The sequence below is a fragment of the Pristis pectinata genome, chromosome 4 (genome assembly GCF_009764475.1).
Source record: "Pristis pectinata isolate sPriPec2 chromosome 4, sPriPec2.1.pri, whole genome shotgun sequence".
Taxonomy (NCBI): domain Eukaryota; kingdom Metazoa; phylum Chordata; class Chondrichthyes; order Rhinopristiformes; family Pristidae; genus Pristis; species Pristis pectinata.
In genome coordinates, this window is record NC_067408.1 from 29,156,795 (window position 1) to 29,445,152 (window position 288,358).

The 288,358-nt window shown below is 39.3% G+C and overlaps 6 protein-coding genes, 2 non-coding genes and 1 pseudogene across 12 annotated transcripts; 5 read left to right on the forward strand and 4 right to left on the reverse strand.

The window, feature by feature from the left end:
• The first annotated feature begins 4,670 nt into the window (after nucleotides 1–4,670).
• On the forward strand, nucleotides 4,671–49,519 carry myot (myotilin). The gene is made up of 10 exons (XM_052013575.1): nucleotides 4,671–4,711; nucleotides 20,771–21,454; nucleotides 21,646–21,793; nucleotides 27,663–27,764; nucleotides 40,268–40,323; nucleotides 40,813–40,948; nucleotides 43,506–43,713; nucleotides 45,096–45,261; nucleotides 47,828–47,961; nucleotides 49,365–49,519. The coding sequence occupies exons 1-10, from the start codon at nucleotides 4,671–4,673 to the stop codon at nucleotides 49,517–49,519; spliced, it is 1,830 nt and encodes a 609-aa protein (XP_051869535.1).
• A 4,046-nt stretch (nucleotides 49,520–53,565) lies between these two features.
• Nucleotides 53,566–53,707, reverse strand: LOC127570107 (uncharacterized; annotated as a pseudogene).
• Nucleotides 53,708–56,414: 2,707 nt separating this feature from the next.
• LOC127569183 (polycystic kidney disease 2-like 1 protein) lies at nucleotides 56,415–99,822 on the forward strand. Its single transcript, XM_052013576.1, has 12 exons — nucleotides 56,415–56,472; nucleotides 65,896–65,991; nucleotides 69,852–69,982; nucleotides 77,134–77,384; nucleotides 80,990–81,214; nucleotides 81,829–82,057; nucleotides 84,516–84,686; nucleotides 86,797–86,978; nucleotides 88,389–88,509; nucleotides 95,316–95,414; nucleotides 96,799–96,917; nucleotides 99,756–99,822. Exons 1-12 carry the CDS (start codon nucleotides 56,415–56,417, stop codon nucleotides 99,820–99,822), a joined length of 1,749 nt encoding a protein of 582 aa, XP_051869536.1.
• A 12,313-nt stretch (nucleotides 99,823–112,135) lies between these two features.
• Nucleotides 112,136–203,686, reverse strand: LOC127569266 (protein FAM13B-like). Of its 5 annotated transcripts, none has more exons than XM_052013737.1 (22): nucleotides 203,262–203,686; nucleotides 198,945–199,111; nucleotides 188,634–188,828; nucleotides 182,641–182,812; nucleotides 180,240–180,378; nucleotides 168,465–168,607; nucleotides 166,574–166,615; nucleotides 164,108–164,285; nucleotides 160,307–160,413; nucleotides 159,523–159,580; nucleotides 155,720–155,867; nucleotides 145,031–145,096; nucleotides 137,046–137,262; nucleotides 136,174–136,312; nucleotides 126,067–126,148; nucleotides 122,419–122,648; nucleotides 121,830–121,913; nucleotides 121,090–121,179; nucleotides 117,841–117,924; nucleotides 116,222–116,409; nucleotides 115,109–115,210; nucleotides 112,136–114,124 (listed from the first exon to the last, which is right to left on the reverse strand). In XM_052013737.1, exons 3-22 carry the CDS (start codon nucleotides 188,791–188,793, stop codon nucleotides 113,995–113,997), a joined length of 2,559 nt encoding a protein of 852 aa, XP_051869697.1. In that variant the 5' UTR covers nucleotides 188,794–188,828; nucleotides 198,945–199,111; nucleotides 203,262–203,686; the 3' UTR covers nucleotides 112,136–113,994. The 5 variants fall into 5 exon arrangements, with proteins under 5 accessions (XP_051869697.1, XP_051869699.1, XP_051869698.1 ...); XM_052013738.1 differs by having other exon boundaries at nucleotides 112,137–114,124; nucleotides 164,120–164,285; XM_052013739.1 differs by lacking the exon at nucleotides 166,574–166,615.
• Nucleotides 203,687–221,183: 17,497 nt separating this feature from the next.
• Nucleotides 221,184–223,697, forward strand: LOC127569446 (thymosin beta-11-like). The gene is made up of 3 exons (XM_052014094.1): nucleotides 221,184–221,330; nucleotides 222,164–222,271; nucleotides 222,547–223,697. The coding sequence occupies exons 2-3, from the start codon at nucleotides 222,172–222,174 to the stop codon at nucleotides 222,582–222,584; spliced, it is 138 nt and encodes a 45-aa protein (XP_051870054.1). The 5' UTR covers nucleotides 221,184–221,330; nucleotides 222,164–222,171; the 3' UTR covers nucleotides 222,585–223,697.
• A 23,365-nt stretch (nucleotides 223,698–247,062) lies between these two features.
• rack1 (receptor for activated C kinase 1) lies at nucleotides 247,063–253,291 on the forward strand. The gene is made up of 8 exons (XM_052014638.1): nucleotides 247,063–247,396; nucleotides 248,904–249,075; nucleotides 249,252–249,399; nucleotides 250,818–250,913; nucleotides 251,484–251,594; nucleotides 251,876–252,016; nucleotides 252,681–252,791; nucleotides 253,151–253,291. The coding sequence occupies exons 1-8, from the start codon at nucleotides 247,288–247,290 to the stop codon at nucleotides 253,214–253,216; spliced, it is 954 nt and encodes a 317-aa protein (XP_051870598.1). The 5' UTR covers nucleotides 247,063–247,287; the 3' UTR covers nucleotides 253,217–253,291.
• Nucleotides 253,292–257,101: 3,810 nt separating this feature from the next.
• Nucleotides 257,102–268,548, forward strand: nme5 (NME/NM23 family member 5). Its single transcript, XM_052014534.1, has 5 exons — nucleotides 257,102–257,381; nucleotides 261,081–261,286; nucleotides 261,784–261,884; nucleotides 266,913–267,031; nucleotides 267,951–268,548. The coding sequence occupies exons 1-5, from the start codon at nucleotides 257,265–257,267 to the stop codon at nucleotides 268,026–268,028; spliced, it is 621 nt and encodes a 206-aa protein (XP_051870494.1). The 5' UTR covers nucleotides 257,102–257,264; the 3' UTR covers nucleotides 268,029–268,548.
• Nucleotides 268,549–275,369: 6,821 nt separating this feature from the next.
• trnav-cac (transfer RNA valine (anticodon CAC)) lies at nucleotides 275,370–275,442 on the reverse strand. The gene has a single exon. It is a non-coding gene; the product is annotated as a tRNA-Val (tRNA).
• Nucleotides 275,443–275,874: 432 nt separating this feature from the next.
• Nucleotides 275,875–275,947, reverse strand: trnav-aac (transfer RNA valine (anticodon AAC)). The gene has a single exon. It is a non-coding gene; the product is annotated as a tRNA-Val (tRNA).
• Nucleotides 275,948–288,358: the final 12,411 nt, after the last annotated feature.

Consider the following 288,358-nt stretch of genomic DNA (forward strand, 5'->3'; position numbering starts at 1 on the left):
AGTGAAAGAGATGCACTGAATGGTGCAATCAATCAACAATTTTTTGTTTATTGATGCCTTATCACCTGCCGGCCACCTTGCCTATAGGTATTCCACTTAGCTTTCATCTCCTCTCCAAACTATCCCATGGCCAACCCTGCTGTGCGTTGGGCTGGAGAAGAGCTGAAGGTCAGCAGGAGAGGCAAAAATTCCACAGGCAGCCTATTAAGACCTAAGAGTGTTAGTGCTTGTGGAGAAGAATGAACACAATGGCTACACCACTACTGATCATCTAGAAAGTTTCTGGGGCAAAAAATCTAGGCAAACATCCAAGCTGTGCTCCAGATTCCAGCATCTGCAGAATCTCTTGGCTCCATTGTAGGACATTTGCCTGTGTTGTAAAACTGGAATGGACTATTTTGAACTTCCACTGTATTGCCTCCTTATTCAAGCAGTGAATTATCAATCTGCCCTTACATTCCATTACTGCTATAAACTTTTGCACAGATACAATGACGTCCAGTTATATCTAATTGGCAAGCTGTAGCAAAGTTCATGCAGTGTCATTTCTGCTTTCATTGTAATGGCAAGACAGCTTTAATCAACTCACTTGCTGAGGAAAATGTAATTCAATGTGAATATTTTCTAATCAACAGGCGCACAATATGGTAAACTGGATCAGCAAATTAGCAGATGACACCAAGATTGGGGGCTTAGTGGACAGTGAGGAAGGCTATCAAAGTTTGTAAAGTGATCTGGACCAGATGGGAAAATGGGCTGAAAAATGGCAGATAGAATTTAATGCAGACAAGTGTGAGGTGATGCACTTTGGGAGGGCAAACCAGGGTAAGACTTACACAGTGAATGGTAGGGCACTGAGGTGTGCAGTAGAACAAAGGGACCTGGGAATACAGATCCGTAATTCCTTGAAAGTGGCATCGCAGGTAGATAGGGTCATAAAAAGAGCTTTCAGCACATTGGCCTTTATGAATCAGGGCATTGAGTACAGAAGTTGAGATGTTATGTTAAAGTTGTATAAGATGTTGGTGAGGCCAAATTTAGAGTACTGTGTGCAGTTCTGGTCACCAACCTACAGGGAAGATATCAGTAAGCTTGAAGGAGTAGAGACAATTTACATGGATGTTGCTGGAACTTGAGGACCTGAGCTACAGGGATAGGTTGAATAGGTTTGGACTTTATTTCCTGGAGCGCAGGAGAATGAGGGGAGATCTTATAGAAGTACACAAAATTATGAGGGGTATAGATAGGGTGAATGCATGCAGGATTCCCCCCCCCCCCCCAGGTTGGATGTCTAGAACTAGAGGTCATAGGTTTAGGGTGAAAGGTGAAATTTTTAAGGGGAATCAGAGGAGGAACTACTTCACTCAGAGGGTGGTGCGAGTGTGGAATGAGCTGCCTGCAGAAGTGGTGGATGCGGGTTCAATTGTAACATTCAAGAGAAGTTTGGATAGGTACATGAATGAGAGAGGTATGGAGGGCTATGGTCCGGGTGCAGGTAGATGGGACCAGGCAGAAAACCAGGCCAGCATGGACTAGATGAGCCGAAGGGCCTGTTTCTGTGCTGTAGTTCTCTATGACTCTAATATGAGAATAATTTTAAGGAAAAATTCTTTACTACAAAGGTCAACGGTAATTATGCAATTATACCCAGATCATGTGCATATTCTATTTGCATAGCTTTTAGTTGTGTTTCTGAATGTCATCTTCTCAATGTTTTGTAAATGATCAGGATGTACTGTATGGAAAAAAGACTACTGAAAATATACCAATTTGCATGGTGTCACCTTACTATTTATAACCCTAGCCTTCTCCTGGCATCCAATTTACATTCACATAGATAACTGTCGCAAATGAGATCACTGCTAACATAATTGATATGCTGGAATTACCCAAGAGAGAGCTTTAAACCCCTCATTCAATTCTCTGTTCTCCTTGGAACTATTGCTTATGCAACTAACTGAAAATGAGTTTGCTTATTTAGTGCAGGTACAATCTCCAGTACTGGATGCAAGTATTCTACAAGGATAGTTCAAGCACACAATATAACAGGTAATCCTCTTAAAAAGAGATGCTTAGCCAAGTACCCAATAACATGTTCAGGAAGAGGGGAAAGGTTCTCCAATATTGCTCGTAGAGCAGAAAGAAAATTACCCATTGTCTCAGCTCACATTCCAATCTCAAAAATGGACATACCTGCTGAGAGATTCTACTTGACAAAGATTCTAGCTGCTTGTGTGGTTGAATATTATCTATAATGAATTGCTAAACACAAGCCATACCTTCGTGCACAGACACCTTACTTATGAAAATTTAGTCCAGGTGCTCTGTGTATGTAACAGTGTCAATGATGACGAAACCTGGGGTGAGGCAATAATGTTAGTCAGCATACAATGCCAATGATATCACTTGGGCAAATGGTCACAGAATCTGTAGGCCTTGCACACTGTAGGGTTGAGGTCTATTCCAGCTTTAGTTAAAGAGCCATTCCTACCCAGGCAGCTGCCATGGACTCCAGTGCCTGGAGCTTCCTGTCTCCTCAGCCTCTCACGATGATCTGCTCAGCCAACACATGCTCTCCCACCATCCCTATAAACCCCTCTCCAGATCACTTCAATCATTCCCCACACCCACCCCAGCTCATCCCTTCTCCACACAACAAAATTTTTTTCCCACTACAATCCCCTCCCCAACATCTCCATACTGCCCTCCTAAGATCCTCCCTCTACGACACAGCCACCACCACACCCTCAGGCACTGTCATCTCCCACTCCTTCACATTCGTGTCTCACGTGCCTACCGCTCATCATTCACCATCTTTCCCCCTATCCCTAAGATCTTTTCCCCATACTTACACGTTAAAGTCATCTGGTCCAAGTTACTAGCTTCTGGCTGCCACAAATCAGGTGGCCAGATGTGGGGTTGGTGTGAAAGGGAGTATAGAGAAGAAGTATGGGGTTGGTAGTTTTTTGGAAGGGGGGTGGGGTGGGAAGAGCAAAAGAGGCTTATATATTTTTTGTGTAGTTCCATGACATAACTCTTGCAAACGACCCCAACACCATCCAAACCTTTGGCCCAACGAAAATCATCTCAGAAATTATTTTTCCATTGTCTGCTATGCCTACAGATTTTATTGTGTTGCAGGTCCTCTATCCAGCAATGGCACTGTTCCAGTTATACTGATCAGCATAACCTAGTGAGGACCTTGCCTGATCACTTGGGTGCCTTGGACACCCTGGTAACATGCCATGGAGCAAGTGTCTAATCCCTTCATTTTAGCTCATCAGGCTCCCCATTTCCACCAAGAGCAGGACTTAAAATTTCACACCAGAAGTTTAACACAACTAAATCAAATTCCTGTGCCTTGCACAAAGAATTATTATTTTCTGAGATCAAATCATTTTTATCCATGAGTAAAAAAAAAGTTAAATTATCTATTGAAAATCTGAAGCAGCAAAATATTTTAGGTGAACAGATCACTGAACGGTCTTTCTAAATCAGCTCATTATAAAGCAAGAACAAAATCAGGTGTCAGCTTTTGCAACAGATATCCTATCCACCCTTCACTAGCTCTGCACAATCCTGAAACGTGCATAAAATTGTTCTTCAGGTTAACTCGATTTTTCAATAGCACAGCACTTTTTTGGAGTTGGAGACATCTCTTGCCCAGTATATTTGGAGACATCTCTTGCCCAATACATTTAACCTTTTTCCTATACTGGAATGCTGCTTTTGATGAGCTGTTCCCTTTCATCTCCTAACTCTTTGGCTCTCGAATCCACTCAGTTTCTTGTTTTCTAAGATGTAGTTTGTCTAATTACTACCAAATTACTGTTAATTACAAAGCAAGCTCGGCTTTTTGTAGGACACCTGTGTTTGGTCTCATCATATTAATAAGCTTCCTCTACTGGTGAAGACCTTATCTTAAACACTTTTTATCTCATAGAAGAACATGACAGGATCCGAATGCTTTCAGCTCCGTTTTTCCTGTGCTTTCGTGATTCATGAGCAACATTTGCATCACAATTTCCTTCAAAGGTGCACGACCCTTGGCACTCCTATTATAAAATTAAATTGTCTTAGGCTTAATCTCTTGGAAATGTAATTGTTGATTTCAGTTGGATTTCTTTGAGAGCTGGTCATCAATACCCACCCAGGAGACTAGGTTTTATTCATTGTGTGTGCATATCCTTGCAGTACAACATTGTCAAGTTGGAGTTTGTTATAACCACTGCAATTTTCTTTTCAGAGATTTTGTCACTAGCTTCTAATGCTCCATAACTGGTAATGGTGGTGATTATTTTTATTATAGCTTATTCTATAATCAACAGTAATTTGATAGTAATTGGACAAACTGCACCTTGGAGAACAAGAAACAGAATGGATTCAAAAGCCAAGGGGTCTAGAGCTGCAGGAGAACAGCTCATCAAAAGCAGCATTACAGTTTGGTGAAAAGTTTATGTACTGTATATATTGGGCAAGAGATGTGTTCATACAACTCCAAAAATTTGCTGAGCTATTGAAAATGGAGTTGTCCTGAAGAACAATTTTATGTACATTTCAGAATGCCTCTGTGCCACTGGGAAATTCATCTAATTTTTCAGTGGGATTTTTATTCTCCATAGCAGTTTTTTTCTGATCTAAGACTTCCCCACACCATCAATTGTAGCGCAATGTGTGAAATTTGTCTGCCACGGGATTTTCAATCTCACAGGTGAGAAAAACAACAGTTCTTATTCGCAGGACATTCAACACTTACCATCTTTATTCCCCTGCAAATGTGCTACTTAAATGTGCCAAAACTCAGACTGCTTTCTTTGTCCTGACTGAGATCTCCGACCTCCTATGACTTGAAATATAATACAAGTGTGTGTCTGGACTGCTTTGTCTGTGGATGTCAGGGTCACAGTCACCCTCAGCTTCCTAGTGTCAGGATTATTCCAGGCTATTGCCACTGCTATTTCCCTGAATTAGAGCAACATAAAGGAGCACAAACTCCATAATCAAGGAAAGGACCTGGGAGCAGGCAGAGAATGCAGAACAAGCTTCCCAAAGTACAGCCACTCATAGATTGCACTCATATCTTCACCGACTCCTACCTAGTGACCTCCTGCCAAGAGCACCTGAAGGGTCTCCATGGTCCCCATTCACATAGGATATGCCTCATGGAAGTTTTGATCTCCTAGAATTTCTTTCCTGAGGTATAGAAGTCAAAATTATTGAGATTAAGTTAAAACTGCAAAGGACTCTCATCACACTTTTCAGAGCACTGCATTGTTTCAGGTCTCCATATCTTATATATGCTTAAAATTGGATTGCATTGCCATATTTTTGTGCACCATGTAATCCAATTCTATGAAAAAATGAAAATCTGGAATTTACCATTTACGTTGTAAAGTTCATGATTTTTATTCCAGGGTCTGATAAATGGAGAATTCCAGATGAGTGCAGTGACACTGCATATCTGGATACCATTTTAGGGATAGTCATTGATGTAAGAACAGGGAACAAGATCCACAGGTCCCCTCTGAAACCTGCTTCTGAGCAGACTAAAGCTACCACCCAAGCACTGCTCAGAACCCAGCTCAGTCAGGTATCCTTTAAGTACTTTACTTCCCCACCTTCCCCTCAGGCCTCCAGAGCCAGTGAAGATCCCCATTCTCTCCCCAAACTTGTGACCCTTGGCCAGCCAAACCCACCTTCCTTATCTCCTAACCAATCCCAACATATGATAACCTGACCCATCTCCAAATAACAATCAATCCCCATCCTTGAACACTGATGCCCATCTACACTAATTAGCACAGCTAGCCCAACTACATCAACCAACACCACCACCCCCCACTCCCCACTTGACAACCTACAAACCTCACCACTCTACTTAACAGCCAGATCCATGACCCTCTTGAATTTATTTCCCATAGCACCCCCTGGATCTGACCCTGATTCCAGACTGGTTTCCTTTATGCACTCCACATGGGTGGAATGTCTGAGGGATAGATCTAACCTTGCGCAAGGCCTATTCTGTAAAGCCTGAGAATGCCTTTGTGGCTATTATATGAACTAAACATCTGGGGTCTGCTGCCTTATTGCTGGTTAATATACCTTTGCAAGCACCAGCAAAATTGGAGGGCCTAGTAGCACTAGAGAAAGTGCAAGAAAGAACAGTACCAGAATTGAGAAATTATAGTTGTAGAGGAAGATTGAACAGGTTGGGTCCTGTTTCAGTGCTCTTATATTCAATTTAGTTTTATGTAAAATTAAGACTATTTTTTTGACAATAGGCAATTTTGGACTTCTGAAGAACCAGCAAGTCCTGCTGCTATTTTATATTGTTTACCGCTGTTATATGTTTCAATGTAGGATTGATATAATTATGGCTTTTAAGAAGATTGAAGGAAGGAATGGACAAGCTCTAGTAAAAATATTATCTCTGGATAGGTGATCCAAAACAAAGAAGTGTCAGCATAAGATTAGAGCCATGTCATTACCAGCTTAGATCAGAAATCAGCTTCTACACCAGGACAAAAGAAATCTAAAATAAATTTCTCCCAAAAATGTGTAGGTGCTTAATGAGTAGTACATTTACAGACTGAGAAGGAAGGTTTTAGTAGGTAAATGCATCACAATATGAATCTAAGGTGGGTAAAAAGATTGAGACATAGTCAAATGATGACGACATCTCCCAAACCCCTGACCTCTAACTACAGAAAAGACATGAGCGTCAAGTGCATGGGAATACCACTGCCTGCAGTTTCCCTATAAGTTGCCCACTTGTTTTGGAAATACTGTATATTGCCGATCCTTCATCCCAGAACTCCCTCCCCAAGAGCACTGTGGGAGTACCTTCAGCAGAAGAACAGCAGGGCAGTGGTTCAAAAAGGCAGCTCACCACCACCTCAGAGTCATGGCCTACAGCAGGGAAACAGGCCCTTCAGTCCGCCATGTCTGCACCAACCATCAATTGAACCCATCTACACTAATCCCATTTTTTTCCTCTCATCTCCATCAACTACCCCCTACCCCGGATTCTCATGCCACCCTTACAACAATAGGAGCAATGTAAAATAGCCAATCAACCTACCAACAAGCACATCTTTGGGATGTGGGAATAAACAGAAGCACGCGGGGCAAACTCCTGCAGTCAACGAGAGATTGAGGGATGGGAATGAGACAAATGCTAAGTGGAGGAAGTGTAATGGAGAGCAAGAGAACAGTGAAGATGAAGAGCAGGAAAAAAGTGAGGAATTAGTTAGGAAGTTATTAGGAATGATGTAACCACATTAAAGAATAAAACAATTCAATAGGCACCCAAGTATAGGCTGCAATGGAAAAGGGGCCTTAAGGGGTGGTAACTACTGATAAAATTATATCCAGCAATAGTGAAATGGCAAAAAAGTATTAAATAATTTTACTTCAGTAGTTACAAGGGAGACAAATTATGACACTGGAAGCTAAGGTTAAAACTGATAAAATCATATTTAATTCAAAAAGAGAAATATTAAATAAATTAATCAAATTCAAAGAGGATTAAACCCCTGATTAAAAAATTGTATCTGCCCATTTAAGAGATAGCAAAGGCACTATATACATAAATAATAATTTGTTTGTAAAGGGTATAATGCCAGTGGATTGTGGATAGCTAACATAATACCTACATTATCTAAACGTCTGCAGACTGGTTGCTTCTCATTGACTAAACAAAATGGAGAAAATAAGAAGTAATCAAAATATTACTATAAATAGTCAACCTCACTGAATTCTTTGCAGCAATGGCAGGTAGAAAGGGAAACAGTAATGTTGTAGATTTTCAACTGGTAAGGTCATAACTAAGAATGAGCATTTCTGTAATAATAAGTAATTAAAAATATTAAAATTAAAGCAAAATAATTTTAATAAGATAACAAACCTTGCCTTTGCTACCGCATTGTTTTCTGGATAATCTCCACTGAAATCAATATGGTCTTGCACTATGTCAAGCATGCAGAGTCCAGTGATAGAGCAAACTGACAAATTCCATCTTTCAAATTTACTAGATTGTCCCCAAATTCTATATTTGACAACATATACATGGAAACCCAGGGCTTGCTACCAAGAAGAGAGAAGGGAATAGAGAGCCATGCTGAAGGAGGTGAATAAGGAAGAATGGTAGAAGGTTTGAGTGGAGCATAAGTATCAGGATGGGGCAAATAAACTGTTTCGATCTAATTGATTGGCATATAAGCCTTGAAGATCTCAATGGCTTTTCATTTCCCTGTGGCGCTATGATATTGTGGATCTCTTTGTGATCCAGCAATTCCTTCAAACTGTTTATTCATGTTTCTTTCTCCTGCTGTACAGCTCGAGCATCCTCCACCCCTGTACTAACATCTATTAAATAGTCTCATTGTGTCAGATTATATCCTTACACTCTGCTTCAGAGAGTGAATTGTACCTCATTGTGCATAGTCCGGTGGGTGCTTTACATGTTGTTATGTTGTCCTATATATTTGCAAACATTTTGGCAAATCTTGCTCTATTAAAAAGTGGGAGCATCAAATACGTGCAGGATTGATTCAGTTTCTTATAACTCCAGGTGACTGCACATATTTTCAGTTTTCCACTGGTAAAAAAAATTATCATACCCAAATGCATGTTTTCTAAAGGGATGCTGAGTCAATGTTCATCTGAAAAACTAAATAACTGAAATCCTCCAGCAAACTGAATAGATCCAAACAAGGATAGCAAAAAAAAAGCAAATTGTAAAGTCAATTGTGACAGAAAGCAATAAAAACTGCCTCTACTTAGTCTTCTCTGCTGCAGCATTAGTCAAGCTGGGTGTTGCTATTGACTACATGAAATCAATACAGGAACTGTTGGCAACAATGCAGTACTAAAACTCTAGAAAAACCACCTACTCTGGCTGCCAATTAGATCCAACACCATTTTCTCTTTTTAATCTGTTTTCAGCTACTTAATTGTCATTCCATACTCCAGTAAGTTCTTTGCCATGGCACCTAATTACTCCAGGAGTTTTACCTACTCCAAAGCTCCTGGTATTTTCACTCTTTGAAATGACAAATCATTTTTTAACTATATTCCATTTCTTAAGCAATGGTGTCTAAGAGAAGGATTCTAAGCAAATTTTCATAATTGCATGTACCTGAAGGAACTGAGGTCTAGGTTCCACTTTGTCAGTCGTGAAATGCATGAAATGATAGCTGTTTAGAGGTGATAACCAGATGATTCATCCTGAGAATTTTTTTAGGTAGCCCTTGTGACTGAAAGGAGGTATAAAAATGTAAGCTGTTGTTGGGCCGTTGATTTTTGGTCCATCTGGTGGAAATAATTATATTACAACTATGTTATGGTCATTATTGAAATCAAAATAATCAGAATAATATGCATTGACATTTATTGTAATTCACAGTTGCACTTTTAACTTTTCTCAACTATTAATGCAGCTGCCTCTTTGAACCAGTGAAGAATTCATGAGAGTTAAGATTAGCCACATTCTGACCCACATTAAATTGGGATCTGTTTGTTGCGGAACAATATCAGGTTTCCTTGTGGCAATTGCCTTAACTTAAATTTATCAACTTTTATGTTCAGTCCGACATTCAAAAGTGTGGCACAGTAACTGATGCCCAAAAATAGATACACTGGAACCAGTCACTGTGGCTGAATGGTTGAACTAGAGACATGCCTGCTTTGGGTCTGGGAACTTTTATTGTTAGGTGACCCTAAGGTCCAAATGGACAGTGTTGATGCCAGTTGTACACAAGTGGATCCGAAGTGAGGGAGCGTTGCAGTACTATTCCAGAGTTCACCCAGAGCCCCAATGTTCCTCACTTAGTATCAGAAAATCCAGTTCAAATCCATGGAGTTCCTGGACCCTCCTGGATGGATGTCTTGCTGGAGTTTTTGATCATGTGACCTTTGAGCAAGTGATACTTATCATGTGTTATTCTTTCACAACACAATTCATGTTAAAATTGGACATGTAATGTTCGGCAATTATTTGCAAATGTTGTTACATTTAGCTTAGTGAATTGTCTTAGGATCAACAAGTGCTGAATGAAGTATTTCAGTCACTTGGGTTTGTAGAGCACAAAGATTTCAGCTGGATGAATTATAACATAACAATATGTGAAAACACATCTGGATAATCCATTTACTGAGCTCTTTTTGGCTTACTCGTGATGAATTTTTTTCTCTAAGAGATCACCTTCCACTCTTCCTAAGTCCTATAGATTCTATGGATCACATGTGTATCTCTCAAATTCCTCATTTCTCCTTCAGATTTTTCCCCCAAAATGGACTAAATATCACAAGGTCCCTCATGCTAGGGTGGTCCAGAAGATTAATGGGATCCATGGTTTGTAAGTTGAATCCAAAATTGGCTTGGTCATAGAAGACAGTGTATAGTGTTAGAGGGGTGTTTTTCTGACTGGAGGTCTTTGACCAGTGTGTTCAGCAAGGATCAATGCTGGGACCTCTGTTGTTTGTAATATATATATTAATATATATATATATTAATGATTTGAATGAACATGTAGGTGGATTAATTGGTAATTTTGCACATGACATGAAAATTGGTGGAGTTGTGGACAGCGAGGAAGGTTGTCAAAGGATACAATGAGGACACAGATCAGTTGGAATGTTGGGCAGAGAAATGGCAGATGGAATTTAATCTGCATAAGTGTGAGGTGTTGCATTTTGGGAGGTCAAATGCAAAAGGATATAGTAAATGGCAGGCCCCTTCAAGAATGGATGTACAGGGGGGCCTTGGGATGCAAGACCATAGCTCCCTGAAAGTGGCAACACAAATGGATTGGATAGTAAAGTAGGCATGCGACATACTTGCCTTTGTTGGTCAGGGTGTGGAGTATAAACGTCAGGAAGTCATGGTTCAGCATATAAGACTTTGTTTAGGCCACACTTAGAGTACTGCATGCAGTTATGGTCGCCACACAATAGGGAGCATGTGGATGCTTTGGATAGGGTGCAGAAAAGGTTCACCAGGATGTTGCCTGAATTGGAGTGTATTAACTATAAAGCGAGCCTGGACAAACTAATCCAAAAATGGGCCAGAGTTTTTTTTTAAAACCACAACCAAAACAGTTGATTAAAAAGAAGAATAAGAATGTTACAAGGTGGAAATACCAGATGTTCATAAAATCTGGGTTATACGCAGCCTTTTTCTCAATTCTCAATGCCAACTCACAGGAAACATATTATTTCTGTAAATAGACTCAAGAACCCAATGAATTAAAAAATAGAACATGATTAGAATAGAATAGCATGCCTTAGGGACAACACTTTATCATGACATTTTGTATGGACACCAAGTCCATCAGGTTAAATACTTAGTCAAATTTCCTCACAAATGAGTTAGTTATATGGAAACAGAAATGCACTGCAAGTGAACTGGGGAAAGAATATTTCATTTTCACAATGCTAATTCTGCATCAATGACAATAGAATTAAAAAACTTTATGTTTCCTCTGCAGCATTTGAAATGAGCCTCTGATAAACAATTAAATAGAAAAGATGCCCATGAAGCTCCTCTACCCTGTCTCCAGCAGAACCAAGCAGTCAAGGATAGAACTTAGAAACATTTAGACTCTACAGCCAATGTGCAGAAATACTTATGGCTAAGGTATTAGAAATTCCCTTTTGCATAACAGTTAATATCCTTTACCACAATGACTCACCACTACCTGTTCACATTTACTGTATCTACATTGATTTCTTTTGAAACTGTAAGCACCTTAAGCACTCAAACAAATTTCATCATTTAAATAATCACTCACTGCATAGACATCTTTGTTTCATGTCCCTTAATACCTTTGGTAAAAATCAGAGACAAAAATCCACTTTCAGATGCTGTGCTAAATGTGAATTTTGAAAACAGAGCAATACACACAACTTCTGCAATGTTCCCTGCTTAGTATAGTATATTTAGGTTCTTCTTGTACTGGAGTCATAGAGTCATAAAGCACAGAAACAGACTCTCTGGCCCACCAAGTTCATGTCGACCATTGTACTTACCTATGCTAGTAAATTTACCCAAATTTGGTCCATAGCCTTTTATGCCTTAGCAATTCAAGTGCTTGTCTAGATACTTCCTCAATGTTGTGAGGGTACCCGTCTCTCCCACCTCCAGGTAGATTTCAACCACTGTGTGTGAAAAGATTCCCTCTCAGATGCCTGCTAAGCATCCAACCTCTTACCTTACATCTATGCCTTCTTGTCTTCAACACCTCCAACATGAGAAAAAATTGTTACTATCTACTCCCCTCATAATTTTGTATTCCTCTTTGAGGACATCCCTCAGCCTTCTCTGTTCCATGGAAAACAAACCCAGCCAATCCAATCTCTCCTCATAACTGAAGTACTCCAATCCAGGCAACATCCTGGTGAATCTCTTCTGCATCCTCTCCAGCGCGACCACATCCTTGCTATAGTATGGCAAATAGAACTGCACAGGTGTGGCCTTAATACAGTTGTTTCATGATATTCCTGCTCTTATATTCAATGACCGGCTAATGAAGGCATGCATTCCATATGCCTTCTTCACCACCCTATCTATGCTGCCACTTTCAGGGATCTGTGGACTTGTACCCCTAGGTCCCTCTGTTCGTCAACTCTCAGCAGAGCCCCATTATTTACTGTGTATGAGCTACCATCATTTGACCTTTCAAAAGACATCAGTTCATACATGTCAGGATTAAACTCCATCTGCCATTGCTGTTCCCAGCATTCCAGTGATCAATATCATGCTGTAGCCCAAGAAAATCCTCCTTGCTATCTACAACACCCCAATCTTTCATGTCATCTGCAAACTTTCTAATCATGCCTCCTTCATTCACATCCAAGTAATTAAAGTATATCACAAACATCAAGGTTCCCAGCACCGATCCTTGTACTTTTCAGTTGATTATAACAAATTAACTTGGACGAGCAGAATCAGGGGAAATAAGTCTGCTTACGGTAGCAGATATCTCTCAACTCAACCCAAAGTAATGATACAATGTTGTTCAATCAAACATGTGACACAATTTTTTTCCAAAAATATACTTTGTTCATAAAATTTTCTATTCTACAACACATGACATTTACCTGTCATCATTCACTGTTCTGAGCACATCATTTCCATTGTTTATAATATTTACTCTAATGCCAACCTGGCATTAATCTTTGATTCCCAAACATTCCATCAGCATTATATTTGACAGGTTGTTAAACAGGGCTATGTTCTCAAATGTCCAGTAGCGGGAAGACCTTCAACTGTGCTCTTTCCCCCATAGACTCTTTGTAGTGGCTCCACCATACTTCAGTGTATCCCTCAGTCCTGTATCCCACAGTACACAATTTCTCATGGCACCAATGACTACCCCACCAATGACTACCCCCACCAATCCACTATAACCAAACCAGAACCCACACCGCCCACCCAAGTCCCAGTGCCAGCCACGACTCCAGACTCAGACAATTTCCACTGTGCACTCTGAACTGGTGTAGCAGGTATCAGAAAAACCTACATCAATAATACAATAGCTTAAGCCTAGTGCACCACTGAACTTCCTAGCAGCAGGTGCAAAATGAACGATTCATTGGCCTGCCCAACAGCCACTGTTTAACGCACTTTCAGCCCTGGTTCCTTCTCAATAGGTAAAATGGAGAGTACAAAGTCAGTTCATAATTTTGTAATGGAGCATTAGGTTCCACCAAAATACCAGGTGGTCCCTGGAGGACATTTGCCGCAAAATAAAATACAGGAGATGCTTTCAAATATCCTACTGGTGGATGGGAAGAATAGCCAGACATTGTGGGAATAAGACAAACTGTGGGCTGTAAATCTGAAATAGCCACCAACAAATCCATTGAGAATTTAATCAACTTCTTTACTCAGATAACAGAGTATGAAACTTCCTACCACATGGAATAGTTGAAGTGAACTGCATGGATGCATTTAAGAAAAAGCAAGATAAATATGTGAGGAACCAAGGAATAGAAGAGCATGTTGATGGTGTGAGATAAAGCAAGGAACAGTGTGAAATCAAGCATGGAAGATTGAGGCTCATGTAAATTCTGTTATGGACCAAATGGCCTGTTTCTCTGTTGTATATTCTATGGAATTATGGATCTTCACATGATTAGAGAGGAACTGAATAAATGAAACAGTTTAAGTGTTTGGCAAGGGAGGGGAATATGAAGGAAAAAGAGGGTAAGGGGTATTTTCTATTTCACGCCAGCAAACACATAATATATGAAGGTATTTAAGTAATCAAATTTTTACTTAAAAGCAGACCTTAATCAAACATAATTGTTAATTTATAATTGTAAACAAACACAAACCATTTTAACTAAAGGAATAGGGTATGCACCTACTTCATTAGCAATGTTATTGCAACACAGCTTTCATTCAATTGATGGTATGGTTTAAGTCATACTATTTTTGTTTAGCTACATCATTAAATTGAAATCTATCAATGAGTAGCATGCTGTTCATATTAAAGGTCAGTAAATGACAGGAGCAATCCTGTCTGTCCAGAGCAGAACTGCTATAACTGTCATTATTTCTAAAAAAGACTGCAGGAAAGGCTAGAGATGTGGCAGAAACACTTCTTTGGAACAGTAAAGATCCAGTGGAATGTTCTGAGAATAAACGGCAACATAACAATGAGTGAAGCAACTGACGCGAGAAGTGGGAGGAGCTGTCACAAAGGAGCCGGTGAATAGATTGATTGAGCCACATTTGCTTCAAGAATTCAATAGGCAGCCTAAAAAAAGGCTTCACATTTCAAAATAAGAGCATTTCTATTTGCTGTTTTGAAGGGACTGGACGTCATTGCATATTTTAAAATCTGCATGCATTCCTATTCCTATAATAGCTGGAGTTGTTATAAAAGAAATCCAAGAAAAGTTCAGTAGCATTAGGTGACCTAACTTATAATATTCTGTGATAAAACTAAAATTGCAATTCGGTTAAATCTAGGCATGGTTTAGACATTCTAATCCATCTTTACACTGCATCATTAATTCATAATTGAACAGTGGGGTGCTGTGATTGTGTGTTCATATTTCCACTCATATTAGATCCCTGCACACAGTTACAGAACTCCACTCCTGCACGGAACATTTTAAGAATGCTGTCAATTCCAAAACAAAACTTTTTTTTAAGAACTCTGCCCAGCAGAATTTTAAACTTTGTAACTGGACTTAACACCACACTCTAGTGAGGTGATATTGACTCATGACCTGACCTTGAATGGCAGCAAAAAAGAAATTAATTGTCAATAACACACAACTGATAGTAAAATCTACATGCTTAAGAACTTATTGGCTGGACAGTACAGTTGTTAAAGATAGCATAATGGAAAGTATGCATTCAAAAAATGATACACAATTCATGTAGGATTTGTAAACAACTTTCCATTAGATCAGAAAGCTGCTATCAATAGTTTCTTTTGAAGAACTGCGATAACAACGAGTTACACAAATCAACCAACAATAAATGTGGCAAAAGGTATCCTTAAAACATAACTAAAATGTAATTCTGATAAGAATACCACAGATAAATTGTATTTGGTGCATAATATCAACATTGCTATTTAGCTTTACATGAATTGCCATATAAAACCATTGCAATATAGTGATGGTTAAAATTAATGGATTCATGCCATACACTGTATGAACAAGTGTAATTTTTTAAAGAATTCTTATAAAAGCTTGGGTAAGTATATATTTAAGACATATATGGCAGAAATTATATTTGGAGAAATATAGTTATGGCAGGAAAATATCTGGAGAAATCTCCCAAAGTGATTTCCAGCAGCAGGTCTCCATATACAGCATTGTTAAGTTCAGCTGCATTGTATGGAATAGATATGTAGTTTTCAGAGGAAAAATTGGAAATATGTCTGGCCTGGGCTATCTTCGTCACTTCCACATCTGCTTATGGCAACAGGGTAAACAAAGGCATAAGCTGGGAAATACAACAGACAAAAGAGAAGTCAGTGGGGTGGGAAAATGTAAATTGGTAAATTGTTTTATTATCGTCACATGTACCAAGGTACAGTGAAAAACTTGTCTTGCAAACCATTCATACAGATCAATTCATTATAACAGTGCAATGAGGTAGTACAAGGTAAAACAATAACAGAGTGCAGAATAAAGTGTTACAGTTAGAGAAAGTGCAGTGCAGGTAGACAATAAGGTGCAAGGTCATAATGAGGTAGATTGTGAGGTCAAGAGTCCATTTTATCGTACTAGGGAACTGTTCAATAGTCAGATGTAATGAGATTTAATGCTAAAAAAGTCATCTATTATAAGTGAGGAGATCCTATATTGATACAATTAAAGAAAGCAAACTGAATACGCCAATAAACTGCATATTGCATTTGAGGGTCATTCAGTATGTCCTCCAATGTAGACTGATTAGCAGAGAGACTCTTATTTTGGTGAGGGAGTAAATGATATAGTGCTGTAATGACAGATCAGTCATTCACCAAACGTCATCTCCTCCCTGCCTGTGCAATATACCAGCACTAACTTTCAAAGTTTAACTTCTCTGTTAATAGCTGTACTAAAAGGTCTCTCATAGTGCATGTATCAAAGTACTTTACATCCCACAGAAAACTCAAATTAAGGTAAGCTTAACCAACTGATTTTTTATTTGGTGAGACAATGAGTGCAAAATCAAATCCTGTCAAGGCAAAACTGGATTTTTATTTTAAAATACATAATTTAATCTTAGAAAATGTAAATGTTAGTGCTTAAACAATGATTTAAGATTTAATTTTTAGAAATCTTTGATACCTTTGATTGCTCAGTGTCTAGATATGGTTCCCATGAGATGGCTTTCTAATTACATTTTATAAATTACGACATTGTTGGGTTCAAGAAAATTTAACTTCATTAACAGTCCTTAAAGCATATTTTCATTTTCCACAGGCAAAGATTTTTGGCATTTACTTTTTCACAGGCTTCTATTTAATCTTTTCCATTCAGATTTACACTAAAAGCTCAAAAAATAAGGAATTAAGTGAAAAGCTAGTTTTTTATTTTACAGATTTACGAAGAAGTACACTTGGAGGTTGCAAAAATATACTTGCATTATTGGGAGCATGATATTTTAAGTTTAGAAAAGCAATTCTGATATTAATACCAGATTGTTAAACTTAACTTCATCTCAGAGCAAGACACAAATTGCCTTCCTTAATTGAAAAGACAAAATATATTTTAACAATTAGCAAAATATCACATACATACAAGAAATCAGAAATCACAAGCCCATTTAATTATGTGCCTACCGCCTGAAGATTTGGGTGTTATAGAGAGAATGATTACAGAATCACTCCAGAAAATATTTATACTTATAATAGTTAAAATAAATACTACAGTTTCCTATACCAGGCTTTCATTAAAAAGGGAGGTTTTTTTAATTCTGGAGATTATGGAAGTTTAATATGCCATGAGATCATTAGTTCTGTACTGGCATCTTGCCAGCAAACTGTGGTACTTTGGAACAGATGATGTCATGGAAGTGACAGGAACTTCCATTAAAATTCTTCCAAATTTCTTTTCCCAGAAAAAGAACTGAGTTGGACAAAATATATCCTCAGGTACTTCACTAATCCCAGAACAAAAAGATTATATCATGGAAGAAATAAGATCAGAATCAAAAGGCTCAATTTTATTTTATGTGGCCAGGTAGAAATGAAAATAAAATGCCCCTTGCAAGAACCTCTGCACTCCTATCCACCCCCATTATAATAAAACCCGGGTATTTTGAGTCATGTATGGAGGGGGTCATGAGTACTGGAATGTTAGATGCTGAAGTCATCCATTCTGACATAATTTTATTTGAAAATAAGTGAATCATGGACTGTGTCCAATTTGTCAGCAAAAGCTCTATAAGTAAATTTGATGTTCTCCTACCCTCGGCTCCCCAGTCCTCTCCTCTAATTGTAACCCTCCAGAACCCACCCACCTTCTACTTGTTGGGGACCACTTTCCTTTGGTGCATGGCCATGGTTTGCAGCATTCAATTCTTTTTTGCTGTCTGTCTTTCCAGCCAACTCTGGGCAAGAGTCAGCAAGAGAAATTTAAATGAAGCCCAGATGTTAAAGGTCTAGAAGTTTAACTGTTCATGAAAATATTGGCTACAATAGGGTTGGATTAGGACATACACCAGTTTCGTTGGGGTCACGAGGGGAGTGTTTTGCACATGTCTGTAACATTCAAAGTGCAAGGAAGGAATGGAATTCTGGAGCCTTCAACAAGATTAAGCAACTAACTGTGCATGCTTTGGGAGCTGCATGCAAGTTTACTTGTAAGATGTTGCTTCAAGGCTGAAGCTGTTAAATCAACAGTTCTTAACTGGAACTGGCAATATAAGTATTGGAGTGATTGATGTTAAGATGGCTGACACAGGAATGAAAAGAATAGCCACGCCACTTCTCCACCATTCAAATGGACTTTGGGGTGGTGCGCAAGTGTACAAACTTGCAAAATATTTACCTGCTATTATGACTTGATAGGAGCTTAAAAGTTCAGTTACATTTCATTCAATAAGGCAAAATATTTTCAATAATTTTTTTTACAGATAGCTTAGCACATAAAAAGTTGATGGCAATCTGTCCATCCTTGGTCTAATGAATCTGCAGCGCACTCCCTCATGGTAAATAAATCCTTTCTTTGGTAAGGAGATTAAAATTGTACACAATATTTCAGTTTCAATGTGGCGCTATACAACTGAATTAAGGCTTCCTTACTTCAGTATTCAAATGCACTTGGTATAAATGCTAAGATAACGTTTGCCCCTTCACCACTTGCTGCACCTGAATATTGGCTTCAAGCAAGTTTTAATAGTAGCTTATCACGATACTTTTTAAATGCTGCAATTCACTACTTAAATTTTACAATAAAAAATGTAATGCATAGTGGTAGCAATCATTTTCATCTCTTAAAATCTAAAGGCCCTTGGATGGATGAAAGCCAATTAAAGAGACTAATGCAATGGTCTGCAAATTGATTTTTTTAAAAAGTCACATCTAAGAAATAATTGTAGCCTATTGAAACCAATGGCCCTAATATTAATGGAGGGGATGCACAGTGGATAGGGAGAATATAGGGCTGTGTATCTGGCAAGGATGGGGATATGGAGAGTCAGAAAATCTGAATGGTACAGATTCGTTCATGTAATTATTTGCAGACTTCAGCTCAACACCATTAAGACAGCCTGTCTCAACATTTTAAAAAAATGGCTAATATGGCCCCTCAAGCTTGCTCTGCTAGTCTGTAAGATTGACTGATCTGATCGTGGCCTCAACTCCACTTTCCTGCCTATTTCTCATCAGTCCGACTCCCCCATAGACCAAAATCTGCCCATCCTGGCCTTGAATATATTCAATGATTTATCTCCATACTTTCTGGGAAAGAAAATTCCAAAGGCTCTTGACCCACACAAGATATTCCTCAACGTCTCTTCTTTACAGGGTGATCTTTTATTCTGAAAATATGCCCTCTATGTCCAGATTCCCCCATTAGAGAAAATGTGCCCTAACAAGTCCTCTCAGAATCTTTTATATTTCTATAAAATCAACTTTCACTTTTCTAAACTCGAAGTTTAAAGGCATAACCTATTTCATCTTTCCTCATAAGTCAATACATTTACTCTAGGAATCAGACTAGCAAATTTTCTCTGAACTACCTCCAATACAAGTATATGTTTTCTAAAGTAGGGGAAACAAGACTGTTTGAATATTTTAATGTGGCTTCCTCAAGTCCCTCTACAGTTTCAGCAGGCCTTACCCATTTTATTTCTCCATCCCCTTTGCAATAATGTCCAACAATCTACAAGCCTTCCCAACAGCTTCAGACTATTTCATTCACTTTTCCTGAAGCTTATCATGGGTGAAGTGGGATACATTTTTAGAAGCTGCCGAAGTGCCTGAGGTCAGCAATTTGGCACAGTACTTCACTGGGCAATCATGACAAACCAGGCAATATAACATAGCTACCTAAAGGATCCTTAAAAGCCTTCCTTAGCCCCCCTCCCCAAAATAGAGAAACAGTTTCTAAGAGGATTGGACACAAATATCAGATGAGTCATGATACTAAAAGGGAAAGAAGATCACGCAGAAAAATAAAAAAAATCCCAAAAATTATGGAGAATCGAAAAAAACTGCAGATGCTGACATAAACAAAGTTCTGAAAATAGTGAACAGGTCAGTCACCATCTCTTATGAAGGAAATAGAGTTAACATTTCAAATTGATGATCTTTTAACTATACAACTTCCTGAAGAATGAACCTCTTGTCAAAAGATGGGACAGTCCTCGTCAGAGCAAACCAGATTTTCACTTCTGGGGCTTTCCCATCTCTTTCTGGAAAATGTTGAATTGATTTAATAAAGACTTTTTTTATTCCACAAGAGAGGAAGCTTTCCTTCAGAAATGATATTGCAGGCATTTGTGCCCCTTTGCACCGTGTTCACAACAGGGGATGCAAATCATGCTGGGCATCTTCGATTATACTTTAAAGAGGGGACCTTGGAAAAACCAGATGAAAGCACGGAACATACCCTCACAGTTCCTTTGGAAGGCAATGCCCCAGGAGTGGAATTGTCAAGTTAGCTGTACTACAAATGTGAAAATTAGCATATTTATTGAAAACCTGATCATGCATAACATTTCTGTTGCAAAGTAGTCCTGTATTTATCTGCATTAGAATCAATATTTTAAATAAGTTTCTTTAAAAATTATTTTCCTTCTTCTGTCCAGTCAGCCATTACAGCAGAATATCAAGCATCATTCTCCATCCAATTTGCAAGACTTTCACCCTCAGCTAAAGGGCATCCGACAAAAGCAGAATATCGTCTTTCTTGGGGCATACCTACCAGTTTCTGTCCAACAAACATCTCCTGATCCAACACCTCAGCCTAAGCTGGAGACAAGCCAACAAGTAACTGCTATGAATGTGGCCAAGCTTTCTTCAGAACCAGCGCATCGATCAAGTTTCAACTATGAGCGGCCAAGTGATTTCATTCAATCACAGACTAAGTGCCAACCAAAGTTCCTATCTCTGACATCGGAGGTCACTGGAAGTCCATTACCTCAGCATCCCCCTGCAATGCAAACAAAATCTCACAGTGTTCATCAATTTTCTAATTCCTTCCAGCAATCACAAAGCCAAAACAGCCAGCAAATGTCTGCTTTATCATCAACATTAAGCTCTCCCATTTCTACTGCGTCTTCATCATTTGGCTCTAATAGAGAGTCAACTCCAGCACTTCCATTACCAACTCTTCGATCTTCTTTTTGTCCTCAGTCACCTCCTTACACTTCTTCTAAACAGAAATCCTCTCCCTTCACTCAGTCCCCTGCTGCCTTTCTCAGTTCAGTGCTTCCATCCCAATTTGCTCCTGTTCCAAAAACTGAAATGCAGCTGCCTAGTGAAGATATTAAGTAAGTATGAAATGCCCCAAAATGATCAGTCTGGTAAGATTTAAACTTCCTGTTCAAAGATTTCAATATCAACACATTTTTGCAATATATAGTCCTATGGAAAGCATATGATAATATTTAAATACTCACTTACTGACTCAGAAATAAAGATTAATTTAACCCTTAATCATTGCTCCTGTAATTTTCATTAGTTACAGATACCCCAGTGATTCTGGAAAGAAAATCAAGTCACCAAGGCCCACCAGTGATGAACAGATACAAGGCTCGAAAAATGCTGTCATTCAAGACTTGGAAAGAAAATTGCGGTGTAAGAATGGGCTTCCGCATGATGGGCATCAGGTACACAACTATATTGAGAATTATTTATGTTGAGTGCACTTTTCATTAGCGCTATTTCTAAACCAAATTCACTATTTGTATTGGCAATACTAAAGGTTATCGTTTGACTTTGAGTTTTTAAGATTAATATTGGTGAGTAACTCTATATCATCATCATCTATCCCAAGATTAACAAATGCCTGGAATCCAAATCAATGTGATATCCTGGAAGTGGAGACTCATGCCTTAGGATCTTCAAGAGCTGATATTACTATTTCAAACTCCAGTAGTTTTGAGAGATAACATTAATTTACAAGATGCATCTATTCAGTTTTGTTTATTTTAATTTTTTGGTGAATTGAGAGAATATTTTCTATCTGTTATTTTAATTTTTTTGTGAATTGGGAGAATATTTTCAATCTGTTTTACCAGCTTCACAGTTCTAATTATCAGATGTATTACTTCTCCATCTTTAAACTTAGTGCATCACTAATAAATGACTGGAGCAAATCTCAACTGCGTATTAGAAGTTCAGGAGTAGCTAGATATTTAATAGCCAAACTGGAGATTTGCTGATAACCAAAAAGCATAGAAAAATTTTCAACAGAAACTTGCATGGTATACAAACTACTAATCCTATCTGGGAAATTAGCTAGAAAAAAAGTGCTGGGCCAGTTGGTTTAAACGAAGCTTATTAACATGACAATTTACTTGATGTTAATAATTACATTTACAATGATGTTAATTCACCTCTCTCACACTGGAGGGCACAATAACTCTTCCAAATTGCTCCTATGAATACATCGTTGACATGTTCCTCAGCAAATGAGCCAAAAGAACGTGTGCAACAACCACTTCAAAAATTACTGTGACATAATATCCATGGAAATTGTTGTTTCCAAAGTCTATGAATCACTGCAGCTCTATGTATTTCTTACTTGACAATCTTGGTATTTATTCGTGTCACAGGCAATTTAAATAGGACACAATGTTCAAAACTACAAATATTTGAACTGAGCCAATAATTTGGCTCAAACTATTTTGTTGAATTTTCCAGACTTAGTGAAATGCATAATGTGCACATTCACGATCAGAACAGTTCCACATATACAGAAATTCATTTTTCTCCAAGCGTGCTTGAAAATAATGGCAAAAAGCATGTTACACATTTTTAAGAATGGTTCTCACAGTCATAGTGTCATACAGCATGGAAACAGGCCCTTCGGCCCAACTCGTCCATGCCGACTGTATTGCCCAGCAAGCTAGTCCCATCTGCCCGTGTTTGGCCCATAGCCCTCTAAACCTCTCCTATCCATGTACTTATCTCAATGACTTTAAAATGTTGCTATTGTGCCCACCTCAACCACTATTTCTGGCAGCTCATTCCAAATACACACCACCCTTTGCGTGAAGAAGCTGCCCCTGATGTCCCTTTTAAAGCTCTCGCCTCTGATCTTAAAACTATTGTTTTTGGCACCCCCTCCCTGCGAAAAAGACTATGTGCTTTCACCCTGTCTATTCCCCTCATGATCTTGAGGTCACCCCTCAATCTCCTAGGTTCCAGGGAATAAGGTCCTAGTCTACGCAACCTCTCCTTGTAACTCTGGCCCCCAAGTCCAGGCAATATCCTGGTAAATCTTTTCTGCACTCTTTCTAATTTAATAACATTTTTCCTATAACAGGGCGACCAAAACTGTACACAATACTCCGTGCGGCCTCACCAACGTCTTGTGTAACTGCAACATAACTTCCCAACTTTTATACTCAATGCCCTAACTGATGAAGGTCAGCGTGCCAAATGCCTTCTTCACCATCCTATATACCTGTGACACTGCTTTCAGCAAACTATGCTATTGCACTCCTAAGTCCCTCTGTTCTACAACACTCCCCAGGGCCCCACCATTCACTGTAAAAGTCTTACCCTGGTTTGATCTCCCTAAATACAATACCTTGCATTTATCTGGATTGAAAGGCATTTGCCAATCCTCAGCCCACATACCGAGCTGATCAAGATTCCCCTGTAATTTTTCATAACCTTCTACACTGCCTGCAACACCACCTATTTTAGTATCATCTGCAAACTTACTACCATGCCTTGTACATTCACATCCAAATCACTTATGTAAATTACAAACAAAGGTCCCAGCACCGACCCCTGTGGCACACCACTAGACACAGGCCTCCAGTCCAAGAAACTACCCTCGACCATCACCCTCTGCTTCCTACCACTGAGCTAATTATGAATCCAATCTGCTATCTCCCCTTGGATCCCATGCGATCTAACCTTCCACACTAGCCTGCCATGAGGTGTCTTGTCAAAGGCCTTGCTAAAGTTCATACAGACAATATCCACTGCCCTACCCTCATCTACCCTCTTGGTTACCTCCTCAAAGTCATCCAAGAGATTTGTCAGACATGACTTCCCAAACACAAAGCCAAGCTGACTGTTCTGAATCAGACCCCATCTCTCCAAATGTTGGTAGATCCTGTCCCTCAGAATGCCCTCCAGCAATTTACCCATCACTGGCCTGTTGTTTCCTGACTTGTTTTTGCTATCCTTTTTAAACAATGATACCACACTTGTCACTCTCCAATCCTCCGGAATCTCACCTGTGGCCAGATATGAAGCAAAAGTCCCTGCAAGGGCCTCTGCAATTTCTTCTCTAACTTCCCATAAGATCCCATAATGCACAACTTCCTATTATACACCAGGTCAGGCCCTAGGGAATTTATCCACCTTAATGCACTTTAAGACCTCCAATACCTCCTCCCTGCTAATTTGTATACGGTCTAAGACACCACCACTCATCTCCCCCATTTCCTTAGCTTCCATTGTTTTCTCTACAGTTGAAACTGAAGAGAAACGTTCATTAAGAATCTCACTCCTACACTTTTTGTAGTCATCAAGAGATTCACTACTTCCCAGTTGCTTATGTGCAGTGAACATCTCCCTCTTTTTCTTACCAGAGCCTCAATATCTCTCATCAACCAGGGTTCCCGAAACCTGCCAGCCTTGTCCTTCACCCTAACAGGAACAATGCAGGCCCTGAACTCTTGACATTACACTTTTAAAGGCATCCCACTTGGCAGACACTCCTTTCCCTGCAAACAATCTCGCCCAATCAACCCCTGCAAGATCCTGCCAAATGGCTCCAAAATTTGCTCTGCCCCAGTTCAGGCCCTTAACCTGTGAACCGGTCTTATCCTTCTTCATAACTATTTTAACACTGACAGAATTATGGTCACTGAACCCAAAGTGCTTGCCAACAGACACTTCCGCCACTTGCCCTACCTCATTCCCCAGGAGGACGCCCAGTGTTGTACCCTCTCTAGTAAATGCCTCTATCTATTGAAAAAGGAAGCTTTCTTGGACACATTTCACAAATTCCACTGCATTCTAGTCTTTAACACTATGGTTGGCCCAGACAATATTAGGGAAGTTAAAATCTCCCTCGCTGCAATCTCTCCACATATCTGCTCCTCCGATTCCTGCTGACTATTAGGAGGCCTATAATACAATCCCATCAGAGTGACCATCTCCTTTTTGTTTCCATAATAGCCTCACTGCATGATCCCTAAGAATATCCTCTTTAATAACTGTTGTTATGTCCTCTTAATAAGGCAACTTTCCCCTCCTCTCTTACTTGTACTGCTGTCACACCTGTAGCATGTGTATCCTGGAACATTGAGCTGCCAGTCCTGCCCTTTCCTCAGCCATGTTTCTGTTGTGGCTATAATATCCCAGTTCCAAGAGCCAGACCATGCCCTGAGTTCATCTGCCTTAGCTGTCAAGCCTCTTGCATTGAATTAAATGCATTTTAAACCAATGGTCTTTTCTCTCCCTTTATTGTGCCCCTGTCTATCCTTATGACTAAATTTGCTCTCATTAGCTGCAGTATCATCCCCTGATTTCTCATAAGCCACTCTACTGCTCAGGGCCAGGCCCCATCCTCCTGCCACTCTACTTTAAACCCTCCGGAGTAGCACTAGCAAATCTCCCAGTCAGGATATTGCCACCCCCCCCCCCCCAAGTTCTGGTGCATCCCGTCACCCCTACCCCAGAAGAGATCCCAATGATCCAAGAACTTGAATCCCTGTGCCCTGCACCAGCTCCTCAGCCATGCATTCATCTGAGCTATCTTTCTATTTTCTACCCTCACTAGCACATGGCATTGGGAGTGATTCAGACTTTACTACTCTTGAAGTCCTGGTTTTTCAGTTGTCTCCTAACTCCCCATATTCACTGCACAGGACCTCATCCCTCTTTCTACCTATGACCTCTGGAGCCACTCCAAGACATCCCTGAGCCTGGCACCCAGGAGGCAAGACACCATCCTGGTGTCTCTTTTGCAGCCACCAGAATCTCCTGTCTGTCCCCCTAACTATTGAGTCTCATAGAACATAAAACATTACAGCCCATGATGTTGTGCTGACATTTTATCCTGCTCTAAGTTCTACCTAACCCTTCCCTCCCACAAAACCCTTCATTTTTCTATCATTCATGTGGCTATCTAAAAGTCTCTTAAATGTCCTTAATGTATCTGCCCCCACAACCTCTGCCGGGAGTGTGTTCCATGCACCCACCACTCTCTGTGTGTGAAAAAACAACTTACCTCTGACATCCCCTTTATACCTTCCTCCAATCACCTTAAAATTATACCCCCTCGTGTTAGGCATTTTCACCCTGGGAAAAAGTCTCTGACTGTCCATTCGATCTATGCTTCTTCTCATCTTGTACACCTCTATCAAGTCACCTCTCATCCTCCTCCTGTCCAAAGAGAAAAGCCCCAGCTCACTTACCCTATCCTCATAAGACATGCTCTCCAATCCAGGCAGCATCCTGGTAAATCTCCTCTGCACCTTCTCTAAAGCTTCCACATACTTCCTATAATGAGTTTCCTATCACTACCACTCTACCTGACTTCTCCCTTATCTGCTGACCCTCAGTGCCACCAATCTGGCTACTGCTGCTGTTCCCAGAAAGGTCACCCCCCCCCACCCCCAGCAGTATCTAAAGGGGTATGCTTGTTGCTGAGGGCAACGGCCACAGGACCCTGCACTGTCTGTCTCTTTCCCCTTACCTCTCCTGGTGGTCACCCAATTATCTGCAGCCTGCACCTTAGGTGTGGCCACCTCACTACAGCTCTTGTCTATGATGCGCTCAGCATCCCAGATGACCCTAAGTACATCCAACTCCAGTTCCAGTTCCTTCATGCAGTTAGTCAGGAGCTGCAGCTGGGTGCACTTCCGACAATTGAAGTCATCAGGAACACTGGCAGTTTACCTGGTTTCCCACATCCTGCAGAAGGAGCATGCCTCTGCCCTAACTGCCATCCTAACTACTTTAATAGGGAGAGTAATTCTAAGGAAAACCTTACCTGGATTTACCTGCTCAGCCTCCTCTCACCAAAGCCTCTTGAACCAAAGCTTCAACACCAATACTCAACCACAGCACTTACAGCTCAATCACGGCCACTCCCAAACATGGCTGCTCCAAAATTCTCATTGTAACAGTGATTTTTTTTTCAGGGGAAAAATGGCCTTGCCATTTTGGGGAACATAGTTCTACTGTTTCTTCAAAGAGGCAGTGAAACAGTTACATAAAATTAACTTTACACCTTTTCTTGCAAAAGTGGATACAAATACAAGCTTACCCCCAAAACATGCACATGCATTCCTCTGCCAGCAACTTTGTTATCGAGACAACAATGGCATCAATGAAAATAATATTGTTTTATTGGCGAGTTGAAAATCTGTTCAGGAAAACAGAACAGTTATAAACTGGGCAATAAAATTCTGTTGCTCAATCTAGGAAGCTGTACTTGATTTTGGAAACTAGAAAACAAAGAATAACACTTAAAGCTTAAATACAATGCAAACTTTACTCTAGCGATTAACATATGAAGAAAAGATGGCTCGCAGATTACTCGGACCAGAGAACGCTGCCTCTGTCCTTAATCTTCAAAGGATGGAAAATGAGCAGATCAGCGAGGTAAATCAATCACTCCTTTCCCTTCCATATGAGGTTTGATTTTGGTGAGTATGTAGAAATATTTCTGCTGGATGGAATTAACAAAGGAATGTCTCATAGTTTGATCATAGTTTATAATTATTTTGCTTACAATTTGATTGTGTTTTGTACACTCGTAAATACATATATTTAGGTACTGACCAAGTATACAAATTTTAATTATATTTACAAATTTATTATAAAGTTAACATATCTTGTCTAACTTAAGAAGTGTAAAATTATACAAATCTAATTATAAAGTATTCCTTAAAATTAGAACCTAAATTTAAAGAATATTTCCTAGAAGGGAACATGCATTTGAGTGTGACACAAACAGAACAATCGTGACATAAAAACCAAACAGAAAATCAGTTTGCAGTGAAATTGCCACAGACCACTTATGTGGCCTTAAATTATTCAGCTTGTGCTCCCATTCAAAGCTTTCAAGAAATATGTGAAAATCGGGATCCACATAAAACAGATTAAGCATCTGTGTCTGAATTTGGTGCTACCTGCATACCATTGATAAGTCAACAAACCATCCACCAAGTTAGAAGTGAATTCAGTAGAAGTGAAGAATTCAGTTATTTTCTAAAGAAATCTTTATTTTCACAGTAAAGCAGCAGAAGGTTTTTGCAGACTTTTAGCTTGAGCAACATTGTGGTTCTTTTTGTGGCTGCGTTTACAATTCTGTTATCTGATTGACAACAGGGGTGTCCTATTTGCAATCATGGGGTGCTACTGGGAAATATTGTGGCCAGAGTTCCAGCAGGAAAGACGCATGGCTCCAGGGGTAGCAGGCAAGGAAGAATAGCCACAGAATTCTTGCCTCAGGGTCTTCAGACATAGAACATCATGCCTACAGTTAAGAGAAGCCTTACCCAGGGAGACAGTGAAAGAATTGGATCACCTCTTGCAGGCAACTTCTGGAGTCAGTACATTCTAACCTAGATCTAAGTTACTGCTGGCCTGAATTACTTTTTTTCAAATTCTTCTTAGCTGTGGCTGTCACATGTCAGACTGCAGATTTTGCATGCACATGGTAAGTAACTGATGCATACTTAGCAGACAAAACACAATCATGATTTCTCCCATGGACAACCAGAAATAGTGATATTATTTGATTTGCACAAGTTACATGATTCTCCCATGTCCCAGATCATCATTGTCTACACAGGTTTCATCCAGTGTTTCATCTACACAGGTGGAACAGTCATGCTGGGGTTATGTGAGAGGTTTACCTATGTTACTGATGATTTATGAGGCTGTGTTAATATGTTTGAGAGAAGTTAGCAGGGATTCCAGGAGTAATTAATACCAATGATGCCTAACAAAATAAACATCCACTTAGGGATAGCAAAGGGTTAGCAGTCTAGTGAATGGAAGAAGAGGATCTCAAACTTAACTGAGATCTACATTTACCTCAATTCAGCTGGTACTGATTGGAGCACAGAGCAGCAGTAATGTCAGCTCAACAGGACAGACCACCGAAAACCTGATCATTCAAGCAGAAAGAGGAACTTTTGTTGTGAGGTTGCCAGAGTCAAGTGGAAGGTGAACCAGGGAAACTAAGTTTAATTCATATCTTTTCTTAAATAAAATCTTACATCCTTAATAGTTTACTCAGCAAAATGTTCTTTTGCATTTCAGTCATCATACTGAGTTCACTTAATAATTAAAATTAAGTCCTGTTATTCATGTAAGATGGTAATTTGGTAAAGATGCATCTAAAAAGTTCAGAGGATTATTTGTACCATTTGTTGTGCTAAGCATAAATTTATGGCCGCATAAATCTTGGATTGACAACAACTTTCATCAATTGCATTGACACTTTTCTCCAGCTTTATCAGCCTTAACCTACACAAATTCCAACTTATTTAGACCTCTACCATCCACATCCTGTCCTGCACTAAATCATGCTCTTACTTTTCTTCTGTACTCACCACATCCGCTGGCTCCTTGTTCTCCTGCATTTTAATACAAAATTTCTTAAGTTATTTGTTGTACAAATAATTATTATTTCTATATGTTCTGTATCAACATTCCACAATCCCTCTGTACACCAACATTTACTGATTTACCATTATTAAAAAAGATCTGTGTTTTTATTCTTCCTTTTAAGATGAATAACATTACATATCCCCACATTATACTCCATCTGCTATCTTCATGTCCATTCACCTAACTTGCCCATAACCCTTGGCAGATTCTACAACCTCCCCATTTTATGATTGAACTTTGTACCATGAGTGAATGTGAATAAATCACATTCTATCCTTTCATTTAGATTATTGATCTACATTTAAAGTAGCTGAGACCCCACTATCTGTATTTGTGGCACTCAACTAGTAACCTGAAAATGAGTTGTTCATTCCTACCGTTTTGTTCCTTTAACAGAATCAGAATCAGGTTTATTATCACTGACTTATATGTCATTGTTTTGCGCCGGCAGTACAGTACAAAGACTTAAAATTACTACAAATTACAAAATAAATAAATAGTGCAAAAATAAGGAACAATGAAGTAGTGTTCATGGGTTCATGGACCATTCAGAAATCTGATGGCAGAGGGGAAGAAGGTGATCCTAAATTGTTGAATGTGGGTCTTCATGCTCCTGTACCTCCTCTGTGGTGGTAGTAATGAGAAGAGGGCATACCCTGGATGGTGAGGGTCCTTAATGATAGATGCCACCTTCTTGAGGCACCACCTCTTGAAGATGTCCTCGATGGCGGGGAGAGTTGTGCCCATGATGGAGCTGGCTAAGTCTACAACCCTCTGCAGCCTCTTGCGATCCTGTGCATTGGAGCCTCCATACCAGACTGTGGAGCAACCCGTCAGAATGCTCTCCACTGTACATCTACAGAAATTTGCCAGAGTCTTTGGTGACATACCAAATCTCCTCAAACTCCTAGCAAAGTAGAGCCACTGGCATGCCTTCTTCATGATTGCTTCAATGTGTTGGGCCCAGGATAGATTATCCGAGATGTTGACACCCAGGAACTTGAAGCTGCTCACCCTCTTCACCATTGACCCCTCAATGAGGACTGGTGTGTGTTCTCCCAACTTCCCCTTCCTGAAGTCCACAATCAATTCCATGGTCTTACTGACGTTGAGTGCGAGGTCATTGTTGTGACACCATTCAACCAGCTATCTCACTTCTGTACACCTCCTTGTCGTACACCACCATCTGCACACGACCAAACACTACGTTCAGCCAACAACAGTACTGTCATCGGTGAATCCTCTATCCATGCTAATATATTATGTCTATGAGTCTTAATGTATTTGACAATATTTTGTGTGGAACCTTATCAAATAGTCTTTAAAAATTTGGTAATATTACTCCAAATGGTACCTCCATATGCACTCACCTGGCATCTGATTAAAAAATGTATTTGTCAAACACCATTTCACTTTCATAAAAATCCTGTTGACATAATATGATTTTCTTAGTGCTTGCAGCCACATTCTTAATAATGATTTCCAGAAGTAATTGATCAAACTGACTTAATTTCTTTCCCCCTCCTTTCTTTAGTAACAATGTATTGTCTGCCCACCATTAGCTAGAGAATTCTGTTGGACAATCACTGACATTTCCACTCTCTCTGCAGTTGCATATTTCGGAATCATAATCTTAGAGGTATTTGTTGGTATTTCATCTGATTTGATTTCTCTGGTATTTTATTTTTACTAACTACTAATTTTATTTTTAATTTCCTGAACCTTTATAGAGCTTTGATTTCCCCAGTACTTCTGGTACATTCATTGTGTCTTCCAAAGCACAATATATTTGTTTAGTAACTAATCCCTATTACAATTTATCTTCAGAAATGCAACATTTGTAAAGTGGCCAGTATCCATTACAATCCCTTGACTCTATTCATTTTCCCTTTGTCAAATCTCTCCTTGCCTACATCCACAGCACTTCGAACACCCTTGGCCACTTCAATAGAATCCATTTTCCTAGCCGCAACTAGTTCAGTTTCAGCATGGATGTCCAATCCCTCTACATCTTCACCCCACACTAATGTAAAATCCCAAACTGTAAAAACAGTTAAAATTTTAACTTGCACATTTCCAATGAAGCCATTAAATGGGGAATCAATGATCAGCAAAGGCAAAAATAGGGCAACTGGCTCCACCATGTGGATAGACTGAAGAATTCCAACCATCTCACAGAGAAATCCATGGTAACTTTCCAGTAAAATTTGGCCTAGGCATTTCATTGCAGGAAGAAGATGTTAAAGCTGCACTGTATTACCACCAAACCACAGGACCCCATATGTACATGTGATACCTTAAAGTAGAAGGTCAATTTAAAGACTATGTTTCCTTTGTTATAAAGTGCCAAAAAAATGCAATTTTATGTGAAGTTAATAGAGGTCTGCAAGCCCCCTTCACAACAATATAATCTATAGTACTTTGACACTTCAATTTCCATCATATAAAATTGTCAATATAAAATTTCAATCATTTGCTGTACATGATTGGATTACTAGATGTTGTAAATTTAGTGAAGAAAGTAAAGACAGTAAACTTTGATAATGTGATTCTACATCAAGTTGACAGGCTTAACTGTAGGGCATTGCAGGGATCAGTGCTTTGGTGCCAGTTAGTCAGAATCTATATCAATGATTTGGCTGAGGGGACCAAATTTCTTATTTACAAGTCTGCGGATGATACCAAACTAGATGGGATTGTGAGGAGGGAGAAGGATGTAAAGAGACTTCAAGGGGATACAGACAAGCTTAAGTAAATGAGCAAGATACAACAAGCAGAATATAATGTGGAAAAAATGTGAGATAGACAAAACAGAAACTCAGATTTTTTTAAACTGTGAGAGATCAGGCAATGCTTATGTTAAAAGGGACCTGGGAATGCATGTACACAAATGATTAGGAACGCAAATGGTGTGTTAGCCTTTATTATGATAAGATTTGATAATGAAAATAAGGATATTTTACTGTAATTGTATTGGGCTTTGCTGAAATACTGTGTATGGTTTTGGTCACCTTACACAAGAAGGGATGTGCTTGCCATAGAGGGAATGCAGCAGAGATTCACTGGGCTGGTTCCAGCAATTGCGAATTTGCCACGAGGGCCTGTATTCCTGGAGTTTTTATGAAACTTCATTGAAACTTACAAATTCTTAAAAGGCTTGACAGGCTTGATACAGGGAGTGTGTTTCATCTGGCTGAGGAGTCTAGAACCAGCGGTCACAGTATAAGTGGCAGACTAAATATTCAGGACTAATAGGGGAAGTTTTTTCACTCAGAGGGTGATAAATTTCAGTCATTGAATTTGTTCGAAACAGAGATATCTGGATATTTAGGAAATAAAGGTTATGGGGATAGTGCAGGAAAATGGAGCTGTAGTAAATCAGCTATGACCTTGATGAATGGCAGAGCAGGCCCTTTTCCAGCCCATCTTTTGTGTGTTCTTGGGCTCTGGAAAAAAAACAGATTTTTACTGATATTCTTACAAATGATGAAGGCTATTATGTTTCTTGATCCTGATGTTAGGGGCCATTTGGTATTGGTTTATTATTGTCACTTGTACCGAGGTACAGTGAAAAGCTTGTCTTACAAATTGATTGTACAGGTCGATTCATTACACAGTGCAGTTACATTGAGATAGTACAGAGTGCATTGATGTAGTACAGGTAAAAAAACAATAACAGTACAGAGTAAAGTGTCACAGCTACAGAGAAAGTGCGGTGCAGTAAGATGCAAGGTCACAACAAGGTAGATCATGAGGTCACAGTCCATCTCATTGTATAAGGGAACCGTTCAATAGTATTATCACAGTGGGGAGTCTGGTGGTATGTGCCCTCAGGCTCCTGTATCTTCTACCTGATGGAAGAAGAGAGAAGAGAGAATATCCCAGGTGGGTGGGGTCTTTGATTATGCTGGCTGCCACACCAAGACGAGAGGTAAAGACAGAGTCCAAGGAGGGGAGGCTGGTGTCCGTGATGCGCTGGGCTGTGTCCACAACTCTCTGAAGCTTCTTGCGGTCTTGGGCAGAGCAGTTGCCGTACCAAGCTGTGATACATCCAGATACATTTGGATCCAGATCTGTGATACGTTTGGGCTGACAGGCAAATGTTAGGATCAAATTAAGTATGATCTTGCCACAGGCAGGGAAAGAGAGCAATCTTAGCTGTTCATTCTATCCAATGGCAACATGTTGACAAAACTAATTCACGAAAATGCTTCCACTAATACCACCCACCGCCTCCTGCCCCCACCCCCACCATAACAGTGAGATAGAGAACCCTACTCCACTCTAGTATCTTATTAACTATCCTAAGTTTTCCCACATTTTCCAGCAGTTGTTGCTGAATATAAATTAGGAATGAATAAACTGGATAATTTTGCCTTTATCAAATCCACGGTAATGCTGCCAAAGGAAAAATCAGATCACTATCCTTAGCCTGGCTGCAGAAACCAGGGCATTCCTAAGTCAATACAACACCTAATTTTGTTTATCCATGGAGCCATTGGTGTCAATAAATCTTGCAGTATTCACAACTGCATTATCATTTGTCCTTAAACACAGCTTTGGAATGAACAAAGGATTTTGATGTTTGTCCACTCAATATACTAAATTCCAATTGCTGTGATGAAATAAAATCTATTCTGAAACAAAAAATGCTGGAAATAGTTAACAGTTCAGCAGAATTGGTGGAGAGCGAAAGAGTTAACATTTTAGTGCAATAACAAAGTTTACTATTCCAGTTTACAGAAACTTACTTACAAAGAATTAGAATATCAAAAAAGGGGTGATTTTGTTAGGCAAGGATTTTAAAGGCTGCAGAAACAAAGCAAGTAGAATGGTGGAACACTTCTGAGTGGCTGATTGGCCCACACTTGTTCCAAAGTTCTTGAAGAGCTACTATAGCATTAATTGTACTCACTGTATGCTTTCAATGATGAGAATATAATTACAGCCAGTGAATTATAAATAGGATAGGGCTTTGGGCTATCTGTGGAATAAATCTATAAAAGCTTTAATTTGTCATGGTTTAATACACTAAGATGTTTACAATTTTTGTTCAGAAAATGTAAATACAGACATAGTTAAATGGCTATAATAGCACAGTGTTTTACTTCACAAGATACAATAGTCTCAATTCCAATAAGGAGCAGAATTCTAGGCTATAAGTTATAATGTCACTGCCACGAATTCTAACACAACATTTGTCCATGACTGCTGTTGCTATCAGCTATCTGCTTTGGGGTGCCAGTTCAAAGCTGATAATTGCTGTTGTTCTAGAACAGTGAGAACACTATGTACACAACTTATTCCAACAGAAACACCATGAATATTAGCTTTCTGTGGGAGGACTGATAAAGGATTCAGTTCTGTTCATGCTTATCCGAAAAAGTCAACTTCCGTGTCAGTTTTCCATTATAACACACTGCAGAGGTGACAAGATTATTTCTATTTTGTGGTAAAATTTGTTCTGTTTAATATAGTTGAGCCTGTTCAAAGCAACTTTTGTTTCCTTTTATGAATTAAATAAATCCAGTTAGCTTGAATGACCAAGCTTGCAGAAAGTGATAGGTAAAATTATTTTTTCACTGTTACCATGAGAAAAAAAATCCCAAAAGTACAACTTTTTTTTTGTAATTTCCTCTTAACAATGTTCCATATGTAGAAGTCAACGGCATGGATAAATGGATCTATATGTTGTGATAATTTAAATATCAGCAATGATAATTTAGCTTCATTCAGGGGGTGCTGAATAGGTCAATCAGAGGTAGCACAGTGCCTATCATTCCTATTTAGAACTCATAACAGGATAAGATTCCACTAGAACTTGTGCCTTTTGTAAAATTAAATTTTATTAGATTTTGTAAAATTAAATTTTATTAGACAATGTTACGTTTTTGTCTGTACTAGATTCTGGGAAGGGAATTCTTGGAAACTTGTGCCACTGGAATGCAATATCAATATTGTTCACCACTTTTTCCAGTGCAAGTGCTCAAGATGAACAAGTTATGTCAATATTTAAGATACACCAATCTCCTGGCACCTTCTCTCTGCTGCAACAAAATCTTTGCCAAAAAAAAAAATTGATTATGATACTTTTGCCCCATTCGTAACCATGGCAATTTCAAGTTTCCTGGATTTAACATAATTTTCTTACTCATTTAGCTGGGATGTGGGCCCTTGGCAATGAAATAGAATTGGACTTATGGTTTTTGCATCATTCTCAGCCAGGGAGGACCTATCTAGATGTGGAGCTTTATCTCTGCAGAATGGAGTTGAGCTTAGATTTTTGCCTCTGCTCCAGTGCAAGTAGAGCCCTTAATTCTGCCAGTTCTATCACCCAAAGTCCTGCAAGTGACTAAAAGCAATACTTAAGGGAACTGCACTCCTCTCAATACATTTGGGATGTCAAAGGATTACAATGGCCTTTCCACTGGGCTACACTGTGTTATCATTGGGATAGGATTGGGGATGGTTGAGGGATTGCAGGTGCCAAATAAGGAAAAAGGCAGAAGAGGAATAAAAAGGAACAGCAATATGGCAGCTGGGTCTTGGAGGACAAGGCCACATCCCCTGAAGTCATGGCTGATGGTACCATCCCATTACTGACATTGCAGCCAGAGGTAAACTACAACTAAACACACACAGCAAACTGGAGAGTAGTGGAAAGAGACACTGGGCTGGTATTGGCTGCTGGTATAAAGATCAAGAGAGGTTACAGACTAACAAAGTGGCCAATAGTCACAGCTTTGTGTGTGCTGCATAATTTTATAACTCAGGAAGGGCTTGGCCTTGGTTTGGCAAATGTAAAGGCCCGGACCACCATTTATTGCCGTGCTCCATTGTTAGCTTTAAAATGAGAGCAGTAGGGATTGACATACAGTGATATGTTCAGAACTCTCAGAATGGAACATTATTTACCTTGTTGCAATGGTATAATATATAGAATCCAACTATTCTCATCCATACCATCTTACTTGCCACAGCCTTGCTAATATTTCTTATTTTTTTAAATTCATTTTTAGCTGTTATTATCACTTTTCTTAGTTTAGTTATCCATGCTGTGCCTTACTTACTCTTTTTAATCATATAGCATTTTTTTGGAACATTTCCCAAGTTTATCTGAGCCATTGAAAAGCCATTTACTATGTCAGTGATGTATCAGAAATTGTTTTGAACTTCTGAAATATGTGGTCACGATGGAGCACATAATCAGTCCATTTCAGAATAAGTGTATTAAGCAGCATTACCGTAGGTGCCTCATGATTAACTGCTAGCTTTTCTATATTGCTAACTGAATTATTTTTCAGCATTTAAATATGACAAAGCCTTAAGCCCTGCAATTTCATTTGCAGGTCATTAATTACATTGCAAAACAAATATTACACATGTCCTTTGTTCAAAGCAAAGGTTAAGCTTTTAACATCAGAAAAGCAGCTGACGAGTTCAGTTCAGGTGCATCATTTTTGGACTGGCAATCAAAAACTAGTCAGCTGCCACATGGATCAGCGCTGGGGCCTCAAATAGTTATAATCCATACTAATGACAGATGAGGAGACCAAGTGTACTGTTACAAATTTGCTGAAGACACACAGAGAGGTGAGTTAGCAAGCTGTAAAGACTGCACAAAGAGCCTCCAAAGGAATATAGATAAAGTGAAAGGGTATGAAGGTGATAGATGGGAGTATTATGTAGGAAAATGTGATGAGATTACTTAGTGAGTATTTTTTTATCACCATTTACTGAGGAGAATGATGCTGACAAAATACCTGTAGAAATTAAATGGTTGAGGTAATGGATATGGTGAAAATTGATTGGAAGAGCATGCTGGAATGGCTACCTTTGATTCAATAAATCACTTGGTCTGGATTACTGTGATGACAGTGTGGAGGTGGAGATAACGGTAGGCTTTGCCATAATCTTATGAGGTGCCACAGGATTTAAAAGTCTTGTTTATGAAAGGGTGTAAGGACTGGAGCCTGGCTATCTGACTCATTATCAAAGGAATCTAACTGTATGTGCCTTGCTCAAATCAGGTCAACTTTGTTTTCTGATAAAGCAATTGGGTTTGGGTTAAGTCTGGCCTTGCTGTGACAGCTTGGCTCAGTATTTTTTCCAGGTCAAGGTGTTTGCTCAATGTTACAATATATATCATTGTTCTTGATCAATATCTAGTAGTTTGTCCTCAAAAAGATCAAACCATGTTTGAGATTGTTATACTTACAGCAATGGTTGGGTCAGATCTGAATGGAAGAAAATTCTAAGAGCTCAAACTCAGATTGGTTTGGATTGCTTGTGGTCAGATTGGGTTTGAATTTTATATCCCAGTAATTATAGGCCAATCAGTTTAGCAATAATAATGGGGAAAGTTGTGGAAACAATAATCAGGAAAGTTAACTGGCACTTGGCCAGGTTTGAATTAATTAAGGATGGATTTGTAAATCCATCACAGATCACATTTACCAACCAAATTCATTTAACAGACAAGATTGATGGAGGGAATGCAATGGATATTATCAACATGGATTTTTAAAATGTTTTTGACATAAAAAGTTGGTTAACAAAACTGAGGCTCATAAGATTGAAAGATCAGTGTCAGCACAGATAAAACATAGACTTAAGGTCAGAAAACAATGAGGTGTAGTAAATGGTGGTTTTTTGGACAGTAGAATTGTAGTCTGTGTTAAGACCACTGTTTTATTTGTTATATATAAATGACGGATATTAGAATAAGAGTCAAAATTTGCCTATGATATCAAACATGAAGGGGGGGCAACAATGGGGATGATACTAATCAAATGCAACAGGACATAAACTCTCATAATGGGCAGACAGGTGGCCAATTGAAATTAATATAGGGAAAAGTGAGAAGATGCATATTGCAGGAGGAGAAACAAAATAGAGAACAGCATAGTTCTAAAGAGTGTTCAGGAGGATGGGGACCTGGGGTTTATATATACAAGTTTTCATATGTATCAGGACATATTAAGAGAGCAGGTAGCAAAACATATGGCATTTTGGGCTTCATAAATAAAGGTACAGGGTACAATTAAGTGGTGTTGAACTTTTATAAAGCTCTGGTTAAGCCACAACAGATGTATTGTGTTCAGTTCTAGTCCCCACACTTCAGGAGGGAATGTGAAGGCCCTTGGGAGGGCACAAAGGAGCTAAACGAGAATGATTCTTGGTATGGAGTAATTTAGCTATAAAGTTAGGTTGAAGAAATTGGGCTTTTTATTCTTGGAGCAAAAGAATTTGTGGAGGCATTTGATAAAGCTGTACAGGATTAAAACAGACTTAGATTAGACAAAGAAAAGCCATTCCCATTAGTTGATGGTTCAAGGACTCTGACATGTAGATACAAGATTTGGGGCAAGAGAAAGAGCAGGGATATGAGGAAGAACTTTTTGTACCCAGTGAGTGGTAATAACCTGAACTCACTGCCTGCTGGTGTGATAGTAGCAAAGGCAACCAAATATTTAAAAAAGGAATTGAAGAATATTTGAGGGAAATTAACATGCAAGGCTACAGGGATAAAGTGGCTGGAATTTAACTGATAGCTCTTCAAAGGGACAATGTGGACTTAGTATACCAAAGGGCCTCCATTCATTTTACAATGACTCTGTCTTTAATGACTACAGGCAGGGTTCAAGGGACCGTCTAATAGACAAGAGACAGGGGAAACGGGAAACATCCAACTAACCACAAGCTAGGCTGAAGGGGTTGGTCGAACTGACCACAAGCAGAGTGGAAGGAATGGTGTAACTAACCACTGTTACAGTAGGGTAATGCAGACAGACTACCTATGGATAGCGTATGGGGGTGTGTAACTGACAACAGACTGAATGCGGGGTGTCCATAGGCTGGTTGCAGACAATGGTCTAAACCAAGTACTTGCAACGTACAGTAGAAAGTTGAACCAAACAAAGGCAGGATGGAAGGGATGGTCTAAATTGCAAGAGGCCAGCTGCAAGGGAAGGTCTAACTAACCACAAGCAAAGCGTGGGGTGGTTCTGACTAACAACAAATTCCATGATCCGCCCTAGCTGAGCAATATTTAATCTTCCCTGTTCACAAGATAATTTGCCACTTTTTTTGACAGTGAACAAAATAGCTGGAACAATTTCAACAGAATCAAACAGGAAATCTGCTATTACCATTGTTTAAATCACCTCTAATTTTAGCAGTAGGCTTTAAATGAGATGCAAGTGCAGTGCACCACCAAGAATCCATCTCAGTTTTGTCAACTTGTTAAACTATTTCATATGAAGCTTTTCATATCTTGATACATAACAACTGCATCTCAAAATTTGATACCTTTGCAAGTTTGCATGAGATTACCGTTAGCATTTTGAAATGTAGTCACTTTTGCAATGCAGAAAAATACTTCAAAGGTTCCCTTTTATTTCAGAACCATTTTTTAAAAATCTAACTTAAAAAATTAAGAAAGAATGTAAATTAAATCTCCAAAATTATTATTTTTGTTTTAGCAACAAAACTCTTCAGAAGGCCAAAGATGGCAAGCACACCAATCACCAACAGAAAGGTAATAGCACTATTTTCACTTACAATTAATGATTAAACGCAGAGCCAGTACACAAATGTCAACTTCCATAAGGAGTCAGTTTGAAATAGAGCAAGAAGAGGCAAATCCTGTACAACAATTATCATACGATGTACATAAAGAATGACTTTAACTGGTTTCACTTAGTTAATCTATTTTATACTTTGGAACACCTGGTTAGAATCTGGAAATAACTGATGGAGCAAATCAACCCACGTGGCTCAGTGTTTAGGAAGACAAAATCTACGCAGGATGCTTAGAAACAAAAATTGAATCAGGATTGGACAGTCAGATATAGCCACATAGATATAATCTGCATTGTAGAATGATGTGAATTATTTTTGCACATGTGAATGCAATCTCAGTGAAAAGTATTTATTTTTAAGTGCGCAACAGCTTGTTCCTAGTTGTCCAGTTCCACTGTCAGTTGCAAAAAAGTGCTATAATGCAAAAAATCTATTATTTCTATAGACAAAGAGTCGGCTCCAGGGAGGTTGAAAATGAGAATGAATCGATTCAAGAGAAGCTCTTTCCTCCTCGCTTTTTACAGAAACCGGATGAAAATATGATAATTCAACAGTATGGGCTATGTAGAATTGATTGCAAGGTACAAACTCCCCATTTTAAAACCCTCCATTCCCTGTGTAAAAGAAAACTCCACAATGATCTTTATTTCAAGTAAACCAAATGAGAAAATAGGTGCTTCAAACTGTGTGAATGCTGTATGTTTAATCTAGAATCAGTCTGTAAATTTAGGCCTGATGATAAGAAGTGGGCACAGGACCAGGCCATTCAGCCTTTTATACCCTCTGCCATCCAATAAGATTGTGGCTGATCTTTTATCATTATCACTTTCCTGCAGTAACCCCATATCACTTGGAATCTAAAAACCTTTTGATCTTTGTTTTGTATATATTCAGCCACAGAGCCTCCATGGCCTTCTTGGGTAGTGAATTCCAAAGATTCACTACCCTTTCTATGAAGAAATGTCTTTTCATCTCTATCCTGAATGGTCAACCCCTTATTTTGAGACTGTGACCACCCCCCATCCCTGCAGTTCTAGACACCCCAGCAAGGGAAAATATCAACCCTGCATATACTTGTCAAACTCCTCATGAATTCTCTACATTTCAATGAGTTCACCTCTTAGTCATCTAAACTCAAGAGGGTTCAAGCCCAGTCTCCTTAATTTGTCCTCATAAAACAAACCCTCCATCAATCTATTGAGTCTTTGCCGCACTCCCGCTATAACAAGTATATCCCTCCTTCGGTAGGGAGACCAAACCTAAACACAATATTCCAAATGTAGTCTCACCAGCACTCTATATATTGGAGCAATGCACCTCTATACTTGTGCTCAGATCCTCTTGCAACAAAGGCTAACATGCTATTTGCCTTCCTAACTGCTTGCTGTACCTGCACATAAACTTTCTATGATTTGTTTGCAAAGACGCCCAGGTCCCTCTGAATCCCAATACTCTGCCTTTCTATTTTTTATTAAAGTGGGTGACCTCACATTTTTCCACTTTATATTCCATCTACCCGTCCTCATCCCTTCACTTAGCTTGACTGTATTGCCCAAAATGTCCCTGCAATTTTCACACTGCTCATGCTGTGACCTAGCTCAGCAAACATCAATACTTGATCAACATACTTGATCCCTGCAAGCAAATCATTTATGCAGATTATTAACAGTTAAGGCAGCAGCAATAATCTCTGCAGCAACCTACTCACTGCCATCCATCTTGAAAATGATCCATTTATTCCTATTGTTTCCTTTCCGTTAACCAATCGGGAATCCAAACCAGTACATTATTACAACTCAGCACCATGTGCCCTAATTTTATTTTAAAAATCTTTTGTGTGGTACTTTATCAAAGGCCAAATATGCCATATCAACTGATTTAATCTTTTCTACCAGTTAGAACTTCAAAAATGTTGAAAAGATGTCAAAATTAGTTCCCTTTCATAAATTCTCTGCCCAATCCTATTATTACTTCCAAAATGCCTGTTGCCATTTAGTAAATAATAGATTCCACTATTTTGTCCACTACTGATGTCCCTGTTTTGCACTTGGTGTTCAAAATGTGGTCTCCTGATTAGGTGATTACCTTTGCAGAACACCTGTGTTCAGTCTGCAGGAGTGACCCTGAGTTTCCTGTTGCCTGCCATATTAATTTTCCATCCCGCTCCAACATATCTATCTGACATTCCTGCTCTGTTATAAGGAGGCACACTAGGCCCTCAAGAAACTCTATAAAATCTGACTTTCTGAAGTTGTGTCATTTTCTTTACAGTCCTATGACAATTTTTCATATTTCCTTATGAGATGGGAGGCTATTCAGCCCATCATCTATGTTGGTTCTCAGAGCAATCCCATCAATCCCATTCCCCACTTATTTCCTTCAACTCATCCTCCCACACATGCCCATTAACAGACCCCTGCACTCTCCATTCTCCTACCACCCAAGGCAATTTACAGTAGCTAATTCACCTACCAACCAGGGGTGTGGGAGGAAACTGGAGCACCCAGAGCAAAGTCACGTAGTCATAGGGAGAATGTGTAAATTCTTCTCAGACACCACTGGTGGTCATAATTGCACCCATGTCACTGGCACTGTGAGACACCTAGATTATGTGCATTGACATACATTTTTCATACGCAACATAATTTGGAATATAAACAAAAAAAAATGCAGATACTGGAAATCTGAACCAAAAATAGAATAAGGCAGTAACACTCAGCAGGTCAAGAAGAATCTTTTGAGAGAAGCAAGCAAGCTGATATTTTAGGTGTGGATCTTTCATCAGGAATATTGCAGATTAACATGCTACTTACCTGTTCTCTTCACAGATGCTACCTACTGACTGTTTCCAGTATTCTATATTTTAATTTAATGTTTATCTACAGTTATTATTTTAATCCAAATGAAAATTCATGATGCTTTTTGTAGGATTATCTATCCTCTCTTCCTCACATTATAAAACAGATGCTAAAAAAATCAACATACACAATTTCCTTTACTAGATATTCTGCAAGTGCTTGTAACAGTAACAAAACAGCTTCTCACTTGGTGATTATTGCATTATGATTCTGTCAGCTGTGTAAAACATGTACATATATTTCAGAACTTTAATTAGCACATTTCTTGTTGCATTTACAGGTCAGTGGATTGCCACCTCCAGAACTTATGTGGTATTTAAATGGGCAACCTGTTGAACAGAATATGGGTCATAAAATGCTTGTATCAGGAAAAGGTGTACATTCGCTCATTATTGATGCAGTTACAGCAAGCGATGCTGGACAGTATGAATGTGTAGCCATCAATCGTGCTGGCCAGAGTAGGTTCACAGTGCATCTTGAAGTAGAAGGTGAGTGTATTCTTTAAATACTTGAATAGCACAAAACAATTGTACATAAAGTATCTTTATATTTAAAGAATTATCTTTCTTGGCAATTTGCCAAGATATAATTTTAGTGCCTTCTTGAAATGGATGTGTTAAGGATGCTCTCAAATCAAGAAGAAATATTAAGTCATATCCTGCATTTGTAGTTTGTATGAAGAAATCTAGATTTTAAACTTACACTTTGATAGATTAACATGCCATCCTAAAATTCCTCATCCCACTATCTCAGCAACATTGTTAAACACCATCACTCAAATGAAGTACAAATTAAACAAATGTTAAAAAGTACATGAATACTTGCATCACATTATGAAATTTCAAGGTTATTGTATTCAAAGACTTATGAACACAATATTGAGTAGATCATTTGTACAACCTTCTGGAAATTCTTACTAATTCCCTTCTCATATCTGGAGTACTGTGTTGTTTGGGAATGATTCACTGTCCCTGTAAGGCATTTGCCAGAATGGTACATGAATTAAAAGAGTTAAATGGCAAGGACAGATTAGGCTCATATACCCTCAAGTGCAGGAGGCTAAAGGATTATCTAATTTTTAAGATGATTTGATAGAGTATTTATAGAGAATTATGTCCAGAGTAATGGGGTAGGTTAGATCTGCAGCTAAACTGTTCAGGGGTGATGTCAAGAAGCACTTTTTCACCCAAACTTTAATAGGAATCTGGAACCACTCCCCCAAAATGCTCTTGATGCCAGGCCAACTGAAAATTTCCAAGCTGAGAACAGAGTTTGTTAAAGTATTAAGAATAATGGAACAACGATGAGTAGAGGGGAGGTAGGATATGAATTAGTCTTATTTAATTAGGCTCAGGTGGCTTACTCCTGTATCTGTCATCTTTCTGCCTAATGCAGAATTAATTATAGCAAAGTTTTTTTTAATTTTTAGCTACAGCAAAATAGATATTTATATTAGAATGGTTGGATCTTTTCTTGCATTTTACAGAAAATTAATTTTCATAAATACATCTGAGGGTAATTTTAACCTGTCCTGCCAGCCAGGAAGCTGGTAGGATCATTTCAGCCATCCAAGTAATACCAGACCCAATCTTTATCCTCTACAGAAGTCAACACAGAGTAGAATCAAATGAAATGTAGGACAGGTGTATGATTCAACTCCGTTAGCATCCCATCCATTGGATTAAGATAAAATTATTCTCTCAATTGGTTCTGTTGGTGAATCAGCACCAGGAGATACAAAATACAGTTTAAGACTCGAGTAGAAAGGCAATCTCAGTTGAGTTTATTAATTTGTAGATTGCTAATTTTGGTTAAAATTAATGAAGATCAAAGTGGCAAATTATTCATATTTCAAATTCTCTTTTTAAAGTAAGAGGAATAGTAAGAGCACCAGAATTTACCTATAAACTCCAGAATTCTAGAGCTGTCGAAGGAGGAAATGTTAAGTTGGAATGTCAGGTGACTGGAGAACCATGGCCAATCATCTTCTGGAGAAAAGATCATGAAATGATCAAGCACAGTACAGACAGAATCAGGTAATTACAAATTTCTGTAATCCATGGGAGGTCAGCAGAACTAAATGAGAAATGGTATGGACATATTTAGGTCTGTTCTCCATTTCCCTGCTGCTGTTTGGGTTGTGAAGAATGCACGTGGGTTTGTTCTTAAATGACAGTCATCCCTCACAAGCAGACATTGTCAAATGTACTTTTGGAATGTGAACTCCTTGTGATCTGTGATCCAACTCCAGAATTCTTAATATCTTTGGTTAACAAAAATATATTAATCTCCAATTTAAATAAAACAAAAGTGCTGGGAGCACTCAGCAGGCCAGGCAGCAGTTAAAATGGTAAACTCTAGTCTTTCCAAAGATGCTGTCTTGCCTACTAAATCTAGCACTTTCTGTTTTTGTTTCAGATTTCAAGCATTGCAATGATTTGATTGACATATATTAAACTCAGTTTTAAATAAACAATATGCCTAGCATAAGTTGCTGTGTTTGGAAGAGAGTTACATGCTTCTATCAATCCCTGCAAGCAGCAGTGTTTACCAACTTCACTCCTGAAAGCCTGGCTTTAATTTTTAGGCAATGCATCCAAATTCTAAACTTCCCAACCAACAGAAGTAACTATCCTATCAGTTTATCTTTAACAAGCTGCCACATAAGAGGCTGGTGCATGAATTAAAAGTCCATGGTTTCAGAGGAAGTGTGCTAGAATGGATTGATAACATGCTGCCTCACAGAAAACAGCATTGGAATAAATGGGTCCTTTTTAGGTTGGATAATCGGTGGAGTACCACAGAAATTGGTTCTTGGCCCACAATTGTTCTTGATTTATATTAATGATCTGGAGGAAGGAAAAGTGTGTAAGGTTTCCAAATTTGCTGATGATACGAAAATAAGTGAAAGGACATGTTGTGATAAGGAAGGTGGCATTCATCAAGATCCCCCACCATCCAGGCCATGCCCTTTTCTCAATGTTGCCATCAGGTAGAAAGTACAGGAGCCTGAAGACCCACAGCTCAAGCTTCAACAACAGCTTCTTCCCCACTGCCATCAGGTTCTTGAACCAACCTGAAAACCCTTAACACTACTTCAGACTATGTGTTTTTTCCTTTCTCTCAACCTTGCACTACTGCCGTTATGTTTACTTTGCACATGTATAAGTTATGTCTTCTTTGTGTTAATTTAAATTTATGTTAACTTATGTTTGTCCTTGTCTTGTAATGTACTGTGCTGCTGCTACAAAAAGCTAATTTTCATGGAATTTATACCCTGTGTATGTATGCTTATGACAACAATAAACTTGAACTTGGATACTGCAATCCTACAATGGGATATGGATGGATTGAGTGAATGGGCAAAAGATTGGCAAATGGAGTTTAATGTGGGGAAGCACTTTGGTAAGAGGGATCAAATGGCAGATTATTATCTAAATGGGGAGAGATTCCAAGTGAGTGAAGTACAGAGGGATCTAGGTATTCTAGTGCATGAATCACAAAAAACTAGCAGGCAGGTCCAATAAGTAGTTAAGAAGGCAAACAGCATTTTGGAATTTATTGTAAAGGGATTGGAGTTTAAAAATAGAGAGGTTTCATGCAATTGCACAGGGTGTTGGTGAGGCCTCATCTAGAATACTAAGTACAGTTTTGGTCCACTTACCTTTAAATTAATAAAGGTATTGGAGACACAACAAAGGAGACTCAAAAGACTAATTCCTTGGACAAGGGGACATAACGACAAGATAGGGGGCCAGTGAGTTAAAGCTGAGGTACACAGAAATATCTTCTCACAGGGGGTGATACATAGAAATTTCTTCTCACAGAGGGTGGTGAATTATTGGAATTCTCTGCCCCAAAGGGTTGTGGAAGCTGGATCGTTATAAGTATTTAAAGTGGAGTTGGATAAATATATGATCCATTGAGGAATAGAGTATGGAGAAATGGCACAGAAGAGGAGGTAAGGCCAGAAGAGTTCAACCACAATCATATTAAATGCCACGGCAGGTTTAAGGGCCTGATGGCCTATTTCTGGTCCTATTTTCTTGTGTTCTTGTATCTTAAACTTCAATCAAGTCACAACTTAACCAGAATTCCAGGGAATGGAATTCTATGTTATGCAGCCTTTCCTTGTAATTTAATGCTTAGAGTCCAGGAATTTCTCTAGTAAATGTGTGCTGCACCCCTCCAAGGCCAATTTATATCCTGCCCAAGCTGTGCTGCCCAGAATTCTCAGTACTCCTGATGTGTTCTAACAGGTCTCTGTATGGCTGCAGCATAATTTCCATCTCTCCTGGTATTTTAGTCCTAGTATAAGGAGCAGCATTTAATAAGCATTTTTTTATTTTTGTTTTCTCTGTCTATGACATATTAATGACCTTTTTATGTGGATTCCAAAGTCTCTTTGGGTCCCCACTGCTTCTAGTTTCACACTATTTAACAAGTACTTATTCTTTCTGGGTTCAAAATGATTGACCTAATATCTACTTGTACTGATTCATTTGCCATAGTTTTATCCATTTACTTCATCTATTAATATCTCTGATTTTTTTTTCACTTTAATAAAAAGCAAGTTAAATGAGGATTTTTTTTGTTTGATAGGATATACCAAACCAATGAAGGTAAAGTTGGCCTTGAAATTTTTCCAGTTGATAAACATGATGGTGGATGGTACACTGTGTCTGCCCAAAATGAGGCTGGATCAACAATCTGCACAGCAAGACTGGATATTGCTGGTGAGTTGCCTTCAACAGCACGTTGCAAAGTACAAGGAGTTCAGAAAAATCTGCGGAAGACTTCTTCTGCTTTGTTCAGATATGATTTTCTGTAAATTGCTTACAAGTCATAATCTACCAAATGCAAAACAACTGGTATAATGGCCTTCACGTCCAGCCAAACCAAATTGATAAAGAAGGCATGAAGCAAATGCCAAACCTCTTACTTGCACATACATACCAATAAGCTCATAAACTCTTTGGACTTATCATTTGAGGTGAATGTTGAAGAGAACACAATCGTATAATGGTTAAGTTATTAGACTAGCAATCAGACTTGTACATTATTGATCCAATGATAAAAGTTCAAGTTCCACATGGCAAAAGGAGCATTTAAATTTAAGTAGCTTAACAAAATCTGTATAAGAACAACATTTTCTGTTTCTAATCCAGACTTTTAGCTGCTCCAGTTTTCTGATGAACGAAATCTTTATTTTAAGAAAACCCAATCTTGGTAACAGTATCCATGAAACTATCCAATTACTATATAACTGATCTGGTTTCACTAATGTCTTTCAGGGAAATAAATCTACTATGTTTATCCAGGCTGATCTATATGTGACTCCTGGCCCACTAATGTGGTTGACTCCAAACTGCTTCCTCAGTTTAAGAGCTATTAGGGATGAACAATAAATAGAAAAGGGGTTGCAAAGAAGTGGGTGGTTGTATTAACTTGCTTGGATGGACCTTGGATTTGTAAATAATAGGAACCTGTTACTGACTAAAGTTGGTTAAACCTTATCTGTCCATGAATGGTTTGATCAATTATGTTCATGTCTGCCTCGCGTAGCTTAGTAGAACAAAGATGGAGTAACCAGGATGGGAGAAATGGATAGCCATGGAGAGGGAATCAAAGGTGGAGTTAAGCAAGTGTCTTACTAAATCAACAGGCACAGAAGTATCATTGTGAATAGAAAATTTAGTCAGTTGGGATTCTGAAAGCGCAATAACTTTTGTGGAAGAGCTTTTCTAAAAATGTATGCAAAAGTAAGTGAGGTTGGAACAGGATAAAGGATGGAGTAAAATAGAAACAGAAAACGGAGTAAAATAGAAACAGAAAAAGATCAAATTAGGCAGCATTTGCAAGAGTGTAAAAGAACTGCTGAAAGGTCTTTGAACTGAAATGTTAACTGATTCTCTCTATAAAGATGCTTCCTGGGCTACTGAGTGTTTACATCATTTTCAGTTTTTATTTACAATTTCAAGGACCTGCAGAATTTTGCTTTTGTAACCAAGTAGTGAATATAGCTTTATCACTGATCAAGAATACAGAAGTAGAAGGCACTTGCTGATGATAATTTATAACATTAACAATTTTTAAATGACTTTAAAATTCTATTATGTTTTCCATTTTCTCCCAATAGCTTGGCCAGTGAAACACGTTTCAAACACAAAGTCACTGAAGGTCCGACCAACTTTTACCCGTTACTCAGTGCTTAATGGTCAGGGTTTTCTGGTGGCCCCAGACTCTCAATGTACTGCATCCTACCCTGGCTTAGTAGAAAGTGAAGATCTGTGATGTTTTCATACTTCAACTCAAGATACAATGTTAGTTTTCCAGCTTGCTGAATGTACGTTTTATCTGCACCTTACTGTAAACAAAGTAATTAGATTTTTATATATAAATGTGCATTTAGTTGTAAAATGCAAGAACACAACAGCATACGGTCAAAAATGTTACACATTAAGGCTTATTATTTCATGTACATATGGTACCATAGCACAGAACTATAAATCTGTTCCATAGTACAGATTCAGTTAAGTAAAGTGAGAACATAATGAAAATTAATAAGCAGAATAAAGTGTGCATAACATTTTATGGCATACTGCCTCTTATAAGTTTGTGGAATTGGGTTTGAGTAAAAACATGTTAGCAGGTTATTTTAAATGGCTGCATGCACAAAGTTCGAAGTCCAAAGAACTTTAAAAGTAAAATTATTGTAGCAATCTCAGGATTATAAATGTGCTTGTAACAAATAACCAACTTACAAAAGTTAACTTTGTGAAATACAGTACTGCAAGCTAAAAGTGCAAACCAGTAAACTGCCTCGGATGGATGGAGCCATCGAGATGGAAAATTACAAAGTGTGCCCATGAGCAGTACAATGCTATTTTGAAGGCCACCTTAAGTGCAATGATGACACCTTTTGCAATCTCTGACATCCATGACTAGTATAAGAGCTCCACTTCTCTGCTTAAAAGCATATTTCTATCAATTCAGGCTCTTAGATTGAAAAAGAGCAGGCACCAAGTCTTTGTGCAGCCGTATGCTCACAAATGTCTTTCTAAAAATTATGCACCACATTTATTAAAAAGATATAACAATGTGGGAATATCTTTAATAGAGGAATGACATGTTATCCTTTAATTTGCTGGCTTTCTATCCTTGCAAAGAGCTTGTACATTCACAGAAAGGCTAGTTTTGTGGATGAGTGCCTTCCTAACTACCCCAGAAAATGGTATTTCTATTTGTGGTGCACAGGGATATGATCCCCTTGATGGCCATTTTAATTCCATCCTTTAGATAACACAAAGGTACTGCTATTAATCACTAAATTTTAAAAAAGAAATCTAGGTAAAATGTAAACCAATAAGTTAGTGCACCATTCTGCAAAGAATTGGTCTGTGTTTTTCATGGCGCTTTTCTGAAGAAGCTACAATTTATTTGCTGTCCAGATCAGCAGTAACTTTAATTGAAAGTACTTCATTCCCTATTTTAGATGCAGGCTTCTAACAATGAAATAAAGGATCAAAGTCCCAGCTTTGCAGAATAATGACAGTCAAAAGAAGGTTTCCTCACAATTTTATATAAATTATAAAGACGGAATGTTTACTTTTACATTCATTGATCAATAAAATCTTATTCAAAATTATTTCTGAAACTGATTTGCATTAATAAAAGCACAGAAAGAATAACACCATTGTTGTGCATAATATACATAACAGAATAATTTACTTCCATCTGTTTTTTCTTCCATGATATTAAGACGGATTCTGGGCAGCTCTCAAACAAAATAATAAAAAAAACTTTTGTAGCTATTGGCTTTTGGAAGATTGGTTTTGCTACTTGGACTGTTTAAAATTCCCAGTCCACTCTCCATAGAAAATTCTCAACTATTAAAGGAGTCCTTCTGGAAATTTATCTGTGACTAGTGGAGGAGGGAGGTCTGCTAAAAGGAACTCAGCTGCTGGACAAGTCATCAGAAAGAGAGCTGCAAGAATCCACACCCTGTTAGAGTTGATAGACTCAGGACAACATATCTGCTGTTTTGGGAGAAATGTGCAAGGTGGCTACACTTCTCCAGTGCAGCCCTGTCTGATCACATTGCATCCCTCAACAGGGCTTATTGTCACCACTGGTGCAACATTGCCTGTTGCAATGAAAGCAATGCAGAATATCAATGACAATCAGTTAGTCAATCAGCAATAACAGACTGCCCAGATATAAAACTGAAACACAACCTGAATCTGAATTGTCCCAAGTAGGATTTATTTTTTGAAGCACTACCCAACCCGAAGATAACATGTATATTTGTGTCCCATTGGGCTGGGATCAGGTAACCAGGCTCTAATCTGAAGTGCATGATGATTGCAGTTTTTTTTAAACAACACATAAGTTTACAAAGAGCAGTGTGGGACTATGAGTCTTGTGGACACTGCAAGCTTTCCCCAGTCCAGAAATTTATTGTCTGTACACATGTCACCCAGGAGATTCCACCATCATCATAAATCTCAAGGATGTTTGCTCTGTTAACATCCAACTACTGACTGTTACGTTTTGCAGCAGGTTCCTCACCCATGACTTCTTCATATGACACCAGTCCTTCACCTTCCCAGCCCATTGCCCAAACCTCCCCTGATCCTGAATAGGAAGTCAATGGCTAGTCATATGGAGATGTGCATTACCCCTACAAACTTGGCTGAAAACTACTCTCCATTAGTCATGCCCACCAACCTACTAATGCACAATCAGATTCATCCTTTGACTAATACCCTCCCCAAGCAGACCTCTGGACGGCTGACATAAAATTTCCACTGCCTGAGTTGATTTGATAATGTGCTGTAATGCAGGTCACTTAGAAGAACATAGATAGGGCAGATAGTAGGAAACATTTCCTCATAGTGGAGATATCAAGAGGGCATAGGTTTAGGAATAAGAGGTAAGAGTTTTAGAGGAGATCTGAGGATAATTTCTTTCACCCAGGTGACTGGAATCTGGAACACACTGCCTGAGGGTAGTGAAGCCTGAGGGTTTGGGAAACCAATGAATTGAACATTGAATTTTCCAATTCCAGTTAACCCACTCCCCTGTGTTCATTTCCCAATCCCACAGCTGCACCCAGGGTCTCCCTCCCTTTGTTCCCCAACCCCCCCAAGTTACCTAGCTTCAGCACCCTCCCCTACCTGGTTGTATCTGCCTCTTACCCATATACATATCAGTCTGTGTTTCTTCTTCCGTGGTTCACCTTTCCTATTCCCTCTCCAACCTGATTCCATCTGCCTGTCATCCTTCCCTTATCTGGTTCCACCTATCACCTCCCAGCCTCTGTCTCTACTCTTACCCTTACCCTATCCTCCTCCACCCGGTTCCATCTACCTAACCTTAAACACCTCCCCCACCCCCCTGTATTTGCTTACACTTGTAACTTACCAGCCTGTCTCAACATTTTCCCATTATCCCTCCCTCATCTAGTTCCACCTATCACTTACCAACCTTCATCTCATCCCTCCCCCTCACCTCTTTATACTGGCTATTTTCCCTCTACACTCTCAGTCCTGAGGCAGTGTCTCAGCCTGAAATGTCACCCATTCTGACAATGACGCACTGAGTCCTTCTGGAAGTTTTATTTATTGCTCCAGATTCCAGCATCTGCAGTCTCTTCTGTCTCCATTCACTAACCCACCACTCATCACTATTCTCAGCTGCTGGGTTCAATCACCAAAGTGTTAACACTAATGCTTGATCTCACAAAATCAGCTGAAAAATAAACCACGACAGCCCCATCTGCTGACTAAATTTCCTCCCTTACAATCAGGGTTATCACGTCTACGCATAAACAGTTAGTTGTGTCCCCAGTTTTGCATTCAGCATACATTTAAAGAATCTTGAAACTCCAGTTCTCAACCATCATGTAATCAGCTTTCATAGATAACAATTATATATAAATTTCTTATTGGAACAGATCTAGAATTGGAAAAGGATTGATCCTACACCCTGTCAAAGGAACATGAGCAGGTAGACCTATCATTGAGATTCTAACTATGTGCTCTGGATGACTCTCCAGATCAGATAAGAAGCGAGACATTTTATCATAATTGGTATACTGGTAAGTGCCATGGGCCTGGCTGGATAAACTATCCAGCAAATTTTAGTTTCAACACTTTGTCCTTGGCTTGTTAAACTTAGTGTTACTTTTTATAAAAACCACAGCACCGACGTGAAACATGTACAATTCCTTTACCCTCACAGCTGCTGCTTGATACCCAGCAGATAAAATTGCCCCAGACAGAAGCAGCTACACACAAATATATTTGTCACATGAATTCTGTCTTTAGATTAAATACCAGGGGAGAGCACGAACGCAGTCCCCCACTACCACAAATTATGCAGCTGAGTATCCCGCATTTGGGGACATCGCAGGCATCAGCACACCCGAAGTGCAATGGGATATGGGATAGCCTCGAAACTTAGATAACAGGAGAGTGTGTGTGTGTGTGTGTGTGTGTGTGCGTGCGCACGCGCGCGCTGTGGACATCCCATGTGAGTAAGATACCCAGTTAAAAGAGAGTCACCATTCTCGCAATATTTATGGAAGATGTGGATAATTGAGGAAAAAGTGGTTCTACTTATTATAACATGGAAGAAGGATGTACTTGCAGGAGGATAAAGACAGTTCATTAGATCAGAATTAAGGAACTATGGTCCACATTTTCCTGAAAAATGCTGGCAGACCATGTGGTCTTGGTATTTCGTCTGTGGCTGTCGGGAAACTTGGGACTCTGCATATGTATGTGCGAAATTGGAAGGCTTGAATTTCCTGAAAGATCCTTACCAGCAACTTCCTAACTGTATTCCATCACTGAAAGTTTACCGACACTATTTAGTTTAATGAAAGAAATTGCTGGAAAGAGGCAAATTTCTGACAATCTATATTTTTTGAATGAATTGACTAACACCAAGCCCAATCCACAGAAAGGCTTTGACTTCAGATTAAGCTATGCCTCGGGCATGACTAGCTGTCAAATATAATGAATGTCTCTACTAAAAATTAATCACACACTATTAGAAGTTTTAAAAAATATTAAAATGTTTTTAAAACTAAAACACTATTTGGTTTAGTTTTGAAAACATTTTAATATTTTTTAAAACTTCTAATAGTGTGTGATTAATTTTTAGTAGAGACATTCATTATATTTGACAGCTAGTCATGCCCGAGGCATAGCTTAATCTGAAGTCAAAGCCTTTCTGTGGATTGGGCTTGTTCTGGCCCTACGTGATGCTGTTTATAACTGGAAAGTGTCATACTGTATGGGGCATCACAAACAAGGTTGAAGAGAGCTTCAATGAGCAATTTGTACATTTGCTCTAGATAAGTAAAGACAGTGTGGCAGGAGGAGCCAGCTTGAAGCAGCCTGGAATTCCAGTATGTTATGAAACTAGGTGTACAAAGGCCACAAAATGGTAGGAAGGAGATGGAGAAAACACTGCAGATTAATGATAATTCTTATATAGATGAGAGTCGGTAACAATACAAACAAAACAGGGCAGTATTCCTGCAATGGATCACCAGAATTGATTGATCATCATAATTCCCTCTTAAGGAGGAACTGGTGCTGTGTCTTGTTCTGGGGAATGAAGTGGAGCAAATGAAGTATGTTTATGATGTTATTGCATAAAATACATTTTCAAGGGTAAAGGGCAGAAAACACAGAATAAAAATAAATAGGTTCCTTCAATTTAGCAGGGATCAAGAAGGTGGCTCATCACCCTCATCTTCTCAAGGGTAGTTTGCGATGGCTGATAAATGTTGGACCTGTAGCGGTTGCTACCGCGGAATAAAACAAGACTCTACTCGGAGGATTGCCAAACAGAACTGGTTTATTTTCCCGCCTTGCGCGGGCCCTTTAAGGGAGAATGTTCCCGCCCAAAACAACCGGCAATGACGTAAGTCCTACGTCATCAGGACTTTCCCGTGTGCGGGTTTTCCTCGTCGCTCGGAAAGACGAGGCCCGCTGCCATCTTGGGCCTCGTCGCTCTGACGCCACGCGACCCGACTGCTGAGCCGGTTCGCCCGACTAGACGGTGAGTCGCCACACAACCCCCCCCAGAACCAGCGAGACAGTCCCCAAGGTCCGTGGGCTGTGCCAGCTGCCGCTTAGGGGGGTGGCCTCGACAGGCTGTTGCAGATCCAAATGGGCCGGTTTGAGGCGGTCCGCCATGAAAACCTGTTCCCTGCCTCCAATGTCCAAAATAAAAGTGGATCCGTTATTCCGTATGACTCGGAACGGTCCCTCATATGGTCGTTGCAATGGCGCCCGAGGTGTGCCCCTGATGACCCGACTGCCGAGCCGGTTCGCCCGACTAGACGGTGAGTCGCCACAGACCTACCAATAGCGCCCACTTTCCCCTAATTTTTTTTTTCCTCAAAGAATGCTCCTGGCCGAAACCCTACCTGTGGCTTGAGGGGGCGATGGAAGATCTCTCCTGGGGAGGGTTGAGGGGAGAAAACAACTTTATCCCTGCCCTTCTTTCTTAAAATGTATGGTTGGTAACCTGCCCTCCGTCAGTTTATGGCTTGTGAAATAATTCAGTATCTAATGTTCATATAGTGGAAATAATACACCCTTCTCACCTGCGATCTTTAACACTGGGATGGTGAGGCGTGTGCTAATTTACAACGGTTTCTCTGGGCGCGGGCACTGCTGCTCGTAGTCCCGCGCTGCACCGACAGCGGGCGCTGCTGCTACCACTCCCGCGCTGTACCGGCAGCGGGCGCAGCTGCTCGTAGTCCCGCGCTGCACCGGCAGCGGGCGCAGCTGCTCCCAGTCCCGCGCTGCACCGGCAGCGGGCGCAGCTGCTCCCACTCCCGCGCTGCACCGGCAGCGGGCGCTGCTGCTCCCACTCCCGCGCTGCACCGGGCAACTCAGGTTTAAACCAGCGACCGCGGGAAACGTCGTTAAACCCCCATTTCCCATATTCGGCGTTAATGTAACGGCTGGCATCAACTTAACTAGTTCATGAGGTCCAATTGATCAGTGGAAGGATCATTAATACCGCAGCGAGATATGTTGGCGAAACGAGCAATCAGGATATTGAGCAATCAAATCGCAAGAAAGAGTGATAGAAAAGGTAATCTGACTTCTGATAGATTTACAAACAATGCGCAGAATGGAATATTAAATCACACGCATAGATGCCCCAGCCCATCAAAGATCTTTCTTGGAACCGTCCTTTAGTACCTCAATATGCAGGTATTGAGGGATTTTTTTCTGTGTACAACACGACTCCCGAAATGTTGTTATCTGTGTCTCAACAAGAATTATTGATCCCTTTTCTGGTGGCCTTGATTTCAGATTCGGTGATAAACCAATGGCACCAGCCACTCGTTGCTAACACCTTTCCACAGACTTTCTGTGTGGCACAGGGAATCTGAGACCTGGGCAAGTATTTAGGTATTTCCTAAAACAACCAGACAAATAAATCACCTTCTCAGAGAAAATACTTGTACTCACCTCAGTTTTAAATGGCTACGTTTTGATCTGGTAACTATGTTCCCTCATTTGCAATTGTCCTACTACAGGGCATCCCCGGGTTATGAATGCCCGATTTATGGACAACCCCTACATATGAACGAGCTCCCACAATATTATTAAATTCAAAAGTCCAATGTACGTACAAATGGCAGAATGAGTTTTCTCTCTCTCCACCTTTAGTAATTGTTCTTCCTTATTAGTCAAATACAGAAAAAAAAACCTGTTTACACGTAACCTCCCCACAGTAATCAGACACCATTGTCTCTTAGTAACACATGCTGCCAGGTTCACCACAGCAGGCCACTCAAAAGATATGCTTTGGAAATTGACAACAGCTTCTATTGATAATTGTGCAGGAATACTCTATTAAACAATGTAACATCCACTGATATTTCAAGGCTGTTGAAATCAGTCACTGAGCGTGGGACATCATGATCCTATACTATTGTAACTCGGCAGGGAAGACAATAAATAAATGTTCATGTTAATTTGCCCTCATCAACACCATTCATTACAATACTGTGGAGGTATAGTAACCGTATTGAGTGATTTTTGTGGCATCTTCCGACTTATGGACAAATTCAAATTATGAATGTCTGTAAAAATGGAACCCGTTTGTAAACTGGGGAGAAGCAAAGGACTGAAGATGCTGGAATATCTGCATGAAAAAGCTATGGTGCTGGAGGAAATCAGCTGGCTAGGCAGCATCCGTAGAGAAAAGCAGGTGGTGAATGTTTCAGGTCAGGACCCTTCTTCAGGACTGAAGATAGGAAAAAGGGAAGCCAAATATATAGGAGGGAAAAACAGCAGTGATAGGTGGACAAAGAGGGGCGGCAGGGTGGGCACACGGTGGTGATAGGTAGATGCAGGTAAGAGATAGTGATAGACAGGCGTGGGGGAGGAGGGGAGAGCAGGGGATGGGTCAAAGGTAAGGAGGTAAAAAGGGGGGGTAGAAAAAAGAGAGATAGACTAGGAAAGGGAAGAAAAGAAGAAGCATGGTTGGGGGTGGGGTTGTGGGGATTACTTAAAGTGGGAGAATTCAATGTTCATGCCGTTAGGCTGCAAAGTTCCTTGCAGCCTAATGGCATGAACATTGAATTGCAGCCTAACGGCATGAACTTTGAATTCTCCCACTTTAAGTAATCCCGACAACTGCCCCCCCAAACACACCCCCAACCATGCCTCTTCTTCCTTTTCCTAGCCCATCTCTGTTTTTTCTACCACCGGCACCACCCCCCCCCGCCCCCCACTTTTTTCCTCTTTACCTTTGACCCATTCCCCGGTAGATCTGCTCTCTCCTCCTCCCCTGCACCTGCCTATCACTATTTCTTACCTGCATCTACCTATCACCATCTTGTGCCCACCCCACCTCCCCTCTTTTGTCCACCTATCACTGCTCTGCTTTTCCCTCCTATATATTGGGTCTCCCCTTCTCCTATCTCCATTCCTGAAGAAGGATCCTGACCCAAAACATTGACAGCCTGCTTTTCTCCACAGGTGCTGCCTGGCCTGCTGAGTTCCTCCAGCATCGACGTGTTTTTCATGTAAACCAGGGAGGCCTGTAATGGAAATATTTCAATATCTTCCTAGCCATGCCCTGTTAAGATCTTAACTGTTTCAATAAGATCATTCCTCATTCTTATAAACTCCAAAGAATACAGGTATTTTTCACCATTTGTAGTTCTCTTCCCAGAAATTAGCATAGTGAATCTCTAGTATATCCCTTGTTAAATAAGGGGACCATAACTGTACACAATATTCCCCGCAGCCTCACCAACACCTTCTACAAATGTAACAATACCTATTTATTTTTAAATGACAACTCCTTTGCAATAAAGGGCAATATGCCATTTGTCTTAAATATTCACTGAACCTACATGCTAACCTTTTGTGTTTCATACACGAGACCGTCCCTCCGCACTCCACCCATTTGTGGTCTGTCTTCATTTAGGTAATAACCTGTCTTTTGATTCCTCCTATCAAAGTTCCTAACCTCACACATTAAACTCCATGTTTTATCCCATTCTCTCAACCTGTCAGTATCCTGTTGCAAGGTCCAAATACCCTCATGGCAGCATGTCTCCCATCTAGTCTTGAAATTTTCAGTCCATGGGATTGGTATGGATTCAAACATATGTTCTAAAAGTCAAAGACCATTACACAATCCATGAAATATTGATAAATTGGTTTATTATTGTCTCATGTACTGAGGTACAGTGAAAAAATTTGTTTTGCATACCATCCATTTAGATCATTTCATTGCAACAGTGCATTGAGGTAGTACAAGAGAAAACAATAACAGAATGCAGAATAAAGTGTTACAGTTACAGAGAACATGCAGTGCAGATGCAGTGTCAATAAGTTGCAAGGCCATAATGAGGAAAATTGTGAGGTCAAGAGTCCACCTAATTGTACTAGGGGACCATTCAATAGTCTTATAACAGCTGGATAGAAGCGGTGTTACGGACTCAGTGAAAGTCCCTTTAAGATAGAGAGTGTGTGTGTATGTGTGTGTGGGGCGTGCTTACGTCAATAGAAGATAAAGGACGTAATGATGTTGTTGAAGAGGTCAGAAGAAGAAGAAGAAGAGAGAGAGAGAAGGGAGAGAGACACCAGCCTGCTTGTTTTTCTCTATCGATGGATGAGAAACAATAACTGTGTTTACCACTGAAATCCATGTATGGAAAAGTTGGAAGTAATCCGGTGGAGTTCACTTTGTTGCTGACCTGTAGAAGGAAACAGGTATTTGTATGTGGACGACCACGGTTCGGATGCTTTTCGGGGTGAGGAAGTCACTACCGAGTAAACACTGAAGTGTCGTTTGGGTTCCATCGTGGAACATTTGGATTTCGTATGTACTCTCTCTATGTTTTTCTACATCTACATCTTATCTTCAGACAACGGTGGTTGTTGAAGAAGCCCTTGCTCATGTTTCACCTTATGGCTTGCGGAACTGAACTTTAAGAACCATTCAGGAACTGGGAGTTTTGGACTTTGTCACACACACACACGACGAGTTTAGTTTTGGGGTTAACGTTCGAGGTTTAACATTTTTGAATTCTAACATACTAACATTTTTACTTTTATTTTACGTATTATCATAAGTAGTGATTAATAAAATAGTTTTTAACACTGAATCATGCTCAGTGTGTTTCTTTTGTTGCTGGTTTGTGACAAAATTGGGGGCTCGTCCGGGATAGTTCCCAAGGTTAACGAGATTCGTCTGGGATAGTTCCCAAGATTAACGAGTGTCGTCTGGGATCGTTTCCCAGATTGACAAGATTTGTTCGGGGTTCAATCCAAAGATTGTTGAGGGAGGTCTGATAAATTCTTTCTAATTGGCTTGTGTGTGTGGAAACCAGCAGCAATGGATATTAAGGCATTTTTGGAGTCACCAACCCAAAAGGGATTGGAGGTGGCGAAAAAGGATGATTTGATAAAGATTGCTACAAGGCTAAACCTTACAGAAGTAAAGCAGTCTATGAGAAAAGGCAGTGGAAACTTTACAAGAAACTGCTAGGTTGGCAGATGATTATGCTTTAACCCATAAATCCAAATGGGGACAACCTAAAACCTTTCAAAAGAGTTACAAAGACAATCCAGGTAAACCAGAGATTAAATTGGGAGGTAATCAAAAAGGAAAAGATGAAAAGAAGCCAGGGCTGGAGAAACCTGTTGAGCGTACTTGTTATTACTGTAGGAAACCTGGCCACGTGATATCTAATTGTGCCCTTTTGAAGAAAAAGAAGGAAGCTGGGCCCAATGCTTGCTTTCAGGCAATTAAAAATCAAAAAGGTTCAGGAGATGCTGTTAAAGATCAGTCCTTGCAAGAGGGAAAAGCGGAAAAGTTGGAGGAGGTGAGAAAAGAATTCCGTTCGTATGTATCAGAGGGTTTTGTTTCACTGAATGATGAGTCACCCCAGGTGCCAGTGAAAATTCTTAGAGATACTGGGGCTAGTCAATCTCTCTTGCTGGACAGTGTTTTAAATTTTGGTGAAGAAAGTGACACTGGTGAAGTAAATCTAGTACGAGGCGTTACAGGTGAGACCATGTCTGTCCCTTTTCACAGGGTGATTTTAAAGTCAAAGTTCGTAGAAGGACCAGTCGAGATAGGGATAAGACCTAGTTTGCCAGTGGAAGGAGTTTCTTTGTTATTGGGAAATGACCTTGCAAATGGAGAAAGTGATCCTGTGGTACGGTTAACAACCAAACCAAGGATTGATGAGTCTGAGGATGATCCAGATGTTTACCCATCATGTGCGGTGACTCGAGCTAGAGCTAGAGAATTAGCCAAGACAGACAGTCCGGTGCAGTCTGATGTAGTTCCTTGTGACAGTCCTAAACAGGAAGAAAATTATGATGCCTTATCTGAGACTTTTCTGTCTTCACTGGAGGATCAACATCCTTACAGTGAGCCTGAATTTAAAGATTTGTCTTTGTCGAGGAAGGATTTCATGGTGGAACAGACAAAGGACCCTGAGTTGACAGAATTGAAAGAAAAAGCACTCTCATGTGAGGAGATTGAAAAAGTGCCAACTGGATACTATGTCAAAAATGGAGTGTTAATGAGGAAATGGAGACCTCCCCATGTCCAAAAATTTAAAACTCGGTTGGAGAGAGTCTGCCAGCTAGCGAGAGAGAATTTGAAAACAAGCCAGATAAGAATGAAGACATATTTTGATAGACGTGCTCGGCCTAGGACATTCGCAGTGGGGCAAAAGGTGTTGGTATTTTTCCCTAGCCAAAATAATCCCTTGCAAGCTCGTTTTTCTGGACCCTATGTTATTGAATCTCGAGTGACTGATCTAACATATATAATCAAAACACCAGATAGACGCAAGAAAACACAACTCTGTCATGTAAACATGCTAAAACCTTATTATGAGAGGGATTCAGTTGTGGCCTTGGTGGATGGTGAAAAGGTTGTTTCTAGAATGCCTGATGTTGATGTTGAGGAAGGCCAATTTAGACCAAATATTGTTCCATCGAAACTAAAAAACCAAAATATCCTGGAGAACCTTGAAACGAAGTTGGACCATTTACAAGTTTCACAAAAACAACAGATGAGAGAATTAATTTTAAAATTTAAAAATCTGTTCCCAGATGTTCCAAACAGAACATCGATAATTACCCATGATGTTGATGTTGGGGATGCAAAACCAATCAAACAACACCCATATCGAATGAATGTGGAAAAAAGTAAACTTGTTGATCAGGAAATCAAATACATGTTGGAAAATGATATTATTAGACATTCTACTTCAAATTGGAGTTCGCCCTGTGTTATTGTACCTAAACCTGATGGAACTGTTAGATTTTGCACAGATTACAGGAAAGTGAATGCTGTAACAAAGTCAGATGCTTACCCTATTCCTAGGGTGGATGATTGCATAGACAGAGTGGGAAAGGCAAAATTTCTTACAAAGATTGACCTATTAAAAGGGTACTGGTGTGTTCCATTAACAGAAAGAGGAAGGGAAATTTCAGCCTTTGTAACCCCTTCTGGATTGTATGAATACAATGTTTTGCCATTTGGAATGAAAAATGCTCCGGCAACATTTCAAAGAATGATTAATTCAGTGATTCATGGGTTAAAACATACAGATGCCTACATTGACGACTTAGTGACTGGGAATGATACTTGGGAAGATCACATCTCTGCGTTAGAAAGGTTGTTTGAAAGACTTTCCAAGGCTAACCTTACAGTTAACTTGGCTAAAAGTGAATTTGGCCATGCCACTGTGACGTATCTTGGTTATGTTGTAGGTCAAGGCAAGCAAGCTGCTGTTCAGGCAAAAGTTCAAGCAATATCTGAGTTCCCTATTCCCACAGGTACGAGGACTGTTAGAAGATTTTTGGGAATGGTTGGATATTATCGAAAATTTTGTAAAAATTTTGCTGATATTGCTCTTCCCCTAACTAATCTTCTGAAGAAGGGAGTAAAGTTTGTCTGGACAGATTCTTGTCAAGAAGCATTTAAGAAGCTGAAAGCCATTTTATGCTACCATCCTGTGCTCAGAACACCTGACTTTGAAAAGCCATTTTCATTAGCAGTAGATGCCAGTGATGAAGCTGCAGGAGCTGTGTTGTTGCAGAAGGGTGACCTTGATGATATTGACCATCCTGTAGCTTACTTTTCAAAGAAATTTAATGAGCATCAAAAGAATTATTCCACCATAGAGAAAGAATTACTGTCGCTTGTTTTAGCCTTGCAACATTTCAGTGTATATGTTTGCACCGCTCAGAAACCATTGACTGTGTATACAGATCATAACCCATTGGTGTTTCTGAGCCGAGTCAAAAACAAGAACAGAAGGCTGTTAAACTGGAGTTTAATTTTGCAAGAGTTTGATCTCAGGATAACTCACATTAAAGGCAAAGATAATGTGATTGCTGATTGTCTTTCCCGATGTTAAATGGGAAACGTGTATCTGTACTAATCTGATAGTCTGTAGTTGTGTAGCATGATAATTATTAACATTACTAACTGTATGCGCGGTTAAAATTTTCTTGGAAAATTTTTTTTTAGGTGGGAGGTGTTACGGACTCAGTGAAAGTCCCTTTAAGATAGAGAGTGTGTGTGTATGTGTGTGTGGGGCGTGCTTACGTCAATAGAAGATAAAGGACGTAATGATGTTGTTGAAGAGGTCAGAAGAAGAAGAAGAGAGAGAGAGAAGGGAGAGAGACACCAGCCTGCTTGTTTTTCTCTATCGATGGATGAGAAACAATAACTGTGTTTACCACTGAAATCCATGTATGGAAAAGTTGGAAGTAATCCGGTGGAGTTCACTTTGTTGCTGACCTGTAGAAGGAAACAGGTATTTGTATGTGGACGACCACGGTTCGGATGCTTTTCGGGGTGAGGAAGTCACTACCGAGTAAACACTGAAGTGTCGTTTGGGTTCCATCGTGGAACATTTGGATTTCGTATGTACTCTCTCTATGTTTTTCTACATCTACATCTTATCTTCAGACAACGGTGGTTGTTGAAGAAGCCCTTGCTCATGTTTCACCTTATGGCTTGCGGAACTGAACTTTAAGAACCATTCAGGAACTGGGAGTTTTGGACTTTGTCACACACACACACGACGAGTTTAGTTTTGGGGTTAACGTTCGAGGTTTAACATTTTTGAATTCTAACATACTAACATTTTTACTTTTATTTTACGTATTATCATAAGTAGTGATTAATAAAATAGTTTTTAACACTGAATCATGCTCAGTGTGTTTCTTTTGTTGCTGGTTTGTGACAGCGGTCCTTGAGCCTGGTGGTACATGTTTTCAGGCTTTTGTATCTTCTGCCCAATGGGAGGGAGGAGGAGAGAATGTCTGGTGTGGGAGGGGTTTTTGATCATGTTGGCTGCTTTACCAATACAGCAAGAAGTGTAGACAGAGTCCATGGAGGAGAGGCTGGTTTCCATGATGTACTGAGCTTTGTCCACAAATCTTTGCAGTTTCTTGTGGTCACAAGCAGAGCAGTTGCCATACCAATCCGCGATGCTTTCTATGTTGCCTCGATAAAAATTGGTGAGGGTCAAAGGGGACATGCCAAATTTCTTTAGCCTCCTGAGGAGGTAGAGGCACTGGTGAGTTTTCTTGGCCGTGGCGTCTATGTGGTTGGACCAGGACAGGCTATTGGTGATGTTCACTCCCAGAGACCTGAAGCTTTCAACCCTCTTGATTTCAGTACTATTGATGTAAAAAGAAGCGTGTGCATCACCCCTTCCTGAAGTCAATGACCAGCTCTTTTGTTTTGCTGTTATTGAGGGAATGGTTGTTGTCATGTCACCATGCCACTCGGCTCTCTATCTCCTTCCTGTACTCCGACTCATCTTTATTTGAGATTTGGCCCACTGCGGTGGTGTCATCTGCAAATTTGTAGATGGAGTTATAACAGAATCTGGCCACGCAGTCGTGAGTGTATAGAAAGTAGAGTAGGGGGCTGAAGACGCAGCCTTGTGGGGCACCAGTGTTGAGCATAATTGTGGCAGAGGTGTTGCTGTCTATCATTACTGATTGTGGTCTGTTGGTTAGGAAGTCAAGGATCCAGTTGCAAAGGGACATGTTGAGTCCCAGGTCTAGGAGTTTGGAGATGAGCTTGCTTGGAATTATAGTATTGAAGGCAGAGCTGTAGTCAATAAACAATAGTATAACATAGGTGTATTTACTGTCCAGAAGCTCTATTGATGAGTGTAGGGCCAGGGAGAAGGTATCCACCATGGCCCTGCTTCAGCAGTATATGAATTGCAGTGGGTCAAGGTTGTCTGGGAGGCTGGTCTATGCCCTGACCAGCCTCTCAAAGCATTTCATGATGGTGGATGTCAGAGCCACCAAGCAGTTGTCATTAAGGCACATTACCTTATTTTTCTTAAGTACCAGGATGACAGTGGTCTTCTTAAACAGGTGGGAACCTCAGATTCAAATAGGGAGAGATTAAAAATGTCTGCAAATACCCCTACCAGCTGATCTGCACAGGATCTGAAGATATGGCCGGGGACACCATCCGGGCCAGATACTTTCCACAGGTCCAATCTCTGGAAGACTGATCTGATGTCTACAATGGTGACTGTGGGTTCAGGTGCATTGAAGACTGTCAGGGTGGGTGCTGACATTCCATTCCCTTTCTGTTCAAAATGTGCATAAAATGCAATAAGCTCATCAGGAAAGGATGTGCTGTTGTTAGTGATGCTGCCCAACTTCGTTTTGTAGCCTGTTATAGCATGTAAGCCCTGCCACAACTGGCGCTGGTCTGGGACTTGATTTTGGACTGGTATTGTCTCTTGACATCCCTGATAGCTTTATAAAGGTCATATCTCAATTTCTTATATCGGTTAGGGTTACCTGATTTGAACACCACAGTCCTGGACTTCAGTAGGAAGTGGATCTCCCGATTCATCCATGGTTTCTGTTTGGTAACACCCAGATTGATCTCTTTGATACACATTTCTCTACACACTTGCTGATAAAGTCTGTGATGGTGGTTACATACTCATCTGGAACATGTGGCACAAAAGTGTTGATTAAGAAACTGAAGGTTCACTGCAGCTGAGTTGCTTCTTTCACCTTCTACACAATACTGCAATTCAGTAAAATGTTTCAACAAAATAGAATCTTTTCTCTCCCATCTCCCATTATGTGTAGCTGGAACTAAATTGATTCAAGACAAGGAGGAAAATGTGAAATCAACACTGCAAGAGTTTTTAGTCTATATAATTTTTCTGTTGGATCTCTCTATATGTAAGTATCAAAACACATTATATATTTTCATGGTTAGTATGATTTGGACTAGATTGTGTGAAATCTCCAGAAGTTTGATAAGTTCTACAATTAGGAAAGAAACATGGAGACAGTTATGTGGTACACTGTCATGGTGTAACTGTGCATTGGACGTTGGTGTCCAGAGACTTGCTAAACACCTGATATACATGAGTTAAGATCAAGAATTAGTCGTTGTACAGGCAGTCTAGGTAACTGTTGTGCACCAAGTCATTATGGCCCCAAAAATATAAAAACTCTGGCTACGCACCATAAGTTGCTCTAAACAGCTCAATAAAGGCACCGCTGCAATGAAGATCACTTGAGCAAAGATTTTACTCTTCAAAAATCATTGAACTTACAAGAGTGGTTTCCTTTGGTGACGTTCACCGCAGCTCTTTCACTCCCTCATTATTGCTCTGTCAGAACTAAACTTGTTAAGAATTTCTTGCAGCTCAAACCCAACTGCTGTTTGTGTCTGGTAACTCAGGAAACAGTTACCAAGTAGTAGCTGTAAGTATCCTAGAGTACAATGACGTGCAAAAACCTTAAGTGATGGATTAGAACCTGTCATAAATCAAACTCACATGCTTAGGGTAATCGTACTAGGATATGTCCAATAATTTCAATGCAGGGAAATAGTTCAACAATCCTGCACCCAGGCCTAGAAACTATTTCTACGGTGGAGCTGTCAGGGGCTGTTATAGCAAATGCTCCATGTTTGTCAAAAACTCAGGGTGGTGCTGATTTGCTGCTAGATAGTGGCAGTTCCTTAAAATGAATCTGGAAGAAGATGGCAAAGATCTCATGGGTCAGGTAGAGCAAATCAGTGTAGAGAGAGTTCACATGGCTGTAAAAGCCCAGGGATAAAGGTAATGGAGACAGAGAAAAGAGATGGGTAAGCGAGGATGAGAGTGAGCACATAACTTCAGCCAGAGTCACAAGTTTAATACAGAGAGCAGAAAAAAACACTCGATATAATAGACTTGAGAATCATTAAAATGTGTAACTCTGTCATTATAGTGTAATTTTATGTTTTGTAATGCCACATGTGATTGACTGTTTAATATTGCATATAAATTAACGGATAATGGAGATAAATAGATTTGAAAACCTATGAGTCTGGTAGTTCATTGGACCTCTGAGGAAAATACCACCACTCTTAAGGGAGAAAAATTCTTCTGAACTTGCTGAAGGAAAATACGAAAAAACATTTAGTTCATTAAATTGATAGAATGAAAACCCTTAAGTGGTAAACCATAGCCGCTTAGTATTTAGAAGTTGAATACAAAACTGATTTCCTATTTTTTATTAATTTGCTGTCTTTAGTGTTAATTGAGTTTTGATTTGCAAATCCACAATAAATTTTGTTCCAAGTATATCCTGACTCAAATCAACAACTGTAATTTACATTTACAGAGGAAATTCTATAACGAAGAAGCTTAGCCACTGTGGAGGTGACAAAAATTTAGGATGTTGAAAAGGCCAGACATAGAGATGGGAAGACATCCAAAAGGAAACTAGGGCAAGAGGAGTAAATGAAATGGATTTGAAAAGAAAAAATGAGAATTTTTAAATTGAGACAGAAACTTGCCTTGGTCAGCAAGCATCGGATTGACGGGTGAAACTAAGTTGAAAAAGTAAATTGGGAGGATGAAATAAAGAGGCAGCGAACAATTTAATTAATTAGCAAAGAAGGCAGCATAAGGGACATAACATGGAAGAGGCATGAAATTATCCATTTTAGCAGATGGAATGAAAAAACATGATTTTTTAAAACTGGAGAACTGGAAAACCTTCATTCTTTGGAACTATCTACCCCAGAGGACTTTGGATGCTCAGTCACTGAGGATATTCAAGGCTGAGAATGATAGATCTTTAGATAGGAAGGGAATCAAGGGATAAGGAGAGAGAATATGAAACTGGAGTTAAGGTAGATCAGATATGGTATTGAATAGTCTCACAGGGCCTAGCTATTCTCCTATCTCTGTTTTGTTTTCTCAGAATTTCACAGTTCTGTGTAGCAGAATAGAGGGTTTACCATCAGGAATTTAGTAGTGCTAACCCCTCATGTAAATTGTGGAAGGTAGAGGGAAAAGTTTTTGTGGACACTAAAAATTATTATCAGTATGCTTTGTACTTGATAATTCAAAGATAAGCTGGTGGAAATTTGTTCAGTGGAGGAAATCCTAGTATGCATGTCACCAAGTGAACTTAGAATAAAATCAAAACAGAATAGAAATATTAGAATACAAATTTAATAGATATCTTAGGGGTCATGGTATTGCAGTTAAGAAAATAGGATTAGCATAATTTTTAGCTGGATATATTTCAAATATCTACTTATTCACATCTGTGTTCTTGTAGTTAAATCCAAGAATCTTGTTTCTAAGACAATCTGTCAATCACATGTACCTGGGACATATGAAGGATAACTAGAAAGGATATTGAGAAGATTGAGCCAGTATTCTTGGGGTGGGGGTGGGGGGGGGGGGGGGAGGAAATTATTCTGGATTTATACCAGATGAGGAAACTGTCATTAACTAACAAGTTCCACACTGGGTACCACCTATTTACCCTCCTGATATTAAATAGATCTGGCTGCCACTTCGATTTTTCTCATAATGTAGTCTTATTAATTAGCCGGGTCTTGTAATGTCTTGTTATTTGGTAGAGCATATTTATCTTATGAGAACCTCAGGTTCAAGTAACTCCCATTAGCTAATTGCCACACTATAAGCACTTCTGCTCGGTTCGACAGGGTTCCATTCCTGAGAACTGTTATTTACCCAAACTGTTGGTCAGTGGGAAATGAACAGAAACAGCTGTGACAGGACAGTAAGCAGATATAGGAAGAGAGGTCGTCATCCAGCTTCACTGACTCAGTGAGTGAACAAGTCTGCTCAGCACTCCCAGTTCTGCTCAGTTCGAACCAGCCCTTGATTGTTGCAGTGGGGGAGGAGGTGTGCAGAAAGAAGGCACCTGTTCCCACCTGGCAGAAGATGCCTGCAGCCCCACAGCAGCTAACAAATCCATCCCATTGGCCTCCCAAACACTTGTTTGTATGTACAGAGTATCTGTATGTCAAGTGTTCATAACCTGGGAAGACCTGCATTATCAATTGGTTCTCAAATCCTCGATCGATAAAAAAAGTCCTTTTACTTCATAACCAAATTTAGATAGCAGTCATATGAAGCATCTTAATTCCATGACACTAAAGTTTTCAGCCCTCTCCTCTCTCTCTCTCTCTCTCTCACTGCTGCAGTATAGGTCTCAAAATAGCATTGGCACTTTGGCAATTGATATAAACTTTCTCCATGCTGTCAAGGAAACTGTTATGTTTAATCAAATCCTGCTAGGTTCTTCTGAACCACAGCAGGAAAAGTCCATCAAGTTTCCCAAGCTGCAAGGTTTTGTCTTATCAATACCAGTCAATTGATCTGTGTTGCACAAGAGAACAGGCAGCAAAGTTAGAGATGCACTTCCTGCTGCCTTCCATGCATTTTCCCCCTAAAAATCCATGCAGTTTCTTGGGTGCCTGCAGTTATACATTTGTTGGAACAATGCAGCTCCCTCTCAATTGCAACTGAGAGTCCAACATGTACCACTGACACAGGAAAGTTTGGTTTGAATTGAATTTGGAATATCTAAGTTAAAAACACCGGTCACCTTGGTTCTCAGGGATTAAGCTACTCCATTGTTGAAGGGTATAGGGACCAGAAAAGCACATTTTATTGATGTTACAAAGTAGATTTGAACTATTTAATGATATTTATACTGGTATGCAAGGTTCTTTTGATGACACATGTACATATGTTTCACAGTTTTTTTTTGTTTTGCAGTGACCTTTGGAATGGTAAATTACAATATGTATTTCTTCACCAACATTATGTCTAAGCTCTTTCTAGAAACCACCTCCTTCGTCAGTCACATAGACTTTAAGTCGATAACAAGCATGGCAAATTTCTGGGAGGTATCAAGATGTCTCTTAAATGTCCTTTGACTATGCTCTTCTAGTCGTGTATTGGTAACTAAAACAAACAGCAATTTTTGGTTATGTTTTAATTGGGAAGAACAGACTTGTTTAAAGGAGGTTAGCCATAACCCTGAGTACCTGTTCAAAGTACTCACTGATGTTATATAAAAAAAAGTCAGCACTCTTCTGTATTTTAAAAAAAATATTAGATTTTGTTTGCTGCTTAGACAGCAGACAATCTGGTCTCCATCACTCAGTCTCCTCCATCTCAATGCAAGGCAAGTTCAGTGTAAGTATCAAGAGGGTATAATCTTATGCCTAGAAATATTGGTTAGTTAAAATGACAATGTATGGTCAGACCTATTCTTTCCACAAAGTATACTTAACATCTTAACTGTACATGTACTTCTATGGCACAAGTAAGAACCAATGAGAAAGCTGATTCAGTACAACCTTACTGACAACATGATTTGCCGCAAAGATGGGGGATCTATAATATTAGCTATCTCACAGTTTCCACCCCCCACCCACCTACTCAGCCCTTTCCGTTACTTTGATAATTTCCTTTAGGAGGCGTGACATTGTTTTTGCACATAAGTAAAATCACATAATGGCCTTTAAGTTTGCCTGTCTGCAGTATAAATTTCCTAACTTATTCTGTCTCCATTGCACAGGGACAGATTGCAACACTCCTTGGCTATAAGACCAAACCTGGAGATCCAACTTCAGGATCTTTTGTGCATAATAAGAGTTTTTTGGTTAAAAATATTCAAGGAAAACTTTTTTTTTCTGTAAAATCATGTGGAGCTTGCAATCAAAGTTCCGTCCCTAATGTCATCTACTCTAACCAATCATCTTAGTCAGAATTTCTTTTACAAAAACCAGCATGGGTCATTTCTATAGTGCTGCGAACTTAAATTCAATCACTTTTAATGAGATTAAACCATGTATATTCATTGTATTATAGTTTTAATTATGCTGGTACAAGTGCCAGAAAATGCATTGTCCAAATATAGCAATTATGAAGCTGTGATCCAGATACAATATATCTTACATACCCCTGGTAGCCCCTTTTTTTTGTCAATTATTTTCCTAAATTTTCATTCCTCATGAATCTATGTGGTGATGTCAGCATATTTTCTTTTGTCTTGTATCCTGCTATGTATAGTGATATAAATACAATTTAGATGCAATATCTATCCAAATAGTTTTTAAAGGAAGGTGAAAGAGGGAAAGTTGCATTCATACAGCATCCTATGCCTTATAATATGGCTCGTAGTACTTTACAGTGGCACAGCAGGGTGGAGCAGTGGCTCAGTTAGTGCTACTACCTCACGGTTCCAGGGACCCAGGTTCAATCCTGACCACAGGTACTGCGTGTACAGAATTTGCACATCTTCTTGGTACTGGGTAGATTTATCTGGATGCTCAGGTTTCCTCCTACAATCCCACTGGTATGTTAATTGGCTACTGTAACTTACCCCTTACTGTTGGTTAATGGCAAAAAAAAATCAAAGGGAAGTTGATGGGCATTTGTGTGAGAGAATAAATTGCAAGGGTGCAGGTAAATATGGAGAGGGGCAATGAGATTAATGCAAATGTTTCCTTGGGTGTCAGCATGGATATGATGGGTTGAATGGCGTCCTGGGTTGTTATAAATTTAAAATATTGAAAAAAAATAATGCATTACTTTATTGAGCAACGCAGGCTATGGGAAGATTAAGGGAAGTGTTTGAATTAGTTTAGTAATCTACACTAATACTCATCTAAAAAAAACAATGTCACACCTCCTAAAGGAAATTTTCAAAGCAACAGAAAGTGTTGGGGGGTAACTGTGAAAGATAATACTTTAGATCCCTCATCCTTGCAGCAAATCATGTTGTCAGTAAGGTTGTACCTAATGAGTTTTGTCATTGGTTCTTATTTGTGTTATAAAAGTACATATAAGTACTATTATGATGATGTAAGATGATGAGTATACTTTGTGAAAAGAATAGGTCTGACCGTACATTGTCATTTTAATTAACCAATATTTCTCTCAATTTTGGTTTGGTCCAGAACTAATATAAGGATATAAGGAAAAAACATGGTTTCTGGTGTGGCATAGTTATCCAGATTGGTTCATCTATCTAACATTCAAGCCATGATACTACAAGTTTGAGATCCTGCTGGATCCATTAACATTATAAATACTCATACTAGTAGAGAGGTTACATTGTTAGATTTGTACAGTGAGATTGGTAGGAAATTATACCATATAATATATAAAGGCATGAGTACAGTTTTCATAAGATTGCTCTGACTATGCATATAACAATAATTAAGAAACCAGTGATAAAATTGGCAGTTCCCGAGATTTGAGATGTTTCACATCAATAATTCTTCCAGGGCTATTTCACTGTGTAAAATGTGTCTCATTGTTAATGATCAGCTAAATCAATATTTTTCTGAATACAACTGGATGTGAGAGCAAGTACTCTAGAGATTGCTACCTTGTATCCTTATCCTCCCCACAAACTACAAACAACACAACTAAGAAGCATCTATTTAGAGTAACTTTTGTTTTTTCTCAAATAAATTGATGAGGTAGTTTGTGGTTTGCAATTTTAGGCTTAGATTATTTTAAAGATGTTCTTGTAACTGTAGTATGTTAAAAGACTTAATTAAGTGGACTTTTTCCTGCATTGGGGTCCTTAAAGCCAAGGGAAAAAACAAAATGAGGAAAGAACTGTAACTATTGTGAAAAAGTCTTTACATGAATCCTTACTATCAAAAAAGAGTGTATCTGCTCACAGCTAGATATCTGCAGTTACCTGAGGATTTCTATATTTCCTTACAACATAGGAGGAGAACATTTGGACCATCAAGTCTGTGCTGGCTCACAGAGCAATCCCATTCCCCCAATAATTTTCCCCATAACCTATTCTCACTGCATTCCCGACAACTGCCCCCAGCTCCTACTTACTACTTACCTCTAAACTTGGGGCAATTTAAAGCAACCAATTAATCAATCAACCTGCATGTCTTTGGGATGTGGGGGGAAACCAGAGCACCTAGGGGAAACCCACGCAGTCGTAGAGAGAATGTGCAAACTCCATACTGCACCGGAGGTCAGGATCAGACCCAGGTTGCTGGAGCTGTGAGGGTTATATAAAGGTTGAGCTTTTGTACAGAGTCTGTCACAGAATGCTGTTACTCCTGTAACTAGATTTATAACAAGCTGCCTGCTGCAGATGTGATCATTACACCCTCATTTTCTTTGCCTTTGGTTTCTGCCTGGCTATTACAGGGACTATCAGCAAAAGTCTGGAAATGATACTTGCATTAGGGAGAAGATTAATGCCAAAGGAAATACTTTCAACTCTTTGGACACAGGGCAACAGCAGGATAGAGCTTAGGTTTCATATACAGTATATTGCAAACTTCTCTGAAATCTGGGGCTTGATTTAATCATTCGGACTCCTTCATATGTCCCACAGCTTTCAAGAACTGCAGCAGCTTCCATTCAATTAACGTGTTCGAATTGGTCTGTGATCAGAAGCAACATATCAAGTATGTCTAGGCCCACTTTCCTTCCATTGGCTGTGACCATTTTTTATGTTGTGGCAATCCTCCATTTCCCTACTCTTTACCTCTCCAGTAAATGTGACAGATTGGCTAGTTTGAGATAAGGACTATCCCTTGCAAGGGTGACTCATGACCCCTCTCAAAAAATCATACCCATTAGTCCCATAGGCTCAGGAAACTATTAGTAAATCCATGGCTCATTTACAAGCCATATCGATCAGACTATTGGAATCATCAAGCAACTCCCCTTCTGCCTGGAAATATCTGATTGCTTCTTGCAATATGTGATATTTTACTATAGCATTCATGAAGTTATATGACGGGAATGGCAATTCATAGAGTCATGACTGATCATGGACATTCAACAGATGGAGGGATATTGATGATATAGCCTGAGAAGGGTAAGTACTCTGACAATTTCCTGAAGCCAGTTGATATGGTAGCAGTTCATTAAAGATATTCAGTCAATGCTACCTGCTTCCTTACATTAACAGCCATGTTCAAAGTCTTCCACAGCACTTCAATCCTATAACATACAGTGTCACAAGGATCAACACTGATGTTTGTGTCGACTAATACTGAAAGATCATCAATTGCTAAAGGAACATTTTCTGCACACAAATGTTTCACAATGCATATTTGTCCTGCATTATTCAATTGCCCATTTCTGGTTTGGGTTCATATTGTCTATCTTTGATACCCTTCTACCTATTCTAATACTCCAGAAGTTATTCTTGCCCCACTGACTACAACATGAAAGTTGAAAAGCTACTTTGGTACAGTCAGGAGCATTAGAGATGCATGTGATGGTTGACTTTTGGAGTTTTGGATTCAAGAGGGCCCAGTAGTAAATTGCAGCAATTTAATAGTTGCTGGACGTGCTGGCTGAGTTTATTTTTTTGCTACTGGGGCAGGCAGATAGCTGAGAAGGGCTGTGAAAATCAATTCATGCTACCATTCTAATGATGGAAACATGTTCACTTCCTACTGAATTTTTTTTTAAACTGCAGATGCTGGAAGTCTGAAATTAAAACAGAAAATGCTCTGAACTGAAACCCTGTTTCTCTTTTCACAGATGCTGCCTGACCTGCTGAGTGTCTCCAGCATTTTCCATTTTTATTTCACTTCCTATTGTATAGCTTATCGTACCTTCAGTTGCTGTTCAGCATTCTTATTGATCCACAGCAGAGTGATCCAACAGCAGCACCTATCCATTTGGTCTCCAAGTCTGCTGAAAATGGGGATGGTGATCGAGAGCCCCAGTAGAAGAGATTCTACTACTAGTGGCACATATTGTAATTGGAAAAGCATAGCTAGTGTCCCTTGAGGTGACAGCATGCTGCATGGTTTATATAGAATATGGATGACATGCACCAGAACTCTGCACACTCTTCTTAAATCTGCATCCCTGCCTCCTTCATAAGCTTCTGTGGGCATGTTCCATGATAATTCTTTGCACATTCAACTGTTCTTGCTCACTTGTATTAAGGGAGTCACTATCTACCATGGCAGATGCCAATTTCTGGTATGCCCCAACAGTGTGTATAGTTGCAAAGCCCAAGACATAATGATAGATACAGAAAATGGGGAGAGAATAAGGTTAACACATTTCTGCAAGTGTAAGCAATAGCAGATATCTGAGGAACTGAGTCAAATAAAGCAAAAGAATGGAAGATATTCAAACATTCTAGTGAAGGGTCAGGAATGTAGAATTAAAGTCCAGCCATTAGAAAGTTCATTTCCATACAGCAGTAATTGCTGCACATTTTGGTATGCTTTCTTTTACACAAGATGTCAGAGATTGTGTAGGGGGGGTGGGGGGTGCATGTCATTGATATTCTAGATTTTGTCCTATGTCCTGGCTTTCTCTGTTATTCCATACCAATGATGGCCGCATCTAGCTTGTAGAGATAGAATGTCCCCTTGTACTCTGTCTTGTTATGTGCTAAAATTGGAAGAAAAATTGTAATCTTGTTACACTTGAAATATACATAGTCAGATTAATAGGAAATAAATATACCTTCCGTTCCCATAAACCACAAATACAGTGATACTTCAAAACTTATAAAATTATGGACGATGCATTTTACAGCAGATGGTTAATGCAGTTTCATTAAACAATTACTTCCCCACTTCACCCAATCCCACCAGCAAGATATTTTACAGATTATAATAAAGTATCCAGGAGGGTAATTTTAAATAGCAGGAATTAGGACAGAGAGAATTTTAAAAGCTTCATACAACCAACACTTTATTTATTAAATTAATTTACTAACGTAAATATACCAAATAGTCAAATGATTTGGAGGAACAGATCTGCAAGAAAATTTCAAAAAGTTATCAAAAGAATAGTAGCAATTGGATACCAGTTTTTCTCATGTGGATTGGGAAAATAACAGCACAGGAGATTAGGCAGTGAGGAGAAGAAGAAGCGGCCAGTCTTTGGATGAATGCACCAGTAAAATTTTAAATTATGAGTACAAATACTAGGGGTTTCATTTTAATCAAGGGCCTGACTTTAATGGAGGAGAGGCAGAGGAGGGAAGGATTGATAATGGTGAAACTGAAATTGGCAATGCAAAATGTGATATGAAGAAGAACTTTGGCTCTGCAGTCCTGGTGAGAATGTTCCTCTCTTGCACCACTGCTAGATCCCGGGCTCTGTGATTTACCTGCTCAGCCTGCTGTTTGAAATTTGTCTGTGGCAATTGCTATTAGAGTTGAAGACTATTTTCTACTGCTGACTTCCTGCATGTGTGCCTGACCATTGCATCAGAGAATCCAGTCCTGGTTGAAGTCACGCAGACAGTGCTCCAGAAAGTGCCTTTCCCCATTCATCAATGAAAAGAGCTTATTAGTTAACAAAGGACAGGTTGCCTTTATATAGTGACTGGCCTTCCTAATTTTTTATGCTACCAGTTGCCAGACTGCGAAAAGTGACTTCACTTTAAAGCTAACAACTCCACAATTCTAATTCATTTAGAGTACATGACAAAAATGTCATTGATCCCTACTGTTTGCATCTGGCTAGTGCCCTGTGTACCACACACTGGATCTACACCAGAGTAGTGTAGCAGTTAGCATAACGCTTTACAGCGCCAGCGACCCGGGTTCAATTCCAGCCACTGTCTGTAAGGAGTTTGTACGTTCTCGCCATGTCTGTGTGGGTTTCCTCTGGGTGCTCCAGTTTTCTCCCACATTCCAAAGACGTACAGGTTAGTAAGTTTTGGGCATGCTATGTTGGCGCTAGAAGCGTGGCAACACTCACTTGCGGGCTGCCCCCAGAACACTCTGCGCTAAAGATGCATTTCACTGTGTGTTTCGATGTACGTGGGACTAATAAAGATGTCTTTAAAAAATAAAATTAGCACCAAAGCTTCATGGCAATAGGAACAACTTAAATTTTGCTGCATCTTTATATAATTATTAATTGGTACTTCTAGAATTGGAAGAGCACCATAGTATAGAGATATAGATATGGAGATAGATGTAGTAATTTGAGAAGATTAGACAATATACTTAAAGCAAAAATATTTTCATGCATTATAGATTAATTGATTTAATAATATTACTATTTACAGTTTGCTGAAGGTCCATTGTTGGAAAGTCTTTACTGGAAAGAATGGTACAATGGCCAACCCTTATATCCAGGCCAGAGCTACATTTTCTATGAAAATATCCTTTTAGGACGCCCTCAAATCCGACAACTAAGAGTGCGCAACAATACTTGTTCTGTTCATGAATATTTTAAGGATCTGATTAAAGATTGTTATGATGAATATTCTTTTAGAACTGAGGACCAATCACCATTTGGGCATAGAACTGGATCAGAGTAAGTTTGCTATGTCTATTTTTCTTTAATGTTGCAGAGAAATTTTACATTTTTACTTATGTGAGTAAAAACAAACTAGAGCCTTAGTTTATGTAGTGGCTTTAACACAACTGCAAAAGCATTATTTTTATATAAGTTTTTAGCACAGTAAGGTGTCAAAGTTCTTAACATTGAACAATTACACAATATGATTCATACATGCAAGATCATTTAAATAAAGCCAAAGGAGCACAGGAATACCAGCAAATCTTGCAGCCTCAGTGACTGATCTATACCTCCATTCTAGTATCATGACATTGATCCACAAAGCTTGATGTCCTTACCCAACACAATACCAGTCAAGAACATTTTCATTGACCCAGGGCTTATACAGCCAACAAAAAATGGAGAATGCTGAAAGCATTCAGCAGGTCAAAGCATCAAGAGAAACAGAGCTGACATTTGAGGTCAAGAACTCTTTGTAAGAACTAAAAGAGTGAGAAAACAAGCATATTTTAAATTGCAGAGAAATGTCCCTGAGAGGAAACAGATTAAACTTTTCAGGGTAACAATTACTTTAAATACCAGCAGTTAAAGACAGAAGAGGTAAAAAGGAAACATTGAAATTGGAAGGTACAGCTACATTTATGGAGAGAAGAGAAAGGGGTAGATTATCTGCTGTTGTTAACTTGAATAATACTTCATCCTTCATTCCTAGAGAGGTGAGAGTGGGACAGTAAAATAAAGTGATAGGTGACCAGGTCAGGACTATGCTTGCAGACTAAAATGAGGTGTTCTGCAAAATGACTACCAATCTGCATTTGTTTTCTCCAGTGTGCTGGAGAACACATTGTGAGCACTGAATGTAATAACACTATATTGGAAAAAGTACAAGTGAATTGCTACTTCACATGGAAGAATTGTTTGGTTCCCTGAATGATGGAAAAGGAAGAAACAAAAGAGCAGGTGTTTCATCCCCCCCAGTTGTGTGGGAAAATGCTGTAGGAAGGGGAGTGAGTGGTGGAGCAGGGAGTCATAGAGGGAACAGTCCTTTTTGAATGCTAAAAGGGGAAGGGAAAGTGAAGGTTAAATCTTGTGGAAGCTGATGGAAATTTTGGAGGTCATCTGAAGAATGTAGAAGATGGTGGTGTCAAACTTATGGACAAGGAGAACTTTACCCTTGTTCTAGCTTGGAACAGCTGGGATGTGATTAGAAGTGCATGAAATGGAGGAAACAGGTTGAGACCAGGATCTAGGGAAAAGGCAGTTGTGTGAAAAATCTCATCATCAGAGCAGATACATCTTCCAAGGCCCAAACAATCCCTCCATGTGATGTAGCAATTTACATGCACTTTTTGTCAATTTAGTGCTGATTTTTAAAGGAATTATTATGTTGAAAAGTATAGTCTGCATCTTTTCATAGGCGTTCCATCAGTTCACCCCTTCCCTTGTCTGTATTTTAAAATATGCCTGTTTTCTCACCTTTCCAGTTCTTATGAAGAGTCCTTGATTCTTGAAAGTTTCTTCGTCTAGCATCTTTACAGGAAGAACCTTTTCTCTCCGAGGCTGGTTGAAATCTGGAACACACTGCCTGATTGGGTGGTGGAGGCCGGTATTCTCACAAAACTTAAGAATCCAGTTGAGCACTTGAACACCAAGGCATAGAAAGCAACGGACCAAGTGCTGGTAAATGGGATTAGTGTAGAGAGTTGACATGGATATGATGGGATAAACAGATTGATTTTGTGATCTAGGACTCTAGTGGGAGTCCGCAACCTACCTGAAAAGATAGAGGGGGAAGAAACTCATCCGATTTGAAAGGTACGTTGGAAGAGCATTTAAAGATCTGTACCCTACAGGGCAACCGGTCAAGAATTGGCAAGTGGGAGTGAGTTCAATAGTTCAATTTTTTGTCTGCATACTTACAAAGAACCAAATAGCCTCCTTTGCACTAAGTTTCCATAATGCTGTATTTTACAACAAAATAAAGCCTTAAAATATAAGTATTAGGTTAACAGATAAAGTACTGTAATTTAAACAAAATCAAAAGTGTTAAACTTAGAATTCACATACAAAAAAGTTTTAGGCCTAGAGCAGTTAAGCATAAATTATTGCTTGGTGCATTAAAATCACAGTCATACTTTGTTTAAAAAACATAACATTTTCTGGGTTTTTTTAAAAGTCAGAATATCTACAGGTAGTTAAAATTCTCTCCATTTCACTGATTCTAAAGATTGATAATGGAGAATGTTGCAATATTCCACCCAGTGGAGAAGCAGGGAATTACCAACAACAACTGAATTACCACATTAGATTGAACAAGTATGTATTCTAAAAAGATTTGCTTCACCCTTACGAAAAGCAATGATAATTTTACCAATATTCTCACGGCAAATTCTGGGTGATTATGTTGCACCCCATGTTCATTCCTATCGTTGGTTCTGACGTACTAATAAATGTGATTCAATGATAATACTGCATGAAACTGGCTTGCCTGTAGAAAGTAGAGGGTTGTAGTGGAGGGAGTGCATTCGAATTGGAGGGCTGTGACTAGTGGTGTCCCACAGGGATCGGTTCTGGGACCTCTACGTTTTATGATATTTATTAATGACTTAGATGAGGGGGTGGAAGGCTGGGTTAGCAAGTTTGCAGATGACACAAAGATCCGGTGGTGTTGTGGATAGTGTGGAGGGCTGTCGAAGCTTGCAGAGGGATATTGATAGGATGCAAGGCTGGGCTGACAAGTGGCAGATGGAGTTCAGTCCAGAGAAGTGTGAGGTCGTACGCTTTGGAAGGACAAACTCCAAGGCGGGGTACAAGGTAAATGGCAGGATTCTGGGCAGTGTAGAGGAGCAGAGGGATCGGGGGGTTCATATCTACAGATCACTGAAAGTTGCCTCGCAGGTGGATAGGGTAGTTAAGAAAGCTTATGGGACGTTAGCTTTCATAAGTCGGTGGATCGAGTTTAAGAGCTGCGAAGTGATGATGCAGCTTTACAAAACTCTGGTTAGGCCACACTTAGAGTACTGTGTCCAGTTCTGGTCGCCTCATTATAGGAAGGATGTGGAGGCATTGGAGAGGGTGCAGAGGAGATTTACCAGGATGCTACCTGAATTAGAGAGTATGGATTATGAGGAGAGACTAAAGGAGCTAGGGCTGTTCTCATTGGAGAGAAGGAGGATGAGGGGAGACATGATAGAGGTATACAAGATATTGAGAGGAATAGATAGAGTGGACAGCCAGCGCCTCTTTCCCAGGGCACCAATGCTCAAAACAAGAGGACATGGCTTTAAGGTATTGGGTGGGAAGTTCAAGGGTGATGTCAGAGGGAGGTTTTTCACCCAGAGAGTGGTTGGTGCATGGAATGCGCTGCCTGGGGTGGTGGTGGAGGCTGATACATTGGACAAGTTCAAGAGATTGTTAGATAAGCATATGGAGGAATTTAAGGTAGAGGGATATGTGGGAGGAAGGGGTTAGATAGTCTTAGGTGTGGTTTGAAGGTCGGCACAACATGGTGGGCCAAAGGGCCTGTATTGTGCCGTATTGTTCTATGGTTCTATACCATATAGATTCTTCTGTTGCTTCAATGGGTTTGTTGATTTATGTCTTTTTCATTGTACTGCTAGATGGAAATATCGTGTTCCTAATCGTGAATTTGAACTGTGGCACTGGGGTAGAATTGGTACATACAGCAATGGTGGTTACATTATCGAATTGGAAAAAAATAAAGATGCCAGTGCCAAGATAATTAAAGACCTCAAGTCAAAACTTTGGCTTGACCATGGGAGTAGAGCTGTTTTCATAGATTTTACTGTCTACAATGCAAATGTTAACTTGTTTTGTGCTGTCAGGTTTGTGAAATTTACTTCCTTCATTTAATGTTCATTTATGTATATTATTAGAGTCATTTCATGTCCAATTCAACTGCAGCCAAATTTATATGAGTTTCATTGTACTGAATCTTCCTGAGAAATACTGGTAGTTTTCTGAAATTTCCTGAAACATCTTTGTGGCATTTTCCCAATTGTTCTTTAATGATGGACTCCTCTTGGGAATCCAGAGTGAAGCACTGACTTTCACCAGTTTCCCAACAATTAACAAGTTGAGAAATTTGCCCAGATCTAAGTTGAGTGAGGTTCAGCAACTGTATCAGTTTCAATGGAGAGCACCAGCTATGATGGTTCCTGCTGATTATTTTGTGGACGTAGCTCCATACAAAGTGTTATTTGTAAATTACATTTCATTGACCGTCCTTGCAGAACTCAAGCTCAGTTTACAAATACTTAACTAAATTTAATATATAACAAGAGTAAACCTCAACATTAAGCAGCAAGAATGCACAAGACTTAATTAAAATATTGTGAATTGTATTTACATGCCAAAATACAGATCTAAATTTCAAATAAGTAAAAATGTTTTTAGTACATTCAGAATAATTAAATATTATTGCTTTTTTGCAAACTAGGCTCCTGGTAGAATTCCCTGCATCTGGTGGAGCCATCACTTCATCTGAATTTTACACAGTCAAACTCCTAAGATATTTTACTAAATTTGACTTCTTTCTGGCTGCCTGTGAAATTATTTTTTGTTTCTTTATCTTCAACTATATCATCCAAGAAGGCATAGAGCTGTACTCCTGTAGGTTCTCATACTTCAAGAATTTTTGGAATTGCCTGGATTTTTTAATTGTGCTGGTCAGTATTGTTATTTAATTTGAAAAGAAAATAGTTTATGCCTTAATTCATAAAACAATTTATTCTACTAGCTTATCAGATCCAACAAGGCTTATTGCTGCTACATAAAGTGCTACAATACAAAAATGCCTCCTGTTCCAATTGTCCATCTTTTATCACTGTATTATTAGCATTCACAAAGTATTACCATTACGATTTTAAATGCATGAAATAAAGCAGAAGTAAAAAAAGTAAATAGAACATCTGCATGTAGACCCCACACTTGCACAGCCTACTTCTGCTACTTCCTTCTCATAATGCACAAACAGGATCGTTTTCAAGTTTGCTTCAGTCCCACCCAGCTAATTTCCTCTTTCCTTGACTCTATTTTCACCTTCTTCAGTGTGTGCCCATATATTTACATAACACTTATAAGATAACCAAGTGCAATTGGCATCAGATTCTGCTGCCTCAAACAAATTGTTGCCTTTTCACCATGGATATAGCCATTCTAGTCCACTAACTCTCAACAAGGTGGGTTCTATGACATTCTCTTGTTCCCAGTGACACTGATACAAATGGCTTCTTGCTCCATGTGACTGAAACTGTTCTCAATTTGAATAATTTGTTTATTTCCTTCAGTTAAAAGATGTCACCATGGAAGCTTGCATGAGTTCTCACCATGCATGTCCTTTTTAAGGATATGTATTATATTCAGTGTTCCAATCCCTCCTTTAACATCTTTCTTAGTTAGATTAATGACTATATCAATGTTGATTTATGATCTTGAGAATTTCATTAACTTAGCTACCAAGCCCATCCATTCCTTACCTTCTTGGGATTTATTTCTGACTCTTCTTTATAATGTCAGCTTGGCTCATTCACGTGTAAGAAAGAAGATTGTACATTTAAACACCACAATGGACTTGTGCAGGACATTTTGATTTGAATACCAATTGAGTTTGTCAAAAATAATAAACTAGTTTGTGATTGCGAAGTCCAGACCCACACAATGTCTTTGATCAGTTGACATTTTTCTTCACAACTTACTTTCTCAAATTATAAATTTATACCATACTTCCTTTCTTTCTTCCTCCTGCTGCTGAAATTTATTACCCAACAATTAATGTTTTAAGCAGAATATTAGCTGATTCAGTATCCCTTGAGTGAAAACATAGCTCTAATTGTATTGTCATTTCTTCAACTTTTAAAAATTCCTTTTTGGGATGTAGGCACGTTGGCAACAGCAATATTTATTGTCCATCCCTAATTTCCCTTGAGAATGTGGTGGTGAGCTGCATTCTTGAACAACTGCAGTCTTTCTGGTGATCTTATTCTACAGTGCTCTTAGATGGGAAGTTCCAGGATTTAGACCCAGCAATGATCACAGACCAGCAATACATTTCTAAGTCAGAGAAAATCAAAAAATCTGTAGGTGCTGGAAATCTAAAACAAAAACAGAAAATACTGGAAATACTCAGTAGGTCAGGTGCATCTGTTAGAAGAGAAATAGAGTGAATGTTTCAGGTCGAAGACCCTTTGTCAGAACTGGGAAGGAGACAAAAGAAGTTTGTTAACTGCCAGGTGTGGAGAAAGGGTGATGTCTCTGATAATGTAAAACATGGGGATAAATTGTATTAACAATGGTAGAGGAGAAACCATGGTTCAGGAAGAAAGCTTATCCCCATGGTCACCCGATTTTTACTGTATCAGAGACATCCCCCCTCCTCCAATTGCCAATCAAGCAAGCTGCTTTGTCATGCATGGTGTAGCATTTCTTGAATTGTTGGTGCGACACTCATCCAGGCAAGTGGAGAGTATTGCATCACAATCCTGACTTATGCTTTATAGATATGGAAAGACCCTGGCACGTTGGGAAGTTGGTCACTTGCTGAAGGATACCCTTCCTCTGACCTGCTCTTATAGTCATGGTATTTATGTAGCTGTTCCAATTGATTTTATGGTCAGTGGTGACGCCCAGGATATTCATGATGGGGACCCAGTGATGGTAATGCCAATGAATGTCAAGGTTAGCTGCTTAGACTCTCTTTTGTTGGAGATGGTCATGGCCTGGTGCAAATGGTTGAACTCTGACTACCATAACCACCTTCCTTCAAGCAAGGTGTGACATCAGCCTTTGAAATCAACTTCATACCCTGGGATTCCTGGCCAGATGAAATACTTTTTGTCTCTTTCCCATCAAGTGCCATCATTATAATAAAAAGCTTGACTAGCTCACCCATCAACCATTTATCTAACTGACTGTGATATTGTAATATTAATTTTCTTACTTCTGAAAATGGTTGTAATCAGTACTGAGTCATGCTCTAGGCCGGTAAAAGATGCCTATCAGCATCTCACTTCTCAAAGTTGCTTAATTTTATTTTGTCAAGGAAATTGTGATAGTTTTATATTTCTAAAAGCAATGAATTTGAAACCACCTTCAGTTTTGATTTAATTACATCTTTCTCTCCCTCAGTTTTCTTTACTAGCTATCTTTTACAACATCTTTCGAACAATAAAAGTAAGCTTATTACTACAGCAACTTCTGAAGAACTCTGACTCATACCCAAACTTCTATTTTTTGGCTTACTGGCAGAACCGGTATAATGTCATAATTGCGTTCACTGTTTTCATCGCGTGGATAAAGGTATTTTTCAATACATTACCCTCCAAAAGATTTACAAATGGATATTCGAATAGTGCTGTTTACAGATAGCCTAGTATCTAGATGTTAAGCTTATTTAACATCCTGGTGTCCTGCCAGTCCTCAGACCAGTGTTATCTTTGAAAAACCAAACTTCAGTTAAAGATCAAGTAACGTGCATATCAATTTCAGGCTGTGGAACAAATTACTGGCTTCATTTTAATGCAGTTTTATATCAGTAAAGAACTCGTATTCAAATTAATGCTTTCATGAACTCGGGATGTCCCAAAGCACATTACAGCAAATGAAGTAGTTCTGAAGTATTAAAGGAGAACACATGTAGATCACTTGCTGTTTTTCAGATATTTCTATGAGATCCCCTACCCAAGATAGGTGAAACTACCTTAGTTTAATGTTTCAGCCTAAAAAGAGCATTCTGAAAATGCAATACCCTCAGTACTGCACTTATGTATCAGCTGAAATTATATGCTCACATTTCTGGAAATGTTTAGAACTTTTCAATTTAGAGGTAAGAATAGAACGTAGAACAGCATAGCACAGTACGGGGCCTTCGGCCCATGATGTTGTGCCGATCTATATGAACCTACACCATGATCAATCTAACCCTTCCCTTCTACACAGCCCATAACCCTCCATTTTCCTTACAACCATGTGCCTATCTAAGAGTCTTTTAAATGTCGCTGTTGTATCAGCTTCTACCACCACCCCCAGCAGTGTGTTTCAGGTACCCACCACTGTCTGTGTGATATCTCCCCTAAACTTTCCTCCTCTTACCTTAAATGGATGTCCTCTGGTATTGGCCATTGCCGCCCTGGAAAAAATGTGCTGGCTGTCCACTCTATCTATACCCCTCATAATCGTATACACCTCTATCAAGTCACCCCTCATCCTCTGTCGTTCTAAAGAGAAAAGCCCTCGCTCATTCAACCTTTCCTCATAAAACATGTTCTCTAATCCAGGAAGCATCCTGGTAAATCTCCTCTGCACCCTCTCTAAAGCTTCCACATCCTTCCTATAATGAGGTGACCAGAACTGAACACAATACTCCAAGTGTGGTCTAACCAGAGTTTTATAGAGCCACAACATTACCTCATGGCTCTTGAACTCAATCCCTCGACTAATGAAGGACAGCACACCATACACCTTCTTAACCACCCTATCAACTTGCGCGGCACCTTTGAGGGATCTATGGACCTGAACCCCAAGACCCCTCTGTTCCTCCACACTGTTAAGAATCCTGCCATTAACCTGGTACTCTGCCTTCAGGTTCGATCTTCCAAAGTGTATCACTTCATACTTTTCTGGATTGAACTCCATCTGCCATCTGTCCACCCAACTCTGCATCCTGTCTATATCCCATTGTAACCTACAACAATCTTCTACACGATCCACAACACCTCCAACCTTCGTGTTATCTGCCACTGTGCTAAGGCTGGCTCATTTAATGACCACATTGGGTATGATAGCATAGTGATTAAGTTCCTGGATCAGCAGCCAAAGATGTAGACCATTGATCCAGAGGTGTGTTGCATCCCATCATGGCAACTAGGGATTTTAAAATTCAAGTAATTTAATGAAACTGGAATTTAAAGTATGAATCTTAGTAACAGTAACCATGTAACAATAAGATTGTTGTAAAAGTCCAAGAAGTTCTCCATGCAGGAGTCTGGCCTATATATGACTCCAGACGCATCATTGCTGACATTTATTGTTCGTCTCTAATTCCTCAGTTCAAGACAATTAGTGATGAACAATAAATCATAGCAATGCCAGGAACATCCACAATCTGCAACAACTAAATATTTTTAGAAGGTGACATGGAAAAAATCACCATAGAGGACTTTCACACTCATGATAAAGTGGAAAGTTGCTCAAGTGAATTCCACATTACCTAGATATAAAACTATTTTCCATTAATACACTACAAAACTTTTTACTTCCATAAGCTGCTAAAATTAATATGATATTAAAAATAGTATTTAATGGTAATAAGCATTATTTTAAGGCTATGTTTTTGTAAATCATTTTCTCAGAAGACGATAAAATCAATTTGAAGATGCCACATTTGGAACTTTAAATTTGTTTTTTCTAGATTTTCAAATATATTAGTTTCAATGTGACTATGACACAACTATCAACAACCCTCTCTCGCTGTGCCAATGGCATTGTTGGATTTGCCGTTATGTTTTTTATTGTGTTTTTTGGATATGCTCAATTAGGCTACCTTATCTTTGGCACCCAGGTGGAAAGTTTTCACACTTTTGGAAACTGCATGTATGTACTAAATTTTCATTACATAAACATTGCAAAGAATAGTTATAGAACTAGCTTATAAATTCTGTTTCTGAATTTCTATAATTGAGTGGTCAGAAAAGTGGCAATGCCTTAAATAGCTTGCTTATTGATCAGTAGAACTATAATGTGTATGCATCACTGTGGTCTAGCCATTGATTTATTATAAAGGAAGAGAAAAGCAGAAAATGTAGAAATACACGGCAAGTTCTTTAAGCTTCCTTGTTCAGCTCTAGTGAAAGGTTCTCACTCATTTGGCAACTTCCCTTTTCAGATACTGATGGGCAGCTGTATATCTGCAGTACTTTGGCATTTTATTTCATAAGAATTTTTCTTTTTAATGTCATGGATTTTATTATATCATTAACCAATAAACTACATGAGATAATGGGGTGAAATACAAACTGCAATGATTCAAAGTATTATGAAAATCAGAAACAAATTCTATATAATTTGGCATGTGGAAATGGGAGGCATATTGTGAACAAAATGCTCATAGTTTAACAAAAATGCTGTGAGAATTTGATCCCTACCCACAGTATGCATGAACAAAGGAAGCTACTGGAACTTTTATTCAAAAAGAAGAAGTGCCAGAAATACACAGCAGGTTAGGCAGCATTCTATGGAGAGAAAAACAGTTTCAGATCAATGACCTTATATCAAAACTGGAACCTTACTCATGCTGTCACAGTGGTACTTGTCATTATAGAGTGTATCATCTCCATATACCTACTTCCTGCCAAAACCCAGCAAACATAAGAAGAGCTATCCTTCACCTTAGCAGGATCCCTGAGTTTGGTTACTTATTGAGATTATTTTATTATATTTGGCAAAAAAAAGTAATTGTGTAGAGCAATGCTTTTAGAACTGCTGGTACAAGAAATTCCACCTGTAAAATATTTTGAGAGCAATGTCAGGATATGCTTGGGAGTGGTCCTTGTCCCTTTCAATCAAGGTATCCACTGAACCAACAAGTTGTATTTCAACTGATCAATTTCACTCTTCTAAAAATCAGCAGCAGTAGCAAAACAACTGAAATCACAAATACACCAAGCAGTTAGTCAAATATCAGCAAAGATTTGCTGTATCTTAAAACATAAACTCTGGGAAATATTTGATCCCAAACGACCACGAAGACCACTGTACTGTCCACACACAAACAAATCAATCAAAATTCAGCAAATCTTGGAAAAGCAATGAAAGGGAATGGTTACAGGAACTAAATAGTTGTGACTTTCCATTGTAATATTACACGTTTTGAAGCTCATATTGTTTCTGTGTACTAAACTAATGCTCCTTCTAATACTAGTTCGTTGAAAGATTTTAACGCCAAATCAACTTGCATTTTTGTTTATTAGGAGTAAATGTTGAATTTTTTTTTACATTTTTCAGTTTTACACAGTTCAGGATTATTCTTGGAGATTTTAATTTTGGTGAGATAGAAGAAGCAAACCACATCCTTGGGCCTATTTACTTCATCACATTTGTATTCTGCTTATTCTTTGTTCTGTTGGTGAGTTATACAGTATCAGTGATAAATGTCCATAACGTGTATAGTTAATCCCAGAAAACATACTGATTTTACATTCAATATGCTTTATTACTTCTATGGACATGCATTCACAGGCAATAAAATAGCACTGAATTTTCAGCATTGGCTATTTATCTCATATGTGGAATTATGTAACTGAAATGCAATTGTTCACTGTACAGATGTGAAATATCTGCATTGTTGAATAGTTAAGTACTGAGAGTGATTTGCATCCTATAATCTGATCAAAAGGCTTCAGGTAACAGACTCACAAGATTGGACTCACAGATGTATCTTCAACAAATGCCTGATTTAAGCATGGAGGGCAGAGTATCAGCTATATCCACTTGAAACTAATGAGATGTGATACTTTGCATTTGATGGATGCACAGCACGAATACAGACTCTTCAGCCCAAACAGTCCTTGCCAACCATAGTGCCCACCCAGCTAGTCCTAATTTCCTGCATTCAACCCATATCCTTCTAAGCCCACCCCTCCATGTACCTATCCAAGTACTTCTCAAATGAAACTATTGTACCTGCCTCAACCACTTCCTCTGGCAGCTCATTCCATATACTCACCATCCTCTTCATGAAAAAGTTGCCCCTCAGGTTCCTTTTAAATCTTTCCCCTCTCACCCTAAATCTATGCCCCCTAGTTTTGGACTCCCCTACCATGGGGAAAAGACTGTTACCATCCACTTTATCTGTGCCTCTCATAATTTTAAACACTTCTGTAATGTTGCCCCTCATTCTCTGATGTTCCAAGGAATAAAGACCTAGCCTGGCCAACCTCTCCCTATAACTCAGGGCCTCTAGTCCTGGCAACATCCTCATAAGTCTTTCCTGCACCCTTTCCAGTTTAACCATGTCTTTCCTATAACAGGGTGACTAAAACTATACGCAGTCCTGCAAGTGCAGCCTCACCAATGACTTATACAGCTGCAACATAATGTCCCAACTCCTATACTCAGTTTTCACATCCTGTCTACCTGTGGCGCCACTTTCAATTAACTATGCACGTACTCCTAGGTCCCTATGTTCCATTACACTCACTTGTGCCCTGCCATTCATAGTATAAGTCCTACGCTGGTTTGACTTTCCAAAATGCATCACCTCACACTTATCTGCATTGAAATCCATTTGCCACTCCTCGGTCCACTTCCTTAACTGATCAAGATCCCTCTATAATCTACGATAACATTCTTCACTATCAACAACACCCTTAATTACATGTCATCCACAAACTTACTGATTAAGCCTTGTGCATTCGCATCCATATCATTTATATAAATAATGAATAACAAGGGAGGAAATTCTGAAGAACAGGACCTACCAGCATTTGGATAGACAAATTCTGATTAGGAGAAGTCAGCATGGCTTTGTACTGATGTCACGCTGATTGGCCTGTAGTTCCCTAGCTTGTTCTTGCTACCCTTCTTAAACAACAGAACGACATTAGCCTCCTTTCAGTCTTTGGCAACTTCACCAGTGGCTAACAATGAAGTAGATATCTGCAAGGGCCTCCACAATTCCTTCATCAGCCTCCTGCAAAGTCTGAGGATGCATTTGGTCAGGATTTATCCACCTAATATGCCGCAAATACCTCATCCCTTTTTACTCTTAATATAGCTTTAGAACCTCTTTGGAATTTCCTTAACCTTACCTGCCAGATCCATTTTATGCCCCTTCTTTGCCCTCCTGATTTCCCTCTTAAGTGTATTCTTAATTTTTTTATAATCATCAAGGGATTCATCCTCCTCAACTTCCTAAACCCAATGTATGCTTCCTCCTTTTTCTTAACCAGAGCCTCAATATCTTTCATCAGCCAAGGTTCCCTAAACTTGCCAGGTTTTCCCTTACCCTAACAGGAACATGCTGCCCCTGGACTCTTGATATCACAACCTTAAAAGCCTCCCACTTGCCATTCGTTCCTTTCACTTCAAACAGGCTCACCCAATCGTCCTCTGCTAGATCCTGCCTAATTCCCCCAAAATTAGCCCTGCTCCAGTTTAGGACCCTAACCTGTGGACTTGTCCTATCCTTTTCCATCACTATCTTAAAACTAATAGAATTATGGTCACTGGAGCCAAAGTACTCCCTGACTGCCACTTCAGTTACTTGCCCTACCTCATTCCCTAAGAGGAGGTCCAGTATTGCACCTTCCAAGTAGGTCCCTCTATATATTGACTCAGGAAACTTTCCTGGACACATTTCACAAATTCCATCCCTTCTATGCCCTTAACACTCTGGGTAGCCCAGTCAATACTGGACAATTAAAATCTCCCACTAACACAACCCTATTATTCTTACAACTATGAGCAATTTCTCTACACACCTGCACCTCAAATTCCCACTGTCTACTGGGGGGGGGGGGGTCTATCATATAGCCCCACTAGAGTTGCCTTTTTGATAAGGGAGCACTGCTGTTACGTCCTCCCTTATCAAAAAGGCAACACCCCCCCCCCCCCCCACCTGCTTACCTGTACCTCCACCATGCCTGTAGCATCTGTATCCTGGAACATTGAGCTCCCTTCCCTCAGCCATGTTTCTGTCGTGGCTATAACATCCCAGTCTCAGAACCAATCCACACTCTGAATTTGTCTGCATTGAAATACATGCAGTTTAATTGAGTATTCCTTTCCCTCCCTTTACTGTGCCCCTGGCCATCCTGATTACTAAACTTGCTCTTGCCGGCTACTGCTTTGTCTCATAACTTGCTCCTGCTAAGAGTCACATGCACCAACCCTCCTGCCAATCTAGTTTAAACCCTCCTGTGTAGCACTAGCAAATTTCCCTGCAAGGAAATTGGTCTCTCTATCGTTCAAGTATAACCCGGCCCTCTTGTGCAGGTCACCTCTACCTCAGAAGAGATCCCAATGGTCCAAGAATCTGAATCCCTGCTTCCTGCATCAGTTCCTCAGCCACAAATTCATCTGGCCTATCTTTCTATTTCTGACCTTGCTAGCACGTGGCACCAGGAGTAATCCAGAGATCACTACCCTCAAGGTCTTGCTTCTTAACTTCTTACCTAACTCCCTATACTTATTATGCAGGACCTCATCCCTTGTTCTACCTATGTCATTTGTACCAACATGTACAGCGACGTCTGGCTGTTTGCCCTCACCCTTGAAAATGTTCTGCAACTGCTCAGAGACATCCTTGACCCTGGCACCAGCATAGGAAGGATAAAGTGTGAATGTGGGTCAGTCTTGAAACTGACAAAAGTAGAAGTGGAAATTTTTAAAGACTTCTGTCCCAGGCACCAAATCATTTCCAACCACATCACCTCTCCCTCAATCTTCACCATGGTTACAACACAGATTTCCTAAAATTCTGCCTTGTCTGAGGAATTACAAATACACAAGAAGATTTGAAAACTAGTTTTTTAATACAACATAGGATTACGTGCAATATGATACAAGTTAAAATAAGAGTATGAAACAGAGTGCGTAAAACCAGAGGACTTCCAATTGTTGTGCAGTCAAAAATATTGTTCCATTTCAATTGCAGCTAATCTTGCATCAAAGGATAGGGAAAATATTTCAGGCATAGAAGTGAGACAGTGTGATTCACTTCCTAATTATTGGTTATGCCAGAATTTATGTCAACATTGGATAAGTAATGAAAGAAAGTGGTTGAAGGAAAATGGAAATGAGGTGTGTAAATGTAATCAGAATTATTTGTTTCCATGGAGAGCAAACTCCAACATGGATACATTGGGCCATTCACAGTGTTCATACAAACAATCTTAATGTAGCATTGTTTCAAATTTTTCATGGCATCCAAAGTTACAGACTTCAGGAGTTTTTTTTACCTTAGAAACATGACCTGCAACAGCTCTTGGATTGGCCCACTAGAGGGCCACCACTACAAATACAAGACTTTATGCATTGTGCAGAGTAGGATAGGTTCTTCCTGTGAGAATTAAACACTATCGCAGAATGAACAGAGAAAGACAGTAGAAGAGCGTTACCTTGGGTGGACTGGATGATAGTGGGAAAAAAAAGTAAGAGGATTGACAGGAAGGTATGGGTATGACAGGATGAGAGGATCTCATGGTGCATGGGGGTGGTCAGGCAGATTATAAGGATGGTCAAGCAGTTGAGAAGGGTCAAGTAAATGCTGAGTGAGGAGGCCAGGCAGATGATGGAGGGTGCTAAAGGCATTGGCAGCAAGGGTGCAGTGGAAGTGATTAATAACAATGAAAATTTAAAGAAGCTATCTAATCGGAGAAAGAGGCAGTCTCAGAATTGGTTAAGACCTGCTTTAGTGTTCCAATGATTCCCATGTGCAGGTAGAATTTTGTGTAAATGATGGCAACCAAATGTTTCATTGCACATACCCAGAGAGGTGTCAGCAACGACGTCTGTCCAGGGTCTTCTGTTCCAAACTAAAATTGGCTATCCAAGCCCAAAGGTTTGTGCACCCCTGATCTAAGCAGACTGTTGAAATAGTAGACAGGTGGCCAATAACTTTTAATGCAAAGAAGTGTAAAGCAATTCAATCATATGAGAAGGACGAGGAGAGGTCATTGAACAAAATGGCGCAATTTTAAAGGAGGTGAAGAAAAAGAAAGACCTGGTGAATATTTTGGTCACCTACAAAAGCAGCATGATGGGTTGAGAAGGCTGCTAAAAACATAACATTTTCATGAGTTTAATCAGAAAGGAATGGAGAACTATTCAGCTGGAATTGTTTACATTTACACTTTAGAGGTCAAGGTCTTAGAGGGCATTAGAGGACGCTTGGACTGGGTACCAGGGATGAGGGACTTCAGTTGCATGGAAAGACTGTTGAAGTTAGGATTGTTCTCAAAGCAGAGAAGGTTATAGGGAAAGTTGAGGGAGGTGTTCAAAATCATGAATACTTCCAGTTGCAAAATAGCAAAGTTAAGCAGAGTAAATACATTTAAGTTGATTGGCAAAAGAACCAGAGATAGGAGGAATTGTTTTATGCAGCAAAGTTGTTGTGATTTGGAATGAATATTCTGATGGAGGTGAGCAAGCAGATTCAATAGCTGGATATTTACTCAAAATTTAAAAAGTTGTGGGATAGGGAAAGTTTAGAGTCTTGAGTAGCTGGAAAGCTCTCTTACAGAGCTTGCTAGATTACTGTTGGCTAAATGAACTCCTTATATGCCATACAATTCCATGAGCAGATTTTTGCTGCAATATTCTTATAGTGTGCTCAAGGGAAATTTGGAAAGTGGCATATGCGTCAGCAAATCTGTGCTCTACTGCTGTGTGGAGATTTATAATTGCATACATGAACCATGGCTACAAAGGGCTCCCAGCCACCATCTGTTCACTCTCTGAGGACCATCAATAATCCTGCAAAATGAAAGCATCAGTTTTGTTCCCCAGATAGTAAGCATTAATGTAAAGATTTACCCAGGCAAACATGCAAGTGACTGTTTCTTGGGAGCCCAGTAAATGTCACCTGTAGTAATCTGGAAGGATTACTGCAGGTGACACAACGTATGGCAAAGTTACACATAGTGCAGATGGCAGCAAGTGGCACAATTTGGTTACTGATTCTGCTGTGAAATAGAGGAACCGCAGTCCTGTAAGATCCAGATCGGAGATCATGGTTTTTGGATATTGTTGGCAATAGAGATTCCCCCCACCTCCCACCTCCAAAAGTAATTTTGAGTTTGGAACTATTGCCCTGCATTAATTGAAAATCCTCATCTAATTCAGGAAGCATTGTTGAATATAAATGACTTGGACGAGAATGTACATGGCATGGTTAGTAAGTTCGCAAATGGCACTAAAATATAGAAGAGAGTGAAGAAGGTTATCAAAAAAAATCTGGATCAACTAGGTAAGTGGGCCAAGGAATGGCAAATGGTGTTCAATTCAGATAAGTGTGAGATATTGCATTTTGGGAAGTCAAGCCAGAGAAGGACATTATTCCTTGGAGCATAACAGACTGAGGAATGATCTTATCGAGTTGTATAAAATCATGAAGGGCATAGAAAGGGTGAATGCACAGTCTTTTTCCCAGGGTTGGGGAATGAAAAACTAGAGGGCATAGGTTTAAGGTGAGAGGGGAAAGATTTAAAAGGGACCTGAGGGGCAACTTCTTCATGCAGAAGATGGTGCATATATAGAAAGAACTGCCAGAGGAAATGGTCAAGGCTGGTACAAGAACAACATTTAAAAGACATTTGGACAGGTACATGGATAGGAAAGGTTTAGTGGGATATGGGCCAAACACAGGTAAATAGTACTAGCTTAGATGGGTGTTTTAGTCGGTTTGGACGAGTTGGGCTGAAGGGCCTGTTTCTGTGCTGTATTACCCTATGATTATGACTAAAAGCAAAGGAATTTCTGGTCTTCAAACTGTCACTGTGACTTGTACCACAGTTGGAATTACCTAGACGTACATGGAGTCGTCTATGTGCGATATCATGAATCTCAGCAAAAGACTTAATATGATGAAGCTGTAACTTAAATGAGGTTTGTACACACCAGCAGTATAGCCTCCGATTTCTTCTAACTTTAGATGCACTGGAAACTAGGTGCACTAGATGGGGATCCAGTCTTTAAGATTTCATGCTATCCATGCTGCATAATCAGATTTCATGCCGTCAACAAAACCTAAAATTGTATCTTAACTGCAAATTATCACTTCAGATTGACAGTGTATGCAGGTTTTATTACAGAAATAATTCTCTATGGGAACTCTGTTTTAATGTGAATAATAAATGCAAATAATCATACTCCTGATCACTTGTATGATAAGTGCAGAATGTTCTGTCCACTTGATATGTTTCCTTTCAGAATGTGTTTTTGGCCATCATTAATGACACCTATTCTGAAGTCAAGGATGACAAAACATTAAAAAAAGTAGATTTTGATATTTACGATGTGGTCAGAAAGGTAGGAAATTAATCATAATCTCAATTATTTAACGTAAAAGCTATTTTTAATTGGTGCATTTTCTGCTATGCATTTCATTTGAAGGTTTCCTTTAGAGTCATAAATGTGGAAACAGGCCATTCAGCCCACCCTGTCCATGCTGACCAGTGGGCACACCTGTATTAATTCCATCTTCCAGCACTTGGCCCATAACCTTCTATGTCTACACAATGCAAGAGCTTATTTAGACATTTCTTACATGCTGTCAGTGACTCTGATTCCATCACTCTCTCAAGCAGTGTATTCCAGGTACTCCACTCTCTGGGTGAAAAAGGTCCCCCACAGATCCTTTCTAAATCTCACCCCTTGCCCTAATCTATGTCATCCAGTTTTATCTACCTCTGAAAGGAGGAAAAGATTCCTCCAGTCTACCTGTTGTTGAGAATAAATTAACTACACTCGTTACCTCTGGTTTCTGTACATTATAACAATGGCTACATTTCAAAAATCACTTAATTGGTCTTAAGTTTCTTTGGATGTCCTGAACTTGTAAAGGCACTATAGAAAAATGAATGTCACTCTATCTTATAGAATATTTCTCCATTTCATTAATCCATGATGAGATTCATTATGCATGTCTATTTGTATATGTCAACAATTGCCTAAAGTACTTCCTGCATTTTGTATGAGGAGCTGAGTTACATTCCCCTTGCATGTTGCTAATAAGTCCTTTGTTCCATCCTATAAAATGACTTCCCATAAAGAAAGCTACATTTGTTCTTAAGGAGCTGTCACTATGTTGATAAGATAATAAATAGGGTTTAAAATATTCTGGTTGCTTGTGCAGATCTGTATAGGCAGAATAAAAATCACACCAAGAATTTCTAACTCTTCAGGCTTAGGTTCTTCCACTTCTCTCAACAGATCTGGAAGTAGTATTGTAATTCTTGGTTAGTATCAAGCAGCTCTAGGACCCAGTATGCAGATCACATGAAAGGGCAAAAGAGGTGGGACAGTTCTGAAAAAAGAAAAAAAACACTAGAAACAGATTCGGTCTTATTTTCCCGATTTGCTCTTTGAACAGTGACAAAAATGGCAAGGAAATTCATCACAGTAATAGCTTCTGATTTCTTTGTTGCATTTATTCCAACACTAGGATATAAACAAAAATGAACAGTTTAACCTATGACTTAATACATAAAGGTTTATTTTGATTGGTGCATTTTTGTTTATAGGAGTGAATTTGATAAAGAAAATGGATATTGTTTGTAGTGGAATATTATGGAGCAAAAATACTGAATATGTGTATTCTGTGATCATGATATAATCTTAAATTCTAAAGAATTCAAATGCTTTTTAATGTGAAAATTCACTTTAATGGATTATTTTGTAATGTTAATTACAGGGTTACAATAGCCTTCTTTTTAAATTCAATCTAAAAAAACTACAAACTAGAGCTCATCAATCTCCTGGCTACAAAAATGGTAGAAGAAGCCAAACAGCTCTACAGAATGATTTTGAGAGGTATTATACATTCTGACTTAAGCATATTTCTGTCCACCTACAAGATCACTTCTTTTAGACTTAAGCAGACACAAATCTCAAAGGCAAGTATAGCAGAAATCACCTTGGATTTTCTCCAGCTCTCCAATTTTGCTGGAATCTTTGCACACTTCCAGTGAAGTCAATCCAGTGGAATAGGAGCAGTTCTGAGGAAATAACCAGACCATAATTTAAAAATGTAAATAGATATAAATGACCTCAGCATAATAAAAGTGTGTGTCATGTTTGCCCCGTTGGCCTATTTTCCACACAGAATTAAAATCAGGGCTTTGAAGTCAGCTCAAATGTGCATATTTAACTGAAGAGAACATGAAAAGGAATTTGGTTGCAAATTTTTTGTTCAGTGATGAATTACATGGACACCATCAGTTGAACTGTCTCTTGCCTTAATGACATTTTTTGTTTCTAACTTCAAAGATTAGAATTCCAAGTCCATTATCACATCTACATTGATGATGAATTTACATGGGGACACCAGTCTTTAAATAAAAATTGCTTCCTGTATATCAGCAATTGTTTTGGAATGGCTGGAAAGGAGTTTGTAAAACATGCCAGAGGGTGTGATATACAGTAACTAGTTAATCTCTTGTGTCAGGTTCTGGTGTGTGGTATTGATATTCTGCATAAATGCTGAGTGGATTTTGTAACTGGGAACTCCTTGAAGGAATCACTAGCACTAAAAATGGTTATAACACCTCTGGAGTCCACCATCTTCCCCATCTCCAGGTTTCAGTTACAACATAAATGCCGCAGTTTACTGTTCCACAGACAGGTGAAAGTGCTGAATGGCAGCCATTGTCAGATAACAGACTGAGCTGGGTTACCCAAGTTGTTGTTGTTGTATTAAAATTTTCTCAGGCTGCTAAATGATCATTGATCATGAACATTTCAAGAGCCTTCAAGTGGCAAAGGGTTCAATACTTGCTCCCTTGCCTTTTGTAATATATGTTAATAAATGTGTAGGATATTTTCAAGTTTCAAGATCATGCAAGGATTGACTATTTGTTGGCAGTAAAGAGGAAAGCTTTAGACTGCAGGAAGTTGGAGGTGGTCCAGTCAATTGTACAGAGAAGTGGCCAATGAAATTTAAGTCAGGATAATGTGAGGTAATATATTTAGAGAGGTGCAATAAGGAAAGGGAATATACCATAAACGAGAGGATGCTCAGTGTTGTGGAGGAACAAAGGCACCTTGTGATATACATCTACAGATCCTTGGAGGTAGCAGCGTAGGTCAGTAAGGTAGCTAAAAAGGCATGTGGATGCTTTCCTTTATTAGCCAAGGCAAAGAATATGGAGCAGACAGGTTAGTTTAGAACAGGATATATCACTAGTTATCTCACAGTTTGACTACTAGATTGCATCCTGGGAAGATGAGATTGCACTGGAGAGGGTAGAGAGAAGATTTAAAAGGTATTGCCAAGACTGAAAAATTGTAACTATGAGTAAATTGGATAAACGAGATTAATTTCTTTGGAACAGAGGAGGTTGTCATGTAGAAAGTTATGAGGTGCTTCATGTTCCCCTTTGCAGAGGGGTGAAAAGCAGTGTTCTTAGATTTTGTCATCAGGTTCATTTAATAGGAACCTGAGGGGCAAGTTTGTCAGCCAGATGGAGGTCCATATATGGAATGAGCTGCCAAAGGAAGTGGTTGAAACAGGTACATTAACAATATTTAAAAGGCACTTGGACAGGTACATGGATACGAAAGGTTTAGAGGGATTTGGGCCAAAACACGGACAAATGGGACTACCTAAGATGGGCATTTTGGTTGGCATGGACTGGTTGAGCCAAAGGGCCTGTTTCCATGCTGTATGATTCTATGAAAGGTTAGAAGGAAGATGAGGGAACTTTTTTCACTCAGAAGGTGATTGGGGTGTGGAACTCATAGCATGAAATGCTGGTAGAGGCAGAAATCCTCGTCATATTTAAAAAGTACCTGGGTGTATACTTGGAGACTGGTGGCCTTCAGGGATACAGGCCATAAGATGGAATGTACAGTTAGCTTTTCTTAAATTGGCTCAGATAAGATGGGCACACTGGCCTGCTGTGTCATAAATTTTATCTGATTTCTATGCCCCCTGCATCTATTCAATTCTGCTATAGCCAATGGAGAAGTACCTGGCACAGGTACCAAATTACATTAGAGACCACTTATGACAAGCATCAGAGGCTCCCAACAGGGTGATAAATAGTGCTAGCCAATTGTATCTGGTGCACACGTTATTCCTTTAGTATTTGGTGTTGAAGATCCTCCTCCAGTTGTAGCAACACATGTTCTCCCTGTTTCAGATAAAGTTTTACAGCACAAACTGTCATGTGGGATAGTGTGCATAATTATTATGGAGTACTGGCATTGTAATCTTATTGCAATTACACAGCAGCCACAGGTCAAATGTTTCAGATTATAAGAATTGCATAGTAAACATGTTCTGATACAGAATTACAAAATTATAGATGGGCCATCATGCCATTCAGAGTGAACAATTGTTTCCAATTGTTTCCAATGGCAGAACTTGTAAAAGGAAACTTAAATATTTAATGAAAATATGCTCATAGTACAAATTATAAATTTTTGTGACTATCAAATTGTCTTGTTTGTTTCATGAAAAGAAACATTTCCAAAAAATGCAGCTAATGCTACTTTGTTAGCTAGTATTTTGACATCAATGATTCCAATATAATTTTTTCCATTCATTTCATGATAAAATGTTCTTTACCTAATAAATTGTAAAATATATTTTAAAAAAGTGAAGAAAATACTGATCCAAACTGAATTATCCTTCACTAATTCTTGTAGGAATGAAGATGAAGAGCTTGATCTTACAGAATCTAAAAAGGTGAGATGCAGCATTTATAAAGAATGAATAAGACAAATTATCTAAATGATTATGTATACAAAGAGGATTTGTAGCAATTATCAAAAATTGGCCCAATTTTGATCAAATATATGGGATATGTAGAGTTATGAAATAATGAAAACTATTCATAATTTTATTTTTCATAATTCGTATGTTTTTTACCTGTCATTATGTAATACGAGAATAATGCTGCATTAATTCATTTTGTCACAAACCAGCAACAAAAGAAACACACTGAGCATGATTCAGTGTTAAAAACTATTTTATTAATCACTACTTATGATAATACGTAAAATAAAAGTAAAAATGTTAGTATGTTAGAATTCAAAAATGTTAAACCTCGAACGTTAACCCCAAAACTAAACTCGTCGTGTGTGTGTGTGACAAAGTCCAAAACTCCCAGTTCCTGAATGGTTCTTAAAGTTCAGTTCCGCAAGCCATAAGGTGAAACATGAGCAAGGGCTTCTTCAACAACCACCGTTGTCTGAAGATAAGATGTAGATGTAGAAAAACATAGAGAGAGTACATACGAAATCCAAATGTTCCACGATGGAACCCAAACGACACTTCAGTGTTTACTCGGTAGTGACTTCCTCACCCCGAAAAGCATCCGAACCGTGGTCGTCCACACACAAATACCTGTTTCCTTCTACAGGTCAGCAACAAAGTGAACTCCACTGGATTACTTCCAACTTCCATACGTGGATTTCAATGGCAAACACAGTTATTGTTTCTCATCCATCGATAGAGAAAACAAGCAGGCTGGTGTCTCTCTCCCTTCTCTCTCTCTCTTCTTCTTCTTCTTCTTACTTCTTCAACAACGTCATTACGTCCTTTATCTTCTATTGACGTAAGCACGCCCCACACATACATACACACACATTCTCTATCTTAAAGGGACTTTCACTGAGTCCGTAACACTTTAAAAATCAATATTTGATGAAGCAAATGCTGCAGTTGCTGGAAATCTGAAATAAAAATAGAAAATACTGGAAATACGCCATGAAGTATTCTGGGCAGTAGCAAGAGAAAATATTGCAACGTCTCATATATGAATAATTCTTTGAAATTTTTTAAAGGAGAAGTTATGAACAAATCTCACTGTTCAAAATATTTACTGATAAAGTTTGTTTCCAGTCATGTACACCTGTTAATACATTTGGTCATTGGTCAAATCTGTTCTAATTTAATCTTTTCAAAACCACCTGTATAATCTATGAACTGAACACTTTCGTTTCATAAGATGGTATTTACAAAAAAAATTTATCTTATAAATTAAAATATATACAACCATCATAGCTACATCAGGCAACTAAGTTTACAAATAAGACTAACCATGTACATTTGAAAATAGTTTAGTAAGAATAAATTCCATTGACTACACATAGCTCCTGCTCATTCCTTCCCACTTTATGTAGCTAATACAAATAAAATTTCTAATTGAAGTGATTTATTCTGTAATTCTGAGTAATCCATTCTTCTTGGTTTTGAGGAGAGGATACCACATCGACAAAATATTTCAAATCAATATTATTACAAACAGGCTGTACAAGAACCCATTGCTCCTCGCAATCCCGTAAAGAAATCTGATAGACAGATTACTACTAAAGAAAACTTGTGAGTTCTTTAATTATTTTCTGCATTGGTGTTAGATCAAGGAATGTCTCATGTGAAATACCAATTTCTAGGCTTTATTAGTCTTCAATAGCCAGTTCTCATCAAGTCTAAGAAATGAAAATTTCTGAGCTAGAAGGCAAAGAACTGGAAAAAATATCTAAAGAACATGAAAATGCTGGAAATATCTGTGATGTATGCTGCCTAATAACAAGAGAAATAAAAATGATGATACTAGAGAAATTAATGGAACTGAAATCCAATCTACCCTCAGCACCTGATAACTTGCATCCTGGAGTTTTGAAGGAGGTGGGTATGGAGACTGTGGATGCACTAGTGTCATAGTGCATATCACAGATACATCCTGTCCACACTGGTTCTCCACCAGAGCAATTTCTATCAAATCTTTCATCTCCAAGGAAAACATCACAAGCCTCTCCAAACTATTGTCCCTTATCCCAGAAACTATTCTCATGGTTCTTTTTCGGACCTTTTCTCACATTTTGCCTACAAAGTGGCAACCAGAATTGAACACAATCCTCGATCTGAGATGGACCAATATTTTATAAAGTATCAGAATGACTTCTCTGCTTTTATACTCTATGCCTCCATTGACAGGCCAGAATTGTATATACCTTATTAGCTGCTTTCACAACCTGCCTGCTACTTTTAATGATTTGTGCATGCATACCTCCAGTATTGTTTCTTCTGTATCATCTCTCCTCACTTCTGCCAGAATTTCCCTCCCAATCTTACTGGTGTAGGGCAGAAACTGAACATTTTGTGGGTTATTTTCAGAGGTAACTCCAAATTCACTTTTTATCACAATGTTTGTTTTACCAAACTACTTCATTTATTAAAATATGAATATTCCATATTTAAAGATTTTAACTTGATATGCACTTTGTTTGGTGGTATTTTGTAGGGTTGCAAAAATACCTGTGACTTAAAAAGAGACAATCAATTTATAAGGCAGAGAAAGTCAGAGAAAGAATAAGTATAATCAAATTGCAAGCAGGATAATTGTTCTGGGAACAATACTGTGGGGCCAGGGAGATAGGTGGGTGGCCCATCATTTTATGGCATCTCACCACTTTAAATCAGCAACCCCATTGGTCCACCACAAATAGAAAAGGTCTGCCACAGTGGTATAGGTATCTGTGGTACAAGATTCCTATATTGTCAAACATTGTATTGAAACTCATGTAGGTTCATGAGGTTTATTTGTTTTATGCAACTTTCTCTTAGTCTCATTATACGCACAAATCAACTGGAGGAGAGAATGAATGATATGTCATCTAAAATTGACTGGGTTATGGAACAGCTTGAGAAGCAAGGATTTGTGCAAAGTGGCAAACAGGCAACACCTTATATTGCAAAGGTTAGTAGATAATCGTTACAGTTTGGTGGCATTTTAGAGTACTGTTTCTCTTAAATTCTAGCACAGCTGGATTTATAAGGAGACCTTGTCTATTGTTATATTTTAAAATGAATCTGTTTTATTCATGGATGATCCTAATTATTAATTACCCTATATGATGATAATACCAGAATAATCCTTACTATAATTCAACTTTAAAAACTGACAGATTATGTTCAAATCCAATTTAATTGGTTTAAACTATACTTCCGTACAGATATATTGAAAAAATTAAATACAACAATACTAAAATAATACTGTAACCAAATAAAGATCTAATGATCAATTGGTTAATTTGTCTTTGCAACAAGTTTATTTCAAAACATAGCCTGTTCATTACATTTCATCATTAAATACTATATATACAGCCTCAATTTTTTTGCTTTCCACCATTCTTCCCCATGATAGTATTTTGAGGACCATAAATGGTCACCACTGAATATTTCTGTATTTAGCTAAAGTCAGTTTGATAAGTCAATATAATGAACTCATTAAACTAGTCTGTGCAGTGGAACAGGTTGGTATTCCAAGTAACAAAACCTTCTATGATTTTTTTCTCTATTTTCCATTTTCAAAGTTAATTTCCTCATGTTACAATAGCTGCTACACAACACAGAGCAGGGTATTTCTAAGTAGCCAGAGAACTCATTCAGAAGCACAGGAAATAAGAAATACTTAAGACAGTACCTTGAGGAACTCTGAGCTGAGATAATTGGCCTTGAATTAACACAATAATTTTCTTTGTACTAATGGTATGGCTCTAATTGCATCCCATTCCCCCTAAACTCAGTAAAACTGAAGTTGGTAAGAACTAAGGTTATTCAAGCCACATTTGGTCAAAAACTGCTTCAATGTTAAGGACTCTTGTTCTAAACCTACCTTGGCATTTCAGCTCTTTTTTTCCATATTTGGACCAGATTGTAATGAGGTGTGGAGGTGAGCTTGGTCCTGGACAAATTCAAAAAGAACATTTGTGAGTAGGTTATTGGTATGGAAATGCCACATGACAACATTATCAACAGCATTTTCGAGTATTGGTTATCACTTATCTTTTAGATTGAATTTACACTCATACTTCAGATTGACTCTAGTATTCTTTTGTATAAAAAATGCTTATTTGGGTCCTACACAAAGCTGCTCAGCTCTGTTTTTAGTTACATTTATTACTCTGTCCTAATTTATTTTCTACCTCAAAAAGTTTAAGTGAGAACTTGAAAAAACAGATACCCCTGTTTTTCTCTCTAATGCTGTGGACCAATCCTCATCCAAAGCTGTAAAATTTGGTATAACAAATAATTTTTTTTTAATAGGACGACACTTAGAGTCACGGAGATGCACAATGTGCATACAGGCCCTTTGGCCCACCAGGGCTGTACTGACCATCCTAGCATGACCTGTTTTATTTTCCCCACATTCCCATCAACTCTCTCCCTGATTCTACCATTCATCTCCACAGTAGGGGCAATATACAGTAGCCGTTTAACCTACCAGCCCACATTTTTTTTGGGATGAAGGAGAAAACCAGGCCACCCAAAGGAAACCTATGCAGTCACAGGGAAACATGAAAGCACCACACGAACAGAACCAAAGGTTAGGATTGAAGCGGGGTTGCTGGAGATACAAGGCAACTTGTAGCAAGTTACATGGTGTGATTGTGCTTTGATGCTGGCCCAGATTTTAAAAATAAGAGCATCTTGCTATCTAACAAGCATCCAGCTCTAAATTCTGTTGGGGAATTGGTTGTACATGTGTAACTGCAACCATAACATCAACAAAACAGAGGTGGAAGAAAAATGTCAGTACATTTTATAGTTAAGGGAGTAAATGGGTTTTCTCATGGTTGCAGAAGTGATTCCAGAATGGGATGTTGCCTCCTTGGTATCAAGGTTATGGATATCATTGAGCAGTTGCAGAAAATTCTGGAGTGGGAAAGTGAACAACCAGAGGTCATAGTCCATTTCAGTGCCATTGGCGTAGATAAAGGGATGAATTCCTGCAGCACAATTTTAAACCGTTAGGAAAGAGGTGACAAGATCTCAGGGGCCTAAAATTAGGGTAATAGGTAAAAGAACCAAAAGTAACACTTTTTAAACACAAGAAATAGTTAGGGTCAAGATTACTGCCAGAGATAATTATGGAGGCAGGTTCAACTGTGGTGTTTAAAAGAAAACTGATTATCTGAAAGGAAAGATTTTGCAGGACTACGAGGAGAGGGCTAGTAGGATTGTTCTTGCATAGAGCTGGTTATGACTTGAGCCAAATAGCCTCCTTGTTGTGCTGTAGCCATTTTGTGATACAATGTACCTAATTTTTTCGTGGGCTGTGATAGGCATACAAACAAATTTTTATATATAAGATGTGTCTTTCCCTGGGGCATTTAAAAAATTGCAGTCTGGGCTTAGAGTAATTTTAATTCATCACTCATATAAAGGTGGCCCTGATGGTTAGAACTTGTGTCCTGGCCATTTACACAGGAAAGTTTATAATCCTGAATAGCTGGTGGTTTCAGAACAGGTAAATAACTCAGCAATTAAAGCTGCCTTCTGATAAGTCTGGTCTCATTAATGGACCAAGTTAGCAGATATACGGCAGTAAATTTCATAAACTTTACTTTGAACTAAGCACTGTCTTTAACGATGGAGAACACTATGATGCCGGAGGAACTCAGCAGGCCAGGCAGCATCCATGGAGAAACACAGGCCGTCAACGTTTCGGGTCAGGACCCTTCGTCAGTCCTGAAGAAGGGTCCTGACCTGAAACGTTTATCACCTGCTTTTCTCCATGGATGCTGCCTGGCTTGCTAAGTTCCTCCAGCATCATAGTGTTTTTCATCTAGGTTCCAGCATCTGCAGTCCTTTTGTTTCTCCACTGTCTTTAACGAGGTTCAGTTCACAAAATCATTATTATTTTGAATATTAAGTGAAGAGAAACTTCTGAAGGAGCATGGTAATGGACCGTAGCTTCCTGATTTCTGTATTTATTTGCACAAGGCCAGTAACTTCTTAATTTCCATTTGCATACATGGAGTCATTGGAAGTTGTTTGACATTAATGAATTATAGATATTACATGCTTTGAGTTAAATACATTATATGAAGAATAACATACAAACAAATTTACACCAAGTCACTGGGTCACCCGTGTATATCCCAGCTAATGTTTTGCAGTCAGGAATTACCTACCATATGTAAATATAAACAACAACATACCCAGTTTCTTTGTGGCAAGCTCACACCCTATAGAATGTAAAATTTAAATAATCTAGGAATAGATTAGAGAATCTAGCTACAAATAATCTTTTAACACTTTTCATTGCATTACTTAAACTGGGATTCGGTTCTCCCTTGCTGAACAAGTCTTCCAAACTGAAGGATATACTGAGATTTATTCCCTTCACAATATGTCAGGAATAAGAATCCTATGACTAGAACAAAAAATTAATATCAACAGGATTTACTATTTCTTTCTTAAATCAGGGACTTGGGAGGAATATTTGTTGATCAGCGATACAAAGTACATGTTTTCATTCTTAGTCCTTTTTGTTAAAATGCAAATTTTGTTTAAACTGTGCAAAAGCTGTTAACAATTATATTTTATTCTCCAGTCCAAATTATAATTCAAACCTTGATTTCAGAAGAGGAATATGAAAGTATTGATGGAAAAAAAAAGTACAACTGCATTTCTTCTGTTCTAATCTTTCTACTTTTGGAAGCATGAATTTCAGTGAAAGAAACTGGTTTAATAATAGTCATAATTATATAAATTTTAAAAATATATCACCAAGAATGCATTAATAAAAAGTTCTGTTAATAACACATTTCCTTTCAAAAAAAGTTCTTCAATAATTATCAAATAGGTTGCAAGGATAAATAGGATAAGTGAAAGGGCAAGCAGAAAAAATTACCACATACACAAGAAGCTGTAAAGTGATTAGGTGGAGAACTTCATTATTTCAGCATACCTCACCTCTGAATTATTAGCCAAATCATGTAAAAATCGGCACAGGGTAATTATGATCAGAGAACTGAATGTATGGCTGAATGACTGGTGTCGAAAAAATGAGTTGTAATTCATGGGGCAATGGCATCAGTACTGGGGAAAGGGCTTCAAGTGAAGCGATTGGGACAAGTGAATTGAATAACTAGGACTGGGAAACAGTCTAGTCAGGAGAAATTTAGAAAGTTAAAAGAAACAAAAATGATAAAGCGATAATGCAGGGTGGCAAAATGGTTAATGATAACTAACATGACAGGGACAGTGCACAAGAGTATGCAAATTAGTCAGGGGGGGGAATGATTAAAAATACTAATGAAGTATTCTGAAGGTACGTAGCATTCATAAAAAATAGGTGAATTAATGACAAATAGAAATAATTGAGTCTGGTCTAATAGCTATGAGTGAGTCAATAGTTGCAAAGTAACCTTGGTTGGGAATATTCCCCAATATTTAACTTTCAGAAAAGAGGCAGGCAAAATAGAAAAGATGGCAGGGTAGCCCTCAAAGTAAAGAACGGGATAAAGGCAGTGGAAGAAATATCTTAGCTCAAAAAAATTAATTAGAGTCAGTTAAGTGGAGCTAAGAAAGAGAGAAATAAAACATTGGTGGGATTTGTATATTGGCTCCCAAACAATAACATAACGTAGTAACGAGGATAAAACAATAATCATCAGGGGGCATTAATCTACATTTGGAATGGGAAACCAAATTGGTAGTAATAGCATGGAGGTCAAATTAATGAAATGATTAATGCAAGAAGTGTTTGTCTGGATTAGTATATTGAAGAAAACAAATGGAACTGGCGACTTCAAATCTAGCAATGAGAAAGGGTTAATTGTTTAGTAGTTCAAGGGTCTTTAGAGAACTGTGTAATGATCAAATTTTATCAAGATTTGAAATCAGCTTGACTTGAGACCTGGTTCTTAATCTGAATAAAGTAGACAATAAAGGCACAAAGCATCAGTTGGCCAAGGTTGATTAGGAAAAGGGACCACAAAGGGAAAAAAAAGGCTAACTTTTAAGAATTAACACACAGTTCACAAGTAACATATCCCATTAAGGCAGAAAAAAACCATTAGGAATAATGGTCCAGCCATAGCTGGGAAGTTAAGTGTACCATTAAATTAAAAAAAAACTTATAATATTGAAATAAAAAGATCTGAGAATTGGGAAAACTTCAGAATTCAGCAAAGGAAGACTAAATCATCAATAAGGAAAGGGAAAATAGAATGGACCAGTAGAGGGGGAAAAATAAAAATCAGACTTAAGAATTTGTATAGAAAAGCAAAAAGGAAAAAGATTAGCAAAAGGTAATGTGGGTCCCTTACAGAGACTAGAAAATTTATATTGTAGAATAAGAAAATAACAGAAATTGATTGTCTTCAAAGGCATAGAAAATCTCCTGGAAATAATGAAGAACTACAAGCCTAGATTAATGAGGAGCACAAAGAAATTAGCATCAAATTTTTTAAATAAGTATTGGAGAAATTAATGGTAGTGAAAGGCATTAAATCCCCAAGACCAGATGACCAGCATCCTAGATGGTGGATATAGGTCATAAGCTTCTCATCTGCCAAAATTCCAGATTCTAAAATGGCTCCCACAGACTGAAAGGTAGCATATGTAACCCCTCTATCTAAGAAAGGAGGAAGAGAAAACGAGGAACTAGAGCAATAGCAGGGAAAATACTGATATGTTGAGTGGTAACAGGGGACACATGGATCAGTAAATCACATTTGATAAATCTGTTGGAATATATTGAGGTTGGAACCAGCAGAATAGGCAAGGCCACTGTGTATTTGAACTGACAGAAGGCATTCAATAACATGCCACACAAGTGATTATTACACAAAATTAGAACACATAATATTGAGGGTAATATGGCAGATGTGTTCAGTTAATAATCTAGTTTTTTGGGGAAAAACAACTAACTTCAGTACTACTGACTGCAAAATCTAGTGGATCACAATTGAAAATCCACCTGGTTCACTAACATCTTTAAGGAAGAAAACCTGCCATCCTTACCTGGTCTGGCCTATATTTGACTCAAGACCCACCTCATCTAGTTGACCCTTAAAAGCCCTCTGAAATTACCTAGCAAGTCACTCAATTCAAGGGCTGTTGGGGATGGGCAATAAATGTTGGCTTTACCAGGTCTGCCCAGATCCAAAAGATGAAGTTTAAAAGACTATTATTTTGATTTGGTGAGGGTGGGGGTGAGAGGAAATCAGGTGAGCCAACAAAGTGGCAGTGTGGATTGTGCAGGATTCAGGGGGACTTGCAGGAGATATAGTCAGGTTAAATGAATGGGCAAGGAAATGATTGATGTGATATAATGTAATATGGAAAATGAGGAAGAAATAGAAACAGTATTTTTTGTAAATGGGAAAGGTGAAAGTGTCTATGTTCAGAGGGCTCTAGGTGTCCTTGTATACTGAAAGGCAAAATGCTGGTACAGTAAGCAGTTAGAAAGGCAAACTCTTTGTTGACTTGCATTGCAAGAGGATGAGTACAACAGTAAAGATGTCTTGCTCCAATTAAAAAGAGCCCTGGTGAACCAACATCTGGAATATTGTAATAAGATCTGGTCTCCCTACCCAAGGAAGGATATACTTCTCTTGAGGGACTGCAGTGAAAGCTCACCAGATTGATTCCTGGGATGATGAGTTCTGAAGAAATTAAGGATTCCAGGGCTATATAATTTTTAAAAAATTCTTGTTAGTAAGTGGCTCTTAAACAGTTAGTAAGTTTGTGAATGATACCAAAATAGGTGGCATCATAGACAGTGAAGAAGGTTATCAATAATTACAGGGAGATCTTGATTAGCTAGGTAAGTGAGCCAAGGATTGGAAATGGCTTTCGATTCAGATATGTGATAAGTGTTATACATCTCTTGCCCATAAAAGACAGAGGGTACTGGTCGATGGGACTTATTCTGGCTGGAGGTCCGTAACTAGTGGTGTTCAACAGGGATCAGTACTGGGACCTCTACTGTTTGGGATATATACAAATGGACTGGATGAAAATGTGGATTTGCAGTAAGCTCGCAGACAATACAAAGATTGGTGGTATTCTGGATAGCATAGAAGATTGCCAAAGGATATAGCGGGATATAGATCATTTGCAGGCATAGGCAGAGAAATAACAGATGAAGTTTAATCCAGCCAAATGAGGTGTTGCACTTTGGGAGATCAAGCATAAAAGGGACAGTACACTGTTAAGGGCAAGACCCTTAACAGTGCTGATATACAGAGGGATCTTGAGGTCCAAGTCCATAGCTCTCTGAAAGTGGCTGCCACAGGTTGATAGGGTGGTAAAGGCAGCATAAGGCATGCTTGCCTTTATTAGTTGAAGCATTGAGTTCAAGAGTCAGGAAATAATGTGGCAGCTTTATAAATCTCTAGTTAGGCTGCATCTGGAGTATTGCATTCAATTCTGTTCACCCTATTATTGGAAAGATGTGGAGGCTTTGGAGAGGGTGCAGAAGAGGTTTACCAGGATGTTGCCTAGATTATACGGCATGTGTTATGAGGAGAGGCTAGACAAACTCAGGCTGTTTTCTCTGGAGTGGCAGAGGTTGAGGGGAGACCTGATAGAAGTTTATAAGATTATGAGAGGCATAGATAGACAGCTGGTATCTTTTTCCCACAAGATCAGAATGTCTAATACTAGAAGGCATGCATTTAAGGCAAGAAGGGGCAAGTTCAAAGGAGGTGTGCTGGGCAAATTTTTTTTTTATATATTATAAATAATTTTTTTTTAAAAAAAGTGGTGGGTACTTGGAATGCACTGCCAGGAAGTGGTTGAGGCAGGTACAATAACAACATTCAAAAGACATTTGGATAAGTACATGGATAGGAGGGACTTAGAGGGATATGGGCCAAATGGGACTAGCTTGGTGGGCACCATGGTCAGCATGGATGAATTGGGACAAAAGGCCTGCTTCCATGCTGTATTCCTCTATGACTCTTACTCTAAGTGACTTCATTGCCTTAGAGTTGGGTATCTTGTTGACGCTGAGATTAAAGGGTCAGCCGTTATTTTATTAAATGGGAGCATGGGTTTGAGCATCAAAGGGCCTAATCCAGTTTGTTATGCACAGCTTGTTCAAGGTTTCTTTTTAAATCATTTATTACTTCTAATAAATAAATCTTCTTAAAATTCCAATTGCAAATCGGGAAACAGACATTGGGCAACAAGGGCTAGGTATTAAAACCAGGAATAGCTTGCCATTAAGGTGACAAGTTAATCTGGTGACTTTTGCCAATGACACAAAGCACTAAACCAACTCCATTAAATAACTTATCAATGATCATTTGGTAAGACATTCATAATTTCAGCACTCTGGATTAAATTTACAAAACTCATTAAATTTATAAATCAGACTTTGAAAAAGCCACCTCAAAATAGTTTTGAGTTGTATACAAGTGGAGAGAAAAAAAAAATCAAAAACAGAAACTTGTTTAAAAATCCCCATCCTAGGGGTTTGTCTGTTATAAAAACAAACAAAAAGCAGGCAATAAGCAAATCAATTATCTGAACCTCAATTACAAGTCTACATTACATCCACTTCTGTCCCATTGCCATTTCCTTCTGGTACAAATACGTAACAGAAAATTTATTAATACCAAGCCATGAGCAAACTGAAAATTTTATTCTATTCAAGTAGCTGGGTAGGCATGGCAGAGTGCAGGGGTAGAATGCAGACCTAAAGACCAATACCAATTCTACCAAGAAACTCAGTACCAGATTCTAAATCCAAATTCCAAAACAGGCTAAGGCACTCTGAAAGCCAGTCAAGGACAGGTATAAAACAAGCAAGGAGCCCATTTTTAAATTTATAGTTAGTGATAATGTTTTGTGCATGTTGTTCACTTACTGCTAGGAAATTGACCTTGAAACACAGAAAACATTTCTAGATTTAAAATAAAATTGCCCAGTTGCCAATATAGAGTAAAATGCTATTGATCTGCATACTTGGGACTTTGCTGGTGCTGAACTGGCATATTTTCTATTGGATGTTATTCCAATTAATATCCCAACACAATTACTTAAAAAAAGTTACATAGTGGTATAATAATAAACTTTCCAGCAAATTTAGTGAGTTAAAAGGGAACCAGGGCCTTGGTGTGTGCTAAAGGGAGCGTGGGAACTGGGGTCCTGGAGAGCCACATGCCAAATAATAAGGATTTCTGAACAAATCAGATAACTGTAAATCAGATTTACTGTACATTGTAAAAATGTGTAACACTTTATAAAATGTAGCCTAAACACACTAACTTTAGTATTGTATATTTGCAGTAAGTAACATGGTTGAAATGTTGTAGTTACTGCTATGGCAAGAATCAAATAATTATTATGGTCAGAGTCTTTATCTAAATGAACTTATTTTATTCAAGTACATGCCAGACTAATAATGGGAAGCATACTAATGAAGTAAATCACATTGTAAATTAGGAAAATTATATAAAACTTCCAAGATAAATGACCTCTGAAACATGTACTATGGTAAATCTTACAGTCCATAAGATGAAACCTGATGTTTCAAGCTGGCAAAAATGATTACATTAATTTTTGCAATGCATATGTTACAAGGAATGCCATACAAAAAGAAAACTGCCACATCCATTAGAATGCTGTTTTACAATTAATGTTCCTTTCCATTTTATTGCTCAAATTTTTCTACATACTCAATTCTCAAGCGACTTCAATATGGATGACAGAAGAGTGTATAAGACTAGTTAAAAATTTGAACACACCAAAATATACAGATAGCTTTTTATAAAAAGGTGTGGAAATGATACATTACAAAATGTACCATCTTACAGTGACATATGCACACACGAAAACACCTGAAAGTGCTGATGCCATGCATTTATTAAATTCTTCATATGATGATGCAGTAATAGTCATTTTTAAACAATGAAGTGTCAACATACAGTGCCCAAAAGTTTTACTGCATGGTTTTGTTACACAAAAGCAAACCCAATCATGTACAAAAATGTACACATTGTTTTTCAGTGCATTTAAGATGCACCATTATTCAATCTTAACAAATCTCTGCTTTCAAGAGGAAGTTGTGATGTTTACATTCAGATGTTTTGCAAGTACTAATTATGCAAAATCATGCAAAAAATAAATGGTAGCTGCTTAAATGACATATACAGTAGGTGCATGCAATGATCACTCACTTACAAATAGTATTATAAAGCAACATCCATCTTATTCTTCAAATGACAAGGATACTCAAAAACATTTTTCATATTTCCAAAAATGTGTTTCTTTAAAAAAAACACAAGGTCACTACACAGTCAAACACCTTATTCTGCAATTAATCAGTATTCAGCAGTAAAAAGTGGCACAAGGTAACAAGTTATACTGAAAGCAGGTATTTTGCATTAAAACACATTCATAATTGAACTCTGCCAAATATTTCATTTTGCAGAAAATCTCAAAATGTTAATACATTTAGTAAAAGTAACAGCAATTTAGTAAACACTTACTGTTTATTAGTGCTTTCTGTACCACTATAGACAACTACAGTTAACAAACAACTTCAAATATATACAGCAAGTGTACACCTCCACTTTCTGGCTCAGAATCTGTCCACTTCACAAAATGGGTTATTATGATTCGAGAAGAATTCTACTGAAAACCACCGCCCCACCTTTCTGTTCTGAAACCTTAAGTTAAAACTAAAAGTTTTGATACTTGAGGAAACAAAATTCATTGTGTATAGCTACATGTAGCAAGCACGGTTGTAGACAAAATAAATATTTTGTAATCAGCCTTCAAACCTAGAGAATATGGTTTTCTGAAATCCATGGCTGTCTTCATCAGTATACCTCAAAAGATCATTGTCGCCCCCCTCCCCTATAAATTATAATTGTTCATTTCAGAACAAAATGCAGCAACCTAATAAAATATTAGCACTAATTTAGTCAGGTATCCTTGTTATTCCAGAGCCATCTACCATTCATAACCTTGGGTTATAAACTTACTCTCAGCTCATTACTTTGTAAGAAGCACCAGAGTAAAGTGCACAAATTGGCATTAGGCAAGGCAATGTTACAAAAAGAGGTAAGCACCAGGTCCAGAAGATAAAATATTGATCACATTTACTCAATGATGAAAATAGTACTGGTAACATCAAACCAACTTAAATTTTGCAGAATCTTGCTTGCTAATAAGAACTTCCAAAAGCCTGACTCTGGCTTTTATGCATTTATATTCTCTGTATTCTTCAATCATTGGAGCACGATCTTCTTTCTGTACATTTCTAGAATAATTAATCAAATCAATTTATAAACCAGGAGAAGAAAAAATGTATGGCAGTCTTAATCTTTTCTGTAATCAATTACACTTTAACTGTCAATTATTTAGTTCTAATATATCACAGTATAATTTTTTTGTTTAACTGATCCCAATTTATTATCAGCCAAGCAAAAAGATAACCATTTTCACATCTGATTTTGAATACTGATAAAATTGAAGTATACTGAGAGGCTTGTGTACAGCATAAATTTGTTGGGCTGAACTGCCTGTTAGTACTTCAAAATTCATTGCAAGGTGTCCCAGTCTAGAATAGAATTTGATTACATTCGGAACAAACTGGTTCTAATTCAAAAGAATTAATTTAGATGAAATTACTGATACTTCAAAAGCTTCCAATTCAGATCTGGTGTTAGCAAAACTAATTTTTTTTTTACATTCAGTACCATAAGCAACGTCATACACGATGTCGCTTTACTCAGCTTTGAAATCTTTCATCTACGAGGGTTGCAAAATGTTTCTAGTATTGTTTGCATTAAAAGAAAATATTGAGTACATGGTCTAAGTTTTTAAAATATGGAAAGACATGAAATTTTAAGGAGATGTATTTATGACAAAATTTAAAAGTAGAGAACATGGATGAAGAAAATCATATCCACACAACTCTTACTGGAACAAAAGCAACCAAGCCAGAGTTGATTCATTCCTTCAAATGTAAACTAATTAATCATACAATTGTTTAAAAAAAAACAGGGCCTGTGCAGATATAGACACATAAATAACTAAATAATTTCATGGTGACATGTTAGCCAAGTATTGTTTGAACAGATAAGTAAATGGAAGACTATGCTATCTGTGGATGGCAGATCTGAACTTCCTTTTGAAAAATCAAACAAGTGGCATGCACTTTATGTCCAAGTTGTTCAAAAATAAAATCACTTATCAATTCATGGTCTTTTGGTTAGAGAATGGAAAAGCAATGAGAACAAACCTTCCATTTTTTTGATAGAACTCCTCTTCAAACTCACGCAGTGTCTTGCGCAAATTCTTTCTGTCATCTCTTGCTTTCCAGAGTTGTTCAAGTAGTTCAGGCCTTAAAAAATATTTATGAACTTAGTGATTGAATTTAGGAATCCAGCAGTAATGGTAATCTCAAATATCCCTTTACCAATAGATGAATGCATCGGCTATCCTCATTAACAACTGATTAACCAACACACAGCAATCACCTTCTTGGCCAGTACCACCACTATTTGTGCCATTTTGTCTCTCTCCACCTCTGCCCTGTCACAGTTCTCTCCATCCCTCCATCACAAATGAAAACATGTTTGGTTTCTAATCTTCCCGAGATCTGATGAAAAGTCATTGACATGAAACTATATTTCTCTCTCCAGTTGCTGCCTGACTAAATATTTTTAGCAATTTCCGATTTTACGCAAGAGATATTGCCTCTGGTTCCTGCAGAAGACTAAAAGAGACAACATACGTTCTAAGAAAGAATTTTGCACCTTAGCTAATTTAATTGAATTTTTTTTTGAAGTTGTTACTATGCTTCTGGGCAATGTTAATTAACCCAGTCATGATCATCTACCTGCATTTTCAAAATGCCTAAAAGATGATTAAAAATGTAACCTTGTGGGATAAGCAGAAAGGTAGTACATCAGTCTTTAATCTTCTTGGATACCATCTATCAATGGAGTTCTGCTGTGATCAATATTTGTTAAACAGCCAAGACTCTGGAGCAGAAGTGTGCCTGCTGCGCACATGCTAAAATCAAAGCACAGTAGTGGCTGCACTCTGCTTCCAAAATTCATTTCAATTAGCTACTGATTATGGAAGCACTCCTCAGTTAAATGTGTACATTTAAAGCTTTCCCTAATATTCAATGCATTGAAAAAAAGGTGTTTCTTATGATTTGTACAGGTCTAACACTTGGTACATGAAAAAAAATCAAAACTCCCCAGGAAATAGAACAATAAAGACAAAGTGATCCGTCATTCAGACTTGGCATGCGAAACTAATTCTATTTCTCTGCTCTCCCTGTCAATAAAAATAAAACTCAAGTACTGAAGTATGACATTTTGATACGTAATCATATACTTACATTGATGCAGCATGTATGCTTGAAACTCCTAGGTCAAGGCCCAGTCTTACTGAAGTCTCATCGACCGTGGATGCAATTGTGTTATGGTCATTACCCAACTGATCCAAAAAAGTCCTAGCATGCAAGCCTGGCCTTAGGGTAACTGTGAAGTCTGCTGCCATATTACAATCCTCTTCGTGCTCCTCTTCCTAGAAAGAAAAGGTTGTAAGCATATACTCAGTCATTCTGCAAGAATAATTACTATAAATATTTAAATACAATTAAAATGTTAAAACCTTTAATTGACTCATCTAAGAACACCAATGTGACGAGACTACATGGGGCTACAGGAATGTGGTTTTTTTTTGTTGACATGAAGAGCAGCAGAAAAAGCTTTTACTAAGATTTGCCATAAGTGTTAACTGGAGATGAATGATGCAAGATAATACTGATAACCTTGAAGAACACTGTGAGCCCAACTCTGTCAGAACATGGCATTCAACAAACAACTAGCAGGGATACCTGGAGCCATGAGCAACTTCTAGGTTGTAGGTCATTTCATTAACACCTTAATTAAGATGGAGACAAGAGACTGCAGATGCTGGAATCTGGAGCAATAAACAATCTGCTGGAGGAACTCAGCAGGTCGAGCATCATCTGTGATGGAGGTGCTTTGGGGTGGGGGGGGGTGGTGGGGGAGAAAGAGGAATTATCCACTTCTGGTCCCTATCTCACCACTCCCCCCTCATCTATATTGGCCATCTCCCCTCTCAGTCCTGATGTAGGGTTTCAACCCCAAACATCGACAATTCCTTCCCCCCACCCCCGCCCCCCCACAGATGCTGCATTCTTCCAGAAAATTGTTTGTTGATCTTAAGATCCTAACCACAACTAAAAACAAAACCTCTAATTTCCCCTAGGACTATGCAGCAGATAGTGTAGAGGAATTTTTTTTTCAGATCTACAAATATTTTATGGCATTTCCCAATCATCATAATTTTACCTTTACAACATATATATGTTCACAAAATTTAAGTGATGGTAAGAATAGTGCAAGTCTTGCACGTTACATTACTTATCACCTCCCAGCCTCTCATCATCTCCACCACTTTCCTCTCTCCCCCCCCTCCATCTGCCCATCAACTCCTCATCACCTGGATCCATCGCTTGCCAGCTCCTGCCTCAGCCCTCTATATTGGCCAAGACCCCTTTACACTCTCAGTCCTAATGCAAAGTCTTGACCCAAAACATCAACTATTCCTTTGCCTCCAGAGATGCTGCCTGACCTGCTGAGTTCCTCCAGCAGTTTGTTTTTTCTCCAGATCCCAGCATCTACAGTCTCTTGTGTCTCCATGTTACATTACTTCACTTGCAGGCTTTTTCCATTAACTGTCTCTCTATGCAGTTATTAGAATTAGTAGTTTGGCTTGGCCATCAACTAATTTTTTCAGTATTTATTTTATTAATTCAAATAATTCTCTTCAAATAGTTCTAAATTGATCTTAAATAGGTACCACTGCACAGTCCACAAAATGTTCAATGAAATTTAATAAACAGGCAATAAGCAAAACAATTTGAAAAGCTGTGAAACTATAAAAAAAAACTACAGGTGATGATTTTGTGATATGATTAAACCTAACCTTTATTTCCTCAAAGAACTGAGTAGTTTCACCTTCAATGATTGGCTGTAATGTCTGGCCACGACGTTTGGCTGATGGAGAGCCCTGGAAGAAGATGAAGGAAGGATTTACTGTTAAGAAAGGCTAATGTGTCAGTTTGATTTCCTTAAAATACAAATTACCAAGTTAAAAACCGATCTCATTTTAAACGTAGCACTGATTCAGTGGCATGTATTAATTCAATTACATCAAACTGCAATATTCAAAATGTAGCAACAAATCAAATAAAGCAACAATCCTCACGTGAAAGAAAATATTAGACTAATTGAGGGAGAACACATCCATAATAGTGAATGAACAAACTTGTACTTATGAGTGAACTTTCAAAATAATGAATGAATCTATAGTAGGCTAATAAATTTAACCTGCGTTATGGTGTAAATTTAATTTAAAAGAATACCATAGCACAGAATTCCTTGATAACACTCCCAAGACATACATACTTAGGTTGGCTAGCACTGCAATTCCAATTATGTTTTTTTTTACATTTTACTAGTTTAAAATCCATCAGAGAATTGAGTGATAATCTCTCAAGGCTGCAAAATTTCTGCACCAAATGGTGGTCAATCATTAAGTAGTTTTGTTTTTATTTGTTTGCAGGATGTGGATCCATCCCTAATTGTCCCAGAACTGAGTCAACCACAGCAGTAGCGCTGAAGTCAAGAACAGATCAGACCAGCTATGGATCACAGATTTCCATCCCCAAAGAGCAGTGGAAATAGATGGGTTTTATGACAATCAGCTGTCTAATGGTTAACCAGCACTAGCATTTTTTTTAAATAAACAAAACACAGGTTTAATAAATTACTTGAATTTAAATTCTCCAAATGCTACAGTTGAATCAGAATTCACATCATGATTCTGGCTATTAGTCAAATAATGAAACCAATAATGCTACCCTAACCCTCCTGTACAAGTATATGCTATATACTGTACATTTACCACATATTCTGTATATAAAGTTGTTGATCTTTAAAATTATATCAACCAGCTGAAACCAGTGCCACTATAGCCACACACATGGTTAATTCTAATGGACAACATTGCTTATGCTCATTTATTAATGTATACATAAATAGAGGTGTATATTCTCGACTTTGGGAACATGCAAGTATGTGTCCCAAAAGAAGCTTGGGGAGTGAAAAATAGGCATGAAAATATTGCAAATTCCTACTTAAAATGATTAATATGCATTTTTTTTTACAAAAGCAATCCAATCACAGTACATCATGCTTTCTGTAGTATTTATACATTAGTTGGTACATTATAACAGTTGGCTAATCCTGTGCCAAAAAGCAACTTGCTCTACATTGGAAGAAATGGGATATTTCAGTAATTGGAAGAATGCTGCATAGAAGTAGCCAAGGTATCTTTTACACTCCTATGTATCTATTCATTTAGATGTAGCTGTGAAGAGGATGTGGCCACTTACCCTATTACACAATTTGTTAAATTTACTTACCAGCCGAGGTGAACTTCCCTGTTGTAACACTCAAGAGTCTGCAACAAACTCTTGTGTAGTAGGGTCATCTGAGAATTTGTATGAAGAACTTCTAGGTTAGCTGTGGATGGACTCTGCTACAGTACATTTACTCTTTTTCAGGTTCCACATGCTACAGCCTGTAATTTGTTCAAGAGGCAGGCCTAACTTCCATTATTCAAAAGTTTCAGACTCCTTAACAATCATGATCTTATTGTTTCTAGTGTGACAAGTCCCCAGGACTCAAGATGTTTCCTTTTCACTAAAATGTTCATCAGGCCAGATAGTTATCAGACCTCTCAATAAGATTGGTCAGCACTTTTTCCAGATAGAGTGGTGGAGGAGGAATAAAAGAGCATGTTTTTTGACATGTGGTATGTATGATGGGTGCTGTAATGTTTTGATGTATCTGAGAGATCAGATCTCTCTCACCTGCTTTCAGATATCAAATGCTTCTGGCTGCTTACCCGATGGCAGGCAATGAATAAAGATAGTATTCGCTACACTACAATTATTAGTATTTTTCCATTAATTTACTAAATTAGAGTATGAAAAACATTTACTAATACAATAGCCAAAGCTGCTGGCTGCTAAAAGAATTTCATGTACAGTCAATAAATAAAATAGGCTGACGCTGGTCAAATTTCTAAAAGAGACCTAATTAATGGTTTCTTTATCTCTCTCTTCTGAGCACATCTTTCATGTGATGTTATCCTATTGCCAGAGAAACTGAATAAAATGATTTTTAAAATACAGAATTCACTATTAAATACAAATAATGCATCCATTAAGAATCTGCATCACATACCATCCTTACACTGATACCACAGGAATCACCAATATCATTCATTCTTGATACTCTTTCTGCTATCCCTCACCCAAAAATCATTCATAAACACTTCGGGTTTCACATGTGCACTGCTGAAACATGTGCACTGCTGAAACCCAAATCCAACTCACTGCTAAATCACATAAATCCCTTAACTTCCAAGATCCTACCTGCATGAGAATACCCTTCCAAACAGGAAGACAGAAGGCATAATCCTCAGTTACCAGCCCAAACTCTGCCTTCATATCAATTACAATCCTCTCTTAGTCAATGTCTTAGGGAAATAAAACTCTTTAAAAGGAATCAATGCCCAATTTGACAATCAACTTGACTTCTCATGCCTTAACTCTCCATCACCAAGACTGCCCATTTCTGCCTCCACAACATCAGCTTTTGAACCCCTTATTCAATGTCTAGGTTTGCTAGATACTCAATTATTCCAATATCCTCCTGGTTTTCCTCACATCTGGCATCTGCTATAACATTAAGCTCATCCAAACTTCTGCAGCCTATATCCTAAATCAAATCCTGCTTACCCAACACTGTGCTCACTAATATAAAACTCCTAGTTCCTTGATGCCTCCTTTTAAAATTTCTATCCCACATTAAAATCTATCCATATTCTTAATCCACGTTTTCAACAATTCATTCCTATAATTTCTCCAACTCTCACATGCTCTTCATCTCCTATTTCCTTTATTCCAAGCCTTCAGCTTCGTAGCTCCCAAATTCTGGAAGTTACTAAATACTCTCCTTCAAATTCTTTGACCAAACATCTGATTAACTGTCCTCCTCCTTAGGCTGGTTTTCATATTTTGTTTGCTCATACTCTATGAACCTTGGCATATTTTATCACAAACAGAAAAACTTAATCTGAATATTTAAAGAGCTTTACACTTACAATAACTGGTGTCGCTTTGGCTAGCATCTGCTTCACAAGTCGATATCTATCATATAAAGGCTTCACCAGCTGCTTTTCTTCCCTAGTGACCTAGAAAATTAAATAAGCCTCATTAATAATTGAACATCAAGTATAGGTTCAAACTGCTAGGTATGCTAAGATACACTTTGGCAGAATAATTTGAGGGAGGACAACTTTCTTAACTGGTCTTGCTGATTCATCCACGTTAAAACAGTTAACACACCAAACATTCAAATATTATACTTTAAAAATTTTTGTATTTCATATAATTTGTTTCCAAGAGAATAGGATAAAGACTACAGTCTTATCCAGGTTTCAGTTTCAGATACAATCACGAATTATTTTTATCTTCACTCTGGCAATTTCTAATGCTATCTGTATCCCTGGCTTTATATGAAAATTTAATGCTCGAAAGTCTGTCCTTTTATTTGTCATTAAGTTGCTTAAGATACTAATGTCACATGAATACAGTTCTCAAATGTTCTTAATGTTCATTAACACTCATTCCTTCCAGATTTACTCATGCATCTCTACAATCAATTTACAAATGTTTTAATGCTGATCTGCATCAATTTTACTCCACTTGATAAACACCTATATTTGAGTTTGATCTACATAGCATGCTTAAATGAATTTAATGCCAGACACTTTCACTTGAGGTTTTTTAAAAAAATTGTCCTGATAATTATGCCAATAATAATAGATAAAAGAATATATACCGGACGTCCATGAATGCTCTCAAAATGCAAAAGACTCTTCTGAAGGGCTATTTTCTCTGCTGTTAAATGATTCTGTCTCATTTCCTGTCAGAAAGATAATTAGATGCAACTTGAATTAAAAAGTGCAATTATAATTGCAATCCTCAAAGCAAATGTTGCAAGCTAATTCACAACTTGCACCTCTTCAGTACTCATGAGTATTAAGTAATCAATTCATATTTTCCTCGTTGACACATTAAAATTAAGAGCATTCTTCAAATTACATCCGCAGTACTGCTTTGTCCCAAATCCTCTGCACCAAGCGGCCAAGAACTATGGATATACAGAGGGAACAGTACAATGTATTCAAACCATTAGACTTAAGATATTAATCTCAAAAAAGGAGCTCCACTGTTTCGAGAGCATTATCAGTCCAAAGCACTGAGCAACAAATGTGCAACTTACATCTACTTAAAGTATGAAAACAGATTAAATGTCAAATTAATTACAAACAGTTTATATGCTTGCAGTTTAAATGAGAACAAGTAGCATTAGAATGTATTCTATTGAATAAGTTAAAACCTACAGGCAAAAGGCTACTAAGCAATACCTTAATATCCTCTGGCCAGTCTTCCTCAGCTCGTTTCTCTTTAAGTCTTTTTAAGATTGTTTCTACTGTTGCTTCCATAGATGGCTTTTTCTCCTTCTCAGATGTTTCTTTATAAACATCTCTTTGCTCATGTTCCAGACAAGAACCAAAGCTCTTTGGAAGAGTATTGCTTCTTGGGCGTATTATAGGTAAAGTTTCTAAGTCGTTTTCTGAAGTTTTATATTTCATCTCTATTATGAAAGTACAAAGCAGATATCAGTGCCCATCAGTTCACTTGTTTACAGTTCACAAAAATAGATTCTGGCACACAAATCACGTTGTTCTACTTTATTGTGATCTCTACATCTTGAACACAATACATTAATAAAATTGTACATTGAACAGTAACCAATACCACAATGAGAATTTTTTTTCTCTGGATTTAATCACATTCCTGAAGCTGTGGAGGAGATAACTCAACTAGCAGTAAGTTGTAGCAAACTGTAGCAGTTACCTGAACGTAGATTAACTATTTATTCAATTACAAGCTTATTTAATGGCAGAGTAGATATGACCATATTATCTTTTAAAATCAATATCTCATCAATTAATACAACTTAATCAAATGCAGCTTTTTTTTTAAGGAAGAATGCTACAATTTCCACAGACATACCCAGCTAATAATATACAATTACTGGAGATTGTCAGTAGAGATAAGAAGGATGGTGGAAATTTAAAAATGTGGCAGGAAAGACCAGGATGGATACTTGCCTGGTGGCATAGTACAGAAGACTATTGGAGCTATAGATGATTGTTACAAGGAAAATTCAGCACCACTCAGGACAGCTGAGGGATAAGAGGTGAAAAAGAATGAACTACTGACTTTGTAACACATTCTGATTTTGTACCTTCTTCCATCAAGCAGCTACAACTGCAGTTGGACTCACTCAGAAGCATGTATGATGCTAAGAGTATCATAGGAACTTTAGTAAGGTGGTCACACCCAAGGTGCAGGTAGCAGGTAGTTGGGTAACCACAAGATAGAGGGGGTAGACAGAGATTGCAGGATTTACCTGAAGCCATCCACTTCACTTACAACTATATTGTTTTGGATACCAGGGTTGGGGTGGGGGCAGAATGTTCTTTCAGAGGAAAGCAGCAGCCAGGTCTGGGTCACAACAACTGACTCTGATGCACAAGAGAGGGTGGAGACGAGAACTGATAGGGGAGCAGACAGGAGATTCTGTGTCCATGAACAAGGCTCTAGGATGGTATGTTGCCTCCCAGGTGCCAGGGCCAAAGATGTGTCTGAGTGGTTGCAGAACTTTCTCAAGGGGGAGGGGGAGCAAACAGAGGCTGTTGTACACATTGGTATGGATAACATAGGCAGAAAAAGGGACAAGGTCCTGCAGAGTGAACATAGAGGTGGTTTAAACTAGTCTGGCAGGGAGGTGGGACCCCAAAGTAGCAGTATGGCAGGTGAAAAAGTTGAAGCAAATGTAGAAGTTAGAGCAACTTCAGACAGGGAGCAAGGAAGGTCTGATAAGACCAATTTGCATTTATTTTAATACAAGCCTGACCTGCAAGACAGATGAACTCAGAGCATGGTGCACAGAATAGGTGCATGGGTCTGGGATATTATAGCTTTTACAGAAACATGGTTGAAGGATGGGCATAGCTCAAAGTGTTCCAGGGTACATGAAATGTAGGCAAGAGAGGAGGGGGAAATTGCGTATTTGATTAGGGAGATCATGGCAGTACTTAGAGAGGATATTCCTGGGAGATTGCCCAGTGAGGCTATATGGGTGGAACTTGGAAATAATAAGTGGGTGATCACTGATGGGATTGTACTATGGGCCCCCCAATAAAAAACCCTCAAATTTCTGAAATGTGAACTTAGAAAATATAGAACTCCCTAGGCTTTGATGCTCTATTGTCCATAAAATCTGTGTAGTCAACATGCATAGAAGTCACTTATGTCAACCTTTGTCCTCAGCAAAGCAATTCTCTGCTTTTCCAGCAATGATACTCTTGGTCCTTGCTTTTAACAGGCTACCTTGGTAGTAGTCAATTTGCTCAGCCATTCTCATCTTTATTTCCCCTAATATAGCCCCTATCCTTATTCTAAGATACCCTTGGGATGCCAACATGCCTGAGGGCAGCTTCTGAACGACTTGTCTTCATCTAGCTAGACCAAATGAGGTTCATCGTGTGACTCTCAACTCTTCACAATATTCAGTAATTATTCAGCCAGAAAAAAATTACATGGCTTTTTCATTAAACTTCTCTCCACTTCCTTCCCTTCCATTTGCAACCCTCAGGCGAGCAGAATACAAGCCGCTTAATCCACTTAATGGCCAGCACTCCTTCCCTACTGAGCTCTATTGTGCCTTAGCCCAAAATACTGTATACATCTTTCTCTAAATTTCTCTCCTTCCTTATACATGCTTCTCCAATCTTAGTTTGTCTAACATCAGCCCTCAGGGAATGACATGTCATCCATTGCTACAGGCAAAGTTTCACACCAGATTCCCGCCGGAGAAGGGGGGGCAGGGTTCACGTTAGGTTCCTGGCTCAGTAATGGGAAGACGGGGTTCACACCAGGCTAAGTTATACAGCATGAACGAATGCCTTTTTTTTAAAAAAATAAAAGTACAGGGCATTTGTACCTGTGAATGTTTGGACCAGAAGACCAAGAATGCTACAACAAATCAGCATTCTATATAGTGCAAAGGATTCCTCCCTTTAGGTATATCACCTCCCCTCCCTCACCATCATCCCTCCTCAACACTTAGTCTTGAACCTTCTGTCCAAAGGAAGTTGCTATCCCAGGTCTAATCTGTTCTTCTCCAAAGATCCTTTAACTTGATATCACTTCCTAAATGCAGGCCCAAAATATTACTAATCAAGATTATGCATCCACCACACACTGAAGTACATATCAACAAAGATCACAGATGACTGTCAATGTGGGGAGAATAAAAGGGATTAGTGCAGGATTATTATAAATGGGTGCTTGATGATTGAAAAGGACTTGGTAGGCTGAAGAGCCTGTTTCCATGCTCTTATGAATATGATATTATTTGTTGCTATGGTGCATTATCTGCCCTCAATTTCATAAAATCTTTGACCCAATTGTCCACACCACATTGCTGATCATTTACAAAAAGCTGTGTTTATTTAATAGTTACATTTTGGGGACTTGGAAACACAACAGAATACCATGACTTGGTGTTCTTCCCATGAGCTATCCCAAAGTAAACTTACCTTTAATAGAAAAAGGGAAGCTACCCATGATGGCATAACATCTTAAACTAAATGGGGGTCACAAACTAAAACAAAACTGAGAAGGAGTGGTCAGGTCAACTAGGGGAGTTGTGTTTTACATTTTAGGAATTTAGTCAAGGCATAAGACGTACAGCAAAATATGACAAAACTTCTATAACATGCAGTCAGTGAGAATTAAGAGTGACCAAAATGATTAACTATGACAGTGTATGTATTGTATTGAAGCTTGTAACTAAAAAATTTGTCACTGATGCTTTAATGGGGATAGTCTAGCTTTTAATTTCAATTTTCCAGTTAATAGATTTCTACATTATATCTCCACAGGAAATATTAACTTTCAAAATGACCAACGTATACAACAGTCATGTCAAAAGGTCTTACCTTTAAATTGCTTACGTAACTTGACTAATTCATTCATCCATTTCAAAACCTTTGGATTTGCTACTTTGTCACTGTGGGATGGCTGGAAGAAAACAACATATTTTGCAATTAAATCAAGCACTAGCATAAAAATATTATTTCATAAACTTTTCCTGCCAAAGTTTAAACCGTTCACTAGTTATTTTTTAACTGGTATCAATCAGACTGCAACAGGTGTTTGCTTTTCTATGAAATTGAAAGCCAAAACAGCAAATTTTAAAAAGCTGTTATTTCCCATTGCACAGCTCATAGAAAAATATCATGCTTTAAATTTTCACTTGTATGGCTATGTATATTTATGCTCATTTTTTTCCCCCCTTTAACTACTTTCAAAATATTACAGTTGACTGAGGCAGGAGACTTAACCACACAAATTAACCAGACAGTGCAACAGAATACAGGGAAACAGTGCAAGGGAATACTACTCCAGAGGTTCTGCCTTTCAAGCTAGGAGTGCAAATACCTAGCCAACATTTGTCCTTTATCTATCGGTCCAGAGAAAATCATCTGGTCATTTATCTCAATATTGTTTGTCAGACCTTGCAAAGAGCAGATGCCATCTTTCCCTAAATTTTAACAGCAACTACATTTCAAAAAGTACCAGTTATCTACAAAGCATTCAGATAATTTTACACTGCTGTTTTGGTGTGTTTTTAAATTTTGTATCCATTTTCATACGATTATATTTCAAATTTTTGAGTCACTTGTCATTGCTACAAAATGCATCTATAGTCATAATATAGGTTATTCCAAGTCAGAGAAGGAGATCTTTGGAGACACAGGGTAGAACAGTAACAGTTTCATCAAATTTTAGACAGGTGCAAAGAATTTCTGGGAGTGAATTTCAGACACACACTTAAATGACTGAAAGTACATCTGCCAATGGTGAGATGAAAGGGTTGGGCAGAAGAGTCCACCAGAGGGGAGGGGGTAGAAAAAGAGAGGAAAAAAAAAATCGTGATGCAATGATTACTGATGATGCAATGAGCAAGTACCTAAGGATGTCATGAAAAGAATGAATAACCAGACTGAGAATTCTATACGAGGCCACAAAGATGGCATTGTAAGTAAGAGGGTTTGGTGCGGGGTGAAATACAAGCTGCAGGTAAATTGAAGTTTACAGAGGGTCATGGAGGACATCAAAATCACTGAAATGTCATATCTTGAAGTGACAAGGGTTAGATCAGATGTTAAACACCAAATAGACATCATTAGGATGGAGGCCGAGTAGGAAATACAGGGTTAGAAAAGCAACACAGAATGCAGTGTAGATATTACAAAATCTGATTAAGCCCAAGATTGTCACCTGATTTTTGTGGGTTGGGAGATGAGAAAAGGTGGTTAAGCTCCAAATTAGCTACAAGAATAAGACATTTGTGTAAAATGATTCAAAGCTGCAATGATTTTGTCTTTCTGCCAAAAATCAGAAACTTAATCTATAAAGGAAATATAAAAATGTCACTTTTGCAAAGGTTAATAGTGAATATATATATGACTATTTTAAACGTGTGCATTTTAACTGGTGAAGATTAATGCAATGCAGTGTCCAAAATAGACTGAGAAACTACAAGCAATTATTACAAAAAGGAAGAGAACCATAGAACCATGTATTGTGCCGTATTGTTCTATGGTTCTTCTATGGTTATTACAAAAAGGAAGAGAAAAACAAAGTATTACACATGCTCAAAATATATAATACAGGATATGCTGAAACAACAGGTCAGGTGACACTGTTACCTGAAACAACTGTTTCAATTTCATTACCCATCATCAATACTGAAAAAGTTAGATATAATCAATGATCTTTCATCAGAATTGGAAAATTACAGGTATAATTTTTATTTTTTAAAAATGTACATAGGGCAAGAGGGTCAGATGAAAGAGCAAATGAGATGGTCTGTGAGAGGATAGATGAGATTTTGCAAGGCAAATTGCAATTACAATGAATGAGGGGAAAAGGACCAGGAAGTGCAAGTAGGCAAATTACAGCCTTTTGGATTCAATACCAATCTTTTCAGTCAGCAGTTCTGCTCCTCCTATTTGCAGCCAATGACCCTACCTCAATTCCACTTTTCCATCTCTCCTCTCTCCCAACATCCATTTATTCTCTTAGAATGACAAACCTGTTCTTTTTTCTCAAACATCTCAGTGCTTCTTCCACACCCTCCTGTAACAACAGCTTCCATAGATTCCCAACCATTTTAGTGATTTCAGTCTCAATCAGGACTCTTCAACCAGGAGCAGCATCATCCCTTGCCGAGCTTCTTAAAAACAGAGTTCAGAAGAACAAGATTGCCTCTCATTCTTCTTAACTCTGAGCTTAGTCAACTCTCCCTCAAGAGGAAAATGTCATCCCAGGATTCAATCAAATGAAGCTTTATTGCACTGAGGCATACATATTCTTGCATGGTTAAAGAGATCAGATCTCTACATGGTCATCAGCAAATCTCTATTTCATTTCAGTCACATCTGACTCCTAAACTCAATTTTCCCTGTGATTAAAGCCATCATTCTTTGCTTTCCTGTTTGCTGTATCTCCATGTTATCACCTTTCTGCAGTTCATGCACAAGGACCACCAGGAACCCTGTTGGACCTTCAAAAACCAATACTTTGCCAATATCAGAAAGTTCAAAAACATTCTGCTTAATTTTTACTAACAAGTAGATACTATTACACTTCTACGCTATATTCCATCAGACATGTTCTTGCCTACTTGTTGAACAGGTCTATAATCACTTTGTAGTCTTTAATCCTGCTCATAAATTTTTCACCTGGTTTTGCTGCTGCAGTGAACTTGAATACATAATTTTTAAGCTGCACCTTTATCTAAATCAATATTTACAAATAGCTGAGGATCAAACACTGATTCTTCAAACACCCCACTATTTGCAGTCTCCAGCCCAAAAATCTGATATTAATTCCACTAACTACTCAACCATGCTAATACCTTGCCTATAATCTCATAAGGTTTCATTCTGCTTAATGGGCTCATGTGGCACCTTGTCACTTTTGAAACTCCAAATATAATACATGGTCCTCCTTTATTGAAACTGTTCATTACAATCCTGGTTTAAACCCTAAGATTCTCAAGTTAAGGGATGAAATTACAGAGGCTGTCAAAGTTATAATTCAGGGCCACATTGATGTGCATCTATCACCCATAATGGATTTTAAGAAATGCCAACATTGGGAATGAAGTAAGTGCAAGATTGAATTCAGTCTCAGTAAGAGCTGCTGCATATTGCTAAAAAAAACAGCTGTAAAAGATAGTCAATATAAAAGTAGGCTCATTGATGTGTAAACCAGAGAATTTTCACAGAACATGAAAATAACAGCACGTCAGGAGGATAGCTACACAATGAAATTAAATACATTTCGTTTTATCATGAGATACAAATTACCCTATCTAAAAACTCCACAGAAATCACAGTAGGAAAATGAATCCTTTACTGAGACAAACTTCACTGGCATTCGATCCAAATGGAGAAATACAAAGACAATTTAAATGTTGTATCTCTCTTCCCCTACATCACCCCCACACCCCCAAAATGTATCAGATTAAGACTTTGCCACCCTGTACTTTGCACTGAAAATTACAAAAGGTGTAGATTTTAAGTGTTTTGTTAATGATATCAAGTAGAAAACCTCCTAAAGATACTAACAGAAACAGCATGGGCCAGAAAGTCTTCTTTCTCATTAGCTACAGAGCCCAAGGTAACTGCTATGTAATAGTAGATAGAGATAACCACTAGCACTTGAAGGCATACCTTACGACAAATTCAATAACTTCAAGAGCAGAAAGGTTATTTAACTTGCTCTTCTAAGCATGTTATATCTTTCAATCCCTTCTCAACAATCCATCACATTCTTCCACACGAAGCACAATACTCTTTCATTCCAAGCCCACCTCATCCTTTACTCTCTATATGCTACACAAAGTAGTGTTCTCTTCTCACATTATAGCGTCTTAAAGAGATACGCAAGGCCTTTGGTCCACCAAGTCTTCATCGACCTTCAACCACTCATTTACTCTCATTATACATTAATCACATTTTTATTTTCCTCATGTTCCCATCAACGTCTCCCAGATTCTACCAATCACCTACAAACCAGGGACAATTTAAAATGGCCAATTAACCCACATCTTTGGGTTGTGGAAGAAAACCCACACAGTTACAGGGAGGGTGTACAAACTCCACACACAAGCATCCAACATCAGGATTTCCATTATGCTGTTAGCATTCTAAAATTCATATTGCCAAATCCTTCCTTCAGTCCTTTCTCTCCTATTTTATATTCATCACCCATCAATGTTCCATCCAGCTCGTCAAGCATACTTCATTTCCACTACGAGCCCACAAGTCCCCATTTACCCTTCAATTCTCACACACTTTCCACAGGGCCAAACATCATTAATGTTGAGAAGAACCTCAAAGGTGAAGCTGGTCATGTACTTGAACAGATGGCCAATTCCCTACATCCCAACTAACTACATTGCATTCTCAAGTGTTTTATATATGCAAGTCCAGTTTCTGTGTACCATCCCAACTCATGGAACTTTTTTTCTAAATCTTTTTCAGCACTCAAACACAAGAACAGGAGTGGTAGGTCATTTGGCCCCTCAGTCCTGCGTCAATGTGATCACGGCTGCTGATCAGCCCCAGGCCTCATCTCCTCGTGTGCCAGAATCCCCCAGCCCTCAATTTCCCAATCTTTCAAAAATTTAACTAGTACTTTAAATATCCCCAATGATCGAGCCCCATAACCCTTCAAGGTAGAGAATTCCAGTGATTCACCGAGTTTTTATGTGCCTCAGTTTTAAATGATTGCCTCCAATCTTGTAACTATATCCCCTCTTTCAAGATGCTCTCACTATTTGAAACAGCTCAACATCCACCTTGTCATGCCTCTTTCCTCCTCCCCCCCACCCCCCCGTTCGCCTCCAGGTTCATGCAGGTTTCAATAAGGTTGCTCCTCATTCCACAACAAAATAATCTAATTTCTTTAATTGCTTGTGATAATACAACCCTCTTACTCCAGGAATTAGTTTAGTTGTTCACTTTTGGATTGTTTCCAATGCCAATACATCTTTTCAGATGTATTCTATTCTGCCTCCCCTCTTTTGTCCACCTATCACTGCTCTGCTTTTCCCTCCTATGTATTGGGCCTCCCCTTTTCCTATCTTCAGTCCTGAAGAAGGATCCTGACCCGAAACATTGACTGCCTGCTTTTCTCCACGGATGCTGCCTGTCCTGCTGAGTTTCTCCAGCATCATCGTGTTTTTTTTAAATCTAAATTCCAGCATCTGCAATCCTTTTGTTTCTCTTGTTTTTCGGAATGAGGCTTATTATCACTGACATATATTGTGAAATTTGTTGTTTTGTGGCAGCAGTACAGTGCAAGACAAAAAGACATAAAACATTGCTACGAGTTACAAAATTAAATAAATAGTGTAAAAGAGGAATAATGAGGTAGTGTCCATGGACTGTTCAGAAACCTGACAGCAAAGAGGAAGAAGCTGTTCCTGAAACATTGAGTGTGGGTCTTCAGGCTTCTGTACCTCCTCCCCAATGGTAGTAATGAGAAGAGGGCATGTCCTTCTTAAGTATTCTTAAATAAGGGGACCAAAATTGTGCAAAGTACCCCAGATGTGGCCTCACCAGTATCCTGTACAATCATCATACTTCCCCATTTCTAAAAACCAACTCTCTTGCAGTGAAGGCCAAGTGAGGGGGGAGGGTGCGGTTCAACAGATTGGAAAAGTATGGATGAAGTAAAAAGGGAAGGACAGTTCAGGAGAGGTTAGTGAAGTTGCCAGAATAAAGAATAAGACAGAAAGTTTAGAAAGGGATAAGAATTTAACTTCAGGCAACATGGAGACAAATTTGAGAAGAAGGGTGGTGAATACAGGACTGAAGGTGTTAAACTTGAATGCACACAGTATACGAAATAAGGTAGATAAGCTTATAGCACAGTTAGAAATTGGCAGGTATAACATTGTGGGCATCACAGAGTCGTGGCTTCAAAGAAGATCACAGCTGGGAGCTAAACATCCAAGGATACGCATCCTATCGAAAAGACAGGCAGGTAAGGCAGAGGGGGTAGGGTGGATCTGTTGGTTAAAAAAAATGAAAACAAATCCTTACCAAGTGACATAAGATCAGAAGATGTAGAATCCTTGTGGGTAGAGTTAAGAAACTGCAAGGGTTAGAAGACCCTGAAGGGAGTTATATACAGACCTCTGAATAGTAGCCAGGACGTGGGGTGCAAATTACAACAGGAGATAGGAGATAGAAAAGGCATGCAAGAAGGGCAATGTTACGGTGGTCATGGGGGATTTCAATATGCAGGTAGACTGGGAAAATCAGGTTGGCACCGGATTACAAGGGAAGGAATTTGTAGAATGCCTACGAGATGGCTTTTTAGAGCAGCTTGTGGTCAAGCCCACTAGGGAAAAGGCAATTCTGGATTTGGTGTTTTGCAATGAACTAGATTTGATTAGGGAGCTTAAAGTAAAGGAACCCTTAAGAGGTAGTGATCATAATATGATTTTCACCCTGTGGTTTGAGAGGGAGAAGCTAAAATTGGATAGATCAGTATTACAGTTGAGTAAAAGGTAACTACAGAGGCATGAGAGAGGAGCTGGCCAAAGTTGATTGGAAGGGGACCCTAGCAGGGATGATGGTAAGAACAGCAATGGCAGGAGTTTCTGGGAGTAATTCGGAAGGCGTAGGATCATTTCATCCTAAAGTAGCAGCATTCTAAAGGGATGATGAGGCAACCATGGCTGACAAGGGAAGTCAAAGACAGCATGAAAGGGCATACAATATTGCAAAAATTAGTGGGAAGCGAGAGGATTGGGAAGCTTTTAAAAACCAACAGAAGGCAACTAAAAAAGCAATAACAGGAGAAAAGATGAAATATGAATGTAAGCAAGCCAATAATATAAATGGAGGACACCAAAGTTTTTCAGATATATAAAGTATAAAAGAGAGGCAAGAGTGGATATCGGACTGCTGGAAAATGACGCTGGAGGTAGTAATGGGGAACAAAGAAATGATGGACGAAAATACATAAATGCAAAATTTATGTATTTTGCGTCAGTCTTCACTGTTGAAGACACCAGCATCATGCCAGAAATTCCAGAGAGTCAGGGGGCAGGAGTGAGTGTAGTCGCAATTACTAAAGAGGTGATGTTTGGGAAGCCGAAAGGTCTGAAGGTGGTTAAATCATCTGGACTGGATGGACCACACCCCTGAGTTCTGAAAGAGGTAGCTGAAGAGACTGTGGAGGCATTAGTCGTGATCTTTCAAGAATCATTAGATTCAGGAATGGTTCCAGAGGACTGGTAAAATTACAAATGTCACCCCACTCTAAGAAAGGAGGGAGGCAAAAGATAGGAAATTATAGGCCAGTTAGATGTTAAGAGTCCATGAAGGATGAGGTTTCAGGGTATTTGAAAGCACGTGATAAAATAGGCCAAAGTCAGTGTGGTTTCCTCAAGAGGAGACCTTGCCTGACAAATCTGTTGGAATTCTTGGAGGAAGTAGCAGGCAGGATAAACAAAGGAAAGTCAGTGGATGTTTACTTGGATTTTCAGAAGGCCTTTCACAAAGTTCTGCACATGAGTCTGCTAAACAAGAGCCCATGGTATTACAGGAAATGTACTAGCATGGATAGAAAATTGGCTGCCGGTGACTAGTGGTGTTCCGCAGGGGTCATTGTTGGGTCCACTACTTTTCACGTTACATGTCAATGATCTGGATAACAGATTTGATGGCTTTGTGGTCAAGTTTGTGGATGATACAAAAGGTAGATGGAGGGGTAGGTAGTGTTGAAGAAGCAGGGAGTTTGCAGAAGGACTTGGACAGGTTGGGAGAATAGACAAAGAAGTGGTAGATGGAATACAGCATAGGGAAAAGTATGGTTATGCACTTTGGTAGAAGAAATAAAGGTGTAGTCTATTTTCTAAACAGGGAGCGAAGTCAGAAATTGGAGGTGCAAAAGGACTTGGGAGTCCTAGTGCAGGATTCCCTGAGGGTTAACTTGCAGGTTGAGTCAGTAGTAAGGAAGCCAAATGCAACATTAGTATTCATTTCAAGAGGACTAAAATATAGAAGCAAGGATGTAATGATGCTCAGGCTTTAGAAGATGTTGGTCAAACCACATTTGGAGTATGTTTTGGTTCCCATATCTAACGAAGGATGTGCTGGTGTTAGAGAGGGTCCTGAAAAGTTTTACAAGAATGATCCCTAGGATGAAAATGTTAATGTATGAGAAGCATTTGATGGCTGTCAGCCTGTACTTGCTAAAGTTTAGAAGGATTGGTGGGGCGGGGGGCGGAATCTCATTGAAACCTACTGAATATTGAAATGCCTGAATAGAGTGGATGTGGAGAGAATGAATGTTTCCAGAAGTGGGAGAGTCTAGGACCAGAGGGCATTCAGAATAGGACGTCCCTTTAGAACAGAGATGAGAAGGAATTTCTTTAGCCAGAGGGTGGTAAATCTGTGGAATTCATCACCACAGATGGCTGTGGAGGCCAAGTCATTGTATATTTAAAGCAGAGGTTGATAGGTTCTTGACTGGTAAGGGTGTCAAAGGTTATGGGGAGAGGGTAGGAGAATGGGGTTGAGGTTGAGGGGGAAAAATAAATCAGCCATGATCAGATGACGGAGTAGATGGGCTGAATGGCCTAATTCTGCTCCTATGTCTTATGGTCTAATATACCATGTGTCTTCCAAACCACTTGCTATATCTGCCTGCTAACTTCTGCAATTCATGCACAAGAATATTTTGAACCCTTCGTACTTAGCTCATCTGCAATAAGAACTTCATGAGAAAAACAAAGGCAGGAATCATCTTGAAAAAAGGAGCACATGGCTCATCCTCCATCGGTTCAGGTTCATGATTTAGAGTTGGACAGGCAGGTCCAAATCTGGAACAGGGACAAGTACAAATACTAGGCAGCAGCAAATACTGATGGCATCTATTGCTTGGAAAAGTCCACTGATGGATAAGGTATTTTCCCAGCTCTGCTGAAAAGGGTAGAAAAAAAGCTTATGTGCATTACATACTGGAATTGAACAGTAAAACCGATCTATTTGTGCAACCTGTGCATTTCAAAGGTCAGAAAATTGCTCCAGATTCCCCTGTACGAAAGGAGCAGTTATTCATGCATGTACATGGGTTGTGTCCAACATTTGGAAGCCACCTGCACTAAATTCATTTGCACGTGCATAACCCAAAAACAGAATCTTAAAAATCTGTCCACTAATATTCTGTCAGAAGATTTTATTTTATAGCCTTTAGAGAGAAACCAAGGACAAATTCAACTGGATATTTTCTCTGGAACCTACAAAAAGAATTACCATTCACATCCAAAGATTCTGAATGTGTTTACTTTCAGAAATCTATAAACATGCATCAAGTTTCTCAGGTTTGAAGTATAGAAATTGCTCATCCTGTGGGGATTGAGAACTTTGTTTTTCTGCCAAAGTCCAAAACATACTGAAAAATTAATGTTCATGTTATTCCTAGCAATGATATTTAAAAATGGTAACTATTTTCATTATGAACTTCGCATTTATAGATTAATAGTGGCTTTGGATTCTTTTAATATTGTGTATAACTTCTTTCATTCACATTTTTTTTAAACTTTTTTTTCTATATGTAGTCTTTCAAATCATTTTTTGTTCTTGATGGAACTTTTGTTCAGCATAACCACCTAAAACTATCTGTTGCACAGAAAAGTGCAATTGGACATACCACAGGGAAACTGTTGCATGTCACTGGGAACTCTCAAAATCTGAATAAGTTTTCTTTGTGCTTTCAATACCCACTAAATAGAAACACCACACATCTCTCATTACTGTGTTTGAATATGGGCAGGAAATTCTGCATTGCCAAAGGATGTCAGTACACTCGATGTATATTTTTTGCTTAGTAATATATCCAATAAAGATTAAATATTCCTTGAATGAAGGGAAATTTGACAAAAATATTTGAGTGTTTAGCTTAGCAGCAATCCATTATGCCAATCAACATTCAGTTTTTAAAAAGCTCACCTTGTACTTTCGATCCTTTTCAAATTGTTCTTCAAATAACTTTATTTTCTTTTTGATATTCTGAATTTTTTTAGTCAGCTGCAATTGAGTCTGCTCTTCCTTTTCATCATCTTTGGAATCAAACGATGATCTTCGAGGTCTTGAAATATAATTACAATATTTAAGAGGAAACTTAAAACTTCCACTTAAGAACAAGTATAAAATCATTAGCTAAAATCTCTCAATTGTGATTTATAACAAGTTGGTCATGAAATAACAACCATGCTTTGAAATAATTAGAAATACGAGATTATTGTGTAACAGAACAATTATATATACCAAAAGCATTTAAAAATAAACACAGAAATAAAAATAAGATTGTGATAGTGAGTTTATCCAGTCAACAGTTGGCCCAATCAGACATTATTCCGAGTGATCTGATTTTGAAATGGAAACCATAGGATGATTACAATCAGCCCCAGTGTACCTGGGGTAAGGAAATGCCAGTGGCCAAAACAATTACTCCCAAATTTTAATTCAGTCAAAGTGCATGCATAGACACGTGTATAAATGAGAACGACATTTAAGAAACCCAAAGTTATTGCCACAGTCACTAGAAAACTGCGGGAGTGTCTACAATGCACTACTCAATTATTAAGTGATTAGTTAACATTATGTGAATTGGCTGTAGGATCAGGAGTTTAAGTGGGGAGTGGAGGAAGTCAAATGTTTAATTCTGATGGCAAGCATTTCAAGAACCAAATCAATCAGTTGTGATAACCACACTAAAAAATACAAGGCACTAAAGAACAGTAACCAGAGAGTAGAACTGACATCATGAAAGAGGAATAATGGAGGGAAAAGATTTTTTTTCCAAAAGCAAAAGATCATACCTAAAGGTGGAAAGACCTTTCAGTGAAGCAGTTATCGAATCAGACTCGCCTAGAAAGCGTTGCCTATGACCAAAATTAAGGTAACGACGGCATAACATAGGTTGTGGGTCTTCTTCAAGTGGGTGGTTAGTCAGTCTGCCTGCCTGTGGTGAGAGTTGTGCCTCTCCCAATTCATGCTCATATTCATCCTGCCATGATTTAAATGCAGGAACAGGATCTACACAAAGAACAAAAGAAAAGTTGGCAATTATACAAATTTCACACTACTGTAAAAGGTTTAGTAAAAAACCAAGTCAACAGCTCCTCTAACACAAGAATTAGAAGTTCCAACAAAAATATACTAGTCTATTTCATTAAATGTCTAAACAATCATTCCACAACTTGGTTTATACCCTAAATATTACCACGGAAAAAAAAATCATGTTTATTCTACCTTACCTGCAAGTCTACAGCCGAGGTGCACAACATAGTGCCTATGTGCCAAATCCAGACTATGGAATGATTCCATCCAGTCTGCTTCAACAAGCTAAAAAAAAAACTCTGCTTCTCTACCCACACTTACCTACAGCAGCAACTTGATTCCTTTAAGCAGTATGTTATGCGTCATGGTCTATGATGGACTGTATGGAATTTATTTTGTTTACCAGTACAGGAGACTCTACAACTATAATCCTGAATCAGATGAAACATTATAATGTTGCATGACAATAAAAAGTGAGGAGAATTTTGAAACCTGGGAGGCTGACAGCTAGAGAAGGATTAACTTTTCTTTAAAAACAATTAAGTACATTTAAATCAACAATATTTAATTAACTTAATTCAAAAAATGCAAATTATCTGAAACTTTCCTATCACTGTCAAAGTGGTTCTTCTCTTCATGGAAATGAATAAGCCACTGATCTTAAGGCTAACCTGACATAGTTTCAGAGTACAGATTTCCCAGAGCAACTACTGAGAAACTGCAGGAAAGCTAGCAATAAGCCAAAAGGGCTCAGGAGCACAAATGGAATTACTGCAACCAGGACATCTGAAGCAATTCAGGATCTGTGCTTTTCAAGTGGCCCTCAGATTGTCAATCTGGCCCTACAAAAAATGTATCACTGGTCCATGGGCTAGGGAGAGCAGTGTCAAAGAAATACTCTTTAAAACAAAAACAATTGATTCCCATTTAGTCTGGCTAATCTTCCAATAAAATTCAGAGATTTCTATAATTACTGTATTCCTTCTACCAATTTTTAAGAAATCTAGAGTAGGAGATCTCCAAGTATTATTTGATTCATTGCTTAAGACACTATATCATCATTGCTACATTGCAGCAGCAGAAGAATGAATTCAGAATACAGAACCCCCATCCAAACCATTAATCTAAAAATTCCTTGTGCTTAGAAACTACTACACATTTTCAGTATCTGATGACATTGTTTTAGGCATTTTCAACTCCACCTCCTCCCCCCTCCCCCCCCCCCCAAAAAAACAGGATCATTCTTTCCATTTTGAATCTATTAGCTCTTTCTGAAGCTTCATCATCTGGAAAACCCCACAATTCCAGAATAAATATTTTCAGCCTCTGGATTTCAAACAAAAAACAGAAATCTGGGCTAATATCAATTGCCACCACTTTGGTTCAGACCAGTAATGCTGCACAGAATGGTGACACATGATCTGTACAGATCAGCTACTCAAATGGATAAATTTAGAACCTTCAGAAAAATAAAATGATCACCTGTGGTGATGCAGTCACACAAGTCAGTGCACAAACATTGGGAACAGCAGGTTTAACTGCTTGTGATTTAGTCATGCCAGTATGAGGTGCTTCCAGGTACATGGTATTATTTTTTACATTTGGAAGGGAAAATCATCAGAACTCTGCTACTTTCATGAACTTGCAACTAGTCCACTTAGACCATTATAAAGAATCATCTGGGAAAAAGTAACCAATTCCTTCTGCCAGAATGGGAACAAAGTGATCCAGACTATTAAAACACTTTCTAAAGTTTGTAAGTACTCAAAATCAATTTTAAGTAGCACAGCACTTTGTATTTTTACAATGTGGTTGTTTTATGATTTTTTAAAATTATTAAAAAAAACCACTTTTGAGTAACTTTTAAGGGAAGGTGCGGGAAAGATAGTTTGATCACTCTCAGATTTCCTTCCAAATACATAGCTTGATGAAAATTACTGAAACTAATAGTTATATAAGAGCCCAATTTTAGCAAATGATTTTCAGCTCCAGTATTTCAATAGCAATTTTCCATCCCGACTTCAATCCTGTCCACCAGTGTAGATCTGAGCCGCCCATGTTAATTGTGACTGTGTACTACATGAACCAAAATTCAAATGAAGGAAAAAATTGCTATTTATGTACAAGGGGTAGACAACTTGATCAAAAGCTGACAGCAACAATGAACGGGGTAAATCTTGAAAAGAGAAGGTAAAATTTACGCTGTAAAGTAAAACAGCATTGTCGTTCAGAAAAGTACAATGCTGGATGAGACTAAAATCCACTACACACCAGAACAGGACCTTTGGATGGAGATTCTTCTTCAGGTTCAACTCCAAACACCTTTAGATCATATTTAGACAGAAATATCTATATAGCTTTAAGGGATTCTGACAGAGCTGCCATTTTTTGCCAATCTTCTCATAGACAGAAACATCATGTGGCACTTTTCAAAGAAGAACAGTGGGAGTTTTCCCATTGTCCTGATCAAATTTTTATCCCTCTACCAGCAACACTAATTGATTAGTTGTACCAAAGCTGTCTCCTAGATCTTAAGAGTGTGAAAATTAAACAGCTTTTTTAAAAAAATTGTGACAACTGTGTGGTATCTTGGGACCTCAGAATTGTGAAGTGAACTCCATAGAGAGGAGCACTTTCCTGCTTTTTAATGTCTAAGTTGGTGACAAACCAGTGGAGTAAACGAGGCCAGGTTTAAATTCAGTACTGAAGGTAACAAAGTTTCTGTTTAAATAGAAATGCAAAATGTCACAAGGCATTTTTACAAATGGAGAGATAAAACAAAGGAATGGTCAAAGTTTTTGGAAAAAAAAATAAACCCAAGCAGTGGAGCTCGGGTGTGAAGTTTTTGAAAAAAAAAATAAACCCATGCAGTGGAGCTCGGGTGTACTCTGTTTTAAGGGACAATATTTCTTTGATTCTTCCCTCTGCAATTTATTCTCTACCGAACTTCAGAGCTGTAACTTAATATTTCAACCACCATCACATATGATCGCAACCAATTTTGATTTTAATATCAACAATTTTAAGTCCAACCAATATTATTTAAGAAATAGTTTTCTGATACATGCAACTCATTTTTAGCCATAAATTTAACTTAATTAAAATACAAAAACCAAAAATTCAGATACGTTCAAACAGAGGAGCAAAGCAATGACTGTTGCCTTTGAGAGCAACTCTTCAGCTCCTGACAGGTTCACAGAAACGGCACCTCCTTGGGACAGTTTTACCAAATTCACATACAGATGACCCCTTCATTATGGCTGTTCAGGTCACGCAAATTCGCCTTTACAAAATTCATAAATCAGTACTCAAAAATTTGATACATGGAATAAAATTGTGGAGGGAAATAAATAAACAAAATGGGATAGAAACAACAAATTGTGTCAATTTTTATTTTTAGTCACTCACTACTGTGGGGTAATAAGGTTTAGACATGATGTCACCGCATTGATTGGATTGGCAGTCACAGCCTGGTCAGTCCTTTGCCACACCCTCTCCAGTCCAAGGAGGGCGAACAGATGTCTTAGTGCAGCACTGCCCCAATCGGAGAGGGATTTTCTGACGCGCTGCATTATGGGGAGCCGCAGTAGCCATGAATAATACCTTGGCCTTTACTCCACTTCCACTAAGTCACCATACTTTAACCCATTACCCCCAAGCTTCTTCTGCGCTACAGTTCCATGAACACCGACCCTCAAATCCCATCCCTTTCTCTGATATCACCACTTGCTAAACCCTTTCCTAATCCATGAGCCTTGCACATCAGAGAAAATGTCTCACAGATAAAGAGCATGGCAGCGCTGCACTTAGAGACATCTGTTCATGTTCTCAGACTGGAGAGGGCATGGCAAAGGAGGGACTCGGCTGTGACTGCCATCCCAATCAATGCAGTGACTCATATCCAAATCCTATTGTTACACAGTACTGAGTGACTAACAATACAAATTGACAAAATGTTATATCTTTTGTCCGAGCCTTGTTCCACCCCTGTCCAATGTTGGCCTCAGCCATTAAATTTAGACAGTGGATAATTTGTCATTGCCAATAAAATGGTTTAATGAAAGAAAAACTTCTTGTATGCACATTTTTCTGCTTACAACATGGGATTCAATGGGGAAAAGGGGGTTTGTGTTACAGAAAATAGCAATACGGACAGTTTTCTAGGGCTGCAACCCCTCTGTATCACAGGAGTCACCTGTACAGTTAGCAAAATATCAACAATGAAAAAAATTTAAAATATGAATATTAAGCCTTGTAATTTAATGTGATAGTTCTCACTTTCCTTCCATTCCCTTCCACCTACCCCACAAATCCTGTTTGACAAAATTATTTACTGGCATTTTTGCAGCCATTGAAAGCTCCTTGCTTTTATCACACAAGAACATAACATTTTTTCCAATCATGGAACACTAAGAGAGGTTTCAAAAGGGAAAGCTATAAATAGGTTTTTCAGTTTCATGTACAGACTATCTTTTTGATTAATTTTACCAGTAATACATCCCCAGAGAAGACATGACGTTTCTGACATGTAACTAAAATACATATATTCTGCAAAATTAATAGTCACTTGTGTGCATCATATTACAAGCTAAAATCTTGATTCCAAAAAAATGAGTTCCCTGATCACTAGATACAAGAATATTTTCATTTTAATGTGAAATTTAGTGAGAACAAACTAATTAAGTTTACAGTTGGAAACGTGTGCCATTTGTGCCTTTTGTTGAATGCTTAGTATAATTTATATTAATTTAAAATACTAAATTAACTTTAAGTATTTTGCAGTTGTCAAAAGTGTCAATCATTTCATCCCAAAGAAGCAGCAGCATTCTAAAGGGAAGATGAGGCCACCGTGGCTGAAAAAGGAAGTCAAAGACAGCATAAAAGCAAAAGGGCATACAATATTGCAAAAATTAGCAGGAAGCTAGAGGATTGGGAAGCTTTTAAAAACTAACAGAGGCAACTAAAAAAAGCAATAAGGGGAGAAAAGATAAACTATGAAGGTAAGCTAGCCAACAATATAAAAGAGAACACCAAATGTTTTTTCAGATATATAAAGAGTAAAAGAGAGGCAAGAGTGGACATTGGACCGCTGGAAAATGACACTGGAGTAGTAATGGGGAACAAAGAAATGGCGGATGAACTGAATAAGTATTTTGCGTCAGTCTTCACTGTGGAAGACACCAGCAACATGCCAGAAATTCGAGAGAGTTGGGGGCAGGTGTGAGTGTAGTCACTATTGCTAAGGAGAATGTGCTTGGGAAGTTGAAAGGTCTGAAGGTGGTTAAGTCATCTGGACTGGATGGACTACACCCCAGAATTCTGAAAGAGGTAGCTGAAGAGATTGAGGCATCAGAGTGATCTTTCAAGAATCACAAGAGTTAGGAATGGTTCCAGAGTACTGGGGGAAAAAAAAAAACACAGAAGTCACCCCACTTTTTAAGAAGGGAAGGAAGCTAAAGACAGGAAATCATAGACTGGTTAGCCTGATTTCAGTGGTTGGTAAGATTTTAGAGTCCATTATTAAGAATCAGGTTTCGGGAAGCACAGGATAAAATAGGCCGAAGTCAACATGGTTTCCTTAAGGGAAGATCTTGCCTAACAAATCTGTTGGAATTCTTGGAGGAAGTAACAGGCAGGATAGACAAAGGAGAGTCACTAGATGTTGTTTACCTGGATTTTCAGAAGGCCTTTTTCAAGATGTCACACACAAGATTGCTAAACAAGATAGGAGCCCACGGTATTACAGGAAAGGTACTAGCATGGATAGAAGATTGGCTGACTGGCAGAAGACAAAGAGTGGGAATAAAGGTGGCCTTTTCTGGTTGGCTGCCGGTGACTAGTGGTGTTCCACAGGGGTCAGTGTTTTGTTGGGTCCGCTACTTTTCACGTTATATGTTAATGATCTGAATGACGGTGAAGGTGTCCTAGTGCAAGATTTCCTAAAGGTTAATTTGCAGGTCGAGTCAGTAGTCAGGAAGACAAATGCAATGCTAGCATTCAGTTAGAGAGGACTAGAATATAAAAGCAAGGATGTAATGTTGAGGCTTTATAAAGGTGTTGGTCAGACCAATTTAGAGTATTTGTCAGCAGTTTTGGGTCTCATACAAGATATCTTTATTAGTCACATGTACATCGAAACACACAGTGAAATGCATTCTTTTTTTTGCGTTGAGTGTTCTGGGGACAGCCCGCAGGTGTCACCACGTTTCCAGCGCCAACATAGTATGCCCACAATTTCCTAACCCGTACGTCTTTGGAATATGGGAGGAAACCGGAGCACCTGGAGGAAACCCATGCAGACATAGGGAGAACATACAAATTCCTCACAGTGGCCGGAATTGAACCCAGGTCGCTGGCACTGTAATAGCGTTACGCTAACCGCTACACTACCGTGCCTGCCTCTACACTACTGTGTAGGAAGGATGTGCTGGTGTTGGAGAGGGTCCAGAGGAGGTTTACGAGAATGATCCCGGGAATTAAAGGGTTAACATATGAGGAGCGTTTGATGGCTCTTGGCTTGTATTTGCTGAAGTTTATAAGGATTGGTGGGGGGGGGGGGGGGGGGGGGGGGGTGGAATCTCATAGAAATCTACCGAATAGTGAAAGCCCCGGCTAAAGTGGATATGGAGAGGATATTTCCAGTAGTGGGAGAGTCTGGGACCAGAGGCCTCAGAATAAAAGGACATCCCTTTAGAAAAGAGATGAGGAGGAATTTCTTTAGCCAGCCAGAGAGTGGTGAATCTGTGGAATTCATTGCTACAGATGGCTGTGGAGGCCAAGTCATTGTATATTTAAAGCGGAGGTTGATAGGTTCTTGATTAGTAAGGGTGTCAAAGGTTATGGGGAGAAGTCAGGAGAATAGGGTTGAGCCATGATCAAATGGCAGAGCAGACTCGATGGGCCATGTCTTGTGGTCTAATCAGGCTTCGTAATAAAACCTTAACATCCCAGGGCCCAGAACTTTTTTTTAAAATAACATCAGTTTTCATTTTGTGCTCTTCAACACTTCAATCCCTACAAGCCTGGGCTTTCCTTTTCCCAAAACATTGACTCTTTATGAATAGTTTCATTAGTGCTGCCACATATTGCATATTCCCTTCCTTTTCCCACATCACTTCTAATCACAATTAAAGCTGCACAATTGTGGTAACACCACAATCAAATTCGGTCCATAAAATCCTACTTGCATTATCTTTGACCTAGCCTTTCTGCAATCCAGAGTTGGGAGGAATTTCGGAATTACTATGGAGAGTACACTCACCAAACCCAGCACAGAATTGGTTCATATCTGGCATATTACCAAATTGTCTGGTCCGTTAAATCATTACCTTTACTTGTTAAGCCACCAGTAAAGCAAAACAAAAACGATATCCATGTAGAGCAATTATCTGCAATGAATACAGTCGATGACCTAAATTATAGGCTTGCATAAAAATGGTGCATAAACAAAAAAAATCAAATATACACAAACTAGAAACAGTTTTTGATCCGTGACTATTCCAAGTAGTGTATAATTTTAGGAAGATTAAAATATTAGTTCAGTGCACGTGAAGATCACAGAACACCTTCAATTGTGATACTTACATAACGAATTATGCAGCTCACCTGTTTTCAAAGGGTTAAAAATTAGTTTCAAAAAGCTTCCATTTCCCATGATTATTTATTTTAACTAGCCAAATCAACTAGAATTCCTATTTCTAAATGCTGGTTGATTGAATGCAGATTGATGCCAAAGCATACTTACCATCCCCATCTCTTTGAAGATGCATTGTTTTGAAATCAATGAAGGGAAAAGTGATTGTACATGGCGCTAATAGAATAAAAAAAATGGCAAAAATACCAGTGTGAGCAGCAAGCAGAGACAGAAACCCCATAAAGCACAAAGTAAAACAGAAAATAATCAAATTTTTTTCCACTACCCAAGTCAAAACAGCATTTGCTTTTGTGGTAAACATACACCATAAATTAATGTAAGCAGACCAAGTAGTTTATGGAGATCAACATATAGATTTACATTAATACAATTCACTCCAGATTGATTGCAACTTGCATTATTTAGTCTTACATTGTTCAGTTTTCTCTAGGACATGGACCACATAAAACGTAAAATTCTTCATTTACATTCATTACTTTTACCTTATCTGAAAGCCACAAGGCCATTGAAAATAAAAATCTTCATTTCCCCACTGGAATTGCATTTATTGCCAAGAATGCAGATCCTCTCTCATAGCACAATCAACACTGATCAAAATGGTTGCTAAATATACCTTTACATTTTAATGATGACCAGCTTCACATCCCTCCAGGAAGACATTAGGACTTCCTCAGAGCAGTATCAAAAAGTTTAAAGCAGTGTTACTTTCCCTACACCAATCACCAAGGCTCAAAACACCTTCTTACAGCACTACAGCAAACATTTCTTTAAAGAGGATACATAGAAGATTGAACTGGTATTACCAGGCTCTGAATGAATGCATAACTCATAAAATTTTCATTTTGTTTCAAAAATATTTTGACTTGTCAGTGACTACTTTATTCATGGCTTATTTGTAACAACTTGCAATTATATAATGTGTTTATCAGAATCAGGTTTATTACCACTGACTTGTATGTTGTGAAATTTGTTGTTTTGCAGCAACAAAAACAAGGCATCAAGGAGCTGAATGTCCAGAAAGGAAAATGAACTTAATGAAAGAGTGTTGAGGGAGGAGGCCCAAGCAGGGCTGAAACCTAGACCACGTATCCAAAGAGGTAGACATGGCTTGGACACATGCAACTTCCCCGAGCTACATCTTTGATTTCGAGAAAGTGAGAGGTGTTGAAGGAGAAACTGTTCAATGTAAGAATAAGTTCAGGCAGGCGAATTAGTGTCGTGATGGAAGAGGACTGATTAAGCCTCCGAGAAGAAATAAAGGGCCCTCAGGCCCTCCTGGTGTGGGACAGTTGTAGAGGGATTGCACATTCATGATAAAGATGAGTCAACTAGGACAAAACTGGAAAAAGCAGAGGGCACAAGCCTCCTTTACCTTGGGCAGGGGCTCAGTGCCAGTCTCTTGGCAGGGACTACATTGCTATCCACCACCTTGTTGTGTGTATCCATCCATGAGCTCCAAGGGTGGACCTGCCTCTTGGTCTGGACTACCGCTACAGTGCGGTGTCACCATCAACCCTCCTTCCTTCAAGAGGATTGCCACTCGGCTCGCATGGACCAACATGCAGACAGGTATATCCCCCATTGTTACACTGAACAGTGCAGTATGTTTTCAGTTTCAAAGAGCTGGCCCAAACCAATTGGACTTGACCTTAAGGACTTTATTTTTACAATACCCAAGCTGAAGTCAACACTGTTGGATCCCATCAGGCTTGGGTCAAATAACCAGGATCAACCATCCCTTCTGTAATGAAGGCCACAAATCCTTTGGCTTATTACTTGTTGTATCTGCACATTTACTTTCTGCATTGAATAAACCAGCAAGCCAAGATACCTTTGTTCACCAACATTTCCCAGTTTCCCATGTTATAAAAAGGCATTTTTTCTATTCTTCCTATGAAAGTGAATAACTTCAATTTTCTATGACTGAAAGATATTACAGAGATAAAAAACAGTCTGAAAATATGGGTGAGAATTTAAAATAGAAGTGTTGTCAGACAGGGAGACGATGTAGGTCAGACATCAATGAGCAATGGCCGAGTGGTACTTGATGCATATTAGAATATGGATGAACTCAAATTTACAGAGTTTGCAATGCAAGAGGTTTGATGGTAGAATATTGGAATAGCTAAGTACTGAGCTAACAAAAGGCATAGATGAAAGCTTCAAATGAGCCAAGACTGGGGAGGAGACAGATAATGTTACCAAGGCGAACCTCGGCAGCTTTGGTGCTTGAGAGGATCTTGTGTCAGAAGTTCAACTCCAAGATCGTCAACAGTCTAGTTCTGCCTTGGGTATGACTAGGACAGGGAAGGAGTGAAGTAGTAAGTGGCTAGGGAATGTAATTTCTTCAGGGATCAAAGTCAATGAATTTATGTTCTCAATTCATAATGCTGAATGGGAAGAAATTTCTACTCATCTAATACCATATGTCAGATCAGCAGCATTACAACTACAGGTGTTGTTGGCAATGTATACCCACCTGCCACTGACATGCATGAAACCAGATGTGATTTTGGAAGACACTGTCAATGCACGATAAATAAATTATAAAAGGATGGCATCAAGAATAACGGGCCACTCCATAAGGAATGATGTCATTGCAGACAATCCTCTGGCTATGCTAGTGGGACTGTGGAACAGCCCCCCTAGCATAGCCAGAGAATTGTGGAACAGGGCCCCATTTGGACAAAAGAATTGTAGTTGGAGAATTGTGTATTCAAAAATGTTAGTGGCTGCAAGCAGTTTGAAAAGGATAAAGAGCAAAAGCTAACAAAAACAAAAGCTAACAAAAATCAGTTATATTTGTAACCTTAATAAAGGTTGTGTGCTGTAGCAGAGTCAAAAACCAAAATAAAAGTTCCAATGTGGAATTGATCAGCACAACTTTAGAAGCAACACTTTCAGGATCTTTGGATTGAAAAATTTTGGAAATAACATAGTACAAACAGAAACAAAGTTTCTTGATTGACTTGTGCCCAAGTAATTATGTAAAAGGATTTTAATTTCAAATTACTATGGTCAGTGGCAAAGAAACATTGTTCACCTATGACCCTCACTGAGACAGAGGTAGAAAACTGCCCACAAAACATCTGTAAATTCTACAGAGCAGAATTTGTCTATTTCAATGCCACTTGGAATGAGCACTTTCTACAAAAGCTCTGCAATGTCCAGAGCAGGACAAGCTGGTCAGGCGATCCGACTGAAGAACTTCCAAAAAAAACCCAGCAAAATAAGCACTTTTTTTTAAAAGAACAGAAGTGTAAAGCACATATCATTCATTGTAGAGAAGGAAAAACAAAGAATGATACATACACACAGGGTTAAAGAAAAGTGTAATTGCTTTTCAGACCTAGAGAGATTACAAGGCAGTAACTATGATTTTAAATGTTGGTGACACAGTTTCTCCTGACCAAATAAGACTTAGATTTTTTTTAAACATTAGCCCTTACAACAAAAATGACATACATAGTTGAATTTCACAGATTGTAATTAAATCCATCAACAAAGGCTGCAGCAGTGCTCTTTAGAGGTGCTGGATATTACAAAGTAACTTCTAGACTTCCAGTTTTAAATACACGTGCTTTATTTTGAAGTGCAGTTCAGTTACTACTATATTTTTACAGAATAATGAAATGCAGCACCTAAAGCCTTACTACCACACAATCCATATCCTTAACCCATGAAAAATGATCTTGAATAAAGATTAACCACAATATTAATGTTACAGTAAAACTAAAGATTGCTCCATATATTTCCCTCCTCTCAAAAATATAACCACACAGCTAGGAGAATTTTTTAAAAAAATATAATGGCAAAACTCTTTTTAAAGTTCCTTCCCACCTGAAAAGGTGCCTGTAGAAATTAGTCCTCAACTTAAATGAAACAGAATTTTTGGAAGTGTACAACAATCAGATGCAACAATATATGTCAAGTTAACACAAAAGACTAAACCAAGCACCAAGTTCCATCCATTTAACTAAGTTTTTCAACAATACACTGATCAAGCACATCAGGTTTCCACCAAAAGCTTGTAGCTACTCAACATGAATGGAAATTTCTCAATGAGTGATCATACAGTAAATAATACCAATTTGCATCCTTTAATATTGTGGATTTTTTTGTAGAATACTTACTGATGTGGCTCATTTCTCATGACTGGTTAATAATTCCCTGCTGAGCACAGAAACTCAACAAACAGCCACAAGAATGAATAATGATTAGGAAACAATTTCACCCAACTTTTGTTAAGAAAGGGAAGGAATGATAGCAACACACAGGTTATTCTGATTTACCTTCTAACAGATATTACTGGATTAATATAAACAATTCTGGTCATTGTGATAAAGATCTAGTCTGTGTAAAATTAAGTATTCGAAAGCTAATTTTCACAAGTGAACAAATCTACATGAAATTTCTTCCACCAGTTTACACCGCTTCAACTTTGAATTCAAGATTGACTTTCCATTACATGGATCTCACCTAAACACCATCTTCCCAATAAAACAACTGCTTCTTAAGCAAGTCCAGTGCCTTGGTTTCAGTTCCTATTTCTCTCCCACCAATTACAGCCGTGCTTGTATACAAAAATTTTGTTTGTTCTAAATTGAAATTTCATTACAACCATAAACTATTCTCTATTGGCTCGGCTTCACACATCAGAAAGCATTCTTTTTCTCAGTGAAGTACCAAAATACCTCATACTGGGGCCTCTCATTTCAAGGGCAGAAAACATAGGCTTACCTAGGTGATTCTCAAACCATATATAACAAGTAGCCCCATTCTGCTTCATTATGTTGCAAGGATCAGATTTATATTAATCCAGTAACACATTAAAAGGCAAATCAGAATAATTTACACGTCTTAAAAATTCAACAAACCACTATGCACAGCAACATTCTGCTTGTTTTACTGTGACTAACAATGCCACAATAGATCTTGTTCTCCTTCAGCTTCCTCAGAAGCAAATTTCAGTCCACCCAAATAACATGCACATTCTAATTTCACCTTCAACTACACTTTTCTCTTTATTAATCCAAGTGCTTTAAAATATCTTTTCTTCCCATTTCAGAATAAGGTTTTGGATATAACTTAGATGTTTCAATTTTAAAAAGGGAAACTAAGGACAGGTTCTTTGAAAACTGTACCATACTACTGCTCCAAGTAGGAGAGAGTGCTCAAGATTGAGGACAAAACTAATTTATACTGCATATTTGAGGGGCAAGTCAGCATTTGCACTAAAAATAATCTCTCCATTGAAAAAAAACAGCAGTTTGACAAACATTTCAAAACATTTCTCAGATTGAGCAACTTTAATACATTTAACACCAATGATGTCACAGAAAGAACACAAGGGAGGAACTCCAAACAATATCCCTCAAACTGGGCCATCAATCAATACAATCATAGCTGGAGACTCAAGAGACTGCAATTACGGGAATCAGGATCAAAAAAGTGCTAGAGGAACTCAACGAGTCAAGCAGCAGCTGTGGGGAAAATGAATTGTCGATGTTTGGGGTTGAGACCTTGTATCAGAACTGAGAAGGGAAAGGGAAGATAGCCGGCGAGGAGAGGCGAGACTGGAACCAATAGGTGGATAGGTGGACCAAGGAGGGGTGAAGAACGACAAGGCAATTGGAGCCAGATAGGGGAGGGAGAGGGTGAAGGTGGAGACAGTGGCTGGAGGTTGATAAACAGGAACAAAGACTACATGTTAGAATCTGATAAGCAAGGAAGGTGATAATAGGAACCATCAGGGGAAAGATGAAGGGCAGATGGAACCAGATAGGGGAAGTTATCCGGTGGGTGAAATGTGTGGGGAGTGGGTGGATGGAACCAGGAAGCCTGGGGTTAAAAATGGGTAATCGAGGGCTAGAAGTGGATTGGAAGGAGAGAGAGGGGAACACAGGGGGCAAGGGTTACCCATATTTAGAAAAATCAATGTTCATACCATTGGGTTGTAGACTACCCAGGTGGAATACGAAGTGATGTTCTACTAGTTTACATTTGGCCTCACCCTGGCGGTGGAGAAGGCAGAGGATGAATAGATCAGTGTGGGAATGGGAAGGGGAGTTAAAATGGCATACAACCAGGAGCTTGGGATGACCACTGCAGACAGAGCACAGGCACTCTGCAGGTCTGTGTCTGGTCTCAATGTAGAGGAAGCCACATTGGGAGCACCAAATGCAGGAGAGTAGTTTGGAGAAGGTGCATGTGAATCTCTGCCGAGAAAGACTGTTTAGGTCCCTGTAAGGTGGTGAGAGGAGATGCAAGAACAAGTGTTGCACCTCCTGCAGTTGCAGGGGAAAGTGCCAGGGACCAGGGAGGGTGGGTGGGGAGGAATGAGTGGACTAGGGAGTCCTGGAAGGAGTGGTCCCTGCAGAAGGCAGAAAAAGGATGGGGAGAGGAAGACGTGGCTAGCGGCGGTATCTCATTGCAAATGGCAGAAATGCCGAAGGATGATGAGCTGGACATGGAGGCTAGTAGGGTGAAAGGCGAGGACTAGGAAAACTTTCTCCATTCTGTTTGGAGTAAAAGCAGAAATCTGAGAGGTCTCCATCAACCTCCGTAGAAGGGAAACCATTTTTCCTGTAAAAGGAGGACATTTCAAATGTCCTGGAAGGAAAGGCCTCACCTTGAGAGCAGATGTGGCAGAGACAGAGAAACTGGCAGAAAGGGATGGCATCCTTACAAGGGACAGGATGGAAAAGGGTGTAGTCTAGGTAGCTATGGGAGTCTGAGAGTTTATAGTAAATGTCAGTGGATAGTTTGTCTCCCAAGATGGAGACAGAGATCCAGAAAAGAAGTTTTACAAATGGTCCAGGTGAATTTGAGTGCAGCGTGGAAATTAGTAGCAAAGGTGATAAAATTGACAAGTTTCACAAGGATGCTTCAAGCAGCATCAATGCAGTTGATGCAAGGAAGAAAGAGTTGGGGTGTGGTACCAGAAAAGGTTTGGAACAAGGACTGTTCCACGTAGCCAATGAAAAGACAAGCGTAGCTAGGGCCCATGCAAATGCCCATGGCTACACTTTTGATTTTTAGGAAGCAAGAGTCAAAAGAGAAGTTGGTCGGGGTAAAATGTTCTGGCAGAGAGTGTTGGAAGAGTGGAACTGGTTCATTCTTTGTTGCAGAAAGCAGAGGGCTTTAAGGCCTTCCTGATAGGAAATGGAAGTGTACAAAGACTGGACTTCCATAATGAAAATGAGGCAGTGGGGGTCAGGGAACTGGAATTTGTCAAAATGATAGAGGGCATGCGAGGTGTTCCAGATGTAGTTGAGAAAATTCCAAGGATACATAGCTGATTCTTCTCTGCCAAGTCACAACCTTTCCCCCATCTCTTGACCTCCAATGAGTTCATAAGTTGACAAATTGATCTCCAGCTTTAATATATTTGAGGACTGGGCACCATTAGCCCCGAGGATAGAGAATTCAAACCCTTGAAGTACTTTTTCACTTCAATCCTCATCATACTTCTGTACCACCAGTTCCGGACTCTCCAGCGAAGAGAAATAGCGTCTCAGCGGACTTGACGGGGTAGATGCTAAGAATTTGATACACTTCAATGATATCATCTCATTCTTTAAATTCCAAACAGAAAAAGCTTCATTGAAACTCAACCCCTCCCAATAGGACAGTCATCTTGTCCCACAATTCATTACTTCATTGTTGTACTTCCTCCAAATATACACTTGGTTAAAGAAGTGAAAACTGTACAAAGCACAAGGTACCACCAATGCCTTATATAATTGCAACTTGATTTCCTTATTCTTAAACTACAACTCTTGCAATAAAGATCAACACATCTATGCTAACTTTCTGATGTGTACAAGGGTAGAAAAACAATTCTAAACAAAAATCAATTTTCCCTACAAGTGGTTAATTTCACTTTTATACACATACTTCTATCTCCTAACATCTTAGGGATTTGTATTTCCTCTATGTCCTCACAGCATAGAGTTATATCCAGCATGCAGCAAATTTGAATAAACTGCAGTTCTCAGATTTAATTGATATAGTGAATGGCTTAGTCCCTTGCAGCATTTTACTAGCCATACTGAAAATTGCCTGAATATTCCTGTTACTTTTGGTGGTTAACCAACCCTCAACCCCTGCTCACGTAGCACTCTTAAACTCAAGATTCTCAATCTTGTTTAACAATCTATTGTGTGGGATCTTACAAAATTCCAAATGTACAACAACTATTGCTTCCACTTCAATACTCTGCAAATTTCACATTCAAGAACCCAAGATGTCAAAAATAACTTTTTTGATAAAATCAGGTTGACTGCCAAGAATATCCAATAATTGTATTTTTAATTACACCAACTAGATTAGGATATCCAAATTGCTCCTTGCTCTTCAAATAGTACCTCAGAACATCAAATATCTACCTGCTATTGAGATCTCTGCAACCAGAGTATATAATTGCTGTTCTAATGATTCAGTGTACAAATTTGATTTAGTAAATGCCGTAAGTTCAATTAGAAAGATCTTTGTGACTTCGTTCAATTTTGCAAAACTGATCTGCCCAAAACTTCAATTGTGTAATACGTTAAGCACGTGCGAATGAAAATTGTTTATCCACTGGAGTGAGGTACAACGATCACTACTTCAACATTGGTTCGTGTCACTCAGCAAAATTTAACCATACACTTCCAGGCAAAAGTAATTGTGCCACAATTGCCACATCAGGAGTGCAGAGAAAGATACTGATCCCTGCACAATATTCTGTAACACTGCATGCTATCTTAATTACATTGTCTTTCCAGTGCAGTGCTGGACTAGAATCCACACTTCCCAATCACTGCCCAAGCTCCAATCCAACCTCACAAATGAGAGTCTCCAATGAGAGACAGACCACTAATCTGTCACTCAAACAACCCAACCCCTCTCCAGAGCATTAATTCTGCCCAAGCACCTCCCCCACCAGACTCTAAACATCCAAAATCTGCTCCTGATCCCAATCAATTCTTCACCCTACCAATTCCCTGCCCACCATGAAATACCAATCCCCATCATAATCCTAGATTCCCCTTCCTTACACCATCCAACACAACCCCTCCTCAATGCACACATCCGAAGCATCACAAACACTGGTCCATCCATCACCTCCCCCACAGAAGAAAAACCTTTGACTGCATTTTGTCATGCAAAGCCTATTCCATCATGCCAGATACCTTGACCTTCATAGGCAACAGAATAACTGAGCACAGGGATCTCACTCAACACAGACACCAGCTCCTCAGCATTTGCAGCTTTATTGCACCATCTTTGGGATTTTCCTTAATCTTGCCCACAGGTGATATTTCATGCCACCTCTTTGCCCTTCTGATCTCCAACTAAGTTTTCTATACTCCTAAAAGGCCTTCCCCATTTTCAATTCTCGACAATTGTAATATGTTTGTTTTTTTTTATTATTCTTTATCCAGTCCTTGATATCCCAGACATCCAGTTCCCTGGACTTACTGTTACCCTTATGGGAACACATTGACCCTGAACCCATTATTTCACATTTAAAATGCTTTCCATTTGTCAGTTATAAACCCATCTCCAAGTAGCTGTTCCTGTGTCTACTTTTGCTAGGTCCTGTACTACAATATTGAGATCAGCACCCCGCCCAATTTAGCACCTTAATTTCCAGACCATCCTGTTCCCTTTCTATGCCTACCTTGAAACCTACAAGTTATAGTCACTATCTCCAAAATGCTCTCCCACTGACAGTCCAGCCATTTATACAGCTATCTTCCCAAAGATTAGGTCTAGTACTTCCCCTTTCCAGTTGGACTATCTACACAAATTACATGGAATTACAAAAGAGGCAAATGTCAATTTTAGTCACACATCAGGCACTATCTTATTTAATGATGAACTAGAATTGGTTTGTCTACTCCTTTTTCAGTGTGTACAGTAGATGTCTGGAATAATGAACCAGAAACAGGAATTCAAATCCCTTTGTAGCAGCTGTGGAATTTAAATACAGTTAACTAAATTCAGAAATTTAATTCCTGGTTTATCATAAAATATTTATTCACAAATAAACTTCAGGGAAGGAAATCTACTACCCTTACACATATTAGCCTTTGTTTCAGAAAAACAACACAGTTAATTCTTTAACTGAAATGGACTGGCAAGCTACTCAATTCAAAGGCAACAAGGTAAAAACATAGGTCTTGTTGATTATACCAATGAACAAAGCTGATTGTGTAACATTCATTTATTAATTTATTCTTGAAGAGCAACTCTTGGTAAATTGACTTTTAAAAATTTTTTTTTAAGTTTTTCTCCCCCCCTCTCCCCACAAAGGTGCCCATTCCCTTGCACGTTAGAAAAAAAATCTTCTCAAAGTCTTACAAAAAAAAGTGTAGCTGGTGCAAATTTCCCATTTGGTATGGGGGTGTGGACAATTTTCCAAGCACAGCTGCTTTCATGGCAATGGTTTTTTTTAAAAAGAAAGACAGACATAAAAGATTGCAGAAACACTTCAGGTTCAATGTGATTTTACTCTTGAAACTCCTCAGATCATTTGTACTAACTTGGCCAATTGCACAAGCATACAACCAAGCAGGAACTTATCTACAAATTTCATGTTTTGGAACAAGCCAACAATTTACATAAAATTTGGAAGCTGTAGTTTTTGCACCAGTTGTCAAACATGGTCAGTTTGACAATTAGCAAATGAAAAACTTCAAAAATAAGGTAATCATCATAACCAACTCCTCATCAAATGAATGCATTCTGAATATCATTTTAAATTCTTTAATTTTCTGAAACTGCAATTACCTTCCCAGATACTTGTCTCAGTCACTCGCTTCAGGTCAAGGCGAGCAATTTCTGGGCGCACTCTGTTATCTCGAGTAGAAACTTCTGGACTTTTTGGCACATCAGACTCTTTATTAGCGTTTAAATCATAGGTCCCAGAAGGCAAATTCTGAAAAGGTATATGGGAACAAAGGGTTTATTTAACTGTTGACAATTTGTTAACAATCTATTAGATCCATATGGTAGTCAGCTTAAATAAAGCATTCTCTCACAAAGATATTAAAGAGATTGTTTCAGGGCAGATCTGCAGAACACAGATTTCTTTTAGTGCACTTAGTCGAGCCAAACACTCACAGGTACATACTCTTGCAAAGAAAAATATCCACTCAAATTGCATATTGCTATGTAGGAATTTGGCATGAATCCCTATTCCCTGCTGGCCCCTTCCCAATAATGAATTGCCCCACAGCTCAATGTAAAGTGGCTGCCTGCTCACACCACTCACCCTGCCCCATACCTCACAGACAGCCTTTCCACATTGAGGCATGGGGGAGTTCATCACTGCGGAAGTGCCAAGTTTCTAGTACAACAGCTGCAATAGTAGGAAAGCCAGATTATGTCCATTCCTGGCTACCAAAGCTGTCAGTAACACATCCCTCCATAATGCTATAATAACCTCTTTTACCACTTAGGAAGACATCCTTAGCACTAAGTGAGATTCCAGTACATGGATTCACGCTGGTATCTCACTTAAGTAAAAACATTAATTTTGGAAAGTGAATATAGCATGTTGCTGCTACTCTATTGCACCTTTAGTGCACATGACTGAAGACAAATTTCTATCCCAAGAGGAGTATGCAGGATCCTGTTCATCCAACAAATGGATATTGAACTACCTTATTTCACTGAGCTATTATATACAGGAAGTCCGACTTACGAACGCCCAACTTACGAACGTCCATACTTACGACCCGACCTCTGTAAAGCCTATTATTTAAAAAAAAGTTACACACAATGGTTCGTACTAATGAACGGGCAGACTACTTTGCGCGCGCTCAAAACACTGCACGTTTTAAGCGGTCCATCGGCCCGTAATCATGGCTTCAAAGCATAGATCTCATGCAAGTGATGGTGATGCATCGAAGAAAAGGAAAACGATCACGACTGAAACGGAAGTAGAAATAATAAAGCGTTCAGAGAGAGGTGAAACGCCAAACATTGGAAAAGCATTAGGCTACAGTCGGTCAATGATCGGGACAATTATAAAGGCAAGGGGAGAGTAATGGAGTATGTAAAAGGCTCTGTCCCAATGAAATTGACAATTATCACTAAGCAACACAGTGGTTTAATTATCAAAATGGAAAGGCTATTGGTAATTTGGTTAGGGGATCAAAATCAGCGTAATATTCCTACTAGCCTTGGCTTAGTGCAAGAAAAGGCACAAAGCCTTTTCAGTGATTTAAAGGCTGCATGTGCAGCAAGTGAAGGTGCTTGTGATGAAGAATTTGTTGTGAGTAGGGATTGGTTCAACCGTTTCAAAGGGAGGGTAAATTTACAAAATATCAAAGTGCAACATGAAGCAGCGAGTGCTGATGCAAGTGCTGTGAGAGTTTCCTGAAATGTTGAAAAAAAATTATTCAGGAGGGAGGTTATGTGCCAAAGCAAATATTTAATGTAGACGAGACTGGCTTTTTCTGGAAAAAAAAATGCCTGAAAGGACATACATTTCAAAAAGAGGAAAAAAACTGCTCCAGGGCATAAGGCATCCAAGGATAGGCTAACGTTATTGCTTGGTGGTAATGCATCTGGGAACTTCAAGCTTAAGCCTATGCTTGTGTATTGCTCCCTAAATCAGAGGGCACTTAGACAAATCATCAAGGCATCTCTTCCCATTTTTTGGAAGGCAACCACAAAGGCTTGGTTAACAAAAGCTCTTTTCGAAGATTGGTTCCTGAACTTTTTTGTTCCTGCTGCTGAATGTTATTGCTTGGCCAAGAAGATTCCCTTCAAAATTCTCCTTGTGCTTGACAATGCCCCCGGACGTCCAAGCACTTTAGATGACCTTCACCCCAATGTAAAGGTAAAAGTAGTCTTTTTACCACCCAACACCACATCACTACTTCAGCCAATGGATCAGGGAATCATAGCCTCCTTTAAGGCTTACTATTTACGCCGGACCTTCTCACAAGCAGTCAGGGCTACCCAAGATGATGCAATGACCTTAAAGGAGTTCTGGAGGAATTACAACATCTACGATGGCATCAAAAACATTGCAGATTCTTGGGAGGAAGTGAAGAAAACCAACATGAAAGGAGTCTGGAACAAATTGCGCCCCCAATTCGCAGATGGTTTTAAAGAGTTTACAGCTGAGGACATCGCCAAAGCCAGGCAAGCTGTGGTTGATATTGGTAATAATCAACTGCAGTTAGACATCAATGAAGATGTCTTAGACTTGCTTGAATCCCATGCTGAAGAACTGACCAATGAGGACCTTATGGTGCTATAGCAGCAGCTGATAACATTTGAGGAAGAAGGCTGGGACCAAGAAACCCCAGAACCCAAGAAGTTTTCGACGAAGGAGTTAGCTGAAGCCTTTCGTCTCATTGAAGCAGGGATGGCAAAGTTAGAGGAGCAAGATCCTAACGCAGAGAGGTTCGACAAAGTTTACCGGATAGTTACCAACGGCCTCAGCTGCTACAAGGCCATTTATATTGAGAAAAAGAAAAGCTCTGGTCAAGCCACCCTTGATGTTTACTTTAAGAAATTCACTTCAGAAGTTAACCTTCAGTCTACAGCAGCAGAATCAGGCCCTGACTCTCTAGTAGCAGTATCAATCCCTGACTCTCCAGCACCAGGTCCATCCTCTCCAGCACCAGGCCCATCATCCAATTAATAAAGTCATTTTAATTGTTAATTAAGGCTCCTTCCGGTATGCAAGACATCAATTGGAATGAGATTAAGTGTTAACCTTTAATCATTATCTTTTCTATCTAAACAGTTTAAGAAATGTTTCTTTAATGTTTTTTATACCTATACACACACACATTCTCTCTCTCAATTATAAACATTAGACTAATTGACGCTAAATGTGAACTGTACATAACTGATACTACTTACATACAAATTCGAATTACGAACAGACTCAAAAACGGAACTTGTTCATAATCCGGGGACTTCCCGTATTTAAAAAAAATCACAATTGCTTTTTTTTTGCAATATTGCTATTGTCTTCATCTCTTTTGGCTGCAACAAGCAATAGCATGAGATCTATACAATTTTTCCAATGGCTCCCAGCCCCTACGATTAGTGTAACGGCTATTACAGTGCCAGTGACCCAGGTTCAATTCCCGCCACTGTCTGTAAGGAATTTGTACATTGTGTGTGTCTGCGTGGGTTTCTTCCAGGTGCTCTGGTTTCCTCCCACGTTCCAAAGACGTACAGGTTAGGAGTTGTGGTCATGCTATGTTGGCGCTGGAACTCGCAGGCTGCCCCCAGCACATTCCCAGTAACGCAAAAAGAAGCATTTCACTGTGTGTTTCAATGTACATGTAACTAATGAATATCTTATAATTCAAAGCTAGTTTTCTTGTTCAAATCATTCACTACCTCTAATTACTATATTGTTTAAAAAACAACTATGTACTCACCTACTTGGGTAAACCAAGCTATTTTCCTCTATTTGCTGCTATTTAAATAATTAATAATTTTTAAACAAATATATAGGCTAGAGAATAAACCTATTCTGAAGATATGTGACTTTTTAAATGAATACCATGCAAACCAAAAATTACTGTAATAAACCTTTTTAAAATGTTCTTACTCACCAAAGTTAATTTTGAAGAATTATCCATGCCAATTTCAGAAACTGAAGTACATTGTTCCCTGCATAAACAAAAACATTTCACCTCTGGCTCATTTTCAAAAAAGTTTCCAAACATGTGCCTTTTCTGTATGTTCCCACTGACAAGCAACATACGTCAACATAAATAAGATTATTTAAAATTAATCACATCTCAAATGTATTATTCTAGAAACTAGTTATACCCAAGATGTAATATTATGGAATAAAGAATATTAACTTGAATATAACTTGAACAATCAAGAGTAGCAAAATGACTTGAAGTTGCCAACTTTCCACATAAATCTCACCCAACAACTTTACTATTATTTGAAAATAAGTTAGAATTAATGAAACAAAAATATATCTGCAGAAGATCTTTTTAAATAAAAAAAGGACACACAGTTCATATGCTCTTACTTCACATAAGCTGCACCAAAATAATTCATTTGAACAGGCATATTGCAGAGTACTAAAGTGAAGACAAAAGAAACTCCAGATGCTGGAATCTGGAGCGAAAAAAAAACAAGCTGCTGGAGGAACTCAGCAGGTCGAGCATCATCCATGAGGTTGACCCCACAGAAGCTGTTGACCCGCTGAATTCCTCCAGCGGTTTATTTTTTGCTACTGCAGAGTACTGTCTCTTTCACTAATTTAAAAAGACTGCACATTAAGATACAGTTTTATTTGTGATGTTATATACAAAGTATACTTCTGTACTTTATGAAATCCAATTTAAATGAAAATTTTTACAAAGGCAAACAAATTACCTCTCTTCTTTATTATTGTTTTCTTCATGTATGATTGGTTCATTGTCCAGGCTTTCTTCAGGCACATCCAAGAGTGGAACTTTGGGAAGAGAAAAGTTTTCCACAACCTACAAGATCCAAAAATTAAACAAACTATTCAGGTCTATCCTGAGAGTTACAGTAGGTATATGGTGTTAAAGATGTGAGATTCTCAAGTTCAAGGGTCTCTTGGAAAAGAATATGGATTGTTGTAAGCTTGCCTGCTTCAGCACTTGCACTTGGTTTAATCCATAAATAAATTATTTTTAAAGAAAGATGCACTTCCATGTGATTCTATTAAACAGGAAAAGGTGTCAGTTACAATTTTCTATGATCTAGATTTGCTGAACTATCAAGAAACACCAAAGTTAGCTTTTGAGTTGATGCCCCAGTGTCAAGGATAATATACAAGCAAATGTTCTGATGATAGGTTCAAAAATGTGTGCCAATCTAAATAACTGTATTTTTACACCCAAGAAAGAATGTGAATGCAACCCAAAAACCACTGTGCTGTCAATTACCTATTGGCTTTACTGGTGACATTTGTCGATAAGGGTTGATGAGAAATCATTCAATACAATTTACTGTTCCATACTATTTACCATCATTCTGGCTTTCCAAACTGCTAAGAAATGCTGTGATAGATTTTGGACCGATTTTGAATTCTAAAATCACAACATCCAGCTAATATATTAAACATGATAAAATCAAATGATAAATCAAAGTGGCTCAGTCTTTTTCCACTGATCAAGGAATCACAAAGAGTTCAATTTGGAATAGTGTGAGGTGCTGCATTTTGGGAAGACTTTCACAGTGAACAGTAGGGCCCTGGGGAGTGTTGTAGAACAGAGGGACCTAGGAGTAGAAGTACATGGTTCCCTGAAAGTAGCGTTGCAAGTAGACGGGGTGGTGAAGGCGACTTTTGGCACGCTATCCTTCATCAGTCAGGGTATTGGGTATACAAGTTGAGATGTCATGTTGCAGTTGTACAAGACAGTGAAGCTGCATTTGGAATATTGTGTTCAGTGTTGGTCACCATGATATAGGAAAGACTCCATTAAGCTGGAAAGACTGTAGAAGAGATTTATGAGGATGTGCCAGGACTCGAGGGACTGAGTTATGGAGAGAAGTTGAGCAGGTTGGGACTTTTTCATTGGAGCATAGGAGAATCTTTATAGAGGCATATAAAATCATGAGGGACATAGATAGGGTGAATGCACTCAGGTCTTTTTTTTCCTGGGTTGGGGAAATCAAGAACTACGAGGGCATAGGTTTAAGGAGAGAGATTTAATAGGAACCAGAGGGGCAACTTTTTCACCTAGAGGGTAGTCAGTATAAGGAATGAGCTGCCAGAGGAAGTGGTTGAAGCAGGTACATTAACAATATTTAAAAGGTACTTGGACAGGTACGTGGATAGAAAAAAGGTTCAGAGGGATTTGGGCCAAATGCAGGCAAATGGGCCTAGCATAGATGTGAGTCTTGGTCATCATAGACCAGTTGGGCCGAAGGGTCTGTTTCCATGCTATACGACTCTATGACTCAATGGTCCACAACATCATCCTTAGAACTAGGTGGAGAATTTGGTGGGAAACTTGCATACTCCAGAGCTTGTGTTTTTAAACACATGCCAAGATCTTCCTCAGTAGCCCTGTTTACATTCACCATTCCCCCAAAATTACCATTTCTGGATCCAGAAAGCAAATCTTGCTGGCTTAGAGGCCAAATGACAAACTCTTGACTCACCACTCAGAAAAAGGACCTCAAATAAACCAAGTAGGCCACAACAAGCTCTACCCACAAAACTCTTAAGATGATAAAGCCCCAATCCATGCTTTTAGCCATAAACGAGGCATGGTCTTCAAATGCTTTTGAACACCTCTACCGTTCACTTAAAAACACAAACAATTAAATGTTTTCATTGTTTTTAAAATATCAGAAATACCTCAAAAGTACTTTAAAACATTAAAGCACACACAAATAATTAAGATAAAAATTTAACTCTCATTCTTACCTTTCTTCAAGCCATACAATCTACATTCAAATAAACAGGGGCATGGATCCTGTGCCAGGTCTAACCTGGTGCGGGATCTGACAGCAAATTCCCCAGCTCAGAGCACAAGCAGAAAATTAGATCTGCTAGAAAAATCCTGCAAAATCTGGGCTGATGAATGACGGCTAAATAAAAACCAGAAAATGCTCCTTCATACACAGTAGAGGAGACTAGCTTTCGCCTTTATAAGCAGCCCCCTCAGAAGTAGGGTCAGATTGCTTCTACTCTGGTTTTGTGTGCTCTGAAATGGCTGATAGCACCAATGTAGGACTCAAATGCTCTGCTACTCATGTGGCAGGTACTGCATAATGGGGTGGGTCGTTTGGGAGGTTATGTACTCCCACCCCATTTATCACCTCAAGTGCTCCTTCTCCATTTTGAATGGTCATAGTTGCAAAACTTTTTCCAAGGATGATTTGAGAACATTCTGGGTTCATTTCCTCTTCACCTGGGAATCACTTGCAGTGACAGAGCTTGGAATTTGGACATTTCTTAAGTCTGATCACTGAGGTGCAATGATGTGGGGATTGGCCAAGGAATAACTACCAAATGCTTGTTCATTCATCCTGCCATTAGACTTGGAGGATTTTGCATTGGCACGTTGATGATAATTCACCAGTACTTAGGAGATGCCTGCTGTAGCTAATCTATGTCCCAGAATAATAAAAGGGGAACAGGAATCACTGCTCCCCAAAACAACATGGTTTGTGCCATGTTTAAAGATGCCAGGATCTTCAGGCACTTTTCCTCAAATGGGGAGAAGGCTATACTGGCACACTGAAAACAATAGTGAATTTCATCATCGTCTACCTTTGTTGAGACGAGGTATGGGAAGCAGTTCACATTTACCAAGGCCTTGTCATAGACCTTTATTATTGAAGGATAGCACTGTGTGGTGGAGGCATGTTAGCAGAGGACTTTTATTTTGTGGATGTTGAGTAGAAGGGTTTCTATCTCATGTGCTTCAGTGAATTAATCATCTGCATACTGAAGTAACTGTAATTGAGATGATTTTGGTTCTGCAGTGGAGATGATGTAGGTTGAACAGTTTTTCCATCTGTCCTGGAGATTAGCACCTCAGCAGGAAGCTTGTAGTAGACAAGATTCAGCTATGTGGTGAGAAAGACTGAAAACCATTGGGACAATTAACACCAAGATTGGGTATGTTGTGGACCCATTTGTTAAGATCATAATCTGCATGCCATTATGATGCAGGCCTGAGGAAAGGGCAAGTTTCTGCAAGGAGCCAAATTTGAAAAGGACGCTAGAGTTGCTCTTAGTTGACAAAATTAAATGCATTTGCAAGGTCAAATAAAGGCCACACATAGTGGTTGATACTGTCTGCTGCATTTTTCTTTGAGTTGCCACAGTGAAGATAATGTCCATAGGGCCTCTTGATGGATTGAAACCATGCGATGACTTGGGAGGCAGAGAAGGTCATGAGGTAAAACTCAGTGTTATCGGAAAATGTGCAGAACCAAATGTGTCATCTTCAGAAGTCACCACCAAGGGACAGCAGCTTTGCTAGAAATTGGACAGGAATGATTCTCAATTCACCAGCAATTAATGTTACAGCTTTCCCCCCACATGCTGTTTTATCTCATTTTTATCCCATCCTGATGAGAGATCATCAACTTGAAATGCTAGCCCCATTTCTCTCTCTTCCAAGGTTCTCAGACCTTCTAAATATTTCTAGTATTCCACTTCACATTCATTTCACGACAGATCTTTACCTTTTTACTTACACTTTCAACACTTTGGTGCAAGTGAGTCCTAAGTACTTCCAACGTACAATTATGTAGTGAATTCTCCTGATCATCATCTCCCAAACTATCTGCATGCTGCAAAGTATCTGAAAGGGCTATTTTGCCAACACCAGCATTGCGACTATTCTCTTCAGTGAAATCATCTCTAGAATGTGAAGAAAGAAAAATCAAATAAACTGCCATCCAGTTCACAGAAAATTGAGCTGCTACTTAAAATCAGGTGCCCAATTCTTTCCCAAATCTGCAGAATATCACCATCAGGGTAGAGACTTGATAAACTATTTGCACTAGTGTAAAGTGCAGATTGAAAACTTTTTTAGACATTAATTTGATGTTTAAACCATTATTCAGCAGAAAGTAAAAGCTGAGCTCAAAAGATGGGAAGAGTTGTAAAAGTGTAACAAATGGGATATACAGTAGTTAAGAATACTGTTAGATTCTAATTCGATACTGACATCCTCTCAGGTTTTGTTGATACATCATTCAACATTTCCTTCAGCATTGATTAGCAAAGAAGAATTTATTTAAAAAAGAAAAAGACACCATTTAATAGCATACAAAATAAAATTATGTGGAAGTAATTTGCACATTTTTGATATGCATGCAAATTAAAAGACCTGAAATTTTTACAATTTCACATAATTTATACAAGTTAGACTTTCAAACAACCAATTCATGTAAAACAGATCAATATATTTCTCAATGAGAAAGGAATAGTGTAAGAAAATGGCACCAAGATAAATCATTCATGATCTTGATGAATAGCGAAGAAGACTCAGAAGGCCAAATGGCTTACCATGCTCCTATTTCTTATTACCATATAGGTGTTATTCATTTTTGATGCATCTTAAAATATATCTTACTCATCTTTTTTTTCAAAAAAATATACACATCAAAAAATCATTCCCAGAATCACAACAATTGTCCATACAAAAACATTGTAAAATTTTGTTAGCAGGCAAAAAACCTTCCATATGACATGCAAACGATCATTCTCAGGATGTACAAAGGACTTTAGCAGAGAAATAAGTGGGGAAGTGGAGTTAACACAATTCTTCTGGGAACTGGCATAGTCTCAAATGGGCCAAATATCCACCTCCTATATAGTGGGGAAAAAAAAGAACTTCTCAACAGTCTGGGAGATAAAAGACCAGCTTGTTCAAATTTTCCTCAAAAAGAATGCACCCATTCCAGGTGTTAGAATGGTAAACCTTCTCTGAACTACGGTACAACTTCAATGCAATACGCCTCTTTATAACAGTTTCAGATGGACTGCAGATATCATGCCTCCCAAGATGGAAATTAAGCAAATCTTAGTTTCACAGAGTGCAGAAAGCTTACAAAGCACATTTTAAAGTTGTTCCCTGACACCCATGTTTTGAAGCAACTCCAAAATAGCTGCTATCCAGCTATATGGAAATCCCGATGGTTTGGCATCTGGCTCACCAGCTGATAATTGCAATTCCATTCACTGGGACCCTAGTTCCCACACTCCCTTTCAAATCAGTGAGGCCCCATTTCCCAGTCTCCTTTTAATCTTGCTGGATTAACTGGGAAAAAAAGTTATAATACTGAACATGGAATTAAAAGTATGTTGGGGTATTAATAGGATTAATATCAATAGTCCAGAAAACCTGCTAGTCTGGCACCAAAGTCCCAAGTGTGCCGATTATCTTTTACTATATGGAGGTTACACTACAATTTCAATAATTTAGCATCTTTTCATAAATGAGACTATTAATACTGGACCCAGTGCTCCAAATGTGGTCTCACCAATGCCCAACAAAGCAAAACCGCCAATTATTTGTGTTCAATTCCCCTAATAAATGAACATTATTCTCTTTCCTTATTACTTGCTGTATCCGTTTGCTGGCCCTTTGAGAATCACACATCTCAGAGCTCTGCAATGTCACATTATTTAGGTAATGTGCTTCTTTATTTTTCCTGACAAAATGTATAATTTTGTGTTTTCCTACATTATATTCCATTTGTCAGCCCTTTGCTCATTCAACTTAACCCATCAATATCTATTTGTAGCCTCACTGTATCCTCTTCACAGCTTACTTTCCTACCAATCTTTGTCTCATCAGTAAATTTAACAAGAATTACTTCAGTGCCTTCATCTAAATCACTTAAATCAAAAATATTATTTTCCTCCCAAGGCATTTCAAAATATTCCTGGTTCCGATAATGAGAGGAGCTGAATTGTACCATATCAGAAATATCATAGGTCCAATCATTCTGAACAGCTAATTTCAGTTGGGGTGTTAGCAGGAACATTAATATTAACATTGGTATCAATTTTAATGAGAGAGAAAGCCGGGAATTTCTACTCTTCATTCCTCAGGAGCGAAAAAAAAAACATGAAAAAAGTGTCTTTGTAACTCGGGGTGTTTACGTATTCAGCCAGCTACAAAAATGACGAGTACTTACTCTGCAGGTACAGTCACTTGGTTGACAGGGGAACCATGAGCACTGCAAGAGAAAAGTACAGGGAGTATGGAAATAGCGCAAAAAAATGCACAGAAATTGTAATTTACAAAGATAAGAATCCTAACAATCCAACTAGATTACTGTAGAAAAAAGTAGTTCAATTTTTATAAAGATTCTCATATCCTTAGGTCATCCCAAATCCCTTATTTTTGAGATAACACTGGAAACTCAGCAATTTAGGAACAGTGTCAACAAAAAGAGACAAATGACCAAATTACATGCTTCTAGATATCTACTGAGGAATAAACATTGACTGAGAGAAATTCCAAGCTCTGTCTTAAATATGGCCATGGGTTTTAAAAGGGGCAGACAACTGAGCTTTAACATTTTAATCTGAAATACAATGCCTCCAAATTGCAGCATCCCCTCATTTAAGTGCCAGCCAAGACCAGTGTCCATCCAAGCATTAAAAAAATTTGTACCCGAATCAGCTTTACTTATAGCAATTAATTGCTAATAGTTTACAATGTTTATAATATGCAAGCAGATCATTCTATCATCTACTCAGAACAGCAAGTATAAATATTAATTTCCACTGAGAGGAATTTAACATTCACTGAGGTTTCAGATGGCAAAACAATGAAATGAAAGGAATTGCTGTGAATGGTGCATTAAACTATATTACATATTATTTCCAAATCAGATTACAGGCTATCTCCACGTTACAGCAGGGTTCTGTTTCTTTGAACTGTCCATAACACAAACAGTTCACAAGTCAGAAGTGCAGCCACGAACCAATTTCCCAGGCGGCAGAAGATGTCTGCAGCCCTACGGCAGCCGGGAAATCCATATCTCTGGTCTCCCAGATGCTCGTTCATATGTACGGGCTGTACGCAAATCAAGCACTTGCAAGCTGGAGACCACCTGCACATTTTAACACTTAAGAAAATTTTCTTTCCAAAGAACTTTCTAATTGCAAAAAAAATCTCAAAGTTGCTCAGCCACTAACAGTAATTTTGACGACCCCTCGACAATACTAAATCAGCAAACATCTGTAAAGGAGCAATATTGATAACCACCTATATTTTGCAAATTTACTAGGACGTTACTGGACACTCACCACAGTATGCCCTCTCATTTACCACCTTTAACCATATCCAGTTTTTCACATCATTAAAGATACATAGTTGATTTATCAATAAAAAGAGTTACCTAAATGTTTTACAACTGGATGAGTAATTAGTTTATAATACTTATAAAGATGGGAATGTTCTTACAGTGAAAATGTTTAACTTCTAACACATTTCTGCCTTTGGTAATGTTATATTCAAGAATCACCTTAAAGCAACACTCAGAACTATTATTTTTCTTAAATCCCAAAACAAAACATTTGCATTTACTGTAGTAAAACATTACCAGAATTCAGCTTCTTTAATCTGTACTAAACCATTTTCCCTCCACTAATTCCCTGCAGTGTTTACAGAAGCGAACTATAAATTGCACCTGACTGAGTTATCAAATAGAGATGGTATATAGAAGCCAGCTAATATAAACACCACATGAATAGACTTAAAATATTACTTCACTGCATCTGGAGCAGTAGCTTTATAATGATACAAACCTCAGGCGCGAAAACTGCACATAAAATTCTTTGCGAAAGGCATAGAAGAATCCAAACCTTATGCAGGCAACTAGAATTAGTGTAGATGGACAAATAGGTCAGCATGGATGTAGTGGGCCAAAGGGTCTGTTTCTATGCTGTTTTACTATGGCTCTCTCTAGGACTAAGTAGCGTACCAATTCCAAATTAGAGATGGAAAAAGAACAAAAGCACGAAATACATTGATGGACTTTTCAAATACATTCCAGGTGATATCAGATAATAATTTACCTTGATGACAAAACAATATTGTCAGATTCAGTTATATTCTTGGTCACCATCAAGTGACCAGTATTCACCATCAACAACATCCTGTCTTTAGGAAGTTCATCAGTTTGTCCAGTTTTAGTGCTTTCTTCACATGATTCAGTAACCTGAAATTTCAAAATATTACAACGTTAGCATCCTGGAGAAAACAAAGCTAGTGACATCCTGAGCCAATTGTTTCTCTGAAACAAAGAAAATTATAGGATATTTTCAAGGAGTGAACATCACTCATAACCCATCCTGGTCCGACCACATAGACATTGTGGCCAGGAAAGCACAACAGTGCCTCTACTTCCTCAGGAGGCTAAAGAAATTAGGCATGTCCCCTTGGATCCTTACCAAGTTTTACAGATGCATCATAGATAGCATCCTATCCAGATGGATCATGGCTCGGTATGGCAACTGCTCTGCCCGAGACTGCAACTCAGACTATCACGGAAACTAACCTCCCCTCCAAAGACTCCGTCTACACGTCTTGCTGCATCAGTAAAGCAGCCAACATAATCAAAGACCCCTCTCACCTCAAACATTCTCTCTTCTCCCCCCTCCCATCAGTCAGAGGATACAAAAGCCTGAAAGCAAGTACCAGCAGGATCAAGGACAGCTTCTATCCCACTGTTGCAAGACTATTGAATGGTCCCCAAGTATGATACCATGGACTCTTGACCTCAATCTACCTTGTTATGGGCTTGCACCTCAATGTTGGCCTGCATTGCACCTTCTCTGTAACTATAACACTTTATTCAGCATTCTGTTATTGTTTTTCCCTTGTACTACCTCAATGCACAGATATGATGAAATGATTTGTATGGATGGCATGCAAAACAAAGTTTTTCCACTGTACCGCAGTACATGTGACAATAATAAACCAAAGTACTGCATTGTACACAGAACTGCACAATCAATCAATTATTTTGGGGCGCAGCTAGTAGTGCAACTGCCTCACAGTGCCAGAGACCCCGGGTTCAATCCTGACCAAGTACTGTGTGCAAGTTTGCATGTTCTCACAGTGACCACATGGATTTCCTCCAGGTGCTCTGGTTTCCTCCCACATCCCTCAGACATGGGTTGGTAGGTTAATTGACCACTGCAAATTGCCCCTAGTGTACACATGGATGGTAGAATCTGGGGAGAATAAAAATGGGATTAACATAGCATTAATGTAAATGGATGTTTGATGATCAGCATGGACTGTGTGCTGAAGGACCCATTTCTGTGCTGTATGTCGCTACAAGTCTATGAATCACAACTACTATATATGCTATGGAGAAAACTTAACTTTGAAAGAGAGGGGGTTAGGGTCCTTGTGGAACCCTTATAGGCCCTTAATACAATTAAAATTTTATTATTGCATTATTGAATTATGTTCTTAATGTAATTTTAAATAAGGCCCCAGTGTTTGAAACATTTCAGTACATTAGAAGCACCAAATAAATGCAAGTTACTACCGCTGTTTACAAATAGGCAAAAAGGGGAAAAAAAAGATGCCATCAAGATAATAGTAATTAGGAGATACAACCCAAAAAAAAATCTTGGACAAAAAGATGTTTCCTGAAGCATTTTTAAAATGGAGAAATGATGAGAAAATAATATCTTAAGATGGATTCTATTAAAGGGATTTTGCTAGTAATGGGACTACCTAGACAGGCAAAATATTCAAATGATTAGGGGCAGGAAACATGGGGCTGCAGGAAATTGCAGAGAATGGAGCAAAGCCTTAGAGAAATTCATAAACAATAATTTGACCTTTTTTTTTGTATTGGGGCTGCAGAGCCTGTACAAGTCAATAGCATGCATTTACCCTTGATGTAAAAAAAAGGAAAAGAGTCAATAAAAGATCACCAATTATAAGCAAGTAGACTAGAAATCCATGCAGAACAGATATAATTTAGGTACATTATAGATTGTACAATGCATGCCTGGTGTCATTCCCACCAGTCTAGTTGACTCATTAGTAATCATTTGGATCAATGGTTTTAATTCGGCCTAACAGCCTGTACAGAATAACAAGTTGGAAACCATGTTTAGGGCCGAATATGCAGATTTCCCTCCCACTAGCATGGTTTGACTTGTCAGGCAATTCTAGGGTACTCCTTCGGATAACTTGAATGTATGATCTCTGCAGTTAGAATGATGGAGTCACTACAGATTGCTCCTTTTAACTGTATCACTAGGGTAACCTACAAAGGAGGAGACTTTTATTCAGCAGTAGAATTGAAGTAATTTAAGAAAAGACACTTGGCAATGTTATTTTTCCATAACATACATTGAACACAAGATCCTCCTCTGGAATATATACATTAAAGTTTAAGCTCATATTCATTTGTCAATTGCATGCATATTGATAATTAGCATTATTGGATTTACATTTGTACCTTTAAATCACAGTGGGCAATTTTCATCTCTATAGATGAAAATACAAGTCTGAATTTTCATTTCTTAGTCTGCACTCTAATCTGATGGAAGTAAACAGTCAATTGTAGAAATAACATGAATGCCCAGAGAAACTGCACTGCCCAATCATTGACAAAGGTGTGAAGGTGAAAATCAACAACACCCCCCACCTGAGAACCCATTCCTCCATGCCAATATTACATTAAAAAAATATTGATTTATAATAAACTTAATGGTTTCTGCTGGTTGCAAAGCCAGCACAAAAAGTTAAAGTAGCCATATGAAGATGTAATAAACTATGCCCAGTGGCAGAATTGGCCAAGGTTGAAAATGATGTAGGTAATCCCATGGAAATAAGTGAATGTGAAGAAAGCATCAAGATTGCAAATGGCCTGGTGCAACCCAAAATAGTAGGGAATCAAGCAATGTGGAATTTATATCAAAACCACAGTTTAGTAGACAGAGGCAAAATCAGCAGCTTCAATCTTCACAAAGTCGAGCTGGAGAAGATTTTGACTTCCAAGATCTTTTGAGAAGCAGAGAGGCGAAATTGGATATTAGTATACAAATGAAAGATAATCCTTAGTTTATTAAGGCTAGTAATAAATAATAATAATCTATTAATCATATATTTATTCACACTGTCATATACAAAGTCAAAAACATCACAAAAGCAATTACAAATCTACATCAGTGCTCTTAAATGCTTTTATTCCATTCCAGAGGCATTTGGTAATTAACAAAGGTCAGACTAATGTGATCAGATACACTTCATCATTACCTACTTATCTGACAGTGAAAAAAATTCAAATCTTATTTCCTCCCCTCAATTGCTCACTATAAATTGTTCCTATACAAGCCCAATATTTCTCCTCGGTATATCTACCTTTTTTTAAACTTCCCCTCCTTTCAATAATATCCGAGTTTTATTTTTTAAGAGTTTTAGTTTAACCTTCCTAACAATGCCAATAGCTTTCACCCCCACCCCCTGCTAAACAAAAATTACTTCAGTTCAGGTCTTTTTCCATATTTTTACTATTCCCTCATAAGAAAGTCTCAGTATCTTTTAATTTTGTTAGCTGAAAGTTTTAGTCACAAAATCTAAACAAAATTCATTATCTAGTGGAAACAGCTGTCTTGTGCTCAGCAACTCAGAATATTCAAATTTCAAAAATATCACACTCTTCCTCAGAATTACAGATCCCATAATTTTTCACAATCCTATTCAGAATATTTTAGAAATATTAAAAAAGAAATTAAAACCATATTAGCACAAGGAAACCTCTGCAGCAAGATATAGAGTTTGGGTCTTCACTGGAAAATTAGGTATAGTAGAATAGTAGTCAGGAGTGTCATCCATTGTGCCTTCCGACAATTATATTCTGAATGCGACATGGGAGATAAGCAACAACAGGTACGTGCACCAAGGCACTCAAACAGCACATTCAGAAAAGGGGAAAGAGAGCTGTGGAAATATTCAACTCCCAAACCAGAACAAAAATACAGCACTGTTTTTCATATACCCTAGATGCACAAGTCAGGGATCTAAAAGCAAACTAACAATGCTGAAGAGCAGAAGAATCACCAATTCCTGTCCAGGGGGAAAGAAAAATAGATTGAAGTGACCAAGCTAAATTTAGGGAAGTGGGAAGTTCAAGTAGTAGTATTTCAGAAAATATTCTTGTGCCACATGCAAGGGCAATTAGGCAAACCAATATACGTTTGAGCCTATGGTGCAGGTAATCAGGATTTTGAAGTGGAAAGCTCCACTGACTGCATGAGTGCTATCCATCAAAAGTAGAAGAGGTTGGAGAGCTCCATTAGCAAACAGGAGGACAAAGTGATAATGGTAGGAGAGCACTCAAACCAATTAGAGAAAACATATGGCAATGAAAATAATCAAAAGTAGGGTGCCCAATTCCAAAGGTGGTAGAAAAATAAATCAAAATATTGAAGGCAGTGCTTCAAGTATCAGATCAAAATGTATTTAACAATACAAAGAATAAATATATGAAAAACACTAATTAAACAGCTAAATTTTGTAAACAAATTGTATTCATTTGAAATGAATTGCCAAAGTGGGCCTGGCAGATTTGAAGAAGATGAAGGGAATGGAAGAATTGCAGCAATCTTTCTGAATGCAATGGACTAATCTGTACCCATGGAAAGTAAAATGTACAAGCTTAAAGGCACACTAACCTCATTGAGCAAATTAACTAGAAGGAAAACAGGTATTCATGGCCAAAAAAAATGACTACTGAATTAAAACTGATTCAATGCCAGAGTGCATGTGATGATTGTTTAAAAAGGCATCGAAACATCAAGGAAAATATCAGAAATAAGTGATGGTAATGGTTTTACTATTAACTAAAAATCTAAAATTTAACCAAGAAGCTCCTTGGGCCACTGAAACCAGGCATTGGTATGGAGATTACAACTGAATCTACACAGGGTAGAAATAGTTTTTGTTCCTTTTTTGCCAAGGTAGTGTCATCAACTTATTTGATCTGGAAAGTGAACTACAGTTTCAGACAAAGTGGTATTGATCAAATCATTACTAGTATGATTATTAAATGTGTGAACAAGGCAGATAAATTTCAGGGTCCAGATTAAATGCAAAAGAGATCAAAGGTACAAGGCCAAGATATAATAGGACTTCAAGCACGGACCTTCCAGAAATCAATGAATAATGAGCTTGTGCATTAGCAAAAGTCAACGTGGTACTAAAGATCAATGAGTTTGGCCTCAACTGTCGGTAAAGTTGAGGAAACCCTTTTAAAACAGTGTTTCTGCCTGGAAGTAAAAAAAGTAGCAAATATGAAGATGAAAGGACAGACTAACTCACATTTATATTGCACTTTAAAGTTAATGAGGTATTTTCTCTACTGTTGTGATGTAGTAAACACAGTAGCCAATTATTACGCTAAGCTCCCACTAACAGCAATGTGATAATAACCAGTTGGCTTTGGTATTTTTGCTAGAAGTACAAATATCAGCATGACACCCTGCTCTAATTTGAGATGGTGTGAAGGGATTTTCTTTTACATCCACCTGAGATTGTAGACAGAGGTTTAGCATGACAACTCATCCCAAAAATGGTACTTCTAAGCCTGACATCTCCACCAGTACTGCAGTGAAGCATCAGCCTAGATTTTTTGCTCAAGTCAGAAGGAAAATAACAATTCATAACCAAAGATGGAATCGTAGAAATTTTACAGCACAGAACAAGGCCATGTATTTGACTGTGATGATGCAGCCAAAAGAATGACTCAACCTCATCCCACTTTCTAGCTCTTGGCATTTCAAGAACACATCCAAGTATTTTTTTAAACCACCTTCCTAGACAGGATCGAGGTCAGCACACTTCCACTCAAGTTTTATTGGTTCCTTGAAAAGAAGGCCAATGTGTGAAGTGCAGACTCTTCCACATATAGGACAGCAGGTGGCCCTTGCCCAACTAGACAGGTGGATTCATAGTTTGAGAAAGTTGTGCAATCCTCAGACTGTTTCTGCAGGGTTTCTGTGCCCATCTAATACATGGAGTCAAGGTTCATGATACCATCCTTTTGAGTTTAGCCTTGCTTATTTTTCCTCTGGCCATCTGGTCTTTCCCCACATTAGAGCTCAGAATAAAGTATTTCGGCAAGCAGGCATCAGGTGTATGAATGGTGTGGCCTTCCCAAAATAGCCAAGTGCATATAACTGAGGCTTCAACACTTTTGGGGGGGGGGGGGGGGTGAAGAGCGAGGGATGGTCTATGAGACACCACTAACATTGGATCCCTCATCTTTCTAGCGGATTTGTGGAACCTTTCCAATGCATCAAGGTGCTTGCTGAAGGTAACCCAGGTCTCAGAAGCACATCAGAGGGCAAGGATTACTGCTGTCTGCTTAAACCATGAATTTTGTGCCAGTCCTGATTGCCAAATAGTCCTCCCCAGATTACAACAAGGCTCAGTCCTGAAAACTGTTCGTAAACCAAACAGTTCAGCCACCCTTACTGACTCAGTTAATGAACAAGTCTACTCAGCACTCCCAGTTCTGCTCAGCAAATCCATTCTACCAGCCTCCCAAATGCTCATATGAATGGGCTGTCCATAAGTCAGGTGTTCAAAGCCTGGGGAGGACCTATACCCATTTTCTACAATTGACCAAAGGTCATGCTAGTACACCAAAGGTGGAGGCGATTTACATCAACGCTGTCTGCCTTCACCAAGAGGAGCCTCTAAAGATATGGGAAGTGTTCGCCAGGGTCTCACTGTGAGCCTTTATTATCAGCAGGAACAAGGTGCCAAGGACTTTTGTCTTGCAGATGTCGAGTGCACAGTCTTTCATACGCTTCAAGCAATGAGCTGACGAGAGCTTGGACCTGTCTCCAAGCATGAACAAATACAAGTGTTGCCTGCACATGACAGCTCGACTATTGAGGTGCAGGTGACTTTTGTTCAACCTGTGTTAAATATACTCTCGAACTATTTCCTACTGCAAGATGTTTGTCAGAGGCTAGGTGCAATATTTTGACAGGAAACATTGAGGAAAAAGTAATGGGGCAATGGAACAGCCTTGTTTGGCATTGATCTTCAGAGATTGGCTCTGTTGTAGACACATTAGTTGCATTGCATCATGACTTGCATTGTCATGGAACAAGCTTGAGATGTCTGTGTGCAGCTGGATTTGAGGGTGCTCCGAAGTCCTGAGCGATTGATGGGAGTCAATGGCTTTAGTGGAGGCTAAATCAGGCCACGTAGGGTAGCTAATGCAGCTCCCTGCATTCTTCTTGGAGTCAATGTGTAGGGAACATCAAGTCATCTCTGCTTCTCAATGGACAGAATCTACAATGGGAGACCCCTGCCAACATCTTTCCCCATAGCAGACAACAGGGAGACCCCTCTAGAATTAACACAGTTAGACCTGTTGCCTTTTTTGAAGATGGTCATGACTGCAGCATCTTTGAGGTACCCTAGCACAAGATCCTTCAGCAAGTCCTACTCTTTCCCGTATCATTTTGCTCTATTTACAAAATATAATTGTAAAATACAAATAAAGATATTATACTCATTAATATTCTTCCATGCACTCTTTGCTTTCTTAATTTATTTTTCAATCTCAACCCTGAATCTTTGTATTCTTCTAGACTTTCCACAGGACTAAGTTTTTGGGTACACATGAGACTGCAGATGCTGAAATTTGGAGCAAGAATCTGCTGGAGGAACTCAGCGGGTCGAACAGCGTCTGTTTTGGATGGGGGGGGTGATTGTTGACGTTTTGGGTCAAAACCCAGCATCAGGACTGAGGGTGGGGAGGGAAGATAGCCAGTATAGAGAGGAAAGGGGGAGTGCGAGATAGGGGCAAGTAAGCAATTGTTGATCAGAGGAGGGGAGGAGCCATGAAGGATGACCAGCAGATGGAGCAGATGGGTGGGGGGGGGGGGGGGCAAACAAAAAGGGAAGGGAACAAAAAGAAGGTGGGGGGGGGGTCAGAAAAACAGGAGGAAAGGGTTACATGAAATTGGAAAATACAATATTCGTACCATAGGGTTGTAGACTATGAGGTGGTGTTTCTCTAGTATGAATTGAGCCTTACCCTGGCAGTGGAGAAGGCAGAGGACAGGTTGGCTTTGGAATGGGAAGGGGAGATGAGCAACCAGAATCACAGGATAGTCATTGCAGACCATCACAGGTGCTCTGCAAATCAGTTACCTAGTCTGCGCTTGGTCTCACCGATGTAAAAGAGGCTACATGAGGAGCACCGAATGTAGTAGGTGAGGTTGAAGGAGGTCCATGCGAATCTTTGCTTCACCTGGAAGGGCTGTTTTGGTCCCTGGAAGGTGATGAGGGAGGAAGTACAAGAACAAGTGTTGCACCTACTGCAGTTGCAGGGGAAAGTGCCAGGGGTCAGGGAGGGTTGAACAATCTAGAGAGTCACAGAGGGAGTGGTTCCTGCAGAAGGTGGAAAGGGATGGGGAGGAGAAAATATGGCTAGTGGTGGGATCTCATTGCAGCTGACAGCTTTTTTTTTTAAAAATCTGCCTCGACCTATCATCCACTTGCCTCTGTCCCCCAACTTTGTCCCTCCCCCTCCTGTATCTGGCTCCATCGCCCCTCCTCGATCCACTATTCACCTACTAGTCCGTATCTCACCATCCCCCCCCCCCCACTTTATTCTGACCATCTTGCCTCTCCACCCTCAGTCCTGATGCAGGGTTTTGACCTGAAACATTGACGATTTCCTCACCCCCCCCCCCCCCCCCCCCCCCGCAACCCCACAAACAGATGCTGCTCAATCCAATGAGTTCCTCCAGCATATTGTAAGTTTTTGGGTATCTTGCCTTGTATCACATCCTGTATGCTCTTTGGCACCGAGGAAATTCTAGATCTGAGAGTACCATCTTTCTTTGCCCCCAGAAAAACCCTCATATTATACATTCAAACTATCTCCTCCTTAAATGCCTCCCTTCTCTGACACCAATTTATTATCAAATAACTGGTTCCAGTTCATTCTAAATCACATCTCAGCTTGGTAAATTCAACAGAGAACTGTTGCACCTGACCTAGCCCTGTCTTTTTCCACCACCACCAATATGCTCTCCCTGACCTTTCTTCAAGTTGCCCTCTGTCACTGCCCAAAATCAAGTCTCATTGTGCCTGCACCATGCTAGCTTCTGAAACCATTATAAAAATGTAAACACTCTTATATTTTAATCACTTGTTGCTTCATTCATTTTTTATTATTCCATTGCAAACTACAAGGCGACGTAAGGTTCACTATCATTGCATAAACATTTCACCTCTTGCCTAGTGCAGTGTTACCAGGCAATAGCACTCAGCTGCTTAGTCAATGTTGAACTCCAGATGCAGTGCCAGACTAGAATCCCACAAAAGTACCGTATTTACTTTATCCTTCACCCTATCCATTGTACTTAAACTCTGACCCACCTCCATTCAGCCGTTTACCTAGGAATGTAACTGCAGAGTTAAGCGAGGTCCTATCATAAAGATTCCATCTCAGCATAGTAAATTTTCCATTACTATACTTCTGTTTTTCCATTTTTTGCCATCTTGGGGATCTATGGCAGCCACCAAGTATGACAGTCCATTTTTTGTTCCTCAGTTCAACCCATTTGGCCTCATTTGCCAATCTTTCCAGCATTTTGTCCCTCTTTGCATCCATTAATGTTTCTGAATGCCTGGTTGTCACTTATGCCTTTCTTTCACTTTAGTAAAGCCCTCAATATCATTATTCCATACTCCTGTGCTCTCAGTTCATCTGCTTTTCTCCCCCCACCAGATGGCTTATACCAACATACCAGTGTACATTGCAAGTTTCCCATTGTCTAATTTCAGTTTCCTGCCTTCCAAACTCACCAATTACCTGCCATCCATCTCAAACATTGTCCCTTTCCATTATAAATGTAGTTAGCATCCCATTCCATCAAATTGGCTTAAATTTTCTCTAACAGCAGCAGCAACTTTCTCTGGTTAGGAAAATGGTAAAACTTCTATACTTGATACAGGTCCCACCAGTTCCAATGCAAAAGGAAAAGACCTCCAATTCCAACTACATTTGCTTCTTACTTCTGGACTGAAAACAGAATTGTAGCTGACTCCATTATGGGAGGACCAGAAAGTCTATTTGTGGATTTTCTTTTAGGCAAATAAAGGGAATTTGATAAATATGCTAGTAAACCACACATGCTGCTGTGTCTCAGTAATATCTTTGTTATAGTTCCTTTGGAAAGGTTGATACTGGCACAAGGATCATCAGATGTTTGGACCAATGCCTAGAACAGGATCTCATAGGAGTCCATTCTGGGACATTTACGAAGGTATTAACCAGTGACCCAAGCTAGTAATCACAAAACACAGTGGCTAGATTTACAGTTAATTAAGGCAACAAGCAGAAAAGCTAATGAAGATAGCAGGAAGCTAAACAAGTTTATCTATATGAAGACCTAAACAGCTTACATATAGCAGTTGAAATTCAATGTAAAGAAATGCAAAAATGTTGCCACAAGAACAGGAAAACTTGGAAAGGATTCATATTCAAATGGAAAGAAATTATATGCAAAAGACCAACCTGGAAGTTATAATTCTAAAGTGAGCAAATTGTACTTGATCCATGCAGCCACCTTCACTCCACTCTGTCTTCCCCCACCATCTGGAACCCACTTTACCCACCCCACCTTTTTCAGTCCCCAACTTTTCCTCAATCTCATTTCATGTGGCTCTCTGGATTCAATCACCCTTGAGACCTGGCTATTGAGGCCATCAAGCAGGGTAGAGTAGGGTTGTGAGCTGCAGATCCTGTGGCCCTGTCTGAAGACTGACTTGATGGCCTTTTAACAGATTACTCGTCAATAAGCAGAGACGTTTGGAAAAAATATTCAATTTTTTTTTACTGAAATAAAAATATTAAATAAGACATTAAAATACATTAAGGGTTAGAAATTAAAAACATGACCAAAGTCAGAGATCTCATTCAAAAGAATGAGGTTATGCTACATACAGGTGTCAAGCCTGATGCAAGATTGAATCAGGGCCAAGCCCAGTGGCAGCAGAGGAGGTCACATGCTCTAGCATCCAAGTCGCAATATGCATATGCCAGGAGCAAACTGACCTATGTAATGCTGTTAAGTCAGCAGTTCTCCATGCAACAGTTGTATTCTGGCTACAAATCAGCGTGCTCTGGCCTCAGACTGAAACGTTACAACTGTCTTTAGGGGCAGCAGGTTAAATGTTGGGATGTACCAAGCAATCAATATTGAGCTATAGTTACAGTATACTAACCTTGCCACTTTATAAATTCCTGTTGTGACTGCACTGGTAATACTGAGTGAATGGAGAGATTAGATTATGAGAACCAACTGTGCAAATCAGCTATCTTCTCACTGATAGTTTGGCTGGATGACAATCTAATTACTGTGAAAGGAAGCAGACGATAGTCTATGCTTGAAGGAAAGGGGAGGGGAAGCGGCATGGGTAGGGCAAATGCATGGATTGTATAATGCATATTGCATAGATTTATTTCAGGACATCATAAGTAGTATGAGACATGACATTGGTAAATATAATATGCTTGAAACAAACAAACACCTTTAGAGCCATTACTCAAAAACCTTTCCATCACTGGCAGGTTTTCTTCATTTCATGTTTGTATTTGCTGTAAATTAATTGATAGTTGTCAGTCAACTGAGATTACTATTGTACCCTGGGAGCACAAGGATAGCAGAATGCAAGCTATGTAGTATTTTTGTCCAGCAATTATGTTCCCATATTTAAAATTAACTTGACTTTTATCCCCAGGAAACATGAAATTTCAAATAAATAAATTTAACAAACAAATTTACCTCAACACAAAATGAATTTGAAATATCTGTGGGGAGAAACTCTTCAGTACCAAAGAAATCACTGTAATTTTCCAGTAGTTCAGACATTATATTGTTAGCTGCTTCTTGTTCTTTCATATCTTCCACATCTGTGTAAATACTGCAAAATAAATATTTAACAAAGTTTACTATATCTTAAACCTACTTTTAACATTGCTGGGCACCTAAAGCACCAAAAGTTCCAGATATTCCATCAGCTTTTGTAATGTTGGACTTGAGATGTTTTTTTCTGGCAAATGCTCTCTAATGCATTTGTTTCTACGTTTTAAGAAAAAAAATGAAGTACTGTGGAAGTTACTCAATTATTATTTGAATTTGAAAAATCCATTTTTATTGTAAAATTGCTCCATTGGAAACGATGAAGCATACACAAACTGTGTGCATTCAAAAAAATGCTGCAAGAAGGAAAAAAAAGTTATAACTAATTTTTATAAAGCTGTATTCCACAATGACAGCCCACAGCATCAAGCTGTGGGTGCACAAATGCCATTCCACAAAGTAACCGGAAACTTGAGATTAAGCTTTGTTCTCCCCCAAGTAGGAATTTCTGGAGACAACTTTATGGAAAATAGGGGAAGATTGTTACTTTAAACTGTCAAAACAAAGTGGGAATATGAAAAACAAGTCACAAAAGTGACCTGCAAAGAATTCCTTAAGACAGCAGAACTTTCTGTAAATGCGGTTACAATGGCCACACACGTAAAAATCACTGAAATAATTTAAAAAGCAAAGGGATGAGCACTTGAATCACCTAGGCATAGAAAGCTATAGGCCATGTGCTGACAGATGGGATTAAAACATATGGGCACCTACTGGTTGGCGTGGACATGGTGAGCCGAATGGTAGGTTTCCATATTGTATGACTCTGTTCGGAGGGCAAATTTGTTCTTGCATGAAATAACTAAGCAAAATATATCAATAGTCAGCAATTTAGCCCTTCTCAAAAGAGAAATATTTTAATACCTTATAATTTCTCTTTTCCAAAAAATACACATACACACACACCACACAGAGCAACTTCCTTCATTCCTTGCCAAAATGATTACTATTTACCTACAAGCTGGACTGCAGGCAGTTGCAGCATCTTTAAATGTAGAAGGCATAAAGGACAAGACCAACTGTTTTCATTTTTTCCCCCCACTAAATTCTAGCAAAATTCGAGGAAAATAAATCAAATGATATCAGTTCACAAAAAGTCAGGACAAGTTCATTATTTTCTCTTCCATAATTAATGTTGCAGCCAACTGCCCAAAATGCTGCCTCAACTTCGACTAGTTTATTCAGCAGAGAATCAACCCTGGGACTTCCCTGATCAGTATGGATCACATTCTAGAGGTACCCTAGAAGCATTTTTTCTTCACATTTAAAAGTTAATAAAAAGGCAAACATTCTTAGAAAACCTATGCTTCCAAGGCTTTACTGTAAAAAGCCAAGACTAAACAAATGGAGAGACAGCAATTTGAATCACAAATTCTTTTAAACTAATTCTAATACTAATTTCAAGCACACAAGAATTCCAATTAAACATTAAAATCTGGTAAATACCGAGCAGATCAAACTCATGACAGCTGTGTCACACTCTTGGTACTACAGAGGCTCAGTTTAAAAAAAGAAATTGCTAAAAATACCCATTCTTCAACGGTTCTACTGTGCAAGGCCTTTTTTGTCATCATTTGGATAAAGTAAATCAAAAGTACCATTTCACAATGTAATAAGGAACATATTTTGAAAGAGCAATTTTTTGAATTTGTGACATCTGACAATCCCAATAAGAACTTGCTTTTGCAAAATGTTCAGCAATTTCATAGTAAAATTCATTCAGTTCACCTGGCTTCAACTCTAACCTAAAACAGAGAACATTATTTGTTATTTTTTCATTCCCTCAACCATTCCATAGAATCTGATGATGACAGATGGTGGATGTTGTGGACTAACCTCTGAAAGATTTTAGCATATAATGCTATGAAAGATTTTAGCATATAATGCTATGAAAGATTTTAGCATATAATGCTATGAGTTGCCATATGAATGACTGAATTATGAAAATGTAATTAAATTAGAGATTGAGTTGTCACTTTTTGAAGCAGAGTTTTAGCATTGAATAGGATTCTAGTTTTATAAGCACATTTAAATTCTGTTCATTTTTATTTAGCAAATGCAGTTTAAATCAAAATGTATGAATGCTTCATTACAATCAGCACAGTCTGTCAACAGAAATCAATTAAATTTTTTACTTTTCTGGTTCCATGCATTTCCTTATTAGACGGAATCAGAAAAGCTTACAATACCATTCAGAAGTGATTTAAATAATGCAATATTTAAAAACTAAGTAATCAGTCCACAAATAAAATGTTGTACTTACTAGAAAGCATCCAGGTCAAGTACAGCAGAAAGATTCCTTGAAGTCCACTTTTCTTTCTTTTGGAATCCTACCTTGACCAGGAATCTAGGGAGGAACTTCAGGAGATCGCAGTTAACAGCTGGAAACTCATCCAAGAAGCATTTCAACTTCCTAAGTTCATCCTCAATATTCCCTGGGGAGAAAAGTGAATAGCACAACAAAAATTTAATAAAAATGCTCCATGTATATTAAAAACAGTATGTTCTCTGAAAGAAGACTTTTGATTAGTGTTTAAAAAGAAAGAGGCAATTTTTATAATGATAGGTTTGGATATTTTCAAACCAAATTTCAATGCCTTGTAAGTCAAAATAATCCATTATACCGTTTTCTTTGTCTTTCTAGAATATGCTATGTTTCAGAACGTGAAGTCTTAAAATATTTTGTCTCTTTTTCAATGGAATTTGGTGTTAAAAACACTGGATACCAGAATGTGTTATGTTAAAATATTCAAAGTCGAGTTTATTGTCATGTGCACAATACATGTGTGCACAAGTGCAATGAAAAGCTTACTTTGCAACAGCATCACAGGCATATAGCATAATCTCAACAGCATTCACAAGAAAAATAAATTATATGCAATTTTTACAAGAAAAAAAACACAACTAGAACAAAAAAAAATGTCATTTTAGTCCAAAGTGATCAGAGTGGTCACAGTGTTGCTAAACTGTAGCGGTGATTAGAGTTTTGCGGGATGGTTCAAGAACCAAATGGTTGAAGGGAAGTAGCCGTTCCTGAACCTGATGGGGTGGGACTTCAGGCTTCTGTACCTCCTGCCCAATGGCATGGCCCGGGTGGTGAGGGTCTTTAATAATGTGTTGCCACTCTTGGTTTTCCACAGGTCATATTATGCTTGCAGAATGAGAAAAACCTCAGCAACATTTCCAGCTTAAAAAAGGTGAAGATGAAGGATGTACTGGGGTTGCATAAATGCAAGAGGAGGGTTGCTACATTAAAACACATTTCCACAAACTGTACATTAAGCAGGCAATTTCCTTCTGCCTACAGAGCCAACACAAAACTCCTCAGGATGGATTTCATGCTGACCATAGTCCAACACTCCAAGTCAAAAGTCATAGCTGGAGAGGTGAAAACCAAAAGAGAAACAGAAAATGCTTAAAAAAAACACTCAGGACATGTAATAAACTTTGCCCTTTGGGTTTGTAGTTGGCCCACAAATGATTCAGGGCCTATAGCATAACAGAATCTAACAAACTGGCTAGCATAGCAGGACTACAAATAGTTTTGAAGTATTGAATGGGTTAAGGATTGGACTGCCCCAGGCAGCCATCTCAAAAAGACTGAAAACAGGAAAACTCCAGACACTCACTCGTCTTGAAGGTATCATGACCCCAAAAAGATCAGACTAGAGGTAGAATGGTAATGCAAGAAAATGAAGGCATTTTTGGGTAAAATTAGTGAGTCCGGGGCACAGACCATAATGGAATTGTGTGACAGAGGATTGTAGGATGGCATCTTTTGGAAAAGACGTCAAGGGCATGACAATGCTCACCCACAGGGGTCATTACTGCACTTCTCAAATAGATAAACAATTACTGGAAATAGCAGGAGTAAAAGCAGAAAACTCAACAGGTCAGGCAGCATCCAAGGAAAGAAAAATAAAGCCAAAGTTTCAGGTACCAGACCTTTTGTCACAACTATGAAAGAGAAAACAAGCTAGTTTTCAATAGCAGAAAAGGTGGGTAGAACAAACGGAATCTCTCTGATAGGGTGACACCAAAAGAGTTAATGTAGCAGGTAGAAGCACATTATGCTTCTTTTGTTTGTGTTATGTTGCCAAATTGTATTGCTAATAGCAGGGCTGTGGGACATATCCAGCAGGTCAAACCCAAGAGAGAAAAATGGAGGTAAAAATCATGGATGAATGACTGGGAGAATTGACCAGTTCTGATATCGACAGAGAAAAAAGGTAGCAGTTTTGACAAAGGAAATGGAAAACCAGGATAAATAATTTGATTAAATAATCATAGAATAGTACAGCACAGGAACAGACCTTTCAGCCCACCATGTCTGTGCCAAGTTGCGCCTCACTTTCATAGTTTGCTTTATTCAGATTTAAGACTCTGGTTTCAAACTGATAGTCATATGATAAATTGATTTGGGTCAATCTTGCCTAAAGGCTCCATAAAGTCCAGATTACTTGAAACTTTTTCATGGAACAAGAATAGATCTAAAAAAGAACTGTTCCATGTTGGTTCCCCAATATACTGATCTAGATATCACAAGATCACAAGACAAGGGAGCAGAAGTAGGCCATTCGGCCCCTTGAGTCTGCTCCAAAGAAAAGAAAGGGAAAAAAGAAATGAGAAATGGGGGAACATCCATGAGAGAAAAACTGTTCCTTTCTAGCCCCAATTTCTGGCCTTATCCCCATATCCCTTGATACCTTGACTAATTAGACAACTATCTATCTCCCCCTTAAACGCCTCCAATGATCGGGCCTCCACTGTTGTACGTGGCAAAGAATTCCAGAAATTCACTACCTAAGTTATCTTCTTCTGACTTCATAAATTCATTCTCTACATTGTTTCTGTTCGTTTGGGTTGACAAGTCTATATAGGTTCAAATCCCCGTGATCTTTGTGTTACCTTATTAAATCTTCCTCTAATTTTTGTATTATTCTACGACCTACATTACCATTATTTGGGGGTAGTTTATAGACAATTCCCATCAATGTTTTTTGCTCCCTGCAGTTTCTTAGCTCCATCTAAACTGATTTCCCAAGCCAAGATCCCTACTCTCTCCAGCCTTTAGCCCACTTTTTCAAAGATCATCAGGGCTATCCTTCCCTTTACATTTTGCCCACGTTTTTCTAATAGAAGTCAAGTATCAGAGAAGATTAAATTCCCAGCCTTGGTCATTTCGCAACCATCTTCCTAATGAACATACCCATATATTTCTATTCACCCATCTTGTTACGAATTGTGTTTGGATTCAGATAACAGTCTTCAATTTTGCCTTTTTCCATTTGGAGGTACACCATTGTTTGGATTTTGTCACTTCCTGACACACTTAGCCACTTTTGCTCTAATTCCCACTTTGCAACAGATGTCCCAAGGAAACTTCATTTCTTCATTTGTTTCAGTTTTAGAATTTTTCAGAATCATGAGAAGCTATGATGGTTACTCATCTTTTTGATACCACCTTCATTTGAAAACTTGCCTCTTCTTTGCTAATTTTCAAAAAAAATTAAAATGGTACAACACTGGCTTTCCCTTGCAACATGTAGAGGGTGAAAGATTTTTTTTAAAATTTTTCATTTGTCTGATATGAAGAGGAATTCAAAACCTAATAACTAATAATGTTTACAAGAGAAAAAAAACTAAAAAAAGACTCCAAGAAATGAATAAAGTCAATAAAATAAAAGGAATGTACCTTTCCTCCAGGGCAGGAATCCACATTCAGATGGATCGCAGAAGTAGATTCAGAGAATCCTAGCAATAACGGACTCTACTATTTAATTCCATGTGGGAAGAGCTAAAGGGCCGATGCTTTAACATCTGTCATTCAGCTTGTTCCAAACTTATGGCAGGACTAATGTTAAGGAATGGGAATTAATTTTATATTGTCACCTATACCAAGATACAGGGGGCAATGTTTGCATGCCATTAAGTCAGATCATTCCATACACAAATACATAAAGGGAATAAAAAAATATATTAATATAGAATCTGGTGTTAACAGTTACAGAGAAAGTACAATGCAGGCAGACAAATAAAGTGCAAGAGCCATGATGGGGTAGATTGGAAGATTAAGAATTCATTATTTTTAAGCATGTGAGAGGTCCATTCAAGAATTGGATAACAGCAGGATAGAAGTTGTCTGAGTCTGGTGGTACGTGCTCTCAAGCTGGCATATCTTCTGCCTGACAGGAGTGACAAGAAAAGAGAATGACCGGGGTGGGAGGGGTCCTTGATTACGTTGGCTGCTTTCCATGCCAATTACCTAGGAATGGCTATACACCAGTGGATTCCCCAGAATGGCCAGCAACAAGCAGCATAATTCAATCCTGTGAAAGCATCCATAGGGAAATTTGCACAGGTAACACTAAGTTTTAAAATAAATGAACATTTTAAAATCAATAATGAGATGCTGGCTGGATTAAGAATCAGTCATCAAGCCTCAATGACTGATAATGACTCCAAAATTTATTTCAAGCAAATTACTCTGTCAGACACAAGAATAACTCCCTGTATTTTAAGGAAAAAATGTTGGCTTTCCTTTGTTTGGTAGCAAACTAGGAAAACTAGAATTCTGTGCTTCACCTGTTAATGTATATTCATAATACAAGTTATTCCATGAGTGGTCCTTCAAAGTGACTTAGATTGGAAATCTGCTCTCCATTCCATAATAAAAATATGCACCACAATCCCATGTATGTTCCTCATTACCTAGGAATGTGGCCAAAGAAATATTTCTTTTCAATTTGCATCATCAAATCCGACTATATTTTGGCTTCAAATTCAGGGAGCTCCATTTTCACATGATATCAGACTAATTAAAGCCTTTAAAAACATAATTAGTTCCCTACACAACAAGGTATCACATTCACAAATAAGTAAAAAATAATGCAAAGCCAAAAATGTTACATGAAGGGATCATGACCTAAACATGTTTATCTAATGGATGGTTTTTGACTTTATACTTCATTAGTCTCAGGCATTTTCACAATAGAATTTTTGCAAACTACAGACCGCCCCCGGGTAATGAACGAGTTCTGTTTATATTGATGTCCACAAGTCGATAAACACACAAAAATCACTCAATGTGGTAACCATGCCTCCACAGTATTGTAAAGAGCAGCATCAAAAGCACATGAAATTGTTTCATGTGTATGTTGGACTTTTGAATTTAATTATATTATGGGAGCTCGATTGTATGATCCAGGGACCATAACCCAGGGACAACCTGCAGTAAAGAAGGTGTCACTGGCTCATTGTACTTCCAACTTCAAAACAAACAAAAAAAAACTTTGTAATGCTGCAGTAGCCTGCAGTCAGATGAACATGTTTTTGTGCTTCATGGCTACTTTGTAATCAAGATATGCAATGGAATCATACTAAATATAGAGTTATTCATTTTCCATGCTCTCTCAAAGTTAATACAATATTCCTGGCCAGTTATTAATTTAATAACAATTTGTATTTCTACAGTAAAGAGCATTGATTTCTCATGGACGAAATGGTAATTTTTTTCCATATTATATATATATTATATATAATTATATTATATAATTATATATAATAACTATATATTAATTATATTACATAATTCAATTCCAGCTGCTGTCTAAGGAGTTTGTACATTCTCCCCGTGTCTGCATGGGTTTCCTCCAGGTGCTCTGGTTTCCTCCCACACTCCAAAAAAAGACGTATGGGTTAGGAGGTTGAGGGCATGCTATGTTGGTGCCGGAAGTGTGGCGACACTTGCGGGCTGCCCCCAGAGCACTCTACGCAAAAGGTGTATTTCACTGTGTTTCGATGTATATGTGACTAATAAAAATATCTTGCCTTGTCAAATTGTATAATTAGAATAGCGTGCTGAGGTCAAAGTATGCATCGTGTGCAAAAAACACAGCACAGTAAAACGCCAATAATCTGGCACCCTTGGGACTTTGGTGGTGTCAGACTGGCAAATTATTCACGTTACTCATTAATATGCAACCTACTTTTAATTCACTTTTTAAAGAAAATGTTATACAGTACTGTTGTAAATTTTTCAGTGAGCTTGGTGAGCTTCCTTGGAGCACGAGAAATGGGGCCTCAATGAGCCAGACAGCAGATTTTTACTGTACTTCACAAAATCATACTACTACATAGTCATTAGAATACTTTTTTAAAAAAAAGACAAACACGAAAAGCCGTTTGATCCTTTTCTAGATATTAGCTTAGAATTACCACTTTTTTAAAAACTCAATATCTTAAAACTTCACATACCATATTCCTCCAGATACGCCACAATGTGCTTTACTATTAATGGAACTTCATTCCATTGATGGCATTCTTGCTGTTGTTGCTCATTAAGAGGAACTCCGAAAATTTTGTTACTAGTTAATGAGTTGCTGCTACTCGATGAAGGAGAGAAGCTCTTCCTCATATCTTCCCTCAGCCAAAAAGCAAGGCCGTTTTTATCTATATAAAAAATAAACTGTATGAGTAGAGATTTTTTTTTGTAAACTACAAGTTTAATCATTCAAGACACGTGAGCTTTGATTTCACTATCTTCAGAAGTCAAAAAAATCTTTTAGATGAAGCCATTTTGAATTATTATTTTATAATTAAGCAGCACTGCAAATATGAAATGTGCATGCAAATTCTAAAGGAATTTTTAAACAAATACATCATACAACCCTACCAACTACTGCCAGATCAGATTTCCATACAGACTAGAAATAGATCACATCTTTTCTGACAGTTCACCGAGTAACAGCAACTCATTCTCCTTGAAGGTGATTTCAAAAAAACTCAAAATTATTCTCTCTCAAATGAATTAGAATGGGACTTCTGCAATAGTTCAGTTATTTGGTACTTAAGATTTATTGACTAGGAAAATCCAAGTTCTCCATCCCTAGTTTGCTCCAAAGGAACAAGAGGATCAGAATCAGATTTATTATCAGTGACACATGACATGAGATTTGTTGTTTTGCGACAGTAGTACAGTACAAATACATAAAAATCTATAAATTACAAAAATAAATAAATAGTGCAAAAAAAAAGGAATAATGAGGTATTGTTCCTGCACCTCCTCCCTGATAGTAATAATGAGAAGGGCAAATCCCAGATGGTGTGGGTCCTTAATGATAGATGCTGCCTTCTTGAGGCACCACCTCTTGATGTCCCCGATGGTGGGGAGGGTTGTGCCTGTGATGGAGCTGGCAGAGTCTATAACCCTCTGCAGCCTCTTGTGATCCTATGCATTGGAGGCTCCATACCAGGCTGTGATGCAACCAGTCAGGGTGCTCTCCACAGTACATCTATAGAAATTTGCAAGAGTCTTTGGTGACATACCAAATCTCCTAATGAAGTAGAGCCGCTGGCATGCCTTCTCATGATTGCATCAATATGTTGGGCCCAGGATAGATCCTCTGAGATGTTGATGCCCAGAAACTTGAAGCTGCTCACCCTTTCCACCGCTGACCCCTCAATGAAGGCTGCTGTGTGTTCTTCCAGCTTCCCCTTCCTGAAGTCCACAATCAGTTCCTTGGTCTTGCTGACGTTGAATGCAAGGTTATTGTTGCGACACCACTCAACCAGCCAACCTATCTCACTCTTGTAAGCCCCCTCATCACCATCTGAGGTTCTACCAACAACAATAGTGTCATCGGTGAATTTATAGATGGCATTTGAGCTGTGCTTAGCCACACAGTCATGAGCAGAGCAGTGGGCTAAGCACTCATCCTTGATCTGCGCCTGTGTCGATAGTCAGCGAGGAGATGTTATTGCTGATCCACACTGACTGTGGTCTCCCTATAAGGAAGTCGCGGATCCAGTTGCAGAGGCCCATGTTTTGAAGCTCGATTGTTAGTAATGAGGGAATGAGGGAGGAACAACAAGGCAAATGTTTTCAGCTCAGGGATTAGGAAGGGAGAAAAAGATTTAAAATCTTAATATTTCATCTACTTAGGTGTATGTTAATGAAGACAGGACTAAGGTAGACAATGACGTATAATATGCAGCACTCCAATACCAGCTCTCGTAGAAATCTGGGTGGTAGAATCATGGCATTTAATGCACAACATACATTTTCTTCCATGTGTTTGAGAACCAAATCCGATATTTTTAACATACATAGAAGTGAATTCATTGCGTCTCAATGCTAACATTAAGACTAACTCTACAGGCCACAGCCTCGGTTACTTTATTTTTGTATGGTTAGTTGTGTTCTTGTAGTTTCTCCCAGTTTTAAATATGACACAGACTTGAGTTCAATACTTCAAGTTCAATAGACAGGAAACCTATAGTGGATACTTTACACTGAAAGTTATAATAATGCTATTCACAACAATTGAAAGATATGGCCTTATTACAGGATCACATTAAAGATTAGGTGTGCATCTCAAAGTCATATACAAATGTTGAAAACTGGCACCTAATCTTTAATGTGACCTTAAGAATGTGTACATTCTATGGATTAGAAGTCCTCCTTTGTGCTGTATCAATTCTGACTTTAAGAGTTAGAAGACAAGCCAATTATTACATACAGCTGGCCCAGTAAAACTCCTTGTCATTTGTCACCTTCTTCTCTCCAACAACCACCCACCTCAAGACCCCCCACTGCCCCAAAATCAGTGATGCTAGTGCTATTAGTGGTGAAAAATAAGGAGAGGCAGTTGTGTTGGTCCTCTCAATATTTGACGTCAATATGGAATAAATAGGGACCTACTGTGAATTGGTAAACCAGTTCTAACACCACAAGTTCTTAGGAAGTAATTTGGTTATTCATTCTTCAGAAGTGTAATACAGTGTGAAACCATTTACAGTCGTTGAATTGTTACAACACAGAAAGCAGCCATTTGCTTGCTCTTGTAAAGCAATTTACTCAATTTCCCTGCACTTTCCCCAACTTAAATTTGTTAAAGGTAAATCATGTTGACCTAACCCAATTTGTTTTTTTTAAAATGAGCTAACAAATGGTGTTGATGTGGAAAGCGTAATCAGTATCGTACACATTTGGATTTTCAAAAAAGGTATTAAAGCCACACAAAAGTTTGGTTAGAAAAATTGAAACCCATGGAGTAAGAGTCAGTGGCAGCAAAAATATGGTAAATAGTTGCTCTTCCAGTATACAGTGGCACTCTCTGGGACTCAATTTGCTACTTTTTGATTCACATTAAATGTCTTGGACATGGGCTTGTAGGGTAAACAGTAAAGGTAGCAAGAGACTTCAAGGACATTAACAAGACAGATGAAATTCAATGGCAAAGAGCTCAAAATGATACTATTCAGCATAAAGAAAGGGAAAGGCAACATAGATCAAATAATATAATTCTCCAGTGGTTGCAGGAGTAGAGACACCTTGATGCTTAGGTACATAAGCCTCGATGTTGGCAGGACAACATACTTTCTGACCAATAGACCGCAATCAGTGAGGATAAGCAGCAACACCTCCAGCACAATTATTCTCAACACTGGTGCCCCACAAGGCTGTGTCCTCAGCCCTCTATTCCCAACTGACTGCGTGGCCAGATTCTGCTCTAACTCCATCTACAAGTTTGCAGATGATACCGCCGTAGTAGGCCGTATCTCAACTAACGATGAGTCGGGATACAGGAAGGAGATAGAGAACTTAATGGAATGGTGTCATGACTACAACCTTTCCCTCAATGTCAACAAAACAGAAGAGCTGGCCCTTGACTTCAGGAAAGGGTGCGGTGTACATGCACCTATCATCATCAATGGTGCTGAAGTCGAGAGGAGTGAGAGCTTCAAGTTCCTAGGAGTGAACATCACCAATAGCCTGCCCTGGTCAAATCACATAGATGTCACAGCCAAGAAAGCTCACCAGCGCCTCTACTTCCTCAAGAGGCTAAAGAAATTTGCTATGTCGCCTTTGACACTCACCAACTTTTATCAATGCACCATAGTAAGCATTCTATCTGGATGCATCACAGGTTGGTATGGCAACTGCTCTGCTCAGGACCACAAGAAGCTGCAGAGAGTTGTGGACACAGCCCAGCGCGTCACGGAAACCAGCCTCCCCTCCATGTCTTTACCTCTCGTTGACTTGGTGAAGCAGCCAGCATAATCAAAGACCTCACCCACCCGGGTCATTCTCTCTTCTCTCCTATTGGGCAGAACATACAGGAGCCTGAGGGCATATACCACCAGACTCAAGGACAGCTTCTATCCCACTGTGATAAGACTATTGAACAGTTCCCTTATACAATGAGACGGACTCTTGACCTCACAGTCTACCTTGTTGTGACCTTGCACCTTTTCGTCTACCTGCACTTTCTCTGTAGCTGTGACACATTACTCTGTACCTCAGTGCACTCTGTACTAACTCAATGTAACTACACTGTGTAATAAATTGACCTGTACGATCAGTATGCAAGACAAGTTTTTCCACTGTACCTCGGTACAACTGACAATAATAAACCAATACAGGTTGCATAAATGGTTAGTAATTCACATGGGATTCTGGGCTTCATAAACAGATCAAGAGTACGAAACCAAGGAGATCACATTGAACCTTCACAATTCCAGTAAGACCAGAATTTCATCCACTTCTGGTCAAGAAAAGGAAATGAAGGCTCAAGAAGGGGAGCAAAAGGAATATTTAATAGAGATGTACAAAAATAGCATTATTGAAGTGATCAAGGGCAAGAGAGTACAGAACTAAAGCAACTGGCAGAAGATGCTAAGGTGACCTGCAGAATTTCAGGACACATGCAATGACTGTAGTTATGATCTGGAACATACTAACCAAAAGTACAATGAATGGAAAATTATAGAATTGGATATATTTGAAGATTTAAGAGAACAAGACTGGAGCTTGGGATTGGGTAGACACTCAGCAAGCTTGGAAGCAGCTAAAGGAGATCAGAAACCCTGAGAAAAACTGAGATAGAGACCAGAATCCCTAGAAGCAGATGCGACAATTCAGTCATCTGCAGTAAAATCCTGATATAGCAACATCACAATTTCTACAATATTTCAAGTTGGGTAGGGCATGAGCCAGGCAGGTTACAAAGATGGTGCTGGATTCAGGACAGAATGTAGAAGCAGTTATGGAGATGGGAATAGTTTACTGAATTGTGAACTATTATGGGAAGGCAAGTATTTGAGGTTAGTGACAACTTTGGATTGAGTGCAAATTACACGGTATGACCTTTAAGGTCATGAGAATTCCGAGTGCCAAATGGTTAATTGGGAACTCAGCAATGGGAAGCGAGGGGAAAACCATGCACTTCTATTTGAGTTTGTGAACTGCTGTCTAAATTGCCCATGTCTCTAAACTTGTCATACACATTTGGATTCCCAAAATAAAATCTATTGCGTTATCTGGATTAAGAGTTAAAGAAAATGTAACAACTCTTAATCCAACTTGTTTCAAAACAACCCATTAATCTTAGAAATTGCACATCCTTAATCTAACACAGTGAAAGCTTTAATTCAGAACATCAACTTTAACCTTTGCTTTTAAGAAAGCCCAAGTTTTGTGTTTAAAATAAAGACAGAAAATGCTGGAAAAACTCAGCAAGTCAGACAGCATCCATGGAAAGAGAAAGAGTTAACATTTCAAATCAAAGACCCTTCATTATAACTGACAAAAAAGAGAAAGCAAGTTAGTCCAAGGAGCAGAGGAAGTGGGGGAGGGCAATGGATGGAATATAGAGAATGTCTGTAACAGGGCGAAATGATGTAGCCATTGAAGTAGACATTAAGTCCCTGAGATATTTTCTCTACATTAATAGAACTGCTTTAAGACAGATACTTTTTAGCCAACTTTTAATTATTACTATGAAATACAAGCATAATTTTTAAATCCATATTGAGGGTTTAAAAAGTGCAAATTCCAGTACAAATCCCCACCCCAAACAAACAGAAGGAAATCTGTCTGGTTTACCTCTAGTTCTTCAAATACAACAAATATTTAGTTTGTTCTTGCAAAAAAATGTAGCAACAGCTTTGATATTATTATGAAAATGCTCGATAAGGACACTTCCAGATCTTGATTTTTACCCAGTTTGGTGGAATTTAGCAATGCAAGCATCCAACACTGCTCCATGGGCAAAGATGAAAATCAGACTCAAAGCTGAAACCAAGACTGCCAGGCACATTAGCTTCCACCATCTGCATTATACGATGAGATGGACTCTTGACCTCACAATCTACCTTGTTGTGGTGACCTTGCACCTTACTGTCTACCTGCAATGCACTTCCCTGTAGCTGTGACACTTTACTCTGTACTCTTATTGTTTTTACCTGTACTACCTCAGTGCACTCTGTACTAACGCAATGTATCTGCACTATGTAATGAATTGATCTGTACAAACGGTATGCAAGACAAGTTTTTCACTGTATCTCGGTACAAGTGACGATAATAAACCAACACCAATTGCTTGACCATCATTTTAAAAGAATGGGCAAAATGACATTATGCAAACAAGCAATATTGGCCTTCTGAAATAAAGGCTCTCCAGACAGGATGTCCAGTTTTATTTCAAATGTAATTAACAATTTAATTTAAAGAATTTGATGAACTTTCAACAAATTCTTTGTTAATATAGTCTAGGCTTTTATAATGTTTCTTGATTTAGAGCCTTCTGTTTAAAAAAAAAATCACCATAAAGCATTGCCAGGGAGGTAGTGAAAGCAGACACAATAGCAACATTTAAGAGGCAGTTAGACAGGCACGTGAACGGGCAGGGAATGGAGTGATACAGACTATGTGCATGAGGATGGGATTAGTTTAAATTGATGTGGTCAGCACAGACATTGTGGGCCAAAAGGTCAGAGGAAGAAGGGGATGGGGAAAAGTTAGATCAAACAGGTAGGGAGGCTTTGGGGAAGGAGAAGCAGAATACAGGCTATAAAAGTAGTAAGGTAGATGGACTGAAGTGTGTTTACTGAAATGCAAGAAGTGTCAGGAATAAGGGAGATGAACTGAGGGTTTGGATAAGTATGGGGGACTATGATATTGTGGCTATTACTGAGACATGGCTGACATCAGGGCAGGAGTGGATATTGAATATTCCTGGTTTTCGGTGTTTTAGGAGGGATAGGGAAGGGGGGAGAAGAGGAGGAGGGGTGGCGATACTGGTCAGGGACACTGTTACGACTGTGGAAAGGATGGATGTTGCAGAAGGATCATCTCTAGAGTCTGTATGGGTGGAAGTAAGAACAAGAAAGGAGCAGTTACTCTACTAGGAGTATTCTATAGGCCCCCCGGTAGCAGTAGAGATATAGAGGAGCAGATTGACAGGCAGTGTTTGGAGAGAAGCAAAAATAACAGGGTTGTCATAATGGGAGACTTCAACTTCCCAAATATAGACTGGAACCTGCTTAGTGCCAAAGGTTGAGATGGGACGGAATTTGTTAAATGTGTCCAGGAGGGATTCCTGACGCAGTATGTTGACAGGCTGACTAGAGGGAATGCCATGCTAGATCCAGTTTTAGGAAATGAACCAGGACAGGTGAAGGATCTATTGGTGGGTGAGCATTTAGGGGACAGTGACCATTGCTCCATAACCTTTAAAATTGTCATGGACAGGGACAGGTGCAGAGAGGACAAGATATTTAATTGGGGAAGGGCGAACTATGAGGCTATAAGGAGAGAACTTGGGAGTGTAAAGTGGGATGTCCTTTTTGAAGGGAAATGTACCATGGAGATGTGGTCGATGTTCAGGGATCTTATGCAGGATGTTAGGGATAAATATGTCCCAGTGAGGCAGAGAAGGAATGGCAAGGTGAAGGAGCCATGGGTTACGAGAGAGGTTGAACGACTAGTTAGGGAGAAGAAGGTAGCATACATAAGGTATAAGCAGCAAAGTTCAGACAGGGCCCGTGAGGAATATAGAGTAGCGAGGAAGGAACTTAAGAAAGGGCTGAAGAGAGCTAGAAGGGGACATGAAAAGGCATTGGCTAGTAAGGTTAAGGAAAATTCCAAGGCCTTTTTCACTTACATGAAGGGTAGGAGGATGGTTAGGGTAAAGGTAGGTCCGATTAAAGACAAAGGTGGGAGAATGTGCCTGGAGGTGGCGGAAGTGGGAGAAGTTCTCAATGAATACTTTTCTTCGGTATTCACCAAGGAGAGGGGTCTTGATGACGCGGAAGGGAGTGCTGGTAAGGGTAATGTTCGAGGTTGTAGATATCAAGAGAGGGATGTGTTGAAGTTGTTAAATAATATCAAGACGGATAAATCTCCGGGGCCTGACGGGATTTTCCCCAGGCTGCTTCGAGAGGCAAGGGAGGAGATTGTTGAACCGCTGGTAAGGATCTTTGAGTCCTCGTTGTCCACAGGGATGGTGCCGGAGGATTGGAGGGTGGCGAATGTTGTCCCCTTGTTCAAAAAAGGTAGTAGGGATAGTCCAGGGAATTACAGACCGGTGAGCCTTACATCTGTGGTGGGTAAGCTGTTAGAAAGGATTCTAAGGGATAGGATCTATGAACACCTGGAGAATAATGGACTAATTAGGGACAGCCAGCATGGAATTGTGAAGGGAAGATCTTGCCTCACAAGCCTGATAGAGTTCTTTGAGGAGGTGACAAGGAAGATTGATGAGGGTAGTGCGGTGGATGTGGTCTATATGGATTTTAGTAAGGCATTTGATAAGGTACCTCATGGTAGGCTTCTTCAGAAGGTCAGAGGCCAAGGGATCCAGGGAAGCTTGGCTGTGTGGATTAGGAATTGGCTTGCCTGTAGAAAGCAGAGGGTTGTGGTGGAAGGAGTGCCCTCGGATTGGAGGGCAGTGACTAGTGGTGTCCCGCAGGGATCGGTTCTGGGACCTCTACTTTTTGCGATATTTATAGATGACTTAGATGAGGGGGTGGAAGGCTGGTTTAGTAAGTTTGCGGACGACACTAAGATCGGCGGTGTTGTGGATAGTGTGGAGGGCTGTCGGAGCTTACAGAGGGACATTGATAGGATGCAGAGCTGGGCTGACAAGTGGCAGATGGAGTTCAATCCGGAGAAGTGTGAGGTGGTACGCTTTGGAAGGACAAACTCCAGGGCAGAGTACAAGGTAAATGGCAAGGTACTTGGCAGTGTAGAGGAGCAGAGGGATCTGGGGGTTCATATTCACAGTTCACTGAAAGTTGCCTCACAGGTGGATAGAGCAATTAAGGCGGCCTATGGGATGTTAGCTTTCATAAATCGTGGGATTGAGTTTAAGAGCCGCGAAGTGATGATGCAGCTTTACAAAACTCTAGTTAGACCACACTTAGAGTACTGTGTTCAGTTTTGGTCACCGCATTAGAGGAAGGATGTGGAGGCATTGGAGAGGGTGCAGAGGAGATTTACCAGGATGCTGCCTGGATTAGAGCGTATGGAATATGAGGAGAGGCTTAAGGTGCTAGGGCTTTATTCACTGGGAAGGAGGAGGATGAGAGGAGACATGATAGAGGTATATAAAATATTGAGAGGAATAGATAGAGTAGACAGCCAGCGCCTCCTTCCCAGGGCACCAATGCTCAAGACAAGAGGGCATGGCTTTAAGGTTATGGGTGGGAGGTTCAGGGGAGATGTCAGGGGGAGGTTTTTCACCCAGAGAGTGGTTGGTGCATGGAATGCACTACCTGGGGTGGTGGTGGAGGCAGATACATTGGACAGGTTCAAGAGTTTGTTGGATAGGCACATGGAGGAATGTGAGATAGAGGGATATGCGGGAGGAAAGGGTTAGATAGTGTGAGGGTGGTTTGATGGACAGCACAACATGGTGGGCCAAAGGGCCTGTTTTGTGCTGTATGGTTCTATGGTTCCTGTGCTGTACTGTTCTGTGTAAAATGATCCTGACATTAGATTCAGGCTTACAACACACAAGAGATCAATTATTTAAAGGAGCACAAGGGAGAGAAGCAAAACTATTAATTTTTCTCTGGTATTCCTCACTATTAGTTGGATACTTTGTAATAATGGCAATGTCATGGCAGGTAACAGCATATCATCAAGGTATTGAATCATAGTAAACAATTTGAAAGTGCATTTTTATTATTTAATCTAGAATTTTCATAACATTTCAGATATCTGATTCGCAAATCCCATTAGAGTTGTAAATTAATGACTGTTACACACTCCTAATTCTTACATGAGTATTTTTTCTCAAGATTCCAAGGTACACAAAAAACTATGGTACAGATGTACATATTAGAGCTAGCTGCCCAATGTTGAGCAGGCTTGGAGGCTCCAGTGCATATCTAAGAGTTGGCACTTAAAGTACTAAAGTAAAACTCAATTTCTGAAGTGTTTTGAAGATTTTTGTTCCTGACTTTTCATCTTTCCACAGTACTTAGATTTTCAAAAAATATATATTTTACAATTCATTTTCTGCCCACTGCCCAACAAGTTTTGCTTCTTTCAAATTTTCTCCAAGCAATTTTTCTCATTGAATTACTTTTCTCAAGGAAGTTCTATAATTGGGCGTTCATAACGTTATCTCAAAAGTAAAACATGACGATGGAAAATCCTATCAAAACATTTCAAGATGCAAAGTGTCAGGCAGCAAGTCACTTAAAGGTTTTCAGTTTGTTTTTACACAAGCAGAGTCAACTGATCAAAAAAGTATTGCTTTAAGTCCAGAAACCTACCTTTGAGCACAGACACCCACTGAAAAAAAATAACTTATACACCAATCACCCTTAGTGAATAAGCATTTTTTAGCCAGCTATGGTTGCTTGAGATTGTGGCAAAAGATCAACCTGTAGTTCCTCATTGAAGAAACACAGAATTTGTCCAATCTTTCTTGGCAATTAACCTGAAAAGAAAAACAAATAATATTTTTAATATGCAGAACTAAATAATACATTAAAAAGGTACTGGATGGGCAATTAAAAAGGACTTAATACTTCAAAGTACTTTCTTTTCCCTTTTATCCCATACTATATCCAGTTGAAATGAAAGTACATCTATTACATTGCAAAGCCTTTATAAAGGGACTCCAAAACAAACCATTGAATTAGTTCATGCAATTCCTCAATTTTCCTCTCAACAAGAAAGTGCTTGGCCTCCACAGTGCCTCACAGCAGAATTGGTTAATTTAGACTATTGATACACGTTATAAAATCTTAAGCCAATATGTCTTAATTACATTTAGAGGATTAGTACAATAATACTAAAGCAAAATACTCTCATCCAAGTTTTTTTAAAAAAATGGATTTATAAACTTGCACTTCACATAAAAACATACACAGTTCAAACTGACAAAGAAAATTTCACAAACCAAATTTTATGATCCACTGATCATCTTAAATTAAATTTATGAAGGGTTTATCAAATACTAGGGAGATATGTTCAACTTAAGAGCTGCACACACTAAGAATACTACTCCACAAACTCCCCTGTAGAACTTTCAAATATTATGAGGCAGAAAAATCAAATTCAATACTTTTGACCGATAGATTCATGATTTGATCTTTATTTTTTGGAGAATAGGTTTACCAAGAAATGCATTGCCTCTCTACAACATAATACAATTAACAGTACAATGCCACAATTTTTAATCCAGCTTTTATTTTACAGAGACCAATTGCTGATGAGCAAGAATTCTTGCTGTACAGCCGCATCAAAGGCAACCATCACTGAATGCTGTGGACCCCCTGAATTGACACCAGTGGCAATTATTGGGAAAGGAGACATCTACAGACAAAAAGTACCAGACAATTTTGGACATCTTTTTTCATGCCCAGTAGCAAGCACTGTAATCTCCAAATCTAGTACTTAAAATGTCTAATAGTACATCTGTGCAGATTTTACACATTCTCTGTCATTGTGCGAGTTACCTCAAACATCCCAAGGATTGGCTGGTAGGTTAATTGGCTACCATGTATTACCCTTTAGTGTACATTAACAGCAAAAAGCATCAAAAGGGAATTGATGGCCACGTGCAAGGGAATAAATTGCAGGGATTAAGGAAAATGAGACTAATGAGACTGTTCCCTGGGAGCGGACATGGACCTGATGAGCCGAATTACCTCCTTTTGTATCCTTTTAAATTAAGACTAAATTTATCATTAATGGAAACATTCAGCCTTCTTTGCTTATAGAACAGTAAAAACACTTATAAAGCAACACTGGATCAGAAATATCTTGCAGTATCCTGACACAAGAAAATAAGATGTCACATAAATGGATGTCACCCAATATTAGATTTATAAAATTGCATCCATATATATCAAAGATGTTTCCAAAAAGGTCCAAAATTATCTTTCATTTTTATGTTAGTCTTAATAGTTTAATGGAGGGAATACACAAGATGTCATCTGCATGGATCTTCAAAAGTACAACACAAAAGGCTGGTGAGCAAAACTGAGGTCCAGGGAATTAAAGGTTTAGTAACAGCATGGATAAGACTGGAGTATGATAGACAGAAGTGTTATCTGGAGATCAGTGGAGGTAAATATTGGAAAAGAGGAAATTATCACCAGAATGTTGCTGAGACTGTTGGGCTTGAGTTACAAAGAGAGATTGGATATGCTGGGACTGTTTTTGCTGGAGCACAAGAGGCTGAAGGATGACCTCAGAGAGACTTATAAAATCATTATTGGCATAGATAGGGTAGATTGGTCAGTCTTTTTCCCAGGATACAGGAGTCTAAAGGGCATAGGTTTAAGGAGAGAGGGGAAAGATTTAAAGGGGATCTGATGGGCAAGTTTTTCATACCGTGGGTAGTATGTATATAGAACGAGCTGCCAGAGGAAGTGATAGTGGTGGGTACAGTTGTAACGCTTAAAAGACATGTGGATGGTTATGTGGTTAGTAAAGGTATATTTGCCTGCATTTGGCCCATGGGACTAGCTCAAGAAGGCACCTTGGTCGGCATGGACAGGTTGGGCCGAAGAGCCCGTTTCTGTGCTGTACAACTCTGATTCTATGATTCTGATTTTAATTCACTGCATCTTTGCAGTGAGCCCTGCTGACCAAAATGCAAATATCTTCAGTCATTCAGAAAGACCTAGCTTTGGATATCAAAGGTACATCCAGTTTCTACCCAAATTTTCCCTTCTTTGAACATTTCTTTCAGCTCATTCAAATTTATAGTAAATCTGGGATTGCAATTCACCTAGGCCAAATCCTTTTCAACTCACAGAAGTCTGACTTTCTCGAGTTAAATATTTTTAAGTCAATTTTTCCCTAACTACTGAAAATTAGTATGATTTATCTACATAAGCAATCAACACAAAAGCAAATTAACAAAAAAAAACAAAATGTTAATCATGCAGGTTTACTGTACAATGTCAGTGCTCAGCACAGATCCCCAGAAACAGTTTCAGGCGGACATATGAAACTATCAAAGGCAAGACTCTGCTGAGTCATTGTCATCACAAGACACAAAAGACTCTCCCATGAAACTGCTAGCAAAAACTAATAGATTAAGCCACATTCAGAGGCTTCATTGACCCTCAAACTCCCATCAAAACAACTTTTTTCCTAAAAATATCTGAATGTCAGATCCTTAAGACTAATAAGCTATTAAATTTTTAAACTGCTCAAAAAACTTTTAATTAATCAAAATTAAAATACTGGTAATTTTACAAGACAATGTTACAATTAATTTGTAACTATCATTAATGATGATCAACTCACAAATAAAAGCTTAAAAGCCACATTTTATATCAATAAATCACTAGGATCAATGTAATACACAAAGAAAATCACCATGAACAGAACTCTCCAAGGTTTGACTAATGGTTTAATGAAGAATGAGATGATCTAAACCAGGATGGCTGGATGAAAGTGGGTTCAACAATAATAAAAGTCAGGTTTTGCAACTGATTACAAGCTAGTGCCTCCAACTTCCCAAAAATAAAGTTACGCAAGCATTGGAGGAACCCCAATTAAAGAAGGAATTGCAATGAGTTGACAGAATCCTTTGGCTACAAATTTAAATACAAACCTGTTGAAAACTCTCAAACCCGAAAGAATCGGGGGGGGGGGGGGGACTTATTTTTGAATGATGTGCAAATTAATACACAGTTCAATAAAACGTTTGCAAACTACAGAATTTCCCATTAAAGGAGAATTTTGTGAGGGAACGCAACATCCAGTTCCCTGAAGCGCGTAAAATCGAAAACAAACTTTACGTCCAATATTTCTTCTATGTTTACTTTTTTTTAAAAGAACAATGCAGTTTTATGATTAAGGGCGCTCCAACCCTCAACAGCCATTAAGCCAGCGGGGGGCGGTGGGAGTTGCTAAATACCAAATTCCGCTCTCTCAGCCCAGGCGCAAATTACATGGAAACTTCCTGAAAACAGTGCAGATGCACACTGCGTTGTTTAACGCTCTTATACGGCGAGAAAGTCTGCAATTAGCTTCACAGAAAAACACTTCAATAGCCTTCCTGAATGATATGCGATCTCCTCCACCACCACCCTAAAAAATACTAGTGAGCGAAGGCGCTTTTAAATTAAAGCCCTGTGCAACGACCAAAACAATTGTCCAGACTGAACATTGCAGAAATGTTAGTCCTCGATATTAACAAGGCAGTTGCACCAGTTATACAATTAAGAATAAAGCAATAAGTGCTCGGTTTCTGTCGGGTGACTACATAAAATAAGGCTACAAACTCAAATTACAAATAAAAACCTTGAACTATTGTTTAGCTAAACAGGGATGTGCCGCTTTGTGATGTTTATATGGGACGTTACGAATTAGTGCAGTAATACTTATTTCAAAGGTGACTGTTTTTATTTCAAAAAGAGTGACAGTTGTGGCGCCCAAGCCTCCCCCAACAACCGCCAGCAGGAGCCCCAGCCTCCCGCCACCCGCCCGCCGCGCACCACAGCTGGTCGCGACCGTTGCGCGTGCGCAGTCAGAGCTGCCGCCGGCGCCTGCTCAGTGCAGACATCGCCGGGACAAAAATTCGCAGCCGCTTGAAGTCGAACTCAGGCCGATTCCGCACTTACTTGTTCGGGCCCAAGCAACGGAGCTCGGCACCGACTACCCCGGGAGCGTTTATTTCCAGCCGTCACGACGGAGAACGCTGCTATAACTTGCTCAAACGGTCCGACGGTCTCCTGAAATTGCTTTCTTTAGGTTTCGACTTTTTTTTCCACCCAGTATATTTTCTTCGCTAATGATTAGACAACATCTGCGTCACCAACCGAATCAGCTACAGGAAGTTACATCATCCTGATTGACCATGCTAGCCATTGACAGACAAGCTGCCCGATTACGTCACTGTCAAACGAGTTGCTGCTGTCAGGTTGCTCGTTACTATGGTCCCGGGGGTGGGATTCGTGGTTTAAGGTGTTTCAGGCTGGTAGGGACCAGGAACACCCTTGAGCAAATAATGCAGATGTACATTTAATTTTCTTTACATTCGTCTCAATAAAAGCGGTAAACAAAGTTGAATTCATTATTTTGCTTACTAACATGTCCAATTAAACAATTTTGGATATTAATACCATAGTTGTTTGATGGTTAACTAATTATTATGAAAGAATATAATGAGTGCTCTAGTTGGAGTAGGTTGATACTACAGTCAAACCTGAAATTGTATTGCAGTGGCACGCTGGAATTAGTCCGCACTGTAATGCTGCATTACTGCAGTCAAAACTGGCACTGTAATGTTCCAGAGTCTGCAATAAGAGCTTGTATTATAAGGTTCTGAAATACAGTAGGCTATTAAGGACCTTACCCATGTGACAATTCTTTATTGTGTGGTTGTGGAGACAGTGTACTATTTGATAACAGGAACCAGCAGAGCAAATTCCCACATTTGAGATTACAGCACAGATCATGTCCAAAGAGCAAAAACCTTGATTTTTTTTTTCTCTCTGTATCCATAGTTAAGAGAAGTTGAAGACTGCATCATTTTCCTGCTGAGGTCAGCACACTCACGAAGCAAAACCAAAGAATTCTTTGCATCATTCAGTACTTCATGCCACAATATACAGTATTAATTTACAAAGCCACTAATAATCCACAAGAATGGTCTGTAGTTATAAAGAGAGATTATATAGACTGTGTTTATTCTCATTGGAAAATAGGAGGCTGAGGTGTGACCTCATGGAGATTTATAAAATTACGCAGGCATAAGTACAAGATGGATAGTCGGAGTCTTTATTTTCCACGATAGGGGTGTCTAGAACTAGAGGGCACAGGTTTAAGGTGAGAAGGGAGAAATTTAAAGAAGATCTGAGGAGTAAGTTTTTCACACAGAGGGTGGTGGTTATCTGGAATGAGCTGCCAGAGGAAATGATAGCAGCAGATACAATTACTGCATTTCAAAGATGTTTGGTCAGATACTTAGATAGGAAAGGCATAGAGGGATATGGGCTTAATGCTGGCAAATGGGATTAGCAAAAATAGGCATCACAGTCAGCATGGACGAGGTGGGCCATTATGGCGCATTTCTGTGTTGTATGATTCTGTAAATCTAAGATCTCACAGGTGATAACAGTGGTCAAACATATAACTTATAGGAACTAAAGAAACAGATTATCTGTGCAATGAGGGAGATGTTTGTAAAATAAAAAGTACAATATTTTAATTAATATTAGAATAATTGCATGTTAAAATATAAGGGTAGAAAAGTACTTGCTAGATGTTAAAGAAACAAAAGTTGCATTTATGTAGCACCTTTCACAATCTTATGATTTTGCAAAGTGCTATACTTTTTAAATGTGGTTACTGTTATAATATAGGAAATGTGGCAGCTAATTTAAACACAAGGTCACACGCATATCAACGTGATAATAACCAGATACTCTGGGGATTTTTAAATTATGTTGGCTGAAGTATAAATATTGATCATGACATCAGTATTAACCCCTGCTCTTTCTGAAAATAATGATATGGGAGTTTTGATGTTAATTGAATGAGTGGACAGGTCTGTTGTTTAATATCTTGACCAAAATGCCACTGGTAGAGCATTGAAGAGGCTCACATCTCTGGACTGAGCATTAAACTTTTGGCTCAGATTTGAGGATGATACACAATGAGCCACATCTCAATAATTAAATGTTAATGTTGCTTAATTATGTTAATCAATTCCAAGAGTGGAATCATAAGATTGGTATTTAAAGCTGACAAATTTCAGAATTGAAAATACAAAATAAAACCTATTTTTGGTAAATGAAAGGAAGTAATGCTAAAAGAAGGCTCCAAACTGACTGACTAGTTGGAAAGCAAGCTTGAAAAATGGTGAGGTTGTCAGATAAGTTTACAGATGCCATCTTTAGAAAATAAAAGAAAAGTGCTTTAAAAGTAAAAACTAAACCCTCTGCTAAGTATGTACAGAGTACTTGAAGAGTACCTCAAAAGTACTAGATTCATTAACTCAAAGCAAACAAAAGTGAACTAAGAAATTCAATCCAAAAAGTAAACTTAGCATATGATAATCCATATCAAAAAGAGAGTAAGGAAAACAATTAAAATAAACTGACTTTTCTTAAACACAACATTTAATCGTTATTCTAATTATACACTGAACTCGTGGGAAATATCTAATGAAAAGTGCCGCTTCCTTTTTATAATAATGAATAGAGGGTTGTCTTTGTGATGTTCATAACTTTATACTATTGATTTTAGCAAGGCACCCAGTATAAGTTGAGAAAATATTAAAAAAATGTTTTTGATGGGAGCACCATTCGACAATGATGTCTATGAATTGGCCAATGAGTGGACTGGCAAACTAAAATTCATTTATTCTCAGGATATGGGGATTCCTGGCAAGAACAGCAATTATTACCCATCCTGGTTGCCCTTGAGTTTCTGCTGTCTGTGCAGTGAAGCTACTCCAATAATGTGTTTAGGTAGGTTACATAATTTTGACCCAAAGAACATAAGAGTCAACAGGGAATGGTGCCAGAGGACTAGAGAACTGTTAACAATGACCATTGTTTAAAAATAGGGGAAGGGATAAACCAGGGATTACAAATCAGTTACTTCAACAAGTCAAAGGCAATTTATTCAAAGGTACCTTCATATAAGAAAGGCACAGGCTAATCAAAGGCAGTCATTGTGGTTTTGTTAACAGTAGTCACATTTCAGAGCCTGATTAAATTGTTTTGGGGATATAACAAAGAGGGTCAAGGAGAGTGATGCATTTAATGTAGTCCACATGAATTTTAATAAGGCCTTTACTAGGTCCCACATGGCATCCTGGTCAAAAAAGTAAAAGCCCATGGGATCCAAGAAAGTTTATCAAATTGGATTCAAATTGGCTCCCTAGCATGAAGCTAAGATTTGAAGGGTGTTTTTGTGATTGGAGGACCGTTACCAGTGAGGTTCCGCAAAACACAGTACTCATCATTATTTTTAATATAAATGTTGAGAGCATGATAAGCAAGTTTTCAGACGATATAAAATTTAGCCTGGAGACACAAGAGACTGCAGATGATGGAATCTGGAACAACAAACAATCTGCTGGAGAAACTCAGTGGTTCAAGCAGCATCTGTGGGAGGAAAGGAATTGTCAGCATTTTGGGTCGAAACCCTGCATCAGGACCATTTGGGGATGTAACAAAGGAGGTGGGGGAGAGTGATGCATTTAATGTAGTCTACATGAATTTTAACAAGGCCTTTACTAGGTCCCAGATGGTCAAAAACATAAAAGCCCATGGGATCCAAGAGAGCGTGTCAAATTTTATATAACCTAATTTATAAATTTATCCATGTGGTTGACAGGAGAAAAACTTTAGACTGTGGATGGATGCTGTGGTTAGTTGTGCAGAAGAATGGTAAATGGAATTTAATCCAGAGATGTGTGAGGTAAAATATTTAGGGAATTGCAGCAAGACTAGGGAGGATATAGAATGATGTAGGGGAACAGAGGAAATTTAGAGCTTATGTCCAGAGATCCTTAAAGACAGCAGGACAGGTCAATAAGATGGTTTGAAAAGGAATTTGGGATGCTTTCCTTTAGTAATAGAGGCATGGAGATTATGCTAGATCTACTGTATATACAACAATAGTTAAGCAATGGTTTGAGTACTGCATACAGCTTTGGTCAGCACTTTACAGGAATGACGTGATTGCTTTGAAGAGGGTGCAAAGAAGATTTACAAAGATGTTGCCAGGACTGGAAAATTATAGTAATGAGTAAAAGTTGGATAAACTGGGGTTAATCTCTTTGAAACAGAGGAGGCTGAGGGGAGACAATGGAGGTGTATAAAACTATAATGGCCTAGATAGAGTAAATAGAATGGATCTACTTCCCTAAGCAGAGGTTTCAGAAACCAGGGGATCAGAGGGTAAAAAATGAGGACACTTTTTCACTAAGAAGATGGTAGGGGTCTCAAACTCATTGCCTAAAGGAATCCTCATCATATTTGAACAGCACTTGGATGTGTACTTGAAGAGCTGTGACCTGCAGGATACGGACAAAGTGCTATAAACTGGGATTAGGTTGAGTTGCACTTGTTCAACAGACAGAGGGATGGTGGGCTGAATGACCTCTTGTGTAGTAAATTTTCTGTGCTTCAATCAATATATATCCAAGTTAGGATGGTGTCTGAAGGGAAGCTTGGAGTTGCAGGTAATCTCATGTACCTGTCCCCTTCAATTAAGTGTTAGAGATCATGGATTTGGGAGATCCTGTAAAGAAAACTTGGCAATGTTTGCAGTATATTACGTTCATAGTACACCTAAAGCCACAGGAAGTTCATATTGGAAGTGGTGGACATTTAAGATGGATTGCATATCAAGCAATCAAGATTTTGAATACATAATAAAGGAGGTTATGCTAAATCTTTTTCCTAGCCTCCAACAGGTGTATTGTATAGAGCCTCGGACATCACAAGGATGTCAAAGCTCAAGAAGGATGGTGAAGAGGATGTACCAAGAAAATGCCATGCAAGTGTGAGTTCAGATAAATTGTGAGATTGAAAAAAAATCTCTGATTATACTCTTTGAAACAGATAAAGGCAAGGCCTAATAAAGTTATTCATCAGAGCAAGTAGAGAGAAATTTCCTTTGTCAATTGTCAGTAACCAAAGGGTAATAAAATATTTGTCAAAAGAACTAAAGAGAAAGAGAGAAATTTCTTCAAATGGATGGTTGTTACTAGCTGAAATGCTTTACCTGAAAAGATAGTAGATACAGTCAGGTCCCATAGTAATTTTTAATTGGATGTGCACTCGAAGGGGATTAATCTTCAAGGTTCTGGGGTACAGCTGGGGTCTGGGACTAAAAGCAACAATTCTTTCAAAGACCCAAGTAGACTCTTTTGTAGCTGTAAAAGTACAGTGTTGGAATAAATAAAACTTGTAAAGTTTAATACTAAATTCCAGAAGATGTTGTCAGTAATTCAGCACTTTGCACAGGACATATTGTTTTGTAGCTTTCTCTAGTTTAATCTCCACAAGTCAGGAAATAACGAAAAAAGAGGGTGTTTAGGAACTTCTTTCACTGTTAAAACCCCTGAAAATAGTGTTTTGTGAGTGAAATGATATTTTTTTAAGGAGATCATTCTAAAATATTTTTCCAGAATGTTTACTGATATTTTTTCTTTTATGTATGTTCCAATATTTATTTTGCACTTTGTGAAAATTCTTCAATGTGATTGGCTGCTCAGCCAGCTTGATCATTCTTGCCGGATGCAAGGCATTCATTGAACTGACAGATGAAAGCAACGATGTTGGGAAAGGTGAAGTCAATGCCACACAGATGCTGTCTTTGTGGGCAGTTTTCCTTGAGGTCAGCAACAACTACAGTCTGTCTATTGTCAGGAAATTACTAGAGTTTATAAATGAGGATAGAATGATTCAAATTTTTCATCCAACCAGAGGATGGACTTGTAAAGAGTTAAATCATGCCTGAAAAATTTAGTTACATATTTTTAAGCAAAAGTACTGGAAATGGAAATATCTATGGATTTCAGTTTTGAGCATTTCTAGAAGATGTTTCTTGAAGTCCACCAATAAAAGATAGTTAGCTAAAGCTGAAGCTCATGCAATAAAAGGTTAATAGTTTACACAGACTGGGAATTGACTGAGTGGCAGGGAAAAGAGAATCAGCAGATATTTGAATTGGCAGGATTTTACTGCTGGTGTCCTACAAAGACCTGTTGGGCACGTTACTAGAGACCGTATCTACAAAGGACATAGATAAGGGCATAAATGATCATAAAGCAAACTATGCATCAGCCAATGGAACAAAAACTAGTAGCATTGTAAGCAGTGCAAATAAATATTAATCTATGAATATCGTAAACCATGAGGAATTGATTTTAATGTAGGCAAATGTGAGGTTGTTCATTTTGGTCCTGAAAAGTATAGAACAAAATGGCTTCTTAATCCATGATGCAACTTTCAAATCGGGCCAGATTCATAAGTTAAATAATTTCTGTGGGACATGTGCACAAACAAGGAAGTCCTGGATTCCTACAGTTTCCAGAACTTATTCTGGGAAATCAGGGTGCTAAATTTGCATCAGGTTAGACACGGTGCAGGTTTAGCACCTCCACTCATTTCAATGGAGAGAAACAACTCCAACTAGATAAGTAAATTTCAGGTTTTACATATTTGAAATAATTTAAATAGACAATTTAAATGGATTTAATTGTTTGTGTTTTACATTTTAATAGGATGGTTTCGTAATCTTTCAGTATTTTTCAATATTCATAAGTGTCAGAAATATTCTATAATCTATTGACTGGATCTGCGGCTTAGTTGAATATCAAAGTATTTCTGGGGTGGGGTTTGAATATTCTGTGGGAAGGTACTGGGTTTCAGAGAACCTCACTGATTTGGGGCTGGTTTCAGGCCCAAATTGTTCCTGCAGGTAAGTGTGGGTAGGAAAGCAATGAGCATTGATGACTCACTGCCTACTGAAGCATGCCTAATCAAACCTTCCCATTGATCAGTTGTGACTTTTCAACCATTCTTTAGAATGTTACACTCATTCTTCTAAAGAGTGCAAAGCTAGAAATAGCAGAGATCCAAAGGGAGATTTGGAGGGCTCATAAAAGATAATCAGAAAGCCCTATGGAATTCTGACCTTCATGCCTACAGGACCAGAATACAAATGGACAGGAGCTATGCTGCAGTTAAACAAAATTCTTATTAAAATACACCGGTGAGTTGTTTTGGGTGTAATTCCTTAAGAAAGGTACATTGACCTGAAGGAGTGTAATGTGGACTGATATCTTAACACTGAGGTCCTGCACTGCTCCTGGAGATGTGCACAAAATGAAATCAACCCCCCTGCTTCAGACCCTAGCAGTATCAATCAACTGGAAAAGGGTAGCCAAAGAAAAGAATGCAATGATTCAGGATTTTAAATTCTGCTTGGAAATTTGCTAAATATATTGTAATTATACACAAAAGTGCCTACACCTTAAGTTCCTTGTTTGTGATCTGATGATGCATTACCCAGCTGAATTGAAATTTGTCTCAATAACAGAACATTAATTGTACTAGAAGAGAATCAATAGCTACATCGGATTAGATGTTCCACTCAGATAAAATTAAGAACTTCCAATGCTGAATACTTAGCATTCTATGTGCTTCTGATTAGGACCTTTTCATTTATGTATTGGAAAATTACTGTGCTATTTACATAGAAACATAGAAAACCTACAGCACAATTCAGGCCCTTCGGCCCACAAAGCTGTGCCGAACATGTCCCTACCTTAGAAATTACTAGGCTTACCCATAGCCCTCTATTTTTCTCAGCTCCATGTACCTATCCAAAAGTCTCTTAAAAGGCCCTATTGTATCCGCCTCCACCACCGTTGCTGGCAGCCCATTCCACGCACTCACCACTCTCTAAGTAAAAAACTTACCCCTGACATCTCCTCTATACTTACTCCCCAGCACCTTAAACCTATGTCCTCTTGTGGCAACCATTTCAGCCCTGGAGAAATGCCTCTGACTATCTACCCGATCAATGCCTCTCATCATCTTATATACCTCTTATCATGTCCCCCCTCATCCTCTGTCACTCCAAGGAGAAAAGGCCGAGTTCCCTCAACCTGCTTTCATAAGGATAGCTTAAGAGTTGCAAAAACATAAAGGATACGCCATGTCCAAAATAGGTTTTGACAGTGGCTTGAAGACTCGTGCTGCTACAAAATGTTTGCAAAATCTACAGAAGAGTAGTGAGGTTCACAGAGGAAACAGAAAATGTTGAGCAGAATGGAAGGTATTTTTTGGATGATCGACAGAAGTGTCTAATGAGATGAGCAGTGGCAAAAAGTGGTTAGGGTAATCAATAGCAAAGTGATTATCACAAATTTAATTATCTTATATACATGGGTACAGTAATAAGATCGTCGACACTCTTGAAGAATGAATGGAAGTCATTCACGATGATTTCACCTGTCACTATTAAAATTAGGTGTTAAACCTAAGATTCAGATGGTGCCTTTTATACATTTCACCTGGAAATATTCTTAAATTGACACAATAAATCGCCAAATACTTCCTTTGGAATCTAATTGGTTGTGCCTGTCATTTTTCTTGCCCACCAACCTCACCCACCACCCCATAAGCCCCTCTGTACTATAAAGGACTACATGCTGACGCCTAGATTAATGTATCCGTGATTTCCTCCGCTATTTTTTGAAAAAGTATGGCATCTGGCACCTTCACATATGTGGAAATATCTATTGTGTGTTTGTCTGCATATCCATTGTGCATGCATTGTTATAAAACCAGTCTAAAAATAATGCAGGTTGTTGAACCAACAGGAAACCTCTATGCAAACTTGTATGTTCACTGTCTAGTCTTTTTTAGCAGAAAAACTTGGCTGTTTCAGGCAGTGATGAAAAATGCAAACCTCCATTTGTTCAGTCCAGAAAGGTACCCCGAGACATCAATGGCAAGAAGAATGGACCACAGTATGAATGCCAGTAGTTCACCCGAATTATCACATTGCATACTGAGTTGAAGAAAGAAGCACTGGAATTAACTGCTAACCTCAGAACTGCAGAACAATACCACAAGATCCACATCATCAGCCGTGGCAAAAACAAAATCAACGTATTGCCTCTCTTTTTCTTGCCTCCCTGTTTCCCCTAGGTAATAGCACATTCTTCTCCCGCATAAAATATACTTCATGCAAACAATTATTTTCATCATCCATGATTACCGGTGCTTCCAATTCTTTATTCCACTCCATGTTTGACACAACAACTTTGCAACACTCCAGTCTTTTTTTTAATCTTCACAGCGAATACCTTGCTTCCCACATTCCTGCTGCACACTCCTTACCTCTGTTCTTAATTACAAATATATCTTCATATAGGGAAGATTATTGCATATTGTGTCTAAAAGAAAAACTCTGGAAGGAGCTTTCTGTCTCTAATAAGACTAAGCAACTATGGGAAAGCATAAACTTTTGATATGGAAGGTATCTTTCCTACGCTAAGGTTCTAATTGAGAATTAGAATTGTCTTGGCATCCTTGTGAGGAACCAGAAAGCCACAATTTACCATCTCTAGAGTTTCAGAGTTGCAAGTGGATGATGCTTAACCACACTTGTGTGTTCCCCATAATCCATCACAAGACTAGGCAGTTCAGAAGGAGAGTGATGATAGTGAAGAAGATAATAAGATCAAGTTACCAAGGAGTCTCACTTGAAAGATATCATACTCCCACAGAATAACATCAAACACCAGATTCAATCCTTCTCCTTCAAATCACCATTCTTGTGGAATTTGAGATTGTGAAACCAAGATATTGAGGAATGCCCTCCAGAAGTCCATTCAGCAGAAACTTTATGTCACAAAGCAGTTTCCATCAAAGGATGGCCCATGACCACTCCTATGACCTTTCTGTGCAACATTAAAATCCCACCCCTCTTCCCATTATTTGGACCCTCAGGTGGTGCCTGTGAAATATTGAGATGTGGGAAATAATAAATGTGTAAGATGCAAGTATTATTGACTTCACATCCTACTACCCCTGTGGACTGAATGCAGGCTAGGATACAGAGGATCAGTGTTCTTGTCACAGTCCCTGTAAGTGATTAAATGAGCTGATTCAGGTCTAGTCAGTACCAGCTGGGAACATAAGGTTTAGTGGGCTTTCTGCCTGGGAAGCAAATTATTCAACCTGCAGCCTTATTTCAGTAAGTGTCTCATTTGTGAAAACAGAAAAAGCTGAGAACACTGAGCAGGTTAGGCAATGTACATAGAACATAGAAGAGTACAGCACAGGACAGGCCCTTCGGCCCACTATGTTGTGCCGACATAGCTAATCCCTTCTACCTACAGAATGCCCATATGCTTCCATTTTCCACTCATTCATGTGCCCAAGCCCCTCTTAAAAGCCCCCAATGAATTTGCCTCCACTACCCTATCAGGCAACATATTCCAGGCATCCATTACTCTGAGTAAAAAACGTACCCCTCACATCTGTTCTGAACCTACTCCCTCTCACCTTAAATGCATGCTCCCTGGTATTGGATCGCTCAATAATGGGAAAAAGATATTGCTTATCCACCCTATCTATGCCTCTCATAATTTAATACACTTCCAACAGATCACCCCTCAGCCTCCGCCACTCCAGAGAAAAGAGCCCAAGTTTGTCCAGCCTCTCCTGATAGCACATGCCCTCTAATCCAGGCAGCATCCTACTTAACCTCTGCACCCTCTCTAAAGCCTCGACATCCTTCCTATAGTGAGGTGACCAGAATTGCACACAATACTCTAAATGTGGCCTAACCAGAGTTCTATAGAGGTGCATCATAACTTCTTGACTCCTATACTCAATACCTCAATTAATAAGTGGACGGAGAGACAGAGTCCTTAATATTTCCCAAATCTCAGTATTTCACAGGCCTCGCTTGAGGGCCCAGGCATGCAGCTAAGTTTATGTTTCCTTCTCTCTCTCTCTCTCTCTCTCTCTCTGTCTAACTTTCGTCATTAACCTATCAAGCAGATGACTTCATCAATGGCAACCTTGCCCTCACCCTAACAGAAATATTCCCTTTGTCCTACTTGTCTGTCTCTCACCTCTCTCAATGAAAAATAACTTGTTTTCTCATTTTTCCAGTTCTAACATAGGGTCTTTGACCTACGAAGTTAACTCATTTCTCTTCCCACAGCGCTAGCCAGATCTTCTGAATGTTTCTCTCATTTTCTGTTTGTATATTATGTCTGAAAAACTGATTATGTTATGGAAAGAATGTCAGAAAAGATGCTCAGGCAGAAGTTGAAAATGATATTTTGGTGTTCACTGGAACATGCTATGCTAGGACTGAAGCAGAATTGAAAAAATCCTTCCCTGGTACTGAAACACTTACATGCTGAGGCTATCTTGACAGTACCTCTCAAAGCCATGCTGTCTGCCGCCATGGAGACAGTTCATCACCACCTTCTCAAGGACAACTAGGGTTGGGGAATAAATGCTGGTCTTGCCAGCAATACCCAGTTCTAGAAAAATGACTAAATTAATAAAATTACTGCAAACAGGGCAAACATACAATGTTTCTCATGTTTACAGATTATTGGAGCACATAAAGAAGTTTCATCGTAAATCTTGGCACCTCATTGGGCAAATTCCTATAGAGTACAAATCATAATTGTTGTGCACTTGATATTGTTAAACTCGACAGAAACTTGAGAAGTACTGGTAGCACTTATATTTCATGTTTGTATGCTATGAAATCATACATTCTAACAATGAATGAAGGCTGGGAATTGAAATGTCACTTTAAGTACTTGTAAACAATTAATTCAAAGAGGACAGAAACTGTTTGCTATGCAATTGGACTTGCCTTTGATTCATGGCTCTGCATTCTCTGGCTCTTTCTCCAATCAAAGCTGAATTTTGCCAATAAAGCAGCAAACCCAGCAATAATGCCATGGCAAAGAATCTGTGTAAAATTAGTCTTACAATAGAAAAATGCAAATGCAAACATTAGGAGAAAAAAAACTCATTCAGTAAGTGAAAAACTAACAAGTCAGATTTTAAGTCCAAAGATAAACTGTCAATCATACCTTGAAAAATTAAAAAAGAGAAAATCGGGTAATTCCAGAAGTACCCATTTTTATATGTAAGTAACACTATGAGGGAGTAAACTGGCAAAAGTGGTCACTTATTTTAATGTGAGACATTTTTTTCTATCTAGGCAATACAGATAAAACGAGACCATGACATTGTCTATTGCATAGTCTATGCAAATCCTTCAAAGATGGGTGGGCATCACGTGATTCAGAATTTTGCCCAATTCAGTGGTGCATACAGCAAGGATGCAAAAGTATATACTGTTAGCAGACCATGCCTGAATCAGCCTTTATTGTTTCTCTGACCTATTTTTCCAGACAGTTAAGTACATGGATAGGAAAGGTTTAGAGGGATATGGGTCAAATGTAGGCAAATGGGACTAGTTTAGATGCAACCTAGTCTGCATGGACAAGTTGGGCCAAACAGCCTGTTTCCGTGCTGTATGACTCTATGAATAAGTACTATCATTGGCTATTAGTTGTTTTGAAAATTACCAGTAAACCCTAGTATTAATAACTAGTAAATCTACTATCTCAAAGAAGTTTGTTTCAAGAATTGATTAAATTTTATGTTACAAATGCTTTCAATTCCTGTGAAATAAATACCATGTGTTAATATACCTTACAGAGTGTAATTAGAACATAGAACAGTACAGCACAATACAGGCCCTTTGGCCCACAATGTTGTGCTGACCTTTAAACCTCACCTAAGACTATCTAACACCTTCCTCCTACATATCCCTCTATTTTATATTCCTCCATATGCTTATCTAGTAATCTCTTGAATTTGACCAATGTACCTGCCTCCACCACTACCCCAGGCAGCGCATTCCATGCCCCAACCACTCTCTGGGTAAAAAACCTTCCTCTGATATCTCCCTTGAACTTCTCACCCATTACTTTAAAGCCATGCCCTCTTGTATTGAGCATTGGTGCCCTGGGAAAGAGCTGCTGGCTGTCTACTCTATCCATTCCTTTCAATATTTTGTACGCCTCTATCATGTCTCCACTCATCCTCCTTCTTTCCAAAGAGTAAAGCCCTAGCTCCTTTAATCTCTCCTCATAATGAATACTCTCTAAACCAGGCAGCATCCTGGTAAATCTCTCTGCACCCTTTCCAACGCTTCCACATCCTTCCTATAATGAGGTGACCAGAACTGGACACAGTACTCTAAGTGTGGTCTAACCAGAGTATTATAGAGCTGCATCATTACCTCGCGGCTCTTAAACTCGATCCCTCGACTTACGAAAGCTAACACCTCCATAAGCTTTCTTAACTACCCTATCTACCCGTGAGGCAACTTTCAGGGATTTGTGGATATGGACCCCCAGATCCCTCTGCTCCTCCCCATTACCAAGAATCCTGCCATTAACTTTGTACTCTGCCTTGGAGTTTGTCCTTCCAAAGTGTACCACCTCACACTCCTCCAGATTGAACTCCATCTGCCACTTCTCAGCCCAGCTCTAATTAAAATTCCTTTTGGATATAGTGGAATTATGAAACCATAATGAATTTAGTGCAACTGATTAGTACTGAAATGTATGATTTTCCTCACTTCTGAAGAAGGTGGGCCATTCTATGGTACAGTTTTATAGCCACTGAACAGGCCTATTACTTAAGTCCAATTTGAATGAACTTAAAGCAAAATTTGCTGAAATATTGAATTATCAAAATATGCTTGTATGTCATTATTCCAGATGTAATTAATAAAGTCCAATGAAAATAGCTGGAAGTATAAACATTCTATTTGATATGCAGTGTCCTTCCTAATTCTTACATAAAACAAGGTCCCATACACAGCAATGAGGTGACTAGATATTGGTTGAGAGGTAAATATTAGCCAGGAAACTGGATGAAATTTTGTTTTTTGTTCAGTAGATGAAACTTTTAGGTCTATCCAAAAGGCTAGATGGGGCTTTGGTTTAAAATCTCATCTGAATGGCAACTTGTCCAACAGTACAACAGTACTAAGCTGACTATTTGTGCTTAAGCCTCTGGTGTGGGATTCAAAGTTATAATATTTATGAGTCAAGCAAAGTAACTACTAAAAAGGCAATTCTAACACATATACAAACTGGTAATATCGGCAGCTTGAAGAAAACGTGTTTTAGCAGCCTTCTAGGAGTGAGAATATGGGTAAATGGGAAAGAAACTGTCCTTGACTTCTATTAGATCACCAAACATCCTTCCTCATAACTCTCCTGCCTAAACTGTCCACAGCTCTTTTGCATCTGTCTTTACATTACTGTCTTAAGATATCAAAGTCAAGTTTATTGTCATATGCAGATACATGCATGCACAGGTGCAATGAAAAACTTACTTGCAGCAGCTTCACAGACACATAGTATCATATAAGCAGCATTTACAAGAAAAACATAAATTAAACATAAATTATACACAATTTTTACAAGAAAGAACACAATTAGAACAAATAAGTATCACAAAGTCCATTTTAGTGCTAAGTGTTCATAGTGTTGCTAAACTGTAGTGATTAGGGTTGCACCGGAAGGTTCAAGAACTGAATGGTTGAAGGGAAGTAGCTGTTCTTGAACCTAGCAGTGTGGGACTTTAGGCTTCTGTAGCTCCTGCCCGATGCTAGCTACGAGAAGACAGCATGGCCTGGATAGTGGGGATCTTTGATGATGGATGTTGCCTTCTTGAGGCATCGCCTCATGTAGATACTACCAATGGTGGGGAGGGATGTGCCCATGATGTATTGGGCAGAGTCTCTGCAGCTTCTTACGTTCCTGTGCATTCCAATTGCCATGCCAGACCATGATGCAACCAGTCAGGATACTCTCAACAGTACATCTGCAGATGTTTGTTAGAGTGTTCAGTGACAAGCCGAACCTCCTTAACCTCCTAAGAAAATAAAGACGCTGGCATGCCTTTCTTGTGATTGCATCTGTGTGCTGGGCCCAGGACAGGTCATCCGATATGTTAATGCCTAGGAATTTAAAGCTGCTGACTCTCTCCACTGCCAATCCCCAATGTAGATTGGTGCATGTCTGTCCTTCCTCTTCCTGAAGTCAACAATCAGCTCTTTCATTTTACTGGTGTTGAGCAAGAGGTTATTTATTGTGGCTCCACTCAACCAGGTTTCACTCCAGTAAGCTAACTCATCACCATCTGTGATTCATCCAACAACGGTGGTGTCATCGGCAAATTTGTATATGGTATTGGAGCTGTGCTTAGCCACACAGTCATGTGTGTATGGAGAGTAGAGCAGGGGCTAAACACACTCTTCTGTGTTGATGATCAGTGAGGAGGAGATGTTGTTACCAATCCTCACTGACTGAGGTCTGCCTTTGAGGAAGTTGAGTATCCAGTTGCAGAGGAAGGTACAGAGGCCCAGGTCTGTACCTTCCTCTGCAAATGGATATTCATCTTCCTCATCAGATGGGATGATTGTGTTGAACACTGAGCTATAGTTGATGAACAGCAGCCTGACGTATGAGTTCCTGTTGTCCAGATGGTCCAGAGCAGAGTGAAGAGTCAGGGAAATCTGTTGTGGTGGTAGGCAAATTGGAGTGGATCCAGATCATCTCTGAGGCCTGAGTTGATTTGTGCCATAACCAACCTCTCGAAGCATTTCATTACAGTTGATGTAAGCACTACCAGACGGTAGTCATTGAGGCAGGTCACCACATTCTTCTTGGGCACCAATACAATAGATGCCTTTTTGAAGCAGGTGGGAACCTCAGACCGCAGAAGCGAGAGTTTGAATATGCCTGTAAAGATCCAGCCAGTTGGTCTACACAGATCTTTATTACATTGACAGGTACGCCGTCTGGACCAGACACTTTTCGTGGATTCAACTTCTTGAAGGATGCCCAGAAAATGGCCTCAGAGACTGAGATTACAAGGTCCTCTGGAGATTTGGGGGCTCCGGTGGATGTGTCATAGTTCTCCCTATCAAAGCGTGCATAAAAGGCATCGAGCTCATCCAGGAGTGATGGGTTGTTGCCACTTCTGCTACCTGATCTCGCCTTGTAGGAAGTAATATTGTGCAAGCTGTGCCACAGCTGTTGAGCTTCCATCTATTATTCCAGTTTAGTCCAAAATGGTAAATGTTCTGCTTTTGGGTTCCCAGCAAATGCTGATTGCATAGATGAGTAATCTGGGCCAATGTTTCTGCTCACGGTTATAACAATTCTAGTGATCCTTGCTCCAAGTATTTTCAACCTGTTCGCGCAAACACAATTCAAACAAAAATTGAATTGTTAATTGAATTCTGTTCATGAGCAGAAACACTGGGCCAGATTTGGCAGTCAATGGTGACAGAGTATAGCACAACATTGTTTCAAACAAAGCTGCTCACAAAGACTGAGCAATCTTTGCTGTTTGGACTTCCCCATTTTTGATGTTAGTTGCTGTCTGGTGTCATAAAGAATTGGTTAGCAGCCAATCACACTGACAAATTCTCACAGTAAGCCAGCAAGTAAGATGCATAATTTTCAACTAATGTTCTGAACATTTTACAAGGCATACTCCAGAAATTGCTGCCAGTTTAATGGTGGTGTGACAGTGAATACTAACAGTTTCACTATCATTCCAATTGGACTGCTATTTTTTTATTTTGCTGGCAACTCTAGATACACCTTCTGCTGTTGTTAAGAATAGTTACTTAAGCACAGAAAAGGGATTGAATTTGGGACTTTCCTGTTGTGGATAAGTCAGAAGCAAACCACATAAAACAAAAACAAAACTACTATATTTTGGTCATTGGAAATCTGAAGTTAAACCAGAAAATTCTAGAAGTATTAACTAGGTTAAGCAGCAATTGCATAGAAAGAAATTGAGTTAGTATTTCATGTCATTGATATTACATAACAACTGGAAGATCTTTAAAGATGTAACAGGTTTTAGGCAAGTCCGGGAAAGCGGGGAGGAGAGGAAAGAACAAAAGATAAAGTCCTGGTTAGAGTGGAAAATAGGAGAGATTAAATAACAAAAGGAATGATGGTGCTAGGCAAAAGGGGAGTGTTTTTGCAGGTTTCATTCCTTATATTGTGTTGATTGATCAGAAGTCAGTTTCACTAAAATATTAATTTTTAAAGAAAATTACCTTTTTGTAACAAAGTACAAAGGTTTATCTTTGTACCTGATCTGTATCTGATTTATCTTTTTAAAATTCCTTGACCAACTTTAAATTTTGTGTTTCAAAAGCCATCATGTAGGAAATATTAAATAGAATGTATTAGTTTTCTAATTAATTAGCACACTCCGTTCCGTGGCTGATATACATTTGTAGTTAAAGTAAAACCTTCAAAATATGCACGGTCTTTCCGCTGTGTATATCTATTCAGGAAGTATCAGAGATTTTTTCCTGCAAGAGTGAAACTGAGCTTTTTCTATCTTTTGTTTTCATTTTGTACCTCCTAGTTGCATCAATCACTGCGTTTTCTGTTGGAGATGAGTGGTTGAAAGACTGGTCAGTTGTAGTATTGTTCTTACAACAACCAGTAGCAATTTGGATGTTAAGGCGGTACTGGGGCTTTTATTTTGTTTAAGTGATCTGGAAATTGTTATTGTGTGCTACCCAAGAAAGCGATTTGAATAAAAATATTTGTAGTTTATTGTGCTGTGTATAGTAGACATTACATCCAAAATAACGAGCGAGTCTTTCTCCCCGTCAGTGGAAAATGTCTCTGCACTGATGTGTACTTGGTCTTCATAGTGTATTATTTACAGCTTAGTATTCGTGTGCTGAATTTTGGATTGGTGTAAGATATCGCTATGCAAACATAGCTTTTTTCTCTATCGCGTTATTTTTATCAATGACCCTTTCACTTTTACTGTACTACTCGCCAATACTATAATTCGTTTGCGACCTGAATCCAGAGAAATGGCTTCTGCAAACCAAGCCTTTGCATCAGTTTTTACTGGTGCCAATAACCATTTCCAGGAACACTGCAATGCCATTTGCTGCACGGTTGATTTCCGGAAAGGCGGTCCTAGTTGTGTCAGATTTTTATGCTAATCACACCGAGCTCTGCGCTTTTTAATCCACGCCCAGGCAGTGCAGATAGAGGATAGTATCTGAATCTTTCGTGGAGCAGGACAAAGATAACGGTGAGTAATACTCCCGGAATCTCTCTTTAAATCACGTTTCTGTAACTAACATTGGGATATTTCTTGGTTTCGCGTGTATTTGGATTCAAGATTCGCTGATGTTCTCAATTCTGTCAATTTTGAGGAGAAACTACGGCTTTTATTAACATGAGTAATTAATAAGCGAAGCAAAATGTTAGTTTATTTAGATAAAAGTGTGCGTCAATCTTCTATGCAGTGAATTCTATAAAGGTTTAGAATTAAAAGGGATTAGATCATTCCAAAAATTGCGATCCTCCCAAAGAACCTGTTTATTTTCAAATTTGGAGCACGGAAACATTTTCTTCCATAAACCCGAATTTGAAATTGAATAGTCGGTGAAATTCAACCAACTATTTTTATTAAATTTTATTTGTAAATTATAATACCAAAAATCCTAGCCTGAATTAATGCCCTTCAGTAGGGCGGCTCCCTTTGACAACAATGCTAAACAGAGGAATGTAGGATTAGTATGATCTTAGTACAATCTTTGAGAGGAGAATATCTGCAGACTCAGATACTGGAAATGTTAGTAGACTATGATGTTAGAGTGTATATTTTCATGTAATCCATTTGTAATTTTTCTATATATTTGCATGATTTTCCCTTGTTTATCGTTTATTAGATCGGTCTTTTTTATTTCTGAAACTTCTGGTTAATCATATTTCACACAAAAAGAAAATATTTGAACTATTATTCAAGAATTTAAATTTACTTCTGCGACTTGCTGCTTTCCACTGGCTTCTTTGTATTCGCAGTAAGAGGTTTAAATGCCGCATTGCACTGGACAAGACTTTGTGATTTTTATTTTGCAGTAGACGCCATGTCAGACAAACCAAATCTTTGTGAAATCATACAATTTGATAAGAAAAAACTGAAGAAGATAGAAACCAAAGAAAAAAACCCTTTGCCAACAAAAGAGAGTAAGTATACCAAAGCTGGAGACAACCTGCAGACTGCCGGCCACACCTGTGCGATACTATTGTAAAGCATCATTAGAATTTGCTATTGGTTTGGCATGAAATCATGTCAGCTTGGCATTCTTCTTCGGTGCTGCAGAGTACTTTGACTGGAATATTTAGGGGTAATATAACATGCTTAAATATAACTTAGCTCGATTTTGGAGAAAACCTTGCTTAGGCGCTTGAAGTTGCATTACATAGATTTGTTAAAAGGTTGGTTTCTTTTTATGTTTCAGCAATTGAAGAGGAAAAGAGGCAAGAATCGGCTTCATGAATGTGAAATGGAGGAGATGCAACTTTTAATTGATTTTTTTTAAGTTGACTGGTTTTAGTTTCAAAACCCTTACAGCTAACTGACTCATGGATGGGACTCTGTTGGAGCATCCACTCCAATCTTAAAATAGGGGCTACTTCCTGTAATGCACCAAGGGACCAAATTATCAATATAATGGTGATTGGATCGTAGGGTCTTAGGAAACAATGTATCTGTGCACTAAGTATGTGAAGTCAGTTTTATTTTATTTGTGTATTTAAATTCACCTGTTCATTGACTCTCCTATGCTTAACATGTTACAAAGGAAATAAAGACCAACAAAATAAGTAAATGTGTGAAATAGCTTAGACTTATTGTTTCTTGTCCTTCCTCACACTCTCCTCTTTCTCCCATCCGCTCCACCACCACCCCTCCCCCATCACCACCAAAAATAATGTTTCAAAATACTGGCAAAATCCATTTGTTTTCTTTTCAGTAAAATTTTCCATCTGCTCTACTGCATCTGAAAAATGTTCACTCATTCTTGAAACAATAATTGAATGAACATTGTAGATGCTTACCTGCAAACATTTTGAGCATCTTGCATTACAATTCTACGTTAATGGTATGGAAACAGTTCAATTACAAAAGAAAATTTTATTAAAACTTATTTGCAAATAAGTTTCATTTTTTCCACAAATCTATAATAAAAGTGATGCATAGTTATTCATCAGCGTTTGTGATAATCCTTAGAAGAATGGAAAAGCCTTTCCAAGATCCTAGAGAATTTATCATTATTTAAGTTGACAGTGTATGTCCAGAATTATGAAATATATGTACCTTTTGAGGGTTCCTGTTGCCCAATATAAAACATAAATTACTCTAATTTGGTAAATATTGACCTATGTATCCGCAGTGAATTATCTAAACAAAATTGAATGTTGCAAGCCAACCAGGACATTTCAGCAGGAAGTGTATTATAATATCTTTTTTTCTTATTTATAAAATATTCTGAATTTAATTTTCCAGAACAATAAACCTTTTTGAAAACAAATGAATGCTTTCAAATTATACTTTTTTCCAATTAACCATTTTGTAAATTTGTAAGATTACAATAAATGGAAGTTGCATCAATTGGAAGTCTTCACTTTTCCTATTTTCTAGATTAATTTTGTTGATAATTTGGTTATAGTACCCTCTATGTACAAATTGATGAGAAATTATCTGTTATGAACAATCAGCTAATAAATTCTTGACTCTTTCCCTTCCTCCTTTCCAGAAGATAGACCTCAAATAACATAGCAAAGACAAAGTTTTATGAGTACAAGTTTGCACCTGGCTTTCATACTGAACTGTCACAGCTATAATATGTTATGGTCCGTAATATGGTTATCCTTTCTTATAATACAACTGTAATGACAATTCCAGGATTCTGAATGGACTGTAAATAAATCAGCATTGCATGGCACTGGGTGGATGCAGAGGTATTATAAATTGTCTGAACTTCACCAATGAGGGAAGAGATAGAAATCTTGAGCTGGAGATATGGAATTATAGGTTCCAGGTAAAAGTAAGTTGGAGTTGCTTGGGATGACCCATCCCCCTTTATAATCCCTCCTCACAGTTGACAAATATCAAGGCTTGTTCACGAATATTAGTTGAAAGACTCCTGCTGCTGCAATCTGTGAATGTTATGCTGACTTGTCTCATCACTTTCAGAAAGGAATAGGAAAATGTGTGGAGAAAGGGACAACCTTCCTTGATAACATTTGGAAAAATGTATATTATATTTGGATTTAGTTTTAATGCAGTATTCATTTAAATACAAATTTAAGATACATTCCACTAAATTGTTGATTTTCCATATTTTATCTTTCAAATTTATTATGGGACATGTTCCTTTTCATCACTAACCCTATTTCACAAAAATGATAAAGATGTCACTTACTGAAATCTACAGAACCAAATTTGTTTTGCATTTTAATATGGCTCTTTGGTTTTGTTACAATAAAGTACTTATGTCTAATGAGTGAAATAGTAATGTTTATGCTTTATGTTTGCATTATGCCATAATATCAATTTTTGTACTAAAGATATATTCTCATCATTATCTTCTTATTCAGACTCTCCACGGTTTTCAAAAATAAGAATTACATTTTTGGTGGAGTTTTTGGAATAAATATAAGCTTTCAGAATAAAAGCTAAATGAAGCTCACTTCTTTGACAACCAAGAAAAAGATTTTGCCCTCTGAATCAACTATGGTGTTTCTGCACAATTTGAAGTAAAATATTTCCAAGTATATGAAATACTTCTGAAAAGTTCTGCATAATTTTACTGATATAAAGATATCTTTGTGCATTGCCTTCAACATAAGCCAAAGGGTGTGTAAGAAAATGTCTCATTGTTTCTGCAGGGAACAAAATTACCTCTTAAGAGAAAAAAAAATCTAAAGTCTACAAACATATGCAGTATTTTTTATGTCAGGGCTCACATTTATTATGTAAATAGAAAAGATCCTGATTTAGACAACGTGAGTCAGCTAACAGATGGGCAATTGATTTTGGAACGCTCTGAGCTTGGAACAGCTGGCACCACAGAAGAACAGACGAGGCAATAGTTGTCTTTGTTGAAGAGTACAGACAAATTTGTGACTAAGTCAGACTAACATAACACCAACTTTTAACCACTCTGTTCCTGGAAATTAATAATGAACTTCTAAATTGTTCCTCATGTTAAAGAAAATCTATTAAAATTAATCCTTCTTATTCCCCAAAAATGCAATTGTTTTACTTTTCTGATTTAGATATATTCACTAATGGCCAGAAAATACTTGAATGTTGGACAATGGTCTATTTCCATTTTGTGCATTGTGTGCTTGCTGTTGCATTGTGTCTGGAAAAGGCAGTCAGCTGACGGCATCGATGTCTGCACCAAGCAGACAGCATGTTTAGCTATTCCAGGCATAATTAGCAGTGCTGAATTAGTTCCCAGGTGGAAGAATCATTTTCAGCAATAGAATGTGCATTGGATTTAGAAATACTGTGTTTAAAGGATAACTTACCAAATATTTTTTGTTCATTAGTATCTACAGTTCCAAGTTGAATAAAGGTCTTCCTTCTGTGTTATAATTCTATTAGATGAGTCTTTAGGACCTTATTATAGTATACTTTGAGTATTGTTACATATGGTGCTTTGTACTTGTGATTTTAAATTTTGCACTTTCATTCATAATCTTAATGGTGAATATACATTTTCATTCAATTCTTTCAAATATTTATATTTGTATCCTCTCAAGTCCGGAGGCGTGGACATGAATGTATCTGGCACTCCAATTCACCGAGATGTTCATTGCCAGATCTGCATAGGCCACATGAAGTACAATTGGACTCCCCTTTGCTGTGCAAAAACTGATACAGGATCATCCAGGATTTCAAAAAAACCCAGGTTCCTTTTCTCCACCTCCAACAACCTCTTTAAACCTCTCTCCCCTGCCCTGACCTCTCAACTCACACTTTATACTAATGCCCGGATGTCACTGGCTTCTTTGTCACCAAGAGGGGGTTGTCAAGAGGTGAGTCATTCGCCATATGATACCCAGCCTCTGACCTGTTCCACTGTTGCTGAACAACATGGGAACCCTGGATTAGCAGGGCAATTCCTCAGGTGTGCTTAACAATTTATCTTCCAACAGTCTGTCTGGCCATTAATTTTCAAGAACTTGTAAACAAATGAGCTGCCTTGTTTTTATATTGCGTCATTGACTACAATTCAAAACACCTCATTGGTCATGAAGCAGTTTGAGGCATCTTGACATTGTGAAAGGCATAATTTCTTTTTTTTCCCCTCAGTTTTCAAGAATACATTTGGTTTCAATCCATTAGAAATGACTTCCTCTTAATTCACTTATTTACAATAGCAGCTCTCCCGTTCCACTGCACTTCTATCTCCATCATTTTTTCTAAGCCTAGCAAAGATACTTTTTAAAGATCTTTGCCATTCCTTTACTTCCAAGCATCTTCATCCTCTTCATTTCTCAATTGTCCTAATCATTCTTTGAGGATCAGATAAACTGCAGAGCTGGAAATGAAAATAAAAATTCTGGCAACACTCAACAGGTTGGGCAGTATCTATGGAAAGAGAAACAGAGCTAGCATTTCAGAAACAATCTCTGTTTCTCTTTCCATAGTTGCTGTCTGACCTACTGAATGTTTTCAGCATTTCTGCTTTTGCCCCTAATCATTCTTTGCCTTCTCATCAGCCTCTAAAAGCAATTGCTATTTTCTTTCAAGACAGAGAATCACACTTTATTATTTCTGAAATGCCTGCAGACTATAGACAAAATTTTATACATGTGTATTGTCGGTGTGTTATTTACCCACCAACTGCACTTATTGTAACAGTACCCAACACATACTCCTTATTTCCTTTCATTGTAATGAAGGGAAAATTGGGGGTATTGCCCCTGCAATTTCTCAGTTTGCAAGATGATGTGTGGAGACTACCCACAGCATTCATTATGATATTTAAAGAACCGTTGCTGATCAGTTAGCACAGGGTGAGGGTCCAGCAGGGCACCTAATTATATATGACAGGTACAAATGAGGCCCTTGTGTGCACTTCTCCAGCATTCACCTGCATTAGGGAAAAGTGTTTGGCTATCCCTTCTGCAGAACCCTAACCTTACCTCCTCAAACCCTTGAATATTCTCAAAGCTCATTTTTGAATTTATCACTGTTACTTGGATGCCATGGAGTTCTGAATTCCCAGTTACATAAGGGTTTGTTTTTAATTCTTTTAGAAAGCGTTGTATGCACATAGTGGCCTCATTCAAGACAGAGAAAGTATTTAATGAATAAAGATTCTCTTCCATGAATAAATTGTCCTGATGCAGGGTTTCAATCCAAAACATTGATAATTCCTTTCCCCCCCAGTGATGCTTGACCCACTGATTTGCTCCAGCAGATTGTTTGTTGCTCCATATTCCAGCATCTGCAGTCTCTTGTGTCTCCAAACATTTCTTCTGCTTGGTCGTTTGCAGTATTGGTTCTGATTCATTGACAATGTCTGTATAATGTAGTCACTGGGAGACTGCCAAACTCTGATTCATAACTCCAATTAGGTTATAATATTTTTTGTATTTTTTGTATTTTACACATTATTTTAATAGCTGTTTTTGTCTTGCAAAATGATATTTTTGTACATTGAACATTTTTTTGCTTGTTTCTTGCTGTAGGTTTTGTGAAGATCAAAAGGAATAATTATAGAAAAGGTTGAAAAGATGAAAAGTAAAAAGAGTGAATATGTTGAGTAAACATTACAGTTAGACTGTAATGTAGGAAAATGTGAAGTTATTCATTATGGTAAAAAGAATCGAAAAACAGGATAATTTTTTAATGATAAGGAATGAGTAGACATTGATTCACTAAGAGATTCTTGTGTGTAGGTTCATGAAATACAGTAAGTTGACATTGCAAGTACTGAAAGCAATCAGGAAGGCAAATGATACATTGGCATTTATGGTAAGGGAATTGTTATAAGAATAAAGATATCTTGAAGCAATTGTGCAGATCTTTGGTGAGAAATTAATTGGACTACTGTGTGCTGTATCTGTATCAACACCCATGGAAGGATGCACATACTGTGGAGGCAGTCCAGCAGAATTTTCACTGGATTGATTCCTGGGATGAGTAATTGCAGATGAAGAGTGTTTGAGAAAGACTTCAGTAAACACACTGGAATTAGAAAGAATGAGAGGTAATTTCTTTGAATACAAGACATTCTGAAAAGGTACATGCTGAGAGGCTGTTCCCTCAGGCTGAAGAATTTGGAACTGGAGGGCATAGTCTCAGGATAAGAGGTTGTCTATTTAGGACAGACATGATGATAAATTTCTTGAGGGAACTGTAAATCTCCGGAATTCTCCAAGTGCTGTGAATTCCCATTTAGTTCTTTGAAGACTGAAATGGACAGAAGAGGATATGGGGATCAGACAGGAAAGTGAATTTGAGACACAGGACCAGCCATCTTACTGAATGGTGGAGTGCCTTAAGGGTGTATGTCATCTAGTCCTGTTCTGATTTCTTATACTCTTAAGACAGACTCTAACAAAGACAGTGACTTACCATCTGGTTTTCAGCTGAACAGTTTGGCGTGTAATGGTTGGTGCTGAAAGCACATTAAGATAAAATATTTAAATTCTTGAATAACCAGGGAAAAACAAAAGCTTTTTAGAAAGAAGATATAAAATATGAAACACACAATACAATGGAATCTGGAGAGGTTGGTAAGGTTATCCATTGAGTGCCAAATAAATATACACAAATACAAAGCTTAGGAACAATAAACATGCAATGGGAATATAATAACATATAAGCTGTTACAAAAGACATAATTGTAACGGATATGCCAACCATCTGCACATTTGCAGCAGTGAAGGTATTTCTCTAAACTTACAATATCTAGTGCTGGAAAATGAGCTTTGAAATCTCATATAAACCTTTTAACAAATTGCTTGCTTCGATTGCCCTTCATGTTCAGAATTTTCTTTTAAAATTTAGCCAATAAGTAACTAGTCCTATTTATTCGAATAGTGGTTATTATTCAGGAAATTAAATTAATACAGATTAAATGAAAAACTAGTAAAGGACGACTAACAACATTATAAAGAGGGAGAAAATAGAGTGTGGGTGTAAACCAGCAAATAATACAAAAACAGGCTTCTAGAGGTATATAAAAAGAAAGTGAGTTGCTGAAGTAAACATTGGCACCCTAGAGGATGAGACTGGGGAATTAGTAATTAGGAATTGAGAAATGGCCAAGATCAAAATAATTATTTTGGCTAGGTCTTCACAGTAGAAGACGCTAAAAACATCCCAATAGTAATAGATAATCAAGGGGCTATAGGGAAAAGGAATTTAAAATAATCTCTGTCACTAGAGGTTAAAATACCAGACAAACTAATGGGGCTGAAGGCTGATAAGTCCTCTGGCATGTATCCTAAGGTCTTGAAGGAAGTGGATTGAGAGGTAGTGGATGCTTTTGTTGTAATCCACCCAAATTTCCTAGGTTCTGTAGACGTCCCATTGAATTTAAAGATATAAATGTATCATCACTATTCAAGAAAGGAGGAAGACAGAAAGCAGAAAACTATAGGCCAGCTAGTCTAACATCTGTCATTGGGAGAATGCTGGGATCCATTATTAAGCAGCAAATAGCAGGACATTCAGAAAATTATAAGACAATCATGTAGTCAATGTGTTTTCATGAAATTGATAGAGTTCTTTGAAGAAGCAACACAGGTTAGTACACAAGATAAGAGTACATGTGTTCATATAGTGGCAAGGATGGGGGAGGGATTAAGTGTCATTTAGTCAAATTTTCTAATGATACAAAAATAGTTGTGAGGAGGACTTAAAGAGCCTGCAAATGGATGGAGACAAGTTAAGCGAATGGGTAAGAAGTTGGCAGATGTAAGGAAAATGTGAAGTCATCCACTTTGGATGGAAGAATGAAAAAGCAAATTATTATTTAAATGGAATAACGCTACAAACTTATGTGGTATGAAGAGATCTGGGGATCATAGTACATGGAACAAAAAAATTAGCATGCAGGTAAACCAGGTAACAGTGAAGGCTAATGGAACATTGATCTTTATTACAGTATGCAATTTTACAGGATGTTAGTGAGACCGCACTGGACTACTGCAAACAGTTTTAATCTCTAAGTTTAAGGAAGAATGGTGGCAATGCAGAGAAGGGTTACTAGGCTGATTCTGCAATGAGGGAGTTGATGTATGAAGAACAATTGGGCAGGTTGGGCCTATACATTGGAGTACAGAAAAATGAGAGGTGATGATTCTGAGGGGGACTGATAAAGTGGATGCTTCCCTCAGAGGGGTATCTGAAACTAGGGGCCATTGTTTCAGAATAAGGGATGCCCATTTCAGAGATGAGGAGTTTCTTCTCTCAGAGGGTTGTAAACCTTTGGAATTCTCTGCCCCAGAGAGCTATAGAAGCAGAGTCATGGAATCTATTCATGGAGATTGACAGACATTTAAAATACAAAGGAGACAAGGGATTTGTGGAGAACCGCAAAATGTTGTTGAGTACATAATCTTAATGAATGATAGAACCAGCTTGAGAAGCTAACTGGCCTAATCATGGTCCTGTTTCTTATGTACCTATAATATGAAGATAACCAACGCACTATTAAATGAGACCAAAGTGATGACCAAAGGAACTGCAGGCCAGTAAGCTTAATATTTTGAGTACAGGTGGTACTGGAACGTGTTCAGAAAGAAAGAATTAATAACTTGGTGCCAACTGCAGATCCCCACTGTGAATTATTTAGATTCCAACAAGGCTTTTCTTGGACTGTCAAAGATTTAGCCCACAAGGTAGGATGATATGGAATTGGAGGCAAATTCTAGAAGTGCATTGAAGTTGACTTAGCCAGACAAGGCAAAGTGAGAGTCATAGAGTCTTACAGCAGGGAAACAGACCTTGCCCATTATGTCCATGCCAACCACAATTAACCATCTATACTAATCCCACTTTCCAGCACTACTGTAGCCTTCTATGGCCTGGTGATTCAAGTGCTCAGCTAAGTACTTCTTAAAATGTTGTGAGAGTCTCAGCTTCCACCACCTCCTTGGGAAGCATTCTAGATTCCACCCATCTTCTAGGTGAAAATGTTCTTCCTTAGATCGTCACTTCCTTAATCCAATGCCCTCTGGTTTTAGACTCCTTTGCTATGGTTGTGAATGGAGTTAAATCAGCATGGCCAGAGACTGTTAATAGGCTACCACAGGGATCAACATTAAGCCACTGCAGTTTATAGCATAAAAAAAAGATAGAGACCGATTTAACTGCAAGTTTTATAAGCACAGAAGTATCAAGTACAGCCTATTGAACCTGCTTGCCTTTCAGTATCATGGTTTATCCTGTGAGACATGTTTGCTCTCCAGCCTGATCCCATGTCCTCTGATTCCCATAGTATCCAGAAATCTATTGATTACAATTGTAACCATACTTAATGGCTGAGCAATCACAATCCTCTGAGGCAAAGAATTCCAAAGATTTACAACTTTCTGGCATGGATTAAATATTAGTTAACATGCACAAAACAGAGAGTAAGAATTAACTTTTTTGGGTTAGGAGGCTATGATTAGTCGGGTGCCAAAGGGTTCAGTGCTAGATCCCCAGCTGTTCACAACCTATAAATGTGATATATTTGTGTTTGTTACAAAGCTGGGCGGCAGTATGAGTTATCAGGAGAACTGCAGAGGGTCTTTAAGGCGATATAGACAGACTAAATGAATGGGCGAGGAAAGGCAGATGTAATGTTGTGTTGAAAAGTGAGTCATCTGCTTTTATAGAAAAAATATAAAATCAGTGTATTTTTAAAACAAGGAGATGTTAATGGATCATAGAACAGTACAGCACAGGAATGGGCCCTTCGGCCCACAATGACTTTTATGACCATGATGCCAATCCATACTAGTCCCATTTGCTTGCACATAGTCTATATCCCTGTATTCCCTGCCTGTTCCTGTGCCTGTCTAAATGCCTCTTAAACGTTGCCTTTGTATCTGCTTCCATCACTTCCCCTGGCAGCATGTTCCAGGCACCTACCACTCTCTGTGTAAAAAACTAGCCTCATAAATCTCCTTTGAACTTTCCCCCTATCACCTTAAAGCTATGACCTCTAGTATTTGACATTTCCACCCTGAGATAAAGAATCCAACTATCTATCCTATCTATGCCTCTCGTAATTCTACAATACTTCCATCAGCTTGTTCCTCAGCCTCCGACAGTCCAGAGAAAACAACCTAAGTTTGTCCAACCTCTCCTTATAGCTAATACTCTCCAATCCAGGCAATATTCTAGTGAACATGTTCTGCATCCCCTCTAAAGCCTCCATATCCGTCCTGCAACGTAATGACCAGAGCTGCACACAATGTGGCCTAATTGAAGCTTTCTACAACTACAATATTATTTAACAAGTGGTGGACTCTTTACAGGACTGCTTTGAATCGGTGGACTGTGTAGCCGAACGCAGCGCGTGGCAGGAAAGAAAATGCAGAGACCGGCGGCTGGACTGGAGCACACTTTACTGCTGAAACAAAGCGCGCGTGCTCGCCAACGTAACTGAGAGCCTCTCCGGCGGACGTGATGTGCGGTCCCCGCCGGAAGGCCCGCCCCATGGTTAGTCCACGTCGCAGTTAGTTCGCGTTGCGCTCCCGCGCATGCGCCCGCGGCCGCCGATGGCGGTTCGAGTCCTGCGGGTCCGGGCCGCTACACCAACCCCCCCAGAATCGCCCACCGGGGGCATGGGATCCTCAGTCTGTGTGTCCACCTTGGGTGGCCTGCCCCGCCAGCGCAGTGAGGGCACCTTCATGGGCTGTCCTATGTCCAAATGCGCCGGTTTGAGGCGGTCCACTGTGAAGGTCTCTTGGCGGCCCCCCACCTCCATGACACATGTAGATCCATTGTGCCGGATCACCTTGAAGGGTCCTTCGTACGGCCTCTGCAGAGGGGACTTGTGCATGCCCTTGCGAATGAAAACGTACTCACAGTCCCTGAGATCCCTAGGAACAAAAGTTGGCGTAGTGCCACGTCTGGAGGTTGGAACCGGTGCCAGGCTCCCCACCTTGTCCCGCAGCTTCATCAGCACTTCCGCCGGAGCCCCTGCTGGACCTTGGGCCTCCAGCACGAACTCGCCCGGGACCGTCGGGGGTGCCGTAAACCAACTCCGCCGAGGAGGTGCCCAGGTCCTCCTTGGGGGCCGTGTGGATGCCCAGTAGAACCCAGGGAAGTTTATCTGCCCAGTTGGGCCCTGAGGCATGCCATCAGGGCTGACTTGAGGTGCCTGTGGAAATGCTCGACCAAACCATTGGCCTGTGGGTGGTACGCCGTGGTGTGGTGTAAATGGGTGCCCAGGAGCTGTGCCAGTGCTGTCCACAACCCTGACATGAACTGCACCCCTCTGTCGGAGGTGATGTCCGCTGGAAGTCCGAACCTGGTGATCCAGTTTGCGATGAGCATCCTGGCGCAGGATTCTGTGGATGTGTCCGCTAGCGGCACAGCTTCCGGCCATCTGGTGAACCTGTCGACCATGGTGAAGATATACCTGGCACCCTGGGAGACGGGCAGGGGGCCGACGATGTCCACGTGGATGTGCTGAAACCTGCCGAGTGTCGGTTGGAACTGTTGGAGGGGAGCCTTCACGTGCCTCTGGACTTTGGCGGTCTGGCAGTGTACGCAGGTCCTGCCCCAGTGTCCAACCTGCTTGCGCAGGCCGTGCCATATGAGTTTGTCTGAGACCAATTTGATGGATGCCCGGATGGATGGGTGGGCCAGGCCGTGTAGCGTGTCGAATACCTGCCACCTCCATGCTGTTGGTACCACGGGCCAAGGTCTGCCAGTCGATGTGTCGCACAGGAGCCGAACCGCTGTAGGGCCGACCGGGAGACCCTCCAGCCGGAGTCCCGAAACGGCGGTGCAATAGGCCAGGATCTCGGTGTCTTCTTGTTGTGCCTGCGCCAGCGCTGTGTAGTCGACCCCTGGGGCTGAGGTGGTCACTAAGTGGATGTGGGGACGAGACAGCGTGTCGGCGACCACGTTGTTCTTCCCCACGATGTGGGGGATGTCGGTGGTAAACTCCGAGATAAATGAGAAGTGCCTCTGCTGCCGAGCCGACCATGGGTCTGATACCTTTGCGAGGACGAAGGTGAGGGCTTTGTGGTCCATATACACTGTGAAATCCCGTCCTTCGAGGAAATACCGGAAGTGCCGGATGGCTAGGTAGAGCGCTAGTAACTCCCTGTCGAAAGCACTGTACTTCACCTCCGGCGGTCGCAGGTGTCGGCTGAAAAAGGCGAGCGGTTGCCACTGGCCCTCGACAAGCTGCTCCAGGACTCCGCCGACCACCGTGTCAGAAAGGCTGACAGTGAGCGCTGTGGGTACATCAACTCTCGGGTGTACTAGGGGGGCCGCCTTCACCAACGGCCTCTTTGGTCTGCTCAAAGGCTTCCGTGGACTCCGCGTCCCATTCCACCTCCTTGGCCTTGCCCACCATCAGACCGAACAGGGGTTTCATGATGCGCGCCACCGCTGGCACGAACCGGTGGTAGAAATTCACCATCCCCACGAACTCTTGCGGGCCCTTGACCATGCTGGGCTTGGGAAACTAGCGGATGGCCTGAACTTTGTCTGGCAGAGGGGTGGCTCCATGCTGGTTGACCCGGTGGCCCAAGAAGTTGATTTCCAGCAGCCCGAACTGGCACTTCGCCGGGTTGATTGCGAGTCCATGGTCACTCAGGCACTGGCAGAGCTGGCGCAGATGTGCCACATGCTCCTTGCGTGACTTGCTGGCCACCAGGATGTCGTCTAGGTAGATGAAAACGAAATCCAGGCCTTGCCCAACTGAGTCCATTAGCCTCTGGAAAGTCTGAGTGCATTCTTGAGGCCGAAGGGCATCCTTAGGAATTCGAACAGCCTGAGGGCTGTCTTGGGCACATCGTCGGGGTGCACGGGGATCTGATGATAACCTCGGACCAGGTCGATTTTTGAAAAGATGGCCACCCCATGGAGGTTGGCTGTGAAGTCCTGGATGTGAGGCACCGGGTACCTGTCAGCAGTTGTGGCATCGTTAAGTCTCCTGTAGTCCCCACAGGGCCTCCAACCTCCTGCGGACTTGGGCACCAAGTGCAGCGGCGATGCCCAAGGACTGTCCGAGCGGCGGATGATCCCCATCTCCTCCATTTTCCGGAACTCCTCCTTGGCGAGGTGAAGCTTGTTGGGTGGCAGCCTACGGGCCCGGGTGTGCAGCGGTGGTCCATGTGTGGGAATGTGGTGCTGTACGCCATGCTTGGGGCCAGTAGTGGAAAACTGTGGGGTGATGATGGAGGGGAAATCTGCCAGCACCCTGGCGAACTCGTCACCCAAGAGCATGACGGAGTCCAGGTGAAGGGCCGGGAACTGGGCTTCCCTTAGCTGGATGGTTTGGAAAGTCTCAGCGTGGACCAAACGCCAGCCTTTCAGGTCGACCAGAAGGCGGTTGGCACGTAGGAAATCCGCCCCAGTAATGGCCATGACACCGCTGCTACCGTGAAGCTCCAGGTAAAACAGCTGGGGCTGAAACGCAGCGGGATGGTGTGCGAGCCGTACGTCCAGATGGTGGTGCCGTTCGCGGCGGTGAGGTCAGGGCCTGGGGCCGTGGTACGGGTGTCCATGTTTGAGGGGGGAAGGACGCTGATCTTGGCCCCGGTGTCCACCAGGAAACGTCGCCTGGAGTGTCGGTCCCAGAGGAACAGGAGGCTGTCACGATGGCCAGCTGTCGAAGCCATTAGCAACGGCCGGCCCTGACATTTCCTGGGAAGGCACATGGTGGATGGCAGCAGAGCGCGTTTGACCCCCACCTCTGATGGTAAAAACACCATTGGTCCGAACCCTCGTTTTTGTCCCCCGTGGGTCTCAGCAGTTTTGGTTGTGGGATCTTGGCCTTAGGCTGCGTGGTCGTGGTTAGGCAGATGGAAACTGCTCCCCGCTGCTTACTCTGCCACAAAATGTCCACCCTGGCTGCGAGGCTGCGCGGGTCACTGAAACCTTCACCCGCGAGGAGGAGGTGAATATCCTCTGGCAGTTGATCGAGGAACAGCTGCTCGAAAAGGAGGCAGGGTTTATGGCCATCCATGAGCACCAGCATGTTGTCCATCAGCTCGGATGGCTTGCAGTCACCCAGGCCATCCATGCGCAGGAGCTGCGCGGCTCGTTCGCGGCGGCAGAGTCCGAAAGTGTGGAGGAGTGCCTTGATTTTAATGTATCTGTCCTCCATAGGCGGATGGTGCAGGAAGTCGATGATCCACACTGCCATGTCCTGGTCGAGCGCGCTGACCACGTAGTACTACCGCGTGGCGTCGACTGTAATGCATCTGATGCTGAACTGGGCCTCAGCCTGCTCGAACCAAACGTAGGGCTGAGCAGCCCAGGAAGTTGGGAGCTTGAGTGAGACTGCGTTGTGCGAGTCATTGGGATTCATGTCTCAGGTTCCAGATGCCGTCTGGGAACATTGGGGTCACCAAATGTAGCCGAACGCAGCGCGTGGCAGGAAAGAAAACACAGAGACCGGCAGCTGGACTGGAGCACACTTTACTGACTGAAACAAAGCACACGCGCTTGCCAACGTAACCGAGAGCCTCTCCGGCAGACGTGATGTGCGGTCCCCGCCAGAAGGCCCGCCCCACGGTTAGTCCGGGTCGCAGTTAGTTCACATTGCACTCCCACACATGCGCCCGCGGCCGCCGATGGCGGTTCGAGTCCTGTGGGTCCGGGCCGCTACAACTGGACAGCATTCAGGGATTCATCTTTGGATCTGAATATGTCACAGCCGTCATTGACTTCATCAAGACCTGTGTGAATGAGTGTGTACCTTTGAGAACATATGGAACAAACGAGAAGCCCTGGATGAACCAGAAGATTCGCAGTCTGCCGAGGGCTAGATCTGTGGCATTCAAGCCCAGCGATCCAGAATCCTACAAGAAGTTCAGGTACGACTTACGGAAGGCCATTGTGAGAATGAAAAAGCAATTCCGAGTGAAGCCAGAGACAAAATTGGATGCACGACAGTTGTGGCAGGGCTTGCTTGCTATTACTTCCAAAAAGGCGAAATCTAACAGCATAAATGGCAGTGATGCTTCACTCCCCAACGAGATCAACGCCTTTTATGCACACTCCTGTGTGAATCCCCACAGCATCTGGCGACCCTGTGATATCTGTCTTCTAGGCTGATATCCGAACACCCTTCAAGGTGGTGAACCTTCGCAAGGCGTCAGAACCTGACAGTGTACTTGGCCAGGTACTGAAAACCTGTGCTGACCAACTGGCTGGAGTGTTCAAGGACATCTTCAACCTCTTATTGCTGTGATCTGAGGTTCCCACCTGCTTCAAAAGGGCAGCAATCATTCCCATGCCCAAGAAGAGCAGGGTGAGCTGCCTCAATGACTATCACCCGGTAGCATTCATATCTACCATAATGAAGTATATCGAGAGGTTGGTCGTGGCTAGAATTAACTCATGCCTGAGCAAGGACCTGGTTGCGCTGCAATTTGCCTACCGCTATAACAGGTCGACAGCAGACGCAATCTCAGCGGCTCTCCACTCAGCTTTGGAGCACCTAGACAACAGCAAAACCTACGCCAGACTACTGTTTAACAGCTTGGCATTCAACACCATAATTCCCTCAGTACTAATATCCAAGTTTCAAAACCTGGGCTTCTGTACCTCCCTCTGAACTGGATCCTCTACTTCCTTATTGGGAGACCACAGTCAGTGGAGATCGGTAATAACACTGACCACAGTCAGTGGAGTTCTCCTCCTCGCTGACTACCAACACAGGTGCACCTCTAGGATGCGTGCTTAGCCCACTGCTCTACACTCTACACTCATGACTGTCTGGCTAAGCACAGATCAAACGCCATCTATAAATTTGCCAATGACACAACTGTTGTTGGTAGAATCTTAGATGGCGATGAGGAGGCTTACAAGAGTGAGATAGATCGGCTGGTTGAGTGGTGTCATAACAACAACCTTGCACTCAATGTCAGCAAGGCCAAGGCACTGATTGTGAACATCATGAAGGGGAAGTCGGGGGAACACACAGCAGTCCTCATTGAAGTGTCAGCAGTGGAAAGGGTGAGCAGCTTCAAGTTCCTGGGCATTAACATCTCAGACGATATATCCTGGGCCCAACACATTGATGCAATCATGAAGAAGCCACACCAGTGGCTCTACCTCATTAGGAGTTTGAGGAAATTTGGTATGTCACCAAAGACTCTTACAAATTTCTATAGATGTACAGTGGAGAGCATTCTAACTGGTCGCATCACAGCCTGGTAGAGAGCCTCCAAAGCACAGGATCGTAAGAGGCTACAGTAGATTATAGACTCAGCCAGCTCCACCACGGACACAACCCTCCCCATCATCAAGGACATCTTCAAGAGGTGGTGCCTCAAGAAGGCGGCATCCATCATTAAGGACCCTCACCATCCTGGACATGCCTTCTTCTCATTACTACCATCAGACTGGAGGTACAGGAGCCTGAAGACCCACACTCAATGATTTAGGAACAGCTTCTTCCCCTCCGCCATTGGATTTCTGAATGGTTCATAAACCCATGAACACTACCTCATTGTTCCTTTTTGTTGCACTATTTACTTATTTTTGTAATTTTATGTCTTTGCACTGTGTTGCTGCTGCAAAACAACACATTTTACATCATATGTCAGTGATAATAAATCTGATTCTGATTATTCAAGTTCCTGGGCATCAACATATTACGTATGTAAAATATTGTGTATAGGCCTGGTCTCCACACCTTGTGATAGAGGATGTGAGGAGAGATTAAACAGATTGAGCTTTGCTCTCCAGAATTTAGAAGATTGAGAGATGATCGCAATCAAGCTCTCCGATTAGCCCTCTCCATGAAATACAATACTTGTTAATCTTGTTGAATGGCAAACAATGTATGTTGGGCTGAATAGCCATCTCCTGTTATTAAGTACAAAATTCTTACAGGGTTTGACAGGTTACATGCAGGGATGATGTTTCCCCTGGCTGGCATGTTTTGAACCAGGAATCAGACTCAGAATAAGGAGATAGCCATTAAGGACTGAGATGAGAAGAAACTTCGTCAGCCAGAAGAATTAATCATTGGAATTCTCAACTATAGAGGCCCATAGAGGTTCAATCCGGACCGCTGATGTTGTATTCATGAAGTTTCTACATTCTTTCTGTGATTGTATGGTTTCTGCAGGGTGCCCCGATTTTCTCTCACATTCTAGAGGCACGGGTTGGTGAGTTAATTGGCCTCTGTAAGTTGCTGTGTGGGTTTCCTCCGGGTGCTTCGGGTTTCCTCCCACATTCCAAAGACGTACGGGTTAGGAAGTTGTGGGCATGCTGTGTTGGCGCTGGAAGCATGGCGACACTTGCGGGCTGCCCCCAGAACACTCTATGAAAAGATGTATTTCACTATGTGTTTCGATGTACATGTGACTAATAAAAAAAAAATCTATGTATAGTGGTAGTGGTAAAATTTCAGGGGAGTTGATGGGAACATGGTGAGATAAGTGTAAATGGGTAATTGATGGTCAGAGTGAATCAAATGAGCTGAGGTGCATGCTTCTATGCCATATGAATCTCTAGATAATAAGGGATTTAAGGGAACAGGGGCTAATATAGAAAAGTGGCACTGAGATAAAATATCAACCATGAATAACCAATGCCACTTTAATTCTCTATCCCACTCCCACCCTGACCTATCAGTCTGTGGCCTCCTGCAGTGTTACAATGACGCCGAGTGCAAGCTTGAGGAACATCATGTTGCAACCTTCTGGACTCAATAATTATTTCTACAGCTTCAGGTAACTTGATTTTTATGTCTGTATTATCCATCTGTGATATTGGCTCAGCTTGTTTGATTCTTTGTCCTGTATTTCTTTCTTTCTCTCTGGAAGTGGACGACTTGCCCAGCCTGACCTGCCATGCATGTACTGCACCTTGTAACTTCTACATTCTTTTGCTTATGTTCTTTTGTCTATGTTCTTAATCTCTAACTGCTCCCATTCACTCATTGACCAAATAACTATGTTTACAGTCTATCCTTGTGGTCACACCAGTTTTCCCCTACCATTCTCAGTCTTCTAAATTCCTGGGAATATGGGCAAAGCTTCTTCATTGCCACTTCATAGGATCATTCCCTCATTTCAGTAATGAATTTAGTGAATCTTTACTGCAGTGAATCCAAGGCAGCTCTACCCTTCCTTAGCTTTGGCAAACAACCACACATCGTACCCCAGGTATCGTCCCACAAATGCCTGTTCAATCTCAGCAAGATTCCCTTACTTGTATACTCCAACCCTTTTGCAATAAAGACCACTTGCCTTCCCAATTGCTTGTCTACTTCCCACATCACATGAATCAGCATACCAATCCTGACCTCTGGTACTATCTTTATGGAGTTTGTATATTCTTTCTGTGACTGTGTGGGTTTCCACTGGGTGCCGTGATTTCCTCACACATTCTAAAGACATGGGTTAGTGGGTTAATTGGCAAATGTAAATTATCCTTGGTGTGCAGGTGAGTGTAGTCTGTGAGGGAGTTGATGAGAATGTAGAGAAGATAAAATGGGATTAGTGTTAGTGGGTGTTTTATGGTCAAGGTGGGCTGAAGGACCTGTTCTATGGTGTATGACTCTGGTATATGGTCAACGAATGAGGAATTTAAGGGATATGGGGTTAATGTCCCTCCATTTACCAGCATTTGCTGGCCTTTCACCATTTAAAAAGTATTATTTTTCTATTCTCCCTACAAAGTGCATAAACTTATGTTTTCCCATATTATAAACTATATCTGCTACCTCCACACCCACCTGGTTAACCTGTCCATATTCCTTTACAAACTTTCTACATCATCCTCCTCTTCCTCAGGATTCACATTCCCACCTACTTTTCAATCGGCGACAAATTTTAAAATATTATAAACTGTGGTTTCATCTGTGTCATGAATAGACTAATTTATTTCTCCATGTTAATCTCTTACCCCCAAACTTCAAGCCTTTATGTTTTGCAGCAATCTATTGTTGTAGCACCTTATCCAGTGCCTTTTGAAAATCCAAATACATTACATCCACTTGATTTCCAAGTAGTTATTAAACTTATTAAATAGAATTTTCCATTCATAAATTCATATTGACTCTGCTTAGTCATACTATGATTTTCTAAATGCCTTGTTACCATATCCTTAATGGACCAGCAAATTCCCAACACCTAATGTGACGCTGACCTACAGTTTCCTACTTCCTGCTCCCTCTTTTATTAGTTACATTCCAATTTTCTAATTCATTGAGACCATTGCAGAACCTGGGGAATTATAGAAGATCATCACAAATCTCTCATCTATATCTGTAGCCTCTTCTTTTGGATGTCTGGAAATGTAGGCTACAATTTGTCAGATGTTAATCTTGACAATTTCTTGAATGATTTCTCTTTGATGATATTAATTATTTTAAGTTCCTTGGTTACATTTGTGTATACAAGTGTGAATGAAATTTATAAGTTCAATTATATACAAAATAAATAAGAGATGGAGCTAATGTGTGGGAGTGGAAATTAATGGTGCTAGGTTGCAAAGCACTAAGTTTGTATCAAAGCTGTGAGTGAATATGATGCTATAAACAACAGCTCAGTGTGTGGCAGCAGTAAATGTAAGCACACCAGATTTTGGAATCAGGGGATAATAAATCTGTATAAGGCCGTGGTATGAACACTAGAGAAACTGAGTGAGTTTCTCATTCCACTCCCACCCTGGGAACTTTCCACTGCCCCTGCCATAGGTGCAACACCTGTCCCTACACCACCTCCATCCCCTCCGTCCAGGGACCCAAACAGTCCTTTCAGGTGAGTCAGAGATTCACCTGCACCTCCCTTAATATCATCTACTGCATTCAGTGCTCCAAGTGTGGCCTCCTCTACATTGGTGAGACCAAACACAGACCAGGTGACCATTTTGCAGAACACCTGCACTCTGTCTGTAACCACGACCTGCATCTTCCCGTTGCCCGTCACTTCAACTCCCCCTCCCACACTATCACTGATATGACAGTCCTCGGCCTCCTCCACTGTCAGGGCCATTCCAAGCACAAACTGGAGGAACAGCACCCCATTTTCCGTCTTGGAACCTTGCGGCCTAACAGCATGAATATTGAATTCTCCCACTTCAGATAATCCTCCCCCCACCACCATGCTTCTTCCCTTTCCCAGCCTTTTTTTCCCTCTCTCTCTTCTTACCTTTTACCCATCCCCTGGTGGATCTGCTCTCAGCTCCTCCACACTTGCCTATCACTATCTCTTATCTGCATCTACCTATCACCTCCCTGTGCCCACCCCGCCTCCCCTCTTTTGTCCACCTCTCACTGCTCTGCTTTTCCCTCCTATATATTGGGCTTCCTCTTTTCTTATTTTCAGTCCTGAAGAAGTTTCCTGACCTGAAATGTTGACCGCCTGCTTTTCTCCATGGATGCTGCCTGGCCTGCTGAGTTCCTCACTATGATGCTGTTTTTCATAGAACGTAACAGCACAGTATAGGCCCTTTGGCCCACAATGTTGTGCCGACATTTTATCCTGCTCTAAGATCTATCTAACTCTTCCCTCCACATAGCCCCCCCACTTCTCTATCATTCATGTGTCTATCTAAGAGTCTCTTAAATGTCCCTAATGTATCTGCATCCACAACCTCTGCAGGCAGTGCATTCTATGCACCCACCACTCTCTGTGTAAAAAAACTTACCCCTGACATACCCCTTATACCTTCCTCCAATCACCTTAAAATTATGTCCCCTCATGTTAGCCATTGTCACCCTGGGAAAAAGTCTCTGACTGTCCACTCGATCTATGCCTCTTATCATCTTGTACACCTCTATCAAGTCACCTCTCATCCTCCTTCTCCCCAAAGAGAAAAGCCCTAGCTCGCTCAACCTATCCTCCTTAGACATGCACTCCAATCCAAGCAACATCCTGGTAAATCTCCTCTGCACCCTCTCTAAAGCTTCCACATCCTTTCCATAATGAGGCGACCAGAACTGAACACAATACTCCAAGTGTGGTCTAACCAGAGCTCTATAGAGCTGCAATATTACCTCGTGGCTCTTTAACTCAATACCCCAACTAATGAAGGCCGACACTCCATACGCCTTCTTAACAACCCTATCGACCTGCACAGCAACCTTGAGGGATCTATGGACGTGGAACCCAAGATCCCTCTGTTCCTCCACACTGCTAAGAGTCCTGCCATTAACCTTGTACTCTGCCCTCAAATTCGATCTCCCAAAGTGTATCACATCACACTTATCCGGGTTGAACTCCATCTGCCACTTCTCAACCCAGGTCTGCATTCTATCAATATCCTGTTGTAATCTACAGCAACCTTCTACACTATCCACACCACCACCAACCTTTGTATCATCAGCAAACTTACTAACCCATCCTTCCACATCCTCATCCAAGTCATTTATAAAAATCACAAAGAGCAGGGGTTCCAGAACAGATCCCTGCAGAATACCACTGGTCACCGATCTCCAGGCAGAATACGCTCCATCTACCACCACCCTCTGTCTTCTGTGGGCGAGCCAATTCTGAATCTACACAGCCAAGTTTCCCTGGATCCCATGCCTCCTGAGTTTCTGAATGAGCCTTCCATGAGGAACCTTATCAAACACCTGACTAAAATCCATGTACACCACATCCACTGGTCTATCTTCATCAATGTGCTTTGTCACATCCTCAAAGAATTCAGTCAGGCTCGTGAGGCACGACCTGCCCCTCACAAAGTTATGCTGATTGTCCCTAATCAGCCTATGCTTCTCTAAAAGCCCATAAATACTGTCTCTAAGAATCTTCTCCAGTAATTTGTCCACAACTGAAGTAAGACTCACTGGACTGTAATTCCCAGGGTTATCCCTACTCCCTTTCTTAAACAAAGGAACAACATTTGCCACCCTCCAACCATCTGGCACTACCCCTGTGACCAGTGAGGACGCAAAGATCGTTGCCAAAGGCGCAGCGATATCTTCCCTCGCGTCCCGTAATAACCTTGTATATATCCCATCCGGCCCCGGTGACTTATCTATCCAAATGTTTTTCAAAAGTTCCAGCACATCCTCTTTCCTCACATCGACATGCCCTAGCATATCAGTCTGTCGTATGCCATCCTCACAAACGTCAACGTCTCTCTCTCTGGTGAATACCAAAGTAAAGTATTCATTAAGGACCTCCCCTACCTCTTCCGACTCCAGGCACATGTTTCCTCTTTTATCCCTGATCGGTCCTTCCCTCACTCTAGTCATCCTCTTATTCTTCACATACATGTTTTCACCTGGTATGAACACACCTGGAGCATTATAGACAATGCTGGTCACAAATAATTGAAAGCTAAGCAGAAAAAATAACGAAACATGCATATCCTAAGACATATGAGCTAATTTAAGGTAATGAAAATTCTGGGCTACTTGCTTTTGAGAAATGATAAGAGATGGTTATATTAAAATATTCAAGATCCTAAAGTAATAATTAAACTTCAATACATACAAGATTGACAAAGCTTTGGGAGCAAGAATACAGTTTGAAGGGGTACTAATCTTGCTATCGTCAGCAAATATTTGTCCACATGAAAAACAAGAGAACTAGCTCTGAACCCAGTGGAATCGCAGACTTTCATCTAATGACCAAAACTACCCTAATCAAGCCTCATTTCTTGAAAAGCTTAATCAAGTAAATCAGTTATGACCTTCCCTTCTGATTCTTTTAATCAGATATTAAAATCCAGAAAGGTCAGGTGTCATTACCATGAAAAAGAATGAGAAGGCAAACATATGTATTAACCAGAGACAACAAATATATTTTAGAAATCACAAATACCACTAAAACTGCAGATCTGCAGATGTTGAAAAATGTCAAATACATAAGGTACTGTAAATACCCAGCAGGTTGAGCAGCACCTGTAAGGAAAGAAACAGAGTTAACGTTTCAGGTTGCTGACCTTTCATCGGAGTTCTGATTCAAGGTCATCAACTTTTAACTTTACCTGCACAACCCTAACCCTACATTGTCAGTGGAACACTATGGACTACCACTTGCACAACCATAGACTTGTCTTTGATTGTGTCTTTGTTTTTTTTTGCAGTAAAGTCTTGCTTTTGCACAGTCTTTTGTTTTTCACTGTATGGTATAATTTTACGTATAATTTATATTCCCTATGTTGCCTGTACCCACATGCCTGTGATGCTGCTGCAACTTTTTCATTGTACCAGTACTTCACCATACTTGTGTACATGACAATAAACTTCAACTCGACCTGTTTCTTTCTCCACAGATGCTGCTTGACCTGCAGAGTTTTTCCAGCACTTGCTGTTTTTACAGCAACTTTACATCTGTTCTTGCCTTTGGAGTAGTTTCTTGTTTAAAAAGTAGTAATGGTTATTTTTAGTCTGATTAAAAAGTTAGTTTAACTTTTCATCTCAAATTGTTTACACTTTTTTAATAGGAAATGAAAATATTTTAATCATTACAGACATATAATTGAAAAGCAAATATCTACAGATGTTGGAAATCGGAAATATGAACCGAAAATATTGATAGTATTTCACAGGGGAGGCAACATAGGTTGCTAACTTTTTATCTGAGCTCCAAGGAAAAGGAATCTTGAAATATATATTGCCTGGCCCGTTGAGTTCATTTTTTCTGTTTTTTTAACAGGCATGTAGGTGCGGCACAAAACGATCCATTACTGAATTTGGCAAAAATATGCATCAGTCTTTTCAAAGGGCCGTTAATTCTTCACAGCGAATGAGCATCTTTAACAAAGAAACAGCTCTCGGTGTGCTTCCCGGAGGTGTGGAAAATTGCGATGGAAGCCATAGAGATAACAAGCAATCTCTGTTCGGTTGAAGCAACAATCTGCTGGAAGAACTTAGCAGGTAATGCAGCATCTGTGGGAGGAAAGAAACCGTCGACATTTCAGGTTAAACCCCTGCACCAGGACTACCTGTAATGCCGACAAATCCTTTCCTCCCACAGATGCTGCCTGACCTGCTGAGTTCCTCCAGCAGACTGTTTGTTGTTCTGGATTCCAGCACCTGCAGTCACTTGTGTCTCCTCTGTTCAGTTGGACTATGGTCATTGATGCTTTTTTTATTCCAAAATAAACTTTATTCATCATAAAAAGCAAACTATATACAACAATAAAACAGTGCAAACCTTTACATTTGTGTACAGATCAATCATTAGTGCTATCTTTTTATATAAAAAACACAGCACCGATGCCACTTGGGTGGCTCCCCCCCATATTTACAATATTTAAGGGGCTTTCTCGCCTGACCACGCCCCTCCCTCTCCATTGGCAGAAGAACCCTAAACTCTAGTCCTTCCCCACTGATGGCATTTTTGTTATTCCAAAATAAACTTTATTCATAAAAAACAAACTATATACAACAATAAAACAGAGCAAACCTGTACATCCGTGTACGGATCAGTCATTAGTCTTATCTTTTTATATATAAAAAAACACAGCACCGATGCCACTTGCGTGGCTCCCTAGGGTGCTACCCCAATCCCATATTTACAATATTTAAGGGGCCTGACCCCACCCCTCACTCTCCAGTGGCAGAAGAACCCTAAACTGTAGTCCTTACCAACCAAGCCCTCGCGTTGGCTGCACTCAGCTTCAGGGCGTCCCTCAGCACGTACTCCTGCATGCTATTCTTTCACCCTATTGTCCCCACCCTTCTGCTTTTTCTACCTCCAAGTTAGTTTTCTGTCAGGAAATCACTGAAGTGCCACTGTTAACTGAAGCGATTGGCACCAAAAAAATCGGTGCAGCATCTCTGATTGAGAGTGGGCGGGACACACCAGGCTGTTTGCACTCACATCCACGTTCAGCAACAAGCTACGACTGGAATGAACATCCAGCCCCACACAACAACTCACTGCCTCACCTCCCGCACTAGCAACCAGCCGTCTCCCCGGCCATTCAGCCTTGCGTCCCTGCGTCATATCCGGGCGCGGCCCGGTGGCTTCCTCTTTCTCTGTGGCTGTGGAGGAGGCCGTTTGCTGAGGCGAAGGCTGTGCCGCAATCCGCTTCCATCGGCTTCCAGGACGCCCGATTTCCAGTCGCGATGACGGAACAGATGACCCTTCGCGGGACCCTAAAGGGTCACAATGGCTGGGTGACACAAATCGCCACCACCCCGCAATTTCCAGACATGATTCTATCAGCGTCCCGAGGTAGGCCGGATCGGGCCAGGCAGGAGTCCAAGCCGTGGTGTTGGCAATGCGGGCAGGGCCGAGCCGAGCTGCCTTTTGCTCGACCCTGCACTTAATTTTACTTGTGCATTCCCCTATCGTATCTATCTGAACTATCCAGTTACTACTCGTGGTTCCGGCTACCAGGTTCAACGTAGACAGTGTGCTGACATCCGCCGGTGAGGCAGAGCCTTGATTTAGCTCCTTGTGGTCCTAAAACTGTGGTGGCGCAGAAGGCCGACTTCTTGAAAGCTGGAAAATTGTGTTTAAATCAAAGCAGCCAAAAAGCTAATGAGCATATTACGCTTAGATCTGAAAGCTACTTGTTGCCTTTGAAAACCTGCATGAAACAAAGTGCTTTACAATTACTTAACGTCCCTCTTTAAGAAGGACAAGGCACTGTTGAGGTCATAAATACAAGCAGAATTTATGCCCTCTCGCCTTTGTTCTGGATCTTAGTAAGATTATGACTGATTCTTTGATTCCATGTAAGCTAATATGTCTCCCATATCTTCCTTTGTGCAAGTATCTGGATGTCAGTCGTGAATGTTCTCAATGACTGAGCATCTATGATGCTCCAAAGTATAGACTGCTAAAAGTTTGATATGAATTTTAAGTCATCCCAGCCTTAAATGGGTCACCTCTTGGGCCTCCAGTTCAAGATTCTCTACTGTGGTGGGATGCTTCTTGGCCTGTCAATATTGCTCAAATTCCTGTGAGAGCCTATTCTTCTCAACAGGTGAATATGGGTTATTTCCTTTAACCTTTTTTTTAGAACAATCCCTGCCCCTATATCCCCAGAATAAATCTAGTAAAATCATGCTGCACTCTCCCCATGCATGTATGTTCCTGGGTATAGTGAGCTTAACTGTGTACTGCACTTAAAGGGTTTGTAGACTTGCCAAATACCTGAACAATTGTAGCAAGATTTCTGTACTCTTTTGCATTGATCCCTGTGCAATAACATTTTGGAATTGGTTTAATTCCTTTCTATATTTTGTGTTTATTTATGTGTGTATTGATCTCTCTGTACACAATCGTAATAATTCCTTGCCACTTAAAGTGCTGTTTTTCCATTCAGCTTGTGAAAATAAAATCATTCTTGATCTGCCATCTTCCTGCCCACTAATGTAGGTCTATCCTTTTTCTGAAGAAAAAGGTAGCAAATTTGAAATGAATCTTTTGAGCTAAAGGAAAATGGAAACAAAAATTTGAAATTCTGCAAAATCAGGCAGGATCTATAGTGAAAGCATACCAATTAACCTATTGAGTTTAGATTCTTTCAAAACTCCCACTTGTTGGGGAAAAACAGCAATGTGCTTTTATGGATCTTTCTCAGTTATCAAGTAGAAATAGCTGCCAATTTACCTTGATTAGTTATTATAAAATAAGATGAGAATAAATTGCAATAGGGAATGGGTCATTGCAGATGAGTAACAATAGTTTCAATTGATCTTGATTCATCATGTTCATTATTTTTCTTTTTCAGATAGAACTATCATCATGTGGAAATTAACTCGGGATGAGACTAGTTATGGTGTGCCTCAACGTTCCCTCCATGGTCATTCCCACTTTATTAGTGATGTGGTCATTTCTTCTGATGGTCAATTTGCCCTTTCTGGCTCCTGGGATGGAACCCTGCGACTTTGGGATTTGACAACGTAAGAATGCTGATAAATCACCATTTTAAGATGGTTGGGTTTATGCAATAATTTATTCATAAAACATTTTAAATAAGATTTGTACTAATTGAAGACTCTATAGCTTAATTTTTACAATAAGTGGAAGTTTTTCTGCAGCTGGGGAAGTTAAGAGGCCAATTTTATCACTTTTCCAGAGGTTCAACTACCCGCCGATTTGTTGGTCACACCAAGGATGTTCTGAGTGTTGCCTTTTCGGCAGATAATCGCCAGATTGTGTCTGGTTCCCGTGACAAAACTGTTAAACTGTGGAACACCCTGGGAGTTTGCAAATACACCATTCAGGTATCTTTGAGGCTGTGAATTTTTACAATTCTATATATTTTAACAAACACTGGTATTATCTTCCTTGGGTTGTGTCCAGAGAGCGAGTTACATTCCTGAGATAAAATACCGACAGTAGACAGTGAGGAAGATAGCTTTAGATTGTAGGAAGCCATAGGTAGTCTGGACAGTCAGGCAGAAATGTGGCAGATGGAACTCCATACAGTGATGTACCAAGCCAAAGAATGGGATAATATTGAAAGTTGTGGAGGAAGAAAAAGAACTTTGGAGTGTATGCCCACAGATCTTTAAAAGAAGTAGGACAAGTGAATTAGGTGATAAAATGGTATGTTTTTATTGGGCAAAGCACAGAACGTAAGAGTGGGGAAGTTATGATACATCTTTATAATGCTAATTGAATGATAATTTGAGAGTGCTGTTCTGGTCACTGATTTAAGGTAAATGTGATTTATACTAGAAAGCCTCTGGAGATTTGAGGAAATTGTCAGACTTGAAAAAATTTCAGCTATGAGGAAAGGTGAAATTGGTTGGTTATTTTCTTTGGAACTGAGAAGACTGAGGGCAAGCTTGAGTTGTGTAAAGTTATGAGGGGCAGGATTAGTTGATAGGGCAAAAGTTGGCAGACATCAGTTTAAAGAAACTGGTAAAAGGGTAGGGTATGTGAGGAAAAATGTTTCTCTTGGAGAGAGGTAGGAATCTGCAACTCACTAACACTAAGTGTGGTGGGGGCTTTCATGCTTGGTAGAACCAGAACCTACAGGGCCATGTGCCAAGTGCTGGAAGGTTGAGTTGGATTGGATAGCTTTTACTTTGAGTGTCCTTTAAGTTTGCTATGAATTATACAGCAAAACGAATGGCATAATCTCGCTGTATGGATGACAATGAACTGAATAAATCTATTATAAAATGATATGACGTCGATGGATACAACTTGCAATTGCCATGTTGGCTGTATATTATGTCAGGATTAGCTGTCTCGCCCACTTCTAATTTAATACAGTTTGATTGTGTTGTTATTTAGTCAGTTTCAAACAATATTTGGTGCTGAAATGTTAGAAGTATGTCTTTTATATGGTGGGGAGGAGAAAGCATCTGACTAATCTTTCTTAACCACAGGGTTGTATGTAGTATCAGTTGGGTTTCTTCATTGTTTATTCAAGGCAGTAATATAACTAAAATGTGTGCTCTTCAGGTAGTTGGTGCTGTGGAATGCTGTTTATCAAGTGATGTATTTTAGCTTGATGTAAAAAATATGGTCGGAAAGGTGTTATTTGCTATTTGGCATCTTGAAATTGTAGACATCTTGGTTATTAATACAATGTTATGGTCAGAATTTGAAATGGATGAATAGAAATAATGGTGAAATCTGTTCTAACGACTTTAAATCTTGTACATCTTTATCCATCCCTACTCTGTAGGATGAATGCCATTCTGAATGGGTTTCGTGTGTTCGCTTCTCACCAAATAGCAGCAATCCTATCATTGTCTCCTGTGGCTGGGATAAGCTGGTTAAGGTAAGTATGTTAAAGATACAGATTAGAATTTGTTTTTTGGGGGGGGGGGGGGGGGGGGCGGTTGTTACAGCAGAATTTATACCACCCTGATGTTGTTTCAGTGATTTTCTTTTGTCTGTCAGCTGCTTGGAAGAACCTGCTTGTGGACAATGTTTTTGATCTTTTCTCTTAGCAAACAGGAAGTCGTTTGGCCTATTATGTCTATGGTGGCAGTTTGAGCAATTCCATTCCCCCACTTCCCTGTGACCTATTCTCATTATCCATCAACTCCACACTGATTATTCTACCACCCAATAACTGATAAACCTACCAACTAACACGTACAAGGAAACAGGAGGAAAGCAGATCACCTGGGGAATACGTGTGGTGATAGAGAATGTGTAAACTCCACATAGCACCTATGTTCAAGATTAACGCCAGAGCTCTGGAGCTGTGAGATACTGCTTGTGCCACTATGCAGCCCACTATGATCGCTTAAGAGTTCTTTGATTACTTAAAAATCTGCATTAGTTAACAGACAAATGGTATATTTAAAAATAATGTATTAAATGTTCTCTCTTCTGTTCCTAGGTTTGGAACCTGGCCAATTGCAAACTGAAAACAAATCATATTGGGCACCCTGGTTACCTGAACACTGTTACTGTTTCCCCGGATGGATCCCTGTGCGCTTCAGGGGGCAAGGTACATCATTTCTGTTTTACACGCTTACTATTTTCATTTGGTGGTTTAGGTGGCTAAACTAGTAATGACTTAACTTCAGTTTTTCTTATCAATGATGTTTATTTGGAGCAACTATTAATGGGATGTGACTGCATTCTTGTCAAAGTATTTGCATATTTGTGAATATTGGCTTCAGCTTAAAGTTTTAAAGCAAAAGCTAGCAAATGTTCTTGCACTTAATGTTTACTGTTGAAGTGTCTTATAGGCTTCTTAATGTTAAATAAGTGTTTTCTGTTCTGTAGGATGGACAAGCCATGTTGTGGGATCTTAATGAGGGAAAACATCTGTACACCTTGGATGGTGGTGACATCATCAACGCCTTGTGCTTCAGCCCTAATAGATATTGGCTTTGTGCTGCCACTGGGCCAAGCATTAAAATTTGGGTAAGTATGCTTACATTTTTGAGATTTTCTTGTAAACACTGGAAGATGAAGCAGTTCATAAGAGAAATTTTCAAGTGTTCATTAATTTTAAAACGGACTTGTATTTCTTGGGAGAATAGAATGACACTGCACCCATTTAAGATATCTTGGTTTCTTTTGTAATCTTGTTTCAATATTTATCTCCAATTGTCCAGACAGTGACCAGTGCACTGTGTGCTTCATGAACCTCGGCGGCTCAGTTCTGTTTTACTGGTCATACTTCCCTCTTTTTGTGGTCTGGAGATAGTTGGCTGGCACTTTGTTTGGTTTGTGGATGTTGTCTACTTTTTGATATGTATAATATAAAAATATTAGTCAATACAGAAAGTAAAGCGAGTGAAGATTGCAGCGTGGCAGTTGTTTTTCCTCAACCTGACCTGCTTATCAAGGAAGAATGGGCAATGCCCTGTTTTCCTGTAACTGAACACTGCTTGGTCAATGCTATTTTTATACACATGGGAAGGATAGATGGTCTTAAAGAATGCCAATCCTCTTAAAATGTAATTACATTTACTTAAACCATATTCAGGTTTAACAAGAAACCTTTCCCTGTGCATGTACCATTTCTTTTGTTTTTAAACTGTATTAGTGGAAAATGTTAAGTGTATTTTTGAATTGTTCACAGGACCTGGAAGGAAAAATCATAGTGGATGAATTGCGACAGGAAGTAATTAGCACCAGCAGTAAAGCGGAGCCTCCACAGTGTACCTGCCTGGCTTGGTCTGCAGATGGACAGGTATCTTAGCATATTGAAATATGGCCAGTATCCCTATGATATCATTCACACAAGTATCTTACCCTTGTGGGGATGATGCATATCTTGCAAGTATGAGGGATTTGAGGCTGGAATCTTCATTGATGGGAATGGTGGAATGCATGTGGCTGCTATAAATTAGTGCAGAGTATCCAAGTTAAATATTTCTTATGGCTGCCAAGAATATCTTGTAAGTTTGGTAGCAATGTCTTGTTTTAGTTGTTTGTATGTGAATCTGGAAACCTAGAGGTGTTGCTTTGAATAAAACATTAATTTAGTTTTCTATTTTTTTAAAAAAATCTACAATATTAAGATTAATTTCTGACTTTATTTTCTCTCAGACATTGTTTGCTGGCTACACGGATAACCTTATCAGAGTCTGGCAGGTCACCATTGGAACAAGATGAAATGCGTTTTGCAAGAAAATGGAGAATTCTTGTTTGGGCTGATTCAAAATAAAATATTGCTACTTTTCAACTGAATATGTGTAGAGAATGCTTTTTCAATTCCTCGTTTGTTTATTTTTGAATGGATAACTGCTCCAAAAATGCACTTTACCTGTCATCTGAAACAAGTTTTTTTTGGAAGTTGATTTGCTCTATTATGTTTATAATGATTGTATTTGTGATTGAGATGAATTAGGGCTTTTGTTTTTTCATTGTATCCAAATCCGCGGTTTGCTTGCGATCTTTTTAATGTGGCAAAGTTTTCTTAAACTAAATTGATTGGACATATATCTAGGTTCTGAATAGCTGCACATCATATTATCATTCTAGTCAATGTTTAGCTCCATTTCAAAGAACGTATATAATCCATGTTGACACTATGGGTTGAGTTGTTAATTCCTGCTGTCTGTTTGGTAAATGCAGACACTCCATTTTACTATTTAAAGAAGAGTTCTGATGTGCTAGTCAGTTTTTTTTCATCTCTTGGCTAGCATTGCAACAAATGGTCATGTTTATCAATCTTTTGCTGGGGTTGAATGCACAATACCTGTTATATTCTCCGGGGTGAATTTATCTTTGTATTTTTCCTATCTTATGTTTCTTGTAAATAGATTTGCTACTAATTTGGCATGAGGGTCTTTTAGGTTGGAATGAATTTGTCACCTTAAGGTTGGGTCTAGTGGGTGATTGGAGTAGAACAGAGAACACCTCTGCTCTTAAATATTTTAGGCAATAGATATCTGACACTTCCTTGCCACACCAAAAGTCAAAGAGTTTATTGTCATATGTACATGTATGCACAGGTGCAATGGGAAAACTTGCAGCAGCATCACAGTACGTAGCGTTTGAGAAGCACCTAATCAATGTAAGAAAATGCATCAGAGGAAATCTCTAGCAGGTCAGTCTAGATCTAAGAAGAAAAGGCAATCTTGTAGATTGTTCTTTAAAAACTGAGTGTCTGTTTCCAGCAATAGTTTGCATTAACAAATTGGTTTTATAATTCAACAAATTATCTCTTTTAGGGCAGCTTGCACCAATTCAATAAAAAAAATGCTTTTTGTTGGACTTCATGAAAGCTGCATAATGACTTGTGGTTCATGCATTTAGGATCTCATGTTTGAGGGTCTGAATTTGACAGTTCTGTATTTAGTTTATTGCTAATTTTATAGATTATTTGTAACAGCTGAGCTGAAGGTGACAAGCTTAGCACTCCATTGATCCTTGAACAAGAGTTGTTATTCATTATGCTCTTTCCCTGTGAACTCTTAGTGTGTGCAAATGCATAAATTCCTGCAAGGAGAGGCATTAAGTAAATAATTTCAGCTGCATTTTGTGCAATGCAGTTAAACTGGCAACCATCTACAGAAAGTGTGAAAATGTTCTTTTAATTCTCAGTGCGGAGTCATTGAGTATTATCTGAATGTTTACAGTGCTGCTGTTGACATTGTCTGCAGCCAGTTCTTATTGCACCAAAGGTGAAATTAATGGAAGAAGGACTGATATGCCAACATTTGTAATTTACTTGAAAGTTGGAAGATTTTGAGTTTAACCGATCATGAGGATGAGAAATTTAAGGCATTCCACTGCAGCAGAATCTGTCAAATTTATATTTGGGTGGAAAAACCAAGGTTTCCCCATCCTCAGTATGGTGTTTTCTTATCTCAGTCTTCCTGACTGATCCCTGGTTGTAGGCTGCTTGGTTAGGGGAAACATCAACTCTGCAACTGCTCTGTCCAGCCCTGTAAGAATTTTTTATGTTGCATTGAGATTGCTCCTCATTATTCTAAACTGTAGACCTCATTTGCTTAATCTCTCACGGGACTATTCCTCCAATCCCAATTCCTGGAATCAGTCTGGTGAACGTGTTCTTATTCTGCCACACTGCTTTTTTTTCTACCAACATAGATGATATTTTTCCTCATATTTCCTGCTCTTCCCCAGTCACTTGGCTTCTATTTATCCCTGCATCCTCCTTTCAACTTTTATTGCTAGCCAGCTTCATAAAATCAGCATATTAAGATACAAACTTGGATAGAAAAGGCTGTAAATGCTCAGTGGGTCAGGTAGCATCCGTGGAAAGAAACAGTTGATGGTTCTGGTCAAGGACTCCTGATGTGTGAGGATTTGAGAGATTAGACTCTAGTTTTTAGAAGCACCATCCAGGCTGAGGCCCTTTTCATGATCATTTTCTCCCTCCAGCACTGGCAAAGTTTGACTATAGTGACTGCCATCTACGGAAGGGGTTCCTGTTCTTTTATTCCTCACTTCCAGATTTATCAGTATTTTATCATTTCACAGCTTGACAAAGTTCTGATGAAGGGTTTCTGACCTGGAAAGTTGACTCTTCACAGATGTGGCCTGACCTGCTGATTATATCCAGTATTTTCTGTTTTTATAATAATAGCTTGAATGCCTTGCTTATCAGCCCATTCACCTCCTGTGATCATTTTTGTGAAATGCAAAATCTGAATTTCCATCACTGCAAATTCTCAGCCATAAAATGTTACGACTGCGCAAATATTCCTGCATATTCCTTCCTAATAATGTGTTCCTTAGTTTGGGAGCCTTGGATCTATGATACGCAGTGGAGCAACCCACCCAAGGCTCCAATGGACCTCCCAAATTGCCAGCCCCAACACTTGAGCCATATTGTAGTTGTCATCCATCCTTAAATGCAGTGAGCAGGTAATAGGCCTTCTGAACAGAGTTACGAGTGAGTAAACTGTAATGGCTTTGTGCACTATCAGCTACTAAAGTCAGCTGATAATGCACAGTGGAATCAGAGGTTTGAGCATTTTTTTTAATATTCATTATCAGTATCTGGAGATTTCTGGCAAAGCCACATCCCTAATTGTTGTGAAGAAACTTATGGTGAAGATACTCCCACAGTGCTGTTGAGCAGTGAGTTGCAGGATTTATACCCAGTGATGATAGGCAGGCAATATAGGTGTGTAACTTTGAGAGGAACCTGGTGGTAGTGTTCCCAAATGCCTCCTGCCCTTGCTCCTGATGGTAAAGGTCACAGATTTGTGAGTTGCTGTTGGAGTAACCTGGAGGCATAATTGCAACACCTTTTGTAGCCGGTACACTGGTGCTGGAGGGAATTAATGGTTGATGGAGTGCCAATCAAGCAGGCTGCTTTGCCTTTAATGTTTAAAGTTTGTGAAAGTTGTTGGCAGGGCACTTATCCAGGCAAGTCCATGTTTGAACCAACATGATGTGGTGAAGTTTAGAGTCGAGTGATCTTGGTGAGACCCACACTGGGAATTGGTGAAAGGGTTATTGGTGATTAGGTAGCACTTGATAGCAGTGTTGACAGCCGCTTCCATCACTTTGAGAGTAGACTGAGTAGATGCCAGCATTGTAACTAGAACAACTTAGCGAGAGACGCAGCTAATTCTGGGGTGCAGTTCTTCGGCATCAAAGCTGGGATGTTGTCTGGTCCCCTACCCTTTGATATACCCAATGCTCTTGGCCCCTTCCTTGTTTGATTTGTCCAAATAAGCAAAACATCTACACAATTTCAAAACACACTAAACATTTTTTTAGTTCAACTAATGACAAGTACACGAGTGGCATAACCTGCATTCATTCTCCAGAGAATTTGGTTCAGCTTGTAGAAATTAGCGGGAGCCTGAGAGAAGATGCCCAAATCTTACCCATTGTATTGTCAACTCTCAGTGAATGTTTGCACCGAACTATTTAATTAGAACACGTACAGAAAAATGCCGGTCGAATAAAGTGCATGGCGAGTATAAATTGTTAGAAGAAACCGGTTGCTTCTGAAAAGTATCCTGGGAAAAGTGCTTCAACATTGTGTTCCTTGGCAACTGTTGTGAGGCAACCTCAGCAAGACCAGGAGCGAAATCCCAACTCACTTCCGTTCCTTTGTAGCACCAAACACTGCAAGTTTTAGCAAATATACCACAACATTACAATTTTCTCGAGATTGCTCCGCTTTCAGCATTTTCGGAGAGGGTCCGATCCCTCAACCATACGCGAGTGAACCATGGAGAAAGCTGCAGTGTACGTGGAGAGGACGCTGGCTCTCATTAAACCCGACGCCATCGCCAAGGCGGACGAAATTGAAGAGATCATTCTCCGCTCTGGCTTCACCATTATTCAGGTACTTTGGGTGGTTTGTCCTGGCCAAAATTCAGCATCCTCCTGCCAGTTTGATTTTAAGGCTCTACATAAAGCATCGCAGCTGAATTCCTAGTACTAATACCTCATAGTGATGTGTGTTTTTGTACAGTGGAATTGTTGCCTTTTTATTGTCTAAACAAAAATCAAATCGGGGGATTGTTTATCAAGAAAGCAATCTTGTGGCATTGGTTTCTTGTAGAGATTGTTGAATACAAATGTAAAGGAGAAATGTACTTCCTGGGGACAAACTTGGCTGGTGTTTGGTGCATTTACAATTTCCTCAAACTTTTCACTAGGAGACAAAAGCAGAAGAAATGGTGATGTTATTTGACTAGAGAATGCAGTGGTATCCCATAGTAGTCAAAGTGTTCTTGATAAATATTGCCCTGGATTTTGTGGTCAGTAGCAAACTGCCCACATTTGTTGCTGACTTATAGGAAAAGAAAGTACATAATTAACCCGTGCAAATCTCCTGAGAGCAACTTATTTGCATGAAGTTAGCTCAGTCCTTCAAGGGTAGGGCCCTGTGGGTCTATATCCCATCACATGGAAGCATCAGAACAGCTCCCACCTTTGTGTTGGGTTTCAATATTTGATCGAATAAACTTTTATAATACTAGTGAGTGCTGATGTGGTTGAGGAATCAGAGGTATTCCATTTGGTTAGAATTAAGGAACAATACATGAGCTATTATGTCATTAAGTTTATTTACTATAATTTACAAAATAATGGGAAGAATATGGAGGAGCAAGTTCAAGAGAGATGCCTGAAAAATAGATTGGGGATAATATGGACCTTATTGAAGTATTGGCTAGTAACAGTGTAAAGGTGAAGAAGGAAGGAATTATTGAGAAGATTACTTTTATGATCAATTTGTTTCCTGCCCAGTGAGGAAGAATATACTGTGGATCAGGATGCCACAACTGCAGGAGTGCTAATAACTTGGAAGGTGTAGAGCTGGAGAAAATTAGATATGGGGGTGAGGACTCACGGGGATAATGAAAATAAAGATGAGAATTTTAATATTGAACACAGAGGTGATGCATCGTACAAGTTCAATCATCAGCAGCAGAGTTTTGAATGATCTCAAATATAAAAGATATGGGCTGAGGGAGGACAGACAAGAGTGCATTGGTATAGTAAAGTCTAGATAATAGCAATGACATAGACAAGGATAATTATGATTTCAACAATATAATTTCAAAGTTTTCAAATGATGTTGGACTTGGTGTAGAAAACAGTGAGCTTAAGGCTAGGAAAGTCTTGTATGTTCTAACAGAGGAAAAAGGAAGGTCTTTGCATTGGTGCAGACATGTGGTCTATCGCTCATGTTGGTGCCAAAATGATCTAGTTCGGTTCCAGATGATTGCTAGGGGAAGGAGACAGTGGCCAGGGAACTGAAGACACTGGGTTGGATCTCCCTTGTATTTAGTTAGAATAAAGTTATGTTCATCTACAGGTGGATGTTTGGCGGGCAGTCTGACAGTTTAAGTACAATGAATTTGAACACTTCTACAAATCTGCTCTTTTCTTTTTCAAGCAATGCAACCTTACCAGTGTCTTCATATCCCTCATACTGTTTCAAAAACACTATTCTGCTAGTTTCTAAAATCTTGACAACTTTCCCCAAAGGTTTGTGCCCCATAAAGAATTCAAGACTTCAGTTCAGACTTAACCAGTTGCTTGAAGAAGAAAAGAGCAGATTTGTAGAAGTGTTCAAATTCATGAACAGTTTTCTTTTAGTAAATTAAAAGAAACTGTTTCAAGATGGTTGGGAACTAGAGTTCACAAATATAAAGTGATTAGCAAATGACCCAGAGTCAAAGAGCGAAGCAGCGTGTTTTTGAACTACTCCAATATTTAAAAAAAATTGATGATTTAAACAAAACTTTACATGCTTACAGGAATGAGCAAGAAAATGGTCTAATTAGAATCATAGAAACATAAGGCATAAAATGGGCCCTTTCGGCCCACCTTGTCCATGCCAGCGGGAGATTAGCTTTTTAAAGGAAACAGATTTAATAAAATTAGTAGAAGAGGATAACATTGTAACTGCTGCAGTCTGGAATATACTGTCCACATTTAAATGTGGGCAAAGAAAATTAGATAAATACTTGATTGGGGGGGGGGGAGGAGTGAATTTTTAGGGGGAACATGTGGAAAGGCCATGAGAGCTGGAGTAATCAGAGGGTGTTTCAAAAAGCCAGTGCTGGCATAATGATGAATAGCTGCTTCTTGGGCTATGTGATTCTTTTCCTTCTGAGTTCTCTTTTTTTCCTCCACCCAATAGTTTGGTTTCAATCCCTACATTTTGTTTTAGAAAACATTTATCTGAATTTTGTCACCTGTTTTAACTTTTTAAAATGTAGCAAATAAACTCAAAGGAAAATAAAAGCAGAATGAAATAAATGACTGCTGGGCCAGGGTCATTCTCCTAAAAAGAATGAATTTTATTTGTAATTCTATGGGTTATCTTTATTACCTTATACTTAACCTTTTTCAGTGCTCCTATTCAGCACTAGGGAGTGTGATTGACTGCCTTTCCTCACAATGGCGTGTAGGATCACTAGGACATTAAGGAATAATTAGTTAAGTTTGCAGAAGGTAGTAAATAAACTGGCCCAATCTTTTACACTGCAGGCAAGAAGTAACACTTTTAATAAACTGGTGTAATAATGTACTTAATAGTGCCACTTGTGGAATGAGTAACAGAAGAGAAATGGACCTTTTCTATCCAAAAAATGAACGGAATGATAGGCCTGAATGTTAGGATATAGTTATAAATGTGAGGTTCAAAGTCAAGTTTATAGTCATATGCACAAGTACATATATGCTCTGATGCAATGGAAAATTTGCTTGCAGCAGCATCACAGACACACAGCATCATGTAAGTAGCATTCACAGGAGAAACATAAATGAAACATAAATTATACACAATGTTTACAAGAAAGAACACAATTAGAACAAAAAAAATCAAAGTCCATTTATTGCAAAGTGATCAAAGTGTTCATAGTGCTGCTACAGTGTAGTGATTAGGGTTTTGCCAGTTGGTTCAAGAACTGAATGGTTGAAGGGAAGTAGCCCTTCTTGAACCTGGTTATGTGGGACTTAAGGCTTTTTTACCTCCTGCCTGATAGTAGTGAGTGTGGCATGGATTTAAACAGAGAATTATTTAAAATTCAGTAGAATTTTACTATTAATAGAAAATACCTATGGTTAGGAACTGTCAGTATTTACTCCATTGACGTGTACTGAAGAGCATTGGTTCACTCCAAGTTACATTCTATTTCATTATTAAATACAACTGGTGTTAATGATATTTTTTATTCCTTTTTCTATTGTAATTGAATAACTTTAAAGGGGACAGTTTACATACTGTACTGATGTCAAAGCCATCTCAAATTTTAAATATTGCATAATATATTACAGAATGAAGATATGTTAATGTTGGGTTGAAATTTTGCATTTTTCCTTTTCATTGGAGCACACTCGAGCTTTTCAGATCCCAACTAAGTTGGGCATCTGTGTTTTCATGTGGATTATATCTCCTTCATATTTCCTACCTTCCTCCTCCGTTCTTCATTTCTTTTTCTCCTTTTTTCTCCCCTCCACCCCTGCTTTTTCCCTTTATGTCTGCTAACCTAGGATGTATTGCATTGAACTTCTTTTTCTGTTGCAGAAAAGGAGAGTCTGTTTAAGCCCTGAGGTGTGCAGTGATATTTATGCAGCACATTATGGAAAAATGTTCTTTCCCAGCTTAACAGCATTCATGAGTTCTGGGACAAGTGTTGCCATGATTATTGCCAGAGATAAAGCTATTGCATACTGGAATGAATTGATTGGACCTGCAGATAGTGTAAAGGCAAAAGAAACTCATCCAGAGAGGTGAGTGTTCTTAGAAATAAAGATGTGTGGGGCAAATCTCTCTCTCTCTGGCATTAGTTCTGTTCAGAAATAATAGTGGAACATGATGTAATAGGGAAGAGGTTATCTTGTCCAGTCCTGGAAAATAAAATGTAAAGCTAATCTGATCCTATCAATCTCGCAACTTGTAGAAGAGTTTAAATTGCCTCTCCTCCCTGGTTAGAAAAGCAGAGTATATAAGGAGCTCAATGCAGACCATGTTTTCTTCTATTCGTTGCAACCGAGGTCTGGTTGCTCTTTCAATAAATTCCATGAAATTCAATTCCTTAAATTTGTTATTAGGAAGTGAGATCTTTATCATAAAGACTGAGTAGCTTCATTGTATTCTTTCACAATTTATCAATACATTGTTCATTTTATTCTTAAAAATAAAATATTCTGCATTTTTGCTTGTGAAAAATGCCAGTAAAATGATATGATTGTTTTGATCTCTTTTTATCAATGTGTGACCGTTCCAGTTTAAGAGCATTATATGGGACTGATGATCTTAGGAATGCTGTGCATGGCAGTGAAACCTTTTCTGCAGCAGAGAGGGAAATTCGGTTTATTTTTCCTGATGGTAAGTCTTTAACTTCCAATTCCTACTTTTCCTTAATGGATGTAAAGAGGAATAATTCCATTTCGTGTTATCCGCTGGTGCCAAAATGGCAAACAAAATAAATCAAAAATGATTTTCATTTCAATAAAGTGTTATAAAATTCTGAAGATCATCTGATTAACTGTAGTACAATAACAATTTTAGAGTTTATAAAATCATAGGTGTAGTGTTTCTTTAAGCAGTTTACTGTATACATGTTGCCCATTCAGTAAAGAAATAGTACTTTTCATTCACTTGCTTATCTTAAGCCTCAGCCTTAAGAAATATTCAAAGGCTCTGCTTTCATTGACCTTTGAGGAAGAGAGTTGCAAAGCCTTACAACCCCCTGAAAGAAAACACTTTGCTTCACCTCCATGTCACGAACCAGCAACAAAAGAAACACACTGAGCATGATTCAGTGTTAAAAACTATTTTATTAATCACTACTTATGATAATACGTAAAATAAAAGTAAAAATGTTAGTATGTTAGAATTCAAAAATGTTAAACCTCAAACGTTAACCCCAAACCTAAACTCTTCGTGTGTGTGTGACAAAGTCCAAAACTCCCAGTTCCGGAATGGTTCTTAAAGTTCAGTTCTGCAAGCCATAAGGTGAAACATGAGCAAGGGTTTCTTCAACAACCACCGTTGTCAGAAGATAAGACGTAGATGTAGAAAAACAGAGAGAGAGTACATACGAAATCCAAATGTTCCACGATGGAACCCAAACGACACTTCAGTGTTTACTCGGTAGTGACTTCCTCACCCCGAAAAGCATCTGAATCGTGGTCGTCCACACACAAATACCTGTTTCCTTCTACAGGTCAGCAATAAGGTGAACTCCACCGGATTACTTCCAACTTCCATACATGGATTTCAGTGGCAGACACAGTTATTGTTTCTCATCCATCGATAGAGAAAACTAGCAGGCTGGTGTCTCTCTCCCTTCTCTCTCTCTCTCTCCTTCTTCTTCTAACTTCTTCCACAACGTCATTACGTCCTTTATCTTCTATTGACGTAAGCACGCCCCACACACACATACACACACACACTCTATCTTAAAGGGACTTTCACTGAGTCCGTAACATCCATCTTAAATGGGCAACCCCTTATTTTAAAACAGTGACCCCCTAGTTCTAGATATTCCCACAAGAGGCAACATCTTCTCAGTTTGTCCTGTCAAGTCTTCTCTCTATTCTAAGCTCCAGTGGATACAAGCCTATCTTGTCCAACCTTATAAGACAACCTGCCCATTGCAGGTTTTAGTATAGCAAACCTTCTTTGAACCACTGCCTATGGATTAACATCCTTCCTTAAATTAGGTCAGTACAATACACAATACTCCAGATGTAGTATCACATATACCCTGTATAACTGAAGTATAACCTCGCTACTTTTACATTCAATTCCCCTAATGATAAATAATATTCTGTTTGCTTTCCTAATTATTTGATGTACCCACATACTAGGCTTTTCTGATTCAGGCAATGGGACACTCAGCATCTTCCTTTGCCCTGCATCTGAGTTCTCAGAGGCAAATGTAACTTTTTTTTTAAAAAGCACATTTTTCTAACAAATATAACTATAATAGTTGGAAATATTGATAGATAGCAGACATAGCTAAGTTACCTTTACTAATAATTAAATTGCTTTATTTTTTTTAAATTTGGGAACAACATGAGAAAAAGCATCAAACCTAAAACATCCTAAAAATATTTCAGCCATCTACATCACTGCAAACATTCCAAAGGATGGCACATTAACCTAGAGAGATATTACAATATCATGGAATTTCTGCTTAATTATTCTGTTTTAACAGCAGAAAAGATTGTGAAATTTTAAAATAAGCTCAAGCTTCCTTGCTCTTTTAAGCTTTCTTTAAAAAAAATTAGAAGATCATCAGGCTAGAAGTGTCTCATCAACAAAACAGGCTTCACGCCCATCATAATTTAATCACCATTTAAAGTTTCAGCTATTGTGCTCATTTGCAGGTCTTGGTCGGGTTGAGGGGAGGGTTCTAAAAATTTAGTTGGATATTTTGAGTGCAAGAATAAAAATATATTTTGAATGATAATCAAAATAGGTGGTTGATGGTCAGTACAGAGTTGATGGGCTAAGGGCCTGTATCTGTGCTGTATCCCTCCGACTCTATAACTAAAAAGTAACAATTAGTATTTTAAAAAAAATTCATTAGTTAAAAAAATTTGAATTAGTCACGTGGTGTATTTGCTCTGTGCTTTAATGTGATTATTTTCTGCATGGAACCCATTTCCAGCTGGTTTAATCAAATATTGCCAAGTTACCACTCTTAAATATATCAATTATTTGTCATGCATAATCAAAAGCAAAGAAAAATAAAACAGCCTGATTTTCTGGCTCAAGGACAATTTTGAATTCGGTGATATGCAAGTGAATTTGAGGGTCTTGATAATGGGGAATGGGGAGATGGGGGTGCGGATGGCAAACATTCAAAATGGGAGCGATTCTATACCCAATTTGCACTAGAATTACAGGCTGAGCCCAAGCAGGAAAGCCCCGTCCCTATCTCTGTGTACATCTCGTGGTTATAGAAATCTGGAATTCTCCTTCCTATCTCCCCACATCCCAACTCTTCTTGGCCCACCAGAGGAGGCTGTTATGTCTTGGCCAGTTGAAATTTTCAAATCTGAGATTGCTAGATTGATTGGAAAAATATTGGAAGTTACAGAACTGAGGGAGAAAATTGAGTTAAAGTACCAGTTTGTTGTAATCTAACCGACAGGTATAACAGCTTTTTGGTGCTGAACACCTGCTCCCACATTCCTAATAAACTTTCCTGTTTTTTTTAAACAACTGTTAATTTAAATTTATTTTAAATAATTTAAGACTAATTGTTCAAGAAAAAAACATTATTTCCAACATATAAGAATATAAATGAAAAGCACGATGATGCTGGAGGAACTCAGCAGGCCAGGCAGCATCCATGGAGAAAAGCAGGCAGTCAACGTTTTGGGTCAGGACCCTTTTTCAGGACTGAAGATAGGAAAAGGGGAGCCCAATGTATACTGTAGGAGGGAAAAGCAGGGCAGTGATAGGTGGACAAAAGAGGGGAGGCGGGGTGGGCACAGGGTGGTGATAGGTAGATGCAGGTGAGCGATAGTGATAGGCAGGTGTGGGGGAGGAGGGGAGAGCAGATCCACCGGGGGATGGGTCAAAGGTAAGAGAGAGAAAAAAAGGCTAGGAAAGGGAAGAAGAGGAGAAGCACGGTGGGGGTGGGGGGGGGGGGGTGGTATTACCTAAAGTGGGAGAATTCAGTATTCACCGCGATCTGCATCTTCCCGTTGCCAGTCACTTCAACTCCCCTTCCCACACTATCACTGATATGTCAGTCCTCTGCCTCCTCCACTGCCAGGAGAATTCCAAGCACAAACTGGAGGAACAGCACCTCATTTTCTGTCTTGGAACCTTGCAGCCTAATGGCATGAATATTGAATTCTCCCACTTTAGGTAATCCCCCCCCTTCCCCACAACCCCCCCCCCATGCTTCTTCTCTTCCCTTTCCTAGCCTTTTCCTTCCCTCTCCTTGCCTTTTACCCATACTCCGGTGGATCTGCTCTCCCCTCCTTCCCCACACCTGCCTATCACTATCTCTTACCTGCATCTACCTATCACCACCCCGTGCCCACCCCACCTCCCCTCTTTTGTCCACCTATCACTGCTCTGCTTTTCCCTGCTATATATTGGACTTCCCCTTTTCCTATCTTCAGTCCTGAAGAAGGGTCCTGACCCGAAACGTTGACCGCCTGCTTTTCTCCACAGATGCTGCCTGGCCTGCTGAATTCCTCCAGCATCATCATGTTTTTCATCTAGATTCCAGCATCTGCAGTCCTTTGTTTCTCCAATATGAAAATATAACATTGTTTGTCCATTTGGAGAGATTATTAAGATGTCACACATAAGCTTGCAAATTTGCACACAATTTCAAAATTGTATCTATCAACAGTTATTGGAACAAAAGAGAACAAAAATTAATGATATATTTCATGTAATTAAATTAAAGAATGCTTCAATTTATATTAATTTAGAGCCTAATTACAATTATACCCTTGTGGGGTCCGTAAATAAGTTATATGTTAAATTAATGATGTTAATTAACATTTCAGAAAAATGTGTTAAATCTACAATTATCTGTTTTGTTCATGTCAATTCCCTTAAGAGAATTACTGTACATTTTATTGATAGAATTAATAAAAGCTATTAATGGCATAGTGTAGTGGAAACACCATAATCAAGACAGCTGTCTTCTAATGCCAGTTATTGATCATGTGTTTGCACATCTGTTTGAGGTTAAAAGCCTGATGTGAGTGGAGTTTGCTTAAAGCAGATTCTTGATTGAATCTGATAGCTGAGAGCTAACACTGCACATGATCAGTAGACAGTAACTGCTCTAGAAATATGTGTATATTGCTGCTAAGTTAAGACAAACTCTGGACCTACTTGTAATGTCATGCTTAAAACAATGAATATAATCAGGCCCTCCCCAGGTTACCAATGCCCGAGAGCAGCAGGTAACCAGGGCCAGAGTGGGATCCGGAGGTGGCTGGGGCTAGAACACCAGATTTGTGGACAGCCCATACATACGATCAAGTGTTTGGGAGACTGGCGGGGTGGATTTGCCGGCTGCTGCAGGACTGCAGGGTAGGAATGGGGCATTTCCGCGTGTCTTCTCTCCCCACCCACCAAAACCGAACAGAGCCGGCAGCCCTGAGCAGGCTTGGTCACTCACTCAGTCAGTGAGGCCGGCTGGTGGCCACTGTTCCTACGCTGGCTGCTCGCTCTCCCGTCACAGCTGTTCCTGTTAATTTCCAACTTGCGAATAGTTTTCAGGATCAGAACCCTGTCATAACCTGGGGATTCCCTGTACTCTGTGGTTTCTTGGTAGCTTCACTAGGGGGAGCAGGAAAGTTGAAAAATTCAAACAAGATTTACCAGAAAATCTTGAGGCACGTTTGATTATTTAATACTTTACAGCTTCCGTTGATCCAATTCCTATCAGACAATCTGCAATGAGTTACCTGAGCAGATATGTAATTCCTACTTTGTTATCGGGACTGACTGAACTCTGCAAGGAGAAACCCACAGATTCTATTGTAAGTACCCTCCAGTCATTGAATACTGTAATATCTGTCGCAATTGCTCGTTAACTCAACCTTTTCACCTTGGGCATTACTCTTCTCAAATTCATTCTTTGTTATCTTGTGGCAATTTTGAACTCCATTTGAAGTTTTTCATCATTTAAAATAATACAAGGGTTTCTAATTACTATTTTCTCTTTTTGTGGCTTTGTTATAAATTTCCAAGAAATTGCTCCACCCTGCATATGCACAGATGGTAATTCAACACAGAGCATTCATGCTGATATCTTAAAATTAATTTGATAGCAAACATCAGGAGGGAAATTTGTTCAGTAGCATTTTACAAGCACCTTGCATGCACATTCTCATGACATGAAAAAATCATTTACATTGCAAAAGGGCTAAAATCGGAATGCTTGTCCTCAATGCCAGAAATTGTACATGGTGCAAGGAGGAAAAGCTGCCTTATGATTGGCCTCTGTCACTTAGTGGAAAATATTGCGGATTCTGGAAATTTGTGACAAAAACTGAAAATGCTGGGAGTGCCTCAACAGTTGAGGCAGCATCTGTGGAGAGTGATATAGAGTTACTATTTAATGTCAATAACCTTTCATCAGAACTTATCAAATCCTTACTGTAATGTACTTGCGTGAGCCTAAACCAGCATGTTGATTACAGTTTCCCATTCTTGTGTGAGGCCATTGAGATGACTTGAGGAAGATAGGGCAGTAGGAGACAATGCTCTGAGATTGGATTGAATTACGTTATTGAGGAATAGTGAAGGCAGATCTAATGGGAGAATTGAATGTTAAAACTGTGCCAGAGATGATATGACTCCCTCCCAATGATGTGCAGGAAATGTTGCTTGAATTTTTTTTTCATTTTTTAGAAATCAGTTATTTTTAACGTAGCTTTATATTGTATTTTGTTTCAGACCTGGCTTGCAGACTGGCTGATTGCAAACAATCCCAACAAGCCAAGCATTTGTGAGGATTTTTTAGAAGAGCCCTAAAATGGCTATTCTGACAGATTAAAGAACTCTAAGTTGTTGGAAAGGTGAAAACAACTCCACTTCCAGGAAATATTAATTGTAGGTGGAATTTGACCAATGCAAACAACGAATGACTTTGAATTTTAATATATTCAACATATTTGATGTTGTTAATGTTTAAATATCAATTTTTGATGTTTACAATGAATGGCAAATACAGAAAAATCACTAAGCATTAACATCTCTCACTTGATGACCCTCAAAGAAACCAGCTTATAATAATAAATTTCTTTGTGTTACATTTTATACGCTCAAAATCCTTTTCTTAACAAGGTCAGAGGTTGCCAAGCTGATCATGATTGTGCTGGATTCGCCTAATTGATTGGGGAGCTGAATGGTCCTCTGATGCTTCACAATCAACAGCAACTCTTGAAACTATTGTTTTATTATCACCATTTTCCTCAGATGTATTCTCCTCTAGGTGTTTGTTAAGTGTTTACCTAATTTGTGATTGACATACCATGTCTATCAAATTGTGATAATTCATTCTGTACTCCAATGATCCATGTGAAATAAAATACTTATTTCTAGCACTTTTATGCATCTGGTTCTAGTCCAAAGTACAAACTTGAAATTGATGCTTGCTTGTGACCAATACATAAATTATTGGAAATATTTCTTCAATATTCACTTTCAATGTTTTTGAGCACTTCTGTCAGCTTTCATAGGATCTCAGACATTTGTGATACTGAGGAAGGCCCATCAAATCCATATTGGCCATCTTTGGAATTCAGCCCATAGTCTCCAGTTTTTAATTCTTCAGGTGTTCAGACAAGTAAGTTTTGTATGTACTGAGGGTTTCTGCCTTTTCTGACCTTTCAGACAGTGAGTTCCAGAACCCCACTATTCTGTGGTTGGAATTTTGTTTCTGTAACTCCCCTCTGATCCTTCCACCAATTCACTTAAATCTATGACCACCAGTTTTTGACCCTTCAGCTATGGGTTTCATTTCTTACACCGTCTCGGCCTCTCATAGTTTTGGACTGCTCTGTTAAGCCTCCCCTTAGTCTCCTTCATACCAAGGATAATGACCCAAGCCTTTCATAACCATCTTGAGGCCTTGTGCATCTGGTCGTCTAGCAAGAAAACTGTAAAAGATGCGTAAAAAAGAAAAGATTAACTAAATATAATGTGGCCCCCGAAAACTAAATATAATGAGGCAGGAGAAGCTGTACTGGAGAATAAGGAAATAGCTGAGAAATTAAATGAATATTTTGTGTCTGTCACCACTGAAGACACAGAAACTTCCTGTAAATAGTGGAAAAATTACATGTCTCAACTGAATGAGAAGTTTAAAGAAATGAGTATTATTAAAAAATTAGTATTGGACAAATTAAGGAGAAGGCAAGGTGATCAAATCCCCTGAACCTGATGACCTACATCGTATCTATGGTTTTCAAGCAGCTGCCTGTGGACATTGTGGATGCACTGGTTGCCATCTTCCAAAATTCCATGGATTCTAGAATGATTCCTGTGGATTGGATAGTAGCGATCCTACTGTTTATGAAAAGAGGGGGAGAGGAAATGGAATTATAGACCAGTTAGCCTGACATTAGTAGCAGATTGCTGGAATCCCAGCAAATTGCTGGAATCTGTTAATAGGGAAGTGTTACAAGACAGATTTATGACAGAGGATTCATGTCTGACTAATCAAGTTTTTTCTGAGGTTATAACTAAAAAAAGATAAGAATAAACCAGGACTGAAATGAGAAGTTTATACTTTCAAAGGGTACTGAATATTTGGAATTCTCCATTGAAAAGGGCTGTGGAAGTTCATTCAAGACAGGTACCTCTGCTTTAAGTTTTGAGGGAATCCAGATATGTCGCGTTAGTGCAAGAAAATGCTGTTGAGATAAAAGATTAGCATGATCTTGTTGAAAGGTGTAGTAGGTAGTGCTTATATTCTTGTGTTCTCCTCTGTATCCTCAAGTGCTAACTTCCTTCCTGCCGTGTGGTAACTGAAACTTCACAGAAGGTCTAGCCTTTTTCGTGTTTTATACAATTCTAATAGTATTTTTCTTTTTTTTGCAAAATGTAGGTCATGAGTAAGGCCATCAATTAGTGCTCTTCCCTAAACTCCCTCAAAGATGAGCCATCTTCTTGAAACACTGCAGTCCCGGTGAAGATACTCCCACTATTTGCTAAGGATGGGTTGCACCTAAACTCCAAAGGGTCCAATATCCTGGCGGGAATGTTTAATTTAGTTGTAGGGGAGGGTTTAAACTGATCTGGCAGGGGGATGGTAACCAGGATGCTAGGTTACAAGATGCTAAGGTGAGGGAGAAAGTGTATAGAAACGAATCCATTGAGGATGGCAAGAATGACAGGCAGGTGATAAGTCAGGATAATTTACTGAATAATAGAAGTACAACAAATCAGGATGTTAGGATACAGAATGTTAGGATCGGGGATGAGGATGTTAGGATACTGAATGTTAGGATAGGGGATGAGGTCTACACGAACATGTCTAAGATAGTAGGTAGCGAAGATAGTAAGAAGGATGGACAGGTAGAAAGTCAGGATAATCTGCTGAACAATAGAAGTACAATAAAATCAATAGCAGATACCAGTCTAAACGTACTATATTTAAATGCACGTAGCATCAGGAATAAAGTAGATGACCTAGTGGCACAACTACAGGTTAATAAATATGACATCGTTGCAATCACTGAGTCATGGCTTCATGATGGATGTGATTGGGAACTGAATGTCAAGGGGTATACAGTGTATAGGAAGGATAGGCGGGTAGGCAGAGGGGGAGGTGTGGCCATGATGGTTAGTAGCGATATAAAATCAATAGAAAGGAAGGACATTGGGTCAGAGGAGGTGGAATCCTTATGGGTGGAGCTAAGAAATAGCAAGGGTAAAAGGACAATAGTAGCAGTCATATATAGGCCCCCGAACAGCAGTCAGGAAGTGGACCATAAGTTGCAGATTGAGATAGAAAAAGTGTGCCAGAGTGACAATGTGAAGATAATTATGGGGGATTTTAACATGAAGGTGGACTGGGAAATCCAGCAAGGCGGTAGTACTCAGGAGAGTGAGTTTGTGGAATGTCTAAGGGATGTTTTTCTGGAGCAACTTATTGAGGAGCCCACCAGGGGATCGGCTGTTTTGGATTGGGTGCTGTGTAGTGAACCCGAGGTGATTAGGGAACTAAAGGTAAAGGAACCACTGGGAACAAGTGATCACAATATGATTGAGTTTAGTTTCAAGTTTGAGAAGGAGAAGCTGATAACTGGTGTATCGATATTTCAGTGGAATAAGGGAAATTACAAAGGTATGAGAGAAGAGTTGGCCCAAATTGATTGGAGGAGTAAGTTAGCTGGAGGGACGGCAGAGGAGAAATGGAAGAAATTTCTACAGGAAATAAGGACAATGCAGGACAGATATATTCCAAGAAAAAAGAAGGTTTTGAATGGAAAAAAGGCACAGATGTGGATAACGAGGGAGGTGAAGGATAAAATAAAAGCAAAAGGGGCGGCGTACAAAGTAGCAAAAATTAGTGGGAAAACAGAAGATTGGAAAGTTTTTAAAAATCTGCAGAGAGAAACTAAGAAGGTCATTAGGAAAGCAAAGATGAGTTACGAAAGGAAGCTGGCGGACAACATTCGGAAGGATTCTAAGAGTTTTTTTAAATACATAAGGAATAAAAGAGAGACACGGGTTGACATAGGACCAATTGATAACGGTGCAGGAGGTATTATAATGGACGATAGTGAGATGGCAAGGGAATTGAATGAATATTTTGCATCGGTCTTCACCGTGGAGGACATAAGCAATGTGCCCGTTAGTCAGGAGTCTCACGAATTGGAACTGAGTTCAGTTGAGATTAATAGGGAGAAGGTGCTAGGAAAACTAAAGGGGCTTAAGACTGATAAGTCTCCCGGACCGGATGAGGTGCATCCCCGGGTTCTGAAGGAGTTGGCTGTAGAGATAGCGGAGGCATTGGCGATTATTTTTCAGGAATTGATAGATTCTGGCATGGTTCCGGAGGACTGGAGGGTAGCGAATGTAGTTCCGTTGTATAAGAAAGGTGGGAGGCAGCACAAAGGCAATTACAGACCTATTAGTCTGACGTCAGTGGTGGGAAAATTATTGGAATCTATCCTCAAGGAGGAGGTTACCGAATACCTAGAGGCGCAAGGCAAGATTGGACCTAGTCAACATGGTTTTGTGAAGGGGAGGTCCTGTCTGACCAACCTATTGGAGTTTTTTGAAGAAATCACAGGTAGGGTGGATAAGGGAGAGGCGGTAGACGTTGTGTATTTAGACTTTCAAAAGGCCTTCGATAAGGTGCCTCACAAGAGACTGATTAATAAGATGAGAGGTCATGGAATTATGGGTAGGGTAGCAAAATGGGTGGAGCATTGGCTGGTTGGCAGGAAGCAAAGGGTGGAAATAAAAGGATCTCGTTCTGGTTGGTTACCGGTTACTAGTGGTGTGCCGCAGGGGTCGGTGTTGGGGCCGCTCCTTTTTACCTTGTACATCAATGATTTGGATGATGGAATAAATGGTTGTGTGGCTAAGTTTGTGGATGACACCAAGATAAGTGGAGGAGTAGGGAGCATAGAGGAAATAGAAAGGATGCAGAGGGACCTAGACAGTTTAGGAGAATGGGCAAGGAAATGGCAGATGAGATTCAATGTTGAGAAATGTGCAGTTGTACACTTTGGAAGCAGAAATAAGCGGGTAGATTATTATCTAGAAGGAGAGAAGATTGATAGTACGGTAGTACAAAGGGACTTGGGGGTACTCGTACAAGATACCTTAAAAGTTAACCACCAGGTTGGATCGGTGGTTAAGAAAGCGAATGCTATGTTGGCATTCATCTCGGGAGGTATAGTGTATAAAAGTAAGGAAGTGTTGATGAGGCTCTACGGGGCACTAGTGAGGCCTCATTTGGAATACTGTGTGCAGTTTTGGGCCCCACATCTTAGGAAGGATGTGCTGACGTTGGAGAGGGTTCAGAGGAGATTTACGAGAATGATTCCGGGAATGAAAGGGCTTAAGTATGATGAGCGTTTGTCGGCTCTTGGACTGTACTCACTGGAGTACAGAAGGATGAGAGAAGACCTCGTAGCGACATTTAAAATGTTGACAGGTAAGGATAGAGTAGATGTGGCTAGGCTGTTTCCCTTGGTGGGCGAGTCCAGGACCAGAGGGCACAATCTTAGAATTAGAGGGTACAGTTTCAAGACAGAGATGAGGAGAAATTTCTTTACCCAGAGGGTGGTGAAATTGTGGAACTCCTTGCCACGCACAGCAGTGGAGGCCAGATCAGTGGGGGTGTTCAAGGAGGAGATAGACAGATATCTAAATAGTCAGGGTATCAAGGGATATGGGGATAAGGCTGGAAAATGGGATTAGAATAGTTTTTTTTTCTTTTTTTCCCACCCCATTTCTTTTTCCCTTTTCCTTGGAGCAGACTCGATGGGCCGAATGGCCTGCTTCTGCTCCCTTGTCTTGTGATCTTGTGACTATTCTCACTTTTATTCTCCCCACATTCCAATCAACTCCTCCCAGATTTTACCACTTACCCACACACGAGGGGCAAATTATACTGGCCAATTAACCTACCAGCCTGCACATCTTTGGGTTGTGGGAGGATATTGTGGGAGAACATGCAGATTCCACATAGACAGGATGAGGAAGTCAGGAATGAATGTGGACCGCTGGAGGTGCGCCCGGAGTACCAGAGGAAAACCTCATGGGAATTACATATTGGAAGAGTCACTCATGTAAAGAGAATTTATCACCAGGCCCAGGAGCCTCAACGAGCTACGACAATGTGTCACCCTACTATTGGGTAGGGAATTCCTGTTTTTCAAAAATATGGTTAAGTTGGTCTGAAGCACCTTGAGATGTTTTTCTATGTAAAATTAGACATTAATACAAGTTGCTGGTATATTTTATTATACTTTTAATTTGTGCTTTATATCCTATGTGCTTGCCTTGAACAATTAAGTCAACTTAAATATTTAATTTTTACATTTATCAAAATAAACATAAATTTTACAAGTAGTTATTTGAGTGAGAATATATCTCAAGTAAAAAATAAATTTTAGTTGTGATTTCCCTTGAAGGAAATCTTCACTTATAATACCAAATCAGCTGCCTAGAGAAAAAAAAATTGGACTTGGACATATTACAATCCAGCTCTGAATCCTCCACTCTGCAGTTACACAAGGAGGAACAGAACTTGAAAGAACTACATTTTCAAGAAGAGTTTTATAACATATCACATGGAACATCAGTATTTGTAGAATTGTCCTTTTTGGTATTTATATTGACTTGCATTCACGTCTTAGGCTACAATATCAACAAAATTTAACTCTGAAGACAATTGGTAACATTAAGTGGCCAGGAACAGTAACTGAATTAGAAAGATACATTTCTCTTCATTGGCTTCATTCCAAAATATAGGGCTAGTTATGCAAGAGGTTATTCAATTGCCAGTGTTTGGGAATGGAATCAATTTAATGATTAGATATGCGAGTATAAAATTATAGTGGGCTGAGATCACTACACTTTCAACATTAACTCAATAACATCAAACAATAGTGTATACTCGGCTTAATACGAGGTTTCTGTTATAAAATCTTCAGACGTCACCTAACGAAGATGGAACCGGAAGTCTGAAGTGCATTATTATCACGCCACCTATCTCTGCAGGAAATCCCTGACCACTACCATTGGCAAGGGTGGAACCATTTCTTCGAATCTTAAAATCTATTTCTGGTCTCACTGTTTACGATTTTATTCTGCCTTTTAATTGTAAAAAGTAATAAGTACCGCGGCGCAATCGTGCGGATCGAGTTTCCACGTCTGTGTTACCGCTGCCAGGTTTGTTAGACATCGATGTTATGGCGGTGAGAAACTGAGGGGAAGGAATTGGAAAATGCAAATTGCAGTTTATTCGGCAATTTCGAGGGATGAGCCATGCAGAAACCTTGTCTGAAACAAGGGAGCCGTAATCATTGGTAGAAAGGAGGGAAAAAAGATTCGAGTGCGGAATACACACATTTCAACACCGATCACCCCGCTCACTACTCTACAGACTTGCTGATTAAAAAACTGTAACAAGAAGCTGAGACTCATGCTTTCCGCCAGCCAATGAGATTGGTGGTTTACGTCACAAGCAGGATAAGGGAATTACTTCCAGCATTCCTATTGCTCCTTGGTTTAAAAAGCGAATAAATTAAACTTGACTGATATATGAGGCATTCCATTAATGAATAGTTACTGAGTATACTTGAGGGCAGAAGGAAAACGCCACAAAGCACTGAATGCAGAACAAAATGTTTCCGCCCGGTTTCGAACCGGGGACCTTTCGCGTGTGAGGCGAACGTGATAACCACTACACTACGGAAACTCTCCTGGCCAGAACCGTGCTGGAAATTCTTTTATCAAGTATCGATGTCACATTCTAACCGATTGGATTTTAGTTTCTTTTGATTTATTACTTGTCTAAGTTGATTGCTTTTAGCTAAAATTATCAAGATTTTACAACAGCTATACTTGAAACTGATTCTGCACTTACTGGACTTTCCAGTAAATGGAGAAAGAATTTTTTATTCGTGGTTTCTTTAATGGCTCATTAAACCGATTTCAGGTTTACGTTTATATTTTGCAGCCTGAGCCCTGACATTTGACAGTGCTTATTAAATTGTTAAGACTTCCATCAATCATATCTTTTCTTTATATGACTATTATTTATCTCACTATTTGAAATGCATTTACATGAAAATATAAAACAATCACTGAATTAAAGTGGTTACTTCACAGCCCCGTCAACAAGAAAAAATGTTTCCGCCCGGTTTCGAACCGGGGACCTTTCGCGTGTTAGGCGAACGTGATAACCACTACACTACGGAAACTGCCGCGATAACGAGTTGGAACTGGAGCCTGACGATTGTACAATTTCCGTCAGTGTCAGGGCTGCTCTGAGTGTGCAGGCGTATAATGCTTCTCCACAACAGCAGCAGGTTGCTTTGATAATGGCGCTAAATGGGATTATTGCACAGATGGATTGACGTCGCGATCGAGAATGTATATCCTCCATTTTTAACCGTGTGTTTGTTTAGTAATATTCCAGGTCTTGCCAATTGTGTTCCCTCACATTACCGCTTGTTCTTGTTCATCAGCACACCGTCGCCTTTCAGTGATGCAGGTTGTCCCCCGATGACATTTCTCTCCGTTCATTAATGAAAGCTTCGTTCATCCTCAAACCCAACATTTACCTCACGTCTTCTTTCTCCCTGACAAGCGGGCTGCGTGATTTTCCTCGGAAGATTGATCAGAGGAGGAGTTTTGCAGCAGTTCCGATAATGAGCATAATAATCGCCTCCCAGATAGAAATAAGACACGAGTACACAACGCATAAGGAACAGCAACGGAGGAGCATTTTCGGCCCCTCCGCTACTCAACAAGATGATGGCTGCCTCAGCACCATTTCCCCATCCCCACATCTCCTGCTTCACAATGCACCATCTGCAAGATGTACTACAACAACTTTCCAAGGCAGCTCATCCCTAACCAACCATCCAGAAGGAAGAGGACAGGAAGCACATGATAACCTGTAGATTCCCCTCCAATGTGTGCACCATCCTTACCTGGAACACATTACTATTTGTTTATAGCAGTTGGGTCAAAATCTAGCTGTGAAAACACCCTCACTCAGCTCAAGTGCAGCAACCCAAGAAGGCATTTCACCAATACCAAAGGCACAATTAAGGATTCTGACATTACCAAGGGCAATCACATGCTGAATTTAAAATTTTTAAGTTTCCAGTACAGAAGGAGGTTATTCTACCCATTGCGTCTGTGCTGGCTCTCTGAAGGCACTGTCTTTGTCCAACTTTCCTGACCTTTCCATGTGTACATTTAATGACCCAAGTATTGTAAACTGTGTGATCAATTTAATTCTATTGGGGTATGGTTGTTTGAATATTCATAGGATTCTCAGGAGAGAACATAGCACAGCATTTTATCTGAACATATTTTGTTAAAAATCTTGGGATATTTTACTGTATTAAGGGGCCATGTAAATACAATTTCCTGTTCAATTGGCTAAGTAAGATACAATTTTGGTTACATACAGAACAGCAGACTATTATCTGTTGGGCTCCCGTTTTCATAAGCCTAACTTCCAATATATTGACATTTTCAATGTTGGCTTGTCTGCTCTTCTGGACTAAATTACTTTTCAATAATATTTATGTATTCTAGTTACATGGAGAAAATTACAGTTTGCAAATTTGTATATAATGACTGTGAGATAAAGTGCAGTATACAAAATGAACATTACAGAAATTAATGAAAATTACTGAAGGCATGTTTGGTGATGGTGGACTATTTAACCGTGAGTTTGTAAATATTGCACTTAAGAATGATGTTGTTCTTTGCAGCTTGAATATTCCATTCTTCCTCAATTAGAAGAAAAATAAAAAGATTGAAAAATCTGGCACAGTTAAGGAAGTTACTGAACCTACAAAATGGTATGTGACAAAAGAACAGTGCTCCAGGGAAATAGTTAATTATAGTTGATACACTATCTGAAAACAGGTACAGATGGAATGGTTATAAGGTACAAAATTATATTATTAATTTAATAACTGGAGAGAATTTTCACTTATAAGACAATCAACAATTACAAACAAAAGTTCAAGTGGCCTTCGAGTACACTAAAGATAAATAATTTACATAGAGTCAGCATGTTCGTAGTGAATTGAGAGGATATACTGTACACTGTAATAAGCAGCTTGTTCGTGTGCTGGAATGAGTTTGTATTTCAATTGACAATGAAACAAGCTTATTTTTAGAATACATGAAGGGTATTGAGGATTGATAAAGTGCTAGAAAAGAGAAAACATCTGTGTAGTGACTAAACACTGGCAATGTTTTCTTGTGAGTTTACCAAATAAGCTCACAGAAGAACTTTTGATGACAACATTATCTTTGGAATACTTTAGGCAGAAGATTGCAGCTCGCTTCCGAAAGTTCAGAGGATAGAAGCATCTTGTGATTATTAATTACTGTTACAGATTTATTGAAAAGATAACTAAACAAAATTTGGGAATGTCAATAGTTTGGTCTATTGAGCTTATTTTAGCGGTATAGCTTGTCCCTGAAAGCCTGCTGGAATAATCAACAATGACAACATCATTCTGATACAAACTGATCATCATGAGTATTGAAATGATGGATGGTTGCATTCTGAACCAACATGGCAGTTCCTGAATATGTAACATTCATGTCCAGGAAATGGTGATTAACACTGAAACCTGATGAGAATGAAAGCCCTTCCTATTAATACATTTAAATCTGGTGATCATATAGGACTCTCAGTGGCATATGCATTCTGTCAATAATCCTTTGCAACTATTCTTTTTATTTTGTATTGTGTTCTAAACATGGCAGGGAGCAATTGCCTAACTAATGTAGATAATGGTCATCTTATGCTGCAGGAAGGATCCAATTGTAAAGATCATGACTGGTACAAACGACATTATTTTAGAGGTACTACCCCAACTGTGATCAAGAGGGAGAAAGCACAACATTTTCAGCCATTGATGATCAGAATAAGTCTTAGTGAGACCTACTTAGCCTCTGAATCCTGGTGAATAAGAATCTATGTAGAGGATAGAGACACTCTCAGTAATAAATTGTTGCAACAGTCCCCAAAGATTGCTTCTCTTTTGATATCATGCTCCCCTTTATAGCATATACAAGACCTTTGGGGTCTCTATCTCTTTTATTTTATCAGACTAAAACCAGGGAAATCACTGTATAGATCTCCAGAGCAGCAAGAGTTAAAATCCAAGCAAAGTGACACAAACTTCCCGTTGCAGCACAAGAGATTTGTCCTCAATCAGGAATCTACCTATGCCGATTTTTTTTTGCCAATACATATTTAGTAGTGGTAAATGTTTAGGCCTGGATCAGAGCAGTGGGTGAGGAAAACAGGTCAACAACACTAACTGTGGGTTTCCAGCAGACCTTCAGAGAATAAAAAATGCTGGAAACACTCAGCATCTGTGACAAGAGAAGCAGTTAACATTTTATGTCCTAGACTTGCATCAGTTCTGATCTGCTAAGTATTTCCAGCATTTTCTGTTTTTATTACCAGCATTTGAAGTATATTTTCATGACTTTCAGAGAATGTCATCTTTTTTGGTCAGATAATTCTAGTACAGTTTTCTAATAAGTATGTATTCTTATTACATGGGTCATGTATACTCTTTATGAAAGGTATAAGTTGAAAGAAGGACTAATTTTTGTGCTTAATGTGTAAAAACTATAGGGGGCAACAATCAAAGGAAAATATTAGGCTGTTGATTTACATAGCCAAAACAGTTAGATAAAGTTGTAGCCAAACTGTACAGTGCTGTAGCAAGAACATACTTTGAGTATTGTTTCTCATCTGGTCACAAATAACTAAGTGTGTTTTAAGTACGAGAGGTGGTCAAGGACAGAGCCACAGGGTTGTTCCCTGTTTTTGGGGTCTGTCTTATCTGGAAAGGTTGTACAGAATTTAACTTTTTCAGCCTTATCAAGAAGTTGTAAGATAGATATCCAATACTGACCTCCAGCAAAAAAGGTCCATAATGAGACCCTGGAAAAAGTAGACCACTTCAAAAGTAGCCACCTCTCAATAGAGGCAGACATGGATGATGAATTGCCTTAAATGTACCATTAGCTGTCTTTGGCCATTTGAGGAAAAAAAGTATCTGAAGATCAAGACCCGAAACCTGGCACAAACCTCATGGTCTACCAAGTAACAATAATTCCTGTCTTCCTGTAAGCTTCTGAGACTGGGCTACCTACAGTAGGCAAATCAAAGTATAGGAGAGATACCACCTGTCTCTGCAAAATCCTTCAATCACACTGGCAGGATGAGTGAACCAACTTCAGTGACCTCCCCCTGTCCAATATCTCCAATATTGAGGCTCTAGTTACACCTTGTCAGCTCTGATGGGCAGGTCATATCATTCATATGCCCAATACCAGATTCCCAAAATTCTATTCCTAGGTCCATCATGGTAATAAATTACCATGCAGACAAACAAAATTATTCAAAAATGCCCTCAAAACCTGCTTGATGCAGGGTAACATGAAAATCCTGATTCAAGACCTCTTAAAAAGAAGAAGCAGCATTCAGGGTGACATTAGGAACCTTGAGTCCATTGGTCAGGAGAACTCAGAAACCCAGTGTCAGTGGCAGAAAGAGCATACCACCTCCTAAATTACTGACCCACCCATCCTATCAAGCACCAGATGCCCCTCCTACATTGTGGACCTCAGAACCCATGGAACTGGCACGGAAGCAGGTTAGGATCATGAAAGACTTCCTAAGAAGATTGAGAAGATAACTATAGGATGCTGCTTAAAATGAAATTGTAAGAGGAAGAAGATACATTTATGACTGAAACCAGGAAGCTTTTTTCCCCACACAGAAAGTGATATGCATTCCCAGACAATTTTGGAATTATTTAAAAAATTCTGTATGGATTTATGAGGGGGACCCAGAGTCATTCTGGGTGGAAGAATTAAAAGGATCCAAGTGGTATTCCTCATCCAGAGGTGTTTTTTCACCTGATTTAACTGTATTTTGCAGAATTGCCTTGGTTCGGTAGTTGTTCAGCATTACTCATCTCAGGGAAGCAGTGTTTACTGATAGTTTTAGGATGTTCTAGTGAGTAGCAAGACATGAGTGACAGCTGTATTTGGAATTCATTTATTTTCTGTAGTTGTACTGCCTTCTCTGTGTGAGAAAGTATCTTGGAGAATTTAATGTATACATGTGATTACATCTTCTGTATGGAATTGTCAGCACATTGTATTACTTCACATTAAACCATGTGAAAATGGATGCCACAGGATAATGTAACTATTTTGTTAAAGCTGCTTTCATGAATTTAACAAACATAATAATTGTTTTATTATAGTTATATAAGGGAAATAAAGCAGATAGCACTTTCCTGCATTATTCTGGTTCGTAAAACTATTTGTTCTGGGTGGTCCTTAAGTTAATGACCAAATTTCACTCAATTTTACCGGATACTTTCACAGGTTTTAAAATTATATCTAATTACCAAATAGGATCACTAAATTGGCAAAAGTGCAAATGAGTGGCTTATCACCACAGCAACCCTGACTTCACCATGTCAGACATATTCCTTTGTCCTATCTATCACTCCCCCACCCTCCCTTCAACTTAAACTGCACCTCCCAACCCTTTGAATCAGGGTGTCACATGAGCAGTTCTCTAATCCTCTGGTATATCTCCAGAATATGGAATTTGGGAAGATTTTAACCAATGCTCCACTATCTCAGTCCCACGCATTTCAGGATCCCAGGATGAAGACATCCGGGCCAGGGTCCTTATCAACCATTAGCCCCAGTAGCTTGCCTGATACTAATTCTCGAGTGTTAGTGATGGCATTTAACTCATCCCTGGCATTATTCAGTATTCATGAGATGTTTATGATATCACCAATCTGTATTTTATGAAAGCTTACCCCTGTGATTTATTTACTAATCATTCTACATTATTCAACTCTCTTTTACTGCAAACTCTTTCTAGTTACACCACTGCCCTTAGAAAGGCAGGGACTGTTTAGAAGGAGTCAGCATGGTTTTGTGCAACACTTGTGTCTCACAAGTCTGAGTTTTTTGAGGAGGTAATGAAGAAAATTGTTGAAGGCAGAGCAGTAGATATGAACTTTAGCAAGGCTTTTGGCAAAGTCCTGCATAGTAGGCTGGTCCAGAACATTAAGGCACAAGGGATCTAAGGAATGTTGGCAAAATGGACCCAAAATTGGCTTGGTGGTAGAAGGTAGTGGGTAGTGGTGGCTGGGTGTTTTTCTCACTGGAAGTCTATAACCAGTGTTGTACTGCAGAGGTCAGCTTTGGAATATATGTAAATGACTTAGATGAGAATATAGGTGGTATGATTAGTGGATAAGTTGGCAGGTGACACAAAAATTGGTGGAGTTGTAAATAGTGAAGAAGATTGTCTAAGGATACAGTGGAACATAGATCAGCTGGAAAGTTGGGTTGAGTGGTGGTGGAACTTAATGCAGACAAGTGTGAGGTAATGCATTTGAGGTAATGAAGTCAAATTCCGGTAAGAAATCTAGAGTAAATGGCAAGGACCTTGAGAGCATTGATATACAGAGAGACCTTAGGGTGCAAGTCCATAGCTCCCTGAAAATGGTGTATAGGGTAGTGAAGAAGGCATTTGGTATGCTTGCCTTCATAGGGTGAGGCATTGAATATAAGAGTTGGGACATCATTATGCATCTGTACAAAATATTGGTTGGACCACACAGAGTATTGTGTACAGTTCTTCTTGTCACACTACAGGAAGGATGTGGTAATGAAGAGAAAGTGCAGAAGAAATTCACCAGGACGTTTTCTGGAATTGAGTTATAAGGAGAGTTTGGAAAGGCTAGGTTTATTCTCAGTGAAACATAGGATGCTGAGGGGTGATCTTATAGAGGTTTATAAAGTTATGAGGGGCATTTATAGGATAGATGGTCAGAATCTTTTTCCCAGGACATGGGTCTAGAACTAGAGAGCATTGTCACAGTCACAGTCGAATTTATTGTCATATGCACAAGTACATGGATGCACAGGTGTAATGAAAAACGTACTGGCAGCAGCATCACAGGCACATGGCATCATATAAGCAGCAGTCACAAGAAAAACATAAATATAAATTATACACAAATTTTACTGGAAAGGAAACAATTAGAACAAAAAAAGCTATGTCCATTTTAGTGCAGAGTGAGCAAAGTGATCAGAGTGCTGGTAAACTGTAGTGATTAGTGTTTTGCCAATTGGTTCAAGAACCAAATGGTTGAAGGGAAGTAGCTGTTCTTGAACCTGGTGATGTGGGACTTCAGGCTTCTGTACCTCCTGCCCGATGGTAGTTGCGAAAAGATGGCATGGCCCAGATGGCAGAGATTGAAGGTGAGAGGAGAAATTTAGAAGAGATCTGAGGGGTAAGTTTTCTGCACAGACGGTACCTCTAATATCTGGAGACCATCTCTAAGTGCAAAATCTGATCTCCATTTTAGATTTCCCATGCCAGTACCTATAGTGCACCCCTTGTTTAAAACCTGGATGCATCTCAATCCATTTCTATCATTCTTTTGTTATCTTCAGCCAGAGACTGCACTGGCATATTGACTTTCTCTGGTCAGTGACTTGCCAATAAGCCTACCAATAAAACTGGGTGGTTTTTATTGCTCTTTGGGGCATGGGTTTAAAGGGAATATCTCCTGTTACTTTCAAAATGAATAGCGGAGAGATGGTGGATGGGGTGTATATTTCAAATAATAGATCTGCAGTGAGATAACTGACTTTCATATCAGGTGAGTTGCAACTCTCTACAAATTGGCACTATTATCAATGGGTTTAGCCTGTGGCTTCATTTTGTAAAACAGTGAGAATTCCTTTAGTTTTAAAACACAACATTTAAACATAATTCATTTCACAAATCCTTCTGTTTGCAAACATAAAAATCTAGAATTCAACATGAATCTTTTGCAATTCCTACATGCTAATTACATATCCTAATAGTTACACGAGTGCTATTAGATTGCACACTTTTGATGATCTAATTATATTGAACTGCTATATATTTACATGTTGTTGTCTTGCTTTAGATTAAGTGAAATTTAAGTTCAGGCATTAGAAGTTGCAGTTTTGCAACGAAGCATTGGTATGTATATTATTGATTGACAGGCAAATCACTTTGTCTGAAATGAGCACGTGGGATAGAAGTCCTATACAGTGGTGATTTAGACGATGGGAAAGGATTTACTCTAAACTTTGTGCTCAGCATAATTTGACTGGCTCCAGCTGGCTCCCTGCTCCTGTCTTTTCCAGCTGAATCCATGCAGGTTTCTTCATGCAAACGATCCCGGGGCCACCTCTCAGTGGGTGGCAGATGTCTGAGGAGCCATCAACAGCTGTTACTTCCATCCCTATTGCAGGAATTCCTCCTTCTGCAGATCAAGTTTGCATTTTGACTGAAGGTTATGCTTGCAGCTGCAGAACCAACTGGTGGCAGCAAGAATATTGTTCCTGAATATGTGTATCCAAGGAATAGTGAACTGCAGAAACAAGCAACAACCAGTAAGGGAAAATAAGTGCACAAGCTCTAATGTACAAGAAAATAGAAGCAGAAGTAGGCCCCTCGGCCCCTCCAGCCTCCCCTACCATTCAATATAATCATGGCTGATCTATGCTGGCATCAACTCCTCTGCCAATTCCCCATAACCTTCAATTCCTTGACCTCTCAATGTTTTATCCATCTCCACCTTAAATATATCTAATGATCTGGCCTCGACCACCCTTGGGAGCAGAGAATTCCAGAGATTCACTACCCCATGAAAAGGAATTTCTATGCCTCAGTTTTAAATGGCTGGTCTCTTATTTTGGAGTTATTTACCCTTATTTGTGACTCTGGTGGAAACACCTCAGCATCTACCAACAAGACCCCTTAGGATCTTTATGTTTGAATAAGGTCATCCCTCATTCTTCTGAACTCCAAGGAATGCAAACTCAAACTGTCCCGCCCCTCTTGATAGGACAACCTCTCAACCCAGGAATTAGTCTGGTGAATGTCCTTTGGACTCCCTCTAATGCGACCTATTTTTAGGTAAGGGAACCAAAACCATGCAAGGTATTCCAGGTGTGGCCTCACTATACACTGTACAATTAATTGTAACAAAACTGCCCCATTTTTAAACTGCAACCCTTTTGCAATAAAGGCGAATATGCCATTTTAACTACTTATTGGACCTGCCTGCTAACTTTTTTCATGATTCATGTTCTAGAATTCTTAGATCCCTCTGTACTTCAATCATTTGCAGTCTCATATTTCACAGATGGAAAAATAGTAGCTAATAAAATGTAATTTTCACTAACGTATCAGGCCTTGGCATTGTACCTCTTAAACAACAGTTTTTTATGTCATACTGCCAATCTGCAAAGAGCTGAGTTACAAAACAACATGTAGATCACTGTGGGGCCAATTATTTGGCATATTTATTGGGGATCGGAGACACTTTTGAACAAATGTTGTCCCAAAGTCATTTAGCAGACTCTATGTTTGGACTGTCTGATCAAATAGAGATGGGAGATTTCCCTGCCTGCTTGATGTATGACCAACAATGGATCTGTAAAATTAGTGCTTTATGACATCTCCAAATGCAAAGGTATATCACTGTGAAAGCCCTAAAACTAGACCTGTCACAGGGAATGTACCCCAAAATCGTGTAACAATGTAAAAAAGGTTACATAGGATTTCTTAATGTTGAAATACACTCTTACAGCATAGGAAACTGTAAAAATTATGCTAAGTGATTTTAAAAAAACTACTTACACAATTTCAAAACTTATTTGCAAGTTAATCATGATTTTAATTGCATTGTTAATAATAAAATACCAATATTTTTGAATGCTCCAAGGGCAATGCATTGCTTAATAATATGTTCATTGTATACAGACCCCTTTGTGGACTTTCCTTATCTCTGTAACTCCTCCAGCTTGTAACGCTCAAGTTACTATATTCCGACAGTTCCAGCTTCTTGCTCATCCTTCACCCCTTCATGTGGCCCAATATCAAGGGTCCTGGTCCCAAACACTTCTAATAATTTGCTTTGAGAATAGATGTTCTCTGAGGTATTATAACAAGACAAGAAAAAGGATTCCAGTGATGATGGTCTTTCTCTGTTCCCCAAAACCTTCTTTCTCCCCACCATCCCGATATGTCTCCATTGCTCTATCCCACTACTTCATCTCTTCTCCCCGTGCCCTCTCTTCTCTCTCAATCTCTCCTATATGCCTTATTTTCTCCCTCCACCCTACCTTTTTTGTCCCAGTGTGTCTTGTTACTTTTCCTGCAACCATCTCTCCTACCCTTCCATTCCTACCCACTGCCCTCTTCCCTGTACCTCTTTTCACCACACCCCTTCTCATTCTCTCCCATCATGCTCTCTCTTCTATCACACTCTTTTCTATGTCTTCCACACATCCTTTCATTTGCTCCACCTCTCTCCTCGCTCCCTTACATCTCTCCCTCCCAATATCCTCTTTCCACCACACTCTTCCCTCTTTCTTCGACCACCAAGCCCACTTTCAGTCTTCTACATTAACTTCTCTCTCCCTTCCTCCTGTGTGGATCATTTGGCAGCAAGTCAGAGCCAAACATTGCTGTGAAAGTTGTTGCTGGATGTTGACAAAACCAGATATTCACACTGATGCCTTAAGGCAGCAGAAGGGCTGAGAGAAGTACGCAACAGATCCAACAGCATTCTGGTGTTGTTCTCCACTCCCACTGCCACAGGTCCAGCTCCACAATTTTCTCTCATCTTTAGCTACGACATGTGTTCACTGACACCAGCTTCCCACCGCATTACACATACACGTAGTCCCAAAGTATGGCATGTTTTCCTATAAAACTTTCATCTTATGTCCTTAAGAGTTTTAAATATAAAAAAACTTAAGAAATATGAGCAATCTAAGGACTAGCAGTTAACAATTTAGCATTGCATCCCGAACATATTATACTTGTGTGTTTCGCTGGATTCATCTTTTAGGTTTTCAGAAGAACTTAGGGTGAGTTTTGACAGACAACTGAATTTGACTGTGGCTCTTTGTTTTACAAATGTCATTAGTAAACCGACCCCATGCTGACCTGTTGAATAACACTGTGGCTAATTTCAACAAAGGCAACAAAAGCTAAGGAAATTAAATCTGTTGGGATATACATTCATGTAATTGATGTCAGGGCAGCAAAGCAAATTTTGCTAGTATTTTCTAGTCTTTTGATACCTAACGTATTTTGTTATACCTATAAAACTATTGTGTCATCAGCATGTTAATTCATCTTAAAATATTAGGGACATCTCCCAATTTCTTAGGATTCACGTGAAATGACTAATTTTTCAGACCTCCTTTAGCTTTTTAGCTTTGAAGACAATTTTCTTTAAATTTTACCCATGGTCATAGATATAAACAAACAAAATATGAATATGTTGGTAAAAATATTTTAACACAAATTTACAATGATGAATAATCGTTGTAAAATAAATTATCCTATCTCTGCTGCAGAAGGCATATAGTTGAACGAGTTTACCAGCTCCCTGTTCCTTGCCCATGCAGTCATTGTATGAGTCCAGGCAATGATTGTTGTAAGCTATTTTGCTGTAGCGGACAGTGCATTACTCGTCTAACACATCCATACGTGCATGTTTTCTCGATAGTAATTAGCAATCAAAGTTATTTACAGTCACATAATAAATAATGATAGTCATACATCAGCCTTATTTAGATGTATACTGCCACCACTGCTTCATTATGGCTGGGTCAGTAACCAGAATTCCCTATCTGAAGCTGTTGTGAGAGCAGCATTAAAGACTGCATTGGTTCAACTTCTTAGTGCATATAGTGATGAACAATTTTGCATTGCCAGGGACATTTTTAGGATGATTCTTTGTTAGCACATGCATTTGGATTTTAAACTAGAATCCATCATGCATTGGCAGGGCTTCCTGATATGGTAACTTTTTTTAATTGATTCTGCTGAAAAAATAAATTACTGTACAGGGATACATTGCTGAGCTAAGTAAATAAGCAGATTTGTTTTGCTGGATAAGTTTATCATCACTCTTCTCTGTTATGTTTGTCTCAGAGCCCAACCTTTTTCCCTGCAGGGATCATTTGTCTAAATATTGCCACCACTTATCTTGCAATAAGTCCTGGTGATACATCCAATTTCCATCAGGAGCTACACTGCAGGGAACTTAAATATGATGCTTTCTATTGCCAACCTCACTTAGAACTTTCAGAAACTAAGCACGAATTCCTGCTATCCATATCTGTAGAGTTTACAATGTTGTTTACACACACAATTAAAATTTGGACTGAACCTAATACTTATGGCTATATAACTTCTAACTGACATGTAAATTCCTTGCTCTGAATCAATCCTGAATTCTCAACTAGGCTGACATCATAGTGGGTAAGACAAGGGTAATCACAGAGTCAGTACAATATAACCCACATCAGGCTGCTGCTTTATCCATTTTCTTCATTCTTTCATGCTCTCCTCATGCTTGCATGCTTTCATGCTCCCCACCATCGAGGTCATCTTCAAGAGGCGGTACCTCAAGAAGGCAGCATCCATCATTAAGGACCCTCACCACCCGGGACATGCCCTCTTCATGTTACTACCATCAGGGAGGAGGTACAGGAGCCTAAAGACCCGCACT

What these genes read in the sequence shown, in the direction of transcription:
- myot (XM_052013575.1), top strand. Translation starts at nt 4,671, where the DNA reads ATGTGTGAAATTTGTCTGCCACGGGATTTTCAATCTCACAG. An exon ending in TATGTAGAATTGATTGCAAG is followed by an intron (nt 40,949 to 43,505) that starts GTACAAACTCCC and finishes TTGCATTTACAG; the next exon opens with GTCAGTGGATTGCCACCTCC. An exon ending in AGTGCATCTTGAAGTAGAAG is followed by an intron (nt 43,714 to 45,095) that starts GTGAGTGTATTC and finishes CTCTTTTTAAAG; the next exon opens with TAAGAGGAATAGTAAGAGCA.
- LOC127569183 (XM_052013576.1), top strand. Translation starts at nt 56,415, where the DNA reads ATGCCCCAGCCCATCAAAGATCTTTCTTGGAACCGTCCTTTAGTACCT. An exon ending in GCATGGCAAATTTCTGGGAG is followed by an intron (nt 69,983 to 77,133) that starts GTATCAAGATGT and finishes TACTATTTACAG; the next exon opens with TTTGCTGAAGGTCCATTGTT. An exon ending in TGGATTTTTTAATTGTGCTG is followed by an intron (nt 82,058 to 84,515) that starts GTCAGTATTGTT and finishes TCTCTCCCTCAG; the next exon opens with TTTTCTTTACTAGCTATCTT.
- LOC127569266 (XM_052013737.1), bottom strand. Translation starts at nt 188,793, where the DNA reads ATGAGGAAGAGCTTCTCTCCTTCATCGAGTAGCAGCAACTCATTAACT. An exon ending in TCTTCAAAGAGATGGGGATG is followed by an intron (nt 137,263 to 145,030) that starts GTAAGTATGCTT and finishes TTCTTTGTGTAG; the next exon opens with ATCCTGTTCCTGCATTTAAA. An exon ending in AGAGCATTCATGGACGTCCG is followed by an intron (nt 121,180 to 121,829) that starts GTATATATTCTT and finishes TTAATTTTCTAG; the next exon opens with GTCACTAGGGAAGAAAAGCA.
- LOC127569446 (XM_052014094.1), top strand. Translation starts at nt 222,172, where the DNA reads ATGTCAGACAAACCAAATCTTTGTGAAATCATACAATTTGATAAGAAA. An exon ending in CCCTTTGCCAACAAAAGAGA is followed by an intron (nt 222,272 to 222,546) that starts GTAAGTATACCA and finishes TTTATGTTTCAG; the next exon opens with CAATTGAAGAGGAAAAGAGG.
- rack1 (XM_052014638.1), top strand. Translation starts at nt 247,288, where the DNA reads ATGACGGAACAGATGACCCTTCGCGGGACCCTAAAGGGTCACAATGGC. An exon ending in CGACTTTGGGATTTGACAAC is followed by an intron (nt 249,076 to 249,251) that starts GTAAGAATGCTG and finishes TCACTTTTCCAG; the next exon opens with AGGTTCAACTACCCGCCGAT. An exon ending in TGTGCGCTTCAGGGGGCAAG is followed by an intron (nt 251,595 to 251,875) that starts GTACATCATTTC and finishes TCTGTTCTGTAG; the next exon opens with GATGGACAAGCCATGTTGTG.
- nme5 (XM_052014534.1), top strand. Translation starts at nt 257,265, where the DNA reads ATGGAGAAAGCTGCAGTGTACGTGGAGAGGACGCTGGCTCTCATTAAA. An exon ending in TCGGTTTATTTTTCCTGATG is followed by an intron (nt 261,885 to 266,912) that starts GTAAGTCTTTAA and finishes AATACTTTACAG; the next exon opens with CTTCCGTTGATCCAATTCCT. An exon ending in AGAAACCCACAGATTCTATT is followed by an intron (nt 267,032 to 267,950) that starts GTAAGTACCCTC and finishes ATTTTGTTTCAG; the next exon opens with ACCTGGCTTGCAGACTGGCT.